General features: G+C 53.6%; 4 protein-coding genes across 8 annotated transcripts; 2 read left to right on the top strand and 2 right to left on the bottom strand.

Moving 5' to 3' along the window:
* The first annotated feature begins 8,231 nt into the window (after positions 1–8,231).
* Positions 8,232–18,440, top strand: VPS37D (VPS37D subunit of ESCRT-I). The gene is made up of 4 exons (XM_075904975.2): positions 8,232–8,388; positions 16,810–16,981; positions 17,382–17,464; positions 17,563–18,440. Exons 1-4 carry the CDS (start codon positions 8,275–8,277, stop codon positions 18,049–18,051), a joined length of 858 nt encoding a protein of 285 aa, XP_075761090.1. The 5' UTR covers positions 8,232–8,274; the 3' UTR covers positions 18,052–18,440.
* Positions 18,441–25,564: 7,124 nt separating this feature from the next.
* On the bottom strand, positions 25,565–26,746 carry DNAJC30 (DnaJ heat shock protein family (Hsp40) member C30). The gene is given in 2 exon segments (XM_075904981.2): positions 25,565–26,413; positions 26,415–26,746. Coding segments are annotated over 2 exon segments (543 nt in total). The 3' UTR covers positions 25,565–26,202.
* Positions 26,747–26,834: 88 nt separating this feature from the next.
* BUD23 (BUD23 rRNA methyltransferase and ribosome maturation factor) lies at positions 26,835–36,081 on the top strand. Its single transcript, XM_075904979.2, has 12 exons — positions 26,835–27,029; positions 28,000–28,037; positions 28,773–28,868; positions 29,460–29,542; positions 29,686–29,782; positions 30,038–30,134; positions 31,059–31,109; positions 31,617–31,702; positions 31,940–31,985; positions 32,443–32,504; positions 35,122–35,211; positions 35,434–36,081. Exons 1-12 carry the CDS (start codon positions 26,982–26,984, stop codon positions 35,486–35,488), a joined length of 849 nt encoding a protein of 282 aa, XP_075761094.1. The 5' UTR covers positions 26,835–26,981; the 3' UTR covers positions 35,489–36,081.
* A 2,726-nt stretch (positions 36,082–38,807) lies between these two features.
* Positions 38,808–243,299, bottom strand: STX1A (syntaxin 1A). Of its 5 annotated transcripts, XR_012897117.2 has the most exons (11): positions 243,182–243,299; positions 176,876–176,953; positions 172,190–172,289; positions 71,837–71,911; positions 62,785–62,858; positions 53,775–53,883; positions 48,012–48,085; positions 44,231–44,368; positions 43,617–43,832; positions 41,303–41,554; positions 39,636–39,673 (listed from the first exon to the last, which is right to left on the bottom strand). XR_012897117.2 is itself a non-coding variant. In XM_075904976.2 (10 exons), exons 1-10 carry the CDS (start codon positions 243,293–243,295, stop codon positions 39,596–39,598), a joined length of 951 nt encoding a protein of 316 aa, XP_075761091.2. In that variant the 5' UTR covers positions 243,296–243,297; the 3' UTR covers positions 38,808–39,595. The 5 variants fall into 5 exon arrangements, 3 of the variants coding, with proteins under 3 accessions (XP_075761091.2, XP_075761093.2, XP_075761092.1); XM_075904976.2 differs by lacking the exon at positions 43,617–43,832 and having other exon boundaries at positions 38,808–39,673; positions 41,303–41,413; positions 243,182–243,297; XR_012897118.2 differs by lacking the exon at positions 43,617–43,832 and having other exon boundaries at positions 243,182–243,298.
* Between the last annotated feature and the right edge of the window lie 3,379 nt (positions 243,300–246,678).

Below are 246,678 nucleotides of genomic sequence, written 5' to 3'. Positions count from 1 at the left end.
AGACCCTCGGGGAGCCTCCCTGTGCAGACAGCAGGGGGGCAGGAACTCGTCCCAGTCCTGCGGGTGCCGGTGCATGAAGGCCTCCAGCATCTGCTTCAGTGTCCCCTGGCACCTCCCCACCAGCCCGCTGGACCGGGCGCCGTACGCTGGGGCCCAGGTGAGCCGGGCCCCGTGTGTCTCCCACAGGCACCGGAGCAGGGATGACATTTAGTGGGATCCCTGGTCCGTGAGGACTCCTGGGGGAACCCCACCTGCTGAAAAGGGCCAGCAGCGCGTCTGCCACCGTGTCTGCCTCGCTAGGGGGGCGCCACAGCCTTGGGGCAGTGGGGAGCCGTATCCACGGCTCCCAGGATGTATTTGTTCCCCGTCCGGGTGGCCTGGCTGACAGGCCTCGCTATCTCTATTGCTGCCTTGCAGACAGGCTCCTCTATGATGGGCCAGCACACCCGGTGCTGGGTGCGTCACGTCCATTTCTGTCCCCGTCACGTCCATTTCCATTCCTGTGGTGCCAGGTGCGTCACGTCCATTTCCATCCCCGGTGCCGCGTGCGTCACGTCCATTTCCATCACCGGTGCCACGTGCGTCACATCCTTTTCCATCTCTGTCACATCCATTTCCATCACCGGTCCTGGCTGCGTCACGTCCATTTCCATCACCGGTGCCACGTGCGTCACATCCTTTTCCATCTCTGTCACATCCATTTCCATCACCGGTCCTGGCTGCGTCACGTCCATTTCCATCCCCGGTGCCGCGTGCGTCACGTCCATTTCCATCACCGGTGCCACGTGCGTCACATCCTTTTCCATCTCTGTCACATCCATTTCCATCACCGGTCCTGGCTGCGTCACGTCCATTTCCATCCCCGGTGCCGGGTGCGTCACGTCCATTTCCGTCCCCGTCACGTCCATATCACGTCCATTTCCATCCCTGGTGCCGGGTGCGTCACGTCCATTTCCATACCCATGGTACCGGGTGCGTCACGTCCATTTCCATCCCCGGTCCTGGGTGCATCACGTCCATTTCCATGCCCATGGTACCGGATGCGTCACGTCCATTTCCATCCCCGCGGTGCCGGGTGCGTCACGTCCATTTCCATCCCCGCGGTGCCGGGTGCGTCACGTTCATTTCCATCCCTGGTGCCCCAGTGCTGGGTGGTTCACATCCTTTTCCAGGCCCAGTGCCAAGCTGTTCCTGTTCTAGAACCTGCGTCCTATCCTTCTCTTCCAAAGGCAGAACTCTCTTGGCTGCCTCCCATGACCGGGATGAATGCTGAACCAGAGACATGCTGATGGAACGGCCAGGCCCTGATGCTGCACGGAGGCTCGCTGCCACCCGGCACCACTCCCAGGATCACGCCCTGGCACAGCCCAGCACCAGGGCAGGGGCAGCAGAGCGAGCCGGGCTCTGTGTCTGTTGCTGCTACCATAGAATCATAGCTCTGGAAGAGACCGCAAGTCTAGCCCCCTGCCCAAGGCAGGACCAATCCCAACTAAATCAACCCAGCCAGGGCCCTGTCAAACCGAGCCTTAAAAACCTCTCGGGGTGGAGACTCCACCCCCTCCCTAGGGAACCCATCCCAATGCTTCACCACCCTCCTAGGGAAATAGTTTTTCCTAATGTCCAACCTAGACCTGCCCCCCCTACAACCTGAGCCCATTGCTCCTTGTTCTGCCATCTGTCCCCATCTAGAACAGCCTCTCTCCAGCCTCTTTGGAAGCTCCCTTCAGGGAGTTGGAGGCTGCTCTCAAATCCCCCCTCGCTCTTCTCTTCCGCCGACTAAACAAACCCAAATCCCCCAGTCGCTCCCCGTAGGTCATGTGCTCCAGCCGGTCTCCCCAGGTGCCCCTTGACTATTGTGATGTCAGAGCCAGTGTCCCGCCAGCCTTTATATCCAACTCCATTGACCTTCGCCTCCCCCTAAACTTCTCACTGCCCTTCCACGCCTCCGTCCTGCCATACCGGATGAGCTCACCGCCCCCCCTCTGTGACAGCGCGTTGGGGTTTTCCCGTCTCCTGCACCCCGTAGTGGCACGAACAGACTCCACCAGCCAGTAGAACAGAGGGAGTTTATTGCTCCTCCAGGATACAGCACAGATGTCACCAGGTTACAGGAACTGGGGCTAGGATGCCTCAGCCTCCCTTGAGATGGGGGATACTGGGCCCCTAAATTCCAGCCCCTTTCCCTAGGCTGTCTCCTCCATGATCCCAGACAGAAACTAACTCACCCCCTTCCAGCCCTGCCCTCAGCCGGGGCGGCATTCCACCTCCCTTTGTTCCTCTCCCTGGAGGGTAGCTGGTTGGACAGGTTGAGAGACCCTTGCCTAGTGACTCAGCCCGTCCTGCTGGGCCGTGCTACAGACAGCAGCCAGTGGGGGTCAGCCCCAGCATAGCAACCAGCAAGGCACCAACACTACGTCACACCCTCACTCCATCATAGGTTACAGTGTTAACGTTGGCCACTGCAGTGCTCACATCTGGACCCAGGGCGGCGTCAGGGGCCTCGCGGGGGTCCGAGAGCCCGGCCTGTGTGCGCACTGGAATTGAATTGGTACTTATAGAGCGGCCGGGAGCTGCTGGCCTTGGGCTACTCTTTAGGTCTGGACAATCAGGCCTTATATGGCCAGATCTGCCACAGTGATCGCGCATGGCCTACTTATCCCTGGGGAGGGCACCCCTGCTCTCGGGGCTTCTCTGAATCCCCTCAATGGATTCAGGGTTGAGCCTGCTCCTGAACCCCTCCCTCCGTCTAGACTGGGGGGAAAGGTGCTGAGTCTTCCCCAAGGGGTCTGTGCCCGTCCCGCGCCCTGTTCTGAGTATGGGCGTCTGCAATCTCTGCAGCCTGTAGGACTGACTCAGGCTCCCGATCACACATGGCCGCCCTGACCTGGTCAGGCACCACATTCAGAAACTGCTCCAGGGTGAGCAAATCCAGCAGTTTCTCATAACTCCCATTTACTTTTGCCCCCATCACCCACCTTTTAACAAAGCCCATCAACTTGTGAGCACATTCCAGATAGGAACAATCATTGGACATCCTAAAACTCCTGAACTTAACCCGGTGGGATTCAGGGGTAACCCTGAACCGCTTCAATGCACAGTCCTTAAACCGCCAGTAGTCCAACGCTTCCTCCTCCCCTTGCCAGTCAGTCTGGTGCTCAGGACAGGCATGAGCTGCTCATCTGGGATCCGGTTCACGTTGCAGATGCGCTTGAAGGTGGCCAAAAACTCCTCGATATTGTCATTATCGTTGAAGATGGGACAGATCTTATCCCACACCCTGTTGGCAAGTGGGGCCGGGCTCTCAGGCTGCAGTCTTCCTTGTCGCTGATCCGCTAACCGGATTTGGGCCTCCAGTTCTTTCATTCGACGAGCGTGGTCTTCCTCCTTCGTCTTTTGCTCCCTTTCGGCCTCCTCTTGACGTATCTCAGCTAGGGCTCTCTTCTTTTCTATTTCCACGTCCTTCAATGCCTGTTGCCTCTTGACTTCCTCTGCAACCGCATCCGTGGCACCTGGTGGGGGCCGCTCCTTGGCCCGCAGGTCATTCCGCATCAGCAAAACTGTTTTCTTTGGGAAGCCAATGCCCCTCTGTGAGCATAAGTCCTTCAGAGCATCTCTGTTTAGGCTTTCATATTGGTGCTGCTCTTTACCCAACCAAACTCTCAGTACTAAAAATCAAATTTAGACAGCGTGGGGTCCTGATCCCAAAGCTCAATTGACCAAGTTCTGTGGATCCTGCTGACTACGCCACTGTGACGGACCGGGCCGGGTCTGGGCACAGCTGAGGGCGTCCGCTCAGGGCGAATTGCTCAAATCCGGGGCTCCTTACAGCCCCCAGACTGGTGACCTCTCCCAACAGGCCACAAACCAGTCCCACAGAGCGCTTCAGCAGCCTGCCTGAAGCCTCACGAGCAAAACCCCTCCGACATCCCAGCAATATCCGTGTCCCAGATGGCCCCGGGCCTCATACACCGGTGGGGGGTATGGAACCCAATCCCACCTACCCCAAACAAGTTCTGTCTGTTTCTAAGAAACCAGCCACAGATCCCAGGTCAATTTGCCCTTTGGACCTTACCCACAAATCATGCTGAGCCAATCCTTTAGCATCTAACATCTAAAGGTTTATTACCACAAGAAAGAAAAGCATGAGAGTGAGGTTGTTGAAGTATTGTACATTACATGCATCGAATCTTCCAGTTCTCAATGCAGGCTCTAGCAGAGATGTTACAGCTGCTGGCTTAAGAGTCCTTGTTGCACATCCTAGGATCAGGATGGGTCCACAGGTCTTTCCTGCCCTTCGATCCCTGCACTGCTGCCTCTGGGATGAAGTGCTGAGCTGAGTACCAAGATGGAGTCAGCTACGTGGCATTTTTATACCTCCTTCCTGGTCTCCTCTTGGCTGCAGCAGGTCACCTGGCCAGCGGCCTATCCCTGTGTTCCCTGCTGACAGCCCTTACGTGTCGGTCACCATTCAGAGGTGTGTCCTTGGCCCATTGAGTGCTGTTGTCCCACAAGGCCTCGCTAATTAGCATGTCCATAGGCCGGACTCTGCCCAATGCTCAACCACATTCAGAGAGACGTCCAATCTCCATACAGATTACAGATTCCTAACCAGTAGACCAGGAATCCCTCGGGACGGGGTGGGGGATTGGCCAGAGAACTGGGGAGAGGGGGCTCAGAAGAAATTCAGCTGGGCCCTCGGAGCAAAGTTCCATTCAGAGAGGAGGACGCTGGGAGGGCAAGTGAAAAGGCCAGGCAGGGCCAGCAGTGGCAGAGAGAAGTCCCCTCTACCAGTGGTGTTCATGCAGCCCCCTCATCTGAAGGTCATTCTGTAGCTCGCTGCGACTGGGATTTCCATTCCAGCTCCTCCGATGAAGCGGGTCGTTCCCTCGAAAGCTCACAACCCGAGGTACATTTGTTAGTCTCCAAGGTGCCACTCCTCATTTTGAAAGTTACTGCCTAAGCCATCTTTGTAGGGCCTGAGTGCCTCCCAGCACAGCACCTTGGCAAGGCGGGGCCGGTTTCCACAGAGCAGCGGGGGCACTGAGGCACACACGGACTAACACCAACACAGGATTTTCAAAAGCCCCGGGCAGGTTCTGCGCTTAGGATGCCTGGCTGCATCTTGGAGTGCCGCTAAGTCTGTCCCTGAGGGCACAGCACTGACCTGGGCCCAGTGGCTGCAAGGCCAGGAACGGGGCCATGGCTGACAGTATGGAAAGAAGCACAGATGTCAAACGCTAAAGAAAGAGGCTGAGGCTCAGATGAGCGGCAAGCATTTCATGGCCAAGGGGGGCAGCTTCTGCCCCTGCCTGGGCTGCTCCAGGACAATTTTAGATTTTAACCGAAAGTCAGTTGGGGTATGTCTACACTACAAAGTTAGTTCGAACTAACTTTCCTAGGCGCTACACTAGCGCTCCACTAATTCAAACTTAATTCGAACTAGCGGAGCGCTTAGTTTGAACTAGGTAACCCTCATTCCACGAGGATTAAGCCTAGTTCGAACTAGCTAGTTCGAATTAAGGGCTGTGTAGCCCCTTAATTCGAACTAGTGGGAGGCTAGCCCTCCCCAGCTTGCCCTGGTGGCCACTCTGGCCAACACCAGGGAAACTCTATTGCCCCCCTCCCGGCCACGGACCCCTTAAAGGGGCACGGGCTGGCTACGGTGCCTGTGCCAGGTGCAAGCCTGCCAGCACCCAGCCAGCAGACCCTGCACCTGGCACAGATCGAGCCACCCACCCGATGCCCCCCAGCCCTCCCCCTCTTCCCGGGACCAGGCTGGCGGCTCCCGGGAGCTTGCGCGGGACTGCAAGAGGCGGGCACCCACCTGGTCCAGTGCAGACATCGTGGACCTCATCCACGATCTCCGCACTAGGCACAGGAAAGTGGCCGTCTAGGGCAGGAGAGCTGCCAGCCTGGCCACCCACGAGCAGGTGTGCAAGAGAATCAAGGGGGTCCACTGAGACCCCCGACCCTGAGCCCTGAGCTTACAATGGCCGTCCTGGGTCAGACCAAAGGTCCATCTAGCCCAGTAGCCTGTCTGCCGACAGCGGCCAACCCTAGGGACCCTGGAGGGGATGGACTGAATACAGTGACCAAGCCATTTGTCTCGTGCCATCCCTCTCCAGCCTTCCACAAACCTTGGGCAGGGACACCACTCCTACCCCCTGGCTAATACCACTCCGTGGACCCAACCTCCATGACTTGATCTCACTTCCCTTTAAACTCTGTTCCAGTTCTAGCCTTCACAGCCTCCTGCAGCAAGGAGTTCCACAGGTTGACTCTTTGCTTTGTGAAGAAGAACTTTCTGTTACTAGTTTGAAGCCTGCTACCCATTCCTTTCCTTTGGTGCCCTCTAGTCCTTCTTTATGGGAACTAATGAAGAACTTTTCTGTATGCACCATCTCCACCCAACTCCTGCTTTTAGAGACCTCTATCCTGTTCCCCCTCCATCTCCTCTTTTCTAAGCTGAAAAGTCCCAGTCTCTTTAGCCTCTCTTCATATGGGACCTGTTCCCAACCCCTGATCATTTTAGTTGCCCTCCCCTCTCCCAGCCTCTCTCTTCCTCTCTCCCACCTCCTTTTCCCAGTCTCCCCCAGTTTTGTTCAATGAAGACAGATTCCATTTTGGAAGACACGGTATCTTTATTTTGTACATCAAGAAGAGGGGCTAGGGAAGGGTAAGTGGAAGGAGGTGAGGGAGGAATGGGGCACGAGCCCCTGATGGGGAGGACTGGGCTGGCTCTGTGGGCTTCTGGGGGTGGAAGCTCTCCTGCAGCCCCCCAATTGCCCCCTCTCCCCAGATGGCAGCCTGCGGCAAGTGCAGCCGGGCTGATGGCCGAGTGGTGTGATGTGCCCAGTGTGGGTACTCCGGGCAATCCAAGCCAGGACTGCTTTGCAAGCGGGGCACCCCTGAGAACTGTCTGTCCGGGGTGGGGGTCGGGACCCTTTAAGCACAGCCCTCGGCTAGCCTGAGACAGCATCTCCACGCTCTAAGTCCTCATCTGATGCCCTGCCGGCACTGCTTCTGGCCATCCTTAAGACCGCTTCAGGGTCCACTCAATGTGGATGCGCTAGTTCGAATTAGCGCTGTAGTGTAGACATACCCTTGGTTTCACTCCATTAAGAAGCAGATTTCGCCTGGAGGAGCCGCCCGGAGCTTCTGAGGTTGCTCACTTGCCTTTCCTGCCTGCAGTGGCCCTGAGCTCCCTCAGAAGTCTCTCGTTTTTGTCCAATTTTAAATTGTAGAATGTTCTTGGTGATTGATTTAAATATTCTCCTGTGAAAACTGCAATTCAGTCCCTGTAGCATCGTGTTCAAGGCCCCTCTGGAGAGTCACTTGCCTTTGAGCCGTCAGGAGTCTCAGGATCAGCACCATTGTCCTTAAGGCCCTGGCGCATGGAGTCAAGGGGGATGCGGTATTTTCACCCTTTCATTCTTAGAGAAAAATGACATTTCTAGCTCTTCTGGCTAGGGAGAACATTGCAATGGCTCAAAAAGCAGGATGTAAACGTTAACTTCCACTAGATCTAGTATTTGTACATAATCTCATGATTTTAAAGCCAATTGCATGAGTTTAGGTGAGCCTGATGCTTGAGTTTTGATCATTCGGGATTGGCAATACTAGGAACATGACTCGAAAGTGTCAATTTCACTCTTGTTTAAAGTCACTATCTTATCTGTAGTGGAGTAATACCTGCAGCACCCCAGGCAGGTGCAGGATAATGTCATTGGGCCTTGCCCTAATCAAATGCTTCCAAAAGTCAAGTGATCTCTTCCAACCTGGAGGAGCTGGACGAAAGCCAGGAGATCCTACATTATCTCCGCCCTGTTGGAGAGTTAGTAAGGAGAACACAGGGTGACATTTCAATCCAAGCCTGTGTCCCTTAAGTGACCTGTCGCAAGATGTCAGAGCACGCGAGCCCAAGAGCTGAGCCCGCGATGGTTCTTTCATTTTCTCTTTGCATAGGGACGAGGGGTTATTACCCCGCCCGGGCTGCGAGCTGCAACTCCCCACCCCCAGTTTTCAGGTGCCCAAGAACCCGCTGGAATCACGACCAAGTTGCCTCTTCTAACTCTGACATGGCCCTGGAGCCCCGGGCTGCTCCTGGCGTGCAACGGGCGGTGGCCCCTGCCGCTTGTCCCGAGGCGGGCCCCTTGCTGCGCTCGCCCCAGCAGTGCCCGCCCTCCGGGGCGCGGCCCCTTTAAGAGCCCCCGCGGCGCCCCCTGGCGGGCCGGGCCGGCGCGGCCTCAGCCGGCTCCGCGGACGCTCGGCGGCATGAACCGGGGCCGGGGCTCGCAGGCTCGCGCCGGGGGGCTCAGCACCGCGCAGCTCCGCGCCCTGCTGCAGGACGAGCCGCGCCTGGAGCGCGTCGTGCGGTTCAGCGGCAAGGTAGCGGGGCGACGGCCCCCCGAGCCCCCCTGCAGCCCCCACCGATCCCTGGCCCCCGAGCCCGCCCCCCAAATCCCTCGAGCCTCCCTGCATCCCCCCGTCCCCCGAATCCCCGGCCCCTGCGTGCGTCCCCCTGAGTCCCCCCAGCTCCTGCGCCCCCACCGATCCCTCCGGCCCCCGAATCCCCCTGAGCCCCCCGAATTCCCCCGGCCCCTGCAGCCCTCCGCTCCCCCGAATCCCCGGCTCCTGCACCCCCCCGAGACTCCCCCGAATCCCCCCGAGCTCCTGTGTGCATCCCCCTGAGTCCCCCTGGCCCCCGAATCCCCCAGGCCCTGAACCCCCTGAGTCCCCCCGAATCCCCGGCCCCTGCATCCCCCCAGGCTCCTGTGTCCCCCTGAGCCCCCCCTGAATCCCCATTCCTGCGTCCCCCTGACTCCTGAGTCCCCCCTGCTCCCTCCAGATACCCGGCCCCTGCATCCCCCCCAGACCACCCCTAATCCCTGAGCCCCTTGCATTCCCGCCGGCCCCTGCATCCTCCCCCCTCAAGCCCCGGCCCCTGTGTCCCCCTGGCCCCAGCATCCCCCTGACCCCTCCCGAATCCCTGGGCCCCTGTATGGCCCCCCAGCCCCTGCATCCTTGCTGGACATCTGGCTTCAGCCCTGTCCCCCCTCCCCCCGACTCCTGCATCCTCACTGGGCCCCCGGTTCCAGCCCCTGCATGGCTCTGTGACTCCAACCGGTTTCAGTCCCCCGGTGCACTCCCTTGTCCTCTCTGCCCCTGCGTTTCCCCAGTGTGCCCCCTTCCACAGGCCCCCAGCTCCTATCCTCCAGTGCACCCCTGAGGCCCCTAGCCCCTACATCCCTCTCTGGCCCCAGTGCACCCCCCACCCCTGCATCCCACCCCCTGGTGTGCACCCCGACCCCTAAATTCCCCCCAGGCTCCAACTCCTGGCATGCATTCCTGGCCCCCCCGTTGCATCTCCTCGGCCCCTGCATTCCCCCCCAGTGCACACCCCTGGCTCCAACTCCCTGGCCTCCTGCCTGCTGCACCCCCTGGCTTCAAGCCCCTGGTCCCTCAGCCCCTGCACTCCCCTCCTTGGTGCGCACCCCCGGCCCTACATCCCCCCCAGCCCCTCATCTGCTGCACCCCCGGCCCTACATCCCCCCTGGCCCCCTCACCTGCTGCACCCCCGGCCCTACATCCCCCCTGACCCCCTCACCTGCTGCAACCCCGGCCCTACATCCCCCCTGACCCCCTCACCTGCTGCACCCCCGGCCCTACATCCCCCCTGACCCCCTCACCTGCTGCAACCCCGGCCCTACATCCCCCCCTGGCACCTGCATTCCCCCCCACAGGCCCTGCATCCTCCCCCCGCACTGCACCCCCCACCCCCATCCTCCTGGCTCTGTATCCCCTTAGCCCTTGAATACCCCCCCACCTGCAGCATCCCCCAACCCTCCTGATCTCACATCCCTCCCCCGTCCGCCAGGACCCCAATGTTCCCCCTCCCGATCGCTCCATTCCTCCCTGCACCTGCCTCCCCCTGTCCCTCACTGGCTGCTGAATCCCCCCCCCCCAGCCCTTCTTCTCCCAGGGTCCCTTTCCCCCATGCCCTGTTCCCCTCCATCCCCCCCATCTTCCTGGCTCTTCCCTCCCCCCCCCCCCCGGTGCTTCCTCATCCCCCTTCCATCCCTCCGATATTCCCCTGTACTGTCCCCGGCCTCCTTCGCTCATCCCCCTCCAGCCCCCCTGGAGTCCTCCCTTCAAACCTGGCCCCTTCCCCCACACTCCTGCTCCTGCCTGCCCCCCTACTTCCCCAGCTCTCTGCCCGTCCCCCCAGGCCTTCTTCCATCCCATCCCCCCCTTCACCCCCAGGGTTCCCCTCTGCTGCATGCCCCATGGGCCATGCCCTTCCCAACTCACGCTGGCCATGCTGGGGCTGCCTGTGGGCAGGGGCAGGAGTGTGCTATGGGGAGGTGGGATCACAGAGGCTGGGCGAGGGGGCTGGGGTGGGTTGAGTCCCCGTGGCTCTGCCCGCAGGTCTCGCAGTGACGTGGTCTCTTCTGGCTGGGATGAGCACAAGGCTGTGGGGACCCTCCCCAGTATAATGGGCCAAATGCTCCTCCCGCTCAGCCCCTTGGCCAGCCCCTCGCTTGCGGGGAGGTTGGGGCAGACTCCATTCTGTAAACTCCCCTCCCCACTTCTGGAGCCTACCCCCTGCTGCCAGAGTGCACCTTGCTAGGGCAGCTGCCAGGGAGGCATGGGGGGTACCACGTGCAGCTCCACACCCCTGGGGAGCCGTGCCCTGCAAGGCGCAGGATCTGGCCTCCGGGGACCTGGGATAAGGAGGAGGCAGGAGCCTGCCAGAGAAGAGCGGCTGTGGGGGCGTAGACCCTTCTCCCCACAATGGCCAGTGCTGCTCGGCTGGGCATGTTGGGGAGATGCTGCTGCTTTGGGCTTTGCACCTCTTCCCAGCGGGCGAGCCCAACCAGCGTCCTTCGGCAGTTCTGGGACACTGCTGTGCAGCCCCTGTGTTAATGCTGCACATGGAAACCTGCTTTGCCAAGAAAGGCAGGAGCTCCCCCCCCCCCCCCCCCGAAGCATTTTCACTGCCCCGGCCTGCGTGTGGGGGTCTCTCTGGTTCCTGGGTAGCTAGTAACCGTCGACTTCAAGCTGCACAGGATGTGCCGTACGGGCTCTCGGAGCCGTGACGCTTTCATTTCCTGAGCCTGCTGTGGTTTAATTTTCAACAGCAACTTCTACTAACGAGGCCTTTGCCTTTGGTTTTAATTCATAATCAGTGACCAAGTAAAGTTTGTGCAAAGACCAATGTCAGGGGAATTCTTAAACACCTTTCTTCTTCAGAGGGAAGGCCTCAGGCAAGGGCTTATCAAGAAATAATAGAAGGAAAAATCACTTGAAACTCATCGTTTGCAAAATCTTACTCAAGTCTCAATAAGGCACCTGAATTTGCTCAAATTCATACAAGGCCCCTTGTTACATGCAGATGGGATTTGTCCATTGTCTCAAAAGGATCAAATAATAAAAAATTAACAGCGCTTAATTTTGGAACCCTGAAAGGTTCCCATTGTCACACTCAGGAGACATGTAATGCTTTTGATCTTTGATTGATCCCAGCTTGGCAGGGAGGAGAAAAGAGGGCAAGAAACCAAAAGCAGCCTTAAGCAAAAATAGTTGTTTACGCCTAGCGTGGGTGGCTTTAGATATATTTGGAAAGAGATTTGCTTGTTATCAGACATAATGTTTCCATCCTTTCTTCACTGTGACCATGTTCTTTATCATGAGTGTGCAAATACTACACGAATATGATAGAGAGAATATTTTTGTCAAACGTTTCAGTGCAACTGGATATCTGGAAAACCTTACAGGGTTACAGTCGAGCAAAGAATTTTAATAACAGGGCTAGTTAGAAGCTTCCTGTCCTGATATCAGAGCCTAATCCAATATGCTTACTACTGCCTTCTAGATCCATTCTAGTCCAGTGTGGTGCGGAAGTACCTTTAATTAAAATCAGCAAGGTCCTTCTGTGTCCTTAGGTGCCGGGTTTCCGTCTGGGAGTTTTTCCCAGTAACAGTGTTGACTTTGGCACCTGAAGATCGGCTAATTAGATGTATGGGGAGCTGTGGGAAGTGGCCTAAAGTCCTTACTAGATGCAGAAACTTGTTCCAAAGAGAGATGGACTTTCCGCTAGCCCTCTGCCTGCTCCTAGTGCTGACAATGGAGAGGAGGGGGCAGCCAAGGGAGCTTGCCTTGGGCTGGGTAAGTGGCCAGGAAGAATCGCCATCATCTCCACCGAGATAGGGTTGCCAGGTGTCCAGTATTTGAACTTTCCGTCTGGGAAACGAATTGAGAAAATACCGAACATAGAAATGTCGGGTATTTTCTAATTAAGTGAGTTGTATTATTAGCATGAGTGTGTACAGTAAAACTCCAGTGCTCCGGCATCCAGTGCTCCGGCACTCCTGATAGTCCGGCACCACCTGGAACCCGAAAGTGCTCCAGCCAGCCGGACAATTGGAGCTGCTCTGCCCCGGGCTTCCCCAAGTCAGCCACCGGTCAGTTTCAGCAGCGGCTGACTTGGGGATGCCTGGGGCAGAGCAGCTGGGGTGCTGCCGGGTTGGTCCCGCAGCACCACCCCCCATCCCCGCCACCCCGCCCCAGACCCCTCCTAGCCCCCCCTTCCGATAGTCCGGCATATTTGATAATCCGGCACCCTCTGGGTCCTAAAGGTGCTGGATTATCGGAAGTTTACACAGTAGAGAGGTGTGGGGCGGGGCTGGGGCGGGATGGAATCCCTGGGGCCGGACTCACCTGTGCGCCCTGCCGGGCCCTGCATAGGACAGGCAGCACCCCGGCATGTGCCTGGGCCAGCCCTGCTCCCGGCCAGCCCCACTCCCTGCCAGCCGCCCCCCCATTCCCCTGCCCTGGCCAGCCCCACTCCCCCGCGACCCCCTCCCGGCCAGCCCTGCTTCCCACCGGCCAGTTCTCCCTGCCCCCCCCCCCCCCCCCGATCAACCCTGGCCAGCTCCACTCCCCCACGACCCCCTCCCGGCCAGCCCTGCTTCCCGCCGGCCAGTTCTCCCCCTCTGATCATTCCTGGCCAGCCCCGCTCCCCCCTCCAGTTCCCCCCCAATTTCCCCCAGCCAGCCTCGCTCCCCCAGACCTCCTCCCAGCCAGACCTGTTCCCTGTTGGACAGTTCCCCCGGCCAGCCCTGCTTCCCCCAATCCACTCCTGGCCAACCCTGCTCCCCTCCTGGCTGCGCGCCCCCCATCTGAGATCAAGTGTGTCCGGTATTTTTTTGAAATCATCTGGTAACCCTACACCTAGAGCAACAAAACATCTGAGGCCTGGAAAACAAGCTTCAGTGTGAAGGGAGAAAGGGGACCCCCTCCCCAAGCCAGAAGCCTGCTCCCCCAGTTTTAATATATTGATCATGGATTCCAAGTCCAGAAGGAGCATTGTGACCAGCTAGTCTGACTTCCTGTATCACAGACACAGGCCAGAGCCCTGCCCCAGCTAATTCCTGGTGCAGAGCTGCTGAAAAACCATCACATCTTGAGTTCACAGCTACCCAGGTTAGAGACCCCCCCCCCCCCCCCACGATCGTCGGTCAATTGTTTCCCTGGTTAACGAGGCTCCTTCCCAACCCAGCCTCTCCCTGCCCTGTGGTAAGAGAAGGGCACCGGTTAAAACAGCTCTAGAGGGAGAGCAGAACGGATCTTTGTGCTTTGTGAGTCTAGCAACCCGTGTTCCCTTGGCCGGCGTGTAATGCCTGGAGGAATTACCGCCAAAGGCATTGTCCCCGGAGGGCTGACAGTGCATCAGCAGCTCCTCATGCCCAGCATGTCGCTCCTAGAACAGCCAGGGAACAGTGATTCCTCACCCAGTAACCTCCTCCCGGCCTAGCTGAGAATAGTTCCCGGCTTGCCACCAGCAACGGGGGCATGGCATGCTGTTCCAGGGAGGCTCTGTCCCTGCATTTCCTGTCCGCACGGGTGGTGCTCATGCCGTGCAGGCTGCGCGCTCAGACATTCCACAGCCAGACTCTTCCCAGCGTCCGGGCTGTTTGGGAAAGTGGATTTGTCTCCGTTGCATCAGGGCTTGCAGAATCCCAGGCCCCTGCTCGTCTCCCTGGTGCAGTCGGAGGCCTGCTCCATCGATTCCGGCAGAGTTTAAGCTTCCACTAGCTAACAAGTGAAGCTGCTTATCCTAACCCAGCTGGTGCGGGGCTGTGAGCAGCCTGCTGCCCCAAGCAGGCTTGTCTGTTAGGCGGTGGCTGTTCTAACCCTTTGGGCAGCGGTTTCACTCCGCTGCCGCTGCAGCTGCTGGAGTCTCAGGATAGAGAGGTGGGCGCTGGGAGTAACCGCCCCTTGAGACAGACCAACGCCCCTTGAGACAGACCAACGCCCCTCCACATCCGCCAGGAGGCGCTCCACAGCCAGGAATCTCCTCCCCCTTCGCACTACTGAGGGGGGTGTGGGCGCGTCAGGTCGATCAGCCCCAATGTATCTGCAGGGTGTCAGCCCTGGGCCCTGCTAGGAATCCCCACAGCCGCCCAGGTGAACAGTCCAGCCTGGCTTGGATTGGCTAGTTCCCTTCCCCGGCTGCGGGAAGGCCAGTGCCCGGAGCTGAGATTATCTGTAGCTGTCTCGGTGTGGTTCCCTTCCCCGGCCGCAGTGGCTGGCTCGTGGCTCTGGGTGGCCTGTTGGCCCTCGGAGAAGCCGTCTGCCCCCCACCCCCAGGCTGTGTGCAGTTTTTGTGGAATTTCCCCAGGCTGGTTGGTGCGGGGGCCTCCTAGCTGTACGGCTGCAGCCTCCCACTGGGCGCTCCCTGCCCGCTGGGTCTGGGGAAGCCGGGGCGTAGGGAGCAGACTGGCACTGAGAGCTGGGGAAGGGGCTTGTTTGAATGCGGAGCAGCTGCTGGACGAGTGACGGGGGTGTCTGGAGAGTGAGCCGGGACTCTGGGGCTGCCAGGGAGCTGAGGGCGGGATTAGGCCCAGTGGAGGGAGCTGGGGGGCTGGCAGGGAGCTGAGGGCAGGATTAGGCCCTGGGGCGGGAGCTGGGGGGCTGGCAGGGAGCTGAGGGCGGGATTAGGCCCTGGGGGGGAGCTGGGGGGCTGGCAGGGAGCTGAGGGCAGGATTAGGCCCTGGGGGGGTGCTGGGGGGCTGGCAGGGAGCTGAGGGCAGGATTAGGCCCTGGGGGGGTGCTGGGGGGCTGGCAGGGAGCTGAGGGCGGGATTAGGCCCTGGGGGGGGGGAACTGGGGGGCTGGCGGGGAGCTGAGGGCGGGATTAGGCCCTGGGGGGGGAGCTGGGGGGCTGGCAGGGAGCTGAGGGTGGGATTAGGCCCTGGGGGGGGGTGCTGGGGGGCTGGCAGGGAGCTGAGGGCGGGATTAGGCCCTGGGGGGGGGGCTGGGGGGGGGAACTGGGGGGCTGGCGGGGAGCTGAGGGCAGGATTAGGCCCTGGGGGGGTGCTGGGGGGCTGGCAGGGAGCTGAGGGCGGGATTAGGCCCTGGGGGGGGAGCTGGGGGGCTGGCAGGGAGCTGAGGGCAGGATTAGGCCCTGGGGGGGTGCTGGGGGGCTGGCAGGGAGCTGAGGGCGGGATTAGGCCCTGGGGGGGGAACTGGGGGGCTGGCGGGGAGCTGAGGGCAGGATTAGGCCCTGGGGGGGTGCTGGGGGGCTGGCAGGGAGCTGAGGGCGGGATTAGGCCCTGGGGGGGGAACTGGGGGGCTGGCGGGGAGCTGAGGGCGGGATTAGGCCCTGGGGGGGAGCTGGGGGGCTGGCGGGGAGCTGAGGGTGGGATTAGGCCCTGGGGGGGGAACTGGGGGGCTGGCGGGGAGCTGAGGGTGGGATTAGGCCCGGGGGGGGAGCTGGGGGGCTGGCGGGGAGCTGAGGGCGGGATTAGGCCCTGGGGGGGGAGCTGGGGGGCTGGCGGGGAGCTGAGGGCGGGATTAGGCCCTGGGGGAGCTGGGGGGCTGGCGGGGAGCTGAGGGCGGGATTAGGCCCTGGGGGGGAGCTGGGGGGCTGGCGGGGAGCTGAGGGCGGGATTAGGCCCTGGGGGGGGGCTGGCGGGGAGCTGAGGGCGGGATTAGGCCCTGGGGGGGGGGGAGCTGGGGGGCTGGCGGGGAGCTGAGGGTGGGATTAGGCCCTGGGGGGGGAGCTGGGGGGCTGGCGGGGAGCTGAGGGCGGGATTAGGCCCTGGGGGGGGAGCTGGGGGGCTGGCGGGGAGCTGAGGGCGGGATTAGGCCCTGGGGGGGGGAGCTGGGGGGCTGGCGGGGAGCTGAGGGCGGGATTAGGCCCTGGGGGGGGGATCTGGGGGGCTGGCGGGGAGCTGAGGGCGGGATTAGGCCCTGGGGGGGAGGAGCTGGGGGGCTGGCGGGGAGCTGAGGGCGGGATTAGGCCCTGGGGGGGAGCTGGGGGGCTGGCGGGGATCTGAGGGCGGGATTAGGCCCTGGGGGGGGAGCTGGGGGGCTGGCGGGGAGCTGAGGGTGGGATTAGGCCCTGGGGGGGGAGCTGGGGGGCTGGCGGGGAGCTGAGGGCGGGATTAGGCCCTGGGGGGGGAGCTGGGGGGCTGGCGGGGAGCTGAGGGCGGGATTAGGCCCTGGGGGGGGGGGAGCTGGGGGGCTGGCGGGGAGCTGAGGGCGGGATTAGGCCCTGGGGGGGGGGGGAGCTGGGGGGCTGGCGGGGAGCTGAGGGCGGGATTAGGCCCTGGGGGGGGGGGGGCCTGGGGGGGGGAGCTGGGGGCTGGGGGGGGGGCTGGTGGGGAGCTGAGTGCGGGATTAGGCCCTGGGGGGGGGGAGCTGGGGGGCTGGCGGGGAGCTGAGGGCGGGATTAGGCCCTGGGGGGGAGCTGGGGGGCTGGCTCCGCCTGGGCTGCCCCTTCTGAGCTGTGGTGTCCCTGCAGTTTCAAAGCTTGCAGCTGGAGCGGGAGAAGTGCCTGGCCTCCAACTATGCCCTGGCCAAGGAGAACCTGGCCCTGCAGCCCCGGCTGGAGAACGGCAAAGCCTCGCTGGCCATCAAGTACCAGGAGCTGCGGGAGGCCAGGGAGGCGTGTCAGGAAAAGCAGCAGCGAGTGGGTGAGTGGAACTGCCCCTTGCCCAGGCCTGCCAGTGGGGGCAGCTGCCCTGGGGCCCAGTCATTAGAACGGGCCCGGGGCTCCTGGCTGGCACCACCGCTACTGCAGCAGCGCCAGAGCCCCCGGCCCTTTCGATTGCCCCTGGAGCTCTGAAGGGCCGGCTGGGGGAGGCTAGTCCCAGCCCCGCCCCTGTGCACGAGGCCCTGCTCCTTCCAGGGGCTGCAGTGAGCCGGCCCCCACCTTGCCCAGGCCGCCCTGCCTGCGGCATTGGGGCTGCGGCCCCCAGGCTCTGGCTGGGCCCTGCTTCCAAGCGCTCGGCTCCGCAGGTGGCAGGCCTTGGACCCTGCTGCGGGGCGGGTTGGTTCCTGTGCACCTGGCTGAAGCTGCTCTCGCCCAAGCAGAGACGTGCCTGGGGAAGCGGAGCCCGAAGCAAGCCCTGAGCCAGCTCCAAGCCCATCTGGATGCAGCTGAGGCGGAGTCGGAGGTGAGTGGGCAGGGCCGGGCTGACTCCTCTCCCTGGGGCCCTGTGGGTGAAATCCTGCCTCGGCTGTAGCCAGAGCCCATCTCCTCTGTGCCCCGCAGGCGCAGGTGGAGCGCTTCCTGGGCCGGGAGCTGCCGCTGGAGGCGTTCCTGGACCTGTTCCAGCAGAGCCGGACGCTGTCCCACCTCCGCAGGACGCAGGCGGAGAAGCTGGAGGAGCTGCTGCGGGCGGACAAGCAGCCCCGGCGGCTCCCCCTGCGCTGCGAGGGGCAGCGAGCCGCCCCGCCCAGCCCAGCCCGAGCCCAGCCGGCCCTGGTGCAGAACACAGCCTCTCCCCAGGTGCTCCAGCTCTGCTATGGCTGCACACCCGCCCTGCTGGTCCCCTCGGACGCCGTCAGAGCCTTCCCGGTGCCCGTGGCCCCTCCCGGCCGGAGCCTGCCTCCCCTGGCATCTTGCCCTGGCCAGTTGCCAGCGTCTTGCTCCAGCTCCCCTCTGCGCCTGATTGGACACATCCCCCTGCTCAGCCCGCGGCCCTTCCGCCTGCAGCATGCACCCCTGCCGCGCCCACAGAAGCAGGAGCCCCACCGGTAGCTGTGGGGGATGGGCTGCCCCCCAGTGCCCCACGCTTCCTGCTAGCAAACGCCCAGCACCGAACATGGCCCCGCCAGCTGGCACTCCGGAGGTGCTCAGGCAGCCTCCAGGGGGCGCTGCTGTGTGCTGGGGGACGCACTCAACTGCTCCAGGGTGCAACCAGCGGGTGGCTGCCCCAGGGACACGCGGGGTGCAGGGGAGGCAGCCTGGCAGCACTGAATTCCATGGGGAGTTCCCAAGAAGTTCTGGCAGGCGCTGCCCAGGGCACGGCCAGCGGGGGAGGGAGGGGAGGCAGCTTAGGGAAGCAGTGGAGCAGGGGGTGGGTTACAGGGCACGGCACCCCAAGCTCCTGTGTGGGCAGAGGTGGGTCCCAGTAGGTCCAGAGAGGGGAATGCAGATGGGGGGGGGGGGGGGTCCCAGTAGGTCCAGAGAGGGGAATGCAGATGGGGGGGGGTCCCAGTAGGTCCAGAGAGGGGAATGCAGATGGGGGGGGGTCAGGTCCCAGTAGGTCCAGAGCGGGGAATGCAGATGCGGGGGGGGGGGGGGGTCCCAATAGGTCCAGAGAGGGGAATGCAGATGGGGGGGGTCCCAGTATGTCCAGAGAGGGGAATGCAGATGGGGGGGGGGTCCCGGTAGGTCCAGAGAGGGGAATGCAGATGGGGGGGGGGGTCCCAGTAGGTCCAGAGAGGGGAATGCAAATGGGGGGGGGTCCCAGTAGGTCCAGAGAGGGGAATGCAGATGGGGGGGGGTCCCAGTAGGTCCAGAGAGGGGAATGCAGATGGGGGGGGGGTCCCGGTAGGTCCAGAGAGGGGAATGCAGATGGGGGGGGTCCCAGTAGGTCCAGAGAGGGGAATGCAGATGGGGGGGGGGTCCCAGTAGGTCCAGAGAGGGGAATGCAGATGGGGGGGGGGTCCCGGTAGGTCCAGAGAGGGGAATGCAGATGGGGGGGGGGTCCCGGTAGGTCCAGAGAGGGGAATGCAGATGGGGGGGGGTCCCGGTAGGTCCAGAGAGGGGAATGCAGATGGGGGGGGGTCCCAGTAGGTCCAGAGAGGGGAATGCAGATGGGGGGGGTCCCGGTAGGTCCAGAGAGGGGAATGCAGATGGGGGGGGGGGTCCCAGTAGGTCCAGAGAGGGGAATGCAGATGGGGGGGGGGTCCCGGTAGGTCCAGAGAGGGGAATGCAGATGGGGGGGGGGTCCCAGTAGGTCCAGAGAGGGGAATGCAGATGGGGGGGGTCCCGGTATGTCCAGAGAGGGGAATGCAGATGGGGGGGGGTCCCAGTATGTCCAGAGAGGGGAATGCAGATGGGGGGGGGGGGTCCCAGTAGGTCCAGAGAGGGGAATGCAGATGGGGGGGGTCCCGGTAGGTCCAGAGAGGGGAATGCAGATGGGGGGGGGTCCCGGTAGGTCCAGAGAGGGGAATGCAGATGGGGGGGGGGGGTCCCAGTAGGTCCAGAGAGGGGAATGCAGATGCGGGGGGCAGGGCTAGGAGGCTACAGTGGCAGAGTAAGAGCAGGGCCATGCGGGCTGGAGAGGACTTACAGAAGGAGGGTTGCTGCTGGCTCTCTCCCCTCCCTGTATGTGGGGCAAGGCCAGGGGAGGCCGGCCGGCTGGAGGAGAGGACAGGGCAGGGCCCTGGTGCCAGGCTGCACAGGGCTGAGGCCTCCCAGGTGGATGTGACGGTTTGTCAGGCTGCCCCACAGATGGGGGGCACAAAGGCTGTTTTCCAAATAAAGGCGCTTTCCAGGATCTCCCTTTGCCTGAGGCTGCTTGTGCCGGGGGTTGGGGGGCTGCTCCCCAGGAAGCTCACTGTGCCTCTTGCAGCTGGCGGAAGCCCAGCATCCTGCACTGAGTGGGCAGGGAGCAGGTTCCTCTGTGGGAGGAGGCTGCAGGGAATGGGGGGCTGGGGGAGAGCGGGGCTGCGAGAGGCCCTGGGACACAGCGCTGGGGAATGGCAGGCATGCTGGGTTGGGAGAGGGGCGTGTGGGGAGGGGGCAGGGCAGGTTGCTGGGAATGGGGGGCAGGCGGCGGAGGGGTGTGTGGGGAGGGGGCAGGGCAGATTGATGGGAATGGGGGGCAGGCGGCGGAGGGGTGTGTGGGGAGGGGGCAGGGCAGATTGATGGGAATGGAGGGCAGGTGGCAGAGGGGTGTGTGGGGAGGGGGCAGGGCAGATTGCTGGGAATGGCGGGGGCAGGCGGCGGAGGGGTGTGTGGGGAGGGGGCAGGGCAGATTGCTGGGAATAGCGGGGCAGGCGGAGGAGGGGTGTGTGGGGAGGGGGCAGGGCAGATTGCTGGGAATGGCGGGGGCAGGCGGCGGAGGGGTGTGTGGGGAGGGGGCAGGGCAGATTGATGGGAATGGGGGGCAGGTGGCGGAGGGGTGTGTGGGGAGGGGGCAGGGCAGATTGCTGGGAATGGCGGGGGCAGGCGGCGGAGGGGTGTGTGGGGAGGGGGCAGGGCAGATTGCTGGGAATAGCGGGGCAGGCGGAGGAGGGGTGTGTGGGGAGGGGGCAGGGCAGATTGCTGGGAATGGCGGGGCAGGCGGAGGAGGGGTGTGTGGGGAGGGGGCAGGGCAGATTGCTGGGAATGGCGGAGGCAGGCGGAGGAGGGGTGTGTGGGGAGGGGGCGGGGCAGATTGCTGGGAATGGCGGAGGCAGGCGGAGGAGGGGTGTGTGGGGAGGGGGCGGGGCAGATTGCTGGGAATGGCGGAGGCAGGCGGAGGAGGGGTGTGTGGGGAGGGGGCAGGGCAGATTGCTGGGAATAGCGGGGCAGGCGGAGGAGGGGTGTGTGGGGAGGGGGCAGGGCAGATTGCTGGGAATGGCGGGGGCAGGCGGCGGAGGGGTGTGTGGGGAGGGGGCAGGGCAGATTGATGGGAATGGGGGGCAGGTGGCGGAGGGGTGTGTGGGGAGGGGGCAGGGCAGATTGCTGGGAATGGCGGGGGCAGGCGGCGGAGGGGTGTGTGGGGAGGGGGCAGGGCAGATTGCTGGGAATAGCGGGGCAGGCGGAGGAGGGGTGTGTGGGGAGGGGGCAGGGCAGATTGCTGGGAATGGCGGGGCAGGCGGAGGAGGGGTGTGTGGGGAGGGGGCAGGGCAGATTGCTGGGAATGGCGGAGGCAGGCGGAGGAGGGGTGTGTGGGGAGGGGGCGGGGCAGATTGCTGGGAATGGCGGAGGCAGGCGGAGGAGGGGTGTGTGGGGAGGGGGCGGGGCAGATTGCTGGGAATGGCGGAGGCAGGCGGAGGAGGGGTGTGTGGGGAGGGGGCGGGGCAGATTGCTGGGAATGGCGGGGTAGGCGGAGGAGGGATGTGTGGGGAGGGGGCGGGCGGAGGAGGGGTGTGTGGGGAGGGGGCGGGGCAGATTGCTGGGAATGGTGGGGCAGGCGGAGGAGGGGTGTGTGGGGAGGGGGCGGGCGGAGGAGGGGTGTGTGGGGAGGGGGCGGGGCAGATTGCTGGGAATGGCGGGGCAGGCGGAGCAGGCGTGTGTGGGGAGGGGGCGGGGCAGATTGCTGCATGGGACCCTGTGGCAATGCCGGGGCAGCGGCCGGCCCGGGGCTAGGAGGGGGCCTAGTGGACCAGGTGAATGGATTTTTCAGAGTGAACTCTTGAAAATCTGCATGTTCCTTGCCCCGCCCCCTACTCCTGCCCTGTCCCAGGCCCTGCTGACGTAGCCAGGCTGCTGCTCCAGCAGGTCACTTTCGCTGAGTGCTGCTCTGTGCAACCCGTCACCTGCCACCAGGGCCAGGCCCGGGGCCAGTGGGGAGAGAGGCTGGTCTGTGGCCCAGTCTGTCAGAGGGAGCTCAGGTCCCCCTAGTTGTGGTGCCTGCAGGCCCTTTGGCTGGCTCAGCCTCTGACCCTTCACTCAGGCTGCGTCTAGACTGGCAGCTGCTTTGCAGAAAAGCTTGCCAGCTGTCTACATTGGCCGCCTGAATTTCCGCACGAGCACTGACTTCCTGCTGTCTGAAATCAGTGCTTCGTGCGGAAATGCTGTGCTGCTTCCGTTCGGGCAAACGTCCTTTTGTGCAAGAGGACCAGTGCAGACAGCTCAGGACTGTTTTGCGCAAAAAAGCCCCGATGGTGAAAATGGCGATTGGGGCTTTTTTGCAGAAAAGCGCGTCTAGATTGGCACAGACGCTTTGCCGCAAAAAGTGCTTTTGTAGAAAAGTGTCCTGCCAATCTAGATGCGCTTTTCCGCAAATGCTTTTAATGGAAAATCATGCCAGTGTAGACGCAGCCTCAGGGATTGTGGTAACCAGAGAGCCCTGCTCTCCTGTGAGCCTCAGGGTGCGTGGGGAGTACCTAGGCAGGGCCTCCTGCCCCTGCTGCCACCTGGGCCACTCCCTGGTCCTTGTTGCCATGGGGGTCCCTGGCAGCTCTCACCAAGCCAGTGGCTTTTAGCTCCACTGGCCTCCTGGCAGCCCCCTGCCGGGGGAGGGAAGAGCTGTGTGATAGGACTGTCCTGGCTGAGCCCCCTTAAGGTGAGTGTGCAACACCTTTGGGAGCCTTCGAGCTTGGGGCCAACTGGGTTTGAGCAGGGCCCGGACCCTGACCCTGGGCCCCAGTGATGGTCTTTGCCTTAGACGTGCCCAGCCCTGCCCCCGCTCACATTGGGCCTGGCACTGCCCCAGGCAAGACCCCTCTGCAGACTCAGAAACTGGGCCAGGGCCTAGGCTGCGGCTTCTGAACCGTGAGCATCTCGTCTGCCACCAGCTGGTCACAGGTTAGTGCCTGAGGGGCTGACCCTAGTGGTTTGATCAGCGCCAGGACATGACTGGAGGGTTTTCCCAGGGGAGAGTTCTGTGGCCAAGATCTCGAGAGCTGAGTTCAGCCCTCCCTGTCATCGCTAGCCCGGCTACGCTGAGCTTGCTGCAGCCAGGGACTTGCCTCCCACCCAGGTGCCCTTCCTGCCTGCAGCCCCGGCATAGCCAGCCATCTCCAGGCTAGGAGCCGGGCTGGGCCATGCCCCCTTGTTAGGCCCCAGGGTGCCAGGGCTGGGCCAAGTGGCAAGCTCAGGTCAGTGCTGCGTGGGGCAGAGGGAGGTGGGACTTCGGCTGGCCCTCCCGTGTGGGGTTACTGGGTTGCTGCCAAGCCGAGGCTGCTTGGACCGGCACACAGGGCCCTGGGCACAGCTGGTCATCAGGCTTCCCTCAGCCGTGTCCCTGTTCCATGTGTCAGCAAAGAGGGTTAACCCTTTCCCTGCCACGCAGTAGCCCTGCCTCCAGATTCCTGCATTGGCCTTTGCAGAGCCCTTCCCAGGGACTCCTGCATTATTGATGTGCCAGCCAGCAGCAGCACCTAGAACCAGAGAGCTGGAAGAGACCTCAGGAGGTCATCAAGTCCCACCCCCTGCCCAAGGCAGGACCAATCGCACCTGTCCCCTGCAGAGCCAGTATGAGGGGGTATGGAAACCCCGTCCCAGGGGTCACAGCAAGCTCACCATGAGAGGAACAGCAGCTGTCAGCCCACAGCAAACCCACCCCCCCATCAGACCGAGCTGGGAGATGTGTTACTCGGGACCGGGCCTGCCTCTGGCCATCCCATGATAACCCCCTGCCCTTGGGGAGCTCAGAGCCCCTTTGCAGAAACAGGCCCAAGGAGACAGGCAGCTAGTGGGCAAACTGCTACATGAAGCAGAAGGGACCCAGCCATCACCCTGGCAGGCACTGAGCGGGAGACCTGCTGTAGGCACTGAGGGCTGGATTTCTCACAGGCACTACTGAACACCACTGGCTTGTGTGCAGATCAGCGGGGAGCAGAGCTATCTCTGCTTAGCTCATTCTTGGCTCCCACTTTCAGCCTGAGTTTGCGAGATCCCCCTCTCCCCCTTGATTTTTAGAAGCAGGTCACCTTTCATGTGAGAAGCCACCTGCCCCTGGGCCCACAAGGCGATGGGGGGAGCCAGTGGAGAGAGCCAGCAGTAGCAACCATTGGGTACAGCACTGAGCTCCTGCTCTGCTTGAGAGCTGTCTCAGCCACACAGGTCCAAGTGCCTGGCCATGCCACTCAGCCTGCAATACAGCACACAGCCCCCTAAAGCAAGGTGCTGGGGGAGCCTGGCAGAGTAAGGGAACCAGCCGCATGGCTCTGAGCAGGACTGGGTCTAGCACACAAAGTCTTTACCCCCTGCCAGTGCTGAGCACAAGCAGGGAGACAGCCCCTGCCCCAGCGGGATCTCTGCTTGTGCTCAGCAGGAGGGAGGGCTCCATCTTCAGCACCACAAAGGAACAGCAGCTCCTGAAGCCATTTGTTATCAGGGAGGTGGATCAGCCCTGGATGGACTGGGGTGGTATCCCACTTTCTGCCAGCCTGGACCAGACCCAGGCCCCCTGCAGTATGGAGCAGTCCCCAGCTTCCTGCCAGAAGGATGCAAACAGTCCTGCGGCCCACCTCTTGCCATGCTGGGTTAGCTCACGGTGGAATGGATCAGAGAGAGGGGTGTCCTGGTCACAGGTCTAGTGCACCCTGCTCTCCTCCCTGCCCCTTCACTTTCAGCTGAGAATCCTCTGCTTCTCCCACTCTTAGGTACCTCAGGGTGCAGCTGGCACCCACATCTATATTACCCACAGGTTTAGACAAGTCTAGCTTCGTCCAGACTCCACTACCTCCGAGGATGGGGGGATTCCTTTGGTTCCCTGGCCTCCTTCCCCATTTTTCAGGTCTGTCCTTTCGGCCACTTCAGTGTTCTTAGTTCCCTTTTCCCACCGGATGCCCCCCTTCTGCAATTATGGGCCAGACTGTTGAACTCAGCACAGCTGGAGGCAAAACTTCAGAGAGGTCACCCAGCCGATCTTTCAAAATATCCATAACAGGCTGTCTGAGGCTATTGTCCACTTTTCTATGTATATGCAGTCAGCCCTGCTGGACTCAATGCCCTGTAATCAGAGCACAAGCAATACAGGGGGGCTACGTCTAGACTGGCATGATTTTCCGCAAATGCTTTTAACAGAAAAGTTTTCCGTTAAAAGCATTTGCAGAAAAGAGCGTCTAGATTAGCAGGATGCTTTTCCGCAAAAGCACTTTTTGTGGAAAAGCGTCCGTGCCAATCTAGACGTGCTTTTCCACAAAAAAGCCCCGATCGCCATTTTCGTGATCGGGGCTTTTTTGCGCCAAACAAATCTGAGCTGTCTACACTGGCCCTTTTGCACAAAAGGACTTTTGCCCGAATGGGAGCAGCATAGTATTTCCGCAATAAGCACTGATTTCAGGCAGTAGGAAGTCAGTGTTCTTGCGGAAATTCAAGTGGCCAATGTAGACAGCTGGCAAGTTTTTCCACAAAAGCAGCTGCTTTTGCGGAAAAACTTGCCAGTCTAGATGCAGCCTAGCAGTAAACAGAATTCTCTTCTGTTCATGTTCTTATCCTCTGCGCAGAATTGCTGTATCTGAGCCCCTTCCAGTAATGCATTAAGCACGCGCACTGGTCTCTCAAACTTGCCCCCAGCAGAGACCTGCAGTGTTGTTTGATATGGGGGGGAGGTGTTATTCTGAGCTGGCATTAGAGAAAGCAGGACAAAGAAATGCACCTGACAGCAGAATGTGAGGAGGATTTAATGACACTTAGTACCTGAGCGAGTTTATGCCACAGAACGTGTCATATTTAGGGATGTGATAGTGAAACCGGCTTAAAATCTGGCTCCCATGCAACCCAGCTCCTACCACCTGTCCCCGCTGCTGCCTCTGTATCTGCTCTTCTGTTCCAACAAATCCAAAGCTTTCACAAGAATTCAGGCAGGAAAGCCCAGCTCAGTGACAGACATTTGCCAGCGCTGAAATACATCAGAGTGGGGATATGAACACCCAAGTGCCGGTACATGGTGGAGATAGTATCTGTCACTTCTCAGTCATTCAAGAGCCATCCCAAACTACTCCTCAGCACCAGGCAACTCACTCAAAAGTGCAATACAATAGCGTGGCACCAGCCTCTGCCTAGGTAGGCTCCCCTGCAACCAGATTTTAAGCCCGCTTGCGGCATGTAAAACTTCCTCACTGGGAGAGGCAGCGGAGTTCCCTCCTCAGCCCAGCCACTGCTCTCCCACCGACGTGCGGCGTCTACACGGAAGCCCTGCGCCGCTTTAGCGTTCGACGTGTAGCCGCAGGGAGGGGCCGGTGCAGGACTCTCTCCGGGTTGTGCCGGCTCCGGCGGGTGTCCCCGGGCGCGCTGAACGGCTCAGTCCCCGGCCAGCAGCAGCAGCCCGGCCAGCAGCAGCAGCGCGACCGCCGAGAGCTCCGCCAGCCGCTCGCCCCGCCCGCGCCGCGCCGCCTCGTCCAGCTCGCGCTGCCGCTCGCGCTGCAGTCGCCGCAGGCGCTGCGCGCGCTCCAGCTGCGCCCCGTAGTGCGCGCGGTAGAAGGCGTCGAAGTCGAAGAGGGGCGCGCGCGGGGCCCCGGGGCGGCGGGGGCGCGCCCGGCTCGCGCCGGCCCAGCAGCCCGCGGTCGTAGCGGCGGCGCAGGGCGGCGCGGCCCAGCACTGCGTAGGCCTGGTGCAGCGCGGCGAAGCGCGCGGCCGCCTCGGGGCAGCCCGCGTTGCGGTCCGGGTGGCAGCGTAGGCTCTGCGCGTAGTAGGCCGCCTTGATCTGCGCCTGCGTAGCGCTGGCCGGCACCCCCAGCAGCTCGTACAGGCCCGCGGCCCGCGCGCCCCCCGCCGCGCTGCTCAGGCGGGCGCGGCCCAGCAGGCGGGGCCAGCCGCGGGCGGCGAAGGCGGCGGCCGGGGCCATGGCGGGCGGCGGGGCGCTGGGCTCCGCGGCGGCCGCCGGCACCGCTCCCCTCAGGCCCGCTTCCGGCCGCGCGGCCAATGGGCGCGCTCGCGGGCAGGGGCGGGCGGAGGCGGTTGCGGCCAATGGCATGAGGCCGCTCGCGGGGATAGGCGGAGGCTTCCGCCAATAGCCGCTGCCGGCGTCTCGCGCTCATCCCTGCGCGCCGCGAGCCGGGAGATGACGTCAGAGCGAGAGCATGGCGGGAAGCGGACGCCGGCCGGAGCACCGCGGCCCCCCGGAGCTGGTGAGGTCGCGGGCGGGCTCGGAGCGGCGGGGTCAGGGTGGAGTTAGGGGGCGGGTTTAGAACGGGGTTCTGGGGGCAGGTTAGGTGGAATTAGGGGGCGGGGTTCTGGGGGTAGAGTTAGGGGCGGGGTTAGAGCGGGGTTCTGGGGGCGGGGTTAGGGTGGAGTTAGGGGGCGGGGTTAACATAAGAACGGCCGTACTGGGTCAGACCAAAGGTCCATCCAGCCCAGTAGCCTGTCTGCCGACAGTGGCCAACACCAGGTGCCCCAGAGGGGGTGGACCGAAGACAATGATCAAGCTGTTTGTCTCCTGCCATCCCTCTCCAGCCTGTGACAGACAGAGGCCAAGGACACCATTTCTATCCCCTGGCTAATAGCCTTTTATGGACCTAACCTCCATGAAATTATCCAGCTTCTCTTTAAACTCTGTTATAGTTCCTGCCTTCACAGCCTCCTCTGGCAAGGAGTTCCACAGGTTGACTACGTGCTGTGTGAACAAGAACTTTCTTTTATTAGTTTTAAACCTGCTACCCATTAATTTCATTTGGTGTCCTCTAGTTCTTATATTATGGAAACTAATGAATAATTTTTCTTTATTCACCCTCTCCACACCACTCATGATTTTAGAGACCTCTATCATATCCCCCCTCAGTCTCCTCTTTTCTAAACTGAAAAGTCCCAGTTGCTTTAACCTCTCTTCATATGGGACCCATTCCAAACCCCTAATCATTTTAGTTGCCCTTTTTATTTCTTTTTAGTGGGGTTTTGGAGACAGGGTTAGGGGTTAAGGCGGGGTTTGAGGGATTAGGGGGCAGTGTTGGGGTGGGGTTCAGGGCGGGGTTAGAGTGGGGTTCTGGGGGCGAGGTTAAGGGAATGGGGTTAGGGTGCAGTGTGGGGGCAGGGTTTGGGGTGAGTTCTGGGGGGCTCAGTGGGCTCATTCCCCGCATTTCACGCTGTTTGTTTTTCTTGTAGTTCTACGATGCGGCCGAAGCCCAGAAATACTCCCAGAAGTAAGGGCCTCTCTCCTGCCAGCTCCCTCCCTCCTCTGTACACGGCCAGACCCAGTGGACCAGGGGGAGATAGGTCTAGTCCCATCCTTGTGCTGATCCCCACAACATCAGGCTGCCCTGTGCTCCCAGAACACATCGCTGTGCCCCTGGAAGTGCAGTCTGACCCGAATGACAAGGCGGAAGAGCTCAAGCTGCGCTCTGGAACAGTTGCTCTATTGATGTTAATGGGTGTGTTGCACACTCCTGAGCAGATGGGTCTGTTCCCAACAAGAGTTCTCCAGTTGTACTGGGGTTTGCACAGGTCTCCCCAATGAGCATAATGTGCAGTTTAATATCTGCCACTGTGCTCTTAGCTAATCACTCCTGAGGAATAGTAGAGCAGACAGCGTTGGGTGCCTGAGTTTTGTCTTAGTAATTGTGTGGAGAGTTGTATTGACCAGTTGCAGTCAAAGAAATGTCTGAATCCAATAGTATTAAAGATCAGGCAGCTTAAAAAAGCCCAAATCAATTCATGCAGGGCCCATGGGCCCCCAAAGGAGTGCAGGAATTCCCACCCCAAAGCAGGTTCCTATTTTAGGCCGTTTCTTGTGCTGTCAAATACTCCATTGTCTTCCTGAATGACAAAGATTTGAGCTGGTGTTCACCATTCTGTGACTTTTTTTCTTGATAGCAGAAGCTGCTTGTATCCCTCATTCTTGCTTTCACATGATTAAAGGAGGATTCTTTCCTTCTCAGTTCTCGAATGATTGAGATCCAGACGCAGATGTCAGAGCGGGCCGTGGAACTTTTGGGCTTGCCAGACGATTGGCCATGTTTCCTCCTGGATGTTGGGTAAGACCCTGCATGTGAGCCATATAGAAGTGTATAGATACTGCTTCCCTCCTCCCACCTAACTTCTCTGGCAGTCAGGTGTAGTTAGAGAAGGATGAAGTTCTGAATAGGCAGTGTAAGGAGTTTAGGTTCGTTCTGCAAATCAGAGCGATGCATCTCCTGAGTTCCATGGATACCATGATGATAACCAACGAGGAGTCCTTGTGGCACCTTCTAGACTAACAGATTTATTGGAGCATAAGCTTTCGTGGGCAAAGACCCACTTGGTCAGGTGCATGTCACATGCATCTGATGAAATGGGTCTTTGCACACGAAAGCTTATGCTCCACTAAATCTGTTAGTCTGTAAAGTGCCACAAGGACTTCTCATAATCTGAATCTGCAAAAACAAACACAGCTATCCCTCTGATAGTTGAGCCGTGGTCATTATCAAGTATCTAGGAGAATGTGGTGTCCAAGTTCTTAACTTCCACTCTTGTGGCTTAGAGAGGAAAAAGAAGATCATTGTCCTGAAAGGGCTTGCACACTGACAGCCAAAGGGCAGGATATTGGGATTGATGCACATTGCTAAGTCCTGTTCTTCTGGTTTTAGCTGTGGCTCTGGTTTGAGTGGAGACTACATCTCTGAAGAGGGACATCACTGGGTTGGGATGGATATCAGTTCTGCCATGCTGGGTAAGCAGATCCGTTTCCCCTCCATGACCCAGTACGCTGAGTATATGGGACAGCAGGAGGGCTGGAAATATCTGAAATGCAGCCCTTGATACTAATTGGAAGATTGGTGGCCAACTTCCCGAGCTGTGTTTTGTGCTGTGCAGATGTTGCTGTGGAGAGAGAGGTGGAAGGAGACCTTCTCCTTGCAGATGTGGGGCAGGGGATTCCCTTCAGGCCAGGCATGTTTGATGGATGTGTCAGGTGAGACGTTGCTCTTTGTTTTCTTCTCTTAGTTCCCAGAGACTTTGCCTAGCCAGACCATACCAGCACACCTGCCCATATTCACTGGCTCTACCCTGGTGCAGAGTGATTCCTGCATTACATGGCAGGCTGTGGACATTTGGAAAGGCTTTGAATTAGAGGGTGCTTCTTGCCATTCTTGGGAGCAGCTGCTGGAAAATGACCTATAACTCTCAGAATGGCTCAGTATCCCTTAGCTCACACATTCTCTTTCAGTATTTCTGCAGTGCAGTGGCTCTGTAATGCTGACAAGAAGACACATAGTCCCCCAAAACGCCTGTATCGATTCTTCTCAACTCTCTATTCTGCCTTGGTAAGTGGTGAGTGACGGACCTGGTCATGTCCTGCAATGTCCGTATTGTAGTAAGTATGTGTTGTTTTGTGGGTGGGACTGTACGTGATCAGATGTGACGTGGGGGGCCTGGGAGTTCCAGGATGGTACTGAAAGCGTGCCAGACAGGAATGGGCCTTGGGGACAATAAGTGTGAAGTGGATTTCCTGGGGAATCTCCAGGAAGAGATTGATACAAATTTCCCTCTGTCAATTATGCAAAACTGTTCCCAAAAGGCCCAGACTGAGAGAAAAAGCAGCTGAACTGCCCAGTCTCAGCTCTGGTTTGGAAGGTGAGACAGTTGTGAATTTGTAACCACAGTGCAAACCTGTTGAGAAGGCCTGTCTCCTAAGGCTGTCATCCCAAAGGCTGGAGTTGGGGAGTTGTAGCCTGTTCTTTTGTTTAATGTGTTTTCTCGGTATATCAATAAATGCGCTGACTTAGAAAGGGCTGGGCATGACTTGTATCTGCTGTTCACAGCCTTTGGAGTGAAAGCAAAGCTCAGGTACTGGCCTGATTAGGCAGCTGGCTTGCTGGGACTAGAATTGTGTAGGCAGTGGACTGTGCAGCCTGGAAAAACTGTAGTCAGGAGGGAGAGAGACCGGGGAACTTTGGGGGCCCACGCTGGATCTCAGTGGGGGAAGCAGGTGCAGTTACCCTGGGACTATCAATGTTCTTGGCCCGTTGTTCTGGGAAGTGGTGTGCTGCCTCAGCCATCCAGCTTCCCTTCCTTCTCCCACATGGCTAGTGAGAGCATGGTGATGTTCCCTGCCTGAGGTGGGCAGGAATGTCTGTGCACCATTAGCCAGAACTCTTGGCTACAGTCATGTTGGCTGGGACTGGGAGACTGTGTGCTGGGGAAAACCTGGTCTGGGACAGGGCTTCTTAACCCCTTGTTTCCTGCAGGCCCGAGGATCCCGAGCTGTCCTGCAGCTTTACCCTGAAAACTCTGACCAGGTGACTGGCTGGTGGGGAAAGGAGCTGCAGAGAGGGATGAGTGGGGCTGCTTGCGGGGCTTGGAGCTGCCATTGGAGTGTGGGGGTGGGCTGCGTTAAGGGCCCAGCAGAACAGCCTTTGTTTTGTTTGCCAGATTTCCCAGTGGTCTGTTTGCTGGTATCAGGGGAAGCTGGATGCTCAAGGAGCTTTGGGCAGGCAGCTGGGCTCAGAGCTAGTTAGTGTGTATGTAGCACCAGAGCTCGGCAGTGCTGCAGATCCATCCGCTGCCCTTGCCCTTAAGGCCTGTCGCTCAGAGCTAGAGCATGAAGGCACCAGAGAAACGGCGAGAGTGGGGAAGGAGCGATGAGCTGCCTGGGGTTGCATTCAGGCTTTGCTGTTGAAGGGGGGGCAGCCCTAGGCTGGCTAGACCTGATGGGGAGCTGCACTGCTAGTGTGGGCTGGGCCTCGGGTGCTTGGCTGTCTATTGTCAGCCTGGGAGGGCAGCTCCTGACATGTTTTCTCTGCCAGCTGGAGCTCATCACGGCACAGGCCATGAAGGCGGGCTTCACGGGAGGCGTGGTGGTGGATTATCCCAACAGCGCCAAAGCCAAGAAGTGAGTTCTGTCTCCTGAGCCAGTCCCTTTAGGAGGCTGACACCGCTGGCTGCGTCCCCGGCAGGACCACTGCCCCACGTTGGTCAGGAGTTCCTGTCGCCCACCCTGGCGCACGCTGGTCAAGGAGGCGGCCTCAAGTCAGCTTCTGGAAGCTGGGACCGAAGCTCAGGATTAGGCCTCAGAGTCCCAGCCTCCAGGTCTCAGGCCACGATCCTCATCTCGCTGTCGCTCTTGCAGGTTCTTCCTGTGTCTCTTTGTGGGGACGGCTGGCGCGTTGCCAAAGGTAATGAGCTGCATCTCGGTGGTGGGGATACACCCCTGGCAGGAAACCTGAACAGCGGGAGCCAGGCCATGGCGGGGGGTTCTGGGATCATCGTCCCGCCTGGGGCAGCACTGGGCTTCACAACCAAACCTCGGGGAAAGGGCTCTGCCAAGAGGGCCTAGCATCCATCACTGCTCAGGCAGCTCTTGTGGCTGATGTGCCTGAAGTCTGATGGTGCTGCTAGGCCTGTGTGGCCTTAATTCCCGGATTGCCTTGTCCCAGCCTCCCCTCCAGCCAGCCTAGGGCTGGCCTGATTTTGCCTCAAGCGCTGGAAGGTTAATTTACTCCTTCCCAAAGTGCGGCCCATCCCTGAGACTTGCTGACTCAGGCCTCGCTTCAGTCCTCGCTCTTGCAGAGCCCCATCTGCCGGGGCGGGCGCTGCTCCCTGGCTCTGAGGCTCATCGCTTTGTGCTTCCAGGCCCTCGGTGCTGCGGGCACTGCTGCAGAGGAGTCTCAGCAGGCCAAGTTCACCAACGAAAGGTACCGTGTTCACCAAGCTGCCTGGGAATGACAGTGCTTCTGGGGGCCTGGCTAGTGGGGAGGGGGCAGCACTGACATTGGACTCAGGGAGCTGGAGGGCCAGGACCCCGATGTGGGAGAGCTCTGGCTCTGGGCGCTCTGTTTCAGCGTAGCCTCCCCGCCCCACAGCCTAAATTCCCCCTACGCTGCATGGCTGTGCAGCTGCCCATTAAACCCTGTGCAGTGGTTTGGGCTGCAGTGGGGGGAGAACTCTCTCCCCAAGCCCTGAAGCTGCTGTAGCCGGCGGGGGACATCTATGCCCACTGGCCCAAGCACCAAACTTCTTTGTCTTGGGGAAAGGGACCCTTCTGTACTTGCGCCAGCGTAGAGCTGCCCAGGTAAGCCTAAGCCCTGGTCCTCTGCCCCACCTTGACCTTCCCCCTAGGGGTGTTAAGGACTAGTCGACTATCTGGTAAGCATTTGCTTTTCGGATAGTCTGTCGACTAGTCGATTTATGAGATAGCAGCAACAAAGGGGGGAGGGATACTTCAAAGGGGCAGCCACCACACAGCTGAGCCTGGGCCTCTGCTTTTCAAAGGGGCAGCCGTGGAGCCCAGGCTGTATGCAGCATGGCTTTGAAATGTACAGGAGCCCCCGCTGGGACTTCCTGCTGGCCCCCAGCTGTAGGTGGAGTTCCGCATTCCTCCTTTGAAATGCACAGAGCCCTGGTGGGGGAGGAATCTGGAAGTGCCTGTCGACTAGTCGATGGAAATTCCATCGACTCCTCAACGAGTCAGTTAACCGCAATTTAACATCCCTGCTTCCCCCAGCCTCGAGTGGCTTCCTTCGCTCTGAAGATCTCATCCCTGGCCCCATCCCAAAGCCCACGCTCCCAGCCCAAAGCCCCTCCCCAAACCTGGAGCCCTCTTCAGCACCCCCAAACAGACCCTGCAGCCCCAACCCTCTGTCCCATTCCTGAGCCCCTCAACCCCAGCCCTGCCCTACTCTCCAGCTAGAGCCCTCACACTTTTGCACCTCCCACCCTCTGGCCCAGCCCTGAGCCCCCTCCCAACTCCTTGGCCACAGTCCTGGCACATGAATTCTGTGATGTCACATCCCCATCATATTGGTGCACATAAGAACATTCATTCCGCTCAGGGGTGGGAAAACCTAGACCAGGGCTACTCAACACGTGGCCCACGGGCTGCATGTGGACTGTGGCTCGTTTCTTTGTGGCCCACGGTGCAGTTTGGGTTTCCGGGGGCTCAACACACGGCCCGCAAGTGGGAGTCCTAGAATCATGGAGCTGGAAGAGACCTCAGACGGTCATCAAGTCCCGCCCCCTGGCCAAGGCAGGACCAAACCAACCATCAAAACAAAAGAGTAGTCAGTGTAAAGGTCTTCTGTTGATGCGCGTTTTACTAGTTACATTCAAAGTGCAGTCACATGGGTGGAAATGGGGTCAATGTTGCATTTTTATTGATATCAGCTGAACTGACTTCAATGGGGCCAGTGTGTTGTAGTCTAGCCTTAATCTTTGTATTCATGCCCATCAGCGTGGAAGACGCGGTTTGCATCTGTTTGCATGTATATTTGTGTGTACATGCAACCACACGTAAGCATGTGCTGGGAGTGTCATTGTGGCCCCCGGGGCTTCCAGAGTTGAGTAGCCCTGGTCTAGAGGGAACCCTGCTCAGGGCTGGTGCAGTTTAGGCCACCGCAGAGTGGCAGAAGAGTTTGCTACTTTATGGCATGTGAAGAGGGCCCAAAGGGTCCCATTCTGCTTGTTTCTACCTGAGATTGGCTAGCCTGGTCTTCCCTGGCCTTGCTGGGTGAATGCTAGGAGGGGGGCCTGGGCTGTGGGGCTGTACGAAGTCCTTTCTCCCCAGTGTCTGTGGAGCTCAGTTCAGGCGGGCTGGCCCAGGGCTGTCTGCGTGGGAGCACTGGCACTATGTGCACGGGGTAGTCGCACTGGTAAATTGCCTTGTGGAGCCCTGTGTTCCCTCCCTTCTCTGCTGCTTGGCCGGGTCTCTTGGGAGGCCGGGCTGCCAGCAGTCTCCTCCTAGGTGGTGGTGCAGGGCAAAGCTCCCCTTGCAGCTGGTAGGAGAGACTGAGAGCACCGACCAGAGGATAGTCGTGGTGGTTGCCAGGAGCTGTTGGCCGCCATGTTTTCCTGCCTCTGACACTGTTCCACTCCTTAATGTACCCAGCATATGGCTCCTACCATTGAGGCAGCTTCCTGGCCACCTGCAGCTGCCTGTCCCTGATGGGGGCTGTCCCCCACCGAGACCCCAGCTGGCTGTCAGTGTAGGCAGCTCAGTAAAGATGGGGCCTGGCGGGATCTCAGCCCAGGGGTGCGCTCTTGCTGCTGAGGTGGGGCTGAGGCCTGCCTGTCTCCCCCCGGTGCTGCTGGGCCAGGGCTGCTGCAGCTGAGGGCTTGGCAGGATTTTCCTGGCCTACCTCTGCGTCCTGCTTTCCCAGTGCTGCTCGCTCACACCGCTGCTCGCGCCTGGTCGTCGCTGTCCGGGCTGGCAGTACCTGGCCAGTGCTCGCTGCTGTGCCCTACGGACTGAGTCCGCGCCCCCCAGAGGCAGCGATTGCCTGACCCTCCAGCACCGCTGTGCATGTTTCTCCGCAGAACGCGGTTCAGAAATGCCAAGGGCAAGTCTGTGAAGAAAAGCCGCGACTGGGTCTTGGAGAAGAAGGAGCGGAGGCGGCGGCAGGGCAAGTAGGTACCATGGTGCCTCCCTTGGCGGGGGGCAGAGTCTGGGCTTAACCCACTGCCTGGGGCTCCCCTGCAGACCATGGCTGGTAACATTCCTGTCATGACCTGCCCTGGGCGGCGTGGCCGCAGCCTGTTCAATGCTCCAGCCCTCCCTACTTGTGGCCTGATTCGCCCTCAGCCCCATTCCTCCCTCCAGTGCGCTCTGTTCTGTGCCTTGCTCTGCAGGGATGTGAGGGCGGACACGAGATACACCGGCCGCAGGCGGCGGCCTCGCTTCTGACCTGTGCTTCCAGGCAGCTCCGGGGAAGGCATGACACCTCTGGGGAGCGTCCTTGCAGCGCCGCCTGGCCAGAGCGGGTCGCAGTGGAAGGCAGAGCTGTCTCCAATCCCATTGGACGCGCCTGGAGACGCTGGCTGGGGACAGACTCGCTGCATCTGTTCTTCGGGGCCGGTGCTGACGCCAAGCCAAGGGGAGGGGCCAGAGACGCTGGTGTGCAGCCTGCCCCAGTATCCAGCCTACACGGAAAATGGCCCTTGGGCCAGGCAGGGCAGTCCTCTCTCCAGCCAGGGGCCTTTGTGCACAGCAAGGGCTGGTGGGTCCCCCCCTCCCCCCGCCAGGGTATTTGTGTGCGCAGGGCTGTGTGCGCCAGGAGCCCGCTAGGGACCGGGGTAAGCGCTGCTGCAGCGCTGCTGGGTTGGCAGCTAGAGGTGGGGGGCCCATCCCTCACTGAGCCAAGGGAAATTCCTGGAGCTGCCGCCTGCCAAAGGTGCCTCCTCTTTGTCCCTCCCCTCCCGGGCAAGGGAGTGATGCGGCCACTGCTCTGCTTTGTGGTTACAAATGTTTATTCTACATAAAAATTCCACCGGTGGGAAGCTGTTTTGCACCTGAAGCTGGGGGTGGGGCCGGAGCTGGATGTAGAAAGGAAGCCACGTACAACGCCCTACCCATGGGAACAGCACATCAGGTTCAATATCCACATAGAAAACAAGGACACTTGGCTCACGGTACAGCGACGGTACAGCTCCAGGGGTTCTGAACTTCCCCAGCTGGAGTGACAGCTGCGTGTGTCCCCATGCTCCTGCAATACTGGCTCAGGCCCAGCACGGGGAGCCCCGGGGCATGGGGGAGAGTGCTCCTTTCCCCCAAGCGACCCCCCCGCACCAGGGAGGGGGGGAATGGATTGCACTCTTGCCCTAAGCCATGGTCCCTCCTTAGCCCTTGGCAAGGGGCACCCCCTGGTGCAGCTGCTGGGCACAATCCCGCTTGCCCTATTGCTGTCTCCCCAGTTGTGGTTTCCTGCAGGAGGTGCCCCTGCGGCTGGCTCGCCCGGGCTGCTGTGCTCTGCCCCACGAGGGTGTTGAAGGAAGCTGGCAGCCCCAGGCACTGAGCTTGGCAGCCTGTTTATTGCTTGTGGCTCAGGGGAGCCCTCCCCTGGCAGGCTGTGGGCTGGGCTTTGCAGGAGGGGAGCAGGTGCCTGGCCTAGCCCTTGTGCAGCAGGCAGCGGCTGTGGCCACTAGCAGGCTGGCTGGGCTGGTGTGCACGTGGGCAGTACCCAGTAGAGTCGCTGCTGGCCTGCAAGGCACCCGCAGCCCCCAGCCTGTATCCGCAGGGGGACAGTTTGGGGGAGCAGTGTCTGCCTATGCTCTAGCTGGCTCAGGCCCAGGCCAGGGAGCAAACCCTGCAGGGCCACATGCTCAAGGCCACAGGGGCCTGGAGGTTGGTTACCTGACGTGAGTCAAGCCCAGCCACACTCTGGCCTAGCACCAGCTTCTGCCTGCTCCTTGCTGGTGGGAGGTGCCTGCTGCACCCCAGGCAGCAGCCAGGCCTTGCCCTGCCTGTGGCCGCGGCCCAGCTGGTCAGACCCTGTGCTGAGGGGGCTGACACAGCACTGCAGGGCATGTCCAGGGGCCCCAGCTCAGGCCTGGCAGCTTGCTGGGCTGTAGCTGCCTGCCTCAACCCTGCCGCGTGTGTTCCCCCCCTCCGCCCCCCGGCCCCAGGTCCAGCAGCACACTGGGCAGAAGGGATGCTGGCAGAGCACCCGAAGTGCTGGATACTGACAGGCGTGAGGGGCTGGGCCCTTTAGCACTGACAGGGCTCTGGCCTGTCCAGTTAGCGCCCTCGCTGGCTATGCACAGGGTCAGCCCCCATCCCCTCTCCCTGCAGGCAGGGCCTCGGAACGGCACCACTTGACTCTGGTGCCCAGTTGTCTCCAGCACCTTGGGGGGCGGGGGGAGAGGTCAGGGCTGCCGCACAGGGGCTCCCTGCAGCAGACACGCAGGCTGTTGCACTCGCACGTTTGCCACAGCCGTGGTGGGGGTGCCTTGCAGCCCATGTGGCTTGGCGAACTGGCCCCTGAGCTGGTGGCAAAGTCAGGGCACCCCCTGGAGGGCGGCGGGGGCAGGGGACAGCCAGCCTGGAACCCTCTTGTGCAGAGCTGGAAGTGCAAATGGCAACACTGAATGGTAGCTGCCCATTGGCAGTGCAGGGGCCTGGCACCAGGCTAGGGATGACCCAAGGGTCTCCCCAGGTGCAGCAGGGCTGGGGAGCCAAGCACAAGCTTGGCCCAGAGTCCTGGTCAGGGATGGGTGGCCGTAGGGGCGGGGAAAACCTGCCTAGCTGAGCCCTGGGTGCACAGACGGCCATGCCCAGCAGGATCCCTCCCTGGGGCAGCACCAGCCTGAGGGCAGGGCCTTGGTGCCCCTCCCATGGGGGGCAAGGGACAGGACTGAGCTGCCTGCAGGAGACCCCCAGTTTGGAAGGGCTGCATGACCTTCATCCCCTTAGCTAGGTGAATGGCACAGACAGCTTAGCTGCTTCCTGCCCAGCCCCACACAGCTCCTCGCTGCCTGCCGGCAGGTGCTGCTGTGGGCCTGTTCCTGAGAGGGGGGGTGGCATGCTGGGCAGGCTAACCTGTCATGTGCCCCCCCATGGAATTGGGCCCAGCCAACCCCATGGGCCCAGCCTTGGAGAAAGCACCCTCCAGCCACAGCAGTAAAAGGAATGGCACTAGGCATTGGGGTTTTGCATCAGCCTGTCCTGGGGGGGGGGGGCAACGCAGGATGCAGAGGGGTATGTGCAAGGCCAGGTGTGCCCTGTGGAGGGGCACCGCAGGGAGCCAGCGGGGCTGGGTGCCGTGGCGGGTGTATCCTGGGGGGCGGCACTGCAGGGCTGGGTGCCGTGGCGGGTGCCCTGGGGAACAGCACTGCAGGGCTGGGTGCCGTGGCGGGTGCCCTGGGGGGCGGCACTGCAGGCCTGGGTGCCGTGGCGGGTGCCCTGGGGGGGGGCGGCACTGCAGGCCTGGGTGCCGTGGCGGGTGCCCTGGGGGGGGGGCGGCACTGCAGGCCTGGGTGCCGTGGCGGGTGCCCTGGGGGGGCGGCACTGCAGGGCTGGGTGCCGTGGCGGGTGCCCTGGGGGGGGGCGGCACTGCAGGGCTGGGTGCCGTGGCGGGTGCCCTGGGGGGGGCGGCACTGCAGGGCTGGGTGCCGTGGCGGGTGCCCTGGGGGGGGCGGCACTGCACGGCTGGGTGCCGTGGCGGGTGCCCTGGGGGGGGCGGCACTGCACGGCTGGGTGCCGTGGCGGGTGCCCTGGGGGGGGCGGCACTGCACGGCTGGGTGCCGTGGCGGGTGCCCTGGGGGGGGCGGCACTGCAGGGCTGGGTGCCGTGGCGGGTGCCCTGGGGGGGGCGGCACTGCAGGGCTGGGTGCCGTGGCGGGTGCCCTGGGGGGGCGGCACTGCAGGGCTGGGTGCCGTGGCGGGTGCCCTGGGGGGGGCGGCACTGCACGGCTGGGTGCCGTGGCGGGTGCCCTGGGGGGGGCGGCACTGCAGGGCTGGGTGCCGTGGCGGGTGCCCTGGGGGGGGCGGCACTGCAGGGCTGGGTGCCGTGGCGGGTGCCCTGGGGGGGGCGGCACTGCAGGGCTGGGTGCCGTGGCGGGTGCCCTGGGGGGGGGCGGCACTGCAGGGCTGGGTGCCGTGGCGGGTGCCCTGGGGGGGGGCGGCACTGCAGGGCTGGGTGCCGTGGCGGGTGTGTCCGAACAGGCTACAATGCTGGGGGTTGGGAAGGAGCTGGCTGCTCTCCCTTTGCCCTGCTGTCCTGCACCCAGCACCATGGCAGGCAGCGTGCTACATGCATGCTCAGCCCTTCATGGGGCTCAGCCCCCCCACGTCGCTGCCTGCCCCACCCCACACAGACGCACTGCACCGTACACACAGTGTTACAAAACGATCATGCATTAGAAATGGAAGTTCTGCTGGGAGGGGGAGGGGGAGGGGGAGGGTCCCTCCCCTCCCCTCCCAGGTGGCTGCAGGGGCAGCTGCCCTCGGGCCCGGTGGCAGGGCCGGCGCTCGGCCTGGCGCCGTGGCGGTGTTGGAGCGTTTCGCCTGGAACGGTCTAGCCGAAAATCCCGCCGAAGGTGGAGGCGATGACAATGCCCAGCACCACGCAGCAGATAATGATCATGATCTTCTTCTGCTTGGCCAGGGGCGGCACCGAGGGGAGAGAGGGGAGAGGTTACCGCCCGGGCCCAACGCTGCCCCTTAGAGCACGCAGGGCTGTGGGAGCCACGCTCCCTGAGCCCCGCATCCAGCCATGCTTCCCCAGGCCGGGTACACGAGGGGCAGCCGCTGGGAGCACGCTGCAGAGCGCTGGGGGGTCAGCCTGAGGTTGCTGGGTAGCTCTCAGGAGTGACCTGGGGGCAGGGACCTGCACAGGAGTCGTTCCCCTCTGTGCTTTGGGGCCAGGCAGCATCACCGTGCCAAAGGCCTAGAGTCGGCCGGGGGCGCCTTGTGCTCACGCTTCTGGGCAGGGACCCAGCCTGGCACTGGAGCAGCAGCTTGTGGCCACCACCGGAGCTGGGGCCCTGGACTAACCAGCCCCAGGCTTGACTGCCATGTGACCCTTGGCCTGCCCACCCTGCTGGCAGCCACCACAAGGTTCCCTAGGGATGGAGCTGGCACGCTTGGAAGGCTGCAGTGGGGCCCTATGACTGGGCTGTGACTGGGGCAGCACCTGCAGGCAGCCGCACTCTTCTGGCTGCAAATCCTGGCTCCCCACGCTCCCCATGTCTCCTCTGCCCAGTGAACCCCGCCCCATGGCACCTGCAGGGGGCAGGTGTGTCCGTCGCTCCCTGCCCTCCCCTGCACATTCAGCTGCTCTCCCTAGGAGCCGGGGGGAGCAGGACAGCGCCAGCTCTGCCAAAGAGCCCTGCACACCCAGCCAGCTGTGCCCTGGGAGCCCCCATTACCCGGCCGGCTGTGCCCTGGGAGCCCCCATTACCCGGCCGGCTGTGCCCTGGGAGCCCCCATTACCCGGCCGACTGTGCCCTAGGAGCCCCCATTACCCGGCCGGCTGTGCCCTGGGAGCCCCCATTACCCGGCCGACTGCGCCCTGGGAGCCCCCATTACCCGGCCGGCTGTGCCCTGGGAGCCCCCATTACCCGGCCGGCTGTGCCCTGGGAGCCCCCATTACCCGGCCGGCTGTGCCCTGGGAGCCCCCATTACCCGGCCGACTGTGCCCTAGGAGCCCCCATTACCCGGCCGACTGTGCCCTGGGAGCCCCCATTACCCGGCCGACTGCGCCCTGGGAGCCCCCATTACCCGGCCGGCTGTGCCCTGGGAGCCCCCATTACCCGGCCGACTGCGCCCTGGGAGCCCCCATTACCCGGCCGACTGCGACCTGGGAGCCCCCTATACCCGGCCAGCTGTGCCCTGGGAGCCCCCATTACCCGGCCGGCTGTGCTCTCTGGCTGGCCCCACGTGCTGGTCACATTGAGTCCCCAACCTCTTGAACAGGCAAGACTCAAGCCATGACCCTCATGGCAGAGTGGAGCCCAGCCAGTCCCTCCTGCACCTGAGCCCTGGAGCCAAGGCTGGGCATGGCCCTACCGCCTCCAAGTGGGGGACGCAGCCACCTGCCAGCAGGGAGCCCTTCTTGGCACTTGGCGCTGCACTGGCGGAGAAGCCAGGGACTGGGGAGAATGGTAACTGGGGCCCCACTGCCTGCCATGGGGCTGCGGAGGCTCTACCTAGCAGGGGAGGCCTGTGCCCAGCAGAGAGGGGCTGCAGGCCCATGGCTGGCCCCGCCGCACACACTACTCACCCGCCGGGCTTTGCTCTGGTACTTAACAGCCTTCTTGGTATCGGAGACCGCCCGCTCCACGTAGTCCACAGAGTGCTCCACGTTGTACTCGATGCGGTCAATCATCTCCCCCTGCGCCGCGAACCCCCGGCCGGAGACAGCCAGACGTGAGTTCCAGGCCCCCGCCCTGGCCTGCTCCCCTTACCTGCTCGCTCGCTGCGCCGTGGCTGGCCCGTACGCCCTCTCGCAGTGCAGGGCTTGGGCACCGCCCCCCTGTGCAGGAGAGAGGAGCCAGAGGTGAGACTCGCCATTTGCCTCCTCTGGCTGCTGAGCCCTGCCTTGCGCTGGGGCCCCGGGGCTGGGGCCAGATATAGGGAAGGAAGCCTCAGGGCCCATGGCTGTCCGGCTCGTCCCGCCCAGGCCTGGCCGTGCGGTTCAGCAGATTCTCCCGCTTGGGCCCCCGTGGGTACTGGGGGGCTGTTCCCCGCCTGGGACCGGCACAGGGCTTTGGAACATCCCAAGTGCCATGTCGGGGAACTCGGCATTTCTCACCCAGGACTCACAGCAGGGCTCGGGGCCCCCCCCCGGCTGCATGGGACAGACACCACACAGACGGGCACAAGCGCTACTGCCATGCACGGCCAGTCCCCTGCCCCCTGCACTGCCCTGCTGCTCCCCGCCACGTGGGCACGAGGAGCCAAGCCCCTGCTGGGGGCGCCCTACCCCATCAGCTGGGGCCCACGGCCCACCTGGGCTAGCCCTTGGGGCACCACTTAGCCATGCAGCTGGCAGTGCCGAGGGGAGAGGTTATAGGGCTGGGGCATTGCGGGACAGGGCAGATGCTAGACCTGGCCCGGGGCAGACTAATCCCTGCAGGAATCCAGTGCCCTCAAAGTCAGCAGTCGGAGCAGGAGGTGCCCCCTTATGCCAGCCCCTCCCCCTGCACTGGAGTCCTTCCTGCTCCCCCCCCCCCACACTGGAAACCCCCACCCCAGCCCTTCAGCCCCCCAGTGCCAACCCCTCAGCCCCTCCCCCTGCACTGGAGTCCTTCCTGCTCCCCCCCCCACACTGGAAACCCCCACCCCAGCCCTTCAGCCCCCCCGTGCCAACCCCTCAGCCCCTCCCCCTGCACTGGAGTCCTTCCTGCTCCCCCCCCCACACTGGAAACCCCCACCCCAGCCCTTCAGCCCCCCAGTGCCAACCCCTCAGCCCCTCCCCCTGCACTGGAGTCCTTCCTGCTCCCCCCCCCACACTGGAAACCCCCACCCCAGCCCTTCAACCCCCCCCAGCCCTTCAGCCCCTCCCCCTGCACTGGAGTCCTTCCTGCTCCCCCCCCATACTGGAAACCCCCACCCCAGCCCTTCAACCCCCCCCCCCAGCCCTTCAGCCCCTCCCCCTGCACTGGAGTCCTTCCGGTCCCCCCTCACACTGGAACCCCTCCACACCAGCCCCTCAGCTCCCCCCACACTGTATACCCCCTCTCCATCCCCCCACCAGTCCTCCCTACTCCCGCCCTTCAGCTCCCACCACTGGAGCCCTCCTTGCCAGCCCCTCAGCCCCCCCCCCACTGAATACCCCTTCCCTGCCTCTTGCACTGGTGATCCCCCTGTGCCCTCCCATGCCAGCCCCTCAGCTGCCCTCACTGGATACCCCCATCCCTACCCCCCAGCTGCTCAGCCCTCCCCTCCCCAGTCACACAGCTGCCCTCTCTGCCTGAGGTCAGGTACCCACCAGGCAGGGGGCTGAGAAGGGGACACGAGGCTGCACTAGGCATGTGGCAGCGCCCACTGCGCACGCACCAACACGCTGTGCAGCCAAGTGGGGGGCCAGCACGCCACACCACGCCCCGCCCCCACACTGAGACAGCCCTGGCTGCACTTTTGTGTAGGTCTCCCTTCCAGCCCGTGGCTTGCGTGGCAATGGCTGTGGCAGTGGTGCTGGGGGTTCCTGGCACGTGATGCTGCCAGGGCAGTACCAGCTGCGCCAGTCGGGGGTGGGCAAGGGACATGGCTTAGGACTGGCCCCGGGTGCTCCCTGGGACCAGGGGGTGGCTCCGCCTGCCAGTGCCCAGCGAGGGGCCTAGCCCTCCACAGAGCTGCCCCAGTCAGGGGCCCCCTGGGGGCCAGCTGGACCCATTTGCCCCACTCAGCCAGGCAGGCAATCGCTGCAGTGTCCCCAGGTGCCCGGGCGCTGGGCCATGGCCTGCTGCTTCAGCCGAGCAGGGTGCCAAGGGGCCAGTGTCCTGGCCTGGGGAGGGAGCACACACATGCGGGGGCACGGGCCATGCAGACAAGCGCATGCAGCGGGCTGGCCCACACTGGGCCGTGCACGGTACCTGCTGGCTGAGTCACGCTCATCCAAGTGCTCGGCGGCAGCATGTCAGGTAAGAAGAGGGTCAGGAAAGAGCAGGCCAGGTCTCCCCTGGCAGCCCAGGCCTGGCGCTCCGGGGTGACAGGCTGAGGCAGCTGCACGTGGCCTGACACCCAAGGAAGGCTCGGGGTTCGCAGTGGGCACTTCCCCCAGTGCTCCCGGGTCCCAGCTGGGCCCAGAGCTGCGGTGTCAAAAGCCCATTTACTGACGGCTCCTGCAGAGGGGCTCCCGGAGCAGCCAGATCTCTTGCGAGGTCACTGCTCCCCTGCCCAAATACAGCCCCTGGCATCCACAGTCTTCCCATTGCCCCGTCCTCAGGGCCAGGGCCCCATGCACACAGGGCCTGGCTAGCACAGGGTCGTTCCCACAGGAGGGAGGGGCTCCCCGGCCTACAGGCAGCTGTGACCACAGAAGTGAGTGGCTGGGGCCTCTTGCAGTGGACTGCACCTGGGGCCTGCCCTTCCCACTCGATGCATGGGTCAGACCCAAGCCCCAGCAGCTACCCAGGCAGGCAGGGCAGGAGCAGGGAGTGTGCACCTGGCAGGGCCCGTGGGAGCCACAGGGCCCTGCCACACCCACCTGGCTCTCCACCAGCATGGCCATGTCCATGAACATGTCGTGCAGCTCCCGGATGCTGTTCTCCAGCTTGATGATCTCGCTGTGCCGCGTCTCAATCTCGTTCAGCGCCTGCTTCGTGATGCTGGAGTCCATGATGATCTGCAGGGAGCGGGAGAGGGCTCTTGGGCACCGCCTGGGGAACCCATGGGGGGCGGCTTAGCCCAGGGGCTCTCATGGGCCCGGCCTTCCTGCGGCACTAGCCTGGTAATGGCCGGGGGGCCCAGATGCCTAACGCAAAGGCTCGCGTGTCGTGAGCTCTGGCAGGGCAGACACTAGGGCCGGGTGGGTCGTGGCCTGACCGTGGCACGTAAGCAGCCAGTGCTGATGGGGCTGGAGTTGGCTCTCGCAGGCGGACACCAGCAGGGCCGGTTTGGGCTGGGGCGACGCCAGGCCGCGGTGAGCGTCCCACAGCACTAGACTGCATGCACCGTTGCAGGCTCAGGAGAGGCAGCCCCCTGCACGGAGCTGGGCCTTGCCTGCGGGAGGCTGACTGCCCGGGGCCCCCAGGTGCTCGTGGCTGCAGCCTGGGAGGATCTAGCACAGCGCCAGGGCCAGCCAGCCGCCCTCGCATCCCTGCCTGGCCCCGCATGCCACATGGAGCTCTTGAGCTGCTGCCCAGCTGGGATACAGGGTGTCCCCTGCAGCCACCAGGATCTGCTGGGCCAGGGCAGGCTTGGCCCTGGGCCCAGCAATGGCTGGAACCTCCCACTCCTCATGCTGCAAGTGGCCTGTGCTGAATGACCTGGGTCTCAGGCAATACCTGGCCCTTGTTGGCCCCGGCCCTAATGCAGCTTGGCGTCTGCGGCTGCGTGCCAGCCCCCGTGCTCAGGGCGGCGCCACGTGCTGTGCCATGGCCATGCCTGTTCTTTGTCCTGGGTGCCAGCTGTCTGGAGCAGCGACCCAGACCCTGGGGGGTTGTACATCCCCGGGGCTCTGCTTTATCCCCCGCTCTCCTTGGCCACAGTCCCTGCAGTACAGCTGGCTGGCTGTACTGGCCCCCAGGCAACATGGGCTCTGCGGGGCTGGATTTCTCCTGGGGAACGAAACGGCTCGTGTCTCCTGAAGCACCTGCCTGCTCCGGTCAGGAAGCGTCCCAGGGTGCCCTGCCCCTCGCGTGAGCAGGGCTGGGCCACAGAAACCACCCACTGGCCTTTCCCCCTCCTTTGGCTCATGACATTTCCATTTCCTGCCCGGACGGCGGCTCGACTCCGGACAGCACAGAGCCAGACACTGATGGCACTGGAGGCGGCTCTCTGGTGACCCCGAGGGGCTGGGGAGGGAGCACGGGCTTCTCCATGCCAGCACCAGAGTAGTCACTGCGGGTGTCACTCCAGGGCTCTGGCCAGCACCGCTCACGGGCATCCAGCGAGGCTCCCAGGAGAGCGGCAGCGGGGCCTGAGGGCTGCCAGGCTCCTGTCCCGAGCAAGGGGCTGGCTTACACGACTCGGGCGCACTCGTCACTTGCCTCCGGGATCCCTGCTTCTGGCAGGCCAGAGAGCAAAGCAGGGGCACCGCACAGGGGCACTGGGACAGGGAGGGAAAGGCAGATGGGGAGGGGCTCTCCAGGGCTCTGGGGATGGGGGAGCGATGGGGCAGAAGAGCCTGTGGGGCTGAGAGAGGGGAGGGGCTGCACGGGGGCATAGCTGGGCCCTTGTAGGCTGGGGGGAATGAGCTTCGCTCACGTGGCTGTGTGCACAGGGAGGAGGAAGGATTCTAGCAGCGGCTGGGCTCTGCCCCATCCCGAGACAGCTCCAGCCGAGCCACACCCCTGGCAGTATTGCTCGCTGCCCCCACCCAGACGTACCCCAGAATGGGCCAAGGAGAAAAATCAGATGCCTCCTCCCGTTTGCATCCAAGGGCCTGGTTTGTATTGGCTTTGCCTGCGGGCGCACGAGCCAAGCAGGGCAGGAGCGCGCGGGTAAGGAACAGTCAGCAGGCGAGACGGGCTTGCCGTAACGTCAGTCGCTCGCAGGGCGGGAGTGCGCGGGTGAGGAACAATCGGCGGGCGAGACGGGCCTGCCGTAACGTCAGTCGCTCGCAGGGCGGGAGTGCGCGGGTGAGGAACAGTCGGCGGGCGAGACGGGCCTGCCGTAACGTCAGTCGCTCGCAGGGTGGGAGTGCGCGGGTGAGGAACAGTCGGCGGGCGAGACGGGCCTGCCGTAACGTCAGTCGCTCGCAGGGTGGGAGTGCGCGGGTGAGGAACAGTCGGCGGGCGAGACGGGCCTGCTGTAACGTCAGTCGCTCGCAGGGCGGGAGTGCGCGGGTGAGGAACAGTCGGCGGGCGAGACGGGCCTGCCGTAATGTCAGCCGCTCGCAGGGCAGGAGCGCGCGGGTAAGGAACAGCCGGCGGGCGAGATGGGCCTGCCGTAACCTCAGCCGCTCGCAGGGCCGGAGCGCGCAGGTAAGGGACAGCCAACGGACGACACTGGCCTGCCGTAACGTCAGTCGCTCGCAGGGCGGGAGCGCGCGGGTAAGGAACAGCCGGCGGGCGAGACGGGCCTGCCGTAACCTCAGCCACTCACAGGGAGGGAGCGCGCGGGTAAGGGACAGCCAACGGGCGACACTGGCCTGCCGTAACGTCAGTCGCTCGCAGGGCAGGAGCGCGCGGGTAAGGAACAGCCGGCGGGCGAGATGGGCCTGCCCTATACTCAGTCGCTCGCAGGGCGGCAGCACGCGGGTAAGGAACAGTCGGAGGGCGAGACGGGCCTGCCGTAACCTCAGCCACTCACAGGGAGGGAGCGCGCGGGTGAGGAACAGCCAACGGGCGACACTGGCCTGCCGTAACGTCAGTCGCTCGCAGGGCGGGAGCGCGCGGGTAAGGAACAGCCGGCGGGCGAGATGGGCCTGCCCTATACTCAGTCGCTTGCAGGGCGGGAGCGCGCGGGTGAGGAACAGCCGGCGGGCGAGACGGGCCTGCCGTAACCTCAGCCACTCACAGGGAGGGAGCGCGCGGGTGAGGAACAGCCAACGGGCGACACTGGCCTGCCGTAACGTCAGTCGCTCGCAGGGCGGGAGCGCGCGGGTAAGGAACAGCCGGCGGGCGAGATGGGCCTGCCCTATACTCAGTCGCTTGCAGGGCGGGAGCGCGCGGGTGAGGAACAGCCGGCGGGCGAGACGGGCCTGCCGTAACCTCAGCCGCTCGCAGGACGGGAGCGCGCGGGTAAGGAACAGCCGGCGGGCGAGACGGGCCTGCCGTATCCTCAGCCGCTTGCAGGGCGGGAGCGCGCGGGTAAGGAACAGTCGGAGGGCGAGACGGGCCTGCCGTAACCTCAGCCGCTCGCAGGGCCGGTGTGAAGGCCCCCAAGAGCTCAAGGTGGGGAGAAGCCTCTGCAGTGCCCCTGGGAGGGGTGTCTGGGTGCAGAGAGGGGAACGTGAGGCAGGGCGTGCTCTACTTGTCGGCCATTTGGTCACAACTAGAAGCCTGGGCTGCCCCTGGCTGTCATGCTGGTGCCTGGGGCAGGTGAGATCTGCCGGAGCCAGCCGGTGCCCTTCCCCCTGCCCTGGTGTGCACTCCCTCTGCATGCTGCGGGCACGTTCTCTGGCCCTGCCGAGGCACCTGGAAGTCCTCGGCCTGCTCTCACAACACGCAGACGGGGGGGTGGGGACTCCTGTGCTCTGAGATGCTGCTGCATACACAGGCAGGTGGGTAGTGAACAGCACAGGCTCCGTCCGGCTGGCTGGGCTGTTCTCGGTCCCGTCCCGGCTGCACTTGGGCTTGAGCTGCAGGAACCGAGTGTCTTACCCCCGAGGAGAAGATGGCCGGATTCCCGCTCTCCAGCATGTCCTCCAGCTCCTCACTGGTTGTGGTCCTGCCAGCTGCAAGGAACAGAGAGGGCAGGAATTGAGAAGGGCAGAAAGCAGCTAGGCATAGCCCAGGGCCCTGCCCCTCTGACCCTCAATCCGGCAGACCCCGTGGCGAGCCTTTGGCTTTGTAGACTCTACGGGCCAGGTCTGCTTTGGCCAGAGGCGCACAGGTGCTGCTGGAAGGCGAAGCAAGCCCCGGCCTCCAATGCGCTCGAGAGCAGTCACCGACTGGCCTGGCGCCAAGGCCCCCTCCGTATAAAGAGCAAGGAGCGTCTCCCATTGTCCCGGCCAGTGGCCAGCAGGAGCTGGTATCTGCCACGCTACCCCCTGGTGTGGATGTCTCAGAGCACCGACGCTCCCCGGGCAGCCCTGAGCCAGCCAGGGGCCCCAGTCCACAGGGGCTGGGTGCTGTTTGTCCATAGGCTGCTCTCCGGGCTGCCGTGGCCCAGACTAGGGCCAGTCGTGTCCAGAGAAAAGGGGCAAACCTAAGCGTCACGGCCCTCTCTAGAGTGACTCTCCCCGGATCCTCACTGGGGTCGCCTTGCCCCATGTGGCCGTGACGCCCCCACCAACACCGCACGGTGACTGCCCCTCCTCTAACACTGTGCTGACAGGGCCAGGGCCAGGGTGCAGCGGGGTGGGCCTGTTGCTGTCCTCTGCCCGGGCAGCCCTCTGGCTTGCAGCAGGGGTCAGAGCAGAGCCCAGGCCTACAGAGCCGGGAGGTGGCTTGTGAGAAGCTGTTCTCTGAGTGCCACATGGGAGCGGCCAGGCAGCAGAGCTGGGCAGCTTCAGCCTTCCCCGCAGCACCGATTCCAGCTGCCTGGTTTTCTCCCCGCGTCGGGGAGCCAGGCTGGCATGCACAGAGGGTCTGCACCGGGGACCTTATCCCCGTGATCTTTGGCTGACCTGCTCTGCAGCTCGGGGCGCCGCTGACACCAGCAGCAGTGGCCTGGCTAAGGGAGGCTCTACCTCCCGGGAGGAGAGCTCTGGCCACGGGAGGCTGCCTCCTCCTGGTCCCTGGGGCGCGACGTTCCACCACGACGGAGCCAGAGGGGCCACGCTTGTGATGGGACTCTGGGAAAGGCAGCAGCTCTTGGGGAGGAAGGGAGCAGCCTCTGGAGAGCCGGCCCTCGTTTCAGGAGCCTGCTGCTGCAGCGCGTGCCTAGGGCCCAGAACCAGCGCCCTATGCTCGAGCCTGCCCCAGCCAGCCAGCCGAGCCGGGGTCGGAGCAGCAGCCTGTGGCTCCTCAAGGGCTGAAGAATGCACATGGCGAATGGCTCCCATTTGACGGGGGCACCCACGGGCCTTCAGAAATCCCAGGCCAGGCCTGGCGCCCTGCAAGAGACGTAACGGCTTGGAAAACGCTGCTCGTCAGCTTGGAAATGGGCGGGTTGGTGGAAGTTAAGATGTCGTGGAACTCAGATCTGCCCTGGCATAATGGTGAAGGGACCATTTACCAAAGCAGGGCTACCCAACACGTAGTCCGCAGGCCACACGTGGCCTGTCGCCCATGTGTGGCCCGCGGGGCGGGTTGGGTTCACGTGGGGCGGGACTCTTCGACTATGGCCACCACTGGGAACATGCTGCACAGCCAGGTCTGATACGCGTTTTAGTAGTTAATGGCCAGGCTCCTTCCAAGTGCTGGCACGGGCTGGAAAGCGGGTAGATGTTGCATTTTATTAATAGCAGCAGAACTGACTTCAATGGGGCCAGTGTGTTGTGTAGTCTTGCCTTCATCTTTGTATTCATGGCCATCAGTGTGAAAGAAGCTATTTGCATATATTTGCATGTTTATGCAACCACACTTAAGTTGCAGTCTTCACCATGTGCTGTGGGTATCACTGTGGCCCCCTGGGGCATCCAAAGTTGAATAGCCCTGGCCTAGGGTGTTATGCAAATGTCAGAAAAATCTACAAAATGTTGATAAAAAACCCAAAAGAACAAGCGAGAGAAAAACCCTACTGGAAACAAGGAAACTGGCTTCTTAAGGGGCTGGAAGGGACCCTGATAAACTGGCCAGGAACCCAGCTCTGCCAACCCTGAGAGCCAGCTGCCTCGTGAAATGCAAAGTGAGTGAGCAGAACTCACAAATAACACACGTGACTAATGGGACCTGGACACCTACAGAACTAGCTGTGTTTATTTGGGAGGAATGTGACAACGGGTGGCCAAATCAGTGCACAGCCCATCTGTGACTATTATTCACCTGCCTCTCTCAAAATATTAAATATACAGAAGTGAGCAGTGAGAGCCAGGCCCCTGTCGAAACGCATCAGGGAAAGGTAGCACTGAATGGCTGCTTGGGGTGCAGGGGGAATGGGGCCTAGGGCTCTGGAGGCCTTCGCAGCCGCATGCCAGCGCCCACCAGGTACCTCCCCTCGCTGCGCGGAGCAGGACGCCAGGCGGCACCCGGCCCTGGGAACGGCCCCAGTGCTGAGATGAAGCCCCTGCCGGGGGCTGACGGCCCCGCACTGACTCTGCTGCTGCAGGCAAGGCCCAGCTCCAGGCACTGTCCAGCATTCGACTGGCCGCTAGATTGGAGCCGGGTTTGGCTCCTGTGCACGACCCCCGCCTGGGGTAGCGGCCACAGAAGCTCCCTGACTGTGCTGGCGTGTCCTGCCGCCCCCTCCTGGGCAGAGAGAGGGGCTTCCAGGACTCACCTCCCTACGAGCCGGCTTCCCGCGGGGCCAGGAGGGGCTGACGGTGATTTCTCTGGCTGGCGCTGGCCTGGCCCTGCACTGCCCCCATTCCCCACGGCACATCGACTTCGCCAGCAGAAGGGAAACCCTCCATCCTTGTGGCTGAGCGCTATGTCTGCTCAGTCCCCCAGCCATCTCCCCGTGAACGGGGGAGGGTGAGAAACAGGCCGGTCACTGAAATCGCTTTAACTAAGTGCCCCAGCTCCTCATTAGGGTTGCCAGGTGTCCAGTATCGACCCGGGCAGTCCAGTATTTTTTCCTCCTGCCCAGTAAAAAAAAATTCAGAAAATACTGGACACCTAAAATGTTTTCTCCTGGCCAAGAGGCAAAATACCAGACACCTGGCAACCCTACGACACACTCGGCAATTGGGGCCAGCCCCTGGCCTCCCCCCGCCCCCAGACGCCCTGCTTACCTGGTTCTGCAGGGAAGCTGCAGTCTGCCTTGACCAACAAAACAACATGGCCACCGGCAAAAAGCCTAAAGACCAAGGGGACGCAATGCGCAGCCACGCCGCTGTTCCTATCCCTGTTCTGACTCTGCAGTGCTCTGAAAGGGGCCCTGCTGTTTGATTTAATTTTTTTTTCCTTAACTCTCAGAGTCCTTTTTTTTTTTTTGCTCAACAACTTTGGTCTCCCCCCCCCCATTTTTTTCCTGCAACAGAATTTTTTCCCCAGTGTTTTTTTTCTGAGGGGGGGAGTGTTCGGTATTTTTGGTTAAACCATATGGCGACCCTATTCCTCGTGCAGGGTGGAGCTGATGTCTCCATGAAACTCACACGCTTTGCTGGTTAAAGGGAAGCTTAGCCCGTGTTCCTGGCAGGCGGAGAATCATCCCCCTGAAGTTCTACCCACAAGCTCACCCTCAGCGCCCCCACTGGGATCTGGAGCCGACAAACGGAAGTTCAGGAATTTCCTCAGGTTTCTGCTCCTCCCTCCACCAGCCGCAAGGGTCAGATTTAAGACCTTCCATATGAACCCATGCCTGGGCCATTTGCAGCCCAGAGGACGTGGGAGCCTGCCCGTACGTCTCACGCCCACACTGGGAGGGCCAGCGTTTTGTTCCCAGAGGCTTCCCTCCCCTGCCCCTGGGGGCTGATAGCAGCTCTTGAGCCACATGTAGACACACAGCCCGCGCCCAGGGAGACCCACGGAATCTCTAGCTTTGCAGGGAAAGTGAAAATCTTCTCCCAGCCTGGCTCAGACCCAGGTTCACGGCCTGGCCCTGGGGAATGCCGAGGGAGCTCACATCTCACTCCATTTTTCTACTGGACGTGAGCCAGCCCCTGCCTGCAGAGCTGCTGTCCCCTGCACAGCTCGTGCCCAGCTACCGAGGCTTGGCAGAAGCCCGTTGTGGTTTTGTCATTTGTATTGATCACAGCGAGTTTGTCTTTCCACTTGTTTGGACGGCTAGCTGTTGAGAAGCGCCTTGCGCGGGGGGGCGGGGGCAGACACCAAGGAGTAATGTTGAGGGACATGTTACAGGTTTCTGAGTAAAAACAAGAGGAGCCCTGTGGCACCTTGAGACCAACACGTTTATTTGGGCCTAAGCTTCCCTGGGCTGGCACCCAAAGGGCAGCAAAGCGGGTTCTAGCCCACGAAAGCTTAGGGCCAAATCAATTTGCTACCTGCAATTCCCGCTGCAACGCCTGTCAGCTGCTGCAGCAGAACGCCAAGCAGTGTCTGAGCATTCACAGAGCCACCCCGAGGGGTGCGGAGTTCCCCAGGCCCCTTTGACTCGTGCTGTCCTGCCTGGAACGATTTCTGCATGGCTCCGTGTGTGAGCAGAGCGTTCACGGCTCACCCACCTTCCAGCCGACAGATGAGGGGTGAGGAATAGTGCAGGGAGCTTTGGTGAGGATGCCAGCCTGTTAATGCCATTGGCCAGACACGGCCGAGGAGCCTCAGCAACGCGGCTTGCTAAAAGCAGGGCACTAATTAAGCAATAGCCCAGTCCCCGCGCTGAAAAGGGCTCCCTCCTCGCTAACTCAGCAGCTATTAATTGCAACCTCTGCACACCTCTCGCAAACACTCGACAGCCGGCTACCGGCGGCACAGCCCACGCGTGCAGCTTGTCGCCAGCATCACAATACACACAGCAGTCGCCGAGGAGACGGCAGGAGCAGAGTCGAGAGGCTGAGCCAGGAAACAGCTTCCAAGAGTTTCACCGGCTCCCTGGCCACGCTGAAGCAACCTGCTAGGAGCTGCCTGCCGCACTGGGACTCCCCAGACTGGTGCTGCAGCTTGGAGGGGCAACGCCTGCGGGGCAGGCCGGGGGCGGAGGGGGGTGAACGCACAGGCCCCCAGTGTGCCTAGGTTTCATAGGCTCTTCTGCCCCTTCACAAGGTCCATCCATAGCTACAAGGGGAGGCGCCGTAGGCTGCTCCAAACACACACAACGCCCCACATGTGCTGTATCTAACCAGGGGAGGAGAGCGCCCGGCCCCGTGGGCTGGGGGCAATGGGGTTGGCAATTGGTCACCGTGTCAAATCCAGCGCAAGCCGCGGGGGGCCTTTCGGAGGATACAGCTGCCACCACACAGAGCTGGGGCACAGGCAGGAAACGTGCAGGGACAGCAGGGGACCGGCAGCTGAGAGCAAGGTAACATCAACAGGAAATGAAAATGCGGCTGCACCAGATTTGGGGGCTCCCAGGAAAGGAGTCTGGGGTGTCAGCCCAACCCTCCCTGGAGCCCTCTCCCAAGGGTCCCATCACAACAGGCACCAGTTGGCCCCTTTGAGAGGCCCTGGAGACGGGATTCCTCCTGAGCCTGGCAGCCTGTACAGGGTCCAGTCCACGCAGACATAACCAGGCTCCTGTGCTGTCAACCGGCACCTCTCCACAGCCTGCAGCTCCCTCCCAACCCTGCCTCTTCTAGCGAGACTGTCTGCGTCCAGGCACCCAGCAGGCCTGGCTCTCCGGCAGTGCAAAGCAGGCCAATGTGGGCCTTGCCGGAGCCAGCCGCACCGAGAGCTCTGCTCTCCTGACATGATGCTACTCACTGATTTCCAGCTGCCTTTGAATCCTCCCTTTGCAGCGCTCTCGGTAGTCAGACTGGGTGGCGTTGTACTCGGACATCACCTCCACGAACTTGCGCGACAGCGTGGAGTGCTGGCGAGGGAAGCGTAGCAAAGAAAGTTGCGTTTTACTTAGTTCCCCAGGGAGAGCGGCCGTTCTCCGCTGAGCCTGATCCCAGCTCTGAAGGGCACCCCCTAAGCGGCTCTCCCCTGCCATTGCCAGCTCCGAGGGACCCCAGTGCAGCGCGCAGCCACCCGACAGCGTCTGCAGCAACATCATCTGCCGACGTCCCAAGGGGGCCTTCAGGGCTCTCGCCCCGACACGAGCCTGATGAGCTCGTACCTGCTTCTTGCCCTGGGAGCAGAGCATTTGGCAAGGCTGCTGGAAGGGAAACGGGCGCAGATTTAATGTGGCCACGCCCAGGCATTACGCAGGAAGGTGGCCAGACGAATCGCTGGGATTGGCTGAGCAGAAAGCTAAGCAAATGTCTCATAAGCAGAGGGACTGGAGTCCGAGCTGCTGCCTGCAAGGACCTCGGGGGGCACCAGAAGCTGGGCTGGGAGAAGCAAGGCAGCCACACGGACGACCAAGTGGTCAATGCACCTGCCTCATTCTTTGTGAATGCCCAGTGTCTGCAGTGCAGCAACGGCAGCGGGAGCCGTAGGAAGACCAGGTCCAGCCCCACTGACTGCAGCTCTGGAGCCCCTGCTGCGTGGCTCAGAGCTCCAGGGCCCCACCACATGGCTCACAGCTCCAGGGCCCCCCACCGCGTGGCTCAGAGCTCCAGGGCCCCCCCACCACATGGCTCACAGCTCCAGGGCCCCCCACCGCGTGGCTCAGAGCTCCAGGGCCCCACCACATAACTCACAGCTCCAGGGCCCCACCATCTGGCTCAAAGCTCCAGGGCTCCCCACCACGTGGCTCAGAGCTCAAGGGCCCCCCGCCACATGGCTCAGAGCTCCAGAGCCCCCCACCACGTGGCTCAGAGCTCCAGGCCCCCCCGCCACGTGGCTCAGAGCTCCAGGGCCCCCCACCACATGGCTCAGAGCTCAAGGGCCCCCCACCACCTGGCTCAGAGCTCCAGGGCCCCACCACATGGCTCAGAGCTCCAGGGCCCCCTGCCACGTGGCTCAGAGCTCCAGGGCCCCCCACCACATGGCTCAGAGCTCCAGGGCCCCCCGCCACGTGGCTCAGAGCTCCAGGGCCCCTCGCCATGTGGCTCAGAGCTCCAGGGCCCCCCGGCACATGGCTCAGAGCTCCAGGGCCCCCCGCCATGTGGCTCAGAGCTCCAGGGCCCCTCGCCACGTGGTTCAGAGCTCCAGGGCCCCTCACCACGTGGCTCAGAGCTCCAGGGCCCCCCGCCACGTGGCTCAGAACTCCAGGGCCCCCTACCACGTGGCTCAGAGCTCCAGGGCCTCCTGCCATGTGGCTAAGAGCTCCAAGGTCCCCACTGTCAAGGGTGGCTTATAACTATGGTGCTTGTGCCTCAGAGCTCTGGGGGCCCTTCCACGCCTGGTGGCTGAGAGCTCCCAGGCCTCCACCCTGGCAGCTGACAAGTCCGACTGCATCAGTCCCGGGCTCAGGACTGAAGCTGAAGAGGTCATCTCGGAGGCTGTGACTTCTCAGTGCTCCAGGGAGAGCGCTGGGCCAGGCAGGGACAGAACACTGCCCAGGACAGCTCCTGAGGCGAGCAGAGGAAACGCACCCGCACCAGGGGGCCAGGCCACGAATGACCTTAACCTGCATTCGGCTCCAGGGGTGGGGACGGAAATGGCTTCCCAGCCCGGGCGTGCTGCAGTGCTGGCCCGAGAGGAACACGAGCATTGGCGCAGCCAGGGAATGTGCCTGCTGGCCCCCTGCCTTTGGGGCGGGGAGTCCCTGAGCCAGCCCCACTGCAGCTGTCTGTCGGATTCCTAGTCCTCGTCCTGCTGTGTCCTGAGCCCCAGCTGCACAGCCGGGCATGGCCTGCCCCTCGCTCACCGGAGACGCGCTGAAGTGGGCACCCCGGAGCGGGCGCAAGGGCAGGCTCCAAGCAGAGACCAGGCCCCCTCACAGCCCGGAGGCGGCTCAGCCAGGGTCACGCTCTCGGAGGAGCAGTTCCCCAGTTTCTCTTCTAAACCTTCTTTTGCACACTCCCTCCCCCGTCTCTGCACGTCTGCGCGGCTCCCCGGGCGGGTGGCTCTGCAGCTTGCTCGGCCTTCGCTAACGCTTTGCAGCTCCCCCGGAACGCCAGCTCTAGCTCAGGGCACAGGTTGGGAACAGCAGGCCAGGCCCAGGGCTTCCTTTCTCACAGCCCCTCCAGCTCTGTTCAGCCCTGAGCGCCCCAGGACCACCATGGTGTGGCCCTCGCCACTGGAACAGTTCCCTTGGCAAACGGGCGCTGCTCTGCAGGAACTCAGCTGCCTGGGGGGCTGGCAGGCCCTCAGCAGAACAGAACACTCCGATCTGGGTAGCCTGCAGGCCAGTTTACAGGGAAGTGCTCCAGAAAACCTGGGGCTACGAAGTAACAAGACCCAAGAGGAATACAGACCCTGAGTACAGCTGGGCGCTCCCTGCAGAGGTTCACAATGGTCTAAAGGGGAAGGTTGGCTCATGCCAGCACAAGTCCTAGCCAGCACTGGGCAGGGTCCCAAGTGTATTCTAGGAAGACCAAGTCAAATTGCTAAATGAATCCATACCCAGCATCCGCGTCCCAGGTGCAGCAGCAGTCAAAAAGTAAATAGAACATCAGGAATCATCGGTAGGGATAGAGAATAAGGCAGAGAATATCTTATTGCCGCTATAAATCCATGGGCTGCCCACATCTGGAACACTGCTCACAGATGTGGTCGCCTCCTCGCCAAAAAGCTCTCAGCATTAGCAAAGGTTCAGAAAAGGGCCACAAAAATGATTGGGGGTTGGAACGGGTCCCATATGAGGAGAGGTTAAAGAGCCTGGGACTTTTCAGCTTAGAAAAGAGGAGACTAAGGGGGGATATGATAGAGGTCTATAAAATCATGAGTGGTGTGGAGAAAATTTATTTCCTTGTTTTTATAACACAAGAACTAGGGGTCACCAAATGAAACTAATAGGTAGCGGGTTTAAAAGAAATAAAAGGCAGTATTTTTTCACACCAATGTACATTCAACCTGTGGAACTCCTTGCCAGAGGATGTTGTGAAGTCCAGGACTATAACAGGGTTCAAAAAGAGCTAGATAAATTCACAGAAGTTAGGTCCATCAATGCCTATTAGGATTGGTAGGAATGGTGTCGCTAGCCTCTGTTTGCCAGAAGCAGAGAATGGGAGCCAGCGGCTGGATCACTGGATGATTCCCTGTTCTGGTCATTCCCTGTGGCACACCTGGCACTGCCCACTGTGCGAGGACAGGACTCTGGGCTGGACTCAGGACTTTGGGCTCGCCCAGTCTGGCCGTTCATACGTTAGAGTTTGTTCAGGACCAAATCTCTCCTCTGCCCATCACTTCTCCCTCTCTTCCACCTCGCCCCTCCCGTCCTCGCCCTCTGGCAGATGCCAAGCGATCACAAGGGCGCTGCCAGCACAGGGATTAGCACATGGACAGGCTCGGCCCTGTGCCTGCGGCCGTATGAGGGCAGGGGCTCTGCTGTACACAGCACACTGGGGCAGAGCTGAGTTGCTGCAGGTGTGAGTGGTGAGCACTGGCGGGGGGCCTGTCCCATAGCATTCACGGGACGCATGCACAGGGGGGAGGGGACCTTTGCCCCGAGTGACTGAGGGTCCTGTCCCAAGAGCTAAACAGCCAGATACATGGCTACAGCAATGCTAGAGCCCCCCGCCCTCCCTGGGGAACAGCAGCCCTGGGGCAAGGAAACATGGACGGGAAATGAAAATGTGGGTGCACCAGATATGGGGGCTCCTGGGAGAGGAGCCTGGGGAGTCAGCCCAGCCTTCTTGGGACACAATTCCTCCCCCAGCAGCCTCTCGGGCTGCCACGCCCCTTCCCTTGCATCACTGTGTGCAGCTTGCCCTGTCTCCCTGGTATATCTGAAGAGGGGGCTGGATCGTCCCCCGTTACCCTGCCGGGCCGGCCCGGTGCCAGGAGAGGGGCTGGATTGTCTCCCGTTACCCTGTCAGGCTGGCCCAGTGCCAGGAGAGGGGCTGGATTGTCCCCCGTTACCCTGCCCGGCCGGCTAGGTGCCAGGAGAGGGGCTGGATCGTCCCCCGTTACCCTGCCTGGCCTGCCTGGTGCCAGGAGAGGGGCTGGATCGTCCCCCGTTACCTTGCCTGGCCGGCCTGGTGCCAGGAGAGGGGCTGGATCGTCCCCCGTTACCCTGCCTGGCCGGCCTGGTGCCAGGAGAGGGGCTGGATCGTCCCCCGTTACCTTGCCTGGCTGGCCTGGTGCCAGGAGAGGGGCTGGATCGTCCCCCGTTACCTTGCCCGGCCGGCCTGGTGCCAGGAGAGGGGCTGGATTGTCCCCATTACCCTGCCCGGCCGGTCCGGTGCCAGGAGAGGGGCTGGATTGTCCCCCGTTACCCTGCCGGGCCGGCCCGGTGCCAGGAGAGGGGCTGGATCGTCCCCCGTTACCCTGCCTGGCTAGGGGAGGGGCTGCTGTGGTGTGTTCCATGTTGTCCACATCAATCCAATTGCCCAGAGGCCCTGCCTCCACGCAGCTGGCTGAGAGCTAAGGCGTGTTTGCTTCCAGCCATGCGCCTCCGTGGCCGGTACCTTGGCGTAGCAAGGGGAGGTCCACGCTGGGTGGGCAGAGCTCTGACCTGCCTCGCTACAGATCAGGTGCCTGGTCCTTGCTAGTGTCTCCCCCCTGCGATAAGCGGCCCTGAGCCTGGTCCCTTCCCACCATACAGAGTCCTGAGGGTGCATGAGGCCCCCGGCACCAGGAGAGGGAGCTGGCAACCCGGGCAACAGAGAGCCCTGGGTCCCTCCCCCCCCCCAGCCCCGGCCTGTTGCTCTGCTGGTTCTGTGGAGCAAGGGCCCTCTCCGTGGTCTCATGGCCACGCTGTCGGTGTGGAGCCTGGCGCTGGCTGTGAAATACCCTCTGCATAAGGATGGGGGTGTGGGAGCCAGAAGCCCAAGGATGGGGACATGCTGAGGCTCATTCCCGGGGCACAGTCTGACCAGAGCAGGCACCTCCGGCTCTCCCCCAGGGAGCAAGGTGAGCACCAAAACTGCACCTGGGACACAGAGCCCACAGAGCCAGGCCCGAAGCGATGGGTTCCTAGGGCCCAGCACCTCACGGGGCCGTGACCCCCCCACAGCAGCCACCTGCATCCCAGGAAAGCGCATTCGAGGGACTCAGCACTGGCCTCACAAGAGGAGGCAGCTTGGGGAGCCTCTTACGTCTGAGAGAGAACAGAGGGAGCAAGACACAGGTGTCACATTACCAAATTGGAGGGAAGCAGCCAGATCGCTGCTGCACCCCTAGGTGGGGGTGTTGGCCCCAGAAATTGATATGGGGGGAGCCATGTGGGGTATTGAATGGGAGCTTATTGTTTGTTAATCTTATGTACACTATTTATGTGAGTGTATAATGTCTGTGTGTGTAGGTAGGAATCTGTAATCTGTGTGGAAGCTGAATATTTCTGTGAATGTGGTTAAGCATGGCTATGGACAGGCTGAGTAGCAAAGCCCTGTAGAACAATGACTCTCAATAGGCTATGGACACACCCAAAGAATGGGATTTGTCACCTGAGGGCAGCCAGCAGGAAACATAGAGATTGGCCTCTGACCAGGTGACTGGCTGCATACAAGAAGAGGCCAGGAAGGAGTATAAAGAGGCCATGCGGTCGATGCCATTTGGTTCTCAGCTCAGCACTTCATCCCAGAGGCAGCACTGCAGGGATTGAAGAGCCCGGAAGACCTGTGAACCCATCCTGATCTCAGGATGTGCAATAAGAACTTTTAAACCAGCAGCTGCAACATCTCTGCTAGAGCCTGCATCGAGAACTGGGAGATTCGGTGCATGTAACGTACTGTACTTTAATAACCTTACTCTCATGCTTTTCTTTCTTGTAATAATAAACCTTTAGATATAGATTCTAAAGGATTGGCCCAGCGTGATTTGTGGGTAAGATCCAGAGGGTAAGTTGACCAGGGATCTGTGGCTGGTTTCTTGGAACCGGACAGAACTTGTTCGGGGTAGGTGGGATTGGGTGCTAGGACCCCCCACCCGTGTATAGGCCCGAGGCCATCTGGGGCACGGATATTGCTGGGGTGTCGGAGGGGTTTTGCTCGGGAGGCTTCAGGCAGGCAGCTGAAGCGCTCTGTGGGACTGGTTTGTGGCCTGTGTGGAGAGGTCGCCAGTCAGGGGGACTGTAAAGAGCCCCGGATTTGAGCAATTCGCCCTGAGCGGACGCCCTAAGCTGTGCCCAGACACGGCCCGGTCCGTCACAACAGGCGACATGCATCATGAGCAGCTGCTGCGCTCACAGCCACAGTCAGTGCAGGGAACGGAGCGGCGCAGCCCCGCAAAAACCTACCCAGCAGAAAGGACTTGCAAGGAAAGGGAAAGCAGCACAGGGTCTAAAACTGCTCCCACTTGCAGCAGAGACCAGTCAGCATGGTCGTCAACAGGTGGGCCCCTCCCCAAGGCTGGGCAGGCAGAGCTCTGGGCACAACGGCCGGGCCCCTCCCCAAGGCCGGGCAGGCAGAGCTCTGGGCACAACGGCCGGGCCCCTCCCCAAGGCCGGGCAGGCAGAGCTCTGGGCACAACGGCCGGGCCCCTCCCCAAGGCCGGGCAGGCAGAGCTCTGGGCACAACGGCCGGGCCCCTCCCCAAGGCCGGGCAGGCAGAGCTCTGGGCACAACGGCCGGGCCCCTCCCCAAGGCCGGGCAGGCAGAGCTCTGGGCACAACGGCCGGGCCCCTCCCCAAGGCCGGGCAGGCAGAGCTCTGGGCACAACGGCCGGGCCCCTCCCCAAGGCCGGGCAGGCAGAGCTCTGGGCACAACGGCCGGGCCCCTCCCCAAGGCCGGGCAGGCAGAGCTCTGGGCACAACGGCCGGGCCCTTCCCCAAGGCCGGGCAGGCAGAGCTCTGGGCACAACGGCCAATGAACGATGGTGCCAATTGCGGGCAGAGGAGCCGGGGTTGCTGGGATGCAAAGCGATGCTCCAAAAGCGACAAGAATGATTAAAGGTCTAGAGAACATGACCTATGAAGCCAGGCTTCTTGAACTGGGCTTGTTTAGTTTGGAAAAAAGAAGATTAAGGGGGGACATGATAGCGGTTTTCAAATATCTAAAAGGGTGTCACAAGGAGGAAGGAGAAAATTTGTTCCTCTTGGTTTCTGAGGACAGGACAAGGAGTAATGGGCTTAAAGTGCAGCAGGGGAGGTTTAGATTGGACATTAGGAAAAAATTCCTAACTGTCAGGGTGGTCAAATATTGGAATAAATTGCCAAGGGAGGTGGTGGAATCTCCCTCTCTGGAGATATTTAAGAACAGGTTAGATAGACATCTGTCAGGGATGGTGTAGGTGGAGCTTGGTCCTGCCTTGAGGGCGGGGGGCTGGACTCGATGACCTCTTGAGGTCCCTTCCAGTCCTATTCTATGATTCTATGAAAAGCCGCTGCAAGGGGGCTCCGGCCACTGCACTGGCAGCTAACACTCTCCAGCGTGTTTGCTGCAGCCCTGGCCTGCCAGCACGTTCCGTCTGCCAGGCAGCCACGGCCTCACTCGGGACAGGAGTCAGAGACATTGGAGAGGAGAGTGATTTCTTGGCAGTGAAACAGCCAATCGAATGACTCCTCATGCTAGGCCAATTCTCCAGGTAGGACCGGCCCAGCGTACAATTGTTCCTGACTTACAGTGTGTTCTCAGGGCTTTCCCCAGCCCAGTTTCAGGCGAGTCAGGCGTTGGGTCCATTACTATTCCGGGTGCCCCAACATCTAGTGCATCACATACTCGTATAATGCTTCTCCCGGAGCCTTTGCTCAGTTTCATCCCATTATTGCTGAGTCTAACCACGTGGTACCATCCCTCTGCCATTCTGCTCCTTTGCTTTTTGCACCCTCAAATATGTGGGTTTGGCCACCATCTAGCCCGAAGCAGCACTTCAAAGCTTTTAGCACAAGTTAGTCTCATGAGACCTGGGCTCCTAAGTGGCTAAGTCACTTTAGAAAATGTTACCAGGCCATTCAATTCCTGCCTGTCTGGGACTGGATGCACTAATGAATTCATGCTGCTCAAGACCATACAGGCTTTATGGGACATGATGCCTCATAGATTTCAAGGCCAGAAGGACCATCATGATCCTCTCCTCTAAGAAACCTGCTGAGAGACAGCGCCAGTCAGCAATGAACTTCACTGCAATGGGAACTAGAACTGTGTAAGCTGTTCCAATTCTGTTTTTTCCCAGGCTGCCAGCCAGGTCGGTGCCTGAAGCAGGACACACAGGGCCCCATGGAGGCAGTGAATTCCCAGGCCACATTATGGGCCTGCAGAGTGCAAATACAGAAGTTCATAGTCTAAAAATTTTTAGTTTGGTCACATTTGGGGCATAAACTTCCCGACTGTGTCATTCAGTTTCCACATCTCTTCTGACCCTGCAAAGCCTCTTTTCATGTCCTGTAAAGTGAGCCAGTTTCTAGGACACGCTACAGAAGGGGCCTTTCTGTCCCCCACGTGCATGGACTATAGTTGATTTCTTGGTTCAGTAAAATCCCTTTGGGCCAGATATTTCAGAACGTGTATGAAAACCCCAGACACCTGAGCTGCCCACCCAGAAGCACTGATGAGCACACCCCTTTCCCACGACACACACCGAGCATGGGACCCACATGGAAGTTTTGGGTGTGTGAGCTGGGAGTGCACAGAGCCTGTGAGCACTTTCGCTGGCACATTGGACAAACCACCCATGACTGCGCCTGCATCATGCCTGCGAAGAGGCACGTGACATGCTTTTCAGGGCTCCAGGCAGGATCCTGGCAGCTTATGTCCTCCCTCACTTTCTGGGGCACATTAGTGCACAAAGCTCCTCTCAGCCTCCCTCCTCCCAACCCCAAATCCGGCCGGAGACAGACGCACCTGCGTTTTCCTGATCCTCAGGTCAGCAGAGGATCTGTTCAGTCCCTCCTCTTGCTCAATACTCTGTTCAATACCTGGTCATGGACAGAAGAATACAGCTTATTTTGGGCTGTTTAGCAGAGAGTGCTTTGCAAACCGACCCCAAAAGCCTAGAATACCTGTGAATTAGAGACGTTTCTGGAACCACTGCACTCATGTCCTGAGATACTGGCTGAAAGGAGCTTTCCTGAGTACAAACCACTAGCTCCAGCTCTCTCTTCCATTTTGAGACAGCAAGACTGGTTACCAGTTTAAACATCTCTCCCCGGGTATGTCTACACTACCCTCCTAGTTCGAACTAGGAACTCATTCCACGAGGAGTAACGGTAGTTCGGAATAGGAAGCCTAGTCCGAACTACCTAGTTTGTGCCGCGTGTAGCCGCGCGGCACGGGGTTCGAACGAGCAGGGATTTTAAAAATGGTGGCGCCCAGTTTATGCAAATGAAGCCCGGGAAATTCAAATCCCGGGCTTCATTTGCAAGTGCGGTATGCCTACATTACCCCGCTAGTTCAAACTAGCGGGGTAGTGTAGACATACCCCTCTGACATGCTCCACTGAGAAAGTGTCAGGACATCTATATAAATCCATGGGACGCGCACATCTTGAATAGTGCCTCATCTCCAAAAAGATATATTGGCCTTGGAAAAGGTTCAGAAAAGGGCAACAGAAATGATTGGGGGGTTGGAACAGGTCCCGAAGCGAAATTAAAAAGACTGGGACTTTTCAGCTTAGAAACGAGGAGACTAAGGGGAGATAGGACCGCGGTCTATAAATTCATGGCTGGTGCAGAGAAACTGAATAAGGAAAAAGTTATTTACTTGTTCCCATAACCAGGGTTCGACAATTAATGTAATCTACTTGCTCGTGGTGAGTAGATTACAAGCCGGCATAGCCGCGCAGCATGGTCTGCGCATGCATAGCATGCCAAACCGCGCGGCTGGCGAGTGGGGCTTGCCGTGGCTTGGCGAGCCCCGCCCATAACATAAGAACTTCAGGGTCGTCAAATGAAATGAACAGTCCACAGGTTTAAAACAAACAGAAGGAAGTTTTTCTTCACACAGCACACGGTCAACCTGTGGAACTTCTTGCCCAAGGACGTTGTAAAGGCCAGGACTTTAACAGGGTTCAAAAAAGAGCTAGATAGATTCCTGGAGGTTAGGTCCATCAATGGCTCTTAGCCAGGATGGGCAGGGATGGTGTCCCTAGCCTATTAGTCAGAGGCTGGAAACGGATGACAGGAGAGGGCTCACTTGACGATTCCCTGTTCTGTTCACTCCCTCTGGTATCTGGCACTGGTCGCTGTTGGCAGACTGGACGCTGGGCTGGATGGGCCTTTGGTCTGACCCAGTCTGGCCGCTCTGATGTTCTAACGTAACAGAGTAGGGCTTCTGTGTCCAGTACATGGAACAGCAAACCCTCCCATCCATGCTCCACCTCCATTATCCACGCTGTTAATGAGCATATTGCTAGTACTGGACCCAGGACAGAGCCCCGTTGCTCCCACACCCTCCAGTCTGACAGCAGAGCATTGGTAACGACTGTCTAAGCTCAGTCTGTCTCCGTGTGTGCCCACGCCTGACAGCGACTGCAGAGCATTGGTAACGACTGTCTGAGCCCAGTCTGTCTCCATTTGTGCCCACGCCCGACAGCGACTGCAGAGCATTGGTAACGACTGTCTGAGCTCAGTCTGTCTCCGTGTGTGCCCACACCTGACAGCGACTGCAGAGCACTGGTAATGACTGTCTGAGCCCAGTCTGTCTCTGTGTGTGCCCACACCCGACAGCGACTGCAGAGCATTGGTAACGACTATCTGAGCTCAGTCTGTCTCCGTGTGTGCCCACACCTGACAGCGACTGCAGAGCACTGGTAACGACTGTCTGAGCCCAGTCTGTCTCCGTGTGTGCCCACACCTGACAGCGACTGCAGAGCACTGGTAACGGCTGTCTGAGCCCAGTCTGTCTCCGTGTGTGCCCACACCTGACAGCGACTGCAGAGCACTGGTAACGACTATCTGAGCTCAGTCTGTCTCCGTGTGTGCCCACACCTGACAGCGACTGCAGAGCACTGGTAACGGCTGTCTGAGCTCAGTCTGTCTCTGTGTGTGCCCATACCCGACAGCGACTGCAGAGCATTGGTAACGACTGTCTGAGCTCAGTCTGTCTCTGTGTGTGCCCATACCCGACAGCGACTGCAGAGCATTGGTAACGACTGTCTGAGCTCAGTCTGTCTCTGTGTGTGCCCATACCCGACAGCGACTGCAGAGCATTGGTAACAACTGTCTGAGCTCAGTCTGTCTCCGTGTGTGCCCACACCCGACAGCGACTGCAGAGCATTGGTAACGACTGTCTGAGCTCAGTCTGTCTCTGTGTGTGCCCACGCCCGACAGCGACTGCAGAGCATTGGTAACGACTGTCTGAGCTCAGTCTGTCTCTGTGTGTGCCCATACCCGACAGCGACTGCAGAGCATTGGTAACGACTGTCTGAGCTCAGTCTGTCTCTGTGTGTGCTCATACCCGACAGCGACTGCAGAGCATTGGTAACGACTGTCTGAGCTCAGTCTGTCTCTGTGTGTGCCCACACCCGACAGCGACTGCAGAGCATTGGTAACGACTGTCTGAGCTCAGTCTGTCTCTGTGTGTGCTCATACCCGACAGCGACTGCAGAGCATTGGTAACGACTGTCTGAGCTCAGTCTGTCTCCGTGTGTGCCCACACCTGACAGCGATTGCAGCCTGCTCCTAATTCTTTAGTTTGCTAGTGAGATTGTCATTTGGGACTGTGATAAAACGTAAGAGCCCAAGAGCGGTCAGGCTGGGTCAGGCCAAAGGTCCCTAGCTGGGACTGGCTTTTTCCTTTGGGGTTGAGGAACCAGGGGCAAAGGATCTGAGGAGGGTCTGTAGTTAAGCACTGGGGAGGGGCAGATATGGGGAGACCCAGGACTGGAAGGGCTGCAAGGAGTAACTAGGCCAGTGGACGCCAGGGTGAGACCTTGTGCTTGTGACCTGACTGCTGGTGAGAGGGCTCTAGAGCAGCACAGCACTAAGGCACCAGGGGTTACAGAGCCCGGATCCTGGCGGGGCCTCCGTCTCAGGCAGAGTCTCTAAGTGCCAGGCATTTTCTGTGTGGGAAGGGAGTGCTCTGACGCCAACTCCACTCCTGAGCTGACCTAGCGCCCCCACTGCATTCGGAAAGCAGGCTGGTGGGGAAGCTCTGGGATGGTTCCCTGGGGAGGGGGTGGAGTCTCCATCCCTAGGGGTGTTTAAGTCTTGGCTTGACAAAGCCCTGGCCGGGTTGATTTAGTTGGGATTGTCCTGCCTTGGGCAGGGGGCTGGACTTGATGACTCCTGAGGCTCTTCCAGCCCTGGGGTTCTATGATTCTAAAGCATCCCCTGAACTCCCCAAGAGGACAGCTTCAAGGTCAGTGAGAGACCCCCACGCGGGAACACCGCAGCTCGCGGTGCTTTGCAGCATTGAGCTCAGCCTGCCAGCGGGGCGCCCTGGGAGCCGTGCACGGGGATATGACCCCAAGAGATGGGCTCGGGGGCTGTGCTCATCAGTGCTGGGGACGGATGAGCGCGGCCCCACACCAAGGCAGGAGGGACCACTGGCAGCCCTGATCTGACACCCATGATCAAGTCACCCCTCGGCAAAGCAAACGGACTGTGCTCCCAGAGTCTCAACACAGGCAGGTTTTCTGACCCTTCACTCATGCTCCTGGCTCTCTTCTCAGCCCCTCAATTTACCAGCACCCTTCCTGACCCACGGGCCCCAGAGCAGGACATGGTGACTGAGCAGCGGCCGCAGCAGAGCCAGATCGAGGAGGTAAAACCACTTTGCTGCTGCTCGAGATTCCCCCAGAGTCGCATCAGCTTGCTTGGCCCCAGTGTCGCACTGGCAGCTCATGCTCAGCCGATCCCCCCGGTGTGTTTTCAGGGTCCCTGCTTCCCTGGAGAGAGCCCCCCGCAGATGGCTGCCAGTCCCTGTCATATTCCCCTGGATTCAAAGGCCCGTTGCTCGCTTGCGCAGCTGAGCAAGAGATCCGGCTCGCGGGGCGTCCTGTCCCCCGTGACTGGCCAAACCCGTCTTTGCAGATGTGCTGGTACTGCAGCCAAGCGAGAGGAGTTCTTCGCCCGCCCCCCAGGACAGTCATTGCTGTCACAGACAGGAGCAGCTGTCCGAGTCTCCCAGGAGCAGGCAGTCAGGGCGGGTCTAGCACCTCGTCACCCTGCGGGGCCAGGGCTGCTGTCGAGGAGAAGGGTGAGAAATGGGCCAGGGAAGGGGGATGTGCTTTTACTGCCAGACACAAGGATCTAGTTACAGATGCGCCTGTGGGAGCCAGGGAAGGGCAATGTACTGCGCTTGAAATCTACAGAAGGGAGACAAGAGGCCAGGCAACTACCTTCCTCAAGCTACAGGAGCAGCCGATTCTCCTACTAGGAGGGCGAGATGGCAGCTTTCCTCTGAAAGGACAAGTGGTCTGTTACTGAGCACTGCGATCGATGACGCTACCGCTGGTCTCCGGACACTGGGGACACCTGAATGCTGGCTGGAGAGGCAGTGCAGCCCCTACAACGCGCCTGATGAGCTCCACGATCAGGCTCAAATGTTCTCTCTCCGAGTCAGTGCCCTGCTCCGTGACGTGCTCCCCGGTCCGTCCGCCCGCCCTGGCAGTGACAGAGGGAGTCTGCTGGTAATGGAAGCTGCCAGTCAGGCTCCCCCAGCCCTTTCTGTGCTGCCCCAAGGCAGGAAAATGCCAACAAAAGGAAGTACACTGATGAAATAAGTTGACCTTCCTTGACTCTGTGTCCTTTCTCCCTTCACGCCCGTCCCCTCTCCAGAGCCCTGTGTCTTCTTAACAGGCACCTCGCCCCGTTGGACAGACCAAGGGGAGAAACCTGTGCTGGGAAGATTCGGATATTCGTGCTGCAGACTGGAGCTGCTCATGTGCAGCTGCTGGGCATCTGGGGATTTCGGTAGGGGGCTGTGAACACAGGACAAGGCAGAATTTCTGTTCGGGCAGCCTGGCACCCTGCCAGCACACGCAGAGCGCGGTCTCTTTGTGGCCACGCACCAGCCTCCTTCCCTTGCTTCCTACCAGGGCTCCATCTGCATGTGGGAAAAGGCCTCCTGCCCGAAAGCAGAGATCATGCCTGACCACCCTCAGAAAGCTGCATCCAGGCCCGGGGCCCAAGGAAAGGGCCCTAGGGCAGGTGTGTCCCTCACAGGCCCTTAAAAGCCACCTAACCCAAAACAGAACCTGGCTGCTGGCACTTGAAATGCAAATGGTTGTAGAGCAGTTTTTAAACTAGGGGCCAGGGGAGAACTGACAGGTGCACAGGGCACGTGGATCAGACAGAGACATCCCTGAGGGGAGGGTGTACATATGGAGATTCGCGGAGAGGATTCATAACATACAGAGATCTTATGAGAAACAGTCAAATGAAAAGAGTCCCATCCAATCATGTGAGGTAATGGCCGACAGCTAAAAAGTGACCAGTCTCAAGAATAAAATGCATGAACTAGAGTGTCTTGTATTGAATCAGCCTATTGATAAAAGGCATCACAGAAACTTGGTGGAATGAGTAAATCGCTAGGACACAGTAGTAACCAGGGTATGAAATATATCGGAAGGACAGAACAGGTTGTGCTGGTGGGGGAGTGGAGCTGTATGTGAACAAAAGCATAGAATCAAACAAAGTAAAAGTCTTAAATGAACCCGACTGTGTCACCACCCAGAGTGGTGGGTTCAAATCTCACTCCTGAACTGCCCACCCTAGGAGCAACAGGGCAGGACAGACACCACAGGCTGTCCCCGTGATGGAGCCAGCTTCCTCATTAGGAAGGGAGGCTAAGGGATGCCCTGAAGGGAGAGCAGGAGGGTGAGCTCTGGAGTGGACTAGGGGCTAGGGCATCTGTCTGGGGAACATAGGGTGGTGGGTTCAAGTCCTACCCCTGCACTGCCCACCCTCGGTGCAACAGGACAGCCAGCAGCAGCAGCTACTCCAGGCACTGACAACCCTCAGAAAGCTGCATCCATTGCACAAGAATAGCTGCTCTTCTGGAAAGCACCCACCTGCTCTTGTGCAAGAAGATTTATAGTACAGCATGGTAAGAGAGGACTTCTTGTGCAAGAGTTATGCTCTTTTCTAACTGGTGTAAGCTCTCTTGCACAAGAGGGCAGTGTGGACGCTCGGCAGGGATTTCTTGTGCAAGAAACCCCTATGGCTAAAATGGCCATCGGAGCTCTCTTGCGCAAGAGAGTGTCCACACGGCCATGGATGCTCCTGTGCAAAAACACATCTCACACAGGGCAGTGTGGACGTGTTCTTGCACAAGAACCCTTGCTCAAGATGTTCTAGTGCAAGAAGCCGCCAGTGTAGACACAGCCCCAGGGCTGGAGCTGGCTTCCCCCATTAGGAAGGCTGGATAAGGGACACCAGGGAGGTGGGCTGGGCTCTGGAGTGGACTGGGACAGTGTTTCTCAACCAGTGGTACAAGTACCCTTGGGGTATTCAAAAGAAGTCTGGGGGAGGGGTACGTCAACACAATTGAAATTTACTCTATGGATAGTAATTCCAGGCTCTAATCATATGAATATAGCAGGAGACATATATTACCACCCACCTGACCAGAAGAGTGACAGAGACTGTGAAATTCTCAGGGAGATTAGAGAGACTATAAAAAAACCTCTCAACTATAATGGAGGACTTCAGCTATCCCCATATTGACTGGATACCCGCCACCTCAGGACAGGATGCAGAGAAAAAGTTTCTTGACATGTTAAATGGCTGCTTCTTGGAGCAATGAGTCCTGGAACCCACAGGGGAGAGGCAGTTCTTGATTTTGTCCTAAGTGGGCCACAGGATCTGGTTCAAGAGGTAAATGTAACTGGCCGCTTGGAAATAGCAACCCTAATATAATAAAATGTAACATCTCTGTGGGAAAAACACCTCAGCAGCCCAGCACTGTGGCATTTAATTTCAGAAAGGGGAACTACACAAAGCTGGAGAGGTTAATTAAACAGAAATAAAAAGGTACAGCGCCAAAAGTAAAATCCCTGCAATCTGCATGGAAACTTTTCAAAAACAGCATAATAGAGACTGAACTTAAATGTATACTTCAAATTAAGAACATATTGGGAGAACCAAAAAAGTGCCACCATGGCTTAACAACCAAGTACAAGAAGCAGTGAGCAATTAAAAAGCCTTTGAAGTACATCAAAAGCAGGAAGCCAGCTAAACAACGAGTGGGGTAACTGGATGATCAAGATGCTAAAGGAGCCCTTAAGGTCATTGCAGAGAAACTAAACGAATTCTTTCCTTCAGTCTTCACGGCTGATGATGCTGGGGAGATTCCCAAACCTGAGCCATTCTGTTTAGGTGACAAATCTGAGGAATTGTCCCAGATTGAGATCTCACTGGAGGAGATTTTGGAACAAATTGATAAACTAAACAGTAACAAGTCACCAGGACCAGATGGCATTCACCCAAGCATTCTGAAAGAACTCAAATGTGAAATTGTGGAACTAGTAACCGTGGTTTGTAGCCATCAGCTTCTGTATTACATGTCTGGGAGGATAGCTACTATGACACCAATTTTTAAAAGGCTCTAGAGGTGATCCAGGCACTTACAGGCCAGTACCAGGCAAATTGTTTAAACTAGAGTAAAGAACTGAATTGTCAGACACATAGATGAACATAATTTGTTGAGGAAAAGTCAACATGATTTCTGTAAAGGGAAATCATGCCTCACCAATCTACTAGATTTCTTTAAGGGGGTCAACAAGCATGTGGACAAAGGGGATCCAGAGAATATAGTGTACAGAGATTGACTGTTGGAGGAGGTTGACTGTGTGTTGTGTGAAGAACTACTTTCTTGTATTCGTTTTAAACCTGCTATCAATTAATTTCATTTGGTGACCCCTAGTTCTTGTGTAATAGGAATAAGTAAATAACTTTTCCTTATTTATTTTCTTCACACCTCATGATTTTATAGACTTCTATCATATCTCCCCTTAGTTTCCTCTTTTCTAAACTGAAAAGTCCCAGTATTATTAATGTCATATGGTAGCCATTCCAAATCCCTAATTATTTTTGTTGCCCTTTTCCGAACCTTTTCCAATGCCAAGAGATCTTTTTTGAGATGAGGCGACCACATCTGTACACGTGTTCCAGATGTGGACATCCCATGGATTTATATAGAGGCAATAAGATATTCTCTGTCTTATTCTCTATCCTTTTTTTAATTACTCCTAACATTCTATTTGCTTTTTTAATTGCCGCTGCACATTGAGTGGCTGTTTTCAGAGAACTTGCCACAATGACTTCAAGATCTCTCTCGAGTCGTAATAGCTAATTTAGTCCTCATCATTTTTAGGGATAGTTGAGATTATGTTTTCCAATGTGCATTACTTTGCATTTATCAACATTAAAATTCATTTCCATTTTGTTGCCCAGTCTTCTAGCTTTGTGAGATCCTTTTGAAGATCTTCACAGTCTGATTTAGACTTGACTATCTTGAGTAGTTTAGTATCATCTGCAAAATTTGCCACTTCCCTGTTTACCTCTTTCTCCAGATGATTTATGAATATTTATGATCCAGGACTGACCCATGTGGGACCCCACTAGTTACCTCTCTCCATTCTGAGAACTGACCATTGATTCCTACCCTTTGTTTCATGGCCTTCCCTCTTAGCCCATGATAACTTACTTAAGAACCTTTGGTGAGGGATCATGCCAAAGGCTTTCTGGAAATCTCAGTCCACTAGATCCACTGGATCCCCCTTGTCCCAAGAGCACTGCATACAAGCCTTGTGCACTGTCTGCAGGAGCCCCTCTCCCAGGTCTTCTGAAAGCCAGCGAGTGACCCCAGGGCAGCCGTAGAGATCACTAAGCCTGCAGGCTCGGTGGGGAGGGTATTGAGTCCAGCGGGACACGGGGACTCTTCAAGCAGCTGAGAGACAGAGAGCAGCAGCGAGGGCCAGTTCCTTGCGGTGCTGCTCGCTAATACTCACTCTTTAATTTGGAGCGCACTTTGTTCGCTGTCTTTTTGATGTCAGACATTAACTCTTCGAGCTCCTCCTTGGTTTCTAGAGGGAGGAAGGAGAGAACAAAGATGGGTGCACTGCGGACATGGAGTGACTCTGCCCCAGCCCCAGTCACTGGACAGGACTCAATCTGCACCTGCCAGGTGGGTTGGGGAGCCCTGGACAGTGTGGCTGGAGTCTCCATCCCCTCCTCACAACGCACTTGAACCACTGACTTTTTTCTCCACATTATCTCCAGCTGAGGGCCCCAGGCCACAGCCTCAACCTTCTGCCCAAGGACCATGCGTGGGGGACTCAGCAACAGAGCTTCTGTCTGGCCACAGGCTGCAGTTCACTCTACCTGGCAGCAGAACCTTGCCTCTTCCTCCAGGGCCTGGAGACCCCCCACCCCAGCACACACTGACCTGGGCCTGGTACAGAGCAGCGCCAGGCTGAGCACCTGCCTCCCTGGCCCATGCAGGGAGATGCCAGCTGGGCCACATCAGATGCATGCTGCACCCCCTCATCCGAGGGCCTGAGCATCTACCCATCCCCCTTTGCCCCCCCAGAAGGAGTAAAAAGGGGTCACTCGGCAAAGCAGGCTGGGAGCTCCCTTCTCAGGGAGCCTCAGCCAGCCTGAGAGCGCCAGGCCCGTGGGACAAGGAAAGAACCTGGATGTGCTACTAAGTGTCTGAGCCTTGCCAGGCCATTCCCAGTCCTGCAGGCACCTGCGCTCAGCACTGGACTCCCCCGGACTCAGTCACTTAGCTCGGGGGGTCTCCCCAGCTCCTTCCCAACTAGGGAGATGGGACCTGTGGCAGGCCAGCGGAGAACACAGCAGCAGAGAGAGGCTGTCCAGGGCTCCAGGCCAGGCGTTGGCTTGCAGTCACAGTGTCCCAGGCACAGCCAAGCGCCCCCCACTCCATGCCAGCACCTCGCAGGAGCTGGCTTCACTTGGCCAATTCTACACAGGCCTCCAAAACAGTCACCCCTCAGTCTGAGCAGCCAGACTCTTCTTGGCCCCTGCAGCTCTCAGACACCCTGCTCAGCTAATTCCCAGCCCACACCCACCAGCTCACCTGACCTCACGGCTTGTGGGTGAAATGTAGGGAGAGAAATGGTTCCGTGTCTGAACCCGCTTCTCATGAACATGTCTGGCTAGTCTGTCAGCAGCATAACACTGAACAAGGAAGGCAAGTCATCTCCCCGCCACCACCAACCAGCTTCTCCAGGTGCCCATCGTGTAACAAGCATGTGTCACTTCTGCACCCCCAGGACCCTTACCATGCAAACCACATGCACCAGTAGTGCAGCTCCAGCGCGGAGAGCACCCATTCCCCATATTCCTAGAGCTTCCTCCCATGGCTCTCCCTGTGCTTCACACACCTGAACAACCCTCCAGCGTCTGTGTGGCCGGGAATATTTGCCTCCTTTTACAGATGAATGAACTGAGGCACGTGACTAGAATTCAGGCATCCTGACTCCTTTGTGTGATTACGTGCAAAACCACCGCTCTACCGGGGGAGGGGGAATGCAGAAGCCAGGCTGTGCAGGTCAGCCCACACATTCAATAACTAGTATTGTATTTTGATCATTAGAATGCCTCTAGGCAGAACCAGCACAGTTCTTACATTGTAGGGCTCAATTCCACCCTGGGGAGGCCTCAGCTGGAGAAATGTTCCATGTTGGGGCCCCACTGTAAGAGACAGAGTGATAAACCGAGAGAATCCAGCGGAGAGCAGAAAAAACGGTCAAAGGTTTAGAACCCCCGACCTGCGAGGGAAGGTTAGAAACCTGGACGTGTTTAGTTCCTGGGAGAGAGGACCGAGAGGGGTGCTGACCGCAACCTTCAGGTATGTCAAGGGCGGTTACAGAGCACGATGATCAATTGTTCTCCAAGTAGGGCAAGAAGTAGCAGGCTTAAACTGCAGCAAGGAAAATGGAGGTTGGATATTACAGAAAACTTTCTACATCCATGGGTAGTCAAATTATGGAATACGCTTCGAAGGGAGGGTGCAGCGCCCCCTCATTGGAGGTATTGAAGGAGAGGTGGATGAGATGGTCTTAGGTGTACTGATCTGAGTACTCAGGAAAGCACTAAACCAATAGCAAAACGGGCCAGTAAAAAGAGCATTAATATGAGCACTCAGTACAAAGCCAAAGAGCTGAGAACAAAATAGAGCAAGGAAGCAAAGGACACAACAAAAACGCATTCTTGCCTTGCCCACACACCACTGCCAGGCACTGGAGAAACAAACAGGAGGAACTGGAATTGCTCAAGTATTAGCATAAATTTGATCTAGTTGGTGATACTAAAAGCCAGTGGGAACATTCACACAACTGGAAGGTTAAAATCAATGGCGATAACCTAGACATGGACCACACAGGCAAAAGAGGGGGAGGAGACGCAGTCTGTCACTGAGAACTCAGAAGAAAATGATCCAGATGCTTGTGGATCAATGTCCTAACAAATAACAGGCAACTCAAGGTATTTATTTGTTGGTGTCTTCTACAGACAGCAAATCACACATGGGAACAGCATGACTGACTCCTCACACCTCCATGTATAACGTGTAGGAGAAACAGCTGCATGGTCAGGAGAGGGGGAGACTTCAATCAGAGTGACACTTCCTGGAAGTCTCATGGTGCCAGACCTAAACCATTCTTGGAATTTCTAACTATTAGAGATGACAATTTACTAACTCAAACTGTCTTGGATCCAACCCAGAGGGGTTCTGTATTTGACAGTGTCCCTGTAGATAAAATAGTGACAAAAAATAAAAAATAAAAAAATTGAAAGAGCCAAACGAATACCCAGAAACCATCTACTTCAAGACAGACCCAGGAAAACCAACAATAGTGGCTTCATGCAGTGGGTTTAATCCACTTGTCATCACCTACAGCCCCCAACTTAAACCCATCCAACGCATTATGAATAAACTACAGCCTATACTGGAGTGGTGCCACTCCCCCATGGCACTTGCGAGTTCACACATGGACACACAAGCCCAGGGAGGCCAAGGGCCACTGTTAGTGCGGCTTCTTTTAGAACGGACTCATTTTTAAAATTCCAGTTCCTGGCAGAGGCTCTGTGAAGGTTTTAGAAACCCTCTTACTTGTCACAAGGGGGTTGCTGTTCAGCTGCTGACTCTCTGGAGGGGTCTTTTCAACAAGGCAGCCACAGGTAGGCTCTGATCTTGCATGTGCATTGGAGAAGCCCCCTTATGCCAACAGGAGGACCTGTGTTAGGAAGTGAGAACAGCCTGGGTCCCCCCTACCTTTCTATCCCAGGAAAGTGTGACGCTTCCGTTCCCCACTGTGCTGTCAAACGGACAGTGTTCACATCCTACAACAGAGAACACATTCCTTTCATCTTTGCAAACCACACAGCACTATATGAGAAGTCTGAAATTCCACGCCTCGCTTACCCCGCCCTATTGTGTCATGGGCATGGACAGCACGCAAATTCTGCTAACCTCTGAATAGATTTTGAAATCACAGTAAGGATGGAATTAAAAAACTCACTTGCTTCTGTCTTGTGAGTTTAAAATAGAACCTGTTAGAATGAAGGTAGCTTCAACAGAAAGATATGGGCTGTGCCATTTCTCAGCTTCATGAAACAGATTGATTAGATAGATCTTTATGATAAAGAAACTAGCAGATTTAGTCAGCAATGATCGGGTTCTTACCATGATTCATTTTTTTAAATAAAAGAAAAATGTACATGCTTTATTGAAATGATTGTATGTTTCAAATATGCTGTCTTATGTCGTTCATTTTAGTAATTTTTTAAAATGGGACTGCCATCAAGTGTATTTTTTTTTCATCCCTATAACGTCTCATCAGGTGCTATGTTTTAACAAAAAAGGGCTATAGTCAATCTGGTTTCCAATAATAGTGCCTTCTAGTTTTCAAACCTTAATCCTTGCTTTAGCCATGTCAAAACAGAGCACTACTCCAAATTCCTCCATTTTATCTTGTTTTCTGTAAGGTTTCTTAAGAAGCTAACCTATTCCAGGCTCATCCTATGTTTCTGGCTCATCTTAGTTCAGTCTCTTTCAACATTCACTGAGTTATGTCAATTTTGAGGACTATACGTGATTTGGTGATTGTCTCTTTTCTGTTTGGTTTTATGAGAAGCAATCTCATTCCTGGCACATCCCGTTTTCCTGCCACAATGAAACCCTCATGTTTCTTTAAGTTCTGAGAAGAGGAAGCTGTACACTGAATGTGGTGGTCCTAGCTCTTACCAGTGAGGAGGAGTTCTTGATCAAACAGACAGATTCTCTAAATACAGAGCAGATGACACAACTTTGGAGGGCAAGGGGTTTATTAATCAGATTAAAGAGATATCCAGGTCTTGTTTACCTAGAAGGCTTCATAGATATTTTCTACAGAGAACTAGGATCATGACATATCATCATAAAGTGAAACCTGAGTAACTGGCAAGGGAAGCAATTTTTAATTAGATTGTTTAAAACTCTGGAGATTTTTTGTTTACATTTTTAACTCAAATGCCTGATGAAGGGTTGGGAGAAAAGACCTTTTCCTTAATGATTCAGGCCCTCCAGTGAACAGCTGAGAAAGTTCTAATGCTCAAGTTCCCCATGGAAGCCATCAGAAAAAACAGGGACCACAAACTATTTATTTCATATTATTTATATTTAAAGATTGAAAAAAACCTTTCAGCCCTGCTTTATTGATTGCAGAGAGAAGGACAGTCCCAGTACTAGTCTCCTCTGCAGGCCACCTGTCATGTAACTATTTATCCTGATGCTTTCTTTGCAAAAAGAACAATACACTGCACAGGAAAAAACAAACCAGAGGGCCAGAGATATCCTGGGTTTCCAGCTACACCTTGCAGGATGCTTTACAGTTGATCTAGCCTCAGCAACAGAAGAGTGCAAAGCCCAGAGGTTCCTCCTTGGAGATTAGCAGAACTAGCTGAACTTTTTCATAACATGTTATGGCATCAAAGTACTAAAAATAAAAAACATTGTTAATAAAGCTCCAGGCTTTCAGCCAGGGGCCTCTCGCCTCATCACATGGCAAAAAACCATTTCCCCCTCAGGTCTGCCCCAGAGTCCTTGAGGCAAGTCCAACACATCATTGGACTGCCTGTTATGTCACAGGCACTGCTCCTCTTGCCTGGCCGCAGATAAGACGCCAATGCCACTGGATGTTGTGCCACAGAACTCAGAGGCTCCCGACTGCTTTACGGTTCAGCTCTCTTGCTCCTGCCCAGGGTCCGAGAGCATGGCATTCGCTCAAATTTGAGTTCTGCCTTATTACAGCTAGGCCCATTCTTCATAGCAGAGAGAGAACATTGAGGCCCTTCTGGCAAGACACAGGACTACATGTGCTAATTCATTCTCTTGCTTCCACCCGTGAGGAAGAGAAATTACCACTCCTTAATAACAGATGGCTGCAGTGCCCTTTTAATGCATCTTTTAGCCCAAGACTTAAGTACTTTCCCTGGGGATAAAAGAAAATGTTGTGGAGGTCACAAAATACTTCCTTCAGCTTCACTGAAGAGAGGGTCCGAACTAATTCCCCTCAGGATGTTCAATGGAATCTGTGGTTCACTGGACCAATTTAATAACAACTGGCCTATTCTCATGAAATTAGATGAAGAAACCCAGGATTAAATAGATGGAGTAGCTCATCCGAAGCATCTAATATTGCAGGGTTACTCAACTTTGGAAGCCCCAGAGGCCACGATGATACTCACAGCACATGCTGAAGGCCGCAACTTAAGTGTGGTTGCATATACATGCAAATATATATGCAAATATATGCAAATAGCTTATTTCATGCTGACGGGCATGAATACAAAGATTACACAAAGACTACACAACATGCAGGCCCCATTTAAGTCTGTTCATCTGATATTAATAAAATACAATATTTACCCAATTTCCACCCCATGACAGCACTTTTAATGAGCAATGGCAGTACAGGAAGTTCACTACTAAAACGCGTATCAACAGAAGACCATTCTATTGACTAGCCTTTGTGAAGCGTGGTCCCAGTGAAGGCCATGTTCAAAGGATCCCACCTGCAGGCCATGTGCTCAGCCCCACATAAACCCAAACCACACAAACAAATAGGCTGCGTGTTGAGTAGCCCTGTAATATTGGATTAAAGAGGCATGTAGAGGATATGCTCGGTATACTGAAAGCTATTGTCCACAGCCCTAAACAAACTTCAGAGAAATTGCTGCTGTATTGCTGATGCTGTTGAAATTTGGAAGGCACTTCAAGAGACATTGACGAAAGAAATACCTCACCAGGAGTAAAGAAGCGACTGGAGCAAACGCTAACTCTGCCTCATTTTCCTGTGAACATTCTTAACCAAAATACAAAGGTAAATGTCTAACTTCTGAAGATGCTACTGCTGCCATGACATGGGCATCTGAAAATCATGCCTCAGTCATGCCCGTCATAAGAAATTTCAGGGCTGGAGCAAGACCATATAATCATTATGTGTTTACTGATGATGTATTGAACAAAGTCACTCCCCTGAATGGGTGGGAATCATTAGCCAGGCACTTGGAACAGAGTTCCTTCAGTGGCTAAGCCAACTATTTCCTCTGCAGGCACAGGGGCTACGTCTACACTGGCCCCTCTTCCGGAAGGGGCATGTAAATTTCACGAGTCGTCGTAGGGAAATCCGCGGGGGATTTAAATATCCCCCGCGGCATTTAAATAAAAATGTCCGCCGCTTTTTTCCGGCTTTTAAAAAAGCCGGAAAAGAGCGTCTAGACTGGCCCCGATCCTCCGGAAAAAGTGCCCTTTTCCGGAGGTTCTTATTCCTACTTTGAAGTAGGAATAAGAGCCTCCGGAAAAGGGCACTTTTTCCGGAGGATCGGGGCCAGTGTAGACGCTCTTTTCCGGCTTTTTTAAAAGCCGGAAAAAAGCGGCGGACATTTTTATTTAAATGCCGCGGGGGATATTTAAATCCCCCGCGGATTTCCCTACGACGACTCGTGAAATTTACATGCCCCTTCCGGAAGAGGGGCCAGTGTAGACGTAGCCTTAGTGTGCCGAGGTCTTGTCACATGGTTAAATACAAAAAGAAAGAAGCAAACAGCTAAGCGAGCTGCACGGCTGTCGTCTGGATACCAAAGCAAACGGGCATGGAGCCTGCTTGGGTGCTTTCCGGTCTGTGTTCTAGGTGGCCAGTGTAACAAAGGAGATGAAATAGGAAACGGTCTCGCCACAGAGCTAACCAGGTCTAGGCTGATTCCGTATGCGTGCTATTGGTACCCTGGCTCCCAGGACCGGCCAGGCACGGCACCAGCCAATGCTTGAATACGAAGTGCACAGAGCAGACCTGCCACCTGCAAGACTAATGCTCATGGGCTGTAGTGGTCAAGATGGTTTCAGGACCTAAGCACTGACTTTGTCATTTCCCAGGGACCACTGACCCCTGCCAGGACCTGCCCCCACCTCATGCCTTCCTCTAAAGACCCACCCCTGCCCTGCCTCTTTCCGCCATCTCCCCCCGAGCATGCCCCGCACTCAGTCCGCCCCAGCACCTCCTGCATGCTACCAAACAGCTGATCACGGTGGGTGGGAAGCGCTGGGAGGCAGAGGCACCGCTCAGCAGGGCCACCAGCTGGCAGGAGGCACTGGGAGGGGAGCATGAGGCTGCTGATGGGTGTTGAGCACCCACTTTTCCCCATGGGTGCTCCAGCTCTGGTACACCCATGGAGTTGACACCTATGCTTCAGGGTGCAGCCAGATGGCAAACGCTGCCCTGAGGAAAGGCACTCTGTTCATACCACTGACCCAAGGCTAACGATGGGGATGGGCAGGGAGGGTGCTGGGCAGGCGTCTGCTGCCGATTCTCTCATTCCGCTCCCTCCTTTGGAAAGAAGCAACTGGGATTTGATTTTCCTCGCAGTTCTGAGGAGCCAAGAATAACAATTCCTTGCTCTGTGCTGAGGAGGTGGAGGTAGGAGAGAGGCAGGCACAGTCTGGCCTGACGTGCCAAATAAGCACAAGTCCCAGAGCATGATTTCCTGCGCATCCCTCTCCTCCCGCAGGCCCGCAGCTAGAAGCCAGGTCACCTGTCAGAGCAGTCACCACAAACGTAAGTGGTTCCTACAGTGACAGCCACTGGGAGCCACTAGAGCAGGGGTGCGGAACCCAGGACCCAGGGGCCAGGTGTACTCCCCTCCCCCCCCCCGCTTGCCTGGATCCAGCCTCTGAAGCTTGGGGCTCCCCCCCAACATTGGGGAGCCCATGCTGGTGCTCTAGTCCCTCCCACCTCCCCATGGGGCTGGAGCACACAAAAGCTACCAGGCTGGAGCCCCCTAAGCTCTGGTGTGGGAGGGTCTTCTCCTTCTCAGTCGGGGGGCACATCGGTGAGGGGTTGGTTTTCTTTTTCTTTTTGCTTCTCACTTGTGTGCTACCCCTGACTGATCTTTCTGTGGGCCAGCAGCCCCCAGCCCAAGAAAGGTTCCCCACCCCTGCACTAAACACTGAAGACTCAACCCTCTGATCTGAAGCCTGCACTCACTTGGCATGCAGCTGATGCTGAGCAGTTAAGACTCCGTAACACAGGCGAATGTGGATCTTTTATAAATGACGTGACATTAAAACTCAACCTAACGTTCAGCACTTTGCACAGGAGGCAAATCCAAATGCAAACGCTGCCGACCACGCACACGTGTGAGCGCACAGGTGACGGGAGCTTTGAGAGCAGGTGCGCAGACATGGACCGGGACAAGCGTTTCCAACATAAATGAAAGAATCGTTTAGAAATGAATTAAGCAAGAGACACCTGACGTTGCATTTTCCCTCCAATGAGCAGAACCCGCCTGCCTTCCTCACTGTCGGAGTCTCTAACAAGAAGGATGGGGGCAGGTGCAGCGCCCCTTACACCACCTCCTGGCGGCACCACCATAGGGGTCACCAGAGCGGCCCCCCCTGCAGACAGAGTGGAGGGGAGAACTTCTGGCACCGTGCATGTGGGATGGACAGAGCGGCACATCCCAAAGAACGCCCATTGCAGGTGCTGGGGCTGGAATCGTTTCTGAGCAGCAGCAGGAGCGAGCAGCCCCAGGGTTTCTAGGGAAGGTCGGGAGTCTTAAGCGCGTGTCATTTTATGTCCATCCGTTCTGCAAACAGAGCGCGGCTGTCAAATGGAAGGTTCTGCATAGACTGTTGAGCCAACAGGCTGGAGAGGAGCAGCCAGGACGCCCGCTGCAGTGAGAGCTGACACCATCGGCTGCATCAGAGGCCACCAGGAGGTCTGCTCTGGCTGCCACCAGACCCTCTTCCTGAACTCCTTCATGGAACCCTCCAAGAGCAACACCTTGGACTTCGCCATGTTACAATCACTGCAGCCAAGGAGCTTGGTGGTTGCCTATCGCAGTGGTGCACAACCTGTGGGTCACAACCCACAAGGCGGGGTCTTCCTGGGGGGTTGCCAGCCCTGGGGGTCGCTGTTGAAAAAAGGTTGCACACCACTGGCTTCTCGTAACTGCAGCCTTGGAGGAAGAATAAATTGTACAGCCAAACAAGTCCTTGTTCGTTGGCGTCGCCCTGCTGGTCCTTCTGGCTAACAGCCTCTGCACTAAGTGGTTCAGGACGGGGGGTGGAAAGGTACTCATGGTCTTTTTCTGGGACAAAGCATTTGCTCTAGGCATTCTTGGAAATGGGTGGCAGAGATGAGGAGGGTCTGCCAAAGGGCCTGTCATGGCTCCTTCCCCCCTCTGGCATAATAAATGCAGAAGTGGGGGCCAGCAAGTGTACCCCAAAGCCTTATCTACCAGGCTTTGGTATAAAACTTCCCCCAAAATCTTAAAAAACCTAGATCTTGGGAATAAAACTTCCACTGCCACCACCCAAATATTAATAAAGCAACCAGGGGAAAGATCATTTGGGAAATCTCACCCCTAAAATAAAAATCAAGGCACACAATTAACCACTGCCAGGTTAATAAAAAGAAAGGAAAGAACTTCTATTATCACAACAATGTTCCTGTTGCCAGAAGAATGACTAGATGGGAAGGTAACAAAATATACTCATGGAAAACTCCATGGGCCTGAACTTAGTTACAAAGGAAAGCCAACTCCTTTTACAACATGTACAGGCCTCACATCCCAGACCCGACTCATCATATACAGAGTAGCCCAGTGTCGGTGCGTCTGTAACGCTGACGTTCACGGCCCCCCCCCCCCGGCCTCCGTGATGGTTCGGCCCAGTGTTGCGCTGCTCAGCTGGGCCTCGGCGGGGGAGCAAGCGGCGGCAAGCGGCCCTTTGAGGTCCGCCCCGGGCCCAGCTGAGCAGCGCTGGGGGAGCAAGTGGCAAAGGGACCCCAAGCAGCAAAGGGCCGCTTGCCGCCTCTTGCTCCCCCGCCGGTGCCCAGCTGAGTGCGGCTCACCTGGGCCCGGGGTGGCAAGCGGCCGTTTGAGGTCTGCTTGCTGCCGCTTGCTCCCCCGCCAGGACCCAGCGGGAGCGCGCCATGGAGGGAGGGGAAGGGGGCAGGGCACCACACAAGGAGGGGAAGGGAGCAGGGCTGGCCGGAAGGGGGCTGGGAAGCAGAGCTGGGGGAGGACTGGGGGCTGTGGGGCTTGAGGGGAGGATGGGGGGGCCCGGAGGAAGGGGGGAGGGAAGCAGCATTGGTGGGGGGGTATCCAGGGGGCCATGGGGCTGGCTGGCAGGAAGAGGGGGTGGGAAGCGGAGCTGGGGGGAGGGGGAGGGGGCTGTGGGGCTGGACAGGAGGAGGGGGACGGGAAGCAAACCTGGTGAGGGGGGTGTGTGTGCAGCGCGGACCCCAAATGGCCACTTACTGCCACTTGCTCCCCCGCTGGGGCCCAGCTGAGCACCGCTGGGCCCTCCCCCGGCCGTGTACGTCACCACCCCGCCCCCCTCCCTTGCGGCAGTCCAGCTGAGCAGGCAGCACTCAGCCAAGCACCACAGCGGGAGGGAATGGGAAAGGGGAACGGGGAGAGACGGAGGGGAGAGTGAGAGGCAGGAGGGGGAGAAGAGAAAGAAAGAGACGGAGAGAGAGGCAGGAGGCGGAGGAGAGCTGAGAGGGGGGAGGCAGTAGGGGAGAGAGAGAGAGAGAGAGAGAGAGAGAGCGCGCTCAGGAGAGAAGACCTGAAAATCCCATCTTATGATGGGCTAATTGGCTAGTTAAACAAGAAAACCTGATGGATTTATCTAAACTTTACCCTACTTACAGAAAGTGAAGAATTGTTTCTTGGAGAGAGAGAGAGAGAGAGATGTTTGTCTCTCTCTGTAGCTGCAGAGAGCTCACACAGACAGACAAAGGAGGGAAAAACCCAAATTATTTTGTCCAAGTTTGAAATTCCTATCTACATTCCTATTGGCCACTCCACCTGGCTAGGTGTAGTTAACCCCTTAGTCCTCAGGCTGCTGGCTAACCCTCATAATCATGACAGGGCCAGTCATGGTTTCCAGGACCCCCACATGCAGGACAGAGCCACCTTGGCAGGTGCGGTGGAGCTCAGCACATCTGACACTGCATCTGCTAGCTCCTCCAACTCTTCAGCATGAAGCCCCAGATTAGAGGCAACCTGCTTCAGGGGCGTCTGGTGTGCCCTGGCATCCTGTTGTACTGGCTGAGGGGTGCCTGTGAGGTCCTCGTCTGCCCTCTCCTCCTGCAAGCCAGATTGCTGGCTCGTTGTGGCCTCCTGGGATGATCCTTGTCAGGGGCTTGTGCCTCTTTGGGAGGCTGATGGCTGTTCCAAAGCCCCCGATGTTGAGCAGGCTGGGTAGGCAGGTTGAGTGAACCCCCATGAGTTCCAGGGAAATCAGGGCACCGGCCACGGTCCCTGTGGTCCTCCCAGGGGATGCAGTATCACGGGCAGGGGTGCCGCCATCAGCATCATTGCTTGTCCTGGAGGCAGGGATTCCTACTCGGTGCCATCTTCCGAGGCCTCGTGGTCCCTGTCAGAACTGCAGGCTCAAGAGGATCTCTCCAATGGGACGGGTCTCTGCCATGGGAGCTTGGGGAGCAGCGTGGCTAGCAGATCAGCAATGGGAACCCAGAAATCAGCACCTCCCCATGCTCACGTGGTGCTGGGACCCGCAATGGAATCTGGACTTGGAGCGGGTCCTACAGCCCAAGGATCTCCATGACCAGGAAGATCGATGGGCTGGAGACAGACGATGCTGATTACCCCAGCGGTTGTGGGAGCGGTGCCAGGGTCCAGGGCAGTGGGGACCATCCATGTCTGCGCTGAGGCTCTCGTGAGAGACCCCCCAGTCCTGCTCCCCGTCCCACCACCAGGGGAATGGGGGAGGGGGGGCGTGCACAGAGCCTGCCTCCGGTGTCTGAAGCCTGAAGGCTCCGTGAGAGGGAGCACTGGCAGGATGGGGAGGGGACCAGCGCCACTGGGATAGCGACACCCAGAAAGGGCCCACGTGGGTTACTCTTGGACCATAGTACCTCTGAGAGGCACCAGCAAGGCCAAAATGTCCTGTGCCGCCCGAAAGATCTCTGGTGTAGGCCTCACTGCTACTCGGCATCACCGGGGGACAGGGAGGGCAGGGTTGCTCGGTCTGAGTCAGCCCCCAACCCTGCAGGGAGGTGTCAAGCTGCCCACAGCAGGTCTCGGCTCTCCACTGGCTTCTCTGCCTTCACGGATGCCAGGGAGTGTTCCCTCACCACAGTCACCATTTTCCGGACTGGAGGCGGCCAGGGGGCTGGTGCCGTCCTGACGATGGCCCAGTGGAGCTCTCCACACGAAGTCATGGCAGTTGCAGCTGGTCTCCGGTGCGGGGACTCGCGCTGACGCCATTAAGCGTGCCTGAGGTGAACGTTTCTTTCCTTCTTCATTGGAGGCTTGAACAGTTTGCAAATATGGTGGCTCCTTGCTAACGTGCCCTTTGCCTAAACACCACAGGCCACTGCTGTGCGGGTCACTACCAGCATAGGGCACCTGCTCTCTGGACGTGGTTTAAAACCTGGAGAGTGGGGCCCATCCCTAGACTAAGCCCTGTCAGGGGCACTAACAAGTACAAACTACAACTCCTACTGTGACCTACTGAGCAAGTGACACACACTGAGCACAGGCAGGAGTAAACTGGCTGAGGCACAGCAGCTCCATTGTACGGTCACAGGCAGCAAGAAGGAGCTGAGGGGGGAACGCACAGCGGCCCTTCCACCCTGTCGTGGCAACACCACTGCCTACTGCTGAGGGAAAATCTTCTGGCACCAGTGCATGTGGCGAACAGGCCTCTACTGTGGAATGGACACGAGCAGCCCCTCGGAGAAGACCGGGCTTTACGGGCTGTCCTCGAAGCTACACGCTCACACTAGAGTTTTGCCTTCCAGAGAAAGCATTGTAGGCTGAGCCACTCCAACAGCGCCTCGGCCCAGGGACAGCGCACAGCCAGCATGGGCAGCATGGCCCAGGGATGGGGAGTGACTGCTATCCTAATGGAACTGCAGCCAGAGAGCTGACAGGCCACACTGCTGGCACATCAGAACATGGACAGCGAATCAGTGGCTACGGAGGATTCCAACAGTTCATCTTAAGAAGGCTGCTTTATTTTTAGCAATATTGAAAATTAGAGCTTAATTCTATTGCCCAGCAAGACAGCACCACTGGGGGGCTGTGTGGAGAAGCTAATGGAGACACAAGCAGTTCCTTAGTGTCAAAATCTGGAGCTGAAAGTCCGCCCCGCCCCAGAAAGGAAGAACAATCCCCCGGAGTAGACCTGGGGCACTGATGTGACCTGGGGCAATTGAGCCTTCTCTCTGGTATGTTCCTCAGAGGAAGGACATAGCTAAAAAGGACCTTTCATCCACCAATGCCTGCCTTCTCCCTCGCTGCTAACGACTGGACAGGCAATCCAGGAACCCATCCATACTACAGCTGCGTATGAAGGAAGGCGCAGCAGACCCCAGAGGCGGTATCTAGCTACAGACATTCGTGGAATATCAGGCCAGAAGTGACCACTGTGATCATCTAACACAGTGGTAACCAACCAGTCGATCAGGATCTACCAGTGATCGTGGTGCCTCTGACAGGTGATCCCGACTGGTTTGGCCAGGAAGCTCTCAAGTGCTGGCACTTCAGTTACCCCTCCCCCCATTATCATGCTGCTCCTGCCCCCAGCTTTGGAGCTGCCCCTCTGGGAGCCTCCTGCTTGCTGTGCAGGGTGTGCGAGGGAGAAGAGATGGGACACTGATGTCCCCTTCTCCCCCCATTCCTGTACCCTGTCTCCACTCAGAGAGAAGGGGATGAAGGGAGCTTGGCAATGCATATCTCTGTCATTCTCACACACTGTGGCTACTTCTACAGTGCAGGCTTCTTGCGCAATAACTGTTTTGTGCAAGAGTTCTTTGCAAAAGTTCTTGCACAAGAGCGAGTCCACACAGCCATGAGCTTTTGCTCCATACATGGGGAGCGCGGACCCCAAACGGCCGCTTGCCACCACTTGCTCCAGCTGAGTGGCGCTCGCTCTGCGCCGTTCAGCTGGGCCCCGGCGGAAGGGGAAGGGGGGCGGGGCGATGACGTACATGGCCGGGGGGCATGGCCATGTACATCACCGCCCCCCTTTCCCTCCTGCCGTGGAGCGGAGTACTATGCCCCTCAGCCGGACCTCCGCAGGTGAGAGGAGGAGAAGGGGGGGCGGGGACGTACATGGCCCCGCCCCCTGGCCATGTACTTCATCGCCCCACCCCCCTTCCCCTGCGGCGGCCCGGCTGAGCGCGCAACACTCAGCTGAGCCGCCACGGAGGGAGGGGAAGGGTATGGGGCGGTGATGTACACAGCCAGGGGGCAGGCCGTGTACGTCACCGCTCCCCCCTTCCCCTTCTGCTGTGGTGCTCAGCTGAGTGCCTCAGCCAGGCTGCCGGGGGAGCCAGCAGCGCAAAGGTCCGTTTGGGCTCCTCTGCGGCGGGAGAGGAAGGGGGGGCGGGGCAGGGCGGTGACGTACATGGCCCACCCTGTGTACAGCGCTCAGCTGAGCGCCATGGTGGGGGTGGGAGGAGAAGGGGAAGAGGGGCAGGGAGAGACAGAGGGGAGAGAGAGGCAGGAGGAGGAGAAGACAAAGGGAGAGTGAGAGGCAGGAAGGGGAGAAGAGAAAGAAAGAGACGGAGAGAGAGGCAGGAGGCAGAGGAGAGCTGAGAGAGGGGGGCGGCAGTAGGAGAGAGAGACGGAGCGAGAGAGCTCAGGAGAGAAGACCTGAAAATCCCGTCTTATGACGGGCTAATTGGCTAGTTGATCAATAATGGGGAACTGTGGTCAGTGGAAGCTGGAGGGTCGGTGCCTGTGGATGAGAAGTAGCACATGGAGCCATTCCTGTACATGCCAGATGCTTTGAGGGGTGATGCAGGGCCAGAGCAGGAGCGGGCCTCTTGCGCAATGCCGTTACGCCCATTACTTTTCAGGAAGAACGGCATTGAACACGAGGGTATTTGTTGCGCTAGAAGGGGCAATGCAGACAGCTCCTTTTGGCGCAAGAGCCTCTTCTGCAAAAATGGAGGCTCATTAAGTATGCGGATGAGGCATGGCGATATTCCACACTTAGCCTCATTTGCATATTTCTGGCGCAAGAAGCCGGAGTGTAGACATAGCCGTGGAGGCAAACACAAAGGGCTCATCTAGACTACATGGAGCGGTCGAAAGAGGAATTTGCATATCTTCTTCCGATCGCGCTTTTGAAAGTGAAAGTAGTTTAGATGCGGCTTTTTTTGGCGAACCCCTCCCCTTGTTGAAAAGCTGCGTAAACCTCATTTTTGAGGAAAAGTGGCTTTTCGTCAAGGGGGGGGGGGTTCGCCGAAAAGCTGTGTCTAAACTTGAGCCTAAACTACTTTCACTTTCGAAAAATCCTTTCGACCATTCTGTGTAGTCTAGATGAGCCTAAATGCCAACTGAGCAAGGCATGGGAGGAGGACACCTGTCTAGTGCTAAGATGCACCCTGATAAGTGTATGAATACCGTGGTTGGACGGGTACCCTGGGGCCCAGGGGGCTGTGCCCCGGAGGGGAGCAGGGTGAGGGCACTGGGCTTCAGCTATTAAAATCAAAGGAGCACCTATGCTGTGACCACAGGGACTGGACACAGGGGCCCAGCTCCCTCCCAGTCCTATGTCCCTAAAAGCCTCCTGAGCGTCTGTTGGAACGGAAAGTGCTTCCTTGTCATGGCACAGGACTAGCTTTCTCCAGAACACAGAGCAGTAACATTTACTGACCACTTCTCGGCAGCATTATTGCGAAGCATTCTCCCCTTTCGTCCAGAAATGGACCAGTCCCATTAGTGCAATTCCTTGGTTCCTAATATAGCTATGAATATTGTACAATCCCAAGCTTCTGGCTGATAAGAATTACCATCAACTCCTCATCTTTTCCCCATTTGCTTAATATACGCACATGATCTGTATAGCTCCCTCCACCCCTACCCCCGCCACGGCAGTCTGGCTTTTTAAATAATATGGCTTTTTTTTTCAGTTGTGGCTGTTTGGACATCCAATAACAATTCTTAAACAGCTCCCTATTAGCATTCCTATTTTTCTGTTGAAATATTTTCTCCTGGCTGATTTGGCACATAATAGTTTTCAGCTTTATTACTGGCCTTTAAAATACCCAGTTTTATTTTGTTTTTTATAATAATGGATTTGGACTTTTGTGACGGACCGGGCCGTGTCTGGGCACAGCTGAGGGCGTCCGCTCAGGGCGAATTGCTCAAATCCGGGGCCCCTTACAGCCCCCGACTGGTGACCTCTCCACACAGGCCACAAACCAGTCCCACAGAGCACTTCAGCAACCTGCCTGAAGCCTTCCGAGCAAAACCCCTCCGACACCCCAGCAATATCCGTGCCCCAGATGGCCCCGGGCCTCATACACAGGTGGGGGGTCCTAGCACCCAATCCCACCTACCCCGAACAAGTTCTGTCCGGTTCCAAGAAACATTGGTTACAGGAATTAACATCAGTAACAAGAACAATCCTATACCAGGTGTATACTGAAATTCTCCATCAGGCCCCTTCTCTGGCCCCACACCATTGCAGTTTTGGCCGTTCAGGTTTAAACTGCAAATCTTCTTGGCCAAAGCAAGTCCTGCCCCTCCCCCTTGTCCTCTGGGCTCCAGGCCTGAAACCTCTGGCCAGACCAAGACAAAGGGCTGGCTGGGTGTGACTCCCTGGCTCACAATGGCCCTGGAATTCGCCCCCTTCCCCCACTCAGTGGGGTAACAGCAGTGAGCTGTAGACTCCCAAGTCTCTCCTCTGTCCCTCTCTAACCTCTGTTTCCACATGGAACCAGATATCAACTTCCCTGATTGATTATGAGTGTCCACAGTGTCCAGAGATGGGAGCTTAACTGCCATCTCCTGCATCCTAGGGAGAGTGACCACACAGCTGTTCTGCTCTGCATACTTGGCTACACAGTCCTTCTCCTGAATCTGAGACACTAACTTCCAACTCTCCTCACTCACCTGGGAAGAATCTTGTTCCAATTCTCTGGCTGTTCCTGCCTCATCTGGAACAACCCTCAGTCCCTCTGAGACTTCTCCAACACCATCCACACTAGGTTTCCCTAAACCCAAGTCAGTGGAGTCACTGCTAACAGACAAATTCTGTCTGTCAGGCACCAAAACAAGTGCCTCACACAAGAAGCTGCTGCCGTTTACAGGCAGAGCTTTCTCCTGAACGCCTTCTCCCAGCAAGGCCCTGTCACCTCCCTCAGTCACAGCAAACTGCTTGCTACAAGCACTGCCAGGACTCTCCTCCCTATGAGCTCCCTTAAGCAGCAGTTCACCCTTCCCTGGCTCTGCAGCAGCCTTGCCCTGCTGAGCCACAACCAACTCCTCCTGCAATTCCCTTACTCCGTGAGTCATCTCTGGCCCCTCTGGTGGATTCACAGACAATCCCCTCTCAGGCACACAGACAGACCCACAAGAGACAGGGTCAGAAGCACCTTCACTCCCTGTGCAACTCTCTAGATGGCTGTAAACTTCCACACCATCATTAGGCTCCAGAGTTAACATGCCCTCAATCTCTCCTTGTGCCTGGGCTAAGGGGTCACCCTGGTCCCACAGAGTTGCTCCCCCCTCTGCCAGCAACACAGCAGCATTAGGCACAATATCAGGGTCACCACTGTCTGGTCTCTGGGGTTCTGGTAAAACACTGACTGACTCTACCTGAGTCACCTCATCCCTCTCCCCAGCAGACACAAACCTTGGGCCACCCCCTTCCTGGGCCTTAGCCATATCCAGACCCAACTCTGGGACAACAACACTGCTCTCAGCCTTCACAGACTGTGGGGCACCTTCCTCAGACAAAGGAAGAAACTCTTCCCCACACACAGACAGCCAACCAGAGACAGCTTCTCCCTTGTCCCAACACCCCTGGCTAATCTTAGGCATACAGCTAGCCACTGGGACAGCTTCCTTTACTGCCCCACTGCTACTTCCACCAGCCAAATTGCCAGCTTGCACACACTGTGCTTCACACAACTCAATTTCAGCTTGTGCAGGTTCAATTCCACAAACCTCACCAGCCACCAACTCCTCAACTAAAACTTCACTCTGGCCAGCCACTCCAGGCTGCTTCAGAGAAACATTTCCCTGACTTCTGGGCTCTTCCTGCCCTGGTTCTGATTCCAGCCTCACCTCTGAGGCATCAGACGGGCCCTCACCCACAGGCTCACATGTAGAGACACTTTCCCCTTGGTTACAGGGAGACTGACCAGCTCCAGGAAACTTTTCATACCCACATGCACCCCCTTCCCAAACCTCCCTGTTAGCTACAGGTAACACAAAAGGTTTGCATTCACACATGCTTTGGGGTTGGGTCATCACATCAGCTGGGCAAAATACGTCTGCCATATCATAAGCACACCGCATACCCACAGAGTTATACATTGAACCTTCAGGAGAATACAGTCTCTCTTGTTCTTTTAGTCCCTTAAGCTGAAGGTCAAGTCTAGCATTTTCCTCCTTGGCTAGGGCCATCTTCTCTGCATGCTCCGCCATTTCCTTAAGCTGATGTCTGGCCCTCTCTGCCCTTCTCTCTGCATACTCTGCCATTCTCTCTGCATGTTCTGCTTTTCTCATCTCAAGTTCCCGATCCATCTCCTGCTTTCTCTTAGCAATTTCTTCATCTGCCTTCCGCCTTCTTTCAGCAGCCTCCTTGGCTTGCTTCTGCTCCTTTTCATCCACATCTCTGGTTAATAACAGCACTACCAGATCTAGTTTAGAGGCCCTTTTCCTAAAGGCAATGCCTCTCCCCAAGCACAAATCCTTCAGAGCACTTTTGCTCAGACTCTCATATAATTCCGGGATCATCGCAGCGGCTCTTTAATCAACCAAACTCTCAACACCAAAAATCAAATTTAGACAGCGTGGGGTCCTGATCCCAAAGCTCAATTGACCAAGATCTGTGGATCCTGCCGACTACGCCACTGTGACGGACCAGGCCGTGTCTGGGCACAGCTGAGGGCGTCCGCTCAGGGCGAACTGCTCAAATCCGGGGCCCCTTGCAGCCCCCGACTGGTGACCTCTCCACACAGGCCACAAACCAGTCCCACAGAGCGCTTCAGCAACCTGCCTGAAGCCTTCCGAGCAAAACCCCTCCGACACCCCAGCAATATCCGTGCCCCAGATGGCCCCGGGCCTCATACACAGGTGGGGGGTCCTAGCACTCAATCCCACCTACCCCGAACAAGTTCTGTCCGGTTCCAAGAAACCAGCCACAGATCCCTGGTCAATTTACCCTCTGGACCTTGCCCACAAATCACGCTGGGCCAATCCTCTAGAATCTATAACTAAAGGTTTATCATCACAAGAAAGAAAAGCATGAGAGTAAGGTTATTAAAGTACAGTACGTTACATGCACCGAATCTCCCAGTCCTCTAGCAGAGATGTTGCAGCTGCTGGTTTAAAAGTTCTTATTGCACATCCTATGATCAGGATGGGTTCACAGGTCTTCCGGGCTCTTCAATCCCTGCAATGCTGCCTCTGGGATGAAGTGCTGAGCTGAGAACAAAATGGCATCGACCGCATGGCCTCTTTATAGCTCCTTCCTCGCCTCTTCTGGTCTCAGCCGGTCACCTGGTCCTCAGCCTCTCTCTGCTGGCAGCTCTTGGGTCTCCGCCCTCCTGCTTTAGGTGTGTCTTTGGGCCATCAAGGGCCATTGTTCCACAGGGCTTCACTACTCAGCCTGCCCATAGCAATGCTTAACCACATTCACAGAAATATTCAGCTTCCACACAGATTACAGATTCCTACCTACACACATAGACATTATACACTCACATAAATAGCGTACATAAGATCAACAAACAATAATCTCCCTTTGAATACCCCACATGGCTCCCCCCACACCAATTTCTGGGGCCAACACCCCCACCTAGGGGTGCAGCAGCGATCTGGCTGCTTCCCTCCAATTCAGCAACGTGACAACTTTGCACACAACTGTAATTAAGTCAGGATCAATTGCCCCCAAGCAACCTCTTGCTTTTAGTTCTAGGATCAGTCCCTCTTTCTCTGTCGGGGGGGGTCTACTACAGGATTATTCTGCATTGGCTGTAACACTTCTGAGGTAGGAAATTTTATCTATGATTTTTAGAAATTCCAAGGGACAATTTAGTACTGACAACAGGAAGCCTCCACAATGTGACTCAGACAAAAAAGACCCCATGATAATACAACTTTTCTCCTACACATCACAGATCCAGGCTCCAGGAGCTGGTTATCTTGTTCCTATATGGGATTCAGTTGTCCGTAGCACACCCCATGCTGTGCTTTACCTGCGAGGACAGTTTTGAATGCTTGAGGGTCACTATCTGTATCCAAGCTGACAGTAACTCAGAAACAAGGAACGATATTTGACATTCCCCCTCCCCTTTTGCCCATTCAATCCTCCCTAAATAGGTTATACCCAGTGATATTCATATGCCCATCTTGTGACTCTTGCCACCAGGTTTCAGTTATACCAAGTAGGTTGCATTTATAACTATGAATTATTCCAATTCCTCGTTTGTTACCCAGCCTTTGCACACTGGCACGCAGACAATTGAAGAATTTCGTCGCCACATCTCTTAGTGCCTTGATTAATTGTGTTCTCAACATCTTCACTTTGTTCTAAATGATGCTGATCTGTTCTCCCTTTTCATCAGGCGTTGGTAGGGTCTGCCTCGGAGGCACCTGTCATTTCTGCTTTGGCTCATCTCCCCCACCAGTCTGCATTTCACAGTGCACAATTTACAATGGAACCGGGTCATACTCTGGAACCGTTAGGGTAGCGTCAGCATCCTACCACGTGGATATTAGCCCACGGGGGGTGGACCCCATATTTGGTGGCTCTCTCTCCATTCCTATAGGGTGGCCATTTAACACCAATTTGTCAGGGAGCTGAGTCAGGTACGATCTGAACCTGGGGATAGATGCGACCTGGTTTCCTTGGAAGTGGCTGCCATCGGAGCACAGAGAACCAGAGAAAGGTGAAGGGCACGGCCTACGTCCAGAGCATTGGTGCCAACTGACTCGGTGCCAGTACAGCAGGGGCACCGGAACAGGGAAGGTGAAGAGACCAGGGAGAGCTATGGGGTGGAGAGATGGAGAGGGGCTCAGGGGAAAAGGCGATACAGCCCTGGGGAATCGGTGAAGGGACAGCCTCAGGGTGGGACCTGGAGGGGTCGTGACCCTGGTGTGGGAGCCAAGAGCTCCCCCACTTTTAGGGACTCTCCGCTGCCACCGCTGCACAGATAAGCCCTCTACCATGGCCGTCCCGTAGGAGGGAAAGGGCATTGGCGGAGCATTGCTGGATTTCAGGGGTGGCTGGCCCTTAGGGCCCTAGCCAGCAGGCACAGCTCTGAGCATCTCCACTGGAGGACCTGCCCCAGGACCAGAGTTCCATGGGGAGGCCTTGCAGTGCCTGGTGCTACCACGTGATATGCCCAGAACTGGCCCCCTGGCTGGGATTTCGATAAAGCACTGCCCTGGCAGGAGGGAACGCACCTCTCGAGCCCTGCACGGCCCCGGGCAGCCACATCCCAGATGCCAATGCGGAGAGCTACCGCTCCTTGCTGCGGGTACAGATACATTCGTGGACAGCGCCCGCGTGCCAGGAACCCAATCGCTGCCTCCGGAGCTGTAACTGGCTACAGATCTGCTGTCCCTGAGTGACATCTCTGAACCGAACATCAGAGCAAATGGCTGCGAGAAACTAAGGCTCAGCGCAATGCTGAGCTACCAGCAGTGCCCCCTCGTGCCGCAGGGCCTGTGTGCGTCGCACACACACATCCGCTGCAGGCCTCTGCCAGGACAGCGACAAGCCAGACAGCCCACTCATCCCAAACCGAATTCAAAGCACATAGAAGTTCCTCCGCACGGGCAGTGAATGAACACCCCCAGTCCTGCACACAATGGACCAGGGAGCCAACCAGCAGGGTGGGGTGGAGAGTGCAAACATTACAGAAGCAACTACGGCCTGGTGCCAGCACAGCTGCTAACTCCAGCGCCCCAGGCTGTTCTCGCTTCAGGGTGCCAGACACCAGCAGGCCGGTTCCAGGAGCTGGGAGCCCAGCCCACTGGCTCACTGACTGCTGCCCGCATTGGAAGATGTTGAGCTACTTGCCGGGGGCCTGCATACCTGGGAGAGCCCCAAGAAGCCGACTGACCACCCTGAGCAGGAGGATTTAATGACGAGCAAGGCTCTGTGGAGACTTGAACTGCTCCAGGATAAACAAAACACTGGTTTGTGGGGCCTTCATAGACTCACACGCTTCACCCCACCCAGCCTCCTGGAGCCCAGGAACCCAAACTTCCTGTACCACAAAAGCAGCAACAGCTCTTGGGGGTGGCCGGGGATCAGATCTTGTGGGGAGGAGGGGGTGCATGACAGACATGCTCTTGCAGCTCCCATTCGCTCCTCCATGACCATTCTCCTGGCTAAAACAACACCACGCTAACCCCTTGCACCTTTAACTCTGCAAGCTTCCCCTGATTCCATCGAGCAGGGAAGCTAAATTCCCAGCTTTGCATAGCTTTCTCCTGTGACAGTGACCAAATCACGCCATGCCCCCGTTTCCCAGCTGGAAACCAGAGCTAACACCCCTCTGTGAGAAAGGACACGCTTGTCCCCCTCTGCCAAGCAGGGTCAGTCCCTGCTGCACATTTCCTCTGGCCTTGCCTCCCGGGGTCAGGCTGGACCGTTAACCCCACTCACCGTGTGCCAAACCTCCCCTCGCCCCAAGGCTGGCTCACCCCAAACTAGGGATGCAAATTCAGCATTTGAAAGAGTCAATGAAGTGGGGATTTAAATATCCCGCGCGTCATTAGCATGATCTCGCCGGCGCATTACTCCGATCAACAGCTGTTTTGAAAGTGAAAGTGCGCGTTGGGACGCGTTAGTTCGAACCAAACCCCTTGGCTCCAACTAACGTCAATCCACAGGATGTTTGGTTCGAACTGACCCCTGAGAGCTGTTGCTGCTTTTGTGGTTCGGTGTCTGTGCTGCTTCCCGGGGCGGAGAGGGACCTCAGCTTGGGGCCATGGCTGGGGGAGACCAGGGAGCTGGCCCAGCAGGACCGGGCGGTGAGGAGCCCCAGAGAGGAGGAAGGCAAGTGGCAGTGGCCGTGTCAGCGCTCCGGGAGGCCCCCATCACAGTCGTTAGCCCCCGTTGTGCTCGGCTACAGCTGTGAGACTCCAGAGTGACTCCACCAAAAGCTGTCGCAGCTAGGGTCTAGTTTTGGCCCACAGCCAGGACAAGGACGTCTCCTCGAGATGGGGCTACACCTCCAGCTCAAAGTAGTGTCCCCCCTCGTGGACGGAGTGGGGCCTAGGAGGGAAAATCTCTGGCTCTCCTCTTGTGCAAAGCAGTTTGGTCCCCCAGTGACGGGAACAGAAAAGCTGCGTCAGGCACCAGAAGGGAGGGCTTCTTGTCACCAGGCCCCCATGGCAGCATGCACTGCGCATCGTGCAGTCCCTAGGCAGCCCCTCCCCCTAAAGCCAAAGGCTTGCTCCTTAGCCACCGCGGGCACCCCACTCTCTCCACCTGGCCAGTGGGGGAGTAACCCTTCGCTATCTCCCACGGGGCTCGAGAAGTGAAATTCACCAGGTTGCAAACCTCTCTGGGCCTTGGGCGCTGTGTAATTACCATGTCCTCTTGGCTTAGCATCACTGGGTCTGAGCTGCACTGGGCCAACACAGGTCAAATAGCAGGGGTAACCGAAAAGCCAGCCAATGGCACAAGCTGCCAGGGGAGGCTGTAGTGCTGGCATCCCAGGCAGGGTCAGGGCTAGATCAGTCATGCGTCTGTCAGGAACGGCTGGGGCGAAAGGAGGATTGCTGGCACACGGCTGGGGGACAGACTGAGATCCCCTCCACCCAGACGTCTCGGAAAGTGCTGGGAAGCGGTGCCAGCCACAGCCTGGTTTCAGAGAATCCTCACGTAACCCTGGGCCAAATTCTGCAGACACTGACTTTGGTGGTGTCACCCAGCTGTAGCCGAGCACAACGTGGGCTAACAACAGCAGCTTTCCCTCTGCCCCGAGCCGCTGGTCCCGCCCACGGCTGCACACAGCTCTGTGACTCACAGGCGCTGACTCCCTGGTTCCAGTCAAAGTGGCGGATGGTGCTGTGGGGTGGGTGTTGCAGGGGCGGAGGCAGAGCAAGGGTGAGGCCTCAGAGGCAGGGGTGAAGTAGGCCAGGGCATTCGGACACAGCAGCTCTAGGGAAAAAGCACCTCTGACCCACAAGCCTTGATCTGCCCCACGTGGCGAAGTACCAGGAGGTATGTCTACACTACAGCGCTAATTCGAACTAGCGCATCTAGAACTAAAAACTAGTTCGAATTAGTGTTTTGCTAATTCGAACTAGCGCGTCCACACTGATTGGACGCAGGGGCGCATTTAAGGGCGGCTGAAACCGGTTCTGGCAGGGCATCAGGTCAGTAGTTGCGTTGTGTGGCTGCTGTCTGAGGCTATCTGAGGCTCGTGCTTAAAGGGACCCCCCCGGACAGCCGGTTCTCAGCTTTTCTGCTTGCTTGCCAACCTCGCCGAGGGACAGCAAAGCGTTGGTCTCTGTGCCCATCTGTGTCGGTGCTTCCCTTCGGGGACGCCGCCGCAGGTGGCAACATGGAGCCAGAGCTCACCCTGGGCTTTCTGGTGCAGTTTATGGACTTGCTGCTGCAAGCCTGCCACCAATGGCTGGAGGCTGCCTGGTTCCACCTGGTGCATGTCAGCCCCCTGCCTCTCCGCCTGGCCACCCTGGGGGACATGGAGCAGCTGCGGCGGCGCCCAGGCGCCGGCGTGCCCTGCCGCATCTGGCGTCTGGACACCAGCAGTGACTGGTGGGACCACATCGTCCTGGAGCACTGGGGAGACCAACAGTGGACCCAGCACTTCAGGATGAAGAGGGACACCTTCCTGGAGCTCTGCGAGTGGCTCGCCCCTGCCCTGCGCAGAAGGGACACTCGCATGAGGCCCGCCATCCCCCTCCAGAAGCGTGTGGCCATCGCCCTCTGGAAGCTCTCCACGCCGGACAGCTACCGATCCGTCGGGAACCAGTTCGGCATGGGGAGATCCACCGTCGGAGCGGTGCTCATGCAGGTATGGCACTTGCCGGCCACTGGGCCGGGGGCGAGGGGGGCTGCAAGAAGGGGATGGGCCGCCCCAGGGAAAACGTGGGGTCAGGGGGTGTGACGCGCGTTGGGGGTCCCCCGTCTCCTGCACCCCGAAATGGCACAAACAGACTCCACCAGCCAGTGGACTTGAGGGTGATTTATTGCTCCTCCAGGATACAGCACAGCACAGCACAGATGTAATCTGGTTACAGGAACTGGGGCTAAGAGGCCTCAGTGCTCCCCTTGAGATAGGGGAGTCCCAGCCCCCCTCCCCAGCTCCTTCTCCCCTGCTTTCCAGACAGGAACTAACTCTACCTCTCCCAGCCCTGCCCCCAGCCAGGGCAGCATTCCACCTCCCTTTGTTTCTCCCCATGGGGGGTTGGCTGGTTCAACCGGTATGGTACCTTTGCATAATAAGGTTTTCCCTGATGGGTCTTGCTCCAGACAGCAGAGGTCACCACAGCCCAGCAAGTACCCCCACTACGTCACAGGGGGGCAGGAGGCAAAAGTGTCCCGCACCGGAGGGGCAGTCTCTCCCGGCCGTACTACACGCCGCCCGGGGGGGTTGCTCCCGGGAGTGGGGCGCGGGGCACTGCCAGGGCACGAGCACTCCCAGCCACCCCACTGATTCGCGCTTTGCTTTGTCTCTCCGCAGGTGGTCAAGGCCATCAACCGGGTGCTGCTCCGCAGGGTGGTCCGCCTCGCCGACCCGGACGCCGTCATCTGGGGGTTCGGCGCCCTTGGCTTCCCCAACTGCGGGGGGGGGGGGTGATGGGACACACATCCCCATCCGTGCCCCGGAACACCAGGCCTCCCAGTATGTCAACTGCAAGGGCTACTTCTCCGTCCTCCTGCAGGCCGTGTGTGACCACCGGGGCCAGTTCACGGACATTAATGTGGGCTGGTCCGGCAAGGCACACGACGCACGGGTGTATCGGAACTCCTCCGTGTGCCAGAGGCTGCACGCCGGGACCTTCTTCCCCAACCGCCACATGCCCATCTGCCTGGTGGGGGATGCGGCCTACCCCCTACAGCCCTGGCTCATGAAGCCCTACACGGGGCACCTCAACCCCTCCCGCCAGGCCTTCAATGCGAGGCTGACCAGGGCCCACATCGTGATTGAGGGGGCCTTCGGGCGACTGAAAGCCCGATTTAGGTGCCTCCTCACCCGCCTCGACCTCGCCGAGCACAACATCCCTCCCGTGGTGGCAGCATGTTCTGTGCTGCACAATTTGTGCGAGAGGAAGGGGGAGGCTTTCCTGCCAGCCTGGATGGCTGAGGATGACCGCATGGCTGGCCAGTACGCTCAGCCCCGCACCGCCACCATCCGGGAAGCCCAGCGGGGGACCGTCCGGATCCGGGAAGCCCTGCGGGAGAGCTTCCAGGTGGAGGAGGAGGACTGAACTCTCCCTGTATGCCCCACTGGGGCCTTCTTCCACCCTCCCCCCTTTCCCCTCCCTAACCTCCCTTCCTAATGTCAAATAAAGACATCTGTTTTGGCAAAAAAACCCTCTCTTTATTTTACATAACTGGGGTGGGGGAGGGAGGAGTGAGGGTGGGAGAGGGGAGGGGGAAACCTGGGAGGAGGGAGCTGGAAGGGGGTGGAAGGGGAGGAAGGGAAGGGAAAGCTCAGGCTTGGGGGTCCGGCTAGCTCTCCCGTCTCGCAACACTGCGGGTGCGGGGACCTCGGGGGGGAGCAGGTGTGGAGGGTGGGGCAGGAGGGACGGGGGGTGCGGAGGAAGCGGGAGAGGGAGCAGGGGCAGCAGAGGGAGCAGGGGCAGCAGGGGTGGGAGGAGGAGCGAGAGCTGCGGCAGCCGCAGGAGCCGGAGCAGGAGGAGGCAGGAACCGGTCAACCAGGGTCTGGAGGTGGCCTCTGAGGCCACGGCCCTGCTCCTCCAGCTCATCCACACTCCGCTGGCGCAGCCGAAGGTCCTCCCGGACCCAGTGCTCCTGGTTGCGGAGCAGCTGCTCGAACCGGAGGTGCCGCCGCTGGTACTCCTCCTGGTTTCTGGCATGCCGGCTGGCCCGGGCGCGGGCGGCTGTTGCAGGCGGGGTGGTGCGCCCTGCAGTCCCAGATGCTGCGGCTGTGGTGAAACAAGAGCCGCGGTCAGTTCTCCCTGGGGACAAGGTGGGTGAAACCCAGCCCCTCTCTGCAAGGCCAAGGCCCCTGCATGACACCCAGCTGCTGTTCCATGGTGGGCAAGGCCCAGGCGCATGGTCCCTGGGCTCCCTCTCCCCCCCACTCCCCCGTACACATAAGGGGAGCATGATGGTACTCACAGGTGGAGGTCTCCCCGGCCTCGGATGACACACGAGATGTTGTCTGTGGGGTTCCTCGGGGGTCCTGGGTAGGCTCCTGGCAAGATCCTGGCTCGCAGCGTCCTCCGGCTCCTCCTCCTCGGTGTCCAGGACCGGTCCCTCTGCCCCGGGGTCAATGACCACCCGGGGGGCATGGATGGTGTGAGCCCCCAGGATGCGGTCCAGGGCATGAAAGTGGGGGCAGGCCTCCGGGTTGGCTCCTGGCAGGCAGGCCTGGGAGCAAAACTGCTGCAGGTCCTTTATTTTGCAGCGGACCTGCTCCCGGGTCCGCTGGTGGCCTCTGGCGGCCAGGCTGGCAGCCATGCGGCCGTAGACAGCCGTGTTCCTGTGGCTAGTGCGGAGATCATGGACATTGGAGGCTTCCCCCCAAACCTCGATGAGGTCCACGATCTCCGCACCTGACCAAGCGGGCGCCCACCTCTTGCGGCCCCGGGCAGGCTCCTGGGAGCCGCCAGGCTCGTCCCGGGAAGAGGGGGAGGGCTGGGTGGCATTGGGTGGCTGGCTCATCTTGTGGCAGGTGCAGGGTCTGCTGGCTGGGTGCTGGCAGCCTTGCAACTGGCACAAACTGTGTAGCCAGCCCGTGGCCCTTTAAGGGCTCTGGGGCCGGGAGGGGGGCAGACAAGTTTCCCTGGTGTTGGCCAGAGTGGCCACCAGGGCAAGCTGGGGAGGACTAGCCTCCCACTAGTTCGAATTAAGTGGTTACACAGCCCTTAATTCGAACTAGCTAATTCGAACTAGGCTTAGTCCTCGTGGAATGAGGTTTACCTAGTTCGAACTAAGCGCTCCGCTAGTTCGAATTAAGTTCAAACTAGTGGAGCGCTAGTGTAGCGCCTATCAAAGTGAATTCAAACTAACGTCTGTTAGTTCAAATTAACTTTGTAGTGTAGACATACCCAGGCTGAGTATGTCCCTCCTCCCGTGGCACCGAGGGACACCGAGAACTGACCGCGGCACTTCTCCCTCAGGCAGCTCGCTCGGTGCCTCCACCTGCTCCCCACTACGCACGTAGCAAGCAACCCGCTGTGGAGTCTAGCGAGCCCCTATGGCCTGCGCCTCCCAGGAGCCCCCAGTGTCCAAGGGCAGCCAGGGGCTAGAGAGCTTCACAGCATCTCCCGCTAGCGAAGTGCAGCAGAAAACCACTGAGGTCCTGAGCTGTGCAGCTCACCAGTAATGAAGTGGGGACGGGGACAGTGCAATCTCATCCCTGGTGGGAGGAGGCTGTACCGTGTGGAACGCCCATGTGAACAGCCCTGCGTTACCATTCCCCACCGCCCTGCCCCGGCACGGCAGTCAGAATAGCATCCGCTGGACCTGCTTTGGGGCTCCCTAGCATCTGTCTCTCCAGTGCTCCCATTTTCCCCGCCCCAGTGAAACACAAGTCTTGTCCTGGGGCTTCACACCCACCCTTCAGACCCCCTCCTGTTTCGGGGAGGGGGAGGTGAACTGAGGCCTGGTTCGCGCTTCTCGTATCACCTTTGCCATTCTCTGACCTGCCGAGACCTTTCTCATGCCGCGCCCGTCCCAGAGCAGAGGGAGTCAACCCTGCCCAAGGGTGGAACAAGGGTCACGAGAAAAGCGTCGGCGAGACACAAGATCCAGTGACTCATGAGGAAAGGGTGAATTGAATCATTTAGATACCGAACCGCTTTCACGTCTGTCTTTGAACAAGAATGATGAATAAAGTCTGCAGCGCCGGTGAGCCGCTATCAGCCAAGACTGACGATCCCACCTGCAGACAGCTGGGCAGGAGCTGGCTAAAAGCTCCCACTCAATGCTTTTCTCTTTCCCTGTGCGAATGGCTCTGGGATTCTCCCTTGCTCATGGGTCTCGTTTTACTTCAGATTCTCTGCCCCAGCCTCAAGTCTCAGACCCTCTAATCATGCCACATTGTCACCTCTTGGCCCGGGCATGTTCTTTCGCTACGGAATCCCAGACAAGGCTGACCTGAAACTCCTGTGCAGATCTGACCCCCTGAAACAAGGTTTCAATAGCCCCCAGCATCATACAACAGGTCATTTCCCACGCAGGTACTCTCACCTTCCCATCGCTGCTGGGGATGAGCCATAGTCACTCGGATTTAATTCGCACTCACGGCACAGTCCCATCTCTGTATCCTGGCCTTTTTTCTTGCCTGTTCTCTTCAGCATGTGAGCAAGTGAGCTGTAGCTCACGAAAGCCTGTGTCCTAATGCCCTAAAAAGCATGTTAGTCTTTAATGTGCCACCAGACTCCTTGTTGGTCTTAGCTGAAGAGTGTTTGTAGGGCTCCCCAACTGCTCCCCACCAACTGATTTTAATGTCCCCTCCCGTTGCCCCTTAACTCACTAGATTCCTCAATCTGCCAAGATTTGCTTTCCTGACTCTAATCCTCCTGCAGACTCATTCTTGGAGCATTATTTCACGCTACAGACGGCTCTGCAATGCCAGCATTCACACTTTACCACTCACATCTGGTACTGGCAGCTGTTTCGACTAAACGCTGCTACCTATGTGCCTCATCATTGGAATACATTTGAAAGAAGTCTATTTAAAATTGAACTACTCTGTAGGCGATACCATCTGCACCGGGCTAGATAGCAACCTCCTCCTCTCAGCCAGCCAGGCCTGGGCCCCCTCTGTGCAGGGACATCACCCAATGCAGAATGATTCGCTTTCCTACTCACTGTGCCCCAGTGACCAATGCAAACTGATTTTCATTGCTCCTGCATCGCACCACAGGCACCGCACCTGCTTCCCATCACTGCTCCGGTGCAGAGCATGTCATGACCCACGGTTTAACAGCAACATAAATGGAGCATTCTCTCAATTAACTCTGGTCAGAAACAGTTCCGCTGTGTCAGTATTTACCTCCTCACTGCGCTTCGCCTCCCCTCGGCCCTTGCACTACGAAACTGTGCTCTGCGCTGCCCTCTCCTTCGGGCTGCATGAGGCTGGGAGTGATGCAGCAGGGCACTGCACCTTCATTTCTAGAGACCCTAGAATGTGTGGGGACAGCTCCCTGCAGCCTGTAAACAGGAGACACCCCCGTCGCTTTCTTTGGTTGTTCTTTGTACAGCTTCTCAGCACAAACAACTAAAACCTCCTGCCCTGGGACTGGCTACCCTGTGTTCCTGCTCTGGGCTTGTGCAACCTTGCCCGGGCTACCACGGGACGACCTGAACCGCTCCACACAGCTTGTATTTTGGAGCCCGTGCTCCACGCTGCCTGCAGGAAGGTTTGACGCAAAAGCTAGAAGGCTGGTTCCCCGTGGCCTAGGCTGCACCCTAACATGGCTCCATAGCAATACAACCATAGGTAGCTCTTCTATTGTGCTTTTCTCCAGTAGCTCTCCAAGTGGTTTCAACAAAGGGGAGCACCCTTACCGGGACCCCGAGGCACCGAGAGGCAGCAACTTGGCTGAAGTCACCCCCCAGGCCAGTGGCAGAGCTAGGAATGCAACCCAGGTCTCCTGAGTCCCACTCCACTGCGCTACCCACTAGGCCACCCAGTGTCAGCACCACCCACGGCACTGGGGCACTGCCTCTCTTGCAATGCCTATGGAAAAGGTACAGCACAAGGCTATGACAAACTTGTGAAAGTCTTTAAAGAGTCCCCACATCCATCTGTTTGTTTTGGGCCACCTTTTCTCTTCCTTGGGCCATGTGCTTTCTGCTTACTCTGCCATGGCAGTACCCACAGATCCCGGCTCAGCTCCGGGCCTGCGGAGCAAGGCGCTCTGCAGACACAAACTGAGAAGCTGTCCCTGCCCCGTTGAGCTAATCCGACAAGCACCCAGCCTCAGGTTAGAGCCCTGGGGCTTGTCTACACTGGCCCCTTTTCCGGAAGGGGCATGTTAATTTCACCTATCGTAGTAGGGAAATCCGCGGGGGATTTAAATATCCCCCGCGGCATTTAAATAAAAATGTCCGCCGCTTTTTTCCGGCTTTTAAAAATTCCTACTTTGAAGTAGGAATAAGAGCCTCCGGAAAAGGGTGCTTTTTCCGGAGGATCGGGGCCAGTGTAGACGCTCTTTTCCGGCTTTTTTAAAAGCCGGAAAAAAGCGGCGGACATTTTTATTTAAATGCCGCGGGGGATATTTAAATCCCCCGCGGATTTCCCTACTACGATAGGTGAAATTAACATGCCCCTTCCGGAAAAGGGGCCAGTGTAGACGTAGCCCTGGTGTTTTCAGGTGCTTGGCTTTCGTCCTTGGGGGTGAGCTGCGTTTGTGTCTAGTAACAGGGCGAAGGGCTGAAGGTCTGAAGGGCTGGGGATGGAGGCAGCCGGGGAGAGAAGAGAGGGAAATGAGGTCACCGGCCGATCAGCAGAGGAGAGAAAGGTTCACAGGGGACCCTGCTGAACGATGACATCAATGGGCAGCTGCTGCTGGGTCTGCTCCTGTCGCAAACACTCAGCTTGGCAGCTCCTCCCAAGTTGGGCACAGACGCTGCCCCCAACCTCCCTCCAGTCTCCCTTTGCCAGCTCCACTTCCCGCTGGCTCCCCTCCGCCCACAGCCGTCTCTGCGGCGTCTCCTTTCCTGAGCTAGGGCTCTGCAGCTCACCGCTGCACCAGGGGCTCTCTAGGCAGGGCCCGCTGGGCTGTGCAGACTGACAGAGCTTTTCCCTCCTATGCTACCAACTGCCCAAGCCACGGAGACTCTGCCCATTGGTCCCACACCCCCATTCTGTGCCCTCCTCTGGCCTGCACTGACACTTCGGGCAGGTGCCTGGAAAAGGGTCAGCACATGAACATTCCCCCCCTGCCCCCGCCCAGGAGCTTTCACGACTGTCAAGTGCCGGGGGCGGGGGGGCTAAAACTCCCACTGCAACGGGGATGCACAGATCTCTTACTAGGAGATCCATTCCCCTGGCAGGGGCTTCTTGCATGGTGCACGTCAGGCCTGACTGCTCTCTGCCTGTGGCCCACAATTGAGCAACCCCTTGAGGGGCTTAGACTTTGCTCTCGCAGGTGGGGATGGCTGGGTGGTGCTGCTGGGCTGCGATACGGCGGGCAGACTAGGAGAGCTAACCCGAAGCTGTGACTGTGTCCGTCGCTCCCTCCCTTGTGCTGCCTGCACTCGCAACAGCCTGGGGCTGTGCAGAAGCCCATGGAGGATCAGGGCAGGGAACACGTGCGCGGAGCTCAGGGGCTCAGGATACTGGGCCATGACTTCCCCTAGGAAGCGACTGGAAAAGTGACTGAAAAAGTCAGAACAGTAGCAACTGGGATCTTCTCCCTGGTGCTGCCCCCAGCTTTGTTGATGTGTCTGGGTGCAGCGGCATCAGTGTGGTGCCTTGTGACACGCTCGTAGCAGGTATGTGGCAATCCCTGCTCGCCTGCAGAGATCGCTGTCACTCACACACAGGCCAGCAAGCCTGGGCCACACTTGAAGCAAACGGGGATAGGCTAGCACCGCGGGGGGGGGGGGGGGGGGAGGGGACTCAGAGGTTACAGCTGAGGTCTCCTTTGAGGGCTGGGTTGGCTCAAAATTGCATTCCCCATGAGCAGAGAGAAGGCCTGAGTTCCCCGTGATGCAAAGCCTCCAGTCCCCAGACGCGGAACCGAGTCGTTTCCCTGGCAACAGGAGAGGAGAACAGAGGCAAGTGCTGGCCAAGCCATGTGCTCTTCTGGAGGATGGGCCAGGGACCAGGCTGCCTCATCTCATTGGCTGCAGTAATTGGGAGGAGGATTTTACCATGTAAACAATATCAGACCCACTCTCCTCTTGTGGGTAAACTCACGACAGCCAAATTAATGGGACTATGGCCTTTTCCACTGGCTTCTGTGCCCAGGTCACTGGTCTCCTGAGACCAGCCAGCACTTCAGGAAAGCCAGTTCCATCAAGCACATCCACAGACAAACTCGGTGCATGTAAAAACGCAGCCCAGCTCCTATTTCTTCTGCTGCTCAGCAGCCAGTAACACGGCTGTAGAGAGCCCCTGGCTAGGACGGAAGCCATACACTTTGGACTGGGAGGGTAATAAGCATTGGAACATTTTCCAAGGACCACGGTGGACTCGCCATCACTGGCAACGTTTAACTCCTGTTTTTTAACAGATCTGCTCCAAGCATTATTGTCTCTGGGCTGTGTCATGCAGGGGGTCAGAACGGTCCCTTGTGGCCTTGGAAGCTATGAGGCGTTTCATCTTGTGAATTTAGCTCTCCTTTGTATGGTTCAGTTGTGCTTGATACATGAACATTCAAACCTTTTAATGGGAGACCCAGGATGGGCAGGGCAAAAGGACACAGAGATTCATTCAAACAGGGAACAAAGAGATATTCTAGCAGGGTTCTTTGGGTGATCTTTAGTAACTAGCGTCTTCCTGTCATGGCACTGATGCACAAATGCAGCCAGAGGATTTCAGCAAAAGGGAGCAGTGACTTGGAAGTATTCCTCAGAAGGACACTCAGCAAAGTCCTCCACTGGTGCAGACAGCGACAGGTCTGGGAAGTTCCTGGAGGTCGGAGAGGCCCCTCTAAAGCTCTCTCCCAGCAAGCGCTTCCGTTTCAGGCACCCATTGCTGTAGCTCTTAACCTGCCCCAACCTATCCCACCAATGCCGGAGAGTCGGGTGTGACTGGAGACACAGAATTGGCTCCTTGGGCTGCGGTTCTGTAGCTACAGACGTATTCAAAAGTCCAGAACCGATCTCAGCTCCTGGGCAGTGTCCCTCTAAGATTTCCCATCTGTGAGCTGGGTGAGTTTTGTCTTGTGTACCGATATTGCGCACAGCCTCACCGCAGCCCGGCTCCAGCTGTGGCACATGGGGCAGCCCCCCACCATGCGCTGGAGCATCACCCCGGCACGCTGAGCCCCCACTGTTGCCAGGGACTCTCCCCAGCAGACCTGCTGCAGCCCAGGACTCCCACATTCTGCCTGGACTGTGTGATGGCTGCACCCAGGTGGGGCCATGGCCCACGAGCAGCTGCACTGTGGCCACAGCAGCACTCATAGAATCCCAGGGCTGGCAGAGACCTCAGGAGGCATCCAGTCCAGCCCCCTGCCCAAGGCAGGACCAACCCCAACTAAATCCACCCAGCCAGGGCTCTGTCAAGCCGAGACTTAAACACCAGTCCCAGAGCACAGCCCTGCCCACGGGAGCAGCTGGGCCATGGCTGCATGGTGGCTGCTGGGCCTCAGCTGCTCCCAGGGTTGTGGCCATGTGCTGGGCAGCAGGGGCCGCAGCTGGGGCTGTAGTGCTATTTTAAGTACTGTGGCTCAGGCTCCAGCTCCCAGCTGCCGTGTGATGGCTGCCCAGGTGTGCCTGTGTACCTCTGGGCACTGCTCAGTACTGACAATTAACCCCAGGGTGCATAAAGCTAGTCTGAAACACAGCAAAGAGCCGAGCCGGATGGAACAAATTCAATCATCAAAAATATTCCCTTCCTAGTGAATAATTACATCCTGTCCTCTGATCTTTGTGTTTGCACCCTAACCACCAACCTCCATGGCTACGCCTGCCCACCAGCCAACCTCCGTTGCTACGCCCGCCCACCAAACAACCTCCGTGGCTACGCCTGCCCACCAAACAACCTCCGTGGCTACGCCCGCCCACCAAACTCCGTGGCTACGCCCGCCCACCCACCAACCTCCGTGGCTACGCCCGCCCACCAACCTCCGTGGCTACGCCCGCCCACCAACCAACCTCCGTGACTATGCCCGCCCACCAACCAACCTCTGTGGCTACGCCCGCCCACCAACCAACCTCCGTGACTACGTCCGCCCACCAACCAACCTCCGTGACTACGTCCGCCCACCAAACAACCTCCGTGGCTATGCCCGCCCACCAAACTCCGTGGCTACGCCCGCCCACCAACCAACCTCCGTGACTATGCCCGCCCACCAAACAACCTCCGTGGCTACGCCCGCCCACCAACCAACCTCCGTGACTACGCCCGCCCACCAAACAACCTCCGTGGCTACGCCCGCCCACCAAACAACCTCCGTGGCTACGCCCGCCCACCAACCAACCTCCGTGACTACGCCCGCCCACCAAACAACCTCCGTGGCTAAGCCCGCCCACCAACCAACCTCCGTGGCTACGCCCGCCCACCAACCAACCTCCGTGGCTATGCCCGCCCACCAACCAACCTCCGTGGCTAAGCCCGCCCACCAACCAACCTCCGTGGCTACGCCCGCCCACCAACCAACCTCCGTGGCTATATCTCACACCACAACTCTTGCCCAAGTGCACTTCTTAACCTGCTGCTTGCACAGGAACATTGATTTAGATTTGGATTCTCCTTTCCCTCCCCCTCTGAAAGAAGAATTTTCTGGTTATATTGGCATCTCTTCTTACCCTCAACCCCCCTGCTGTGTCAGGAACGGGATGGGCAAAAGAGACAGAATAAACTCTGATTTCACGCCAGCTGCTTTTTGTCCTAGCATGCCAGTTTTACATCACCGCAGAATGAGCCGAGCCAATACAACGTGCCTCCAACACAAAGCTTATGCAGAGATGCGACTGACTTAATCACGTGAACTTACTGGAGCCAAGAAGACTTCTCATTTACCAGGACTTATTCCAGCACAACATAAACAAATCCACAAGAAAAAAAGAAAAGCAAAAGCAAAAGTTTTAGTTAATCCCTGTAGTTCTGGCATGTTTGCCTCCACTATCCCTTTGACCCAGGAAGTTGTAAGTGGCATTTTCAGTTTTGTGTCCATATTCTATTTTGGTCAGTTAATTAGAGAGACAGCAGCTGCACTGTCTTCCCAGGACTTTACTTCCTTGTTCTCTCCTATGATCCCCACACACCAAGCTAAACCATCCCTCTTCTACGCTGCTATAGATTTCCCAGTGCTTCTTGACCACAGAGATCACTCTATGGGTATGTCTACACTACAAAGTTAGTTCGAACTAACGGATGTTAGTTCGAACTAACTTTCATAGGCGCTATACTAGCGCTCCATTAGTTCGAACTTAATTCGAACTAACGGAGCGCTTAGTTCGAACTAGGTAAACCTCATTTTACGAGGATTAAGCCTAGTTCGAACTAGCTAGTTCGAATTAAGGGCTGTGTAGACCCTTAATTCAAACTAGTGGGAGGCTAATCCCTCCCAGGTTTCCCTGGTGGCCACTCTGGCCAACACCAGGGAAACTCTATTGCCCCCCTCCCGGCCCCGGAGCCCTTAAAGGGCCACGGGCTGGCTACACAGTTTGTGCCAGTTGCAAGGCTGCCAGCACCCGTGCCAGCAGACCCTGCACCTGCCACACCATGAGCCAGCCACCCGAGGACACCCAGCCCTCCACTGCTCCCCAGGACCAGCCTGGCGGCTCCCAGGAGCCTGCCCAGGGACGCAAGAGGCAGGCACCCGCTTGGTCAAGTGCGGAGATCGTGGACCTCATCGAGGTTTGGGGGGAAGCCTCCAATGTCCACGATCTCCGCACTAGCCATAGGAACGCGGCTGTCTATGGCCGCACGGCTGCCAGCCTGGCCGCCAGGGGCCACCAGCGCAGCCGGGAGCAGGTGTGCTGCAAGATTAAAGACCTGCGGCAGTCCTACTCCCGGGCCTGCCTGCCAGGGGCCAACCCGGAGGCCTGCCCCCACTTCCACGCCCTGGATCGCCTCCTGGGGGCTCATGCCGTCCCTGCCCCCTGGGACGTGATAGACCCCAGAGCAGAGGGACCGCTCCAGGAGACGGAGGAGGAGGAGGGCTCTGAGAGACAGGAGCCTGCCGGCAGCCTGCCCAGGACCCGGGACCCCCGAGGCACCCCACAGAGCCGCTCGCCTGTGTCGTCCGAGGCCGGGGAGGCATCCACCTGTGAGTACCATCGTGCTCCCCTTATGTGTACGGGGGGCTGGGGCAAGAGGGAGCCCCGGGACCGTGCGCCTGGGCCTTGCCCACCATGGAGCAGCAGCTGGGGAGCCTGCAGGGGCCCTGGCCTTGCAGAGGGGAGCTGGGTTTCACACACCTGGGCCCCTGGGGTAATTGACCGCTGGTCTTTTTGCACCACAGCTGCAGCACCTGGGCCTGCAGGGTGCACCACACCGCCTGCAGCAGCTGCCTGTGCCCGGGCAAGCAGGAGAGCCAGGAATGAGGAGGACTACCAGAGGCGGCACCTCCGGTTCCTGGATCACCAGCTCCGCACCCAGGACCACTGGGTCCAAGAGGACCTGAGGCTGCGCCGGAGGAGTTTGGAGGCCCTGGAGGAGCAGGGCCGTGCCCTGCGAGGCCACCTCCAGAGCCTGCTCGACCGCTTCCCAATTCCTCCTGCTCCTGCTCCCCCTGCTCCCCCTCCTGCTCCCCCTCCTGCTTCCTCCACACCCCCCGTCCCTCCCGCCCCCCCCCACAACCATTTCCCACCGACGCCCCCGGACCCGCAGTGTGGCAAGATGGGAGAGGCAGCCGGACTCCCACCCCTGAGCTTTCCTTTCCCTTCCTCCCTTCCCTCCCCTTCCAGCTCCCTCGTCCCAGGTTTCCCCCTCCCCTCTCCCACCCTCATTCCTCCCTTCCCCCACCCCAGTTATGTGAAATAAACATACGTTTTTGTTTGAAAAACAGGTGTCTTTATTTTACAGTAGGTAGGGAGGGAAAAGGGGAAGGGGGGTAGGGTGGAAGAAGGCCCCAGTGGGGCACGCAAGGGAGAGGTCAGTCCTCCTCCTCCACCTGGAAACTCTCCCGCAGGGCTTCCCGGATCCGGACGGCCCCCTGCTGGGCTTCCCGGATGGCGGCGGTGCGGGGCTGACCGTAGTGTCCAGCCATGCGGTCAGCCTCAGCCATCCAGGCTGGCAGGAAAGCCTCCCCCTTTCGCTCACACAAATTGTGGAGCCCACAACATGCTGCCACCACGGGAGGGATGTTGTGCTCGGCCAGGTCCAGACGGGTGAGGAGGCATCGAAAGCGAAGCCCCCTCCACCACAATGCGGGCCCTGGTCAGCCTGGCATTGAAGGCCTGGCGGGAGGGATTGAGATGTCTCGTGTAGGGCTTCATCAGCCACAGCTGCAGTGGGTAAGCAGCATCCCCCACCAGGCACACGGGCATGTCCACGTCCCCGACCCTGATGTGGCGGTCGGGGAAGAAGATCCCGGCCTGCACCCGCTGACACACGGAGGAGTTGCGGTACACCCGGGCGTCGTGTGCTTTGCCAGACCAGCCCACATTAATGTCCGTGAACTGGCCCCGGTGGTCACACACGGCCTGCAGGAGGATGGAGAAGTACCCCTTGCGGTTGACGTACCGGGATGCCTGGTGTTCCGGGGCACGGATGGGGATGTGCGTCCCGTCGATGGCCCCCCCGCAGTTGGGGAAGCTGAGGGCTCCGAACCCCCGGATGACGGCGTCCGGGTCAGCGAGGCGGACCACCCTGCGGAGCAGCACCCGGTTGATGGCCTTGACCACCTGCGGAGAGAGAAACAGCAAAACGCCAATCAGTGGGGCGCCCGGGTGGCTGGGAGCGTTCGTGCCCTGGCAGTGCCCCGCGCCCCACTCCCGGAAGCAACCCCCCTGGCGGTGTGTAGTACGGCCGGGACAGACCGACCCCTCCGGTGCGGGGCACTTTCGCCTCCTCCCGCCCCCCCTTTGTCCCTAGGGCGGCCCATCCCCTCCTCGCAGTCCCCCTCCCCCCCGGCTCAGTGGCCGACGAGTGCCATACCTGCATGAGCACCGCTCCGACGATGGATCTCCCCATGCCGAACTGGTTCCCGACGGCGTGGAGAGCTTCCAGAGGGCGATGGCCACCCGCTTCTGGAGGGGGATGGCGGGTCTCATGCGAGTGTCCCTTCTGCGCAGGGCAGGGGCGAGCCACTCGCAGAGCTCCAGGAAGGTGTCCCTCTTCATCCTGAAGTTCTGGGTCCACTGTCGGTCCTCCCAGCGCTCCAGGACGATGCGGTCCCACCAGTCGGTGCTGGTGTCCAGACGCCAGACGCGGCGGGGCACGCCGGTGCCGGGGCGCCGCCGCGGCTCCTCCACGGCCCCCAGGGCGGCCAGGCGGAGAGGCAGGGGGCTGACGTGCACCAGGAGGTGCCAGGCAGCCTCGAGCCATTGGTGGCAGGCTTGCAGCAGCTAGTCCAGAAAGTGCACCAGAAGGTGCAGGGCGAGCTGTGGCTCCATGTTGCCACCTGCGGCGGCCCCCCCCGAAGGGAAGCACCGACACAGATGGGCACAGAGACCAACGCTTTGCTGTCCCTCGGCGAGGTTGGCAAGCAAGCAGGAAAAGCTGAGAACCGGCTGTCCAGGGGGGGTCCCTTTAAGCTCGAGCCTCAGATAGCCTCAGACAGCAGCCACACAAAGCAACTACTGACCTGATGCCCTGCCAGAACCAGTTTCAGCTGCCCTTAAATGCCCCCCTGCGTCCAATCAATGTGGACGCGCTAGTTCGAATTAGCAAAATGCTAATTCGAACTAGTTTTTAGTTCTAGATGCGCTAGTTCGAATTAGCTTAGTTCGAATTAACTAATTCGAACTAAGTTAGTTCGAATTAGCGCTGTAGTGTAGACGTACCCTATGAGATTTAAGGCCTGCTTTCCTAATCCCTTTTTGCTGGTATCGTTGAAGAAGGCACTTAATTCAGGCAACTGAAGATCAATAATCTTTTGAAGTGGAAATTAAGTCTTGAAGATAAAACCAGTGAACTCTAAATCCTTCAGTGCATGTGCTCCAAGTGTAAGTGACACCCCTGCTGTTTATTATGGGTTATTTTAAATATTCATATAACTTTGAACCTTTTAAGATTGCAGTGAAAAGCCAACTAATATTTAAAGCATCCAATGACAGACATGGAATGAATGAGGGTTTCATGTTTAAAAGGCAGTAGGGAAGGGCTGTGATGGAGGAAAGATTGGAGTCTGCACTTAACAGCCTTTTCAATTTTTAATTATTTTCCACTAGAAAGTTCCGGTGGAAGCTGCTCTCTGGGTGTCTCTGATGAATGAGCTGGGGAGGAGGTTTCAGCACTTGCATCAGAAAGGGAAAGGTTTTAAGTAGGCTTGCTCTGACACACAGGGGGCCAGGGGACTGGACGGTTACAACTGTGACAACGTTCTTTAATAAAGCTGCCTTTGATAGTAACAATCTTGCTGCCATTCACTCCATTTCTGGAGACAGTTACTGACAAAGGAGAGCAGAAACAGCTCCAGACGCACCCGCATTTCATGAGCGTCTGATCCCGCGCAGCCTGGTTGCTGACGTGGGGAGAATACAGAGGCGCCCACGCGTGGCTGAGGATTTCTTTGTAGCAATGGTAACAGATGCTCAAAGAGCAGCAAGTACAGGCATGCACTCGTGTGGGTTCCCCAAGGGGCAGAGGGAGATGTTTAGGAATGCACTGGCACCCTTATAAGCAAACCACAGGTCAACAGCTCCACCGCGCTGAACCAAGTAAGATGATCTCGGTGCTCTAATCATGACAGAGCAGCACGTGGGAGGAGCCTCAATCTAGATCAGGCAGAGGAGATGGGGATATGTACCTTGTGGGAAGCACCTGTCCACACACCTCAGTCTGGATCCATCTCTGCCCCCGGATTAGCAGGCAGCAGCTGGGTGAAGAGCCCCAGTCTCTGGGCCAGACAGGAGAAAGTGCCCTGCCAGAATAGCTGACTGTGTCTTCCAAGACAATCGTCTGTCACATTCGTAACAATGCTTATATTTGCCCCACTGCCATTGGGCTACAAAATTAACCCTGCCCTGGGCTGACTGGCGAAAGGTCACCCTCCTCTAACCATCACATGAACACCCTAAAATAATAAACACGTTTGCTTTGAGTCCTCCCCTGCTAACCTGATCTCAGTTCCTTCAGGAGCTCATGTGTTGATACCTATAATTTTGTCTTTTCAGCGCATTCAGCCCTGACAGCCTGGCACCTCCTCCTACCACCCACTCACCATAATCACTTACTACTCCTCTGTGTTCTTAGATCGTGCTCATCACCATAATATCTGTGCAAGTACGCAAATAATAAACCAACGTGGTTTAACCCAATCCCTCCTTTCATCCTGTCTGTCTCCTTTTTTCTTCTTTGAGCTCTTAGCAAAGTTGAAACCAGTTGCTGAACTCTGGAGAGACACTGGCATATTCTGATGAGTAGAAATCACAGATCAAGGTCTAGCATACCTCCTTCCACAGCGGTAGCACCTGTTGAGAATGAATTTCTCCATCCCTTTCTCCTCTGTGCACTAGGAAGAATTTAGTACTTTATCATTTGTGAAGATCAAAGACAAAGTGCTAAGGCTGTCTCCAGTCCATATTCACTCTTGAACCACCTGCATCAGGATCTTCTTTCACCTCTTTCCCTCTCTTCAAAGATTCTGCAACCTTCATTTTACTCATGCCTCTCAACCTGCAACCCTGCCAGTATATTACACAAGCAATCCAAAGGTGTGATGAGTGACCAAAAAGGGAACAGCTGGGTTGCTGCATGTTATGCCATAATTAACAGATTATATTTTTAATTTAAAAAAACTGGCAAGGATCTTTCTCACTGTGCATTACATCCAAAGGAAACTTGAACATTAAATTGTCTTGTGCAATCTGAGGAACCAGAGATCTTGTCATCAAGAGGGGTTGAATCTTGGACTTGCAGGCTTGGAGAACTGATCTCTTCTACTTGGGAGGAAAGCATAGCTGTTGTCCTCTGTGGGGGCTAATTGGAAGAGGGGCATTACACACACTTTGCCAGTGGGCTACAAAACTCTTTGCCAAACAGCCGTGGAATGGTGGAGATCAGGAGTCCTAGAATATGGTCAGGTGAGTTGTCTCATAGTGACAGACAGAAAAGCCAACTCCAGAGATTTGACACGTTCATATTAAGCGGCTGGGCTGCTCAGTCCTGGATCTCACACACCTGTGATCTGGTTCCAATTCCAGCTCTGCCAAGAGGGGCCTGGTGCAACCACTGATAACTTGTCTGTGAAACAGGAGAAGGGCACTCAGCTGACTTCTAAGGTAGATACGAGCCGTTGCTCAATGGTAGGGGTCTGAAGTGCACAGACACACGAAGAACTGCTGGTGAAGTCACACTCTCAGCTCCGTGCACCTTTCTGAATAGGCCGGTATTCCAGAGGAGGTGGTCAGTCTCTCTCATAGGCACAGAACACGGCTTGCTGTGGCTGAAGGGTAATGAGCAGCCCGATTCAGCCAACACACCACACAACCTGCTGTTTGCACCATGCCGCGGGGCCGCCTACTGCCCGGCACAGCCCCCGGCTGGCTCAGGGCGCTGTTTGCACCATGCCGCGGGGCCGCCTACTGCCCGGCACAGCCCCCGGCTGGCTCAGGGCGCTGTTTGCACCATGCCGCGGGGCCACCTACTGCCCGGCACAGCCCCCGGCTGGCTCAGGGCGCTGTTTGCACCATGCCGCGGGGCCACCTACTGCCCGGCACAGCCCCCGGCTGGCTCAGGGCGCTGTTCGCACCATGCCGCGGGGCTGCCTACTGCCCGGCACAGCCCCCGGCTGGCTCAGGGCACTGTTTGCACCATGCCGCGGGGCCACCTACTGCCCGGCACAGGCCCCGGCTGGCTCAGGGCGCTGTTTGCACCATGCCGCGGGGCCACCTACTGCCCGGCACAGCCCCCGGCTGGCTCAGGGCGCTGTTTGCACCATGCCGTGGGGCCTCCTACTGCCCGGCACAGGCCCCGGCTGGCTCAGGGCGCTGTTTGCACCATGCCGCGGGGCCACCTACTGCCCGGCACAGCCCCCGGCTGGCTCAGGGCGCTGTTTGCACCATGCCGCGGGGCCACCTACTGCCCGGCACAGCCCCGGCTGGCTCAGGGCGCTGTTTGCACCATGCCGCGGGGCCGCCTACTGCCCGGCACAGCCCCCGGCTGGCTCAGGGCGCTGTTTGCACCATGCCGTGGGGCCGCCTACTGCCCGGCACAGGCCCCGGCTGGCTCAGGGCGCTGTTTGCACCATGCCGCGGGGCTGCCTACTGCCCGGCACAGGCCCCGGCTGGCTCAGGGCGCTGTTTGCACCATGCCGCGGGGCCACCTACTGCCCGGCACAGCCCCCGGCTGGCTCAGGGCGCTGTTTGCACCATGCCGCGGGGCTGCCTACTGCCCGGCACAGGCCCCGGCTGGCTCAGGGCGCTGTTTGCACCATGCCGCGGGGCCGCCTACTGCCCGGCACAGCCCCCGGTTGGCTCAGGGCGCTGTTTGCACCATGCCGCGGGGCCGCCTACTGCCCGGCACAGCCCCCGGCTGGCTCAGGGCGCTGTTTGCACCATGCCGCGGGGCCGCCTACTGCCCGGCACAGCCCCCGGCTGGCTCAGGGCGCTGTTTGCACCATGCCGCGGGGCCGCCTACTGCCCGGCACAGGCCCCGGCTGGCTCAGGGCGCTGTTTGCACCATGCCGCGGGGCTGCCTACTGCCCGGCACAGCCCCCGGCTGGCTCAGGGCACTGTTTGCACCATGCCGCGGGGCCACCTACTGCCCGGCACAGGCCCCGGCTGGCTCAGGGCGCTGTTTGCACCATGCCGCGGGGCCACCTACTGCCCGGCACAGCCCCCGGCTGGCTCAGGGCGCTGTTTGCACCATGCCGCGGGGCCGCCTACTGCCCGGCACAGGCCCCGGCTGGCTCAGGGCGCTGTTTGCACCATGCCGCGGGGCTGCCTACTGCCCGGCACAGGCCCCGGCTGGCTCAGGGCGCTGTTTGCACCATGCCGCGGGGCCGCCTACTGCCCGGCACAGCCCCCGGCTGGCTCAGGGCACTGTTTGCACCATGCCGCGGGGCCACCTACTGCCCGGCACAGCCCCCGGCTGGCTCAGGGCGCTGTTTGCACCATGCCGCGGGGCCACCTACTGCCCGGCACAGCCCCCGGCTGGCTCAGGGCGCTGTTTGCACCATGCCGCGGGGCCACCTACTGCCCGGCACAGCCCCCGGTTGGCTCAGGGCGCTGTTCGCACCATGCCGCGGGGCCACCTACTGCCCAGCACGGCCCTTGGCTGGCTCTGGGTGCCTTTCCCCCTTCCTGGGGCCGCCTACCACCCGGCACAGCCCGCAGCCGGCTTTGGGCATCATTTGTGCTGCTGTCTCCAGGAGACAACAACTCCCAGGAGACAAAGCGGGCCAGGAACAGAACCTCCATTTATAACTTTGCCTCTACGGGCAATAAGGGTTTGACTTACGATAGTCCGATTTACGACGGTTCTCCAGGTACCAATCAGGTCATAAGTGCAGGGGTCGCCTGTATATTTTTACACTTTATTTGCCAGAGTTTATGTTCCTTTGCCTTTCCCTCGCTAGGATTTAACTTCCACTTTTTAACTGATGCCTTTTTACCTCTCACTGCGTCTTTTCACTGCTCCTTTCCAAATGCAAACAGATGGACATCATACCTAAGGGTGAAAAATCCACTACAATCTACATATCCCACGGACTACAGCCAGCAATTATGCCACACTTTTGCAAAAAACCAAAGGAACCACCTTATCAGCATTCTATAGAACAAACAGAAAAAAATTCAGGAGGAGCTCTCAACATAGAAACTATCATAAAAAAGCAAGCCTCCACACACACTTCATCTTTTCCAGACTTTACTACAATTCAACAAACCACCTACAAGGACCACTTCATCTCCCTTCAGAAGAAAAAGGACAATAAACTATCCAAACTGCTACATGCCCAGGATCTCTCATAACAGATACTTTCGACCCACCCAACATCATCATCAACCTATCTAACCACTCTCTCAGCCCAGCAGAGGAATCTGCCCTGTCCCACGGACTCCCTTCCGCCCCACCACCCCTAAAATAGGATTCAGTTCTGTGGGGATCTGGAATCCTACTTTTGCTGCCTCCACCTGAAGGAATACTTCCAACACATCGATGTACAACACACTGACCATACCGCTCCCCTCGCCAATCCCACAAGAGGAAGGCTTCTATTGGACTCCGACTAATGGTCGTAATGAAAGTCTTGATTTCTTCATCAACCACTTTCACAAACGTGCTCGAGCTGACATTGCCAGCAAACAACAACATATAACACACAGCCTCAGCCACGCAGAACACAGTGCTACACACAGCCTCAGCCACGCAGAACACAGGGCTATACACAGCCTCAGCCACGCAGAACACAGTGCTACACACAGCCTCAGCCACGCAGAACACAGGGCTACACACAGCCTCAGCCACGCAGAACACAGGGCTCTACCCAGCCTCAGCCACGCAGAACACAGGGCTCTACCCAGCCTCAGCCACGCAGAACACAGGGCTACACACAGCCTCAGCCACGCAGAACACAGGGCTATACACAGCCTCAGCCACGCAGAACACAGGGCTATACCCAGCCTCAGCCACGCAGAACACAGGGCTACACACAGCCTCAGCCACGCAGAACACAGGGCTATACCCAGCCTCAGCCACGCAGAACACAGTGCTATACCCAGCCTCAGCCACGCAGAACACAGGGCTACACACAGCCTCAGCCACGCAGAACACAGTGCTATACCCAGCCTCAGCCATGCAGAACACAGGGCTACACACAGCCTCAGCCACGCAGAACACAGGGCTACACACAGCCTCAGCCACGCAGAACACAGTGCTATACCCAGCCTCAGCCACGCAGAACACAGTGCTATACACAGCCTCAGCCACGCAGAACACAGTGCTATACCCAGCCTCAGCCACGCAGAACACAGGGCTATACCCAGCCTCAGCCACGCAGAACACAGGGCTCTACCCAGCCTCAGCCACGCAGAACACAGTGCTATACCCAGCCTCAGCCACGCAGAACACAGGGCTATACCCAGCCTCAGCCACGCAGAACACAGTGCTATACCCAACCTCAGCCACGCAGAACACAGGGCTACACACAGCCTCAGCCACGCAGAACACAGGGCTATACCCAGCCTCAGCCACGCAGAACACAGGGCTACACACAGCCTCAGCCACGCAGAACACAGGGCTATACACAGCCTCAGAACCAATCCTAACCTCATAATCAAAGAGGCCGACAAAGGAGGCGCTGTGGTCACCATGAACTGGACAGATTTGGAACAGGAGGCGACCAGACAACTCACCAATACCAGATTCTACAGACCCCTCTCCTGTGACCCCACTAAGGAATACCAAAAAACCCTGGAAAAACTGCTCATGCTGCTCAGGAACAAATGTACACTAACCCCCGACCAGGAGCTTTCTATCTGCTACCCAAAATACACAAACCTGGAAATCCCAGACGGCCCATCATCTCCAGCACTGGCACATTTACCACAGGATTATCTGGCTCCCTCCTCAGACCCTATGCCACCAGCATTCCTAGCTACCTCCATGACACCACTGGCCTCCTGAGGAAACTTGAAAACATCAGTGATCTTCCTGAAAACACCATCCTGGCCACTACGGACGTAGAAGCCCTTTACACCAACATTGCACATGAAGATGGATTACGCCATCCCCGACAACAGCACTGCACACCTGATTACAGAGCGTGGCGACTTTGTCCTCACCCACAACTACTTCCAATTTGGAGACAATTTGTATCTCCAAGTCAGCGGCACAGCCATGGGTACCCACATGGCACCACAATATGCCAACATCTTTATGGCTGACCTTGAACAACGTTTCCTCAGCTCTCATCCCCCACACCCCTACGTTACTTACGCTACATCGATGACATCTTCATCATATGGTCCCACGGAAAAGAGACTCTTGAAGAATTTCACGAGGATTTCAACAACTTCCACCCCACCATCAAGCTCAGCGTGGACCAGTCCACACAAGAAATGCACTTCCTGGACACTACAGTCCAATTAAATAATGGACAAATTTCCACCACCCTATACCGGAAACCCACCGACCGCTACACTTACCTTCATGCCTCCAGCTTCCATCCCAGACACATTTCTCAATCTATTGTATACAGCCAAGCCCTAAGATACAACCGGATTTGCTCCAATCCCATGGACAGAGACAATCATCTACAGGATCTTTATAGAACATTCCTAAGACTGAAACATCCACCTGGAGAAGTGAAAAAACAGACTGACAGAGCCAAAAAAGTACCCAGACATGAGCTACTTCAAGACAGACCCAAAAGGGAAAATAATAGAATTCCACTTGTCATCACCTAGGCTGTGTCTAGACTACATGGCTCCATCGACGGAGCCATGTAGATGAAGGTTATAGGCAAAGGGAAATGAAGCGGCAATTTAAATGATCGCCGCTTCATTGAAATTTACATGGCTGCTGCGCTGAGCTGACAAACAGCTGATCAGCTGTTTGTCCACTCAGCGCGCTAGTCTGGACGCTCCCCTGCCGACATCAAAGCCCTTTGTCGGCAGCCCCGTTATTCCTCGTGGGATGAGGTTTATTGGGGCTGCCGACAAAGGGCTTTGATGTCGGCAGGGGAGCGTCCAGACTAGCGCGCTAAGCCGACAAAAAGCTGATCAGCTGTTTGTCGGCTCAGCGCGGCAGCCATGTAAATTTCAATGAAGCGGCGATTATTTAAATCACCGCTTCATTTCCCTTTGCCCAATAAACAAATCTACATGGCTCCGTCGACAGAGCCATGTATTGTAGACGTACCCCTACAGTCCACAACTCAGACTCCTCCAGCGCATTATATACAGTCTGCAACCCATCTTGGAAAATGATCCCTCGCTCTCAGAGGCCTTGGGGGAAAAGCACATTCTCGCTTACAAACAACCCCCAACCTGAAACGAATTCTTTCTGGTAACCATGCTACACTTCAAACATCCAGGAACCCAGTCCTGCAATCAGCCGCGGTGCCAATATCTATACAAGTGAATTCATCACTGGAACCAACAACATAAGAACGGCCGTACTGGGTCAGACCAAAGGTCCATCTAGCCCAGTAGCCTGTCTGCTGACAGTGGCCAGCACCAGGTGCCCCAGAGAGGGTGGACCGAAGACAATGATCAAGCGATTTGTCTCCTGCTGTTCTTCTCCAGCCTCTGACAAACAGAGGCCAGGGACACTATTTCTATTCCCTGGCTAATAGCCTTTTATGGACCTAACCTCCATGAAATTATCTAGCTTCTCTTTAAACTCTGTTATAGTCCTAGCCTTCACAGCCTCCTCTGGCAAGGAGTTCCACAGGTTGACTACACGCTGTGTGAAGAAGAACTTTCTTTTTTTAGTTTTAAACCTGCTACCTATTAATTTCATTTGGTGTCCTCTAGTTCTTCTATTATGGGAACTAATAAATAACTTTTCTTTATCCACCCTCTACACACCACTCATGATTTTATAGACCTCTATCATATCCCCCCTCAGTCTCCTATTTTCTAAACTGAAAAGTCCCAGTCCCTTTAACCTCTCCTCATATGGGACCCGTTCCAAACCCCTAATCATTTAATTTCCCTTTTCTGAACCCTTTCCAAGGCCAAAATATCTTTTTTGAGGTGAGGAGACCACATCTGTACACAGTATTCAAGATGTGGGCGTACCATAGTTTTATACAGGGGCAGTAAGATATTCTGGGTCTTATTTTCTATCCCTTTCTTAATAATTCCCGGCATCCTATTTGCCTTTTTGACCGCCGCTGCACACTGTGTGGAAGGTTTCAGAGAACTATCCACAATAACTCCAAGATCTCTTTCCTGATCTGTCATAGCCAAATTAGCCCCCATCATATTGTACGTATAGTTGGGGTTATTTTTCCCGATATGCATTACTTTACACTTATCCACATTAAATGTCATTTGCCATTTTGTTGCCCAATCACTCAATTTGGTGAGATCTTCTTGGAGTCCCTCACAGTCTGCTTCTGTCTTGACTATCCTAAACAGTTTGGTATCATCCGCAAACTTTACCACCTCTCTGCTTACCCCTTTCTCCAGATCATTTATGAATAAGTTGAAAAGGATTGGTCTCAGGACTGACCCTTGGGGGACACCACTAGTTATCTCGCTCCATTCTGAAAATTTACCATTTATTCCTACCCTTTGTTTCCTGTCTTTTAACCAGGTCTCAATCCAAGAAAGGACCTTCTCTCTTATCCCATGGCCATGTAATTTACACAAGAGCCTTTGGTGAGGGACCTTGTCAAAGGCTTTCTGAAAATCCAAGTATACTATATCTACTGGATCCCCCTTGTCCGCATGTTTGTTAACCCCTGCAAAGAACTCTAATAGATTAGTAAGACAGGATTTCCCTTTACAGAAACCATGTTGACTTTTGTCCAACAAATTACAGTAGACTTCCGATAATCCGGCACCTTTGGGACCCAGGTGGTGCCGGATTATCAGAAATGCCGGACTATCAGGAGGTACTCTGGCAGGGGCGGGTCTCGTCGGAGGGGAACAGCAACCCCTCCGCCATTTTAGAAGGCAAAGCCTGCGAGCCGGGGAAGCAGAGAGGGGGAGAGAGGCAGATAGCCGCTTCAAGAAGTTCTAGTCAATTACACTGCCGCCACTGGATCAACAGGCTCTCAATCTACCTTTCCCCTCTACTGCCTGGAGTGGGGGCGGGCGGGGGGCTGAACCCTCCCTCCTGTTGCAGGGAGGCAAAGCCTGCGAGCGGCAGAGCCACAGAGGCAGCGAGAGGCAGGCAGCTGTTTATAAAATTTCTAGTCAATTACACTGCCCCAGGCTGGATCCACAGCCGACAGGCTCTCAATCTACCTTTCCTCTCTACTGCCCAGAGGAGGGGGGGGCAGGAGAGGGTAGGGGTCGGTGGGGGTGTGCTGAACCCTCCCTCCTGTTGCAGAGAGGCAAAGCCTGCAAGGGGCAGAACCAGAAAGTGGGCAAGTGGCAGGCAGCTGCATTCGGGAAGTTCTAGTCAATTACACTGCCCCAGGCTAGATCCACAGTCAACAGGCTCTCAATCTACCTTTCCTCTCTACTGCCTGGAGAGGGGGGCAGGGGAAGGTAGGGGTCGGCGGGGGAGGGGGCGGGGGTGTGCCAAACCCTCCCTCCTGCTGCAGGGAGGCAAAGCCTGCAAGAGGCAGGCCCAGAGAGGGAGGGAGAGGCAGGCAGCTGTTTCAAGAAGTTGTAGTTAATTACACTGCCCCAGCAACGGGCTCGCAATCTACCTTTCCTCTCTACTGCCTCTCGCCCCCCTCTCTGGCTCTGCCCCTTGCAGGCTTTGCCTCCCTGCAGCAGGAGGGAGGGTTCAGCACACCCCCACCGACCCCTACCCTTTCCTGCCCCCTCCCCCCTCCAGGCAGTAGAGAGGAAAGGTAGATTGAGAGCTTGTCGGCTGTGGATCCAGCCGGAGTAAGTGTAACTGACTAGAACTTCCTGAATGCGGCTGCCTGCCTCTCGCCACCTCTCCCCTTCCACTGCTCGCAGGCTTTGCCTCCCTGCAGCAGGAGGGAGGGTTCGGCACACCCACACCCCACCCCTCCAGGCAGTAGAGAGGAAAGGTAGATTGAGAGCCTGTCGGCTGTGGATCGCCGCCTCTCCCCTTCCGCCGCTCGCAGGCTTTGCCTCCCTGCAACAGGAGGGAGGGTTCAGCACCCCCACCGCCCGCTGACCCTCTACCCCAGGCAGTAGAGAGGAAAGGTAGACTGAGAGCCTGTCGGCTGTGGATCCAGCCCAGGGCAGTGTAATTGACTAGAAATTCCTGAAGCAGCTGCCTGCCTCTTGCCCCCTCTCCACCACCCTGCAACATGACAGAGAGTTTGGCGCCTATGCCCCCGCCTCTGCCCCTGCTGCTGACTTCGGTCCCCTTCTCCTCCCTCTTTCCTTTCCCTCCCGCCCCCCAGAGGCAATAGATAGAGCAAAGATAAATTGCAAGCCTGTTGCCTACAGATCCAGCCGCAGTTAGTGTAATTGATTAACAACTTGAAGCAGCTGCCGGAGCACTTCCGGGTTGCAGTTGGTGCCGGACCATCAGGCATACCGGACCACTGGATGCCAGACCACCGGAGTTTTACTGTATGTTCTTCTACATGCCTCACAATTTTATTCTTTACTATTGTTTCAACTAATTTGCCCAGTACTGAAGTTAGACTTACTGGTCTGTAATTACCAGGATCACCTCTAGAGCCCTTTTTAAATATTGGTGTCATGTTGGCTACCTTCCAGTCATTAGGTACGGAAGCCGATTTATAGGATAGGTTACAAACCACTGATAATAGACCAGCAATTTCCCATTTGAGTTCTTTTAGAGCCCCTGGATGAATGCCAACCGGTCCTGGAGATTTGTTAACATTACGTTTTTCTATTTTTCTATTATATCTAATAACATAAGCTACCAAATCAGGGGCTCATTCATCTGCACATCCAGTAATTTGATCTATGCCATCAAATGCCAGCAATGCCCCACTGCTATATGTATTGGACAAACTGGACAGTCCCTCCGGGAAAGAATCAATGGACACAAATCAGATATATGTGAAGGGAACATACAGAAACCTGTTGGAGAACACATCAATCTACCTATCCTTTTAAAAGGTAATCCCTTTTAAAAGCTCTCCAGGTGGCTGTCTTGTCACAAACCAATTCTACAAGCCTAATACACAAAGAGGGGTTGGAATTACAATTCATCCACAAATTCAATTCCTCAATCGAGATAATGGATGGATGGCACATTATCAACCTAACATTCAATGAAGGTGCCAACAGCTCTTTGTCTGTGTAGATTCTTGCTTAGTATCCTTCCTATCTAATTGCTACAATTTATCCTTATCTGCTTCTTTTAACTATCCAGTCTTCAGGTGCTTATAGATTACCAGCTCTGCCTACTTGTTTTTCCCTTTGATATTTTCATACCCTCTCCTTCTTGTTTCCTGCTCCCTTCCTTTTTTTCCTTCCTCCCTCTCCCTTCTCCCCTATTTATTTTGAGTCTGTACATCCTACACTCAAAACTCCAGTCATCTGAAGAAGAGGGCTGTTCCCACGAAAGCTCATGATCCCATCTACATGTTTTGTTAGTCTATAAAGTGCTACCAGACAATTTGTTGTTTTTTAAGTTTATCGTGTACAGACTAACTCAGCTACCCCCTGATGTTACTTTTACTTAGCTGTTAAACCCTACTGGCACTTTTTTGGTTCTCTGACTGTGTTTTTTAATTTGGAGTATATATTTAAGTTGAGCATCTATTATGGTGTCTTTGAAAAGTTTCCATGCAGCTTGCAGGGCTCTCATTTTCCTTTTCATGTACCTTTTAATTTCTGTTTAACTAACCTCCTAATTTTGTGTAGTTCACCTTTCTGAAATTAACTGCTACAGTGCTGGGCTGCTGTGGTGTTTTCCCACCACAGGGATGTTAAATTTAATTAATTCACTATTTCTAAGAGGTCCAGCTATAGTCTCCACCTGGAGCAGAGCCTGTGCTCCACTTAGGACTAAATCAAGAATTGCCCCTCCTCTTGTGGGTCCCAGAACCAGCTGCTCCAAGAAGCCGTCATTTAGGGCATCAACAAACTTTCTCTCTACATCACATCCTGAGGTGATCTGGGGATAGTGAAATCAATACAGGGATAGTTGAAATCCCCCATTATTATTGACATTTTTATTTTTACAGTCTCTCTAATCTCCTTTAGCATTTCACAGTCACTATCACCATCCTGGTCAGGTGGTCAGTAATGTATCCCTACTGCTAAATTCTTATTGTTAGAGCACGGAGTTACTATCCATAGAAGGTGTATGATATAATTTGGTTCATTTAAGATTTTTACTTCATTTGATTCAATGTTTTCTTTCATGTACAGTGCCACTCACCCACCAGCATGACCTGTTCTGTCCTTCCAATATATTTTGTATGCTGGTATGACCGTGTCCCATTGATTATCCTCACTCATTCCACCAAGTTTCTGTGATACCTATTATATCAATACCCTCTTTCAATATGAGGCACTCTAGTTTACCCAGATTATTATTTAGACTTGTAGTGTTTGTATATAAGCACTTTAAAAACTTGTCACTATTTATCTGTTTGCTATTACATGATGGGATCGAATGGGACTCTTTTCATTTGACTGTTTCTCACATGATCTTACCCAGATCTTCTTATCTTGCACCCTCTCCTCTGTACTAGGACATTGAGAATCTCCATGTATACACCCTCCCCTAAGGGATGTCTCCATCCGATCCATGTGCTCCTCCATACTTGTCGGCCTTCCCCCAGCCCTTAGTTTAAAAACTGCTCTACAGCCTTTTATATTTTAAGTGCCAGCAGTCTGGTTCCATTTTGGTTTATGTGGAGCCCATCCTTCCTGCACAGGCTCCCCCTTTCCCAAACGTTCCCCCGGTTCTTAATAAATCTAAACCCCTTCTTGCTACACCATCATCTCCTCCAGGTATTGAGACCCTGCAGGTCTGTCGAACTAACCCTGTGCATGGAACTGGAAGCATCTCAGAGAACGCTATCATGGAGATCCTGGGTTTCAATTTCTTACCTAGCAGCCTAAATTTGGCCTCTAAGACCTCTCTCCTGCCTTTCTCTATGTCATTGGTACCTACATGTACCACAGCCACCGGCTCCTCCCCACCACCACACATAAGTCTATCTAGATGTCATGAGAGATCCGCAACGCTCACACCAGGCAGGCAAGTCACTATACGGTTCTCCTGGTCATCGCAAACTCGGCTGTCTATGTTTCTAATGATCAAATCCTCCATTACTAACATCTGTCTCCTCCTAATACCTGGAGTTCCCTCCCCCAGAGAGGCATCCTCAGTGTGAGAGGATACCACATCATCATCTGGAACTATGGGGTCATTTCCCTCTGCTCCGGATAGATGTATTCCTTTCCTGAGCCTTTTGTGCTCCTCAACAGCACATGGACTCTCTGACCGGTGGTGGGACAGTTCTGCTGTGTCCCAGAAAGTCTTATCTACATACCTCTTCACCTCCCTTGGGTCTTCCAGTTCAGCCACCTCAGCCACCTTCAAAGCCCATACACAGTCTCTGAGGGCCAGGTAATCAACATGTGCTACCACCAATGCAATAAATAGGATAGCCCCCACTCTGCTGCTGGGCTTCTGCCTGCATCCTCTTTGTACTCCTAGAGCAGTGAGCTCCAACCTTTTTACACCCAAGATCACTTTTTAAATGTTAGGGCAAGCCAAGATCTACCCCATCCCTTCCCCAAGACCCCACCCTCCCTTGTGGCCCTGCCCTCTCCATTCCCCTCCTCTCCATCACTTGCTGTCCCCAGCCCTTACTCACTCTCATTGGGTTGAGGCAGGAGGTGCGGGCTCTGAGGTGGGAAGAAAGAGTTACTCACCTTGTGCAGTAATGGTGCTTCTTTGAGATGTGTGTCACTGTGGATGCTCCACGCTGGGTGCTGGTGTGTCCTTGCACCGGCGACTAGAGATTTTTCTAGAAGTATCCACTGCACCGTGCATGCGCTGTGGCACCCCCTAGTGCTGCTAGGTGCCAGCGTGGCCCCTCAGTTCCTTCTCTACCCGTGCTGGGGCAGGTGGGAGTCTGGCCAGGGTGCTGGTGGGGGCAGGGGCAGGGTGCTGGTGGAGGCAGCGGCAGGGTGCTGGTGGGGGCAGCGGCAGGGTGCTGGTGGGGACAGGGGCAGGGTGCTGGTGGGGGCAGGGGCAGGGGGAGGGGGCAGGAACAGCTTGGCTGGTACTTGGGGATCCCATGGCTCATGCTGCTCCTCTCCTCCCCCAAACAGCTGGCACGCTTCCTGAAAAGCTGGGGCTGGTGTGCAGCTGGGGAATTCCTTCCCCATGCTGCGTTCCTTCCAGAGGTGGCAGCAGTGGCGGGGTGGAGGTGAGGGGTCCCAGGTTGCGCGCAAGAGATGGCATCTCAGGAAGCACGCTGGCTGCTCTTCCCCTCCCCCAAACAGCCAGTGTGCTTCCTGAGAAGTTGGAGCTGGAGCGCAGCTCGGGACATCCCCTCCCTCCCTCCCGCTGCCAGCGCAGGAAGGCAGGCAGCAGGGGGAAGGAAGTCCCTGGCTGTGCACCAGACCCGGCTTTTCAGGAAGTGCGCCAGCTGTTTGGGGGAGGGGAGGAGCAGCCCATGTGCTTCCCGAGATGCTGGGTCTGGCGCGCAGCTGCGGGACTGCTCTCCCCACAACGCAGGAAGCCAGCGCTACCTCCATTTTTACAGGAGGTAGCGCCAGCGCAGTCTACTTCTTGGGGGTGGGTGGGAATGTGGGGGGGGGCCTGGAATGCCTTGTGATCAGCTGGTTGTGCCCCCAAAATCAACCAGTCGATCACGATCGATGGGTTGGTGACCACGGCTCTAGAGCTTGTCCTTTCTTGATGCTTATTTTTAAACCAAGTGGTTTTTGTTTTAGTTTAAAGAATGTGTTAAGTGTATCTAGCCCCCTCAAACTCTGCCTCTAAACTGCCCAGCAAAACTCCTTTATTAGCCCACCCTTCCTTTCTTATCTTTCGACTGGAGAACCTGACAACGCTTTTGGGACCAGCTTAGGAGCCTTAGTTCACTTTAATGATAAGCCTTTTGTTACCTTAATCCCCCGCCTCTGTTCATAAACAAACTCCCTGCAGCAAGGCTGGGCTGCTCCAGCTTCCGAATTCATCAGCCACACTCACACCGGCACCTTTGGCCCATGTGACGAGCTGCCTGTGCTGCTGAGTGATTTCTAGGACCAGGAGCAGCACATTAACACCAGAACCCCTACTGCAAATGAGCTCTGTCTGCATGGTCCACTGGGTCCAGTGGGGCACAGGGAAAAGGGATTCAGTTCTGGGTTTGGCTGCAGACCAGTCACTTCCCAACCTGTGAGCTAAGAATAATGATCCAGGAGTCACCTTCCTTTTATAGTGTTTGGAGATTGACAAATGCAGTTGTTATTTATCAGCTCTAGAAACCAGACAACCTAAGCAAGCAGCTAACTGAGCACCGCAATAATGAGCCACACTTTATATTAAGGGACTATTGATAAACAGCTTAGCAAGTGTTCACAAACTAGTCTCTTAGGAGCATGGTACATGAGTAGCCTGTGTTCTGGAGGGTTAAAAGCATGTCAGTGGGAAATGTTATGGAGAGTTATAAGCAACCTAGTCAGCTGTTGGACTCTATAACAACTGATTAGGGCAGAAAAGGGAAATTAAATTATTAGGGGTTTGAAACGGGTCCCATATGAAGAGAGGTTAAAGCGACTGGGACTTCTCAGTTTAGAAAAGAGGAGACTGAGGGGGGATATGATAGAGGTCTATAAAATCATGAGTGGTGTGGAGAGGGCGAATAAAGAAAAGTTATTTATTAGTTCCCTAATAGAAGAACTAGAGGACACCAAATGAAGTTAATGGGTAGCAGGTTTAAAACTAAAAAAAGAAAGTTCTACACAGCGTGTAGTCAACCTGTGGAACTCCTTGCCAGAGGAGGCTGTGAAGGGTAGGACTATAACAAAGTTTAAAGAGAAGCTAGATAATTTCATGGAGGTTAGGTCCATAAAAGGCTATTAGCCAGGGGATAGAAATGGTGTCCTTGGCCTCTGTTTGTCAGAGGCTGGAGAAGGATGGCAGGAGACAAATCGCTTGATCATTGTCTTCAGTCCACCCTCTCTGGGGCACCTGGTGCTGGGCACTGTCGGCAGACAGGCTACTGGGCTAGATGGACCTTTGGTCTGACCCAGTACGGCCGTTCTTATCTTCTTATTAACCATTTCTTACAATAGCTCGTAATCAGTTACTAGTCCTGTACATACCCTTGGCATTTATAAAGCGTGAAAGAGAGTCACAAAATTAATGAGAAATTCAGGGCCTAGCTCCAGGCAAGAGGCCAACTCCTGGCTATCTGAAAGCTTCTCTCAATCATAAAATAATTCTAACCTGCTCCCACAACAACCGCGCTCTCGACTGAACTCACACAGAAAAGCAGCCTGTAACATGTGGGTGAACACATCACAAAACAATGATTCCAGCTCTGACCTCTCGTGCCTTGTCCTCAAAGGAAACCTGCACAACCAGAGGGCTCACGTTCCTAACTCTGCTGGACACACAAAGCCATGGACTTGACAGCAACACTGGGTTTATGGTTCATTCCCACAGTCTGTAACAAACCCAGCTGCCTGCTAACCCTTAATTGCCCATTCCTTGTAAGCGGTCCCCTTCAGTGTTGTGACGGACCGGGTCGTGTCTGGGCACAGCTGAGGGTGTCCGCTCAGGGCAAATTGCTCAAATTCGGGGCTCCTTACAGCCCCCAGACTGTTGACCTCTCCAAACAGGCCATAAACCAGTCCCACAGAGCGCTTCAGCAGCCTGCCTAAAGCCTCATGAGCAAAACCCCTCCGACACCCCAGCAAAATCCGTGCCCCAGATGGCCCCGGGCCTATACACAGGTGGAGGGGTCCTAGCACCCAATCCCACCTACCCCGAACAACTTCTGTCCGGTTCCAAGAAACCAGCCACAGATCCCTGGTCAATTTACCCTCTGGATCTTACCCACAAATCACGCTGGGCCAATCCTTTAGAATCTATATCTAAAGGTTTATTATCACAAGAAAGAAAAGCATGAGAGTGAGGTTGTTAAAGGATAGTACGTTACATGCACCGAATCTCCCAGTCCTCAATGCAGGCTCTAGCAGAGATGTTACAGCTGCTGGTTTAAAAGTTCTTGTTGCACATCCTAGCATCAGGATGGGTTCACAGGTCTTCCAGGCTCTTCGATCCCTGCAATGCTGCCTCTGGGATGAAGTGCTGAGCTGAGAACCAAGATGGAGACTACCACATGGCCTATTTATCCCTCCTTCCTGGTCTCTTCTTGGCTATAGCAGGTCACCTGGTCCACCTTATTCCTGTGTTGCCTGCTGGTAGCCCTTAGGTATGAGTCACCACTCATTCTTTAGGTGTGTCCTTGGCCCATTGAGTGCCATTGTCCCACAGGGCCTCGCTGATTAGCATGTCCATAGGCCGGGCCCTGCCCAATGCTCAACCACATGCAGGGAAATATTCACTATCCATACAAATTATAGATTCCTAACTACACACACAGACATTATACAAACACATGAACAGCTTACATAGGATTAGCAGATAATAAGCTTCTATTCAGCACCCCACATGGCCCCCCTTTTATACCATTGTTTGGGGCCAGCACCCCCACCTATGGGTGCAGCAGTAATCTGGCTGCTCCCCTCCGATTCAGTAATGTGACAAGTGTGTAAACCTCTTACGCTTACCAATCGGCCCAGCCCCGACTGACCTCAGACACGTTTACTTTTCTACTCCTGAGGAAACGCTCTGTGAAGCTCCAAGCTTGCCTGCTGCACCAAGAAAAGCCGGTCCAATACAATACACTACCTTAATATATCTCTCTCCTCTTCCTAGACCCCCGGGGGGCTCTCAGAGCACACTGCAGCTCCAGGGGGAGGAGGGTGTCGCTTTTTGATGTGCCACCAAAACAGGTCTTCTATGTGCATTTTTGCCAAAAGCCTCATGTCTTGGGGAAAGAGGCACCTTTCCATGTGTGCTGAGACTGGAGACACAATGACACTCCGAGGTTGCGAGAAGCTTCAATCTATTAACGAAAGCGACAAGGAGCCCGGTGGCACTTTACAGACTAACAGATTTATTGGAGCATTTTGCAGATCCAGACTAACATGGCTACCCCTCTGATACAATCTATTAACTAGGCGCTGCTGGCATTAAAGCCATACAAGATTTCTATTGCCGGTCTTCAGAAAACTGATTCCTCTCTAGTGGATCTGAACAAACTGAGACACAATTGAACTGGGAGAATCTAAGGGGCCTCAGGGCGCTCAGCCATTAAAAGAGCGACTGCTGCATCATGTACTGTCCTCGCCTTTAGTGCAGAACCTTAGATTCTAGGCTCTGGGCCTGGGTGCCTCTTAACTGGGGACTCAGAAGAATCTTTCGGGATACAACATCCATTTTTTCTCACGCTCCTGACAACTGCAAGACATTTTTTTAAAACAAATGTGTCGGGAAATTGATAGCACAGCTTGAGACGTAAACACGCCCCAGCGGCGGTACGGGAGCCTGCACAATGAGCTTATACTTTTCTGCAGATCTCTCAGTTGGGATGGCCTCAGAAAGCTCAGCTGGCACAGGGCAACTCTCCTCCCAGCCAAAGGGGATACATCCCTGGAATTCACAGACTCCTAGGGCTGGGGGCTGGACTTCATGATTCCTGAGGTCTCTTCCAGGCCCAGGGTCTAGAATCTGAGGTTCTGCGCTAACGTATAAAGACTGTTGGATTACCCGTTCGGACCGAGAGAGGGCGGCGGCGGGACGTGAGGGTGGAGGGAAATGGACACGGTGGAGGAGTTTCCCGATAATAAACCAGGTGTGGCATCCACTTTGAATGCTCAGACGTGTCGTGACTCGGGGCTCACGGCATGACACAGACCAGGCAGGAAGAATGCTGCCCAACCAACTTCCATTGTGTGTGTCCCGGGGCCCTACACAGACTCCTGATGCCACGTGCACTAGCCAGCTAGGCAGGGTGTAAATACCAACCTAACTCCTCAGCTCTGCCATGATGTGCCAACTCCTCTGGCCAGAGCCACCAGCAACTCCACAGCTCCAAGGCCAGCGGGTCCTCATGGATGAGGCTGTTACTGCTGCACGTGGAGTGCCCCTTGCCCTCTCCTCATTTCTCTCAAACATTTAGAAAAAAGAGCCAGAGTTTGGCTATTGATCAGCTGAAGTTTTACATGGATCTTCAATGTTTGCTCCATTCCTGCTTCTTAATCCTGGACACTCACCACTACGCGCTCCCTTCTGTAGGAATAGGATACAGAAGGGTGAACCGCCTCACACAGCTAACCTGAACTACCTGGGCTTATCTGCATTTCCCATGCAGCTGGAGAAAATCAGTCCCGACTGTGGCAAGGACAAAGTAAGTTGCTTTGTCACTTGCGCCTCGAGGCAGCCGAGGAAGCTCTGAAGTAACGTTTGAGCAGTGGGAAGCGATGGCATTAGATGCCGAGAAACCTGCAGCGCTGGGCTGAACTAGTTAAGTGCTAAAAGCAAAACTATATTCAGGGAGGCTCCCTGGTGCTGTATGGACAGCCCCACCATTAACTCAACAGCAGCAAGGGAACTACAGTAACACACTCAAGCTTACTCCATGTGAATGCAAATTACCAGAGAGAATCTGGCTTCTTACCACCTAGCCAACCAACCATTTTATGTTCACAAGGATCAGTGGACTTGGTGTCTACAGCATCTGCAAGGGCTAAACTAAGGGAAAATATCTTATTGCAGTACAATGCTACCAGCAGAACCTCAGAGCATTCTCCAGGGGAGACCTGGGACCCTAGGCAGCATCCCCCACCCAGCACACAGGCAAGTAGATTTTAATTGCAAAAACTCATCAAATCATCATAGTATCCTAGGACTGGAAAAGATCACAGGAGTCATCGAGTCCAGCCCCCTGCCCAAAGCAGGACCAATCCCAACTCAATCAGCCCAGCCAGGGCTTTGTCAAGCTAGGACTTATAAACCTCTAGGGACGGAGATTCCACCCCTCCCCAGGGAACCCAGTCCAGCGCTTCAGCACCCGCCTGGGGAAATCGTTTTTCTTAAAATCCAACCCAGACCTCCCCCCCTGCAACTTCAGCCCATTGCTCCTGGTTCTGCTATCGGCCCCCACTGAGAACAGCCTCTCCCCATCCTCTTTGGAACCCCCCTTCAGGGAGTTGGAGGCTGCTCTCAAATCCCCCCTCACTCTGCGCTTCTGCAGAATAAATAAGCCCAAATCCCTCAGCCTCGCCTCATAGGTCAGGACTCCTGGAAACTCAGATGGTTCCCTGGAGGTCTCAGCTTCTCCTCTCTTCCTGTCAATTCATTTTGAATGAACCCTGCTGCCTGCAGCTCTCTGCCAGGAATCTGCCCCTTGGCACTGTGAAGGGCCCAGGCACCCCTGACCCGCCTGCTCTCTCTGGGCGCGGGTTTCAAGTGTTCCAAGGAGAGGATATCTCTCTTTCCCCAGCTCTACCCTCACTGCCCCCCTCCCAACAGGACATTACATCACCCCAGGGGAAGTGGAGACATGCAAAGAGAGCCAGGAGGGCTCTCGACAGCGCCCGGGAGAGCACTGAAGGAGGGAGACACAGGACTTTGGAGAGCAGGAAAGTAGGCTGCTAGCTCAGTTTCATTCACCAACGCAGAGACTGCAGTAGCTGAGGCTAGAGCTGTAAGGGGCAGACACGTTCTGGTGAAAGGGGATTCAATCAATTCACAGTCCTGCTGGAAGGGCAGAATAAGTGGGGCTCCGCAGAAGCCTGTTTTGGGACCGGCTCTGTTCAATATCATCATCAAAATCATTAGATATCGGCATAGAGAGGATGCTTATTATGTTTGCAGAAGATACCCAGCTGAGAGGGGTTGAGACTGCTCTGGAGGACAGGGTCATCATTCAAAATGAGCTTGACAAACTGGAGAAATGGTCTGAGGTAAACAGGATGAAGTTTAATAAGGACAAATGCAAAGTGCTCCACTTCGGAAGGAACAATCCATTTCACACACACAGAATGGGAAGCGACTGTCTAGGCAGGAGTACGGCAGAAAGGGATCTAGGGGTCATAGTGGACCAAAAGCTAAATATGAGTCAGCAGTGTGACGCTGTTGCAAAAAAAGCAAACGTGATTCTGGGCTGCATTAACAGGAGTGTGGTGAGCAAGACACGAGAAGTCATTCTTCCGCTCTACTCTGCGCTGGTTAGGCCTCAATTGGAGCATTGTGTCCAGTTCTGGGCACCGCATTTCAGGAAATTAGAGAAGGTCCAAAAAAGAGCAACAAAAATGATGAAAGGTCTAGAGAGCGTGAGCTAGGAGAGAAGACTGAAAGAACTGGATTTGTTTAGGCTAGAGAAAAGAAGACTGAGGGGATGTGATAGCAGCTTTCAAGTACCTAAAAGGTTGTTACAAGAAGAGAGAAACAAAATATTCTCCTTAACCACTGAGGCTAGCACAAGAAGCAGTAGGCTTCAATTGCAGCACGTTGGACTAGGTATGTTAAGTTACACTTAACCAGCTAATCGAGTAGTCGATGGAATTTCCATCAGCTACTCAATTAGTCGATAAGGGGGGAAACGACAGAGCCGCAGCAGGGTTAGCTCCCAGCCACGAACCAGGAATCGGCTGATTCCCGGCTCACTCCTGGTCCCAGACGCTGAGCCTCTGAGGCTCTCAATACATTTAAAAAGCAGAGGCACCGTGAGCGGGACCGGGGGCGAGTCAGGACAGCTGATTCCCCAGCTCATGCCCAGTCCCCCCACTGTGCCTCTGCCCCACCTGTGGAGACAGCACTGGGGGGAACTGGCTTGGAAGGCAGCTCCCCCCCAGCACCAGCTCCTACTCCCCCCTCCTTGCTGCCCCTCTGAGGGGGGGTAGTCACTACTCGACTAGCCACTTCCATTCCTAAGCTGGACGTGAGGGCACACTTCAGGGTGGTTAAACACAGGACTAAAAGTAGCCAGGGGGTTGTGGAATCTCGGTTATTGGAGACATTAGACGGGCACCTGTCAGGGATGGTCTAGGCCAAGGGCGGGCAAAATCCGGGCCGGCAAAATCCGGGCCCACCAAGCCTTTTGAATCACCCAACAGCCTGCCCTGCCTGCCACAGCCCCCGGCTGCTCCAAATGGCCGTGTGCTCCCAGCATGTGCCTCTGGAGGGGGAGACTTTGCATGCTGCCTTCACACCTAGCCCCCGGAAACCGCGGGGAGCAGCGAGATACATGGAGGGAGCAGCCTGGGCCTGCAGCAAACACAGACCCTGCCTCAGGGTCCCACTGGGCTGCGGACTGGGAGCCGCCTAGGTAAGTGCACCTTGGCCAGAGTCTACCTCTGGCACCCTAGCCATTCTTGCACCCCAACTCCTTGCCCCAGGTCACCACCCGAACCCTCTGTACCCCTGGCCACAACTCCTTCCCAGACCTTGCACCCTCCCCTACATCCCTCCCCTAGCCCAGAATCCTCTGGACTATCTATCACCCCAGCAAATGTAAACCAAAGTGTGAACCATTAGTGAGGTAGCATGTAAGGACTCTGAAAAAGTAACTATTGATAAAGAACAGTAGGCAATGTGGAGAACGTGAACAAATACAAACCAGCCAGTGCCCCTGTATCCAGGAAGTTAGCTATTGAATATAGCTCACCATCTCCACTACACCACAGATACCGGGGGACATACCAGGTACCTCGCTGGAGACAAGGAGAAAGGAGGGATGTGGGCTGAGATCACAGTGCAAGCTGAACTCCATCCCCAGGGCAGCACTGCACCGTGCAAAGACACCCGTTCACTAACATCTCGAGGGGAATGGCAGCATGAGCAACAGGCAGCACAGGAAGTCTATGAGGAATATATCTTGCCAGACAGCCCTGACAAAACCACCACATTACTGCATGAAAAGAAAACAGAGCAGAGACTGTATTTTGATTTCTGTTAAGCATTTGACCTTAATTGAAGGATCTTAATTGACACTTTAATTCAAACTGTCTTGGAGTGGAATCCACAGGTGCACTGGGAACTGATTACACAACTGTACAAAACAAAGGAGAATCAATTTCAGCACTGGGAGAACGAGAAGGAATTCAGCATCCACAGAGGCCTGATCTAACAACTTCATTCTGATCTGCAAGAGGCAGCAAACTCCACACTTCAGATACTGGAAGGCAAGGCCAGCCTGGGAGCAGTCGCAAACACCCATCAGGACATAGAGGGTGTGTCTAGACTACATGCCTCCGTCGATGGAGGCATGTAGATTAGCCAGATCAGCAGAGGGAAATGAAGCCGCCATTAAAATAATCGCGGCTTCATTTAAATTTAAATGGCTGCCCCACTCTGCCGATCAGCTGTTTGTCGGCAGATCGGGGCAGTCTGGACGCGACGCGACGACAAAGAAGCCTTTCTTGATCGGCACAGGTATGCCTCGTGAAACCAGGTTTACCTGTGCCGATCAAGAAAGGCTTCTTTGTCGGCGCGTCGCGTCCAGACTGCCCCGATCTGCCGACAAACAGCTGATTGGCAGAGCGGGGCAGCCATTTAAATTTAAATGAAGCCGCGATTATTTTAATCGCGGCTTCATTTCCCTCTGCCGATCTGGCTAATCTACATGCCTCCGTCGACGGAGGCATGTAGTCTAGACACACCCTGAGGGGCCAAGAGAGGTTAGAAATGTGGGCAAGAAACCAGAAAGAGAGATTTCACTTAACAAAACTGCAGAATAATAATAGGGAATATAGTTGGTCTGTTGGCTCAGGGAGATTGCTCGATTAATGCCAGGGGCTCTGGGCTCAAATCCTTAGGAAGCCCCGTATGTGGAAATAAAAGAATAGAATGGATATTGAACTTAATGCTTCTGCATTTAAAATACCTAAGCTGAGACCTAATGGGATGAGATTATATCATAGCTACGTGTGTGGTTCTACACCTGGCTCTGGCCACCACCCAGGCAGGCATCAGGTCCAGATGATCCTTGGGCCTGGTCCAGTCTGGCAGTTCCTACATTTCTAAAATGACCCCGAGCACCACTGGGAGAGACCACTGGAAAGTACTGCTGGCAGAGCCCGAGAGAGGCCTGGGGTTTGCAATATGGGGGCCAAGCAGGCCCAGGGGATTTTGGAACGGACGCACCATGGAACCAAGGAAGAGAGAGTCACTCTCCATAGCTGTGGTGCAACCACACCTGGAGAGCACAGGGACAAAGCCAGGCTTTCCAAAAGGCTTGTGAGGAAAGAGGGCTCAGGGAAGCTGACACACACACCATTCTGGAGATGAATAACAGCGGGGTGGGGTGGGGGGAGGGGAGTGATTCTGGTTGGGGCACAGGGAACTAACTCAGGGCAATGGGATGGAATGAGGAAAGGGAAAATAGCCAGATCAGGCTGTGGGACTGTCTCTCCAGAGAACAGAGCGGAGTTTTCAATCCAATAGCAAATATGCTGGAAGGAGCAGTTCTGCTTTGGCCCAGGGTGACATACTGGCGGGTAGTAAGGGCTCAAGAGACAAGTGACCTGCCCCCAAATGCATGAGTGGGTGCAGCAAGGAGCGGAAGCTTCTGGGTGGCCTGGGGAAAATCAAGAGGGGGGCCTTAGAGTGCCACCCACACTCCCTGGGGGTGGGAAGTGCAGTGACATGGCTGGGAGCCAGGGGAGCAGAGCAAGCTAGGGCCGCATGGCTCCACTTCCCACCGCCACCGCCACTGAGTACAGGAGCCCCGACCCCTGCTCCTGGCACCAGGCCCCTACTAGTTCCTGAGCTGTGTCAGTTGGGGGAGGCGGGGCAGGTGGCGGGCCTTGGGATAAAGGGGGCCTTGTCCCAGCCCTCCCCTGAGCTAGGAGTGGTGCAGGGAGGAGTCATGGGAGGGGTCCCATGGCTGGTGGCTCTCCCTGGGTTCCTTCCTTACCAGTCAGGCCTGATGTTTAGCTTCTGTTCGTGATGATCCAAGGCAGACTAGGCAGGAACTGTTCTCTGACAAATATGCTGCAGGTGCAGACTGGGGGCTGACAGCTGATTTCCATTTGCCCGTTGAAATGTACTGGCCACAGGATGGTTCGGGGTGGCTGCCCCAGGGCCTGTCCCTGAGGATGGCCCGGTGCACTGTGATACATTCCTGCACCATGGGCTGCTGAAGGGCGGGAGATCATCCTACTCCTGACCTGTGCTCTAGCTACCCAAGGTCAGCCTGCAAGGGTTCCAGTGCCCTTCTGAGTTACAGTCTTGATTCCTTGTGAGCCACTGATCACAGCACAGAAATTGAAATTAGCACCATTGGCCCAGGTCACTGACAGGTCAGTGCAACACTTTACAAAGATAGTGTCAGTTCTTCCGGCGAGACAGCCGTGAGAAGTAGAACGTGGGGAAGTTAAAGACAGCCCTCCCGTTCCTGGATTGTAGCCTGCTACACTGTCAAGTGAGTGCAGGAGCGAGAAGCAACAGAGAGATCCTCCCCAAGCAGAGCAGCTCTTAGCTGGCTGCTTAATTCCAGTGGGCTGCACTGGTCACGGAGGTAGTGAACTGGCCTTCAGGAGCCTTCTAAAAACAGCTGTGTCTATCACACTGAACATGAAACTTTAAGGGCTTGACCCTGATCTCAGCAGCATGCCAAGTAGCTGATTATTTATGGCACATAGCAATGAATGGCAAGATCCGCCTTTACAGTTAAACAGCAAATTAGAAATGAATATGCTAACTGGCAGATCAAGAGGGTTTTCCCCTTTCTCTCATAATACTTGCTAGCTGCAATAGAAGAGCATTGCAGCGTGCTCCCTTCCGTTCTCATTAACCCCCATCGCCCCAATTCAGAGCTTTCATGACCTTTACTAAGGCCATTTAGTTTGTTTGCTGGATGAATTAGAAATAGAATGTCCCCGAGCTGTCTCCCTTCAGTGCCATGTGCAGAAACGGGGCTGCAGCAAGAAGCATGCTCCTCCACTCTCCAGACCAATTTGGGCCTCAAAAGCAACCAGGAGCAATGACCCATGGTCTGGCCCTGGCTGGGATGGCTGAGTTGGGGTTGGACTTGCTTAGAGCAGGGTTGGACTAGACAACCTCCCAAGGTCTGTTCTAGGGATGTGAAAGTGTAACCGTGTACCAGGTTAACCGATGAGCCTGGACACCTCAGTTAACCTCCACAGCTACACACAGACCCCCGGTCCACCTGCTCCCCTCCATGCTGTTGCCTCTGTGTCAGAGGCAGTAGCACAGGGAGCAGGCGGGAGCTGGTATGCACAGGAGCCGGCTTCAAGCTGACTTCTGGAAGCCAACTGCTACCCCACATGTAACTGTATACGCACTGAAAGTACTGCCTAGCCCTGCCAATCATTTAGAATCATAGAATCATAGAGCAGGAAGAGACCTCAGGAGTCATCAAGTCCAGCCCACTGCCCAAAGCAGATCCAATCCCAACAAAATCAACCCGGCCAGGGCTTTGTCAAGTCGAGACTTAAACACCTCTAGGGATAGACACTCCACCACCTCCCTGGTAACCGATCCTAGTGCTTCACCACCCGCCTAGTGAAATAGTTTTTCCTAATATCCAACCTAGACCTGTCCCACTATAACTTGAGACCATTGCTCCTTGTTCTGCCATCTGTCACTACTGAGAACAGCCTCTCTCCATCCTCTTTGGAACCTCCCTTCAGGAAGTTGAAGGCTGCTATCAAATCCACCCTCACTCTTCGCTTCTGCAGACTAAACAGACCCAACTCCCTCAGCCTCTCCTCGTAGGTCATGCGCTCCACCCCCCTAATCATTTTGGTCACCCTCCACTGAATCCTCTCCAATGCGTCCTTTCTATATTGGGGGGCCCAGAAGTGGACACAATATTCCAGATGTGGCTTCACCAGAGCGGAATAAAGGGGAATAATCACGTCTCTGGATCTGCTGGCAATGCTCCTCCTAATGCAACCTAATATGCCATTAGCCTTCTTGGCTACAAGGGCACACTGTTGACTCTTATCCAGCTTCTCATCCACTGTAATCCCCAGGTCTTTTTCTGCCAAACTGCTGCTTAGCTAGTCTGTCTACAGCCTGTAACAATGCTTGGGATTCTTCCGTCTCAAATGCAGGACTCAACACTTGTCCTTGTTGAACCTCATCAGATTTCTTTTGGCCCAATCCTCTAATATGTCCAGCTCATTCTGGACCCTATCCATGCCCTCCAGCATATCTACCTCTCCCCCCAGCTTAGTGTCATCAGTGAACTTGCTGAGGGTGCAATCCATCCCCTCATCCAGGTCATTAATAAAGATGTTGAACAAAACCAATCCTAAAACAGATCCCTGGGGCACTCTGCTAGAAATCGACCAACAACCTCACATTTATCCACTGATCACTACTCATTGGGCCCGACAGTCTAGCCACCTTTCTATCCATCTTACAGTCAATTTATCCAATCCATAGTTCCTTAACTTGCTGGCAAGAATAGTGTGGGTGACCGTATCAAAAGTTTTGCTAAAGTCAAGGTATGTCACATCCACTGACTTTCCCATGTCCACAGAGCCAGTGACCTCTCATAGAAACTAATCAGAAGGGTCAGGCTGGACTTGCCCTTCGTAAATGCATGTGACTATTCCTGATCACTTCCCCCTCTTCCAAGTGCTTCAGACTGGATTCCTTGAGGATCCCCTCCATGATTTTTCCAGGGACTGAGGTAAGGCTCACTGGTCTATAGTTCCCTGGATTGTCCTTCTTTCCTTTTTTAAAGATGGGCACTACATTTGCATTTTTCCAGTCATCCGGGATCTCTCCCAATCTCTATGAGTTTTCAAAGATAATGGCCAAAGGCTCAGCAATGACATTTGCCAACTCCCTCAGTACCCTCGGATGCATTAAAAATCCAGGCCCATGGACTTGTGTATGTTTAGCTTTTCTAAATAGTTCCTAACTTGTTCTTTCCCCAGCAAGGGCTGTCCACCTCCTTTCCCTACTGCTTTGCCTAGTGCATTGGTCTGGGAGCTGACCTTGACCGTGAACACAGAGGCAAAGAAAGCATTGAGTACTTCAGCTTTTCCCACATCATCTGTCACTAGGTTACTTCCCTCATCCAGTAAGGGCCCCACACTCTCTCTGATCACCCTCTTATTACTAACATGGCTGTAGAAACCTTTCTTGTTACCCTTCACATCCCTTGCTAGCTGGAATTCCAATTGTGCTTTCGCCTTCCTGCTCACTCCCCTGCACTCTCGAGCAATGTATTTATACGCCTCCCTAGTCATCTGTCCAAGTTTCCACTTCTTGTCAGCCTCCTTTTTGTGTTTAAGCTCACCAAGGATGTCCCTGGTAAGCCAATCTAGTCACCTACCATATTTGCTTTTCTTGCTGCACATCGGGATGGTTTCTTCCTGTGCTTTTAATAAGTCGTCTTTAAAATACTGCCAGCTCTCCCGGGCTCCTTTCCCCTTCATGTAAGCATTCCAAGGGATCCTGCCCATCAGTTCTCTGAATGAGTCAAAGTCTGCTCTTCTGAAGTCCAGGGTGTGTATTTTCCTACTCTCCTTTCTTCCTTTGGTCAGGATCCTGAAATCTACCGTCTCATGATCACTGCTTCCCAGGTTGTCACCCACCTCTACTTCCCCTACTAGTTTCTCTCTGTTTGTGAGCAGCAGGTCAAGCTGCACATGGCCCCTGGTCGGTTCCTTCAGCACTTGTACCAAGAAGTTATCCCCAACATTCTCCAAAACTTCCTGGATTGTCTGTGTCCTGCTGTATTGGTCTTCCAACACATGTTAGTATTATTAAAGTCGCCCATGAGAACCAGGGCCTGAGATTGGGAAGCTTCTCTCAGTTGTCCAAAGAAAGCTTCATCTACCTTATCCACCTGATCCAGCGGTCTACAGCAGACACCAACCACAACATCACCCCTGTTGCTTCCACCTCTAAACTTAACCCATAGACTCTCAACAGTCTTATCTCCCTCTAAGTACTGAAGCGCCGAGCAATCGTAGTGCTCTCTCACATATAGTGCAGCTCCTCCTCCTTTTCTCCTCTGCCTGTTCTTCCTGAACAGTTTATACCCTTCCGTGACAGCGCTCCAGTCATGCGAGTCATCCCACCAAGTCTCCGTTATTCCCATCAAATCATAGTTCTTTGACTGAGCCAGGGCTTCTAATTCTTCCTCTTTGTTTTCCAGGCTTCTCGCATTGGTGTACAAATACCTTAGATAACCAGTTGATCGCCCGGCCTTCTCCATCCGAATCAGGGGTCCTCCTTTGTTGCTCATTCCTCCTTGTGATTCTTCCCAGTGTCTGACTTCCTCACTTGCCTCAGGGCTTTGGTCACCAGCCCCCAGCGAACCTAGTTTAAAGCCCTCCTCATTAGGTTTGCAAGCCTGTCTGCGAAGATTCTCTTTCCTCTCTTGGTTAGGTGGATCCCATCTCTTCCTAACAATCCTTGTGCCTGGAACAGAGTCCCATGGTCGAAGAAACCAAAGCCCTCTCTGCGACACCACCTGCGCAACCATGCATTTCCTTCCTCAATTTGATTATCCCTACCTGGACCTTTTCCTTCAACCGGAAGGATGGACAAGAACACCACTTGCACTTGAAATTCCTTGATCCTTCTAAATCCCCGTTCAAGGTCATTCTTGGCTGTAGCATTAGGTCCTACGTGGAGAAGCAGGAAGGGGCAGTGATCCGAAGGTTTAATCACTTTCGTAAAACTCTCGATCACATCCTGAATGCAAGCTCCTGGTAAGCACACTTCTAGAGATTGCAGGTCTGGACGGCAGATGGATGACTCACAGCCTCTTAGGAGGGAGTCCCCGACCACCACCACCCATCTTCTTTGGGGGGGGTGGTCGTGGAACCCCCATCCCCAGGACTACTCATCCCAGGCCTTCTGGTAGGTGGTGTTCCCTTCTGATTTCTTCCCTGAGAGGTCTCTGCCAAGGCATTCTCCACTCCAGTGCCTGTGGAGAGAGCCTGAAAGTGGTTACTTACCTCTACAGGAATGGGAGATACATGAGCTGGCCGCCTTCTCCTTCTAGAGGTTACATGCTGCCAGTTTTCTTCCTTGTCCTGTACTGCCTGACTGGCTCTTCAGCATGCTGTGCCTGCAGGATTAAACGCTGCTTTCTATCGAGGAAGTCTTCATCTTCTCCGATAGAACGTAGGGTCGATACTTGGGCTTCCAGTCCTCTAATTTTTTCTTCCAAAATGGCAACCAGCTTGCACTTACTACAAATGAAATCCCTTCTTTCTTCTGGGAGGAAGGCAAACATGGCACATGCTATGCAGGTAACAATGGCAGAGCTATCACCATCCATACCTAGCTTCCTTCTGAGAGATTTCTCAGTTGTTATTAAATGCCTCCTTGAAGCGAAGGAGTGTAGTGAAAAGATGTTAAGGAATGGCGAGTGTATCTCACCCCCCTTTCCAACTCCCTCTCCACAGCCCCTGGTCACAAACTCTCTGGCTGCTGACTCACTCCTTTATAAAACCCAGGACTTCCTGATAGCCCCTTCGCCTGATTAAGGCTCAACCAATGAGCAGAGGCTTCTAGATTTCAAACCCTGATTAGAAGCTCACAGCTTCCACCTGCCAGCCTCAGCACTCATTGAAGGGGAAAGGGGAAAAAAAGTACAGCTCAGCCTGTGGCTTGCTCACTGCCATTTCCCTCAGCTTGTGGAAGATGTACATGCATGGACCAGGCAGCCACCTAGTGCGTGCACACAAACACACTTGTGCACAGGCACCAGCTGTGCAGCTACAAGCAGGGAGGCTCCAGTGCCCCACACAAATGTTCTGGTTCTGCCAATGGGGAAATTCCTAGGCTCTGCCGTTGCCTGCACTCCCTTTCCAGGAGGTTCCTCGTGGGCAGCCAGGCAGTGCACATGGGTAGCAATACTCCATGCTGAACACAGCCACCTCGCCAGGCTGCTGAATCAGCCAGGGAATGTTCTGCGCTCACACAGAAGAGCAGCTTGTCAACAGTCTGGCCCACACTCGTGCTCATTGTATGTTTCCCAATTAATAGCAAATGTCTCGAGATTGGGTAGCGAACACCCATCTTTCAGGACTGTTATTTCCCATCAGCATTTGCACCATTAAAAAGCAGAGAACAGGCAGGATGTGTAGAGCAGAACTTAAACAGGGGTCCCTGGGCAGACACCAAAGCCAGGGCAAAGCAATTGAGAAGATAGGCAGTGAGACTGCAAACAAGTTGGAGCCTGGGGAGGACTGGATGGCCAGGTTAGCAGCAAAAGTGGGCAGCAGACAGACAGACTGCGAGCAGCAGGCAGGGGGTGAGCCTGCAGACACTGAAATGGTGGGCACGAGGAAGGGGTGGACAGGCAAGCCTATGCAGAGAGACTGTGGGCAGGTGTGCCAGCTGACAGGCAGGGAGGCTGTGGGCACTGCGTCCCTATAACGCCCCGTTTTAGGTACTTGCTCCAAAGGCTGTGGGAAGGGCTGTGAAAGCAGAAGTGAAAAGTGCTGCATCTACAGCGATAGCAGAAGTTTCCCCATCCCTGGGGCCTTGCAGTGTAGCTCCCGTTAGTGCAGACAGGGCACCGCTAGGCCAAACTCGGAACAGCTGGAGATGTCGGCACAAAGATGGAGTCAGAGGATTTCAGGAGCAAACCCTGAACATGCTCACTCCCAGCTAGGCGACGGACTTGTCTTTGCAGCGGCTGCCTCCTTCCCTCCTGGGGTTCTGCACTTTCATTCCGTGGGTGAACAAGTCAAAAGTTCTCCAGTTTCTCCACCTCCTCCTGCAGAAACACACAGGGCTCATTACAGACAAGGGGAGAACTGCTGTGTAATCAGGGCTCAAAAGGCCAGAGGGATCCTTGTGACCATCACAATCACCTGCTGAGGCACACAAAACACTGCACTGCTCATCACCAACAGCCACTCCAAGCAGGTCAGGAACAAAAACTCCCTGTGATCATTTTAAAACTACTAGCGCTGAACCAGCTCCAAGGGTGTGTCTAGACTACACCTCTCTGTCGACAGAGAGTTGTAGATTAGGCACATCGAAATTGCTAATGAAGCAGGGATTTGAATATCCCATGCTTCATTAGCATAAACGTGGCTGCCACTTTTTTCCGAAATTGAGTTTTTTCGGAAAAAAAAGACAGTCTAGACGCAGATCTGTCGAAAATAAACCCTTTTCCGACAGATTCTGTAAACCTCATTTTTTGAGGAATACTTACTCCTCCACAAGTCCCCTGTTGAATCAGCCACGGGTCACCTTAGCACTTTTGGCCACGGCACCATGCAAGGGGCTCAGGTTCTGCTGATTCTCCACCATGACCTCCAAGTCCTTCTTAGTCCCTGCTTCCCCAAACCCTAGAAGTGTGGCTCACAGGGAAACACAGGAGACAAGTCTCTCTGCCCAGCTCCCACCGGCTGCTTAGCTCTGCAGAGTGAGTGCAGAGACAGAGCAATGGTCCTGTGGCTCATGGCAGATTGACTTCTCCGGTTCAGCCCATCTGTTCTGGGGAGGGACGGCTGCCTGTTAATCCCCGGAGTGTTAGTCACTGCTTCATGGGCAGCCTCCACCCCTCCCCTTCACACACCTCTGAGCAGCTGCTGTAACAGCCAGCACCATACAAGTGCTTTCAGCCCACACTCCGTGCATGCCCGTGGGATCCCTGCTCCCAGCCTTCTCCTCTGAACCTGGCCTGATGGCTGAAGCTGTGTCCCAGGATTTCCTGGCAGCAGAGATCTTGCCCCTGGCTTGGCAGCATGTGGCGGTCCCAGAATAACCCCCGTCAAGCACAGTAAAAGGATTTGAGGCAAACAAATCTCACCAGAGGGATTATTATCCCCACCTGTTCAGCCCATCTGCGAGCCAGTTGAGACTTACAGGGCTAAAGGTGAGGTCTAACAGCAAAGCATCCGCCATGCCCCCCCTCGCCCCAGGGGACTCTGCCCTTTGTTGTCAGCACCCCCAGGAAAAGTGATAGAAACGTAGCCATGTTAGTCTGGTGGTGTGAGGCCGGGAGCAGCAGCACCAGCAGAGGAAGAAAGGATGTCATGGAAGCAGCGTCTGGCAGCTGCCCCATCTCTGCCTGCATTACAGGAGTTCTGAGGCCTGCTCCCTCCCATCCAGCAGCCAGTCAGCTGCCCAGAGCAGCTCCCTAGTGTTTGAGTCTGTATCCCAAAGGTGCCATGTGACTTGTCACTGGTATTCTTGCCCACCCACAATGGAATATACAATGGGCTGAAGAGATAACTAACGTGTTTAAACCAAGCCAGTGGGGGAAGCAGGAACTGTTTTTTCCAGGCAAAAGAATGTGGTGCCACCTGCCCACATGTTTCTCCTAAGGAAATGGAGCAAGGTATATCCAAAGACCAAAGAAAAGCATGCTTGCAGGCCAGGCCCCGAGAGCCACCAGGAGAACAGGCAGGCGAAAGTGACTTAATGGGGGATGGAGACTGTTCCCCCGGGACACCGGCCTGTCTCTTGAAGAGGTCGGAGAACTCTGAGCCTTTTCATAGGTTTGCTGGCCTATAAGGAGCGGGTCGGAGAGCCCTGTCGTTACCCTTCACCAGAAAAGACAAGGCAAGCCAGCACCTGGGACTCTTGGGGGGAGCCAGCGGAGGACAAAGATAGCAATGTGGGGTGGCAGCAGCCCCTGTCCACGGGTGGGCCGCACTGCTGGGGGGCTGGGCGTGGGCAGGAGAAGCTGCAGTGAAGCAGCCTCTGTCCGTGGTGGGGCTGGTACTAACCGCAGGCGGGGCTGCTGCCGGAGCAGCCTCTGTCCTCAGCCCCTTGCCTCTGATAAAGGAAGCAGTGGAGGGAAAGGGCAGGCAGGCGACACTGTGGAGCCGGTGCGGGGGGGGAACTGGCTTTTAAGCTGGCTCCTCCAGCACCAGCTCCTGCTCCTCCCACCCCCACTTGCTGCCTCTGATACGGAAGCAGCACGGGGTGGGGATGCGAGTAGCTGACTGCAGTGGCAGTTGACTGTTTTGTGGGGCCCCGGGCAGCATAATTCCACAGGGCCCCCCTTTGCCACGGCACATGCGCGGGGCTTTCTGAAGTGCGGGGCCCAGGGCGGCCGCCCCGTTCGCCCTGCCCTATATCCGCCCCGGCTGACTGGATTAACCGATTAGCCTAGTCTTATCAGTTAATTGACTAGTTGACTACTCGGCCACATCCCTGGTCCCTACTCATCAGTGTGTACATCAAGGCAAGAGATCATTAGTGAGGAAACCAGTGCAAAGGGAGGGGAAATGGGGGTGTTTGTCACACTAGCAGGTGTTTTCACTGATAAGCTGCATCATCAAGTGTAGACATAGGTTTGGATTTTCACAGATGGATTCAGCAGGCAAATCAATAGCAGTTTATCACCTCCCCGTTCTGGCCAGAAGCCAGCCACCTGGCAGGTAACTCCAGTTGAGAGATTTGGGGGAGGACAGAGTAGAAGCTTTGCAAAAGGAAAAGTTTGCTTTGACCAGTCAAATACCTACTGAAAACAACGATCAAATTGTTCAGGTACCAACCGTGTGATTTTCAAACTGCCAACTGCAGTTTCAGCACCAGGTTGCTAGACTAGCACATTGGGGGTTACAGAATCATCCAATCAGGGAACAGACACTGTACCATGTGACACTCGTCTTGGCAGCGAGAAAAAGTGACATAACTCCTTGAAAAATGTGTCCAGCTTGATGGCTTCCTCCTCTCTGCCTCAGCCCCACCAGCCCAGGCATCACACCTGGCGCCAGAACAGCGTGGTGCTGCCATTCCCCTCATGCTCCCAGGTCATCCCAGCGCTATGGGCCAGGGACCACTGCGATCTGCTTGCCTGACCTGCTGCAGAGGCTCAGCAGCAGGGCTCCCTCTGGCAAACCTGGGGAATCAGCAGGGGCAGCTGCCTGACGGGCACACCTGGCAAGTGTGGTGTCTCGGTGCCCCTCGGCTGCCTCCTGCTGGATTTGCCAGGCTTTGCTGGGGAGAGCCCCAACCCCAGAGACCTGACTGGACACAGCAGGGAGATGCATGAAGCTTCAGGGCCTGGGACAGAGGGGCCTTCCTGGGAGCAGCGGGGAGCTGGGGCTTCCGCCACACTCCGCAGCAATGGTCTCTCTAATCTTTCTCATCCATATGCAGATTTTGTCCCATCCATGTGCGGAATAAATTTTTAAGGCATGTGTGAATGCACCACCAGTAGAAACAGTGCTCTGCTAACCAGAGGGGCAGCACCGGAACCTTCTCTCAGCAGCTGCCCAAGCACACAGCCTACAGGGCTCACCATCCCACATCCCACCTTGTTCCCAGACCCACCTGCTTGCTCACGCAGTGCTGCTCTTTTCTGGCAACCAAGGAGCTGTGTTTAGACAGCCCTGTGCTGTGGCGTCTGGAGGCACCTGGAAGCTACCTTAGCACAGACCCACATGCCTGCCCTTAACGGCCGAGGAGGAGGAGACTCTGGGGCAGACGGCCCCTCTTGTCTGTGTTGAGCGGGGAGTTCCGAAAGCAGAGCCCCACACAGGAAGGCGGTGAGGCTGAGCGGAAGGGCACAGGGGAATGGGCGTTTCAATTCCTTTAGCAGAGATGAATGTTAACACGAACCTGAGCCTGCTTTGCAGCAGATGGGCAGCAGGGAAACAAGTCCCTGCCAGACCCCATGCCCCAGCAGCCATCACTTCCCCTACCAGAGCCAAGCTCGGCACCTGCTGAATGTCACTCCATTTCGCAGCCGTTTGCCTGCGAGCTAAATCCCTTCCTGACAGAAAGCACGATGGGAGAGTGGCTGTGCAGCCCATGCCACAAGTGCAGGTGGAGCAGAGCGTGAGTGGCCGCCCCAGCAACGCTGGATACGCTGCTGCAAGGATGGAGCAGAAGGGCCGCCCAGGGCTCCTGCCAGAGTGAAGGGAAATCAGGACTGGAAGCCCCTCTCCTAATGCAAGGGGTTAAAGAAACCAGCTGTATCCCAGAGCCCAGACAGCAAACACAGCTGGACTCTGCAAGAAGCAGATCCGACATGGCACACAGTCCCCCCCCAGACAGGTCCTATTCCGGCGAGTTGTAAAGTGGAGCTTTCCTATCACTCGTGCCAGCACTCAGCCATTGCTCCGAGGCCTCTGCGCAAGTCTGCAAGTGACTGTGTCTACCAATGAGACAGCCTGGTAGATTTCAGGTCTCTGCACTGTCACACTTCATTGCAGTTCTCTTCAGAATCTGGACTGTGCCCAAAACATCAGGGCAACGGCACCCACTGGCAGCAGCAAAGGAAGGCTCTAGTCAGCTGGACCCAGGAGTTCAGAGATCAATGCACAAAGATTTGGCCTGTAAGAGCCTCAGGGCAGAGACCTATCTGCAGTGTTACTGGCAACGCTCCCTGCATGCCAAGGGCGCTGGATACCTAACACTACTACGCCAGTCCAGAGGCACTTCAGGAAAGAGAGCGTGCAACTGGGCAACAAGTCAAAGAAAGAGCTAGAGATAAAAGCAGGAGACTGGGGACAGCAGCTGGGACAGCCCAGTGTTTATTCACCACCACCACCACGTGCCTGCTTTGTATGCAATCTTCACCCTCCACCAGGCAGAGAAGCACAAAAGCAGCAAGGGACGGGCGTCTGCTCAGGAGCACAGCACTCCCTGCACCAGTGCACTGTGCTGCTGAGACCTGAGATGCAGTCTGTGGGGCGCAAGGGAGACACATTCCAGGCCCCTAAAATGCCCCAGCTCTGCTATGAATAGCTTGCAGCAATGAGAAACATGCCTTCCCAATGCGCTGCTAACTATGTGGTCTAAATTAAGGCAGAAATAATTACAGAGCAGCTTATTTTTGATGTTCACATGCATCAGGCTAAAGTTAATAGATATTTACTCTGCATACACTAGGAATTTCAGATAATACAGCATTGTTCAGGGCGACAGGGAAGACAATAGGCGTCAGTAACAACAGAGCTTAAATACACAGAGTACCTCAGGCAATGGCAGCTCCCTGGTAGAAGAGAACCCAGCCTGCGACTGGGAGGGGTTTGGCACAGGAGCATGAGATGTGGGACACGTGAGCGAGGGCACCGTTTGCTACCAGCACCGAGGCCTCCTGCTGTGGCTTGGTGCTATCTCCAGGGCACTGCATCTGCTCTTTGCAGCATGGTTGTGCTCTGGACTTCCACCGAGCTTTGTTCAGCCTCTGCAGCACCCAGGCTCCTCACCAGACCTGGCATTCGGACGAATCTTGTTTGGTGCAGCACAAACAAACACGCGACAGCGCCTGCCTGCAACAGGCCACATCAACTGGCTAGGAGAAAGGGGCAGAGCAAGCAGTGGGAACAAGCGGAACTACTGTACTTTATTTAAATCCCATTGGCAGGGTTACACCAGGGGAGCTAGATGGAAAGGAAGGGGGAGCAGAGTTGGAGCAGGCAGCCAGTGCAGCTGGGTGAAAACTGCAGACAGCTGTCTGATGCCATAATCAGCATCCGATGGTCCCTGCTTGACTTGCGCCAGCAGCAGAGTCCCTGGCTGGCTCCTCACCACAGGCCCTAGTCCACAGGGCATGTCTATCCTGAAAAATCCCTGGGAGCCTGGTTCAGCCGACTCGGGCTTGTGGGGCTAAAAATGGCAGCGTGAGGCGCTGTCTGGGCTGGCGCATGAGAATCGGCACTGAGCTCCCAAGGAATGTTGAAGGCAACCCGGGAGATTTTCATAGGCCGTAAAAATCAGGCTGGTGGCACCGCAGGGCTACAGCAGCCTCCCCACCGGACTGGCTCCGCGCAGCTCCCGGCAGCAACCAGCACGTCCCTCTTGTAACAAGATGGTTTTTCTGTAGCCATGTTGGAAGGCCTAAACTAAAGCCTTCCTCGGCAGCCAGAGTGGAGAGCAGCAGCCAGCAGGTGTAAGGCCTGGAGCCACATCCTCATGTTCCATCTAAAGGGCATTACAGTAGTGTCACCCCAGGCTGTGAGAAGGGGACCTGTCCTAATGGCCCCCACTGTCACCAGATAAGAAACAGATTTCAAGATGGGGAAAAAACTTAATAAACTGCATTTCGCCTGGCAAGAAGCTGCTGATCGATAGTTGAGCTTGTGGAATCCTGGAGGATTATTGTCATCACTCTCCTAGTCTTTGTCTGTGTCTGGCTTGTAACACGAAAGCGCATCACCTAACAAACCATCCTGTGAGTCTTTAAAGGCCGCAGAAGGCAGAGCTCTTGCTGCACAGCTGTTACCACCTAGCTCCTGCGCGAGAGGCCTGCCCCTTGGGTCTCAGACCTTTCAGCTGCAGATGTTGCCTGCAGCCATTACCAGGGGCGGCCTTAAAGCCAGGAGGCCGCTGCTGGCGGGCTGCCCTGAAGAGGTGAGCCAAAGGGGGCTGCCCTTTTGGGTGTGTGTTGTGATGGTAGATTATAATTGAGTATGTGTTAAATTGTGTGTGCTGGTGAGAGCAGCACACTTGGTTGTGTGGTGGCCTATTGAGTCTCTGGGGAGAGCAGGGAGGGCAGGCAAGGGTTCTTGGTGGGAGGAAGTTCCCTTTAGCTGCCCAAACTGAAGGTGTGTGTTTGTTCTGCTCCCCCGCCCCCACTGCCAATATGTGGTTTGGCACAGATGGGGTGTCTAAGCAGGAGGGCTCAGATTGCATCGTGGCAGTTGTGACAGGTAGGGGAAGATATGGAAGTAAGATCCGGACTGGCCAGCCCAGGGGAATGAGGCTCAGACAGTTATGTACTATTCCTTTTTCCGGTCCTATTCCCAGCCTTAAAAATTCTGGGAACTTTAATACCTGGCCATCAGCCCTGAGGGTGCTGCTGCTGAATGCCAGGTCAGTATCCCAGAAGACAGCTGTCATCCACGATTCAATTCTGAATGAAGGAGCTGACCTGGCTTGTATCACTGAGACTGGCTGAGAGTGGAGGGAGGTGTCGACCTTTCCCAATTGTGCCCGGCTGGGTTCTTGGTACAGCATCAGCCGCGGCTTAATGGCTGGGGAGGTGGGGTGGCAATTGTCCATCGAGATTCTATCTCACTGGCTGGGGTTGTGGTCCAACAGAGTGTCAGATTCGAGTGTCTGTACTTGATGTTTCGAGCAGCGCGGGGCCTGTTGCAGTCTGGCACTCATGACGAAATAAAGGAGCCTTTGGCCCCCCGCTGCGATCTGTTTGCAAAGCATTTTGCTAATAAGATCGCCTGCATCCGGCTGGATTTAGACTCTGGTTGTTGTGGGGCACAGAATGTGTTGAGTGCACCACCCAGTCTTTTTTCTCTGGATCAATTTCAGCTATTGCAGACTGAGGATGTGGCCAGGGTGCTTGGAGGAGTGCGACCATGTGTTCACTTGACCCCTGCCCTTCATGGCTTATTAAATCTAGCCGGGAAGGGATAACTGGCTGGGTCCAGGGGATTATTAATGCATCTTTTAGATCTGGAATGGTTCCTGCTGCCTTGAAAGAGGCAGTGATAAAACTGTTACTCAAGAAGATCTCCCTGGACCCACATGACTTAAATAACTATCGCCCAATTGCTAATATTCCCTTCTTGGGCAAGGTACTCGTGCAGGCGGTGGCATTGCAACTCCAAGCTTTCTTGGAAGAAACAGACTACTTAGATCCATTTCAGTCTGGCTTTAGGCCTGGTTTTGGAACTGAAACAGCCTTGGTCGCCCTGGTAGACCATTTATGCTGGGAGATAGATAAGGGGAGTGCATCACTGTTGATTCACCTAGACCTCTCAGCGGCTTTTGATACCATTGACCATGATATCCTTCTGGGACGCCTGGCGGAGTTGGGTATTGGCGGCACTGTTTTTCAATGGTTCCGGTCCTACCTGTCGGGACGCTTTCAGAAGGTGGAGCTAGGGGGCTGCTACTCGACCCCATGGCGATTGTGCTATGGGGTCCTGCAAGATTCCATCTTGTCCCCTATGCTGTTTAATATCTACATCAGGGGTTCCCAAACTTTTTGACACGGGGACCAGTAAATCCATTCACGAACTTTTGGAGGACGGGTAATGTTCATTTGCATATTTGCATATTTATTAATCAAATGATGAATATTCAAATAAGTTGCTTCTGGTCCTTCCAAAACCCCCAGTGTCAGCTTTAGCAAAGCTTTTGATACGGTCACCCACAATATTATTGCCAGCAAGTTAAGGTATATGGATTGGATAAATGGACTGTAAGACAGACAGAAAGCTGGTTAGACCAGGGTTTCCCAAACTTTTTACTTTAGTTGGAACCCTTTTTTTCCCCGTACTGCTTTTTGCAGCCCAAAAATAAAAACACATAAAAAACAAACTGAGAAAATACCAGACATATAACAAGTCTGGTATTTTCTCAGTAGGGAAGTTGTATTATTACTAGTATCAGTTTGTAGTTTCGAACTGCTTGGCTGGTAGATGTGCTTAGGCTGCACGAGTGTGTCTACCAGCCAGACAGTTCGCAACTACTCGAGGGTTGTGTGTGGGGGGACAACAGAATCCCCGGGCCGGACTAACTCATGCTTTGTGCTTTGCACTTTGCGGGGAGGAGAAGGGAACAGGGGCAGCATCCCAAGTTTTACATATGGCCGGGTCAGTCCCACTCCCTGCAGGCCGATCCATTCCTCCCACCTGCTCCCCACGCTGCGCCTCTGGCCAGCCCCACTTCCCCCAACCCCCTCCCAGGCAGCCAGGTCCCCCCCATTTCTCCTCCCAATCTCCCTTGGCCAGCCCCGCCGCCCGCGTCCAGACCTCCTTCCGGCAGCCGCTTCTTCTCCCCCGCCCCCATCTTCCCTGGCCAGCTCCCTGCCCCCAACCTCACCCCCCCTCCCGACAGCCCTGCTTCCACCAGCCCCGCAATCTCCCCAGCCTGCCCCGATTCCCCCGTCCAGTGCTGCTTCTGGTGGCCAGCTCTCCCCTCCTCCTCACCCCAGAATCCCCTGGCACCTGCACCTTCCCTTAGCCCTGCACCCTCCTGGTGCCTCCCCCTTCCCTTACTGCCCCTGCCCCCTTTGCCCTCTCTTTCCCTGATACCCACCCCCTCAGCACTCTCTGCCCCATCCCCTCCTGCCCCTCTGTGCCCTCACACGACTTGCTCCATCCTCACCTCTCTCATGCCCACCCCTTCTTTCAAGCCTTCTCCCAGCACCTTCCCCTCCCTCCTCTAGCCCCCAATGCCCTTACCCTCTCCTCTCCCAGCATCACCCTGTCCCCCCTCCCACTGACACCTTCCCTCCTGCCCTTTTCCTCATTGTCTGCACTTGGCCCCCTGGCATTTGTCTCTCTCTCCTGCACCCTGTCCCTTGGTGCCTTCCCCTTCCACTCCTCCCCCTCCGCGCAAGCCCGCTGCCGCTGCCGCTGCGGCCTCTCGCCTCCGCCCAAGCCCGTTCCCTACCTTCTGCCTTCCACATTGCGGGGGAGTCCTGTTTGCACTAAGCAAAAAAGAGCTGCAATTAGCAACAGCTGGGACACTCTGAGCTACACCCAGCTCCAGCAGAGGGTCAACGCAGCCCATGCCCCGAGGACTGCAGCTCAGCAGTGCAGCTGACAGCGGTTTCTCTTCTGTGTACACAACAGCCACACATCTTGTAGCTGAGCCAGTCCACTCACTAGCTGCCCCTGACTCCAGATCACAACTGCTCCATCTGCAGAAGGAAATTACCCCCAAAGCCCCAGCTCTTCACAGCACTGCTGAAGGCTACAGAGCAGGCCAGCACATACGAACAGCCACCCTGTTCAGACCCCTTAGCTGCCACGGCAAGATGCCCTGGAAGGAACGAACAGAGCAGGTGATAGTGGAGTAATCCCTCCTCTGGCACCAAGGTTCCCTCTAAGCTCCCGTCTCTCTCAGCTGCCTGCTGGGGACACAGGAACCCCTCTATTTCACCTGCATAACACGGATCTTAAACATTAATTTAAAATTCCCATAACCAACCACCTGATGTGTTACTTCCCTTCCTATTTTCAGTGTTGTCAGTTGTTTCTGGCTTTGATTGCTATCTGTGTTGTTTTATTACTTACTTTTACTGTTCTATATTGGTGCACTATTCATCAAATTAAGTGTTACCATCCCAGAGAAACTGTATAAGCCTGAGTGAATGCATTTTACTCTCCTTTCAGTTGTCTGGGGGGGGGGGGGGGGGGAGCCCCTTGACCATTCTGGAGTCCCCAAAATTTGTGTCTTCGCCCTCTTCTCTGGACGTACACAACCCAAACGCCTGTTTCAGGGCAATTGCAGCCCCTAAAATACGGTCCCCTCTATTAGGAGGTTTACGGCCTTGAGGCCTAGTCCAAAGGAAAATGCAGGACAATGTAGCACTTTAAAGACTAACAAGATGGTTTATTAGATGATGAGCTTTCGTGGGCCAGACCCAGTTCCTCAGATCAAATAGTGGAAGAAATTAGTCACAACCATATATACCAAAGGATACAATTAAAAAAATGAACAAATATGAAAAGGACAAATCACATTGCAGAACAGGAGGGGGATGCGGGGGGGAGGGGGAAGGAAGGAAAGTAAGTGTCTGTGAATTGATGATATCAGAGGTAGGGAGAGTGGGATGTTTGTGAGTTAATGGTATTAGAGGTGATAATTGGGGAAACTATCTTGGTAATGGGTGAGATAGTTCAAGTGTTTGTTGAGTCCTTTTTGGAAAGTGTCGAATTTTAACATGAATGACAGTTCAGAGGATTCCCTTTCAAGTGCAGATGTAAAAGGTCTTTGTAGCAGAATGCAGGTGGTTAAGTCATTGAGAGAGTGTCCTTTCTGGTTAAAATGGCAAGAAACTGTTTTCTCTTTGTGATCTTGTCTGATATCTGTTTTGTGGGCATTAATCCTTTGGCGAAGTGTCTGAGATGTTTGTCCAATGTACATAGCAGACGGACACTTTCGGCACATGATAGCATAGATTATATTTCTGGATGCGCAGGAATATGTGTTCTTGATCTTATAACTCACTTGGTTAGGTCCAATAATGGTATCAGCAGAATGAATATGTGGACAAAGCTGGCAACGGGGTTTGTTGCAAGGGAAGGTACCAGGGTTGGTATTAGTGTGGTATGTCCTGTGGTGGTTGGTAAGAATCATCTTGAGGTTAGGTGGTTGTCTATAGGAGACTATGGGTCTGTCTCCCAGAGCCTGTTGGAGTATGGTATCCTGTTCCAGTATAGGCTGTAGTTTATTGATAATGTGTTGGACAGGTTTAAGTTGGGGGTTGTAGGTGATGACAAGTGGTGTTCTATTGTTGGTTTTCTTGGGTCTGTCTTGAAGTAGATGGTTTCTAGGTATTCGTCTGGCTCTTTCAATTTGCTTTTTTATTTCTCTGGGTGGGTAGTTGAGGTTACCCTCCTGGGTGGCCCCTCCTGGGTGGATGCTGCTGCCGGGGCTGCCGCTGGGCCTGCCGCTGAAGCTGCCACTGAAGCTGCCGAAGGTTCCTGAGGCGACGGCAGTGGAGGCTGATGAAGCTGCTGAGGCTGCTCGGGAACCTGGGCCCAATCTCCCTCCCCTCTGGCACTCCTCCCTGACTGAACTGCCCCCTGGTCTCTTATGGCCAGTCCCACTGGGAGCATGACCGGCAGGGCTGTGGGGGAGTGGAACCCACTCCCTCCTCCCCAGTGCAGGGTTGGTAAACCCTGTCACACCAGTGTCAATAAATATTGTATTAATATTTGCAAGGAGACCATGATTGTTTCCAGTTGACTCATTGATTTGTTTAGCATCTTAAAAATTGAGCTTATGTGCAAATAATGTGACTGTAAGAGGGATAGTTTTGTGAACTGCAAAAGTCTGTGGCATGCTAGTGTTTTGGCAGATGCTTCATTTTTTGAGAGCAGCTTTAGTGACAATTCTGAAGATTTAGTGATCTCGTGGAGTAGGTTATTAAATTGAGGTTCTGGAGCATATTTTTAATGCTTTTACTTAATGGCCATGTCTTTGATTTATTTATTTTCAGTATGCCCCATTTTGGTGTGTTTACTAGCTTGAGTTGTTAGAAAGGATGATAAGCCATGTACTTCAAAGATAGTGTTAATTTTCTTTGTATTTGATTTCATATGAAAGAAACATTTTAAGCATTACTCTTTGTTAATTATCCCTTGTTTTAATATTTTGTCTTCCATACTGTTTACAATATACATTTATATTGTGACAGGGTCAGGCCAGGGAACTGCTGCAGAGAAGGAAAAAGGCAGCCCAAAAAGGGAAAAAACCCTGTGGCTACGTAAAAGGGATGTAAATTAGACGTATCGCAATTGCTAATGAAGCGGGGATTTAAATCTCCTGCGCTTCATTAGCATAAAAATGGCTGCCGCTTTTTTCCCTGCACGGAGCTTTGCCGGAGAAAAGCACCAGTCTAGACGCTGATCTTGTGGAAAATAAAGCCTTATTTCCAGAGGGATAAGGGATCTTTCGGAAAAAGCTTTATTTTCCGAAAGATCCGCGTCTAGACTGGTGCTTTTCTCCGCCAAAGCTCCGTGCCGAAAAAAAGCAGCGGCCATTTTATGCTAATGAAGCGGGGGAGATTTAAATCCCCGCTTCATTAGCAATTGCGATACGTCTAATTTACATCCCTTTTCCGAAAAAGGGATGCAGTCTAGATGTAGCCTGTGAGAAGAAGCAGAGAACTGCAGCCCAATTAGATGCAGCTGGGAGGGAGCTGGCTCAGGCAAATTGGGGCCAGCTGACTTCTCTGACTTCACTGACTATGTTGGTATGTGTAATTTACATGCCTCTGTCGGCAGAGGCACGTAGTCTAGACATATCCTGAGTTCCTAAATGTATACATGGAGCCATATTAAAAGGCCCAGCTTACCAAACAATCCAAATCTCTCTGGACCAGAGACCTGTCTTCTTCCATATTTATCCCTCCCTTGGTTTTTGTACCACCTGCAGATTTTATCAGGGATTATTTGGTTTTCTTCCAGGTTGTTGATAGCAATGTTAAATAGTGTAGGACTAAGAACAGAGCTCTGAACAACCCTAGTAGAAACACCTGTTCAACAGGTTTCTCTATTTACAAATACATTGAGACTTGGCCAGCTTTTAGCCCTTCTAGCGTGTGCCATCGCTTTTCATAGCCTTCTAGTTTTTTAATCAAAATAGCCACTACTGGTCTTTGTAAACAAACTATGTCCATGTCCCCAGTGCCTTAGAGAGCCTGCGGATGGCTCATTTACCTCCCTGGGTCAGAAGCAAAGGATCACAGTCAGATCCTATCAGGAAGACAAATAGCTCAAAGAAAAACATACAAACAAATTGCACCTGATTTCTAGAAGCCACCATCTCACTCTCGTGTAATTTAGATTTATCAAGTGGAGAACTGCAGCTTGGATTTAAATTATATGTAACTGAAATGTGCCTCGCTATGTTTTACCCAGAGCACTTAGAGGTTTTAAATATTTATCAGGCATGCTGAAGTCCACTGAAGATGGACAGACCTGACAGACTGAAAGAAACTGGTTTTGATTTGGGGATTTATGCTCCCAGAAGTACTTCATTCTCTGAATATAATCCATTAAACAAGGCAGTCAAAGAGAATCATTAGGAAAACTAGTGTATGGAGGAAAGACTTGGCAGAAATCACTCCGAATCCTTTTCAATAGCTCCAAAATACAATTAACTCTTTCCCATTAAGCAGCTAAACTCCATTTGCTGGGAGCATGGACAGAATTGAGCCCTGGCAGCTGAAATAAAATAAATGATCTTTTGTGCACCAAAAATGACAATAGCTGCAGCAGTCAGTTATGCATGGAATACATGTAAGGGTTGATTTATCAAGAGGCTTGCACTTTGATCACAAACCTTAACAGAAACTGCCACCATGTGAATTATAAATGCAATAAAACCTCAGCATTATGAACACCAGAATCACGAACTGCCCAGTCACTCTCACCGCTCATGTGGAACTGGAAGTACATACTCAGGTGGCAGCAGAGATGGGAGGGAGTGAATAAAGTACAATCATGTGTTAAATGTAAACTACTAACCAATATAGGTAAAGCAGCATTTTTCTTCTGCATAGTAAAGCTTCAAAGCTATGTGGTCAATGTTCAGTTGTAAACTTTTGAAAACAACCAGAAGATTCTGTTGAGCATTAGGAACAATTCAGAGTTCTGAACAACTTTCATTCCCAAAGTGTTTGTTAATTCCCTTTTAAGCTGGACAAGGGAAGCCTCCATTTACTGAGCAGCCTCCTCATGAGGTCACAGCAGATTGTCGTTCTTATGAGCAAGGGTTCCCTTTTCAGCAGTCTGATTTCACTTGCCTAGTCCCAGGTTTCACCTCCCTTACAAATTACAAAATCAGACATAAAAATACAAAAGTGTCACAGCACACTAGCACTGAAAAGCCTGATTACCTGCACGTTTATACCATATAATTATAAAGTCAATTGTGATATAAATATTGCATATTGTATAGACAGCAGCAAGTCACTGCTTAAATAAGTAATTGCAAGAAGTGTTCGTTTGCACTGACCTCACTATTGCTTTTTCTGTAGCCTGTGGTAAAACAAAGCAAATATCTAAATGATGTACTCCCTGGAAGACCTGTGGACCCTGGTTGAGCATCACTGATCTCGAGACCTGATCTGAAAAGGTGCAGTACAGTGTAAATTAAACAAATCCAGACTCACAGAACAAGAGTTCAATGGCATGATAGCTCAGTGAGCCAGATTCACCCCACTGGAGGCCAGAAATGAAATGACCTTCTCAGCAGCTGCAACTCAAACTGCAGAGCAAGGGTTGCCAGGAAGACATCCATGGAACTGTGGGTAGGAAAAGATTACCCCTTTGCAATGATGAGACCCAGGCTACCTAAGCACTTCACTCTCCTCTACTTGGGTTGCTGTGCTCGCAAGTCCACAGCCCTCTGCTACACAGGCAACCCAGTCACAGGACCCTGTTGTAAACTTACCAACCTCATCTTCAAACCAGTCCTGGTTCTTGCTCCCATTTCTCTTCCAGGCAGCTGTTCCCTTCTTCTCACGTCCAGCCTCAATGTATTCCCGGCCAGGTTAGCCCCATTTGTTCTTGTGCCAGCACTGTCTTTATCTTGAATTACTCTTCCTGCCCTGGTGTTTACCACCTCCGTGTACTTATAGACAGCAGTCAGGACCCATCTCAGCCTTTGTTGCCTTAGTCTAAACAAGCCCAGATCTTTTAGATCCCCCTCCATTCATAAAATAGATTCTCCAGTCTTGACAGCATTCCAGGAGCACTTCGCTACCCCTGTACCAATATGAATACATCCTAGTATGGCATTTGCCTTTTTGGCAGCTGTCTCACATTGGTAGCTACTGGTCATATCCAACAGACATCAGCTAAGAGACCCAAGTCTTTCTTCTCCTCTGATTTTCCAACCAATGAGGCCTCAACCTATGCCGAATTCGAACGGCCATACGAGGTCAGGTCAAAGCTCTAGATTTAATGCATCCGAGGGTACTGAGGCCTTTGTAGAGCCTTTGGCCATTATCTTTGAAAACCTGTGGAGATCGGGAGAGATCCCGGATGACTGGAAAAAGGCAAATGTAGTGCCCATCTTTAAAAAAGGGAAGAAGGACAAACCAGGGAACTACAGACCAATAAGCCTTACCTCCGTCCCTGGAAATATCACAGAGGGGATCCTCAAGGAATCCATTTTGAAGCACTTGGAAGAGGGGAAAGTGATCAGGAAGAGTCAACATAGATTCACCAAGGGCAAGTCATGGCTGACCAATCTGATTAGCTTCCATGATGAGGTAACTTGTAATTTGTTGAGCAAAAGTCAACATGATTTCTGTAAAGGGAAATCATGTCTTACTAATCTATTAGAGTTCTTTGAAGGAGATAACAAACATGTGGACAAGGGGGATCCAGTAGATATAGTATACTTAAATTTCTAGAAAGCCTTTGACAAGGTCCCTCAAGAAAGGCTCTTGTGTAAATTAGGTTGTCATGGGATAACAGGGAAGATCCTTTCATGGATTGAGAACTGGTTAAAAGGCAGGAAATAAAGGATAGGAATAAAGGGTAAATTTTCAGAATGGAGAGGGGTAACTAGTGGTGCCCCCCAAGGGTCAGTCCTGGGACCAATCCTGTTCAACTTATTCATAAACTATCTAGAGAAAGGGGCAGCAGTGAGGTGGCAAAGTTTGCGGACGATACTAAACTGTTCAAGATAGTCAAGATCAAAGCAGACTGTGAAGAACTTCAGAAAGATCTCACCAAACTGAGTGGGCAACAAAATGGCAAATGAAATGTAATGCGGATAAGTGTAAAGTAATGCACAATGGAAAAAATAACGCCAACTATGCATACAATAGTATACGGGGCTAATTTAGCTACAACTAATCAGGAAAGAGATCTTGGAGTTATAGTGAATAGTTTTCTAAAAACGTCCACGCAGTGTGCAACGGCAGTCAAAAAAGCAAATAGGATGCTAGGAATCATTAAAAAAGGGATAGAGAATAAGACAGAGAATATTTTATTATCCTTATATAAATCCATAGTATGCCCACATCTAGAATACTGCGTACAGATGTGGTCTCCTCACCTCAAAAAAGGTATTTTGGCATTAGGAAAGATTCAGAAAAGAGCAACTAAAATGAACAGGGGTTTGGAACGGGTCCCATACGAGGAGAGGCTAAAGCGACTCGGACTTTTCAGTTTAGAAAAGAGGAGACTAAGGGGGGATATGATAGAGGTATATAAAACCAAGAATGGTGTGGAGAGGGTGAATAAAGAAAAGTTATTTATTAGTTCTCATAATAGAAGAACTAGAGGACACCAAATGAAATTAATGGGTAGCAGGTTTAAAACTAATAAAAGAAAGTTCTTCTTCACACAGCGTGTAGTCAACCTGTGGAATTCCTTGCCAGAGGAGGCTGTGAAGGCTAGGACTATAACAGAGTTTAAAAAGAGCTAGATACATTAATGGAGGTTAGGTCCATAAAAGGCTATTAGCCAGGGGGTCAGGAATCGTGTCTCTGGCCTCTGTTTGTCAGAGGCTGGAGAAGGATGGCAGGAGACAAATCGCTTGATCATTGTCTTTGATCCACCCCCTCTGGGGCACTGGCCACTGTCGGCAGACAGGCTACTGGGCTAGATAGACCTTTCATCTCACCCGGTACAGCTGTTCTTATGTTCTTAAGTTCTAACTGGCTTTGTGGATGTGGGAAAGTCAGTGGATGTGATAGACCTTGACTTTAGCAAGGCTTTTGATACGATCTCCCACAATATTCTTGCCAGCAAGTTCAGGGAATATGGATAAATGGACGGTAAGATGGATAGAAAGATGGCTAGAAGGCCGGGCCCAGCGGGTAGTGATCAACGGCTCAAGATCAGGCTAGCGGTTGGTTACTAGCGGAGTGCCCCAAGGATCGGTTCTTGGACCAGTTTTGTTCAATATCTTTATTAATGACCTGGCTGAGGGGATGGATTGCACCCTCAGCAAGTTCACTGATGACACTAAGCTAGGGGGAGAGGTAGATACGCTGTAGGGCAGAGATAGGGTCCAGAGTGACCTGGACAGATTAGAGGTTTGGGCCAAAATAAATCTGATGAGGTTCAACAAGGACAAGTGTTGAGTCCTGCACTTGGGAAGGAAGAATCCCAAGCATTGTTACAGGCTGGGGACCGACTGGCTAAGTAGCAGTTCTGCAGAAAAGGACCTGGGGATTACAGTGGATGAGAAGCTGGATATGAGTCAACAGGGCGCCCTTGTAACCAAGAAGACTAATGGCATATTAGGGTGCATTAGGAGGAGCAGTGCCAGCAGATCTAGAGAAGTGATTATTCCCCTTTATTTGGCTTTGGTGAGGCCACATCTGGAGTACTATGTCCAGTTCTGGGCTCCTCACTATAGAAAGGATGTGGATGCATTGGAGGGTCCAGCGGAGGGCAACCAAAATGATTAGGGGGCTGGAGCACATGACCTATGAGGAGAGGCCAAGAGATCTGGGTTTGTTTAGTCTGCAGAAGCGAAGAGTGAGGGGGGGGATTTGATAGCAGCTTTCAACTTCCTAAAGGGAGGTTCCAAAGAGGATGGAGAGAGGCTGTTCTCAGTAGTGACAGATGGCAGAACAAGGAGCAACAGTCTCCAGTTACAGTAGGGGAGGTCTAGGTTGGATATTAGGAAAATCTATTTCCCTAGGCGGGTGGGGAAGCCCTGGGCTGGGTTCCCTAGGGAGGGGGTGAGAATATGCTTCAGGTTGGCGGGTTGTCTGTGGGCAAGGACCGGCCTACCTCCCAAGGCCTGTGAAAGTGAGGGATCATTGTCCAGGATGGGTTGAAGATCACTAATGAGTGATCTCACCAGCAACTACACACCGCACCATAATAACTCGAACTCAGGAACCAATCCTTGCAACAAACCTCGGTGCCAACTCTGCCCACATATATACACCAGCAACACCATCACAGGACCTAACCAGATCAGCCATACTGTCACTGGTACATTCTCCTGCACATCCACCAACGTTATATATGCCATCATGTGCCAACAATGCCCCACTGCTATATACATGGGCCAAACAGGACAGTCCCTACGTAAAAGAATCAATGGACACAAATCTGATATTAGGAATGGCAACATACAAAAACCTGTAGGGGAACACTTCAATCTTCCTGGACACACAATTGCAGATCTAAAAGTAGCCATCCTGCAGCAAAAAAACTTCAGGACCAGACTTCAAAGAGAAACTGCTGAGCTACAGTTCATCTTTAAGTTTGACACAATCAACTCTGGATTAAACAAAGACTGTGAATGGCTTGCTAACTACAAAAGCAGCTTCTGCTCTCTTGGAATTCACACCTCCAGATCAGCTGCTAGAAGTGGGCCTCATCCTCCTTGATTGGATCCACCTCGTCATCTCCAGCCTGATCCTGGCCTGCATATTTATTCCTGCCTCTGGAAATTTCCACTACATGCATCTGATGAAGTGGGTCTTTGCCCACGAAAGCTTATGCTCCTACACTTCAGTTAGTCTATAAGGTGCCACAGGACTCCTCGTCGCTTTTGCAGATTCAGACTAACACGGCTACCCCTCTGATACTTCCCCAAGGTTCCACCCACGCCCTCCCCTACAGGGGTTACTCCCCTGGGGCTCTTCGCTGCAAGGGATCACTCCCTGGGGGTTCCTAACATCCTCCCCCACAACGGGTCAACTCCCCTGGGTTTTCAACCCCGCTCCCTCACAGGATTCACAGCCCTGGATCTCAGAGCTCTGCCCTCATTCCTTTGCCTCCCTCCACCTAACTCCCTTATCTGACCAAAGTCTGCGGCCCTGCACCCCTAGAGCTTGTTCCACCATGTCTGGAACTGGCAGTTTCTCCTCTTTAGCAAAGCCCCAACACTAGACGGAAGCCTAGTCAATTAATCTCTAAGTTCATGAACTTGCACTTTGTACTGTTCAGTTTTATCCCACTTCCATTACTCCAGTCCTCAAGGTCATCCAACTGTCCCTGTGTGATACTCCAGTCATCCTCGGGGCTGACTGTGCCTACGACTCCGAGTCATCAGTAAATACAGTTCACGCACATCTGCTCGTTGCCCTAAGTTCATGAAATGAAAATATTAAGACAGACTGGTCTCTAGACCAACTCTTGAGACACTCCGTTAGGAACCTCTTCCAGGGCTGGTAGCTCACCTTTCAGAACATTCCTTGTTCCCCTCCTTGTAGCCAGTTCTCTCCCCAGATTACAATTCTTGGTCCTAATCCCCAAAACGTTCTTCAGCTCGACTAATGGGTTTGTAGCACTACATCAAATGCCTTACTTAAATGCCACCAGACTTGGATGTGTATTTCCCTTGTCTAGGGAATTAGTTATCTTATCCATGAAAGATATCACGTTACCCGGGCACAGTCTCTATGGCACACTCCTATTGTCTTTTATCCCATTTTCCATTCACCTCCAGGTCTTCAGCACAAACTGTAAAGGAAAGAATAATGAAAGCTTTGCATACTATTGAGGTCAGCCTAATGAGTCTCTAGCTGCCCAGATCACTTTCTTCCCCCCTTCCTAACATAGAGACACTCGCTACCTTTGCTATTCTCCAGCCACAGAATACCATCCCTGATTTGACAGATTGATTAACACCCTTGCAGTCTCATGTGCCAGTTTTCAGTGCTCTGGGATGGAGATTATCGGGTCCCCGCAACCTCGGCACATTCAGCTCTTGGAGTTTTGCTTCCACCTCAGATCTGGCAATTTCCATTTCCAATCACTCATTCCCATGAGCCACTCTGCCTTTGCCCAGGTTTTACATCCTCATCCTTGCTGAAAACTTAGGCAAAGCATTAATTTAGTTTTTAGGTCATACCTGGATTGTCGTCAATTTCTTCCTCGCTTCCCCTTTCCTTGTTCTCTTGTTATTTCTGTGTCATCAGTCCTGGGCCCCAGCAAGTGTGCGGATATCAAAGTCTCTCTAAACAAAGTGTCTTGCATGTATCCAAGCGGAGTCTGGAAATCTCTCGGAGTCTCTGATATCAAGTTATTAGGGATGTCAGATATAGTGTAACCGCATGAAATCTGATTGGTCACATGACTATTTGATAGTCCTCGGGCATCGGGGTGGCACCCAGTGCACTCCTGGCCCAACTCCCGGGGAGCCCCCTGCCACTCTGCACTGCTGCCCCTGTAGATACAGAGGCAGCAGCTCAGGGCAGCAGCACCACTGTCCGCAAGGGTTGGACCTCCCTGCAGAGACTGGGTGTGCACAGAGACTAGTCCCCGACAGCAGCTCCTGTCTGCAGGGGGATCTGAGCTACCCACAAACAGAGGCCGCTCCACCTCCCCGGACCAGCCTCTGTTCGCAGGGAGCTCAGACCCTTTGTAGACAGGGGCTGCTGCCGGACCAGCCTCTGTCTGCAGCCTGGGCCCATGGGAGGCGGCCCAGCCTCTGTTCGCAGCCTGGGCCCATGGGAGGCGGACCAGCCTCTGTTCACAGCAAGCCTGGGCTGCTGCAGACAGACACTGCTTCATGGCAGTCTCCCCTGCCCCTCCCACCGGCAGCAGTGCAGGGGGGCAGACAGCACCACGGAGCTGGTGTTGAGGGGAACTGGATTTTAAGCTGGCTCCCCCCAGCACCAGCTCCTGCCTGCCCCACTTCATTGCCTCTGTAGGAGGCAGCAAGTGGGGGGTGGGGCAGGTGGTTCCATGGAGCCAGCACATGCGGAGAGCAAAAGATGGCTCCCTGCACATAGCAGCTCCAACCTGCCTCGCCCCCACCCTCCACGAGGCTGCCTTTTATACATGGAGTCCCCAGCGGATCCTGGGCGGCAGTGCTGCACGGAGCTTGGGATCAGCTGGGGACTCCTCAGCTGACTCCGGGTCCTATGGAAATGCCGCAGGGAGCATGGGGTCAGCTAGGGAGTCCCCAGCTGATCCCAGGCTCTGTGCAGCGCTGCCCCTTTGAAACGTTGCCGGAGCCTGTGGTTCTGCCGCTTTGAAATGCTGAGCTCCATGCGGCGCTGCAGCTTTGAAATAACCTCTCTTCCCTCCCCCCTCTATCAGAGGCAGCAACGGAAGGGGGGAAATTGACTAGTCAACTTGACTGTGCAATAAGCATTTGCTTATTGGATAGTCGACTGGTCAACTAGTCCTTAACATCCTTAGTCTCAACCTCCCTTCAGAAGGCAATTGGATGTGATAAGCAGCACCAGGCACGTGGCACAGCTGTGCATTGAATGCACAGGGACTGCTTAGCCATGAGATCACTGCTATTAGTCCTTCAATCATGAGCACAAAATTCACCTCTAACGCACAGGAGGATCAAAAAATCCTCCTCAGTCAGGTCAGAATAAAATACCAACCTAGCAGCTTCTGAGCTCCCCTTCTCTGTAATAAAACTCTATCCCTGGGCTCCCGGATCACTTACTGCTCAGCAACGCAAGTTCTATAACCCTTGTCTTTCGAATGAAGAGTGCAAAGCTACACTGCGCATTGCGCATTATTAGCTGGCTCAAGATTCCTATTTGGAGCCTTCTTCCCCCGACACAAATAATTAGCCAATTTCCTTTCCCCCCGTCCTCCGGGAGCTGCTGAGAAGCCCAGGGCAGCAGCAATCTGGCAGGTGGCAATGCCTGACGCCATGTCAAAAAGCAGAGGGCATTAATGAAATGCTGCTCAGCCAGTGCTAGTGGCCCTGCCTGCCACATGGGGACTGGCATCCTGACAGCACAGCACCCCAGACTGACTCGGGGCTGTAGCGAATGGCAGGTCAGTGATCGCTCTGAGCCAGCACACTGCTGCACATGTGTGCTCTGGCATCTGGACCCAGGGGAGGGGGCCTCCCTCTCCCAACAGCATTTCTATGCCCCACTCTGAAGAGGTCTAGGTACTTCTGGGGTCACAAGATCAAGGCAAAGTCTCCTGGACAGCAGGGAAGAGCAGCTGGAAGAAGCAGAAAGCAGCATCTTGCCCTGCCCTCTAAGGTGCGAGTGGAATGGAGAAGCACTGGGTCTTTGACACACCTGTGGCCACTGCACTAATTACCAAGACACAGACTGGAGCCCAGGCAAGCAGGATGCTAGGACATCCATGGAATGACGATGGGAGACATGCTCAGATTTCTTTGGCACGTCTCAGAGTCCCATCCCCAACTCTGGGCTGCCATAAACTGTCCATGACCTACCTAGGCTAGTGAGTGGCCCTCTGTCTCAGTGGGCCACAAGACTGTCCTAACCAAGACGGTCTCCCAGGAGAGGGTAGTCACAGAGAATCTGCGGGGGGTGCTGACGGAACCGTAGCAGGACTGTGGATGCAGATGGAGCACATGGCTCTCTTAGTCAATCAGCACGCGTCTCACTTCACATGCCCTTGCTTTACTTGTGTGACACTTTATTAATACTGGTAGGAAAAAAACTGCACAGCCAGAATAACCAGAATCCGGCAGGCCTGCATATGGGCAACGGCAAACAAAACGTGTCTCAGGCCACACACAGCCCCCTGTCCAGAGGTTGCCTCCCAATATCCACTCTCAGCCTGATCAGATTCCTGTACTGTGAGGTCCAGGAAACACGACCCAAGGAGTCCTGCACTGAGCCTCACACTGTGGGGTAGAAAGACAGCAAAGCTCTCAGAAAGATGTGCATACGTAATTACTGCGAGATCTCACATTGCAACGCTGACAAGGAAGCCAAGGTGGCAGGTGAGGGATCGCTCTAGGAATGTGAGGACATGGGGGAATTGCATTATCAGGCTGAGAGCTGGGTGAATGTTAATTGAGGTGTAATTAGGGATTAAGGACCTGGGTGTCTCAGCACTTGACACTGTAAATAGAGCAGCCAGAAATGAGCAAAGAGAGTGTGTGTACTGTAGAGCAATGGGAGGAGGATGGAAACAAAAGGAAGAAGGAGAAGAGTAAAGGAGTCAGGAACAATTGCAATCAGGTCTGTAAACGGTACTCTTCTGCCAGAGGTAAAACACTTCCCATGGTTTGACAAAACAGCCTTCTCCCAAGCAGCCCTCCTGACAAGGGATCTGATGCTAAGCGCTGTCCAGAAGAACAAGGCTCAACCCTCCAGCAGCCCCAGGGCTCTCCCCACAGTCCTGGTGAGCAGCAGAGAGAGATCTGGAGGGCAAGTGTTTGGAAAATGAAACTCCTCACCGGTTTATGTTCGGTGGGGAGTAGCAGTGCAGGGAGCACATAGGCTGAAACCCCACAGCTTGAACAGGGTCTTTTCAAAACAGGAGCATTTCTCTCAGTGCTGCCAGCTATATCTTAGTAGCATATGGAAGAGCCTGTAGGGAGCACATGGCAGCAAACCCAGCTGCATCCCACCAAGCTGTGCCGAACAGCTGCCCCACACACTCACTGGGGGAAGGCAAATCACAGGCTGCTTTTCCCCGTTCAGATTTCCTAAAGCCTGTCCACTGAGCCACAGCAAAACTGGGGCTGAGCAGACAGGCGTCTGACAGTTCAGCTCCTCTGTATGTACCGCCTTCTCTTTGCTAGGGTACGTCTAGACTACAGGCTTTTGTCGACAGGCTCTGTCAACAGATACTGTCAGTCGACAAAGCCTCTGTCGAAAAGGAGTGTCTAGACTACAGCCAGTTCTGTCAACAAAGCAAGCTGCTTTTTCGACAGAGAGTCGAGATGCTCTCTTTGGAAGAAGCACAGTGTGGATGCAATAGCGCCCTCTGTCGACATAACTCTGTCGACAAAAGGCGTTATTTCTCGTAGAATGAGGTTTACCACCATCGACAAAACTGCCACGTTCTGTCGACTTGCTGTCGACAGAACTCAGCGGTAGTGTAGACGCAGGTATGGTTTTGTGGACAAAAGTCCCAGATGATACCAAGCTGGGAGGGGTTGCAACTGCTCTGGTGGAGAGGGTCATAATTCAAAATGATCTAGACAAGTTTGGGAGATAGTCTGAGGTAAACAGGATGAAGTTTAATAAGGACAAATGCAAAGTGCTCCACTTTGGAAGACACAATCCATTTCACACACACACAATGGGAAGCGACTGTCTAGGCAGGAGTACGGCAGAAAGGGATCTAGGGGTCATAGTGGACCACAAGTTAAATATGAGTCGACAGTGTGATGCTGTTGCAAAGAAAGCAAACATGATTCTGAGATGCATGAACAGGAGTGTGGTGAGCAAGACACGAGAAGTTATTCTTCCGCTCTGCTCTGCGCTGGTTAGGCAAAGGAGGCAAATGGAAGGCCTGGGTCGTTGCTGAAAACATGCCGCTTCTCTGAGCAGCTGCATGGGATTCTAGGGGGAGGACTCAACCAGCGTTCCAGAACTGTCCATGGATTCCTCCTAAGAAACGCTTCAGACAACAGCCTAGGACAACAACAGGGAGGACATTGTTGATGAGGAAGAGGAGCAGGAGAGCGGTCAGCAGGCGAGTGGAGCGTCCGATCTCACCGCCCCAGGACCTTTCCAGAACCTTGGAGACGATCCCTCCCTTCCAGGACGTCTCGCTGCCAGGCCCTGAGGGTGCGGACGGCACTGCTGGTGAGTTCATGTTTTTCATCATGCTGCAAGTGGGCTATGGCAATTGGGCGTAATCTGTGGCAGCCACTCTGCCTGCACCGTGGGGGCTTCCCAGGACAGCTTGCTAAGGTGTCCGGAAAGGGGGCGGGAATCCTCCCTGCACATCCTCATGAAGCTCTCACAGAGGTTCTCTTTCATCCTTCTCACAAGGTTTCCAGGGAAGCTGCCTTATTCTGTCCTCCACAGTAGGACACCTGTCCATGCTAAGCCAGCAGAGAGTGGTCTGGGGTCACTGCAGCACAAAGCATTGCAGCATAGGGTCCAGGTTTCTGGACACATTCAGTCAGCCTCCGCTCCCTATCCCCTGTGGGATTCAGAGAAGACTGGTATCTCGCATGACCACCTGGATGAAGCAGGGGAAGCTCCGTAATGGATTCCACCAAGGCAATACATCTCCATTTGCTCATCCCCAACATAGCATGGCTTGCTTACTGCATTAGCCTCTGCCGCCACACCTGGCCCTCCTCTCCCCACGGGTTTCTCAGTGTCCACTTGAGACCCTGTCCTTCTGCCATGTCTGGACCCACTTCCCGCCCGCAGGCTCCTGTGGGAAGGGAAAGTTGCACTCTCCCAGCCAACAGTGGGTTCAGAACACATGGTCACCACGTGAGCCCCTGCATGCCCTGCTGCCACACCACCGTGGCCCTCCTTTGCAAGGCAGAGGCTTGCCCTGCTGCTATTTGCAGGCACTGTGTCACACAGGCTTTCAAAGCGAATGCAAAAGAGTGAGCCCCGACCACTCCCTTATCATGCCTGCCGCCAAACGAGTCCAGCGTTCCCTTCAGATCTCTGTGCTGGACTTGCTGCATGGTGGGTGCTTAAAGTATAACTTTGGCCTTGTACACAACACAACGAGCCTGTGGCCCACTCCCCTGGCTGTTTGGCTTGCACAGATCTGAAGGCGAAAATGTAATTGGGACAACATATTCAATCTGCACGCTTTGACAGGGCGTGATTCAGTGCGGGAGGAGAACGCTGCTGCAGGAGGTGTGAATGGAGCGTGAGGAGAGGAAAGCGTGCCGGGAAACAAAGTGAAGACACGAGAGGACATCTAACGACATGTACCCAGAAACCCCAATTCACTGCCTTTGTCCCATCAGGCACCGAAAGCCTAAGCCAGAATGCAAAGGGGCGACAGGAACTGTGGGTTAGTTACCCACCATACCTCGCTGTCAGAGTCGAGGGCAGCCCCCTCCTGGCAATGCACTGTGTCAAACTCTTGCGCACAGCGAGGACATGCACCTTCGACTATGAAATCGGATGCTAAAATATTGACCTTAATAAATTCAAACTCTCTCATAGTGTACACGTGGCTTTAGAGACCACAGGGACAGGCACCGAGCCAGAGAGAAACAGAATTTCAGGCAACCTTTAAGAGGGCTTAGGTTGTGGGCCAGAATAAGGTTTAGATCAGTTCTTATTGAATCTTGATGGCTTCAACCACTCCTCATGAGAGCTACAGTCGAGTCAGGAAGGCAGCAGAAGGGATAGTAGAACGCAGGGGTCCTTCCTTCCAGCCACTTATTCTACTCTCTTTTCAGAGACTACGCTCCTCAAGGCAGCCACATGCCCAGGCTGCACGTCTGGAGGCACGGAAAGTGTTGCATGATTTCTCAGGCTGTGCCCATGGTATGAAAATCTGGCCTCATTCGCCTTTAGCAGCCTCCATGGTGAGGAGCTCTTGCCAGGGAGTGAGCAGGCAGTGTATCACCAGCTCTCTCAATTAAACTCTCCCATTTGTTCTATTCCCCAGCATCTTAGGAGGCTGCGTGTCCTCAGCATGGCCCAGACTGGAGGTGGCAGTGGTGTGGCTGACACCGAAGGGGCACAAGTGCAAGCTCTGGGTCTAACCAGACAATCACATTTGTTTTCTAGCTCACCTGGAAGAAAAGGGACATTTGCTCTTTGCAGCCTCACTCCATCCCCAGGCTCAGGCACAGAATCATTCTGCACCAGTGGTAAGACGCTCCTTGTGCTCCTGCTCATCTCCTTTCCTACCAGCCGAAAGAGCCCCCGACAGCCCCTCTCCTAGCTGCCCATCCCAGCCCCATCTCTCTTTTCCCCAGGTGGCTTCTAGCGGTTCCATGGGCACCTCGCACCTCAGCTGGCGACTACTTTGTTGGGATTGGCCCTGCCTGGGGCAGGGGGCCAGACTCGAAGACGCCCGACGGCTCTGCCAGCTCTAGGATTCTATGATTTACACCACACACCGGTTCCGTTCCAGCCTGTGTGACCAGCCCCGCACTGCACCAGCATCTAATTCTTTGCACACGTCCTCTCCATCCACACAAGAAAGAGATTGAGCCTCATGCCACAAGGGAGCACACCCATGTTCCTCCACCCCATGACCTGTGGCAGCAGAAAGCCGAGAACGCCTTACTCACTCTCATCTGGGTTGGGGGCCGCAAGAATAGCGCTGTGCTTCCTCTTCACCTCCTCCACGTTCTCAGAAATTTTATCAATGAACCCTCGAATTTCTTCCACCTACGGAGACATGGCCCAAATGAACACAGCTGTGCAGCATACTCATGCAGTAGAGTCTATGGGAAGGGGAGCAGTTGCTAGACTCAAGAGCTCCATCATAGGAGACCCAGGCCGGTTTAGGCTACTACCTATAGGAACACTTAGATGGGCACTACCTGATTGGCTATGCCATGAAAGGAGACTCTGAGCAGGGAGATCTGGGAGCAGGGGGCAGTTCCCATGTTTATTATATCAGTGACTCCAGCTCACTTTACACATTAGAAAATGGCTCAGAGGGGCAGCCATGTTAGCCTGACTCTGCAAAAACAACGAGAAGTCGTGTGGCACCTTATAGACTAAGGGTATGTCTACACTTGCCCCCTACTTCAAAGTAGGGAGGCAAATGAAGCATGCCGAAGTTGCAAATCAAGCCCGGGATTTAAATATGCCGCGCTTGATTTGCATGTTCCCGGCCGGTCGCCATTTTAGAAATTCACTAGCCCGAAGTAACTGCCCACGTCTACACGCGGCAGTGAAACAGGAGTCCGATTTAAAGCCCTAACTTGAATTAGCTGGTATTCCTCCTGCAATGAGGTTTACCAGCTAATTCAAATTAAGAGGCTTTAAATCGGACTCCTGTTTCACTGCTGCGTGTAGACGTGGGCAGTTACTCCGGGCTAGTGAATTTCTAAAATGGCGACCGGCCAGGAACATGCAAATCAAGCGCGGCATATTTAAATCCCGGGCTTGATTTGCAACTTCAGTATGCTTCATTTGCCTCCCTACTTCGAAGTAGGGGGCAAGTGTAGACATACCCTAACAGATTTATTGGAGCATAAGCTTTCATGGGCAAAGACTCACTTCACACTCATCAGATGCATCTGACAAAGTGGGTCTTTGCTCACGAAAGCTTTTGCTCCCATAAATCTCTTAGGGTATGTCTACACTACAGCACTAATTCGAACTAACGGATCCACACTAAAAAACTAGTTTGAATTAGCGTTTTGCTAATTCGAACTAGCATGTCCACATTAAGTGGACCCTGAACCGGGGTTAAGGATGGCCGGAAGTAGTGTCGGCAGGGCATCAGATTAGGACTTAGAGCGTGGAGATGCTGTCTCAGGCTAGCCGAGGGCTGTGCTTAAAGGGACCCAACCCCCACCCCGGACAGACAGTTCTCAGGGGTGCCCCGCTTGCAAAGCAGTCCTGGCTTGGAGTGCCCTGAGTGCCCACACTGGGCACATCACAGCACTCGGCCATCAGACCGGCTGCACTTGCCGCAGGCTGCCATACGGGGGGGGGGGAGGTCAATCGGGGGGCTGCAGGAGAGCTTCCACCCCGAGGAGCCCGCACAGCCACCCCAGTCCTCCCCATCGGGGGCTCGTGCCCCATTCCTCCCTCACCTCCTTCCACTTACCCCTCCCTAGCCCCCCTTCCTGATGTACAAAATAAAGGACACGTGTGTTCAAAAATGGAAACGCTCTTTATTGAACAAAACTCGGGGTGACTGGGAAAAGGAGGTGGGAGAGGGGAAGAGAGAGGGTGGGAGAGGGGAGGGCAACTAAAATGATCAGGGGTTTGGAACAGATCCCATATGAAGAGAGGCTAAAGAGACTGGGACTTCTCAGCTTACAAAAGAGGAGACTGAGGAGGGAAATGATAGAGGTCTATAAAAGCACGACTGGTGTGGAGAGGGTGCATAAAGAAAAGTTCTTCATTAGTTCCCATAATAGAAGGACTAGAGGACACCAAATGAAATGAATGGGTAGCAGGCTTCAAACTAATAACAGAAAGTTCTTCTTCACAAAGCAAACAGTAAACCTGTGGAACTCCTTGCTGCAGGAGACTGTGAAGGCTAGAACTAGAACGGAGTTTAAAGAGAAGCTAGATAATTTCATGGAGGTTAGGTACATAAAAGGCTATTAGCCAGGGGATAGAAATGGTGTCCCTGGCCTCTGTTTTGGAAGGCTGGAGATGGATGGCACGAGACAAATGGCTTGGTCATTGTCTTCGGTCCATTCCCTCCAGGGTACTTACTGTTGGCCGCTGTCAGCAGACAGGCTACTGGGCTAGATGGACCTTTGGTCTGACCCAGTACGGCCGTTCTAAGCTCAGGGCTCAGGGTCGGGGGTCTCACTGGACCACCTTGATTTTCATGCAGACCTGCTCCTGGGTGGCCAGGCTGGTAGCTCTCCTGCCCTAGACGGCCACTTTCCTGTGCCTAGTGTGGAGGTCGTGGATGAGGTCCACGATCTCCGCACTAGACCAGGCGGGCGCCCACCTCTTGCGACCCCGGGCAGGCTCCTGGGAGCCGCCAGCCTGGTCCCAAAAAGAGGCGGAGGGCTGGGTGGCAGCGGGTGGCTGGTTCGTGCCGTGCTAGGTGCAGGGTCTGCTGGCTGGGTGCTGGCAGGCTTGCACCTGGCACGGGCACCGTAGCCAGTCCGTGCCCCTTTAAGGGCTCCGGGGCCGGGAGGGGGGCAGAAGAGTTTCCCTGGTGGTGCCCAGAGTGGCCACCAGGGAAAGCTGGGGAGGGATAGCCTCCCACTAGTTCGAATTAAGTGGCTACACAGCCCTTAATTTGAACTACAGGCAGTCCCCGGGTTACGTACAAGATAGGGACTGTAGGTTTGTTCTTAACTTGAATTTGTATGTAAGTCGGAACTGGTACATATGTAGGGGAAACTCTAGCCAAACATTTCTCCAGAGCTCAGTTTTATTCTCCCACACCTCGCTTCCCTCAGTCCTTTATTCTCAAGCTGAGGTGTCTGCTGAGAAAAGCCGCTCCGCGTCTCCCTGGTCTGCTGGGGGGCGGGGGTAGCTTCGCGTCTCCCTGGTCTGCTGGGGGGAAGCAGCTAGTGCGGGGTTGCCTCACCCCGTTTGTAAGTAGGGATCCGATGTAAGTCGGATCCATGTAACCCAGGGTCTGCCTGTACTTAATTCGAACTAGGCGTTAGTCCTCGTGGAATGAGGTTTACCTAGTTCGAATTAAGTTCCAACTAGCGGTTCGCATGTGTGGCGCCTATCAAAGTTAATTGGAACTCACGTCTGTTAGTTGGAATTAACTTTGTAGTGTAGACAGACCCTGAATCTATAAGGTGACACAGGACTTGTTGTTGTTTTTACAATAGAAAATGTTATTTCAACATCCGAGCTCAGCCAACTTCCATGGGATCTGGGAGACTCCAAATATCCCAGCTCATGAATTAGCATCAGGAATAACGGTTCTGCACCTGATACATGGAACAATTCTGCTCCAGAGGCACAACTGAAACTGCAGACCACCTTGCTCCTCTAACTGCTGGATCCCTGGGTTAACTTTTCAGTAATTCACGCGAACATCTGCCTGAGACGCCAGGAGAACAGATGTACTGAGTGAGAGGTGCACTTCTGACCAGTACTCCATCACGCGGCCTGGTAAGGCAGTTTGCTGATGTCCTGAGAAATGCAGTCTGGGTTTGCATCATGCTGCTTCCCTGGGCTGCCTGTCTCTGCCTTCAACGTGCTGAGTGACTGCGCCTGTCATCAGCCTTGCAAATGGGGTTTTGCATCCTACATTCAGCTCTTGGTAGCCTTCCTCGCGATGTCTTCACCCTCCCCCGCCCCATATACAGGCAGTCCCCAGGTTACGTACAAGATAGGGACTGTAGGTTTGTTCTTAAGTTGAATTTGTATGTAAGTCGGAACTGGTACATATTGTAGGGGAAACTCTAGCCAAACATTTCTCCAGAGCTCCGTTTTATTCTCCCACACCTCACTTCCTTCAGTCCTTTATTCTCAAGCTGAGGTGTCTGCTGAGAAAAGCTGCTCTGCGTCTCCCTGGTCTGCTGGGGGGGGCGCTAGCTTCGCGTCTCCTAGGTCTGCTGGGGGGAAGCAGCTAGTGCGGGGTTGCCTCACCCCGTTTGTAAGTAGGGATCCGATGTAAGTCGGATCCATGTAACCCGGGGACTGCCTGTACTATGATAAAGGTGTTCTAAAAAGCTGCATGCATCACTCACAGCCACCCACATGCCAGAACAGAACCTCCCATGTGTAAGCCAGATATGTACAGAAAACGTAACCCAGGCCCATGAAGAGGGACTTTCAGGGTTGTTTTAGTACCTTTCTGCTTTAATCAAAGTCTCAGGTATGCAATGTGCAACCAGAAAGCCTCAAACAACAGTGGCTTTCTCCACCCTGGCATTGGGCATGTGTTCTAACTGACCAACAGTTGGTGCTGTGGTTTTGATGGATGCACCTGAAGGATCAAATAGCACATTACATCATAGCCTCTGTTCCTGCGCATTACACCACTGGTTCTGCTGTGAAGACTGAACGCTTCTCATTGATGCCTAAATGTCTATGGGGCACGCTCCATGCGGGACCCCAGCGGAGCTGACGAAGGCGGAACCCTACACATTGGCAAGCCTCGTGTCAACGAGAAAACGATTCAGTCCCCATTCCTGAACATGTGACTGAATCCCATGAGCGGCACCGACTGAGGGCAGGAATAAGAACATATGTGGCCGCTATTCTGCGGAGAATATCCAGCGGCAGGTCAGGAAGAAAGCAGCAGGTAGCTCTGACCAGCAGCGCAGCTCAAAGCTGCACTGAGAGAACAAATCTCTCACCTGCTCAAAGAACTCATCCATGAAGCGATCCCGGTCCACACTAACTGTGACTTCATCATCATCATCGCTGTCCTTCGCCTGTGCAGACACAAACACAGACATTAGTAACCTGCTGGCTACAAACTTTGCTGATCCATTCTAAGCGTTGGCCCAGTAGCCATCTCTGAGTCAGCAGCATGTGGGCTTCCTGCTGAACGCGGCCTGGAAACGAGTTATCCCTGTGATGCAGGAGGTAAATGCTGACCCTTCAGAAACCGTGGGGATCAATTAAAAGCTGACACATTAATGGAAGAGGAAAACTCCAGGCAACAATGAAACCCTGGATACTATATTTAGTATATTACGAAAATGCTTAAGAAAATACCAAAAACAGGCTCACACACAAAAGAACGGTGAAAAATCACTGCAACTCATGATCAAGTCACTATAGTTTTTTGTGCTTCAGTTTACCCTGCTGGTAAATAAGAATAATGATATTTACATCTTTATACAGCATGCTGGAACAAATCATCGGATGTCCTCATACACACAGCAGAGAGCAGCTCACTGAAAATTACTGCTCCATGCACCAAAAGCCTGTGTGACTGTAATAAATGTGGGATAGAAAATAATACAAAGTATACTACAATCACAGTGTATAAACGGATGCTGTGTCTTCACCAAAACACTGAGTTCTCTTTTGGAGGCCGTAGCAGAAAACCTTAGCAGAAACAAAGAGGGGCAGGGTTCACAGACAGGTGACCAAGATTTAGAGACCACCAAAGTCTTCAATATGAGCAGTTGTAGTTGTGTTGGTCCCACAATATGAGAGAAACAAGGTCCTGTGAATATCCTGGATCAACACAACTAGACTAAGGATGTTAAGTAATGGTTAATTGACTAGTCAAGTAGTTGATGGAATGTCCATTGACTACTTGACTAGTCGACAGGCATGTCCGCATTCCTCCATTGAAATGTACAAGACCCCCAGGGCTCTTGTACATTTCAAAGGAGGAAAGCGGAACTCTGCGTACAGCCTGGGGCCCACTGACTCCGAGCTGCAGGCAGATGCCTTCAATGTCTCAACAACTTGATTACCTGCATTCTGCTTCAAAGACATTTTAACACCAGACTTGAAAGGGAAACCTCTGAACTGTCATTCATGCTTAAATTTGACACTTTACGCATGACACTTAAATTTGACACTTAACAAAGACACCAATTATCTTACCCATTACAAAGATAGCTTCCCCAATTATCACCTGTAATAGCATTAGCTCACAGACATTTACCTTCCCCCTCTCCCCCCCCCGTTCTGAAATTTGATTTGTCCTTTTTATGTGTGTTCACTTTTTTTTGATTGTATCCTTTTGGTATATATGGTCATGCCTATTTTCTTCCACAATTTTATCTGAGGAAGTGGGTCTGGCCCACGAAAGCTCATCATCTAATAAACCATCTTGTTAGTCTTTAAAGTGCTGCATAGTCCTGTTTTTTGTTTCAGCTACACCAGACTAACACGGCTACATCTCTACTACTATTCTATAAACAAAAACAGGGTTTCTAGAACATAAGAACGGTCACACAGCATCAGACCAAAGGTCCATCTCGCCCAGTACCATGTCATCCAACAGTGACAGATGCCAGGTGCATTGGGGCAATGAGCAAAATAGAATCATGTAGTGATTCCATACTGGGGTCCCCCTTCCCAGCTGCCTCTGGTAACACAAAGCAAGCAATAAACACACACACGTGAGTCTAATCCCCAGGTGGACAAGCACAAGGTCAGAAATTCCTAACCTTGCTTTGGCAGCAGCAGCCAACATGCTGTGTTCAACATAGAGCTAGGGCTTATTTGGCATATCTGAACTGAATCGTTTGAATTGAGGAGCCCTGGAGCACTTCCCTTCTCCCTGTGTCCTGGCAGCCTTGGTTTCCTGACCCAGTCGATGGCAGGCAGGCAGACACACAGACGAGAAGCCAGCCTCACACCGGTCAGGCTGTCTGTGCAGTTTGTACAGTATGGCTGTGTCTACACTGGGCCACTTATTCCGGAAAATCAGCCGCTTTTCCGGAATAAGCTGTGAGCTCTCTACACTGGCCCTTGAATTTCCGGAAAAGCAACGACACTCTACTGTACAAAATCAGCCGCTATTCCGGAAAAGCTACGCTGCTCCCGCTCGGGCATAAGTCCTTATTCCGGAACACTGTTCCGGAAAAGGGCCAGTGTAGACAGCCCAGTAGTCTTTTCCGGAAAAAAGCCCCGATCGCGAAAATGACGATCGGGGCTCTTTTCCGGAAAAGTGCGTCTACATTGGCCACAGATGCTTTTCCGGAAAAAGGGCTTTTCCGGAAAAGCAGCCTGCCAATGTAGACGCTCCTTTTCTGGAAAAACTGAAAACGGAATAGTATTCCGTTTTAAGCAGTTCCGGAAATTCATGCCAGTGTAGACACAGCCTGTGTGTTTCCCCTGGTATTTCATGAACCTTTTCCCTGTGGAGACGTTTTGTGGAAGTCTCCATATATGTGCTAAAGTGGCACAATTTTGGCCTGCAATGCCCTTGCTAGCCTAGTGCACAAACTGTCCTCCCAGCCATTCCGTCCATAGGACTGGCCCCCGGGGCCCAGGACAGCTTGGGGAATTACCTGGGGGCCTAGTATGGTGTGGTGCAGGGGTCTGTCCCCTGCACTCACACAGTGGCAGGAGCAGGAGCGACCCAGCCCTCTGCTCTGCTCCGCTGCCATTTCCCAGCCTGCTGTGCTCAGCTTCACTGCTGCTGCCAAGCCAGGCCTCCGAGTACTTCCCAGCTCGCAGGGAATGGGCAAGGGATGCAGTGGGGCCGAAGAAGGTGTGGGGCACAGACCGAGCAGAGGTCCATGCCTGAGGCATTGGCGGTTGCCCTGGACCCCCTAAAGATGGTCTGATCAGAACTTAGGCCTGTTGAGAGAAATCTGGGATCTGGGAACGTTCTTGGTGTCTCTACCCTCTCCCAATTCACCCTGGTTACAGATGTGGGGGGGTGGGAGGCTGAGCTCAGGGCCCTAGTACAATTGTCTGCGCCATTCTCCCTCCCTCATCCGCCCTGCCCCTCCTCCTTGGCTCTACCCAACGTATCTCAGGTGTGTCTGGGAATTCCAGACCCGGGATACACCACAGCCCCACCTCTGTGCCCTGTCAGGTCAGTTCTGGCTCCACCCTGAGAGATAACATGGTGTCTCCCCAGAGCGCCCCAGCTTCAAAACAGACTGCAAGGCTCACACGCATCAGCAAACAGGAAAGTCTTCCCAGCAACCCTCTGCGACACAGTGACGGGGATCCGGGACCAAGAAGTTCACTCACAGACGCTCAGCAAGTGCAGCCATTGTGTCCCTCTGTAACACCGCCCAGCTTGCCCAAATGCAGGCTGCAAGGTATCCCTTGGGGACAACCCTGTATCACCACCTCCCTCTTTGTCTTGAAACATCAGAAGAAAGCGAACCCAAGTCCCCTTTTCCTTTACAGAATGTCACCGATGTCTGGTTGTATTGTTCTCAGTGCGCTTTCACCCGCCCTCACCCTTCTCCTGATGGCTCCGGCCAGGGCGACATGGGGAAAACACTGATCTCCTCCCAGTCACTCGCTTACTGACTTGGGCAAGAAACCCTTTTCCTTGTCTAGCCCTGTTTGCACTGGATCCACACACGCTGTGCACAGCCAGTGTCTCTTGCACAATTCCCTTGTACGCTTAGGCTGTTATCAAATAATCATCTCCCAGACCGATGCAATTGTATGTTTTAGCCACTTGGTGTTGTTCCACCAGATAACCTATTGCAGTGGTTCCCAGTCACCAGGCTGCGGCCCACTGCCAGGCACACCACTCCCACCACAACTGTTGGGGGAGGCATGACCTGCCCCACCTCTCAGCCAATCAGCACCGGGCAGGGGCAGGGGCAGGGACAGGGGCAGGGGCAGGGGCAGGAGCAGGAGCAGGGGCAGGGTCTCTTCCCGGATGCGGACAACGCTTGGCTGCACAGCAGGGTTGTGTCTACACTGGCGGCATCTTGCATAAGAACATCTTATGCAAGGGTTCTTGTGCAAGAAAACATCCACACTCCCATGTGCGAGCTGTGCTTTTGCGCAAGAGCATCCATGGCAGTGTGGATGTTCTCTTGCACAAGAAAGCTCTGATGGTCATTTTAACCATAGGGGTTTCTTGCGCAAGAAATCCCTGCTGAGCGTCCACACTGCCCTCTTGAGCAAGAGCTCCTGCGCAAGAGGGCTTACACGTGTTAAAAAAGAGCGTAGCTCTTGCACAAGAAGCCCTCTCTTCCCACGCCGTACTGTAAATGCTCTTGTGCGAGAGCAGGTGGGCAGCGTGGATGCTTTCTGGAAGAACGGCCATTCTTGCGCAATAACCTGCCAGTGTAGACATAGCCCAGGAGGGCTGTACAGAGCCCGGAACAGCAGCCTTAGAGCAGCCATGGCCCAGGCAGCAGTGCTCAGCTGGAGGCTGGGAGGCAGCATAGGACTAGGTAGGCACTGGGGACTCCGGGGACAGGGCTAGTGTTAGGGGACTCTAAGAGGTGAAAGCCTGGCACTGGGGACGGCTGTGAGGGGGTTGAGTGCAATGGAGCTCTGGAAACGGGAGGCTGGCACTAGGGGTCTCTGAGGGCAGAAGGCTGGCATGGGGGGGAATGGGTGCAGGGGACTGTCATAAATAGGCACTCCTAAGGAGAGTGTGACTTCCCTGAAGAGTGAAGAAAGGGTTAAGCAACTGGAGGTGCACCTAGGTAGGGGGTTCAACCAATAAAAATGCAGATAGGAATTTCAGACGGGACAGAGGGTTTTTTCTTCCTCTCTTCTTTGTTTGAGATCAGAGCAGTTTCTCCCAGTTATTGTGGGAGATGGGTGACGCTTCTCTCTCCCTCCCCAAGAACAGACTTCTTGAAATGTGTAAGTAGGGAAAGTTTAGATCGTCCGTCAGGGTTTATTGTTTAATTGTTTGGGGGTTTGGAAATCACGTCTGAGCTGGTTAATTGTTTTTCTCCTTTGTAACTAAGGATTCCAGCCCAGGGACTTGCTCTGAGTCTATGTCACTTCATGGCTATGTATCACCTAGTCAATTTACCAGGCTTGCACCAGTAGTTTTGTTTTGATAAAAGAGTTTTCCTTTTGTTTTGATTAACCGGTGCTGGTTGATTGTTGTGTCCTGAAGTTTACATGCCTAGTTACCCTGGGAGAGTCCATTGTTCTCTGCAGAGTCCCTCTGTTTGTTTTCCTACTCATAGCAAAAGGGAGGTTGGGGGAAGGAGGGAGAGCTTTCACTTGGGAATCCCCTCCCTAAGGTCTCTCTTCCCTGGAAAAGGGTTTATTTGATATTTTCTTTTAGTCACTTGGGTGGTGGCACCAAGCACCAGTATTTTGTCATTTTTGGATCTTGGGGAGACTGAGATCGAACAAGTTTGTCTCTGGGAGTCACTGAGGGTACGTCTACACTAGCCCCCTATTTCGGAATAGGGATGCTAATGTAGGCATTCGAAATTGCAAATGAAGCCTGGGATTTAAATATCCTGGGCTTTATTTGCATCTTCCCATCTGGGCACCATTTTTAAATTTCACTAGTCTGAAATAACTGCCCGTGTCTACACACGGCAGTGAACTGGTACTTCGAAATAAAGACTTATTTCAAACTACCTGTTACTCCTCCTGCAATGAGGTTTAACAGGCAGTTCGAAATAGTGGGCTAGTGTAGACATACCCTGAGACTGGCATTGGGAGTGCTCTGGAGACCAGGGCTTTTGGCAGATTGGCAACATTTTATTTGCATATTCATTATTTGCAAAATGAATATGCAAATAGAATGGTGCCAGTCCACCAAAGTTTGTGAATGGGTTTGCTGGTCCCCAGCATAAAAAAGGTTGGGATGGGAAGCACTGACCTATTGGGTTTGCACCTTATTTATGTTTCAGTATGGACTCTCTACATTGAATTAGGATGAACTGCATTTTCAAACTGCCAAATGGCTAGTACGAATTTGAGACCAGTTTAGTAGGTTCGGCACATGGACAGTTAACACTCTCCATGGCTGTACATGCCAGGGAAGATTTAATCTGCCCTGCATGTGCAACTGAATGCCTGTTATGCCTCTACTTATAGCAGTGTTATGCTATAGCTAGGTTGACAGTATTCTTGCCAGCAAGTTAAAGAAGTATGGATTGGAAAAATGGACAGTAAGGTGATAGAAAACTGGCTACATTGTCGGGCCCAAGGGGTAGTGATCAATGGCTCAATGTCTGGTTGGCGGTCAGTTTCAAGCAGAGTGCCACAAGGACTGGTTCTAGGGCCAGTTTTGTTCAAAAACTTTATTAATAACCTGGATGAGGAGATGGATTGCACCCTCAGCAAGCTTGTGGATGACACTAAGCTGGGGGAGAGGTAGATACACTGGAGGGCAGGGGTCGGGTCCAGAGTGACCTAGACAAATTGGAGGATTGGGCCACAAGACATCTGATGAGGTTCAACAAGGACAAGAGCACAGTCCTGCACTTGGGACGGAAGAATCCCAAGCATTGTTACAGGCTGGGGACAGACTTACTAACCAGCAGTTTGGCAGAAAAGGACCTGGGGGTTACAGTGGATGAGAAGCTGGATATGAGTCAACAGTGTGCCCTTGTAGCCAAGAAGGCTAATGGCATATTAGGGTGCATTAGGAGGAGCAGTGCCAGCAGATCTAGAGAAATGTTTATTCCCCTTTAGTCAGCATTAGTGAGGCAACATCTGGAGTATTGTGTCCAATTCTGGGCCCCCACTACAGACAGGACGTGGATGCATTAGAGAGGGTCCAGCGGAGGGTGACCAAAATGAGGAGGGGGCTGGATCACATGACCTATGAGGAGGCTGAGGGAGTTGGGTCTGTTTAGTCTGCAGAAGCGAAGAGTGGGGAGGGATTTGATAGCAGCCTTCAACTTCCTGAAGGGAGGTTCCAAAGAGGCTGGAGAGAGGCTGTTCTCAGTGGGGGCAGGTGGTAGAACAAGGAGCAATGGGCTCAAGTTGTGGTGGGAGAGGTCCAGGTTGGATATCAGGAAAAACCATTTCCCTAGGAGGGTGGGGAAGCACTGGGCTGGGTTCCCTAGGGAGGGGGTGGAATCTCCATCCCTGGAGGTTTAAAGTCCCGGCTTGACAAAGCCCTGGCTGGGATGATCGGAGTCGGGGTTGGTCCTGCTTTGGGCAGGGGACTGGACTCGATGACTCCTGAGGTCTCTTCCAGCCCTGGGGTTCTATGACACTGGACCAAAAGACCCACAGCACATGGGTGGCCTGGCTCAGCTGACAGTAGAGACATTCGAACTCAGGCTGGAGCCCCTCCTCCCTTGCATGGTCCCAGCACTCTGGCTCCAGGCTGAGTGTCTATCCAGTGATTTTGCAACCCCACAGGCTGAACTCCATGTGCCCAAGTCAGCTGACCCCTGCCAGCCACCGGTGCATGGATGTACCTTACATGGCCCTGTAAATCCACCTGAGGGGCGGGTGCAGCCTTCTCCCTTTTTCCCTTTTCAATTCTGGGGTCACTTACAACAGAACCTGGTGCCTCCACACAAGGAAACTCCTCCTAGTGCAGGGAACACAGGAGGCTCATTCCTTAGGAAATATTTAATACCTGATCTGATCACTCCCAAGGAGCTGCTATCCCACCTTCTCTGAGATGACATTAACATCTCTCTCAGGTGGCACCACACCAAGGTTTCCAGATCCCATAGTGAAGCAGAGCAGGCTGCTGGGTTTCAGCACACGAGAGCATGCGTGCACCAGCAAGGAGATAGGCATTCGAGGTGAACTGTTTCTTTACCAGATCTGTCAAATCTCAGAGCTCATTGCTAAAAATATGCTCATGCAATGGGCAGCCCCCCCCCCCTCCCCCTTATACCACATACTCACAAATACTAGGTCAGGGTAGGGGCCACTTAACATCTTTCTACCTCCAAAGACATCACCTGTAGCTCCCTGAGGAGCCAGGCACTCCTGTCCAGTATACTCTACAAGGCCTCTGGGGGACAGCCACATTCCTATAGCGATGTGGACAAGTCAGCTGAAGGGGAGAACACGTAAGAGATGGGAGTGAGAAATCATGAGACAGGCAGTCTTGCAAATCCCTTTTATGTACCCTTTAGCAATAGGACTCTATTTTCTATGAGCACAAAACTGCCAGGCTGCCACACTGCACTGTGCAGACCCTGCAGCTAGCAAATGCATTTCGCTTCACTAGAAGAGACAGGAAACTGTTTCTTGGGATACTCAGAATTTTTGGGGGATGGGGCCCCGGTGAGCTAAATCCTTGTACACCTGAAATGTGTTTGCAATAGCAGAATCCCAGTTCAACCAGTAAACTTCACATGTAGTATTGGGAAGACGAGGCATGTAAGATGTTAATCACCAATGGCTGCCAAAGCCAATCCCCCAGCAATGTCAGGGAGCTGTTTGGAAGTGAGGAGAACATCCCCCTTTAATCCTGGCAAATGATGCCTGGAATGGAGAATACAAACTGGGCCCCTACCAATATACCCTCAGGGGAATTACCTTACCAGCTCCAAATTAAGGGCCCCATCCAGATATTCACTAACTTGAGCAGAAGCAAGGTGCATTCTAGAGCTGGTTTATTCCTGAGCATGACAACAACTCATCATCCTTTGCATCTAATGCCCTTTACACACCATGACACTGAGTAAAACTTTCCAAAATATGTATGAGATTTAGTTCATTGCATTTTCAAAAGTGACTGAGGCCTGGTCTGCACTGCAAAGCTAGCTTAATGGAAGCTGCCCTGGGTCGGCCTAGCTGTGCATGAGTCTCTACTGAAATGTGTCTCTCACCCATGTAAGATCACGGTATGCTGACAGATTAATCTCTGCTCCCCCACTGGCGCTGATCCATGGGCAAGGCACTGAGGTCAAAGCAGCATGAATGGAGACGCTGCATTATTGCCTGTGTCAACTGTACCAGCCCTCTAAGCGCTGACCCATCACACCCGACATTACCCACCCAGCCACAGCTGAGAACCCCATTGCCAGGATTCACAGAGAACTTGACCCTGTACTCTCAGTCACCCCTGAGTAGCTGGCTGGCTGCCAAAACTTCCTAAAAGGAAGTGCACTGGACAGGACAAGCTGCACACTGGATCCTGGTGGGCATGTGTAGGGCCGACACAGTGAGCCACGTACGCACGAGCACAAGCCATGCACTATGCCTACGTATTGGCTGAAGTCTGTAGTACAGACAAGTCGTTAGGCACTATAGTCTGTCACTGAAGTGACTGGGATGTAGGCTCTTAATCACACAAATCGCACCCACTGTACCACCAACATCCAAATAAGTGTCCAGTTCTTTTCCCTACCAATAATATAATTAGCTTTGCCAAAGGAAGGTGGAAAATCAAAGCGATGCTGTTTAAGAAATTCCACTGCATTTTTCATGTGAATGTTGGTGTCGTGGTGCATTTTTTCCTTTAAGTATTCTCTTGTGTATTCTCTGCACAACTCTCACCCTTCCTGCAACAGCCTCGTTGAAACACGCTTGCTCTGTGATGCCTTCCCAGCTGCAATGACCCCTTCCCACTCCATAACAGCCTCATTGGTACGTCTCAGAGCAGGCAACCTGTGATGTGCCTGCTAAGGCCTTCCCGTTGGGCAGTGTCACCTATGTGCACGACCCTGTCTATATCATAAGAAAACCTGGAAATTCAAGAGTTCTCTCAAACAGTTGCATTATTTAGTTCTGCCATATTGATGCAGCAGCTAAAAAGAATCTATTGTCAAATCACCCTGGTCCCGCGAACCTGCCAGATCTCACAAGGTCCCTTTCAGAGAGCCCCAGGGAACCAGTACATCCAGCAGGAAGGAGTCTTGGGATCCAGCTGGTAGCCCTCTTCCTTTCCAGCCAAGGCAGACTCAGTCTGTGTATGTCTGCGGTTCAAAGGTGGCCTCGCTTCTCTGCACTCATTCAGCCTCCTGAGAGCTGCTGTGTATTACTCAGACATGCAGTGGTGCTGTGTGTAAGAGCTGAGGTGCTAGCCCACATATCTTGGCCAATTCCAGGTTGTAATTACATTTTGCTTCCCTAAATTCCACTGGCAGCATCAGGCTTCATCTCCATGTCCATGCCTGCTGCACAGGCACTGCGCTGGCTTTTAGAGCTGCCACTTTGTCACAAATGAAAGAACATGACACTCAGGAAGACATGAGCACACAGGGCTTCAGGTGAGCATAAAAAGAAATTCTCGCTCCCAGATTTGATTAGAAACTAGCATTTGTATTTTCCTCTGTACGCCAGCATGCTGCATGTAAACCTATAGAGCATTTGCTCTACATTTCAGTTTTAAAAATTACATTAGCCTGCTCAGTCTACTCTTCTTTGCTAGGCTGTTGTTCTTTTAGAATTGTTTTTGAATCAGTATTTTGCTTAGGCTGTTGTTTCAAATAGTCCATTTTCCCCATACGTACTGTTATGCTCCCTGTCTCTATAGGAGTTCATAATATTAAAGTTGTAAGGAAGAAGAAGTTACTAACCTTGTGCAGTTAACGATGGTTCTTCGAGATGCATGTCCCGTGGGTGCTTCACTATAGGTGTCGGGCTTGTCCCGGCGCTGCAGATCGGAGATCTTTTTCAGCTGTAGTTGGCCGGACCGCGCATGCGCGACGTGCGTCTCGTGCCTTTCGCATCGTTTCTGAGTGTGCAGTCTGGATCCCACCAATTCCTCCTGATCCTCTAGAGTATGAAAGACATAATAAGCAAGGTACCCCGAAGAGGGCGGGTCGTCAAGCACCCACGGGACATGCATCTCAAAGAATCATCATTACTGCACAAGGTGAGTAACTTCTTCTTCTTCTTCTTCTTCTTCGAGCAGTGTCCCGTGGGTGCTCCACTGTAGATGAGTTCATAGCAGTAGCCTACTTCAAGGAGGCAGAATTCGGAGTTAATACCCTACTGCCGTGGAGAGGACAGCAGAGGCAACTGCTGAGTCAGTCATAAGGATGTTAGGGATAGCATAGTGTTTAGCAAATGTAAAGCCGGAAGACCAAGTAGCTGCACAGCAAATATCTCGTAGGGGAACTCCCTTGAGGAAGGCAGTTGACTTTGCCATCGCTCTCATTGAATGGGGTCTCAAAGTATGTGGGAGAGGTTTGTTCTGCAGTGAGTAACATTGCATGATCCACGTAACGATGAGTCTGGATATGCGCTGTGCCAACAAAGGATGGCCTTTGGAACATTCTACGATGGACAAGAAAAGGCTCTGAGATTTCCGAAAGCACCGTGTCCTGTCAATGTAGAAAGCCAACACTCGATGGACATCAAAGGTGTGGAGCTGTGCATATTGTGTCGAGGAACGTGGCTTAGGGTAGCGTGTGGGGAGAACTATTGGTTCATTTATGTGGCACTCCGAATTCATTTTTGGTAGAAAGGCTGGTTGAGGGTGAAGTATTACTGCCTGGGGGGTAAACACTGTAAGGTGGTGTCACCAAGAGGGTGGATAATTCCCCAACCCTCTGCACTGAGGTTATTGCCAACAGAAAAAACACCTTCATGGTTACAGTGGATAAGTCACAAGTTGCCAAGGGCTCAAAAGGAGACCCCATTAAGGCATCCAAAACTAGCTCCAGTTTCCATGGATCTGAGGGGTGCCTGTGGCATGGGAAGAGATTAGCCAACTCTTTCATAAATCTCTTCATCATTGGGTGGGAAAACACAGACTAGCCATCCACAGAGTGCCGAAAGGCAGTGATTGCCGCAATGTGAACTTTAAAGGATGAACAATCAAGGCCAGAGCGTTTGAGATCTAGGAGATAGTCCAAAACGCGGTGAATAGGGACGAAGGAGGGGTCCAGTTTTGCAGTAGAACACCATGAACAGAATCGCCACTATTTATGCAGGTAAGTATTGCGTGTATTGGATCTCCTACTATGTAATAGGACCTGTTTGACTGATTGGGAACAACTCATCTCTGTCTGTTGGAACCAACTGGGTACCCATGCCATCTGAGCGAGGTGGTCGAGCTGAGGGTGTGTCAAGTATCTGTGGTTCTGCGTCAGCAAGTCGCGGTGTCTGGGAAGATGGTACAGAGGATGGACTGACATGTGAAACAGGTAAGGAAACCATGTCCGTCGTGGCCAATAGGGGGCTACTAGTATCACTCTGGCTCCTTCCATTGCTATCTTTTCCAGAACTTTGGGAATGAGAGGAGTAGGTGGAAAGGCATATAGAAGGTGGTGGCTTCAGTCGCATAGGAGCACATCTCCCATCGACTTCAGTACAATACCCACTCGTAAGCAGTATTGAGGGCACTTTGCATTCCGGTGCATGGCAAAGAGGTCTGTGGATGGATATTCCCAGCAGCGGAAAAGGGTGAGAAGCACATCTGGTGCAATTCCCATTCGTGATTTGTCAAGAAATGCCTGCTGAGGGCATCGGCTGTGATGTTCTGCTCGCCAGGGACGTACGCTGCGATAATCGTAATTCTGTGTTGGTTGCATCAGTTCCATAATCGCATCGCCTCCATGCAAAGGGATCGGGATCAAGCCCCACCCTGTCTGTTTATGTAGTATACTGTTGTCATGTTGTCAGTAAGAACACCAATGACATGACCACATTTAGGGGAAGGCATTGAAGACTGCTCTTGACTTGAGCAGGTTGAAATGTTGCAAGGACTCCTGAGAGGACCAGCAGCCTTGGATTTGTTGGTCTTGTAGATGTGCGCCCCACCCTAGCTGTGATACATCGGTGGTAATCTGCATTGTTGGTTGAGGGCGGTGAAAGGGTATGCCATCCATCAAGTTGTCAGGGATGGTCCATCATGCCAACGATTTTCTTACGTGACAAGGTAACGTGACCCTCCTGTGGATGTCGTGACCATTTGGTGCATATATCGAGGCAATCCAATGTTGAAGGCATCTGAAATGCAACCTTACATGTGCTACGACGTATGTCGTAGACAAGTAAGTATGGGGGTTCTGGAGCTGATGGAGAGAACCTGTATCAGGTCTTAGATAGTTTGGAACCTGTTTTTTGGTAAATATGCGCAAGCTGTGGTGGAGTCGAGGTGTGCACCTATGAACTCTATGGATTGCTGAGGTGTCATGGATGACTTTGTGAGGTTGATTATAAGACCAAGCGCTTTGAATATGGTTCTTGTTAAGTTGGTAGCCTGAAGTGCTTCGTCGAAAGAAGGTACTCTGATCAGGCAATCATCGAGGTAAGGGAATATAATAACTCCCGCGCACCGTAAGTAAGCTGTCACTACTGCCAGGGTTTTCAAGAAAACCCTGGGCGCTGATGATAGACCAAAAGGCAGGACTTTGTCCTGGAAGTGCTCTGAACAGACCTGAAAACATAGAAAGCGTCTGTGAATTAGATGAACGGTCACATAAAAATAGGTGTCCTGGAGGTCGAGGGACATAAACCAATCTCTGCTGTGCAATGCTGGAATGATAGTCACCAGGGTCACCATCTTGAAATGTTGTTTACGAAGGTACCAATTTAAGTGTTGAAGGTCTAGGATTGGCCTCCAACCTCCTGATTTTTTCTGGGTCAAAAAATAGTGGGAATAAAATCCCTGCTCTTGAACTCATCCAGTACCTTTTCCACCGCTGCGATAGTTAGAAGATGAGTTACCTCCTATTTCAAGAGAGACTTGTGAGATGGGTCCCTAAAGAGGAACAGGGAGGGAGGGGTGGCAGGAGGAAGTGACATAAAGGAGATGGTGTAATCCAATGCAATTATCTGTAGAACCCATCGGTCGGTGGTAATTGAGGCCCATCGTTGGTGGAATGGTCTCAGGCAATGATGAAAAAGAGTGTTTGTGGCATGATAGCGAGCAGTCAGCGGAATGATCTGTAGTCCCTCAACCAAGGCGTCAAACCTGTTGTCTGGTGTTCTATTGGTTAGGCGCTCTCATTTGTGGTCGTCTTTTCTGCTGTCTTTGCCTGGTCCGTTGGTGCTCCTGTTGTCTGTAATGAGGCATTGGGTGTGAATATGGCCTCTGTTTTTGGTAAGGCATGTAATGTTTCCTGCGATATGGAGGCATAAACATCCCCAATGTCCTAAGTGTTGTCCTGGAGTCCTTGCCAGAATGGAGGACTTGGTCTGTCTTTTCCATGAAGAGGTTCTGCCTGTCAAAGGGAAGGTCTTCAACCTTTGGCAGGAGGTCATTTGGCACTGACGCCTGCTGCAGCCAAGATGTTCAGCGCATGATCACCAATGTGGCAGTGGTTCATGCTGCTGTATCCGCGGTATCTAAGGCTATGTGGAGCGCTGTTCGGGAAGCCGTGTACCCTTCCTGTACTACAGCCGTGAGAACTTCACACTTACTATCTGGCAGATATTTAAGAAGTGGGACCACTTTTGAAGAATTGTCAAAATTGTGATTGGCTAGGAGCACAGCGTAATTTGTCATCCTTAGAGTTAATGTGGCCGATAAGTAAACTTTTCTTCCGAAAAGATCCACACGTCTGCTTTCATTGTGAGTACTAGCACTCTTATATTGAGGAGCTTTAGCTCTCTGTTGTGATTCAGCCACAACAAGAGAATTCAGTTGTGGGTGTGCAAAGAGGAATTCCATGCCCTTAGTGGGTACAAAGTATTTCTTGTCCACTTTCTTATTTGTAGCTGGGGTTGATGCCGGTGTCTGCCATATATCATCCGCTATTTCCAAAATCGCATCATCAAGTGGGAGTGCAACTTTCGACCTCTGGGACGGTTGTAGGTTTCTTAGTAAACGGTGTTGTTTCTGTTGGACCTGGTTACCGATGGAGCTGGAGAGTTTGTCCTGTTATCTGAAGTTTGAGGCTGGTGACAGGAAGGCGATCTTACTGTGTTGTGTTGAGGGGAGTATGAACAACATCTGTCATAACAGTAGTCATGGCTGCATGGACCGTCATAGTGACATGCGGAAGGCGGAGGATATCTGCTCCTATGAGCATCGCGGCGTCTGTAGTAACTGGAGCATGTGGGAGACCTGGGTAACCGCGATCTGCCCCTTGAATGCATGGAAGATGCTGGGGAGTCTCGGTGTCGACGATGGTAATGTGGCAAAGTGTAAGGTGGTAAGTACTATCCTCGTCTTGTGGTTTGGTGCCTTGCCAAATGATCGGACCGAAAAGATTGAGCTGGATACGGAGAAGGCGGTTCTGGGGAAAATTCAGCATGGTCCGGACTGGGTGATGGGGTTGGCAGCTTGCACGATTTTTGGCACACTTTGGTCAGTGCTTGTGACTGTCCGCATGATGATGTAGACGTCGACGCTGGCGTAGGTGCTGAGTGCACAGTCATGTACAAGGTAGGTGCCAGCAATGAGTGGTGCAGCAGTGCTGAGCATGTTCCTGGTGCCAACACTTGGCAGCGCAGCGGTGACGGCTGCATTGTTGGTGCCACCGCAGTCAGTGCCGGAGGACTCAGTGCTGTTGTCAGTGCCGCAGAGGTTTTCAGCGCCGAGTCTCTGGGCAGTGCTGGGTATGGTGCTGAGGTACTCCGGCCCTGCTTGTGTTTATCGGGCTGGCGGCAAACAGCTGTGCCTGATGTGCCCGGTTTGTCCCCGGGGGCAGAGCATGAGGGAGAAGGCCTATTCTTCGCGTGGGCAGGCTTGGGCGAGGCAGGTCGACGTCCGCTGACTACGGCCGGTTCAGGGGATCAGGAGGAATTCGTCTCAGGTGGCTGTAATGCTTTATCAAATAGAAGCATTTTCAGCATCATCTCCCTGTCCCATCTAGCTTGCGTTGTGAGCTTTGAACAGTGGGAACATTTCTGTGGGATATGTCCTTCACTGAGGCACCGTATACAGAGTGAATGCCCGTCTGAGGCTTTTGAAAACCGGGTGAGCCCGGCATGGCTCAACCAGTGCGCGTCTTCCGTCCCCAAACTGAGGAAGAACTAGAACAACTGACTATGCTACACATATTACTATTTTTATTTTATTTTTTTAAAACAAAGCTAACACTAGAACAAACTAACTATTACTATGACTGTAAAACTAATAACTACAACTAACTAACCAACCACGAACAATTTCCTGTCTCAATCCCTGACAGGATTAAATCAGAGAACGTTCACTCCGTCCGCGGCTGAGGACAGCCAGGAGGAACTGGCGGGAGCCGGACAGTGTACTCAGAAATGGCACAAAAGGCACGAGATGCGCATGGCGCATGTGTGGTCCGGCGAACTACAGCTGGAAAAGATCTCTGATCTGCAGCGCCGGGACAAGCCTGACACCTATAGTGGAGCACCCACGGGACACTGCTCGAAGAAGAATAGCTAGCTTCCATGGGAGAATGAAACGATTTGTACTACACATATCCCTTGCTTACATTGTGTGTTGTGAGACTGAACTAAGTAAAACACTGTTCAAGGCCTTAGATCTGTGAATCTAAGAGTAAAGTGGTATCCAGAATCAAGAAGGAAGTTAAGGCTAAAGCTTTTTGGTACAGAAATTGTGTTTTTTCCATGTTCTGAAACATGCCCCAGCTCTGTCAGCCTTTTGTACAGTTTTGTTTGGGGGCACTGAAGTTTACATTTGCTCCTGTGTGGACATTCTTCCACATGTCAATTTAGAGTAACAGCTGAGGGAATCCATGTCAGAGAACTGGTCAGTAAGAATTGGTGCGATCTAGAAAACAAACAGCAGACAAATCTGCGATGCTTTAACCATGTAAATAATGCTCGTGTTTCCTTTTCCTATTAATACATTTGTGGCTAGTTTATCACTGGACTGGCTACAAACACTGCCATCAGTGAAATTGAAGGTGCAATTGACCTGGTGTCTGGGAGTAACCTGAAAACTGCTCCGATTCTTGGTGTGTGTACAGGGCAATCTATCACAGACACAGGCTCACCTCAGTGGCAAGACAGATCGGAATACAAAAGGGCGTCTGTGATTCCATGTTCCGGCTGTTTTAGTGTCTGAGAGTCCATGTTCCGGCTGTTTTACACTTGGTAACTGGCTGCTGAGATTTGAGCAGAGACCTCACAGCCAATCTGAGGTTTGTCCCCTGGTTCGTAAGAATCTCCCCTGAAGCTAGTACTAATTCTCTTGGGCCACTGTGGGGCAGCTGGACTGAAACAGTGCAAGAACTCTCGGAACAGAGCCACTCCACCTTCATCCACCCAGAGTTTGTAATGAGCCCTCAGCCAATTACTACAAGGAAGACCCCAGTTCCCTTGTTTTAACTACAACACATTCTGATGTAGCCTGTTTTGAATACAGCAGCATTGGAAAGGGACACAAACCCTGCAGCAACAATGCTCTTTGTCAGCTAGGTTACGCAATCAAACCAACTTGCCTCAGAAGTAAAAATGGCACATGGATCATATTAGTACTTCTGGCAGCCTGCCCCTTTTTTAACGAGTCTCCTTCTAGCTCCTAGATTCCCCAAAGTTAAATCAGCTTAAAAGTGCTCTTCTCTGCACAACTGAACTCCGGGCTATGGGGCCTGATTCTGCCACTGAAGAACGCAATCTCTCCACCCAGAGTTTTGCAGGACAATAAAAGCTTGCTGAAGAGCTGCATGTGTAGTGGACACACCATGACGAGAAAGGGAGAACTCTTATTCCAGCCAAGCTCTGAATCCAAGGCAAAGAAAGCCATCCTCAGTTCCAAGGGTCTGGTTAAAATGATCAGCCAGGCTGAGCTGCAAGGGAGTTGTGAGACTCTCTCTCCTCCCTACTGCAGACACCTCTTGAGAGAGCTGTGACTAGATATTAACATCCCACTCACTAGAGCCCTGTAAATCCATGAATATCAGCTTTATATCCACGGATGTGAATGCAGATGTCCTCGACTCACTTTTGCAGATACAAATGCAGATGCTGATGCAAAACAGGTCTAGCACTCACACTGAAGGAGAGTCGGCTCCTTATCTTGATACAGGAGCAGAACTTCCTAACAGGCCAGGAAGCGTAACAACAAATTATAAACAAATTCAAGCCATTTTACAGAGAAAGTCCCACACCTGATCAGACCAAAGGTCGTCCTCTATTAGAGCAGCAGTGCACCAAGGCTCCAGAGCAGGCTCAGACGCTGTCATTCTCGGCACCGTCCAAACACAGAGCGAGACCGCGTGCCTGTGCCAGAGAACGCACAATTGCACGGGATCGTTCCAGTGAGCTTGTCTCCACACTGATCCGCAACTGCTGCCTCCTGGGAAAGTGTAATACCCCCTTGGCCATGTGCTTGAATAACTAGCTGTGAGGAAAGCTTGTCCGCACCCAGGCAGCCAGTGCTTGGCTTTTGTCCTGAAGCAGGAGGGTTTGCTGCACATGTTTATCTCAGAGGCTATTTCCAGTCAAAGACGTGCCTGAGTACCTAAGACCAGGAGTGTCCCGGGTTCCATTTTAGTCCCTCACCAGCATTTTTATTTGTAACTGTTTTCTGTGTCAGCCATCTCTGTGTAGGGTCACTTCGACCGTGGCTCTTTGGAAACACATTTATTCTGGCATTAGAAATCACCTCCATGCCTCCTACTCAAGTTGGGTGATTGGTGTGCACAGCTCAGCCGGGGCAACTACCCACTCCAGAGTAACAGCAGCCACTAAGCCTGGGACACAAACTACACCAATAGTAGGAGATGGTGAGAAAAAGCACATTGAGGTTCCCTCCAACAAGCCATCCAAATGCAGTGGGAAGTGGAGAGAAGGTTTGCCAGCAACACACACAGGAGAGAGAGCTGCTGGGAGCTTTACAACAAGCCAGATGAGAAAATAGAGGCCCCTTCAGCTCTGTTTTTAATGCCATTAACTTTAACAGGAACAGGCCTTGGTTCCCACAACACTTAACCTCTTGACTCTCATCTTCAGCGTTGCCAGTAGATTCTCATTTTTCAGACCCATCTCCACTGATCTACACAGGCTCCCAAAACTGCACCCCACTGAGGGAAATCAGCCACTTTCAACTTGACTCTCTTTGTAAAATGTCTTGTCTTTTCCTTATCAGCAAAGCAACACACAGTGTGGTACAAAAGACACAAGACAGTCTGCTGCTCTCAGTAAAGCAAGGAGGCCCTGCCTGCAGAGGGAATCTGCCAGAGCAAGGACTGCAGGATTTGGCCCACCCTCTGCATACACACAGAGCCGTGTGTTCGCTGACAAGTAGAGAACTACATTATGCAGAATCTATAATAAGCTCACTCATGTACTCACAAAGCTCTGTGTGTAATTGTAAACACACAAACGCAGTGAGTTCTCATTGATACCTGAAGCACTGGTTTGCACCTGTACACAGTTTAGAAGCTGCAGCAGATGAACAACAGGGGCAAAAGAATTCAATAGAGATCCACATGGAAGCTTCTCCATAGCCCTTGGAATATTAAAGGGACGAAATGCCAGGCTCCCCAGAAATGCAGCCTGACCTAGTCTTCAGTCTGTGAAGCGCTGCTGCGCCACGCAGGAAAAGGAGAGAAAGGTTCTGCATTTCTGCCCCTAGAACTTCATGGAAATTAGATTAAGAATCCGGAAGCTGCTATTTCACTCTGCTGAAAATCACAGACTCATAGAAGATTAGGTTTGGAACAGACCTCAGGAGACCATCTAGTTTAGCCCCTGCCCAAAGCAGGACCAACCCCCAACTAAATCATCCCAGCCAAGCCTTTGTCAAGCCTGGCCTCAAAACTTCCAAGGATGGAGATTCCACCCGCTCCTTAGGCAATCCATTCCAAAGTGCTTCACCATTCTAGTGTCATCGTTTTTCTAGATCCCCGCCCCACTGCTCCATGTTCTGTCATCTGCCGCCACTGAGAACCCTCTTTGGAACCACCAGCCCCCTTCAGGGATTTGAAGGCTGCTATCAAATCCCCACTCACTCTTCTTTCTTGCAGACTAAGACCACTTCCCTCAGCTGCTCCCCATACGTCATGTGCTCCAGCCTGCTTATCATTTTTGCTACCCTCTGCTGGACTCTCTCCAATTTAATAAATAGGAAACTAGACCACACCTTTGCTCTACAGTGTGGCATTTCCACGCACGCCTTCAGGCGACACTTACAGACAGGCTCAATAGGCAAAGTTCAAATCCTTCCTCAAAAACTCAGGCTGTCCTGAGCCAGAAGTTTGCTTCAGGCCTACCTCCAATTACTTTCTTGTCAGGTAAGGGACAAGAAATATCTTGAATATTTACATGCAAAATAGTGACAAGAAGATACACAGGGCTCGCTGACAATGACAAACTGCAGTGATACAGCGCGCCCTCATAGCACTTATGTGAAGACATAGCGACACTGATGGGAGAGGTTCTCCGAAGGGATGTAAAAACCACCTAGAATAGTTAACTGGCTAAACAGTTTGTTTAACCCGTTAACCACCGGCTGTAGGCGGTGGAGGCTGTTCTGGTCTAGGGATGTTAAGTAGCTATTAATTTGCTAGTCTAGTAGTTGATGGAATTTCCGTCAACTTCGATATGCACTTCCTTGTTCCGCCCAGTAGGGGATCTTGTGCATTTCACAGCTGGAATGCCACATGGAGTCCAGGGCCAGCAGGAAATCCCACTGACTCTGGGCTCCACCCAGGTGCTTCCACTTTGAAATGCACAAGAGCCCACACTGGAGATTCTTGTACATTTCAAAGCTGGCACACCGCGTGGAGCCCAGGGTCAGCTGGAGAGTCTCTTGCTGATCCCCGGCTCCCCCCAGCATTTCAAAGTGGAACTCCCCAGCTGATTCTGGGCTCCATACGGCACTGTCACTTTGAAATTCCGCAAGGAGCCTGATGCCGGGCTCCCCGCGGCATTCAAAGCAGTGTTGCTCAGAGCAGCTGACCCCAGGCTTTTGCAGCACTGCCACTTTTAAGTATCTCCCCTCTTCTCTTCCATCCTTGCTGCCTCTATCTGATAGAGGTAGCAATGGGGGGGACCAACCAGTCGACTCTTCTGTCGACTATCCAATAAGCTTTTCATTATCGGATAGTCGACTAGTCCTTTACATGCCTATTCTGGTCCCACCTCAGCTGCAACCAGGCTGCTTGGCCTCGCCATAGCTGGGCTCCTACCAGCTGGGCTGCCAAGGGGGGTGGCCTTGGGTTAACCAGTTAAGCTTTAAACAACTCTAGTTCTCCAGATGGCCCAGGTACTCCACCTCCCTGAGAGAATCCCCCCATTGTTAGGGCAAATTAACTGTGTGGGTTTTTCACACCCTGAGTAATGTACCTAATTGCCTAGCATTGATCAGGCCTTACAGTTCCCTAATAACTTGCAGCTTGGGAGAACCTCCTCTGGAAAGGGCCAGTACCACAGTTTGGGGGTAAATAGCCATAGTCATGGTGTCCAACATGCTAGCCACTAGCCACATGTGGCTATTTGGTCAGTTACGTATGATTAGTTGGTTGAACAATGTGGCTATTTGGCCGGTGGATTGTGGCTAGTTCGCTATAGCAGTAGCCACTCTGGCGGCTACTGCTTCAGAACTGGTTGGACACCACGGAGCTATAGGGTTTAAGTCATACATTGGAATGGACTGTGTATCTAGCACATATATTCGCCATAGAAAGTGGTATATTTTACAGTCTGTCCTGTGACTCTAGCCCTGGATCTCCAATCTCACTTTTCTCTGATACCAGCCCAGATTTCAGGGAAGAAATTTCAGTGACTGAAATGTTAGAGACCAGCTACGGTAGCAGCTGAACTCCAAACTGAGTTAGGAAATGTTTCAGCACCTCACAGCAATGGTAAAGCAATAGCTCATGAGGCTTCCAAATTGATTTCTTCCTCGGCGCTAAGTTTTATTACTGGGAAAATACTGTTATCAACCCCCTTGGAATAAAGCCCACCCATTGTAGCAGAACCCTGGTCAGTTTCTAAATTCAGTCCCAGAAATATGTCAAATCTTGTCCATTTAGCCGTTTTATCAGCATGTGTTACAATCTGCTTGAAAGGCAGGTGTGTGCAATCAGCATTTTGTATGGCTGGATTGGGAAGGGTCATATTTTGCAGCTCAGGACAAGATGCAGATATCAGACACATGCAACAACAGCCTGGGAATAATTTGGACTGAAAACAGCATCCCCAGACCCAGGGACTCTGAAATTAACCTCTTATAGACCCAGATGATCTATGAAAGGTCTTGGGAATAATTTACCAAGTGACAAAACTACAGCAAGGAGCAGACAGATTCATCAATCTTAAATCCTGAAGTACCACCCCCAAAAAAAGATGACTAGTAGGAAAGGTTCCAAATGATGACCTACAGCTCTTGGAACACTGGAAGGGAAGCTCAGTCATCGGGACAGGTAGCGTGACTATACAGCCCTATCCTGGGGGGAGGTGCCTCACCAAAGTGGTTATTTGTCCCATTTGCTGTTGCTAAACTTCACCAGTTGGCAAGAGCAAATGGGACAAATAACCACTTGGTTCAGAAAAGTGGGGTTTGGTGTGGAGGAACATGCAGGGGGAGGGCAAGCAGAGATGCCAGCAACAGCCATGGGAGGGGGGTAGGCAGGGTTCCAGCAACTGGCAACAGCCTTGCACCAGGAGTGTAAGGGCTCAGGCAAGCAGTTGGGCGTCTCCCATTTTCCCTTTGAGAAATCTGGTCACCCTAAGCAGCAAGGAATACTTAAAAGAAATGGAAAAGCTGCACCCCAAGCTGTGCAGACCCTAAGCCCCAGACTGGAATCCAGCCAGAAACTCAGTGAATGCTCCAAGTTAGCAACATTCCCTCGTGTCCGTTATCCAAACTCTGACCGCTTTTCAGAATGTAATATAGGTGAACAGCTGTCAGAGAAGGGAAAACACCGCCCATTGCCTTCTCCCGTCTAATCAGTTCTAAGGCTCCTGAATCCACCATGTTATTAATAACATTCTGCTGCTGTTCATCCACCTCCCGACTCACTGCAACCAAAGCAAGAGAAATTGCCTGTTGGACTCACAGAGGTCACCCTCTGAGATAGAAAAATAGGTCACATTTAAAAAGGTGTTTGGACATTACAGTCCAAACTCCCTGCCAGTGTGAGCTATATGACCAAACAGACATTTTCAAATGTCCAGACATTTGCCCCCACTTAAAACACACTCCTTTCCTCTCTAGCTTCCAGGGAATGGATGCCCATGCACTACCCCTGCATTAGAGTCCTCTGTCAGAATTTAATGAACAATTCTGTCAATTACATGTAAGACAAAACGGAATCCCTCTCCTTCCCACCCCACCCCCTAAGATCTGTGAGGAGTAAAAACACATCTACTGACTACTATAAGATCCAGAAACATACAGGGAGCAATTCTGTTGGATAACAAGGTGCCATTTTTACATAGCTCCATACCGTAATTTAACTATGGAGGCCCTAGCAATGCCACCATCATTGTCCTCTGTATCCAGCGTCTCTCTTAGACTATCCAACATTCCACCGAGACGTAATGGGACTAGCACACAATTGAGACCACTTTCTGCCAACCTCACATATCCTGCCCTGCACACAACAGACTAGCATCCTCCCTGTGCATTCATGACCCAGCTCCTTGGTGCCAGGCTGCTATAATTGTGCACAGCCTGCTGTTCAGCCACTGTGAATGATTACAGAACAAGTTTTGTATTCAGAAGCTCAGTATGAAACAAGGGAAAAAAGAAAGCAAACATTGTATGAGTTAAAGAGAGTCTTCTGTGGATCAACATTGGTTACTCATTCCCCAAAGAGCAAGTATATGTGTGAAAATCAGGATGGCTTATATAATGGTCAGCCCACAAATAAGATTAGACTGGCTATAATCCAACAAATTAATGAAATCTCCTTTCTGATCAGACACCACATAGACCATAAATAAAACCTAGCAACAGTCAAGACGCACATTAAACCCTACAAAAGACAACGCTGAGGGAAATGAAATGAACAGTCTTTTCACCCACAACCAACTGAAAGGCTAATGGGATTTAGTGGTAGATTTGAAAACAACAGCAGGTATATAGAGTGCTAATATCAGACCCTCAGCCACAGAGGACACAGCAACAAAGTACTTTATGATGGGAAAGATGCCAAAGCTGGTTTAGCACCTGACTGAGAAATCATCCAGTAACATAAGCAAAGGCATCTTCCAAGATGTTTTTCAGAGACCAGCTGTGAGATTTGGCCATATTTCTGTAGATATCTACTGAATCTTTGACAACAGAGGTAATGTGTCAATAATTTAGCTATGTAGACAGAGGCAATGCCAATATTTTAAAATCTGGTTTTGTTCTAAAACAGAACACAAAAAAAGTTAACATTTTCCATGAAAGAGATGAGCCCCGAGACATCAGACCTTGTCAGTATAAATTAAACATACATTTATTTTTTTAAAATCAATGCATTTAAAATTAAATTTGAAAGCCTAAATTTACTGTAACCTATTAGAAGCTTTTATATTAAAGACAAATAGTGCTATGCAACAGAATCCTAGAATACTAGGACTGGAAGGGACCTCGAGAGTCATCGAGTCCAGTCCCCTGCCCTCATGGCAGGAACCAGTACTGTCTAGACCATCCCTGATAGACATTTATCTAACCTACTCTTAAATATCTCCACAGATGGAGATTCCACAACCTCCCTGGCCAATATGTGTGCTGCTGTCAGCCACTAAAAGAAATCACCGACTCAGCACCTGGAACCAAAGTTTGCTGAAGTGCTAAACCAGCTTTCACAGCACCAGTCTCTTCTGCATGCAGAGAATGTTTTCTTCATTTCAGTTTATTCAACTAGTCCAGTTCCATGACTTGTTCATTCAACACTGAGAAGCCAACTAGGAATTAAAAAAGCAGAAAAGCATGTTTCCCTCTTCCAATCTATGAATAAAGACACAGTATGAGCAGAAGAAACCTACTAGCTCTAAAATCTTGAAGGACATAGTGACCAAAAAGAAACAGTTCACTCCACTGTCTATAAATAATACTTCCTTTATTTAATAAAGCAATGAGCTTTCAATGACAAGCAGGTTTTAATAGGCTGTTTTTATGTGCCCAGCACATTGAAGGTTGTTTTATTTAACTAATGAAAAATTCAAAATGCTAAAGTTTTGTGCATTTTAATTGCACTACAATTTCCATCAAAATTAAAAATCACAAATAAAAATTTAAACATCTAGTAAAGAAATGTATTGTTCACTTTTTCCCAGCATAATAAAAATGTCAAAATTAAGAAGGTGAATAAATGTATTTAAGCAATTATATTGCTTAATTTACACGTGTAGCTATAGTATAGCCTCTTGGTTAGCAAAAAAGCACCACGTTTAGTGCAAATGCTATATTTAGTTGCAAATCAACATGTTTAAATGGTTACCAACCAATGAGACTCAACCTCTATTTAGGAAAATCATTTAAAAGTAAAAATGCAAAACAAGATTAAAATTGATTATTTAAATCAAGATTTTCTGCTTGCTAATTTAAATGATGATAGAATCCATAATCTAAATGTATATTTAAATGTATACAGGCAGTCCCCGGGTTACGTACAAGATAGGGGCTGTAGGTTTGTTCTTAAGTTGAATCTGTATGTAAGTAGGAACTGGCGTCCAGATTCAGACACTGCTGAAACTGACCACCAGTTCTGACTTACATACAGAATCAACTTAAGAACCCCAGGCGTCCCCAAATCAACTGCTGCTGAAACTGATCAGCAGCTGATTCCAGGAAGCCCGGGGCAGAGCAACTCTGCCTGGGGCTTCCTGTAGTCAGCGCTGGTCAGTTTCAGCAGAAGCTGACTTGGGACGCCTGGGGCAGAGCAGCTGGGGTGCTGCTGGGTTGCTCCAGTAGCGCCGCTCGGTGCTACTGGACCAACCCAGCAGCACCCCATCTGCTCTGCCCCAGGCGTCCTGATTCAGCCGCTGCTGAAACTGACCAGCAGCGGCTGAATCAGGACCTGGGGCAGAGCAGCTGGGGTGCTGCCGGGTTGGTCCAGTAGTGCCCAGAGCGGCGCTGCAGGACCAATCGGCAGCGCCCCAGCTGCTCTGCCCCAGAGTCCAAAACAAAAGCCTGGTCTGCTGGGGGGGGGGGGGAGCACACTAGCTGAGCCCCCCCCAGCAGACCAGGGACACGGGGAGCAGAGCCGCAGCGGCAGCGGGGTGCCGCGCCTCTGAGGCTTTGCTCTGGCAAAGCCTCAGAGGCGCGGGACCCCCCCGCGGCTGCGGCTTCAGTCCGGGTGCCTGTGGTCTGCTGGGGACCGTCTCCAGCAGACCAGGGGCACCGGGCGGGTTCCCGCGCTTCTGAGGCTTTGCCAGAGCAAAGCCTCAGAAGCGCGGGGAACCGCCGCTGCTGCCGCTTCAGTCCGGGTGCCTGTGGTCTGCTGGGGACGGTCCCCAGCAGACCACAGGCACCCGGACTGAAGCCGCAGCCGCGGGGGGGTCCCGCGCCTCTGAGGCTTTGCCAGAGCAAAGCCTCAGAGGCGCGGGGAACCGCCGCTGCTGCCGCTTCAGTCTGGGTGCCTGTGGTCTGCTGGGAACGGTCCCTAGCAGACCACAGGCACCCAGACTGAAGCGGCAGCAGCGGCGGTTCCCCGCGCTTCTGAGGCTTTGCTCTGGCAAAGCCTCAGAAGCGCGGGAACCCGCCCGGTGCCCCTGGTCTGCTGGAGACGGTCCCCAGCAGACCAGGGGCACCGGAGCAGCTTACGAACGGGGCTTTCTCGCCCCGACCTCCGGGGCGAGAAAGTCCCGTTCGTAAGTGCGGATCCGACATAAGTCGGATCCGCGTAAGTGGGGGACTGCCTGTATTTGAATTATATTTATAATCTAAATTGCTCTGATTTAAATCAATCCCCCCAATGCATAGTAGGCTACTACTTTTTTTGCCCTTCCTTGTTTGTTCACACACAGCTTTGCTGCTATGTTGACTGTTTCTACCTGGAGTACTTGGTTCTGTACATGAGAGAGAAAGGACCTGACAGTCCAATGGCTTGCTCTTAATCTAGCATCCTGATATGCAGACCATCTTCCCCATGGTCCCAGTGAGCATGAGCAGTCAAGCTGCTGAAGCAGTCTCCACATCGCAAGTGTGAAATGTTTGAGGTTACGTAGCCAACAGAGCTGATGGATAGAGGGACCGAAGCCACAAGAGGAATTTTGAGGGAAATGATAACTGCCTAACAGGGCCTCTTATCGAGTATCTCTAGTGCAGTCAGTAGTTCCATATTTCCCTTTCCTATTGGGCAGGGTAAGTATACCCACCCTCCTTTTCTTCTTCAACAGGTGCAGCAACAGCCACTAAGCTGGGATGCAGATGGGTGGGGAAAAAAGAAAAAAACCTTTATACAGTAGTTGATAATAGCGTGTCTGCTCTTTTACACATAGCAGGATTTGACCATATGCTCATGGCTGTCTGCAATGCACTTTCCGATATGGGAAGAGAGATTTCACGGCTGGAAGGGGGCCTGAAAATATCAGACACACATTGAGATGTCTCTTCCACTGTGTTTAATAGCATTTTCAGCATTGTAGCCATTCTTTCTACTGGCATGGAGCTGGTTTTGACACTCTTTATGACCCTGGTGTCCAAACAGTTCTGAAGCATTAGTGGCTACTCCTATAGCAAACTAGCCACACTCACCCAGCCAAATAGCCACATGTGGCTAGTGGCTACCGTGTTGGACACCACAGCCTTATGAGCTTTTGAAGTAAGGTGCTGTATATGGCACAGGAAGAGAGGGAATGGCCTTCCTCCAGCAGGCCAGACACCTAACATGGATATCTCAATCTTGGAATACAGGACGAGAGACACCTCTCTTAAACCCTGGCCTTTTCCCCTTCTAGACCCCCAAAGAATCATAGAACACTAGACCTGGTAGAGACTGCAAGAGGGCATCGAGTCCAGTCCCCTGCCCTCACAGCAGGACCCAGTACCATCTACCATCCCTGATAGATGTCTGTCTAACCTGCTCTTAAATATTTCCAGAGACAGAGATTCCACAACCTCCCTAGGCAACTTATTCCAGTGTTTAACCACCCTGACTTACGCTTTTTCCTAATGTCCAACCTAAACCTCCCTTGCTGCAGTTTAAGCCCATTGCTTCTTGTCCTGTAATCAGAGGCCAAGGAGAACAATTTTTCTCCCCACTCCTTGTAACACCATTTTAGATACCTGAAAACCGCTCTCATGTCCCCTCTTAGTCTTCTCCTTTCTAAATGAAACAATCCCAGTTCTTTCAGCCTCCCTTCATAGGTCATGTTCTCTAGACCTGCCATCATTCTTGTTGCTCTTCTCTGGACCCTCTCCAATTCTCCACATCTTTCTTGAAATGTGGTGCCCAGAACTGGACACAATACTCCAACTGAGGCCTAATCAGCACAGAGTAGAGCGGAAGAATGACTTCTCGTGTCTTGCTCCCAACACCCCTGCTCATGCATCCCAGAATCATGTTTGCTTTTTTTGCAACAGCATCACACTGTTGACTCATATTTAGAGTTGGTGGTCCACTATGACCCCTAGATCTCTTTCTGCAGTTCTCCTTCCTAGACAATTGCTTCCTATTTTGTATGCATGAAACTGATTGTTCCTTCCTAAGTGGAGCACTTTGTATTTGCCCTTATTAAACTTTATCCACTTTAGCTCAGACCATTTCTCTAATTTGTCCAGATCATTTTGAATTATGACCCTATCCCCCAAAGCAGTCGCAACCCCTCCCAGCTTGGTATCATCTGCAAACTTAATAAGCGTACTCTCTATGCCAATGTCTAAATCATTGATGAAGATATTGAACAGAATTGGTCCCAAAACAGACCCCTGCGGAACCCCTCTTGTTATACCCTTCTAGCAGGATTGTGAACCGTTAATAACTACTCTCTGAGTATGGTTATCCAGCCAGTTATGTACCCACCTTATAGTAGCCCCATCTAAGTTATATTTGCCTAGTTTATTGATAAGAAGATCATGAGAGACCATATCAAATGCCTTACTAAAGTCTAGGTATACCACATCCACCACTTCTCCCTTATCCACAAGACTTGTTATCCTAACAAAGAAAGCTATCAGATTGGTTTGATATTATTTGTTCTTTACAAATTCATGCTGGCTGTCACCTATCACCTTATTATCTTCCAGATGTTTGCAGATGAATTCCGTAATTCTGTGGTCACCAACCCATTAATCATGATTGACTGGTAAATTGCGGGGTCACTACCAGTCGATCATGAGGCATTCTGGTTCCCCCTTCAATCCCCTCACCCACAAGAAGGAGCCTGCGCTGATGCTACCTCCCGCGAAAATGGAGGTAGCGCCGGTTTCCTGCTGTGGGGGGGGGGGAGGGGCAAAGTCCCACAGCTGTGCACCAGGTCTGGGTCTCAGAAAGTACACAGGCTGCTTTTCCCCTCCCCTAAACAGCTGGCACACTTCCTGAAATGCCGGGTCTGTCGTGCCGCGGGGGGACTTCCTTCCCCCTGCTGCCTTCCTGCATGGAGGGAGGTGGGGGGCATAGGAGTCCCAGGACAGGTGCCAGCACCAACTTCTCAGGAAGCGTGAATGCTCTTCCTCTGCTCCCGACAGCTGCGTACTTCCTGAGAAGTTGGAGCTGGCGCACAGTCCCAGAACTCCTCTGCCCTCCCCACCCCCGCCACCACGTACAGGAAGGCAGCAGGGGGAAGGAAGTCCCCAGTGGTGTGACAGACCTGGCTTTTCAGGAAATATGTCAGCTATTTGGGGGAGGGGAAGAGCAGCCTGGATGCTTCCTGAGACCCTGGACCTGGCATGCAGCTGCAGGATCCCCTGGTACAGGCTGAGCTGTTCCTGGCCCCTTCCCCGGCCAGCAAATACCGTGCCCCAGTCCCCACCAGCACCCTGCCCCAGCACTCACCAGCACCATGCCCCAGCCCCTACCAGCATCCTGCCCCCTGCTCCAGCACCATGCCTCCTGCCCAAAACTCCACCAGCACCCTTCCCCTGGCCAGACACCATACAGCACCCTGCCCTTGCCTTATGGCCAGACACCCACCAGCCCCTGCTCCTACCCCTGGCCAGTCACCATCCAGCACACTGTCCCCTTGCCAGACACCCACCAGCACCCTGATCCTGGCCCCTCCCTCCTGGCCAGATCCTGGCCCAGCTTGCTCCTGTACCCTCCTCGTGGAACAAGGAGTAACGGTAGTTCAAATTAGAAAGCCTAATTCGAACTACCTACTCCATGCCGCGTGTAGCCGCTGGCATGGAGTCCGAACTACCGGGGCTTTAAAAATGGCGGCGCCCGGCAAGATGCAACTTTGATTGCCTACATTAACCACCCTTGTTCGAACTAGGGTGGTAGTGTAGACATACCTAAAGTGTGTAATATGGCTTCTTCCCTGGAGCGGTCTGGTTTTGTGTAGAAGTGGGGTAGGACTATCGGCTCATTGATATGAAATTCAGAACCAACTTTGGGTAAGGATGAACAAGGCTGCAGAATAACTTTATGCCTTTGAAAAGTTGTGTATGGAGGTGAGGCCGTGAGTGGTGAAAGTTTGCTAACCCGCCTTGTGGACGTGACTGCAAGCAGGAACATCTTCATGGTGAGGAAGGTAACTGATGAAGTTGCCATTGGTTCAAAGGGTTGTTTTGTGAGTGAGTGGAGGTCCAATTCTAAGTCCCACGTGGGGGGTATAGGTGTACGCGGTGGGTGTTGGTTTTGTAGGCCCTTCCAGGATCTACTAGAGATGGGGTGAGAAATATGGAGAGCCTGTCAATGGGAGGGTGGAAGACTGTAAATGGTGGCCATGTGCACTTGGAGACCTGAGAGCGACAAAGTTTGTTGTTTCAGATGCATAAATGTATTCCAGTATCAGGTGGAGTGGCACCCTAGAGGGTTGGACTCCCCTGTGTGTGCACCACTGTGTAAACCGTTGCCATTTGTACAGGTAAGTCTTGCATGTCGTTTGTCTCCTGCTATGCAGTAGGGCATTTTTCACTTGTTGGAAGCACAGTTGCTCCGCTCCCGAGAATCAGATACCATGCCATCAGGTATGAAGTATTGAGCCCTTGTTCTGGGAGAAAAGGTTTGAGAGGTTTAGAAGCAGGCAGGGAGGTCCTAGAGACAGGCAATAAAGACATGGGAACCCTGTCTGTCAAGGCCGCACTGGGGCTATTAGAATCACCCAAGCCCCATCCACCTGTATCTTCTGGAGGACTCTGGGAATGAGAGGGATGGGAGGGAAGGCGTATAATAGATGCGTCCCCCAAGTGAGGAGAACTGCATCTCCCAGGGAGCCGTGTCCTATGCCCGCTCTCGAACAGTACTGGGGGCATTTGGAGTTCTGTCGGGTCACAAAAAGGTCTATCTGTGGTACACCCTTGCGTTAGAACAGCTCGCAGGTGGTGCTTAGCCAGAGGGTGTGAAGCTATTTTTCTCTGAGTCACAAATTTTACTACAGAATCTAAGATTTCATTTCTAACAAAGTTCCCACCTCTGTGGATGGGAAGGTACTCTACCAGATACAGTACCTACCACTAATAAGGTTCTCTGAACAGATCCCATTAAGAAATAGGCAGTTCATGTTCTGTCCACTGAAGAGATACCCTGTTCCTGTGAGGTGTGGAAGGTCCATAAGAAGAGAGGCCTGTTCCAGCAGCACATAATAGATCCATGGTGGTGAAAGAATGCATCCTTGTTCTGCTGGACACAAAGTCCCTTAAGAACATAAAAACGGCCATACAATGGTCCATCCAGCCCACTATCCTGTTTCCAACAGTGGCCAGTGCCAAGTGCTTCAGAGAGAATGAACAGAACAGGGAATCATCAAGCAATCCAACCCGTCATCAGATCCCAACTTCTGGCAAAGAGAGGCTAGGAATACCAAGAGCAAGATCAATGAGGCTTATCAGGTTCACCGGGACTCACAAACTCCACCTCCTGCAAGATTTAGGAGCCTAATCCTAAAACATCCTCCTTCCCATGATCCTTCGGAGGCTCATAATTTCCACGCATAAGCTAGGCCCTCCCACCCCTACCAGTGGCCTTACAAGGCTCCTTCTTCACCAGGCCATCAATGATGCAGAACAGGCCCCAAGCCAATTGAGTCTCATGGCAGGCAAAGGGTGGTCTTGCTCAGCCATGTGACTTTGGCCAGCCTACTATACTCTCATGCATTTCCAGTAGCTCTGATTTCCATCATGGGTATGCCTCCTTCACTAGGTCACCAAGATGCCAAATTCTCTTCTTAATCAGCTACCTGCCTGGGTTCCCACAAGACCCAACATTAAACCATTGTCACAGGTCAGCTGTCTCCCAAGTGATCCTGGTGGCTAGGGGTGGCTCTATAGCCCCCTCCCTCAATTTCCCTCCTTGGACTCCTCAAATACTCACAAGAGACTTTCACAAGCTCAACAACGGCCCTTCCTGGGCTCTCGTTTATTGACCTGAACTTCACAATTACCCAAAAGTCTTTCTAGGTTGAGGAACTCCATCTGCTGGCTCTCTGAGCCCACCATCTTTACCTTCCTCCAACAGGAATAAACCCTCCAGCTACAGCTTTCTAGCTAGGCTCCCTCAGGGAGCACTGGAGGAGGTATCCCCTTCCTCCAGTCTCACCCAGCAATCCCCTCTGAGCTGCCCACAGGCCTGTTTTTCTACCCCTCTCTTCCCCCACCCCACTGCCAAAAAAACCCTTTGTTTAGTCAAATGACCGTCTGTCACATGATTTAATTCACTCCCTCAACCTAGGCAACCAAATCAGCTGTGCCCCAGATAGCTCAGACCTATATCCCTGTAGAGGACAACAACAAACAATGTTGTGGTTCTTGCTCTTCATGGCACTAGTTAATGCACCTAGTGAAATTCAGCTACACAGCTTTACTTAATATTAAGGGAGTTTACTTGCACATCACACTGAACACTAACCCAGACTTTCCCATTCACAGAGTCTTAATTTTTTGGGCTTCCAGACTTGCCCAGTCTGTCACTGATTTTTTCCGTAACCTCCTCTAATTGTACTGCTCTCCCCACCATTTGGTTCTTACCTCGCTACCATTTGTATTTTCAGATCTCTATGGTGTATCACCTGTTCTACCTTCACATTTTGTCCTGCTTGGTTTGATATTAGCACATTATCATTCCGTTTCCTTTTCCTTGGCTATATTTCCCTATTTTCTGTCCCTCCACCATGCATTTGCTTTACATACTATCCCTGAAGCTAACATGTCATTTGCCATTTGTGTTTACTTAAGGTAAGCTCTTGACTCCAGCTGGAGTTTTGCACACTACTGCAGATTCTCCCATTCCTGACCAAAGGAAGAAGGGAGAGTAGCAAAATACACACCCTGGACTTCAGAAAAGCAGACTTTTGACTCCCTCAGAGAACTGATGGGCAGGATTTTGAAGCACTTGGAGGAGGGAAAAGTGATCAGGAAGAGTCAACATGGATTCATGAAGGGCAAGTCCTGCCTGACCAATCTGATTAGCTTTTATGATGAGGTAACTGGCTCTGTGGACATGGGAAAGTCAGTGGATGTGATATACCTTGACTTTCCCTTGATATACCTTGACTTTCAACAAGAACAAGTGTAGAATCATGCACTTGGAAAGGAAGAATCCCAAGCATTGTTACAGGCTGGGGACCGACTACCTAAGTAACAGTTCTGCAGAAAAGGACCTGGGGGTTACAGTGGATGAGAAGCTGGATATGAGTCAACAGTGAGCCCTTGTAGCCAAGAGGGCTAATGGCATATTGGGTTGCATTAGGAGGAGCACTGCCAGAAGATCTAGAGAAGTGATTATTCTCCTTTATTCAGCTCTGGTGAGGCCACATCTGTCCAGTTCTGGGCCCCCCACTATAGAAAGGATGTGGACACATTGGAGAGGGTCCAGAGAAGGGCGATCAAAATTATTAGGGGGCTGGAGAGCATGACCTATGAGGAGAGACTGAGGGATTTGAGCTTGTTTAGTCTGTAGAAGAGAAGAGTGAGGGGGGATTTGAGAGCAGCCTTCAACTTCCTGAAGGGAGGTTCCAAAGAGGATGGAGAGAGGCTGTTCACAGTAGTGACGGATGGCAGAACAAGGAGCAATGGACTCAAGTTGCAGTGGGACAGGTCTAGGTTGGCTATTAGGAAAAACTATTTCACTAGGAGGGTGGGGAAGCGCTGGGTTGGGTTCCCTAGGGAGGTGGTGGAATCTCCATCCCGAGAGGTTTTTAAGTCTCAGCTTGACACAGACCTGGCTGGGTTGCTTTAGTTGGAATTGGTCCTGCCCTAGGCAGGGGGCTGGACTTGATGCCCTCCTGAAGTCTCTTCCAGTTCTATGATTCTATGATTCCTAGTCTCACAGCTCTAACAACTTCCCTCTTGATTCATATCCATACATTTTCTGGAAGTAACCATTTGTCACAGTGCTTAGCTTAATGAGCCTTATTGTACATGGTCTGCCTGTAGTGATAATCTTGCATATTTCCTTTGAAAGAATAAAGCCCTTGTTAAATAAGGGGATACGTAGTAAAACAAACATTTGCGTAGCATCTGTGTGACTCATACAAAGACAAAGCCATCCTCCCAATTAAAGCAATGGGGAACTCACGCTGAAGCCCCTCTGGCTTAAAAGTCTTCATATAATCAGCACCTACTCAGCAAATGAGCCATAGTTTGTAACCACAGTGTCAGTACAATAATTCCTTGCTTAACAAGTGCCCGCTTAACACGTTTTTGCAATAGCACAATTTTTTTTTAGGGAACATTTTTCGAACAATACGACCCGTCCCTGCAATAACACGATTTCCTGTACTGGTCGGCCGGTCACCGGCAGCTGCACAGGGCTTCCCCTGCCTCCCTGCAAAATGGCGGGGGTTTGCTGTGCTGTTCCCTGGCCACCCCCTCTGGCCGGATGCATTGCGTGTGGTGAGGAGGGGTCGTTAGGGAACGGCACAGCGAGCAGCAAACCTCCGCCGCTTTGCAAGGAGGCAGGGGGAGTCCCACGCAGCTGCCGGCGACTGGCCAGCTAGGGAAACCCAGCTGCCGGCTGCAAGCCCCCCTCCCCTGTCCTTCCCTTCTCTAGAGCCAAACACCTCCCCTCCCTGCTGTAATCCAGTCCTCCTTTGTCCCCCAACCTTATGTCCCGGTCCAAGCTGCTAACAAGCGCAGGCTGGAGCTGCAAGCGCATGTGGGCTTGAAAGGTAACCTCCACCTTTTCCATGATTTTCAATGGGAAAATTGACCCCGCATAACACGTTTTCACTTTGCACGATCATTTTCTGAAACATATCTACTGTGTTAAATGAGGAATTACTGTAGTTTCCTAAAAATTATATGGGGCCCAATTCCACGAGGTGCAGAGTATCTTCAATTCCAATTTGCTTTACTGGAAATCTAAGGAACACAGTGGGACAGGGCCCCCATGCTTTATGAAAACTGGCTCAGGAATATAAGTATGTATAATTTGGAAATGCTTTGGACAAAATACCTCCTTTAGCCGATCTATTCTAATGTTACAGTCTGCTGGACCTATATGTATCCTATTTTGGTGCATGTATCATTCTTGTATGAGAAGTTAGAAATATGAAGTAGGAGACTGTTTACAGTTTTAGATGTGCTAATGAGAGGCATTACTGGTGCCCTCCCCCCAAGACTTGACTTAACTTGGTGATCAACTTAACAACTTGTAAACAGCCTTGTTTGGCATTTAAGTCCAGAAAGTGGTTGGTCCTAGGAAAACATGTGACCATACTACCTGGCACTGGGATTCCATTTTGACCCTGGTATTTTTCCATGGAAGGGGGGGATGTAAAACAAAAGATTCCTGTTCTAGGGGAGAGCCTATTGAAGCAATGGGAAGCTATCAGCCTTTTGTCTTCTGCTGATCTGGGGAACAGCCTGGAAGGACACAAAGGCTACGTCTACACTGGCCCCTTTTCCGGAAGGGGCATGTAAATTTCATGAGTCATAGTAGGGAAATCCGCGGGGGATTTAAATATCCCCCGCGGCATTTAAATAAAAATGTCCGCCGCTTTTTTCCAGCTTTTAAAAAAGCCGGAAAAGAGCGTCTACACTGGCCCCGATCCTCCGGAAAAAGCGCCCTTTTCCGGAGGCTCGTATTCCTTTGAAGTAGGAATAAGAGCCTCCGGAAAAGGGCGCTTTTTCCGGAGGATCGGGGCCAGTCTAGACGCTCTTTTCCGGCTTTTTTAAAAGCCGGAAAAAAGCGGCGGACATTTTTATTTAAATGCCGCGGGGGATATTTAAATCCCCCGCGGATTTCCCTACTACGACTCATGAAATTTACATGCCCCTTCCGGAAAAGGGGCCAGTGTAGACGAGCCCATTGAGGGTTGGAGACCCAAGTCAGAGTGAAAGAATTTGTCTCTGAGTTGAAGATTATGCCTGAAATAAGAACCACTCTAAGTTAAGAATTTGTATGCAACAAGCTTTTTCTTTTCCTTTTAATTTAGACACTTTCTTTGATCTGTCCATTTTTACTTGTAACCACTTAAATCCAACTGTTTTTACTTAATATAAACATTTTTACTATCAGGCCCAGTGTAAATAATTGGTACTTTGCAGGGAAAAACCACTGGGCACATCCCTCTTTCACTGATAAAAGGGGCTTATCTGATGAGCTTCCACTGTGTAAAATGTTTACACAGAGAAAGATGATTTATTTGGAGGTTTTTGGTCCCATTTGGAAGTTAGTTTCCTTGGTGATGCACCCTAGAACTGCATCCTCCCAGAGCTGAAGTGGTTCAGCATGTGTTGCTCTGCATGGGGGCTGGTTACCCCAACTCTTGCCTGTGAGAGACCAGAGGATGTGACCCAGCCGGACTAGGTGGGGGGGAGCCACAGAGAGCAAGAAGGCAGGTGTCAATGGCATGATCAGGACCTCTGTGACCACACCCCATCACACACAGCTTCAGCAGGAGACTCCATCTGTCACATCAGAATATATGTCCTGCCCTTTACTGCCAGAGATTTATTTCAGAGAAAGCCACACTCCTTTCACAGTCATGTTCTCAAATCAATCATTAATTACCCTTTAAACCACCCCAAAAGACAAAACCTCACTTAACAAAGCAAGTCCAGGGAGGAGTTAAAGATGAACTATTCATGTAAAGTTGAAGCTTCCTAGTCTTGTAACCTTTCTAGCCAACAGTAGCCTACACTTACAAACATTAGTCCTAAATCCATCTGTGCAATCCCCATCCCACCCTTCCCCATGCCCACGCCTCCTCCCCAAGCAAGGCCTGTAGTTCCCTCCTCCTGCTCTCCCTCCCAGCCAAGCCTGACCTCACTCTAGATGCCCCTCCTGCCCACCTCTTTCTGGTCCCCAGACCCACCCAACGCCGAAGAGGTCCCCCTCCCGAAGGCAGCAGCGCAGGCTGCCCCACTACTCCTCCCAGTCCTGATCCCCCTTCCAGGCCAGACATCCCCCCTCCCCTGCCACCTTCTCTTTATGTTTAATAAGAAAAGATTCATGTTGTTCTGAAACCAAACATCGGGAGGTCAGGGAAAGGGCAAGGGGAGGAGGTGACAGGGGAAAGGCAGAAGCCCCTGGTGGGGAGGCCCTAGGGAGAATTACTGGGGGGCCTGAGAGATCCTCTCCCCCAGCCTCATGGGCCTGGCAGGTGGCAGCTGTTGGAGGTTGCTCAAACGCACGGCCCTTGTGGCTGGCATCTGCCACGCCCCACGGGAAGAAGGCCTCCCCGTTGCGCTCCACCATATTGTGGCGGACACAGCACACCGCCACCACCTCGGGGATATTGTGCTCCCCGAAGTCCAAGTGTGTGAGGAGGCAGCAGAAGCGTCCCCTGAGGCGCCCGAAGGCACACTCCACCTGCAGCCGGGATCCTTGCTGGGATCCAGGTGGCCAGTGTAGGGCTTCATCAGCCAAGGCATGAGTGGGTATGCCGTGTCCCCCACTATGCTCACTGGCATGTTGTGCTCGGCAGGGGAAAAAAGGTGCCCGCCTCCAGCTTGGCGCACAGGCTGGAATTACTGAAAACTCGGGCATCGTGTGCCCTGCCTAACCACCCCCATATAAATGTCTGTCAAGTGGCCCCAGTGGTCCACCAGGGCCTGCGGGACTACTGAGAAGTAGCCCTTTCTGTTTATAAACTGGGCCGCTTGATGGGATACGCGTGCCGTCGACAGCTCCCACAGAGTTGGGGAAGCCCTGGGCAACAAAACCACACATGGTTGCATCCAGGTCTTGGAGACAGATGACTCTGCAGAGCAGCAGGGAGTTGATGGCCCAGATGACCTGCAGAAGGAGACAAAGAAACACACACAACGGAGAATGAGAGGGGGGTTGCGTGAGCCCTTGGGAAGTGCCCATCCCCTCCCCTCAACCCCTCAGGAACCACCCTCTACAAGCCCGTGCTCCTCCATCCCCGCAACAACAGGACTATGGGAGGACAGGACAGCACAAGCCCCCGGGCCAGGCCTTTCCCCCCATCCCCAGTCCACCCCCTAGAGTCTCTAGCCCCCCTCTCTCCCGAGGTTCCCCCTTATCCAGCACTCCCCACACCCTCTGAGCAGGGACCGCAGCCCACAAGCTCCTTACCTGCATAAGCAGGGCTCCACCGGTGGACTTCCCCACCCCGAATTGGTTGGTCACGGAGCGGTAGCTGTCTGGGGTGACCAGCTTCCAGAGGGCAATTGAGACGCGCTTCTGCAGGGGGATGGCGGGCTGCAGGTGGGTGTCGCGTGTCTGGAGGGAGGGTGTGATCCAGACACAGAGCTCGAGGAAGGTGGCCTTGCACATCCGAAAGTTGCGCAGACACTGCTGGTCATTCCACCGCTCTATGACCAGCCGGTCCCACCACTCCGAACTGGTCTTCAGCCTCCAGAACCTTCTGGGTATGGTGGGGTGTGGCAGCCAGACTGGAGCAGCCGCAACCATGCAGAGGGTGACGAGTAGCAGTTCGGTATCCAAATCCAGCAGGAATATGTAGGCTGCTGGAAGCAAGTGCTGCAGGAACTGCAGCATGGCCGTGTAGGGCCATCACTTGCCCAGGGGCAGCTAAAGTTCCATGGCACACAAAGGCAAAAAGCTGTGGCATCCCCAAAAAGAGGGCAACCACAGCAAGCACTGCTGAAGCTTTGCTGTCCCTCAAGAAAAGTCCTCAAGAGGGAGTCGAATGTCCGTCTGACAGCGGTCACCATCTGCTTAGTTTCTTGTTGTGATGTACCCTTTATTAAACATCAGAGGGGTAGCCGTGTTAGTCTGAATCTGCAAAAGCGGCAAGGAGTCCTGTGGCACCTTATAGACTGACCAAAGCGTTGGAGCATAAGCTTGTCATCTGACATGCATCTGACAAAGCTTATGCTCCAACACTTCGGTTAGTCTATAAGGTGCCACAGGACTCCTCACTGCCTTTATTAAACAGTCATCTAGGTAAGGAAATATGATGACTCGCAGACGGAGAAGATGAGCAGCGACGACGGCGAGGGTCTTTGAAAAGACCCTTGGAGCTCAGGCTAGCCCGAACGGCGGAACTCAATACTGGAAATGTTCATTGTTTATGACAAAGCGCAGGAATTGTCTGTGCGCAGGGTGTATGGCTATGTGAAAATAGGCATCTTGTAGGTCGAGGGCAGCGAACCAATCGTTGTTGTCAAGAGATGGAATTATCATGGTGAGAGTTACCATTTTGAATGGCTGTTTTCGAAGGTAACGATTTAACCGGAGTAGATCGAGAATGGGTCTCCAACTCATGGCACCAAATTGTGGAAGAAAACATTGTCCTCACTCTGCGTTTATTATGAGCTGCAGCAAGGGAAGATCTGCCTCGAGGGGGGAGGGGGGGGCTTCCCCCCATCCGAACCAGTTTTTCCCTTGCTGCAGCTTGTAATAAAACTGCCTCTGGCTACTTGTTGCTTACAAACGCAGTGTGAGGACAATGTTTTCTTTCACAGAATAAAACCCTCTTCCTTTGAGCCAATCCAAGACCTTTTCTATCGCTCCATTAAATAAAAGGTGATAGGCTTCTTATCGTAGAAGGTCCTCATGAGATGGGTCCCTGAAAAGGGACAGGGTCGTTGGGGTAGTAGGGGGAAGGGATGTGAAAGGAATGGTGAATCCCAATCTTATAACCTCCAATACCCGTTGGTCTGATGTTATCGCAACCCATTGTGGTAACAGGGTCGCAGCCGGTGATGAAATATGGGATTGGTGTCTGTAACAACAACTGGTGAATTCTGTGTGCCCTTGACAGGGGAGTCAAACTTGCTGCTTAGGTGTCACTGGGTTGTTGCTCTGGGTGGCTGTGGACGCCTCCATTGCGCTCTCTGCTTGGGGCAGTTTTGATCAAATGGACTTTCCCAGTGTGGAGCATGTCGTTCATCTTTTCTGCAAACAGCTTAATCCTGTCGAAGGGAAGGTCCTTGACTTTGGATTGAAGTTCTCTGGGCACAGCCGTCGTCACGAGCCATGAAGATCTTCTCATGGACACCGCTGTTACTACTGCTCGTGCCACCGTATTGGCAACATCCATGGCTATCTGCAGACCCGCCCTGGAACATGCATAACCTTCTTGTAATATTGCCCGCAGAAGCACCTTATCAGTCTCTGAGATTCTTTGTGTGATTTCCATTAGCTTCGCGATGTAATCGAAACTATGGTTAGAAAGTAGCGCCGCATAATTTGCGATACGGAGGAGGAGAAGCGTGGAGGATGAGTACACTTTTCGACCAAAGATGTCCAGTTTTTTTGCATCCTTGTCTGCCGCTGAATTTTTTATCTGCAGGTTTTTGGCTCTTTGTAAGGCCACATCCACCCCCAACGAACTGGGTTTGGGGTGGGGAAAAAGGAACTCTGAGCCCTTAGGTGATATGAAATATCTTTTCTCAGCCAACTTCAACGTTGGGGTGCTGGAGGCCAGTGTATGCCAAATTTCCACGTCTGACTCTAAAATTGCCTCATCAAGTGGCAGCGTCACTCTAGATTGCTGTGTAGGGTGCAAATTTTTTAACAACTTATAGTGTTTCGCTTGCACCTCCGCTAATTGAACATCTTGTGATTGAGCCACCCTTTTGAAGGGATCTTGAAATTCCTGGACATCATCCGGGGGTGAAGAATCTCCAGCAAAAACCGCGTCATCTGGAGAAGACAATGAAATGTCTTCCGGGGAAACAGCATGCGGCTGATCGTCGGTTTCCGAGACCTGCCCCTCTTCTGGTTCAGAAAGCATTGGCACCGAAGGGGCATCCAGAGGGGGTCTCAGGGATTGTGTTCTCTGCTGGGTGGGAGCGGGTGGTGAGTGTCATCTGTAATAAGATGAATGGCAGCAACATGAGTGGGAGTGAGACTGCGATCTGCCATGCTTCTCAGATTGAGGACTGCGGAGTATGCCCATATGTAGATGAATAAACCCTTCTCTCTGATGAATGGTGTGGAGATGAGGAAGGTTGCGCCAAGGACACTGGCGAAGGAGATACTGAGTGGATCCTAGGAATCGACTTTCGAGCTCCTTTTGTAGGAACTGAAGTTGTTGTTATATGAGTGTGAGCAGTCGAGAGGTCTCCTGCTGTGCTGCTATGGTCCTCTTCCCCGATAAAGGACGTGAAGCAGGGGAAGGTGGAGAGCCTCTTTGTAATCCCAGTGCCAGGTGAGACCGCACTCGCGGTGCTGAGCGTAGCGGCTTGCACGGCACCGACGGCACCGTTGGGCCCGCACCGCAGACTGTACCGTAGATACCGCGTCGGTGCTTCGAGGAGCGCTGCCCTCCCAGTGCCATTGCCTTCTGTCTGGCGCCGTTAGTGGGGGCTCTGATGGTGCCGCTTGCAGCTCTGGATCATCAGTCCCCATTGGTACCATCTCTGGTGCCGATTCACCCGCATCATGCGATTCCGGGGACGGTGCCGTCTCCAGCGACTCTAGTGCTGGCAATTGTGGTGCCGAGTGTCTGTGCCCTGAGGGTGTCACACTCCGCCTGTGCCCCGTATGGGGAAGGGAGGACAGCGGCGGCACCGATGCTGTACGCATTGGTGGCTAAGCTGTTCCCACTGCAGCCCATGTGTTTGACTTAGCGGGCTGCTGGCCGATCCCCGATGTACCCAGCCTGTCTCCCTGGCTTACAGGAGACATGGGAACTGCGGGTAGGGAGAGGCTCTTCTTCTTTGCCGCCAACGCCCCGGGGAACGATGCCCTCCTCTTTTGTGCCTCAAACGACTCCTGCGGGGAAGCTTCTAAAGGCTGAAGAGCCTGATCACATAAAAGAAGTTTGAGTCACATGTCCCCACCTCTGCGCGCTCTAGGGGTCAAGTTGGAGCAATGAATACACTTTTGCGGGACATGCAACTCTGAGGCAGCGAATGCAAGCGGCGTGACCCTCGAACGTCGGCATTGCCTCCTTACACTGGGAACACCGCTTAAATCCTGAGGACCCAAGCATATTGATTTCTACAATTGTCCAAATGAAACGTAACAACTAACTATTCTAACTATAAATCTAAGAACAACAATTTTTTTTTTTTAAACAGGAACACTAACTAATGAATAACTAAGTAACTGATTAACAGAAAATTTAACTATTTACAACTTTTCTTCAGGTATGACTCTGAGGAGAGATACCAGAGCTCCACCAGCAACCGACAGTTGAGAGAAATAGGCAGGGAAGCCGGACCTGCTCACCGAGAAGTCTGATGAAGGAACGCCTAACAGTGAATGCTAGTGGGAAGGGGGTAGGTTTAGAAGATAAAATTTAAAAATAACAAGTTAAAAATCACCTAGAAAAGTTAGATGCCTGCAAGTCACCAGGGCCTGAGGAAATGCATCCTAGAATACTCAAGGAGCTGATAAAGGAGGTATCTGAGCCTCTAGCCATCATCTTTGGAAAATCATGGGAGACAGGAGAGATTCCAGAAGACAGGAAAAGGGCAAATATAGTGCTCATCTATAAAAAGGGAAAGAAGGACAACCAGGAAGCTACAGACCAGTTAGTTTAACTTCTGTTCCAGGGAAGAAAATGGAGCAAGTAATTAAGGAAATCATCTGTAAACACTTAAAGGTGGCAAGATGATAGGGAAGAGCCAGCATAGATTTGTAAAGAACAAATCATGTCAAACCAATCTGATACCTTTCTTTGATAGGATAACGAGTCTTGTGGATAAGGGAGAAGCGGTGGATGTGGTATACCTAGACTTTAGTAAGGCGTCTGATACTGTCTCGCGTGATATTCTTATCAACAAACTAGGCAAATACAACTTAGATGGGGCTACTATAAGGTGGGTGCATAACTGGCTGGATATCCATACTCAGAGTAGTTATTAATGGTTCACAATCCTGCTAGAAAGGTATAACTAGTGGGGTTCCGCAGGGGTCTGTTTTGGGACTGGCTCTGTTCAATATCTTCATTAACGCTTTCGATATTGGCATAGAATGTACGCTTGTTAAGTTTGCAGATGATACCAAGCTGAGAGGGGTTGCAACTAAGTTGGAGGATAGGGTCATAATTCAAAATGATCTGGACAAATTGGAGAAATGTTCTGAAGTAAACAGGATGAAGTTTAATAAAGACAAATGCAAAGTGCTCCTCTTAGGAAGGAACAATTAGTGTCACACATTCAGAATGGGAAGCGACTGTCTAGGAAGGAGTACGGCAGAAAGGGATCTAGGGGTTATAGTGGACCACAAGCTAAATATGAGTCAGCAGTGTGATGCTGTTGCAAACAAAGCAAACATGATTCTGGGATGCATTAACAGGAGTGTTGTGAGCAAGACACAAGAAGTCATTCTTCTGCTCTACTCTGCGCTAGTTAGGCCTCAGTTGGAGTATTGTGTTCAGTTCTGGGCACCACATTTCAAGAAAGATGTGGAGAAATTGGAGAGGGTCCAGAGAAGAGCAACAAGAATGATGAAAGGTCTAGAGACCATGAGCTATGAGGAAAGGCTGAAAAAATTGTGTTTGTTTAGTTTAGAAAAGAGAAGGCTGAAGGGGGAACATGATAGCCATTTTCAGGTATCTAAAAGGGTGTCTTAAGGAGGAGGGAGAAAACTTGTTCATCTTGGCCTCTGATTACAGGACAAGAAGCAATGGGCTTAAACTGCAGCCAGGAAGTTTTAGGTTGGACATTAGGAAAAAGTTCCTACCTGCCAGGGTGGTCAAACACTGGAATAAATTGCCCAGGGAGGTTGTGGAATCCCCATCTCTGGGGATATTGAAGAGTAGGTTAGATAAATGTCTCTCAGGGATGGTCTAGACAGTACTTGGCCCTGCCATGAGGGCAGGGGACTGGACTCGATGACTCTCGAGGTCCCTTCCAGTCCTAGTATTCTATGATTCTAAGAAAGAAAGGATTCCACGACAATCATCTCAGGGACTCTTGTTTTCCTATTTAAAAGATTCAATCTGCTGGGAATGAAATCCATGATTCTCAATCTTGACGTGAAATATCTGCAGTTTAATCCTACCGTGCACCTCAAACTGCAGCCCTCACTCACCCTTTTATTCCAGCCCTATGCCTTACCTAACTGCCTGAATGGGTTTGCCTGTGAAGTGAACTGTCCACTAAAGATCATCAAACCACACTTGTGACTCAGAACAGCACTTTAGTTCTCTACAGGGGTAAAGACTTGCTCTTCAGCCACCAAATCTCCTGCACAATCCATTGTAAAATAAAGAACGTCTAGGGAAAGTTATCAGTGTCGCCAGCTCTTGCAATTGTATTGCAGATCTCATGATATATTGTGCTTTTCTTAAAGCCTCAACTGCTGGAATCAACAGACAGCATGAGAAAATCAGCTTCCGTCTTTCAAAAAAACAAATTTCTAATGCTCATGGCTGTGGTGAAAAGCTTGGAAGCATGAAATGAGTGCGCTCTACAGGCTCAGAAACTAATAGACAAAGAAAAAAAATCCAAACTATCTAAAAAAAAAAAAATCTCATGATTATTAAGGATCCTGAAAGGCTTGAGGTTGGCAACATTATGTTGCTAAAATTCTTGTGATCCAGATGAAGAACAAAGACACCCTACTCCTGCTAAAAAAGAAAACCATATTTCATGATTGTGCCTGGAACACAGCAGTCATTTCCAGAAGCAGCAATGAATTATTAACAATAGACAGAGCAGAGATTGGCTACAAGTTTTAAATTACAACTTAATCTCTCCCCCACTCCCTCCGAGACATTTCACTGGGACTGAGAGAGAAGGGAGACAGTACACAGCGATACCTGGAGCTAGATTCTGAGTCTCACTTTTTTAAACACACACCCAAAAGTAAAAAGCAAGACTCACCAACTGGATGCAAACCAGATAGGCAGCAAGAACCTGAGCATTCAGAGTCTGCTGCAGTTGAATTGTACAGTGTGGTAGAAATACATGGACAGTTTTAGGGCAGAGCATGTAAAAATAATGGTAAGCGCACACTCCAAAATAACTGTTTCACAAGGAAAGGATGATGCACAGCCTTTTCAGCTACAATTCTGAGGCAGGGACCAATACAAGGAGATTCCTTATTCCACTCCCTGGATCCTTCCCTCCCATCAGTGCACAGAAAAGGTAAATATACGACATTTCAAATACATGAAAGGTTGTTACGAGGAGGGAGAAAACCTTCTTGTCAGGATAATTAAGCGCTGGAATAAATTGTGTAGGGGGTTATGGAATCGCCATCAATCAAGAATAGGCGAGACAAATACCTGTCAGAGATGAACTCGTTATTACTTAGCCCTGCCTTGAGTGCAGGGAACTGGACGAGATGACCTACACTTCTATGATTCTACTTTCACACAGTGAGGGAGCCAAATAGAGAGCTCAAGTTTGTAAAAGACACCAATTACTATGGTACCAAAGCAGACATAATTAAAAGAAAAAGAACTCCAACCAAAAGAGATGTGGCTCCTTTCCCTCTTCTACTAGGTAGATGACTTGCATGTATTGTCTGGGCACGAACTCCTTTTCTTCTCTTTCGGACACCATTTCCAACAGAAGCCTCCATCAAACTGGAGAGACTGCCGTCAGAGCTAGGCAAAGTCTGCTCTCTTCCGGTAGCATTCCACAACCCTCGGCCATTTGCTGAAAACTGTCTGGAGCACCTATCACTATCTGCGCTGCTCCACCTGCATTGTTTTAAGGAACACAGTTAACACAGGGAAAGTGATCAAGTAAGAATGTAACAACCATACTGAGTCAGGTCAGTGATCCATCTCTCTCAATAGCCTGATTTCTGATAGTGGCCAATGCCAAGTGCTTCAAAGGGGATAAACAAAGCAAGGCAATTATCGAATGATACTTTCTTATATTTCTTTTCGCCAGCTGCCTATCAGTTTCATTGGGTGCCCTCTGGTTCTTGTGTTATGTGAAGGGCTATTCACTTCTCTGTTCATTTTCTCTACACCACTCATGATTTTATAGACCTATATCAGACCTCCTCTTAGTTGTCTCTTTTCTAAGCTGCAGCCCCAGTCTTTTCCATCTCTCCTCAGATGGAAACTGCTCCATACTCCTAATCCCTTTGGCTGTCCTTAATATATATTTTTTTAATTCTAGTATATGTTTCTTTGAGAAGAGCAGACCAGAACGGCATGCACCGTGCAAGTTGTGGGCATACCATGGTTTTTATAGTGGCATAATAATATTTGTTGTCTTATCTATCTATCCTTTTCCTAATGGTTCATAACACTGTTTGCTTTTTTGACTGCCACTCCATGTTGTCCAGATGTTTTCAAAGAACTATCCTCAATGACTCCAAGATCTCTGTCTTGAATAAGAATAGATAATTTAGATCTCATTATGTCCTCGATACAGTTGGGCTTATGTTTTTCAATGTACATTATTTTGCATTAGCATCATTGAATTTCATTACCATCTTCTTGAATAGTCATCCAGTTTTGTGAGATCCTTTTGTAACTCTGCACTGTCATCAGTGTACTTAACTGTCTTGAGTAATTTTGTATTGTCTGCAAACTTTGCCACCTCACTCCTTTACCCCTTTTTCAAGATCATTTATGAATGTGTTAAACAGCACTGGTCTCAGTACAGATCCTTGGGAGACCCCACTAGTTACCCCTTTTCGATGTGAAAACAGACCTTTTATTCCTATCCTTTGTTTCCTGTCTTTTAACCAGTTATTGATCCATGAAAGGACATTTCGTCCTAATCCATGGCTACTTATTTTGCTCTATCAAAGGCTTTCTGAAATCCAAATACACTACAGCCACTAGATCACCCAGGAGAATGTTTGTTAACCACCTCAAAGAAGTCTAACATATTAGTAAGGCATAATTTCCCTTTACAAAAGCCATGTTAACTCTTCCCCAGAATAGTGGGCTCATCAAGGAGTGTGTCTAGACTACAGGGTTTTGTCGACAAAAGTCCACTTTTGTCAACAAAACTAGACCTGCATCTACACTGCCGCTGAGTTCTGTCGACATAACGTTGACAGAACTCAGCAGTTTTGTCGACGGCTGTAAACTTCACTCTACGAGGAATAACGCCTTTTGTCGACAGTTCTGTTGACAGACTGTGTTATTGCATCTACTCTGTCCTTTGCATCTACACTCTCATGTCGACAAAGCGGCTTGCTTTGTCAACAGAACTGGATGTAGTCTAGATGCTCTTTGTCGACAGAAGCTTTGTCGACAGTATCTGTCGACAAAATTTCAGTCAACAAAAGCCTGTAGTATAGTTTCAACCAATTTGCCTGGTGCTAAAGTTAGATTTACTACCCTATAATTGCCAGGATCACCTCTGGAGCCTTTTTTTAAAAAAAAAAAAACAGTCATCACATTAACTATCTTCCAGTCATCTGATACTGAGGCTGATCTAAGCCATAGATTAAATGCCAGTTAATAGTTCTACAATTTCATATTTGAGTTGTGAATACCATCTGTTGCTGGTGATTTATTACTATAAAATGTATCAGTTTGTTCCAAAACATCCTCTAATTACACCTTAGTGTAGGATAATTCCTCAGATTTGTCACCTAACAAGAATGGCTCAAGTGTAAAAATCTCCTTCACTTCCTCTGCAGTGAAGACGGATGCAAATAATTCATTTAGCTTCTTAGAGTCTTGTCTGCCTTAAGTGCTCCTTTAGCACCTGGATCATCTAGTGGCCCCCCTGATTGTTTGGCAGGCTTCCTGCTTCTCTTGGACATAATTCTTTTTGTTGTTTGTGTAGATGTGTGTCTTGCTAATTGCTTTTCAAAGTTTTCTTTTGGCCTATCGAGTTCATAGAATCATAGAGCTGGAAGAGACTTCCGGAGGTCATCAAGTCCAGCCCCCTGCCCAATGCAGGACAAATCCCAGCTAGTTATAGGTTTACACTTGATGCACAAGAGTTTGTGCATTTCTATATAACGTTTAATGTGAAGCTCTATTATGCTGTTTTTAAAAATGTCCAGGCATTTCACTTGTGTGACTGTTCCTTTTAATACCCATTGAATTAGCTTCTTTGTTTTTGTATAGTTTAAAATAAAAGGGCTAGGCTAGCGCCACCATTCCTACCCACCCTGATTAATAGCCATTGATGGACCTGTCCTTGATGAACTCATCTAGCTCTTGAATCCTGTTACAGTCTTGGACTTGACAACATTTGGCCCCCCACTACAGACACCATCTTTTACTCAGCCACCCGAACATGCCCCTCTTAACATCTTTCTGAAGTGTCTTGTTTTTTTAACTTTTATATCCTGGGTGAGCAAATTACATCTCCTACTGTAAGAAGTTGAGATTTCACCTAGATCCCAGAATTCCTCACACCCCCCTCCCAGGAACAACTTTTAGCATCTGCACTGTGAGTTCGATATACCCTCACTCACATAGTTCTCCTTGAGATAAGCAAGTGCAGCATATCTAAAGCTCCTTAGCAAAGGCATTTTAGAGCTGAAGGCCAAAAGAGCAAAATTACTCCCTTCCAAAAGCGAAAGCATTGATTTCTGAAGTCACTTCTTGCCCAACCCCTATCATTCTAAAAGACATCCCCTAGAGAGATTTCCACTTGGAACGGACTTGTCGATGGAAGTTGAAGGAAGGGGAACGGTCAGGAATCGGTCTTATAATGGAACCTGGCTTATAACTTTAATTGTGGAGTTCTTATGCCATCAGTGTGGCCAAGCTGATGATTTTTGCTATTCCCTTAAAGGGGTTTTCCATCAAGTCACTATCACATCTCCCATATTTATAATCAATTGAATTCCTACTATTCACTATATTACCAGTGCAGAATTTCAGATCCCTAGAACACTGATGGCTTCAGCACTATAACAGGTCACAGTTAGTGGTGCTTAAATGAGACCAGGTTTCTAAGTGTCTGTTCTAGCTGTAGTATATTATGCTAGACACAAGGGCAAATCCAGAGACTCCAAAGACAGAAGGGACCAGTGATCACTTGGTCTGACCCCATCTAACACAGGGCAGAGAACTTTCCCACGATCATCCCTAGAGCATCTTCCAAAGCACCACCTCTTACTCTTAGAGGCAGAGTCAGTGGCAAACTGGATTCTTCTCTAAAGAACCCCCATGCTCCAGGCACAGCATAGTGTTTGTCAAACACAAGGAGAAGGAATGACTGACAACAGAGGCGACAGGTTTGTATAATTTTTGGTAGTGCTCCATTAGCCACACTCTCGACCCCTGTTAACCACGCCCCCTGGCCCCCATTAACCAGGCCTCTGGAGGTAACATGCTCAGGGCAAGATGGACACATGACCAGAAGTAAAAGATGTCATGTCACCACTCTCGAAGGACTTTTCCCACCATCCTCCTACCAACAGGATTAGTTTGGCCCCCACCAAACCCCCCCCCCCATGCAACTATCCTGCAATTGCATTAACCCAATATGTGTGACATTAACTCGGGGGCAGAGAGGCTGGGGGAAGTGTTCCCTCACGGCTACTTGCGCAAGTACAACCGCTCTTGCGCAAGAACCCACAGAGTATCCACACTGCCCACCTGCTCTTGCGCAAGGAAATTTACCGTACGGCGTGGTAAGAGGGGGAATCTTTCACAAGAGCTATGCTCTTTTCTAACAGGTGTAAGCTCTCTTGCGCAAGAGGGCAGTGTGGATGCTCAGCAGGGATTTCTTGCGCAAGAAACCCCTATGTATAAAATGGTCATCGGAGCTTTCTTGCACAAGAGAGCGTCCACACTGCCATGGATGCTCTTGCGCAAAAGCACAGCTCGCACATGGCAGTGTGGACATGTTCTTGCGCAAGACTTCTTGCACAAGAACCCTTCCGCAAGATATTCTTGCGCAAGAAGCCGCCAGTGTAGACATAGCCTAAGAGTTTCCTCCCATGAGCAGAATGAATTTTGTGTTGTGCACCAGTACTGAGTTCATGTGGCTTGTTTGGATGTGCCACTATAGCACCCAAGTTATTAATAAATATTTTATAAACTTTTACCTTTTCTCTCTGCTGCCATGTTTCCTCCTCTTGTTCCATCAGCTCCCCTGGTGCCTGCTGCCCCCCAACTCCTCACCCTCTTCTGCTGTTCGGACTCCTGCCCTTCTGACTGCCCTCAGCCTTCCTGCAACCTGCCCCCCTCCGCCAGCCCTTCTCTCCCCCTGTGCCCACTCCTCCAGTAGCCCCACTCTGATCATGTGAGCTTCCCCTCCTCATCCCCTCTTCTAACACCGCCCTCTACACACCTGCCCTGCCTCTCTCCTCTAGTGCTGGTCCCTCCCCTTCTGCTTCACCCCCAGAATCCCCTGGCACCTTCACCTTCCCTTAGCCCCGCACTCCCCTGGTGCCTGCCCCTTCCCTTACTGCCCCTGCCCCCTGTTTCCCTGATGCCCACTCCCTCACCACTCTCTGCCCCCATTCTCCTTATGCCCCTCTGTGCCCTCATACATGACTTGCTCCATACCCACCTTTCTCATGCCCACCCCTTCTTTCAAGCCTTCTCCCAGCACCTCCTCCCTCCCCCGTCTAGCCCCCAATGCCCTTACCCCTCCTCTCCCAGCATCACCCTGTCCCCCCTCCCACTGACACCTTCCCTCCTGCCCTTTTCCTCATTGTCTGCACTTGGCCCCCTGGCATTTGTCTCTCCTCCATGCTGTCCCTTGGTGCCTTCCCCTTTCTTCCCCCTCCCCCTCCACACAAGACCGTTCCTCCCCCTCCCCTTACCGTTTCCCTTACCTTACCTTCTTCCTTCCACTTTGCGGGGACGGAGTCTGCGCTCGGGTCCCAGAAGTTCCCTGACTGAACCCGGAGCCAGGCCATACGGTGCAATGCTGCACGGAGCAGTTTTGAAGTCCCGGGCCTTGACATCACGTCACGCCCGGGTGTCTCCCCGCTTACTGGTAAACGCCGCGCATGGCAGCAGCAGCAACCGGCAAGTGGGAGCTGGACTGAAAGCTGCGCACAGCAGGGACGGGACAGGGACCGGGGGGGATGTTCTGGGGCTGGGGTGGGAGGACACGTGGGGGGGCTGGCAGGTGAGGGCCGGGGCCCGCTCCAGGCAGGGCCAGAGGAGAGATCCAGCTCCAAATATTGCTGGAGCAGGGCCCCCGGCTGAATATTGGTGGAGCATGGGCACCATGAGCCCATATAACTCGCCGCCCATGACTGACAGGACAGACACACTTGCCCAGGCTACGAGGCTAGGCAGAGACTCTCAGAGCTGACCTCCAAATACAAAAGATCACCATGTTTGAATATGGATGTGAAGCATCAAAATAGCCAACATGATGTTAAGCATGATTTCGCAACCAACGCAGGCGAGGTTTAATCATCGTCGGTTGACATGATGCTTGTCCACACAGACTCCAAAATCATGGTCACCACATCAGCTACCCCGACTCCTCCCACTTCCAACATTCTGTTGTGCACTTACTGACTTGCAGGGCGCCTCTGCTGCAATCATGGGATGTGACTGCAGATTGAGCAGACCTAGCTGAGCTATCTTGGGCACCAGAGCAGTGAAGTTGCGGCAGTGCACGCTTCAACACAGGTTAGTTCACACTGAAGTGCAAGCTGCCCAGGGGTCACCTGAGCTAGCCAGGCTGAATCTAGATCAGAGGTGTCTAGCCATGATGCTGTCATGCCTAGATTGCAGCATAGACATGCTGTGACAATACACCCTCTAGGTTCACACTCTACACACAACTGCAACCATCTTTGTACAACATGCCTTGTAAGGTGTCATTTGAAAACTCATAATTTGCTGTTCAACATTGTCCTGGTAAAATTTGTGGCAACATGTATGTGAAGTTATAAAATTCCTCTGGACAATGTTATTAGCTCATGTACCAAACCTCACAGCCCTGCCCAAGTGGAAGTGAGCAGACAGGTCTGTCCCAAACAAAGGAATGTGTGCTTGCTTTAATTTGCATTTAACAGAATCATCAAACAAAAACCCAACCAAAGTTTAAAAAGTTAACAAAAAAATCCAGCAAGGAACATCCTCTCACATAGAGTCTGTGCCTCCTGGTTCTCAGCTGCAAATATTTTTTGAGAGGGTGACTAAAACTACAAAAAGGAGGGACAAACATCCCAAAACACCCATCTTCTTCTCCCTGCCCACCTCAATCTCTGCACCTGAGAAGACAAAAGAAAACAGAAGTCGGACTCAGAGGAAGAGTACTGATCTGAAAATTTGATCAGTAGTCTGTTGAAGTATGTGGTAAGACTGCATGCTTTGTAGCTACAATAATTCCTGAAGTAGATACTAGTAAATGTTTAAACTCTATTTTTTATAATAATTTCTGACTTGTATGCCACATTATTTGTACTCATTTATTGTCTCTATAGGTAATAAGCTTGTTTTCCTGTTTTATCTAATCCATAGGGTTTAAATCGATGTCTCTGAGTAACTAGTGAACTGCCATATTAGTCTCTTAAAGGAATAATGGGCTGAGTCTATTGGTACTCTCCAGGAGAAGGCTGAGCAGCCCAAGACATACATTTCTGGGGGAAGATCTGGGACTGGGGATGTGTTGGGGTCACCCAGGTTGGTCACAGCCATAGTGTAGCTGGCAGACTGCAGTTACACACAGAGCACAGTTTGCATGCTGGAAGCTACCACATTCCCCAACTAGTCTGGATTGTGCCCTGGTATGTTACACTAGGGCTGTGAACGCCTAGCCGACTATTTGATAAGCAAATGCTTATCAGACAGTCGGCTCACCAGTCAACTAGTTGCTTCCACCACCCCTTGCTGCCACTATCGGAAAGAGGCAGCCAGGAGGGAGAAGAGGAGGGGTGCTTCAAAACAGCAGCGCTGCATGGAGGCCGGGGTCTGCTGCTTTGAAATGCCGCACCAGCGCATTTCCCCACTAACCCTGGCCTCCATGCAGCGCTGCCGCTTTGAAACACTGCGGGGAGCATGGGGCCAGCAGGGGACTCAAGCAATTCCCTGCTGGCCCGGTGCTCCTCGCAGCGCTTTCACCTCTGAAGTGTAGCTACAGCCACAGAGCTGTTGCTACACTTCAAAGGTGGAGGTGCCGTTATCGACTAATTGAACAGTCGATGCACATTGCATCAACTATTAGATTAGCCAATCACTCACAATTTAACATCCCTATATTGCACAGAGGAATCCTAGCTAGGTCTGGGTCTGAATAAAAGCATCCGTAAATAGGCTAAAGAAATAATAATGAGAGCAAGTGGCCTGGTATATTAGCACGACCCCTGCAGAAAGTGTTATAGCCTGGGTCTACACTAGCATGTATCTGAAAACCTCCAGTCGCCTAAGTAGCAGCACCAACAACATGTTCTTGCCCCGTCATCTTGCCCCCCTCAGGCCCATCTAAGAGGGCAATGCTACGAATGCCCCTGGCTGCTCTGCACTAGCACTCCCACCAGCAGAGCTGCACTGATCACAGCACAACTCTGCAAGGCTGGGAAAATGGCAGAAAAATGGCAGTTTGCAGCAGATACGGCTCTCTGAAGAGGGACAGGTCTAGCTGTGCCAAGGGGCATACTGCCCAGGTCACTCGCAGCGACAGAAGTTAGTTGGAGGCTGCTCTGAAAGAATAAGTCACCTAGTGGAGAGAAACTGTGCTCCTTTTCTCAGTAATGCCTCCCCAGGAATACTTGGCAGAATCTCAAAGAAGGTAGGATGCAACAGGTAAGACGTGATATCAGGGAGCGAGGCAGCTCTGGCTTGTGCCATGGTTTTTAAAGCAACCAATCAAATCATGCATTACACAGGCCTGGACTCTCAGATCTTGGATTTCTGGCTCCCAAGCAAGCTCAGAACTTGGCAATTGCTCAGAGTACCCTTCCGTGAGGATGTCTGCCAGAAAAAGAGTCAGAATATGTCAGCAGCTGCCCCACTCACTGGGGATACCCATGCACATCTGAGTTTAACCCTAGAAATAAGGGAACAGATGGGCTTGAGAGGCACCACATTACTCTTTGGTCAAAGGGCCAAATCTAGCGTAAACAGACTTACCTCCTACTGATTTCAATGGGATTTATAATAGACTCACTCTAGGACTGATGTCAGTAGAAACATCTTTCACAATCAGATTTCTAATGGTCTCTTCCTTCACATCAGAGTACATTTGTTAGCTGTTAGAGGATAGGGAATGGGAGATTCATGTGACTGTATTGAATGTAGGGTTGCCAGGTGTCCGGTTTTGAACAAGTTGTATTATTATCATGAGTATCAGTCTGTAGTTGCGTACTGCGTGAGCGTGTCTACCAGCCAGGCAGTACGCAACAATGCAGTAGAGGGGGAGCGGGTGCCAGGGTGGGATGGAAACCACGGGGCTGGACTAGCCCATGCGGGACGGGCAGCGCCCCAGGATCTGCATGTGCCCAGGCCAGCCCCGCTCCCCGCCTGCTGGTTCCCCTCACCGCTCTTCCCCCCAAGCCAGACAGCCCCCCTCCCTCTGACCTCCTCCCAGCCAGCCCTGCTTCCTGTCAGCTGTTTCTCTCCCCTCCCCCCCCATCTCCCCTGGCCAGCCCCGCTCCCCCCCAACTCCCTCCCAGCCAGTCCCGCTCTCCTCCTGGCCAGTCCTCCACTTCCCATTCTGAGATCATGTTTATCCGGTATTTTTTTTGAAACCCATCATAAGAACGGTTGTTACTAGGTCAGACCAAAAGGTCCATCTAGCCCAGTATCCTGTCTGCCGACAGTGGCCAGCACCAGGTACCCCAGAGAGGGTGGACCGAAGACAATGATCAAGCGATTTGTCTCCTGTCATCCTTCTCCAGCCTCTGACAAACAGAGGCCAGGGACACTATTTCTATCCCCTGGCTAAAAGCCTCATATGGACCTAACCTCCATGAAGTTATCTAGCTTCCCTTTAAACTCTGTTATAGTCCTACCCTCCACAGCCTCCTCTGGCAAAGAGTTCCACAGACTACGCGTTGTGTGAAGAACTTTCTTTTATTAATTTTAAACCTGCTACCCATTAACTTCATTTGGTGTCCTCTAGTTCTTCTATTATGGGAACTAATAAATAACTTCTTTATTCACCTTCTCCACACCACTCATGATTTTATATACCTCTATCATATCCCCCCTCAGTCTCCTCTTTTCTAAACTGAAAAGTTCCAGTTGCTTTAACCTCTCTTCATATGGGACCCATTTCAAACCCCTAATCATTTTAGTTGCCCTTCTCTGAACCCTTTCCAAGGCCAAAATATCTTTTTTGAGGTGAGGAGACCACATCTGTACACAGTATTCAAGATGTGGGCGTACCATAGTTTTATACAGGGGCAGTAAGATATTCTGGGTCTTATTTTCTATCCCTTTCTTAATAATTCCTAGCATCCTATTTGCCTTTTTGACCGCCGCTGCACACTGTGTGGAAGGTTTCAGAGAACTGTCCACGATAACTCCAAGATCTCTTTCCTGATCTGTCATAGCCAAATTAGCCCCCATCATACTGTACGGATAGTTGGGGTTATTTTTCCCGATGTGCATTACTTTATACTTATCCACATTAAATGTCATTTGCCATTTTGTTGCTCAATCGCTCAGTTTGGTGAGATCTTTTTGGAATCCCTCAGTCTGCTTCTGTCTTGACTATCCTAAACAGTTTGGTATCATCTGCAAACTTTACCACCTCTCTGCTTACCCCTTTCTCCAGATCATTTATGAATAAGTTGAAAAGGATTGGTCCCAGGACTGACCCTTGGGGGACACCACTAGTTACCCCTCTCCATTCTGAAAATTTACCATTTATTCCTACCCTTTGTTTCCTGCCTTTTAACCAGGTCTCAATCCAAGAAAGGACCTTCCTTCTTATCCCATGGCAAAGTAATTTACACAAGAGCCTTTGGTGAGGGACCTTGTCAAAGGCTTTCTGAAAATCTAAGTATACTATATCTACTGGATCCCCCTTGTCCGCATGTTTGTTAACCCCTTCAAAGAACTCTAACAGATTAGTAAGACATGATTTCCCTTTACAGAAACCATGTTGACTTTTGTCCAATAAATTATGTTCTTCTACATGCCTCACAATTTTATTCTTTACTATTGTTTCAACTCATTTGCCCGGTACTGAAGTTAGACTTACTGGTCTGTAATTGCCAGGATCAGCTCTAGAGCCCTTTTTAAATATTGGTGTCACGTTAGCTACCTTCCAGTCATTAGGTACGGAAGCCAATTTAAGGGATAGATCACAAACCACAGATAATAGTTCAGCAATTTCCCATTTGAGTTTTTAGAACCCTTGGATGAATGCCAACCGTTCCCGGAGATTTGTTAATATTAAGTTTTTCTATTTGTTCCAAAACCTCCTTTAATGACACTTCAATCTGGGACAGCTCCTCAGATTCATCACCCACAAAGGACAGTGCAGATTTGGGAATCTCCCTAACATCCTCAGCCCTGAAGACTGAAGCAAAGAAATCATTTAGTTTCTCCGCAATGGCTTTATCATACTTGATTGCTCCTTTTATATCTCGATCGTCTAGGGGACCCACTGGTTTTTTAGCAAGCTTCCTGCTTCCAATGTACTTAAAAACATTTTGCTATTTCTTTGAGTTTTTGGCTAGCTGTTCCTCAAAATCTTTTTTTGCTTTTCTTATTACATTTTTACACTTGATTTGACAGTGTTTATGTTCCTTTCTATTTATCTCACTAGGATTGGACTTCCACTTCTTGAAAGATGCCTTTTTGTCCCTCACTGTTTCTTTTACTTGTTCGTTAAGCCATGGTGACTTTTTTAGGTCTCTTACTATGTTTTTTAATTTGGGGTATACACTTAAGTTGGGCCTCTATTGTGGTGTCTTTAAGAAGTTTCCATGCAGCTTACAGAGATTTGGCTCTAGTCACTGTGCCTTTTAATTTGTTTAATTTCAAAAAGGGGAATTACACAAAAATGAGGAGGTTTGTTAAATGCCAGAGTGCTGGACTGCTGAGGTGTTCTTCCCACCATAGGAATGTTAAATGTTGTTATATTATGGTCACTATTCCCAAGCAGTCCTGTAACAGTTATCTCCTGGACCTGATCCTGTGCTCCACTCAGGACTAGAACATAAGAACGGCCGTACTGGGTCAGACCAAAGGTCCTTCTAGCCCAGTATCCTGTCTGCCGACAGTGGCCAGCACCAGGTATCCCAGAGAGGGTGGACCGAAGACAACGATCAAGCCATTTGTCTCCTGCCATCTCTCTCCAGCCTCTGACAAACAGAGGCCAAGGACACCATTTTATCCCCTGGCTAATAGCCTTTTATGGACCTAACCTCCATGAAATTATCTAGCTTCTCTTTAAACTCTGTTATAGTCCTAGCCTTCACAGCCTCCTCTGGCAAGGAGTTCCACGGGTTGACTACACTCTGTGTGAAGAAGAACTTTCTTTTATTAGTTTTAAACCTGCTACCCATTAATTTCATTTGGTGTCCTCTAGTTCTTCTATTTAGGGAACAAATAAATAACTTTTCTTTATCTGCCCTCTCCACACCACTCATGATTTTATAGACCTCTATCATATCCTCCCTCAGTCTCCTCTTTTCTAAACTGAAAAGTCCCAGTCACTTTAACCTCTCCTCATATGGGACCTGTTCCAAACCCCTAATCATTTTAGTTGCCCTTTTCTGAACCCTTTCCAAGGCCAAAATATCTAACCCTAACCCTAACTAAATCGAGAATTGCCTCTTCCCCTTGTGGGTTCCTGCACAAGTTGCTCCAAGAAGCAGTCATTTAAGACATTGAGAAATTTTATCTCCGCTTCCCTTCCTGAGGTGACATGTACCCAGTCAATAGGGGGATAATTAAAATCCCCCATTATTATAGAGTTCTTTATTTTGGTAGCCTCTCTAATCTCCCTCAGCATTTCAAGGTCAGTATCGCTGTCCTGGTCAGGTGGTCAGTAATATATCCCTACTGCTAAATTCTTATTACTGGAGCATGGAATTACTATCCATAGCGATTCTATTGAACATGTTGATTCATTTAATATTTTTATTTCATTTGATTCTACATTATCTTTCACATACCGCGCCACTCCGCCAACCACACGACCTGCTCTATCCTTCCAATATATTTTATATCCCGGTACGATTGTGTCCCACAGATTTTCCTCATTCCACCAGGTTTCAGGGAATGCCTATTATGTCAATCTCCTCATTTAATACGAGGTGCTCTAGTTCACCCATCTTATTAGTCAGACTCCCAGCATTTGTGTAGAAGCACTTTAAAAATTTGCCACTGCATATTTGTCTGCCCTTCCCTGATGCATTGGATTCCTTTATACGCAGTTGTTTGTCTGCTCTGGCTCATGGTTTGTCCTCTCCCCTCCTCTCTTTCTGACTACAGCTTAGAGAATCTCTGTCAATGGATTCTCCTGTAAGAGAAGTCTCCATCCGATATAAGTGCTTCTCTGCACCAATCGGCTTTCTTCCATCTCTTAGTTTAAAAACTGCTCTACGGCCTTTTTAATGTTCAGTGCCAGCAGTCTGGTTCCACCCTGGTTTAGGTGGAGCCATTCCTTCCTGCATAGGCTCCTCCTCTCCCAAAAGTGTCCCCAGTTCCTAATAAATCTAAACCCCTCTTCCCTACACCATCGTCTCATCCACGTATTGAGACTCTGATACTCTGGTAACCCTAATTGAGTGTCCATTCTTCTGTGAGCAGTGCCCTTCCCTCACCAGGGCTTTAGATGTGCTGAAAAGTCACTGTACCCAGGCCACTGGAGGGAAAACTTAGGATTCACTCTCTAAATTTTAAAATTCAAAGAATGTTAAGAATCCCATTAAAATGCAAAGCTATAATCTGTGGGGCAGCAGAACCCTTATGCTACTCTGTTAGCTTCAATAAGAGCCATCTTTTCATTTTCTTGCTAGCTCAATGTATGAGATCTATGAAAATAGGAAGAAGCTGGTCCAGATTATTAATGAGGATGGCTAGAGAGACCTGCACCTCAAGTACAGGCAAAGCAAAGCCCAGCTTCCTCCTAACCTCAATTCGTTAGAGATTAGAGGAGCCACTAGCAAATGAGAAGATCTCCCCAAAGTCCCCTTTATCATTTCTTGCCTTTCTGATGTGCAGTTTGCATCTACTGCAGAAATTACACCTCTCCCTGCCCTCGGGTTTCCATCTCTAGCCTTGACATTCTCAGCCCACGGGACCTTAATACCCTCTCCTGGTGCTTAAAGGAGAGCAGTTCCCATTTGGCTCAGGCATTCACAGGATGTGAAGCCCTTCCTGCTGTTCAGAGAACAGAAAGGATCTGCAACTGAAGCCTTTAATTAAAAATGTTTTTTCCATTCATACACCTGGTGGCAGCCATCTTGCTGAAGACACACACAGAATGACATTGGCAGAGAAGGGGTCCTGCTGAGACTCAGTCCTGCTGGAATTCTGCTGTCAGGAGCAGAAGGATAGTAATGTTTACAATCTTTCAAAACATTCAGCATAAAGCTATCGTTATTTCAATCAGTTGCCAAACTAGCATCACAGCAGGAAAGAAACTGAACGGCCTGTTTTCTTTAATATTGAAAAACTAACATTTTTAAATACTCTGCCAGTGTCACATCTCAGTCAGTTAGTGGCTACCAATAGGGCACTCACGTGACATAGATTTGAAAATATTTATTTATTTAAAACTCTATCACAGTCGGTACTGTACTGGAGGAACAGTCCTTTGCCTTGGGAGCTTTCCAATTGCTTCTTTTGCACAGAATGGCTGTAATTTTCTTTCATTCATCCCCCTCCTCACCCCCCCCCATACACTCCCTGTTTCTGTTACAGAATTATGGAAAATAGAGAGGGTTCCCTATTGTACCATTTCAGTTTTCATCCAGCCCAGGTTTAACTGTCCGAAGTAGCAGGTCATCTACCCCTCCCCTTGGGAGACAATTCCACAGTCTAACACAGCTCACTCTAAGTGTCTCCCAGTGCTCAGCCTACACTTTCCTTTTCTGGTTTAACCCCAATGTGTCATTCTTAAATGATTCCTTTCTCCGTTTGGATTAACACATTTCAAACAGTGTTGATGAAACTGAGGAACAGCACCGCCTGCAGCAGAAATTAGATTGAACTTGCTGAGTTCCTGTCCATCACAATTTTGGACAGTGGACTTCAACCCTGGCCCTCTTCCCCACCTAACCTTGAAATTTCTAGAGCAGAAATGACTGACAGACCAACCAGTCATGAGAGGGAGCAGCAAGGATGTCAATGTACACTGGCTCCCGTCGCTGTAAAACTAGCAAAGTTTAGATTAATCCACTTCACTCTCATTTGTGACCTAGCTATGCATTTGAACTCCGGACTCCGGAATAGGCAGGTCTGCGCACAAGTATCACAGCTATTTTTGCAGGACAAACAAAAGCAACGTGCCTGGCTCAGCAGCAGGGACTATTCCTTGTGTACAGCACCCAACATGACAGGGCTTCATTCCTGACTGGGGGTGCCAGTTTCCATCTCTCAGAGCTATTAATTCAAGCAGTCTTCAAACTTAAGCAGACAACCTGTTGTTACACTGGTTTCCACATTTTCCAAGTTACCTTTACAACCAAGAAATCAAGAAGCATTATTTCCCCCTCACCCATCCAACCACCAGGAAGAGCTAAGATTTTGTAGCACAATTCCATGTTCACAGAATATACAGCATGGTGGCAATAATGAACAGAAAGTTACATGTGTGATATGGTGGCAACTGTCAGATCAGGAACAAGAAAGTAAAAACATCTGAGTGGCACTGGCAAGGCTGCACCTACAAACCTATGCAGCTCCAGGTTCCTCGTCGTCTGAATGAGACCTGACAACCAGAGAGAATGAAAAAGCAACAGAAATGAGTAGGGGGTCAGAGGGACTGTTTTATGAAGAAAGGGCTAAACAGCTACATATGTATATCTGGACTAAAGAGCAACTAAAAAGCTACAATATTAAACTACAATGATCTAAAAAGCAAAAATATCAACAGATTTGAGGAAGAACAATGAAAATAGGAAAAATGGTATAACATTCCACAAAGGAAGAGAGTCTGGCTATCTGGAATCATTTGCAAGAGCTCTAATTTCTGTTACTTGACGATCTGCTGCAGTTTCTTAAAAGAACTTTCCTACAGTAGCCCCCAGGCAGTATTACAAAGGCAAAACCTTAGCAACTCTGTTCAGTTTCATTCAGAAGCCAGTGCCTTTGCTAGGAAGCATAACTAAGTATAAATACTCAACAGAATGTAAACAAAAAGATGCCTGCTCTGATGCAGTATTAGGTAAAACTTGGGTTAATGGTGTTGGTGTTTATAATGCAACTTGTGCCCAGAAACTCAGATGAAGATCTGAGCCACATTATGCTCAGTTCTGTATAAACTCACAGAGAGCTATAGGTTCCAGTCCCAAAGAGCTTAACATTAAGTCCTGCAACTGAATCCACACAGATGGACCTTTAACTTCAAGGGGGTTGTGTAAAGGGATGTTAGGCTGCAGTAGTTTATACTATTAACCATTAAACTCAGAGTTATCAATTAATCCTAACGATTACACACACCACCCCTCTTGCTGCCTCTGTATCAGAGGCAGCGGGGGGGGGGAGGGGGAGGAAGGAGGGGAGGAGAGGTGGGTGAGAGCTAATGCAGAGCCAGTGTTTAAGCTAGCTCCCTGTGTGTGCCTGCTCCCACTGAGCCCCCAGTACTCCCCTCCCTTACCCCCCCCCAGCTGCTTCTCACAGAGGCAGCAGCGTGGGGAGGTGGGAGCCAGTGCCTATGCAAGGCACTGGATTTTAAGCCAGCTCCCCAAGCACCGGCTCCCGCCTCTCCCTTCCCCATGTAAACGTGTAACTGCTAAAAAAATCTAGCGGTTATATATTTATACAGCTACACATTAGTTAACATCCCTAGGTCTGTATGGGCACAAGGCAGGGTTGCCAACCCACAGAAATTTCATTTATGGACAAAAAATGGGAAGAATTTACAGAGACAAATTTTTTTACGGACATAATTTTTACACTATATTAAGACAACATAAAAGTGAAAAATAATCGTTGTCATTCATACATCACAAGAACAATAAGCTATTTAATTCACTTTCATTTAGTTAGTCATGGCCCTGACGCTAACTCGGCAGGATAATGTAGATGATAACATCACATAGATCACGTGATTCATGTTACGTCACCTCAACCATTGAGCTAAATAAACTAAAACATCCAATTTCCACTGCGCCGCAGCAAAATGGCTGAAGCAGCACAGAAGAAATGTAATTGTTATAGAATAATTGCTGTTTTTTGAAATTTTATTGCACTTTTACGAAATTTATGGACACCTAAATTTTTTTTAGACATGTCCAATTTCAGCTAGTTTTTTTACAGACTGTCTGTAAATTTATTAACGGTTGGCAACCCTGGCACAACGGTCTGTGCATTGATTCAACAGTAGCACTGTAGGGCTACGTCTACTCTGGCATGATTTTGCCCAAATACTTTTAACGCAAGAGTTTTTGCGTTACAGTATTTGCACAAGACAGCGTCTATACCAGCATGTGCCTTTGCGCAAGAGATGTGCTTTTGCGCAAAAGCATCTGTGCCAGTGTAGACGCTCTCTTGCGCAAGAAAGTTCCGATGGCCATTTTAGCCATCGGGCTTTCTTGTGCAAGAAATGAACGTTGCCTGTCTACACTGGCCTCTTGCACAAGAACAGTTGCGCAAGAGGGCTTATCTCTGAGCGGGAGCGTCAGAGTATTTGCGCAAGAAGCCCTGATTTCATACATTAGAACGTCAGTGTTCTTGCGCAAGTACTTGCGGCCAGTGTAGACAGGCGGCAAGATTTTGCGCAAAAGCAGCCACTTTTGCGCAAAATCTTGCCAATGTAGACACAGCCTAGGAGTACAAAATGCAACATGTGGGTGTAGCAAAAAAAAAAAAAAAAACAGAGTGGAAAGAGGGAGGATAACAAAAGCCGGTGCTTACATGGGCTACATATATGTATATTTGTTTCATTCTGTATATTACACACCCCTACAACAAGCAGCTCACTGACATCCAATGCAAATCTTGGTCCATTAAGAACAACCAGAAATAAAGAATGGCCCAATGGATTCTGAGAGTCACACAGCAGCCAAGGAAAACTCTCTGGAAGTCAGGGTGAAGCAGCCTCACATTAGGGCCCAGGGACAATGCCCTGCAAGGGCTAAAGGGTGCACCAGATCCGTTCCTACAACCTCCTGTCAACCTACCACACACCAGAACATCCCATCAGCCAGCCTCTGCTAAGGCTCCTGGGAAGGTTTTCAGACACATGCACACGGTGTCACCCTCAGCAAATGGGCCAAGTCCATTTATACAAGCTCCTCATAGGCCTTCCCCTCTCTCAACACCCCCCTCATTCTAACACAGGTTCACATCTCTTCTCCCCACTCTGTATGTGCTGTCCCTACCCTAGAGAGGGTCAAACCTACACAGCAGTCCATCTTACCTTCCTTCACCGTGGGGAAAGACTTTTATTTTAGTCAAGACTAAGGATGTTAAGAAGCAGGTAACTGACCAATCGTGTACTAAACACAATTTGTATCAAGTACACGCTGTGGCTCTGCAGTTTAAATATAGTAGGAGCCGGGCGCTCAGGCAGCCCAGCTCCTACTACATTTAAACTGCAGAGGGGATAAGTCCCAGTCCCAGCTCGTTCTGGGTCCCAGACCTACCCTGCTGAGGCTCTGCCTTTTAAATGTAGTAAGAGCCAAGTGACTCTTACTACTAGAGATGTTGAAATTAGATTAATCAACTAATCGAACAGTCAATGAAATTTCCATCCACTATTCAATTAGTTGATAAGGGTGTGTCCACTTTGAAATGTAGCCAGAGATACTGGCTGTTGCTACATTTCAATGGCAAAAGTGCCATGTACTCTGCCTTTGAAATGTACAAGAGCCCCAGCAGGGTATCTTGTACATTTCAATGCCAAAGCTCCATGCTGTCTTTCAATCTTTGAAATGCACAACTGTCCCTCCAAGTGCTGCATAGAGCCTGGGGCTCCACGTGTTTCAATCTCTGAAATGCACAAGAGCCCCTGCTGGCTTTTAAGCAGGCTCCCCACACCATCCCCCCCCCCCCCTTGCTGCCTCAGATAGAGGCAGGAAGGGGGAAAGTGACTAGTCGCTTACATCCCTACTTACTATACAGGCAGTCCCCGACTTACGCGGATCCGACTTACGTCGGATCCGCACTTACGAACGGAGCTTTCTCGCCCCAGAAGTCGGGGCGAGAAAGCCCCGTTCGTAAGCTGCTCCGGTGCCCCTGGTCTGCTGGAGACCGTCTCTGCTCCCCGTGTCCCTGGTCTGCTGGGGGGAGGGGGCGCAGCTAGTGTGCTCCCCCCCCCCCCAGCAGACCAGGCTTTTGTTTTGGACTCTGGGGCAGAGCAGCTGGGGCACTGCCGATTGGTCCTGCAGCGCCCGTGGGCACTACTGGACCAACCCGGCAGCACCCCAGCTGCTCTGCCCCAGGTCCTGATTCAGCCGCTGCTGGTCAGTTTCAGCAGCGGCTGAATCAGGACGTCTGGGGCAGAGCAGATGGGGTGCTGCTGGGTTGGTCCAGTAGCACCCCAGCTGCTCTGCCCCAGGCGTCCCCAAGTCAGCTTCTGCTGAAACTGACCAGCGCTGACTACAGGAAGCCCCAGGCAGAGTTGCTCTGCCCCGGGCTTCCTGGAATCAGCTGCTGATCAGTTTCAGCAGCAGCTGACTTGGGGACGCCTGGGGTTCTTAAGTTGATTCTGTATGTAAGTCAGAACTGGCCAGTTCCGACTTACATACAGATTCAACTTAAGAACAAACCTACAGTCCCTATCTTGTACGTAACCCGGGGACTGCCTGTATTTAAAAGTCAGAGCCGCAGCGGGGTAAGTCTGGGATCCGGTGCGAGTTGCTCATGCCAGGTCCCTGACTACTATGACTCTGCCCCCCTACCCCTCTCCTGCACACCACGGTAACAGTGCTGGGGGAACCCGCTTTTAAGCTGGTTCCTTCCAGCACTGGCTCCTCTTTCTCCCCTTGCTGCTTGTGATCTAGAGGAAGCAGGGGGAGCGAGCAGTCGACTCGACTACCCAATAAGCCTAAGCATGTCGGCTACTCTTTTACGTTCCTAGTTAGTCCATTTTGCACAAGCATGCCCCCCCTTCTGAACCTGCCAGTGTCAAAGCCACTCATGCAACCGGCTGCCCAGGGCCTGCAGCAAGCATGTCACATTCAACAATACTTGAGTGCCCTGCCAACCTCTGTACCATCAGGGCGCACACAATGGAAGCCTCAGATTACCTCTCCAGGCAGAGGCATCAAGCCCCCCAGTGCAGCCCTCCTCTCAGCACAACACATCCAGCCTCCCCACCCCCGCACTCACCCCACAACCCCATCACAGCGAGGGCAGGGTCTGACCTGACCCCCACCCTCACCCCACAACCCCATCACAGTGAGGGCAGGGTCTGACCCGACCCCCACCCTCACCCCACAACCGAGAGGGCAGGGTCTGACCCAACCCCCACCCTCACCCTCACCCCACAACCGAGAGGGCAGGGTCTGACCCAACCCCCACCCTCACCCTCACCCCACAACCGAGAGGGCAGGGTCTGACCCAACCCCCACCCTCACCCCACAACTCCATCACAGCAAGGGCAGGGTCTGACCCGACCCCCACCCTCACCCCACAACTCCATCACAGCAAGGGCAGGGTCTGACCCGACCCCCACCCTCACCCCACAACCGAGGGGGCAGGGTCTGACCCGACCCCCACCCTCACCCCATCACAGCGAGGGCAGGGTCTGACCCAACCCCCACCCTCACCCCACAACCCCATCACAGCGAGGGCAGGGTCTGACCCGACCCCCACCCTCACCCCACAACCCCATCACAGCGAGGGCAGGGTCTGACCCGACCCCCACCCTCACCCCACAACTCCATCACAGCAAGGGCAGGGTCTGACCCGACTCCCACCCTCACCCCACAACTCCATCACAGCAAGGGCAGGGTCTGACCCGACCCCCACCCTCACCCCACAACCGAGGGGGCAGGGTCTGACCCGACCCCCACCCTCACCCCCCAACCCCATCGCAGCGGGGGCAGGGTCCGAACCCCCCCGGCCCGGCTCTGTGCTCGGCTCGGGACACGAGCTTGTCGCTCGCCCGCACAGAGCGTCCCCGGCCGCTCGCCCCCGACCCGGGGCAGCCCGGCCGCACTCACCGCGCGGAGCTCGCCGGTTCGGTCCTTCATGCTGCCGGCTCCGGCCGCGGTCGGGGCGCGGCGGGGCGGGGCGGGAGCGAAGAGGTGGGGGCCGGGCGGGGCGGGGCGGCGCATGCGCCTCAGCCGGCCGGTCCTAGGGCGGGGGTGTGAGTGCGTGGGGGGCCCACGTGTGGGGGCCCTGGGGCTCGGCCGGGCGCGCTCACGCTGCAGAGCGTTCCGCGGGTCGCTGCGGGCGGGCTCGTGGCCAGGGGCGCAGCAGCCGTGCGCGCGGAGAGCCTCGTGTCAGCGGCTCCGGCGGGGCTGGGCGATCACTTCGGGGGGGCATGAAGTGGCCTAGGGCCCCTGCAAGGGGCGGGGCCAGGACACGTGTGTGCTCCCTACCCGCAGACCCTGACTGGCCAGGGGGTAGGGGGCACCTGGAGTCTTTACCCCCCATCTCTGGCTGATCTGAACAGCCACTTCTTGTGCGCCCCCATCCCCAGGCCATATTCCCTGCGGCCGGATCCGACCCACTGAGGCGCTCTCGCCCACCCCTGCTCTACAGCCTCTCCAGTCTGAGCTAGCTGAGAGCCAACTCTGGCTGGAGAGAATCACTGAGATCTCAAAGGATGCCCCAGTCACGTCGTCCCGGTCCAGTAAAGGTGTATTTTTGTTTAGGGCTATATTGGGAGCTACAAGAATTTGACAGCTTCATTCAGTTTTCCCTGGAAACTCAGCCCTTTCTAAGATAGGGTGGGTGGGCAAAGACAAGGAGTTAATTCTGGGTTTAGGGAGTGGTTACAGTTCTGAATTTTAAATGGCTCTTGAAGCAATTGCATTGTGTTTTGGAGCTTGCAAAGGGTCCTTCATAAGCTGCTCACTAAATAATTTTCATATTTGTTTTCAGTGAGGCCATCGCTAGATTAGATAGTGCTCTCTCACAAAGCGGGGTAGTAATAGAGACGTAGCCGTGCTAGTCTGCTGCTGCTGAAACAAAAGATGGGACCATGCAGCACCTTAAAGACTAACAAGGTGGTTTATTATTTGGTGGGTCTGGCCCACAAAAGCTCATCACCTAATAAACCATCTTGTTAGTCTTTAAAGTGCTGCAAAGAGAAGGGGGAAGAGTGAAGAGAGCCTGTTTGTGGGAAGAGTTTCAGAACTCCAGGGTCCAAGGCAGCTCTAGCATGCCACCCTGTGGTTAAATCATTCTTTTTAGGACGGAAAGAACTATTAGTCATTTAATTGCTAGTCTAACCTAAGGATGTTAAGGACTAGTCAACTATCCAATAAGCAAATGCTTATCAGATAGTCAGTTGACTAGTTGATTCCTCCCCCTTGCTGCCTCTATTAGATAGAGGCAGCAAAGAGGAGGGGAAAAAGAGGGAGTACTTCAAAGCGGCAGCGCCGCGTGAAGCCCGGGGTCAGTTGGGCATTTCTGTGGAACCCAGATTCTGGGGAAATGCCTGGGGACAGCCCAGCTGATCCCAGGTTCCACTGAAATGCCACACAGAGCCCAGGATCAGCTAGGGAGTCCCCCGCTGACCCTGGGATCCATGTGGGCACTTCTGCTTTGAAATGCACAAGCGCCTTTGCTGGGGCCTCCTGTAAATTTCAAAGTTTGCAACCTGGAGTCAGCAGGACTTCCCGCTGGCCCTGGGCGGCACGCAGAGTTCTGCATTCCTCCTTATGGCTGTGTCTACATTGGCAAGATTTAGTGCAAAAGCGGCTGCTTTTGCACAAAATCTTGCCGCCTGTCTACACTGACTGCGAGTATTTGTGCAAGAACACTGACGTTCTACTGTATGAAATCAGTGCTTCTTGTGCAAATACTCTGATGCTCCCGCTCAGGGATAAGTCCTCTTGCGCAAGTGGTCAGTGTAGACAGGTAACATCAATTTCTTGCGCAAGAAAGCCCAATGGCTAAAATGGCCTTTGGAGCTTTCTTGCGCAAGAGAGCATCTACACTGGCACGGATACTTTTGCGCAAAAGCAAATCTTTTGTGCAAAGGCACATGCCAGTGTAGACGCTCTCTTACTCAAATACTCTAACGCAAAAACTCTTGCGTTTAGAGTATTTGTGCTAAATCTTGCCAGTCTAGACGTAGCCCAAATGTCTGTGATGCCAAGATAGCTGCCTCTAATGGGGCCTGGTGACCCGCTCAATGAGAAGAAGTCATGCTCTGACTAGGATCCCAAACCAAAAGGTGAAAGCAAATCACATTTGTAAGGAACAGGAGGGAACGGATAGATGAGGCAAGAAGGAAATCTTGATCCACAGCGCAGCATTATGGCTAGCTGTGGATTCAGCATGTAGAAGAGCCACAGAGCTCTACTATCCAAGTAGCGAGGACAGGCTGCCATCTACATGCCTGACATAGTAATGCAAGTATCCCATTTAAAACAAAAAAAAATCAATTTAAATCATGATTTTAAATGTAAACACATTTTAATCTAAATTGGATTTTTTATTTACATGCTGCTAATTCTGTATTTTCTTCCCAATCTTACAGTTGGGCTTGGAAGAGTAAAATTTAATTTACTGATAAAAATATAAATAAATGTTGATTTCACTATTCATATGCAAAAGGATAAAAAAATATTTCCACCACTAATAATCAAAATTTACAGGTAGGCAAAGTAAGAGCAATACTGCTTGAGAAAATTTTTAACATTTAAGGATATTTACTTTGTCAACATCACATGTCAACGTATACAATTTATGTTTTAACAGTTATACAGTTTAACTTTTTTAATCTCAATGTCCATAGCACTTACAAAATTATTATGTGAGCCCCAAAATGTCCTGGAACTGTGAACATTTAAAAATCAATGAAAAGCTAAAAATAACTTAAACATTAATATTTTGTATTGAAATCATAAAAAATATGTCAAATTCTGCCAAGCCCACTAATAAACTCAAATTATTACTTGGATGTTTTGTGCTTATTTCTTTAATCAGTTTCCAAATTGTTAGAAGAATTTTAGAATAATTTTTTTTCTGCTAAAAAAGTGTTACATTTAAAACATTCATCCCTGTAGAAAATGAAAAAAGTCTAGGGCATTAATAATAAATATCACCTAGAAGCCACTGAGCAAGGCACTGTACAAAAACATAGCTCTTGCCTCAGAGAGCTTACAATCTAAATATAAAATGGCAAGAGGTGGAGACAGAAAGATGAACAGGAGAGCCCAACGAACCGATGAGAATGCTGATCAGCATGGCAGACAGTGGTTCATGGATGTTCCTGGAGAGCCCCTCCCAAATGAGGGATTGAGGAAGAGGAAGCACAAAAGTGCTTATTTGAAAATATCACAAGTAGGCAGTGAAGACTGGCATGGCTGGCAGAGGGGAGGTGGGAGTCAGCATCACAATAGTCTGAACACTTTTAGGGTATGTCTACACTACCACCCTAGTTCGAACTAGGGTAGTAATGTAGGCAACCGGAGTTGCAAATGAAGCCCGGGATTTGAATTTCCCAGGCTTCATTTGCATGTTGCCAGGTGCCGCCATTTTT

The sequence above is a fragment of the Pelodiscus sinensis genome, chromosome 21 (genome assembly GCF_052426305.1).
Source record: "Pelodiscus sinensis isolate ZL-2025 chromosome 21, ASM5242630v1, whole genome shotgun sequence".
In the NCBI taxonomy this organism is placed as follows: Eukaryota; Metazoa; Chordata; order Testudines; family Trionychidae; genus Pelodiscus; species Pelodiscus sinensis.
Note: the sequence above shows the minus strand (reverse complement) of the source record. Positions and strands in the feature narration are given on the sequence as shown.

Excerpts from the sequence above, each read along its gene's own strand:
- VPS37D (XM_075904975.2), top strand. The coding sequence starts at position 8,275 with ATGAACCGGGGCCGGGGCTCGCAGGCTCGCGCCGGGGGGCTCAGCACC. Across the intron at positions 8,389-16,809 it reads TCGTGCGGTTCAGCGGCAAG|TTTCAAAGCTTGCAGCTGGA; the intron begins GTAGCGGGGCGA and ends GTGTCCCTGCAG. Across the intron at positions 16,982-17,381 it reads GGAAAAGCAGCAGCGAGTGG|AGACGTGCCTGGGGAAGCGG; the intron begins GTGAGTGGAACT and ends TCGCCCAAGCAG.
- STX1A (XM_075904976.2), bottom strand. The coding sequence starts at position 243,295 with ATGCGCCGCCCCGCCCCGCCCGGCCCCCACCTCTTCGCTCCCGCCCCG. Across the intron at positions 176,954-243,181 it reads GAACCGGCGAGCTCCGCGCG|GCGAAGGACAGCGATGATGA; the intron begins GTGAGTGCGGCC and ends GTGTCTGCACAG. Across the intron at positions 39,674-41,302 it reads ACCAGAGCAAAGCCCGGCGG|AAGAAGATCATGATCATTAT; the intron begins GTGAGTAGTGTG and ends CTGGCCAAGCAG.
- BUD23 (XM_075904979.2), top strand. The coding sequence starts at position 26,982 with ATGGCGGGAAGCGGACGCCGGCCGGAGCACCGCGGCCCCCCGGAGCTG. Across the intron at positions 31,986-32,442 it reads CGGCTGGCGCGTTGCCAAAG|GCCCTCGGTGCTGCGGGCAC; the intron begins GTAATGAGCTGC and ends TTGTGCTTCCAG. Across the intron at positions 35,212-35,433 it reads CGGAGGCGGCGGCAGGGCAA|GGATGTGAGGGCGGACACGA; the intron begins GTAGGTACCATG and ends CTTGCTCTGCAG.